The following is a 285,362-nucleotide window of genomic DNA, read 5'->3' as shown; positions in this document are numbered from 1 at the left end:
AAACATACAAGGATGCAGATGCCATACACACAAATATGTATGTGTATGTCATACTCATATACAATTTTAAATACATATATATGTTCTATGGATATGTAAGTATTTCTCTATTTTCACAGAAATGTCACTCTAAATCAGTACCTAGGGAGGGTCATCATTTTCTTAATCCACAAATCAAGACACAGTATGAGTGGATGCACCCTAGTTTAATAAGTCCTCTATTATTGAGGATGTTTTCGTTTCCTTTGTCATTGTTGTTGTTGTTTTGTTTTGAGACAGAATTTCACTCTTTTGAGTCAAGTGGTGTGATCTCAGCTCACTGTAGCCTCCTGAGTAGCTGGGATTATAGGTGCCCACCACCACGCCCAGTTAATTTTTGTATTTTTAGTAGAGACAGGGTTTTACCATGTTGGCCAGGCTGGTCTTAGCTCCTGACCACAGGTGATCCATCCACCTCAGCCTCCCAGAATGCTGAGATTACAGGCATGAGCCACCACGCTTGGCTGCTTTCACCATTTCAGACTGAGCTTGGAGAAGAACCTGAGGAAAAACATGACTTTAAAATTTTGATGAATGGAGAAATCTCTTTCCATTCACCTTCCTTTCCTCTATTTCATTCTTATTTTAAAATATACAAACAAAGATATGGATACATCGTTATTAAATAAACATCTGTGTGATACCTATCCTGGTGAAGAAATAGAGCACTATCACCACCGAGAAGTCCTCTGTATGCCCCTAACTGATCCTAAAGTCTTCCTTCCCCTTATTGGTAAGAGATATAACAGATATCCACATTACCTGTGGATATCTGCCATCCTCTCCTTGGTTCTCTTTATACTTTTATTATGTATTTTATGTCTTTTTTTTTTTTTGGAGATGGAGCCTCGCTTTGTCACCCAGGCTGGAGTGTAGTGGCATGATCTTGACTCACTGCAACCTCCACCTCCCAGATTCAAGCGATTCTCATGCCTCAACCTCCCAAGTAGCTGGGATTACAGGCATGGGCCATGTGCCACGATGCCTGGATAATTTTTGTATTTGTAGTAGAGATGGGGTTTTGCATGTTGGTCAGGCTGGTTTAGAACTCCTGACCTCAGTGCCTGGCCTTATTATGCATTTTTTATATGCCTAAAGTAAAGTCTGATTTTGCCTGGTTTTTCTCTTACATAATTGGAGTAAAAGTCTGTATCCTGGTGCATCTGGCCCCTTTTACTCAATATTAAGTATTTAAGATTCACACTTAGCATTGTTTCTGCATTCTATTAAAACAGTACACCAGCCAGGCATATGGCTCATGCCTATAATCCCAGAACTTTGGGAGGCCGAGACAGGCAGATCACTTGAGGTCAGGAGTTCCAGACCACCCTAGCCATCATGGTGAAACTCCATCTCTACTAAAACTACAAAAATTAGGCCATGTGGTGGCTAATGACTGTAATCTCAGCACTTTGGGAGGCCAAGGCAGGTGGATCACAAGGTCAGGAGATGGAGGTAATCCTGGCGAACACGGTGAAACCACATCTCTACTAAAAATACCAAAAATTAGCCAGGCGTGGTGGCACATGCCTGTAGTCTCAGCTACTCAGGAGGCTGAGGCTGGAGAATCACTTGAATCTGGGATGCAGAGGTTGCAGTGAGCCGAGTTTACACCACTGCACTCCAGCCTGGGTGACAGAACAAGACTCTGTTAAAAAAAAAAGATTATCCAGGTGTGGTGCTGTGCGCCTGTAATCCCAGTTATTTGAGAGGCTAAGGCAGGAGAATCAGTTGAACCTGGGAGGTGGTGGAGGTTGCAGTGAGCCAAGATGGCACCCTGTACTCCAACCTGGGCAATAGAGTGACAGTCTCAAAAAAAAAAAAAATACCCAGGCGCAGTGCCTGCCACCTGTAATCCCAGCACTTTGGGAGTCTGAGATAGGTGGATCACCTCAGGACAGGAGTTTGAGATCGACCTTACCAACAAGATGAAACCCCATCTCTAGTAAAAATATAAAAATTTACCAGGAGTGGCTGCATGCACCTGTAATCCCAGCTACTGGGGAGGCTGAGACAGGAGAATTGCTTGAACCTGGGAGGCAGAGGTTGCAGTGAGCCGAGATCGCACCACTGCACTCCAACCTGGGCGACTAAGTAAGACTCTGTCTCAAAAAATATATACAAATTTGTATTTGTATACATAAAATAAATATAAAAAAAAAATAAAAATACAGTACACCAGTGTGTATCCCTTCATTGTTGGTGGACATGTGGGTTGTGTTCATTTTTGTCAGTTACAAATGATGTTGTTGTGAACATGTTTGTATTTCTATTTGGTTACCATTAGTGAGTATTTATGTACAGTATAAAGCAAGAGGTGAAACCATAGGTTACAGGGTAAACATATCTTCAGTTTTACTATGTATTATTGGTTTCATCCCAATGTTAACACACCAACGGACAGTCTTACAATGTCTGATAATTCCCAAATCTTTGCATTCTTCTTGACATTTAATTTTGTCAAAATTTTAATTTGAGTCTTTTGGTGGGTATGTGGCAATGATTGTGATATTAATTTACTTGGCCTTTTCTTCTCTGTAACAGGCCCTGTCAAGATACATGTGTGGTGTGGCAGGGGTAGGAGCCCCTAGAGGTAGCATGGGCTCTGGAATCCTTAATCATCCTATGTGAAAAAGTTGGTGGGGCTGTGATTTTTTTTTTTTTTCGAGACAGAGTTTCGCTCTTGTTGCCCAGGCTGGAGTGCAATGGCACTATCTCAGCTCACTGCAACCTCTGCCTCCCAAGTTCAAGTGATTCTCCTGCCTCAGCCTCCCAAGTAGCTGGGATTAGAAGCATGTGCCACCACACCCAGCTAATTTTTTGTATTTAGTAGAGATGGGGTTTCACCATGTTTGTCAGGCTGGTCTTGAACTCCTGACCTCAGGTGATCCACCCACCTCAGCCTTCTAAAGTGCTGGGATTACAGGCATTCATCACTGTACCCTAATATTTCCTGTGTGCAATGGTGTAGCCAGGGTACAAAGCCAGTTCTTAATGATTCTCTCATCCAAATATTATATCTTCTCGATTCCCCTTGAGATATGCTCATTCCTCCATACAATTAAACAATCTCAATTACTCTTGAAGGAGCATAAAATCCTCCCTGTCTAATCATGGGTCCTTCCAAATTATTTGTTGGCTTGTGTTTAAAATATAAAAAACAGAATGTAGATTTTGTTTTCTTCTTTCTGCTTAACCTGAACAAAATGTCATAGATACCTCTTAGCCTGTTGCTAAACCAAGAAGAGTCACTTGAATAATGAACAAGAGTGGAGGGAAACCACATGGATAATTTACCATTACACTATCATCACATACATGGAACGCATCAATGAAGCTTATGAAAAAATTGAGTCATTTGTGGAAAACTGTAAAGAGAATATAGGAGATGTCTCAAGTGAAGAGAAAAAAGCTGCAGAAAATAATTACAAAAAAAAGAGTGTTAAGATGTAAATACAAATTCAGAGATTCAGGAGCATGAAGGGCTAAGTTAAGGGAAAAAATAGTTATCAATATTTTCTTATTCATTATGGAGAGCAGGATGAATTCTTAAAAGGTCAAATAATTGTGAGTCTGATATATCTGATGATAATTTGTATTTTGTATTTCTAATGTTGTAAATGGTTATTAATTCACAGTCATTATTCCTATTTCCTTTAGACTAGTGACTATGGGTTTGATTGACAAAAACCCATTGGGTTAGTATCGTTATCTGTGTGTGTTCATCATGCTATGTGTTAAAATAAGTCCATCAATTTTTGTCTTGTGTTTGCTTTCATTTCATTTTAGTTTAGTTTCTTTGGACAGGGTCTCACTCTGTCACCCAGGCTGGAAGTGCGGTGGCATGATCAAAGCTCACTGCAGCCTGTATATCTCCAGGCTCAGGTGATCCTCCTACCTCAGCCTCCCAAGTAGCAGGGACTACAGGCATAAGCCACCACACTTGACTAATTTTTGTATTTTTTGTAGAGATGGGGTTTTGATATGTTGCTCATGCTGGTCTCAAACCCTTGGACTCAAGTGATCCCCAGCCTGTTTTTATTTTATTAATTGGCTGATTCATTCAGACACATAATTATCAAGTCAAATCTCACTCTTTCCTTAGCATTTCCCCTCAGTTTAGCTGAGAAAATCTATTCCTATTTTAAAACATATAGGATTATTCGAGTGTGGTGGCACATGCCTGTAATCCCAGGTACTCAGGAGGCTGAGGCAGGAGTATCACTTGAACCCGGGAGTGATATAGTGATTATATATAGTGTATAACTATATAGTGATTATAGTTTATAATTTTAACTATATCATGTCTCCTGCCTCATAAGTACCACTGGACAAGGTCCCTTTTATGTACTCAGCTTCTGTCAGAGATAAGTGTATTTTGAAGTGGAGAACAAAGATAAGTGCAAAATTGGCATGGGGAACTAAGGTAATTATGAAAGTTCCAGATACAAAGAGAGAGGGCTCAATATGCCAGCCGTTCTCTACCAATCCATCCTAGCATTCTTCTTTTAGGATTGCCTAAATAATGCAGGAGATGGGTGCAAGACACACAAGTGTTCCAGAAACATGTAAACAAGGTACAGAGAAGAGGATAAGATAAAATAAGATGAGATAAGAATATTAGGAATGTCTTGTTCAGAAGACTGCCTACAGAGGCAAAAGGGACAGTTTCATTTTGCTGAGGGAAACAGGGTGGTAAGAACCCTCCTGGGGAAGACCCCCGCTTACCCAGATACAGAAAGAAGGTGTAAAATATCGTAATGGGAGAGCATCAGGCTGAGATAGCTCCCATGGCCTGGGTTTCTACATAGACAAAATGAAACAAGCTTAGCCCATCAACAAGTGGCCCACTGAGTATTAGCTGTGTAATGAGAGACCTACCATCAGGATAGTTCAAATAATGCAACTGCCCAAATTTTTGCCAATCAAATAATTTCTCTACTCTACTTCTATATTCACTCTATAAAAGCCTTCCTTACAAACACTTCCAGTAGATCCTCCAACCACTTTCAGTTTGGTGCTGCCTGATCCATGAATCTCTGTTTGCTCAAATAAACTCTTTAAAATTTTATAGGCTTAAGTTTATCTATTTTTTTTCTCATTTTTAAAAATTGAGATGGAATCTTCCTATGTTGTCCAGGCTGGTCTTAAACTCCTGATCTCAAGGGATACTTCTGCCTCAGCCTCCTGAGTAGCTGGAATTATAGATGTGTGCCTCCACACCCACCTTACATTTATCTTTAAACAAGGGTTTGACCCCTTTCTGAAATATATTTCTGTGAAGACCTGTACCCTCAGTGACATGGCAGGCTCATTTTAGACCATGGAGCACTTTTGTCTCTGGACCACAATTTGCCCTTTGTGACCTGCTCTACTAAGAAATTCAAGTGTAATTCAAGTTAGTTTACCCTCTGCTGATCAGGGGAGATTGCTCTGGGTGCAAATTCAAGACAGGCACTCACATCTTCATTGGTACCCAAAATCTCAGCATCACACAATACACCCATGTAATAAACCTGCACAGATTCCCTCTGGAATCTAAAATGAAAGTGGAAATTCATTAAAATTTTAATTTCACCTTATTACAAAACAAAGATAAATTTACTTCTTTCCAATTTTGATATATATATAATACTGACGTACACTCTGTATTCTATGATGAATTATACTGATTGAATTTCACATTTTAAACTAACACTGAATTACTTTGAAAAACTCTATTGGGTCATAATGTATTATGTTTTTAATATATTTTAATACAATTTGCAAAAATTCTGTTTTAAAATTACATCTATGTTCCATAAATAAATAAATATGTAAAAAATAATAAATGTATTATTCAAGTGAAGATTATAGCAATATTTTTGAATATCTACTTAACCTCAACTAGTTTTAATTCAGAAGTAGCAACTCCATAGAAATTCAACTTATTACTACCTTATTACTCATACTTGTCTCCTTGAAGAAGGCTTCATTGCTATCATCCAGTTTAGACTGGGATGCCATAAATCTCTAGACTGAGTAGTATAATATTCACTGTTCAAATAAAGTCAAATTATTATTATAATGTTATGACACCTCCAAATACAAAAAGCAAGCCCATGGATGTCAGGTTAAGGTATAGAGACAAGTATTCCTACTTACTATCTTTTAGGGCAGACATATCCCAGCCAAGCTGATTGCAAAATGAAATGGACACCATATGGTGGAAGGGGACTTGGGACTCACACAGATTGGATTTTCATTCCAGCACTTACATAAACAAGCTGCATGACTCTGGGTAGATTGCATATTCTCTCAGAGTTTTAATTTCCTCATTTGTGCAATGGCAGTTAATGCCTATGGGCTATGGCTGATGTGGGGATAAAAGAACCAACATGGATGCATGAGCAGGGCCTGGTCCATAGAGCAACTGGCATCAACACATGGAAGACCCTTTCCCATCTTGTCTTTGCGTGCCCTACAAAATCCAGAATATGTGGGTATAAAAAGTACCCTTAAAAGAGACAGAATTGGAAATTCTTGCAAAAAGAGATTGGAAAGGTGTCACATCTTGTGGCATGAGGAGTTGTGGGCATACACTTGAACTTTGTGCTGTAAGGTATCCACAGAACTTCAGTAGCCTCAGAGAACAGTTTAGATGTCATTTTATTCATCTACCATAGAACTTCCTCTTCTTTTTTTTATTATTATTATACTTTCAGTTTTAGGGTACATGTGCACAATGTGCAGGTTAGTTACATATGTATACATGTGCCATGCTGGTGTGCTGCACCCATTAACTTGGCATTTAGCATTAGGTATATATCCTAACGCTATCCCTCCCCCCTCCCCCCACCCCACAACAGTCCCCAGAGTGTGATGTTTCCCTTTCTGTGTCCATGTGTTCTCATTGTTCAATTCCCATCTATGAGTGAGAACATGCGCTGTTTGGTTTTTTGTCCTTGTGATAGTTTACTGAGAATGATGATTGCCAATTCCACCCATGTCCCTACAAAGGACATGAACTCATCAATTTTTATGGCTGCATAGTATTCCATGGTGTATATGTTCCACATTTTCTTAATCCAGTCTATCATTGTTGGACATTTGGGTTTGTTCCAAGTCTTTGCTCTTGTGAATAGTGTCACAATAAACATGCGTGTGCATGTGTCTTTATAGCAGCATGATTTATAGTCCTTTGGGTATATACCGAGTAATGGGATGGCTGGGTCAAATGGTATTTCGAGTTCTAGATCTCTGAGGAATCGCCATACTGACTTCCACAATGGTTGAACTAGTTTAGAGTCCCACCAACAGTGTAAAAGTGTTCCTATTTCTCCACATCCTCTCCAGCACCTGTTGTTTCCTGACTTTTTAATGATCGCCATTCTAACTGGTGTGAGATGGTATCTCATTGTGGTTTTGATTTGCATTTCTCTGATGGCCAGTGATGATGAGCATTTTTTCATGTGTCTTTTGGCAGCATAAATGTCTTCTTTTGAGAAGTGTCTCTTCATATCCTTTGCCCACATTTTGATGGGGTTGTTTTCTTCTTGTAAATTTGTTTGAGTTCATTGTAGATTCTGGATATTAGCCCTTTGTCGGATGAGTAGGTTGAGAAAATTTTCTCCCAATTTGTGTTTAATTAGATCTCATTTGTCAATTTTGGCTTTTCTTGCCATTGCTTTTGGTGTTTTAGACATGAAGTCCTTGCCCATGCCTATGTCCTGAATGGTAATGCCTAGGTTTTCTTCTAGGGTTTTTATGGTTTTAGGTCTAACATTTAAGTCTTTATTCCATCCTGAATTAATTTTTGTATAAGGTGTAAGGAAGGGATCCAGTTTCAGCTTTCTGCATCTGGCTAGCCAGTTTTGCCAGCACCATTTATTAAATAGGGATTCCTTTCCCTATTGCTTGTTTTTCTCAGGTTTGTCAAATATCAGATAGTTGTAGATATGTGGCATTATTTCTGAGGGCTCTGTTCTGTTCCATTGATCTATATCTCTGTTTTGGTACCAGTACCATACTGTTTTGGTTACTGTAGCCTTGTAGTATAGTTTGAAGTCAGGTAGTGTGATGCCTCCAGCTTTGTTCTTTTGGCTTAGGATTGACTTGGTGATGCAGGCTGTTTTTTGGTTCCATATGAACTTTAAGGTAGTTTTTTTCCAATTCTGTGAAGAAAGTCATTGGTAGCTTGATGGGGATGGCATTGAATCTATAAATTACCTTGGGCAGTATGGCCATTTTCACGATATTGATTCTTCCTACCCATGAGCATGGTATGTTCCTCCATTTGTTTGTATCCTCTTTTATTTCATTGAGCAGTGGTTTGTAGTTCTCCTTGAAGAGGTCCTCCACGTCCCTTGTAAGTTGTATTCCTAGGTATTTTATTCTCTTTGAAGCAATTGTGAATAGGAGTTCACTCATGATTTGGCTCTCTCTTTGTCTGTTATTGGTGTATAAGAATGCTTGTGATTTTTGTACATTGATTTTGTATCCTGAGACTTTGCTGAAGTTGCTTATCAGCTGAAGGAGATTTTGGGCTCAGACAATGGGGTTTTCTAGATATACAATCATGTCATCCGCAAACAGGGACAATTTGACTCCCTGTTTTTCTAATTGAATACCCTTTATTTAGACTCCCACACAATAATAATGAGAGATTTTAACACCCCACTGTCAACATTAGGCAGATCAACGAGACAGAAAGTTAACAAGGATACTCAGGAATGGAACTCAGCTCTGCACCAAGCGGACCTAATAGACATCTACAGAACTCTCCACCCCAAATCAACAGAATATATATTTTTTCAGCACCACACCACACCTATTCCAAAATTGACCACATAGTTGGAAGTAAAGCTCTCCTCAGCAAATGTAAAAGAACAGAAATTATAACAAACTGTCTCTCAGACCACAGTGCAATCAAACTAGAACTCTGGATTAAGAAACTCACTCAAAACCACTCAACTACATGGAAACTGAACAACCTGCTCCTGAATGACTACTGGGTACATAATGAAATGAAGGCAGAAATAAAGATGTTCTTTGAAACCAATGAGAACAAAGACACAATGTACCAGAATCTCTGGGACACATTCAAAGCAGTGTGTAGAGAGAAATTTATATCACTAAATGCCCACAAGAGAAAGCAGGAAAGATCCAAAATTGACACCCTAACATCACAATTAAAAGAACTAGAAAAGCAAGAGCAAACACATTCAAAAGCTAGCAGAAGGCAAGAAATAACTAAAATCAGAGCAGAACTGAAGTAAAGAGAGACACAAAAAACCCTTCAAATAATTAATCCAGGAGCTGGTTTTTTGAAAGGATCAACAAAATTGATAGACCGCTAGCAAGACTAATAAAAAAAGAAGAATCAAATAGATGCAATAAAAAATGATAAAGGGGATATCACCACTGATCCCACAGATATACAAACTACCATCAGAGAATATTACAAACACCTCTATGCAAATAAACTAGAAAATCTAGAGGAAATGGATAAATTCCTGGACACATACACTCTCCCAAGACTAAACCAGAAAGAAGTTGAATCTCTGAATAGACCAATAACAGGATCTGAAATTGAGGCAATATTCAATAGCTTACCAACCAAAAAGAGTCCAGGACCAGATGGATTCACAGCCGAATTCTACCAGAGGTACAAGGAGGAACTGCTACCATTCCTTCTGAAACTATTCCAATCAATAGAAAAAGAGGGAATCCTCCCTAACTCATTTTATGAGGCCAGCATCATCCTGATACCAAAGCCGGGCAGAGATACAACCAAAAAAGAGAATTTTAGACCAATATCCTTGATGAACATTGATGCAAAAATCCTCAATAAAATACTGGCAAACCGAATCCAGCAGCACATCAAAAAGCTTATCCACCATGATCAAGTGGGCTTCATCCCTGGGATGCAAGGCTGGTTCAATATATGCAAATCAATAAATGTAATCCAGCATATAAAGAGAACCAAAGACAAAAACCACATGATTATCTCAATAGATGCAGAAAAGGCCTTTGACAAAATTCAACAACCCTTCACCAAAGACAAAAACCACATGATTATCTCAATAGATGCAGAAAAGGCCTTTGACAAAATTCAACAACCCTTCATGCTAAAAACTCTCAATAAATTAGGTACTGATGGGACGTATCTCAAAATAATAAGAGCTATCTATGAGAAACCTGCAGCCAATATCATACTGAATGGGCAAAAACTGGAAGCCTTCCCTTTGAAAACTGGCACAAGACAGGGATGCCCTCTCTCACCACTCCTATTCAACATAGTGTTGGAAGTTCTGGCCAGGGCAATTAGGCAGGAGAAGGAAATAAATAACCTCCTCTTCTTTTCTGAGATTTCCAGACAGTAACTTTTACAGCTCTAATAATGCAGTTCTTTCCCAATTGTTTGGACTATTCTAGTAGATACAAAGCAGTATTTCACCAGCAGATGCTACTGCAGTTCATATGATGATTTCAAACTGAGAATCCCTTTAAAGTTATGCAATACATTTTTTGGAAATAGAGTGAAAGTAGTTTAAGTTTAAAATCCTATAAAATAGATTTACAGTAAATAATTACTTGTTGCAATATCTATCATACTATCTTATATTCACACATGTATTGGTGTCCTAATACATATGTATGAGAGTGAAAGTTACCTGAGGTCAGAGACTGTGCCATATGTTCCCTGCACCACTGGTGCCTACCTCAGCACATGATATACAGTAGATGCTCAAAAAATACTTTCACTTAAAAAACGCACTAAGAATAAATCTTATTAGACATCGAAATATGTATGAGTACAATCTGGGGACATAGTCAGAAGCTCAAAATTCAATCTTATTTATTTTTTATTTGGAGACAGAGTCTCACTCTGTCGCCCAGGCTGGAGTTCAGTGGCATGATCTCAGCTTACTGCAACCTTCCTCTCCCAGGTTCAAGTGATTCTCCTGCCTCAGCCTCCAGAGTAGCTGGGATTACAGGTGCACACCAACAGCCCAGCTAATTTTTTTGGATTTTTAGTAGACACAGGGTTTCACCATGTTGGCCAGGCTGGTCTCAAACTCCTGAGCTCAGGCAATCTGCCCACCTTGGTCTCCCAAAATGCTGGAATTACAGGTGTCAGCCACCACGCACAGCCACAAAATGTTTTAAAGTAGCTTCAGAACCCATTTGCAAATAGGTGTATTCATAACAAGATGAAAATAAGAAAACATTGAGCTTCATATAATAGAAGGGTTCTGCCTGGATTTGCATGTGGCCCCATCATTTGCTGTTGGGCCGTGGTCAGGTTACTTAGCTGCTCTCTGCCTCCACACAGGATTTATGCCTGTGCATCCCTCATCTATAAAATGGGAATAATAAGAATATCTGACAATTAGAAGTGGAGAAAATATATGTAAAGGCCTTTGAAAAGGGCTTGTCAAAGCTCAATAATTCTCCTCAATAATTGCTCTCAATAAATGTCAGCTATTATTCAATAATAATCATAATCATAAAAATGTATGACTCAAAGAAAGATTCCTACCTCATATCCAGCTTCCCAAAAGAATATCAGACATTGGACCTGTGAAAGGAATGACACTGAGATGTATTTTCACATTGCTAAGTTGGTTTTTTCTCTTTGCCTTTCAATTTCTGCAGTCCCTACTCTAAGCCCATGGTCCACCTTTTTATTTTTCCTCCTAAAATGTCTTCCCTTCTTGTAAGATTTACTTTTCCTTAAAAAGGACCCTTTTCATCTACCCACTCTTTTGCCCTTCCCAGAAGTTGGTTAATGGGCACAAAAATACAGTTAGATGGAAGGAACAGAAGAATTTCTAGTGTTCAATAGCACAGTAGGGTGATGATCATTAACAATAACTTATATATTTCAAAATGACTAGAGGAAAGATGGGGGATGTTCTCAACACAAATAAATGATAAATGTTTGAGGTGATGGATATGCAAATTATCCTGATTTGATCACTACACATTGTATGCATGTATCAAAATATCACATGTACCCTAGAAATATGTATAATTGTCATGTATCAATAAAAATAAAAAGGCCTATTTCTCTTTCCTTCCTCCCCACATTCCCTCCTGTCCCAGATATGTGTTGTTCCTGGTGCTCTCCTGCCCCATATTCAGCCAGCACTGAGCCAGCAGGAAGGATCTCACAGGTCATATCCTGAGATCAACCCTCCACTCCTTCAAGTAACAATCCTCCTGCTTTTAGTCATTTATATCCTTTGGTTCATAGATATTTTGAGTCAAGTGCCTTCTAACTACTGACCTACATAACATCCCTTGGTTTTTAAAGATAATACAAACGGGATTTTAGTAACAATATTGAGTCATCACAGAAGCTAATGAAGATGACAATGAAGTTTACGCATTGACTGACTCTTCTTTTCACAAAAGATTCCACTGTAGCATGCTATGCAGTTTGGTAGCACTTTACCCACAGTAGAATTTGTATCAAAATTGGAATCAAGCCTCTCAAACCCTGCCACTCCTCTATCAACTAAGTTTATGGAATATTCTAAGTCCTTTGTTGCTTTTTCCACAATGCTCACAACATTTTCACCAGTAGTAGATTCCATCCCAAGAAACTACTTTCTTTCCTCATTCATAATAAGCAACAATAATATATTATTTTATATGTATTATATATGTATTATTATATAATATAAATTCTATTATACATTAATTATATTAAATTATATATTGTAATCTATATTATATTATTATATATTATAATATATTATATTACATTATTATCTATTATAATATATTATATTACATTATAATATATTATAATAGTCTATATTATAATATAATATATAATGATGGTCTATATTATAATATAATATATAAGATTCTATATTATAATAAAATATGTAATAATATTCTATATTAAAATATAATATAGAATAATATTCGATATTATAATATAACATAGAATAATATTATAATATCGAATAATATTCTATATTATATTATAATATCGAATAATATTCTATATTATATTATAATATCGAATAATATTCTATATTATAACATAATATATATTATAAGAGTCTATATTATAATATTCTATATTATTTTATAATATTCTATATAATATTCTATATTATAATATAATGTATAATAATATTCCATATTATATTACAACATTCTATATCATAATAGAATATACATTACAATATTCTGTATCATAATAGAATATACATTACAATATTCTGTATCATAATAGAATATATATTACAATATTCTGTATCATAATAGAATATATATTACAACATTCTGTATCATAATAGAATATATATTACAACATTCTGTATCATAATAGAATATATATTACAACATTCTTTATCATAATAGAATATATATTACAACATTCTGTATCATAATAGAATATATATTACAATATTCTGTATCATAATAGAATATATATTACAATATTCTGTATCATAATAGAATATATGTTACAATATTCTGTATCATAATAGAATATATATTCTATATCATAATATAATAGATATTACAATATTCTATATCATAATATAATAGATATTATAATATTCTATATCATAAGATAATAAGTATTATAATATTCTATATTATAATATAATATGTATTTTAATAGTTTATATCATAATATAATATGTATTATAATATTCTATATCACAATATAATATGTATTATAATATTCTATATCACAATATAATATGTATTATAATATTCTATATCATAATATAATATGTATTATAACATTCTGTATCATAATATAATATGTATTATAACATTCTGTATCATAATATAATATGTATTATAACATTCCGTATCATAATATAATATGTATTATAACATTCCGTATCATAATATAATATGTATTATAATATTCCGTATCATAATATAATATGTATTATAATATTCTGTATCATAATATATGTATTATAATATTCTGTATCATAATATAATATGTATTATAATATTCTGTATCATAATATAATATGTATTATAATATTCTATATTATATAAGCAAAAATGATATCTCTTGGTTTTTAAAGATAATACAAAGTGGATTTTAGTAACAATCTTGAGTTGTCACAGAAGCTAAAGAAGTTGCAGATTCCATGAAGCCATCCAAGCATATAAAGCCCATTTCCCTGAGTCCCTTTTCCTTAGCTCAAGGCCACAAAAAATCAGAACATGAATTCCAGACCTCATTTGCAGTATGTCTAAATAATTATGAGTTACAAATAAAGCTAACAAATAGTTAAATATGTTCCATTCTCCTACTTTGATAAATATACTGCCATAATAACCCACAAGGTCAAAGTCGAGTGTAGAAATCTCTGATTCCTTGGTGCCCTGCAAGCTAATGTGGTAGTAAAGGGAGAGCTGATCCTGAGCCCCAGGCTAAACTTTTTTCCATCTAATTCCATTTATTTCCATTAAGATTGCAGCAATTTGGCCGGGTGCGGTGGGTCATGTCTGTAATCCCAGCACTTTGGGAGGCTGAGTCAGACGGATCATCTGCGGTTGGGAGTTCGAGACCATCCTAACCAACATGGTGAAACACCGTGTCTACTAAAGACACAAAATTAGCTGAATGAGGTGGCATATGCCTATAATGCCAGCTACTCAGGAGGCTGAGGCAGGAGAATCACTTGAACCCAGGAGGCGGAGGTTGTGGTGAGCCGAGATCGTGCCATTGCACTCCAGCCTGGGCAACAAAGAAAAACTCCATCTCCAAAAAACAAACAAACAAAAAGATTGCAGCAATTCACTCACATCTTCGGGCTCCACTTATAATTCTAGTTCTCTTGCTATCTTCACCACAACTGTGGTTCCTTCCTCTGCTAAGGTCTTGAACCCCTCAATGTCATTTATGAGGGTCGGAATCAACTTCTTCCAAACTCCTATTAATGCTGCTATTTTTACCTCCTCTGGTGAATCATGAATGTTCTTAGTGGCATCTATCATAGTGAATCCTTTCCAGAAGGTTTCCAATTGACTTTGCCCAGATCCATCAAAGGAATCATGACCTATGGCAGTAACAGCCTTATAAAATACATTTCTCAAATAATAAGACTTGAAAGTCAAAATGATGCCTCAATCCATGGACGACAGAATAGATGGTGTGTTGGCAGGCATGAAACCAGCATGCGTTTCCCTGTACATCTCCATTAGAGCTCTTTAGTCACCAGGCACATTGTCAAAGAGCTGAAGTATTTGAAATGAATCTTTTTTTCTGAGCTGTAGGTCTCAACAGTGGGGTTAAAATACTCAGTAACCCATGCACTAAGCAGCTCTGATATCATCCAAGTGTTGTTGTTAAATTTTTAGAGTACGGGTAGAGTAGATTAAGCATAGTTCTTAAGAGGTGCCCTAGGATTTATGGAATAGCAAATGAGCATTGGCTTGTAACAAGAAAGTCAGCTTGTCCTTTAAATCTTTTTTTTTCTTGATATAAGGTCTCACTCCATTACCCAGGCTGGATTGCAGTGGCATGATCTTGGCCCACTCCATACTTGACCTCCTTGGCCCCACAATCCTCCCACCTCAGCCTCCTGAGTAGCTGGCACTAGTAGCATGCACCACCATACATGGCGTATTTTTATTTATTTATTTATTTATTTTTTGTTAGAGACAGGGTTTCACCATATTGCCCAGGCTGGTCTCAAGCTCCTAAGCGCAAGCCGTTCTCCCACTTCAGCCTCACAGAGTGCTGAGATTACAGGCGTGATCCACCCAGTCTGTCCTCTAAATTCGTGTTATGGAGACTCATTTTCATGGTTAAAATGTCCTGAATTGACTGTGGCCTGTTGAGAGGTGGGATGGAGGAAACTACTTATGGAAAATGAAGAAGAAAGGGAAGCACACCAGAAGCAAGAAAGTGTCATCAATTTTTACATCAAGGACTCCATGATAAAGAGAAAGTACAGGTGGCCTGTTATCATGGGTGACCATTGGACTGTGGACTGCAACTGCATCTACCAGGTTCTTCTGGATAGTCCCAGTTTTAAATTTTTGACCTGATATTCATGAACACAGTGCTACTGGTCAGACCTTTGTCCAGGTTTAAGCTTCAGAACATAATGTCTTCATGCAGTGGGAAGCCCGGTTATGGTTATGATTCTGCCCTAGGGCGTCTGCCCCTTCTGACCTGGAGGTAAACTTGGCATCTACCACTTACCTCCACACTTGAACAGGCAAGGATGGGCTGAGCACAGAGGCTCACATCTGTAACTCCAGCACTTTGGGGGGCCAAGGCAGGAGGATCACTTATGGCCAGGAGTTCAAGACCAGCCTGGGCACTATAGTGAGACCTCATCTCTGTAAAAACAAACAAACAAAACTGAGGATGGGTGGGTGACAGGGAACAGTTCAACATGGGAAACCATTAATCTGAGAGCTGGAAGGACCCTTAGACCAGCCCCCCCATTAACAGAGGAGACTCTGCCCTGAGATTATAGCCTAAGGTAATGCATTGAGCTTTTCTAGAGATTTGAAAATAATCAATCCTAAAACCCCCAAGCATACTGCTACTGTTTGCTATTGAATAATGTTTTCTAGTCTGGGTGTGGTGGCTCCTGCCTGTAATCCCAACACTTTAGAAGGTTGAGGCAAGTGGATCACCTGAGGTCAGGAGTTCGAGACCAGCCTGGCCAACATGGTGAATCCCCGTCTCTACAAAAATACAAAAAATTAGCAGGCCAACCTGTTGCGCGCCGGTAATCCAAGCTGCTTGGGAGGGTGACACAGGAGAATCCTTTGATCCTGGGAGGCAGAGGTTACGGTGAGCCGAGATCACACCATCACACTCCAGCCTGGGCTGCAAGAGTCAAATTTCATCTCAAAAATAATGATAATAATAATGTTTTCTACAAGCAAGGAGTTACTTTGTACTGTGAACTAGTGTGAAATGATCCGCCATGTGTAAGCTTTTGGATTGATGACAGTTATTTCTAGATCACAGAGGTGGGAATGCTTGTTGATCATCTTCTATGTTGTTTGTTATATTGATTGATTTTTTAAAATTAGCATTTTTATAACAATAAGGTCATAAAAATAAGTAATTAAAATAAAGTAAAGTAACCTAAAAAGGTCAAGCGTGGTGGCTCACACCTGTAATCCCAGCACTTTGGCAGGCCGAGGTGGGTGGATCCCTTGAGGTCAGGAGTTCAGGACCAGCCTGGCCAACGTGGTGAAACCCCATCTCTACTGAAAATACAAAAATTAGTCGGGTGTGGTGGCAGGCACCTGTAATCCCAGCTACTCGGGAGGTTGAGGCAGGAGAATCACTTGAACCCAGGAGAAGGTGCTTGCAGTGAGCTGAGATTGTGCCATTGCACTCCAGCCTGGGTGACAAGAGCTAAACTCTGTCTCAAAACAAAACAAAATGAAAATCTAAATGTAATTGAGTTGAATATTTAAACTTTTAATCGACATTTCAAATTAGATTCTAATTCCATTTAAAAAAGCATGTCATAGAAGCAAATGTACTCAATTATATTAACTCTGTGGTTTCATTTAAGCAGTTTGTTTTATGAAGGGACACAAATCCAACCAGATTTTAACAGTGTATAAATATGTGTTTATTAATTTAATTACAATGACAATACTCTCAACTCCCCATTTGAATAAAGGAGAGCATCTGATCTGTGTTCTGGGACAGTGTGCACTATAGGTGTGTGGAAATACCGATGCCCTCAGCTGTGTGGCAGGCTCAGGGGGACCTGGAGTGCAGGAGCCCCTGGGCCATTCACCTCTGGCCACAAAAGTCATTGTTCATTTACCCCCAGCTGCTATAGAAATACTATTTTCAGTGGTTGTTATGATGCAAAAGAAAAGAAGCAGGGAGATTTATTAAACGTTTACATAAAAGATATGTTGGTAAATAAAGTCTACTTTCTCCTGGCTTGACTAAAAATCTATACTAGTATTTATGCCTTTTGGAAATTAGAGATGGCAATTTAAATATTATGAAGCAAAGCAACTGAGTATTAGGTAAGACAGCCAAGTACAACTGCAGAATTGTAGAGGTTATGGGTTACATGTATAAGAATATTTCATAGCAATAATCTTTTAGAACTCTGTGAAGACACTCCACAGTGAAGCAGAAATTAGAACAGAATTAATAATACTGTGTATGCTCTCAGTTCACCAATTTATCAAAAGTAGCTTCACGATTCAGGAGGGTGTCTGCTCTTTTGCAATTGGAAGAAAAGAAAGAATATTTTATATTTTGACTCTTTAGATTTTCTTCACTAACGCTATTTCCAAGGCTAAGTAAGTGGGTTGCAAGTAACACCAAGAGAAAAAAGCAGTCTTGAGCAGCTTTTTAAAAATGGTCTTTAAATATGGAAAATGAAGCCAGGTGTGGTGGCTCACTCTTGTGATCCCAGCACTTTGGGAGCCTGAGGTGGGAGGATTCCTTGAGGCCAAATGTTTGAGACCAGCCTGGGCAGCATAGCAAGATCCCCACCATTGCAAAAAATAATAATTTTTTAGAAAATTAGCTGGATGTGGTGGTGCATGCCTTAGAGTCCCAGTTACTTGGGAGGCTGAGGTAGGAGGAGCTCTTGATCCCAGGAGTTCAAGTCTGAAGTAAGCTATGATTGCACCACTGTCCTCAAGCCTGGGCAACAAAGTGAGACCTCTCTCTTTCTCTCTCTCTCTCTCTCTCTCTCTAAATATACATACATATATATATATATATATATATATATATATATATATATAAACACACATATGGAAAAGGGAAGGGCCAAGAATATCAAAGACATTGAAGAAGAGGAAAGATTTGTCCTGCCAAATATCAGAACTTTTATAAAGCTACAGCAATTAAGACAGGGTGGTCCTCACTGATAAACTGACTAATGAAACAGAATAGAGAGCTCCCAGGCAAATCTACACAAATTTAATCTTCGATATGTGATGTAGGTGACATGGCAGATCAGCAAGGAAAGAAAGGACTTTTCAATAAATAGAATAGAAAAATAATGGTTATTGATATAAGAAACAAAGTGAAATTATATTCCTACTTCACTCTATATACAAACATTAAATTTCAAGTGGACAAAGACTTACATGTCAGAAACAAAACTTTAAAACTTTTAGTAGAAAATGTAAGTGAATGAGACACAAAAAGCCCCTTAACCATTAAAAAAGATTAGACATTTTGACTATCACAAAATTAAGAATTTTTTACATCAAAAAGTGGAAAGATAGGCTGGGCACCATGTCTCAAGCCTGTAATCCCAACAGTACATCACCTGAGGTCAGGAGTTTGAGACCAGGCTGGCCAACATGGTGAAACCCCATCTCTACTAAAAATACAAGAAATTAGACGGGCATTAGTGGCAGACACCTGTAATCCCAGCTACTTGGGAAGCTGAGGCACGAGAATGGTCTGAAACCGGGAGATGGAGGTTGCAGTGAGCCACTGCTCTCCAGCCTGAATGACAGAGTGAGACTCTGTCTCAAAAACAAAAAATAGAAATTAAAAAATAAAAGTAAAAAAGTCAAAAGATAAACTATAAATTATAGAAGATATTTGCAGTACCTATAAGCTACAAAAATTAATATCATATCAACTAAGTATAAGGAGCTCCTGTGAATTAATTTTAAAAATAGTAACCCAACACAAAATTGGGAAAAGACATTAATACGGATTTCACGAAAGAGAAAGCCTGCAAAACATAAAAATTTTCTCAACCTCATTAGTAATCAGGGAAATGCACAAGATACTACCATCTATTCTCTCCAAAAATATTAAAAAGATTGACAATACCAAATGTATTAGTCCACATTCACACTGCTGATAAAGACATACCCGAGACAGGGAAGAAAAAGAGGCTTAATTGGATTAAGGGATCCACATGGCTGAGGAGGCCTCAGAGTTATGGCGGTGGATGAACAGCAATTCTTACATGGCAGTGGCAAGAGAATATGAGAAGGAGGAAAAAGAAGCAAAAGACAAAGCCACTAACCCATCAGATCTTGTGAGATTTATTCACTATCACAAGAATAGCATGGGGAAGACCAGCCCCAAAGATTCAACTACCTCTCCTGGTTCCCTCCCTGAACATATGGGAATCCTGATCAATACAACTCAAGTTGAGATGTGGGTAGGGGCATAGACAAACCATATTATTCTGCTCCTGGCCCCTCCAAATCTGATGTCCTCACATTTCAAAACCAATCATGCCTTCCCAACAGTCCCCCAAAGTCTTAACTCATTTCAGCATTAACCCAAATGCCCGCTGTCCAAAGTCTCATCTGAGACAAGGCAAGTCTCTTCTGCCTATGACCCTGTAAAATCCAAATCAAGCTAGTTACTTCCTAGATACAATGGGGGTACAGGTAATTGAGTAAATACAGCTGTTCCAAATGGGAGTAATTGGCCAAAACAAAGGGGTTACAGGCCCCATGCAAGTCCAAAATCCAGCAAGGTAGTCCAATTTTAAAGCTCCAAAATGATCTCCTTTGACTCCATGTTTCACATCAAGGTCATGCTGATGCAAGACGTCAGCTCCCACAGCCTTGGGTAGTTCTGCCCCTGTGGTTTTAGAGGGTATAGCCCACCTCGTGGCTGTTTACATGGGCTGATGTTGAGTGTCCACAGCTTTTCCAGGCTCATGGTGCAAGCTGTAAGTCAATCTACCATTCTGGGGTCTGGAGGAGAGTGGCCCTCTCCTCACAGCTCCACTAGGAAGTGCCCCAGTAGGGACTCTGTGTAGGGGCTCTGACCCCACATTTCCCTTCTGCACAGCACTAGCAGAGGTTCTCCATCAGAGCACCACCCCTGCAGCAAACTTCTGCTTGGATATCCAGGTGTTTTCAAACATCCTCTGAAATCTAGGTGGAGGTTTCCAAACCTCAATTCTTGACTTCTATGCATGTGCAGGCTGAACACAACTTGGAAGCTGCCAAGGCTTGGTGCTTGCAATCTCAAGGTCATGGCCTGAGTTCTATGTTTTCCCCTTTCAGCCATGGCTGGAGGGGCTGAAATGCAGAGAAACCAGGCCCTAGGCTACACACAGCACAGTGAACCTGGCCCAGCCCAGAAATCCATTTTGTCCTCCTAGGGCCCGGGCTTCTGATGGGAGGGGCTGCTGTGATGACCTATGACATGTCCTGTAGACATTTTCCCCATTGTTTTTGGGATTCACATTCAGCTTCTTGTTACTTATGCAAATTTCTGCAGACAGCTTGGATTTATCCTCAGAAAATGGGATTTTCTTATCTACCACATTGTCAGGATGCAAATTTTCCAAAACTGTATGCTCTGCTTCCTTTATAAAACCAAAGACCTTTAACATCACCCAAGTGACCTCTTGAATGCTTTACTGCTTAGAAATTTCTTCCAGCAGATACACTAAATTATCACTCTCAAGTTCAAAGTTCCACAAATCTCTAGGACAGGGGCAAAATGCTGCCATTCTCTTTGCTAAAACAACGAGAGTTACATTTGCTCCAGTTCACTACAAGTTCCTCATCTCCATCTGAGACCACCTCAGCCTGGACCTTATTGTTCAAAACACTATCAGCATTTTTGTCAAAGTCATTCAGCAAGTCTCTAGGAGGTTCCAAATTTTCCCACCTTTTCCAGTGTCCTTCTGAGCCCTCCAAACTATTCCAACCTCTGCATGTTGCCAAGTTTCAAAGTCGCTTGCACATTTTTGGGTATCTTTTCAGGAGCACCCCACACCACTGGCATCAATTTATTGTGTTAGTCTGTTTTCACACTGCTGATAAAGACACTCAATTCTGAGAAGAAAAAGAGGTGTAAAGAGAAAGAACTGTAATCGGATTTACAGTCCCACATGGTGGGGGAGGCCTCTGAGTCATGGCAGGAGGTAAAAGGGACTTCTTACATGGCAGCAGCAAGAGAAAATGAGGAGGAAGCCAAAGCAGAATCCCCTGATAAACCCATCAGATCTCATAAGGCTTATTCACTATCATGAGAATAGCACAGGAAAGACTGGCCTCTGTGATTCAGTTACCTCACCCTGGGTCCCTCCCATAACATGTGGGAATCCTGGGAGATAGAATTCAAGCTGAGATTTGGGTGTGGACACAGCCAGACCATATCACCAAATATGAAGAGACTGAATCAACAAGATCATCTCAAACTAATACAGGAGGTGAGAGTTTAAATTAGAACAACCACTTTGGAAAGCAATTTGGATTATCTTATAAATTTGAGCATTCTCATATGTTATGACAAAGTAATTCCTCTACCATAGGCCATGGAGAAACTCTTGACAATATGTACCAGAAGTAGTTAAAAAAAAATGCTCATGTAATGCCATTCATAACAGCAAATATCTGCAAATAAGCCAAATGTTCATTAATAGGAGAATGGGTAAATAAATTATACCCTTAAAAACTAAATAATATGTCATTTAGGGTAATCATATGTATGCAATAAAACAATGTTTTCTTTAAAGGAAGAGAATCCTAAACATAAATTCAGGGTAGTAGTTACCCTCGGGCTGAAGGGTGAAAATCAGGAAAAAGGACAGAGGAGGAGCAGATGTTAGGGTCAGAACCCTAGTTCTTTGGTTGTGTTGTGGGTTCACAAATGATTACCGTATTGTTCAAATACATTTACACAGAGGCCCAGGCACAGACAAGGATGAAATAGGAGCCAAGGTGTGCTATGAGCCAAGGATTATGATTAATCCAATTTTGTGCACTTTAAGCCATTTGAAAAACAGAAAAGCAAAACAACAAAATAATTTTTAAGAAATTGAATATAGGGTGCTATGCTCTGAATGTGTCCCCCTAAAATTAATCACCAATGTCATAGGATTGGGAAGTAGGGCTTTTAGGTAGTGATTCAGTCATGAAGGGAGAGTCTTCATGAATGAGTTTAGGATCCTTACACAAGGACTGGAGGGAGTGGGCTTCCCCTGTTTTGCCCTTCCGCCTTCTGCCATGTGAGGACACAGTGCACCTCCTCCTGAAGACACAGTGCACAAGATACCATCTTGGATGCAGAGACCAGGCCCTCACCAGACACCAGTCCTGCTGGCACCTTGATCTTGGACTTCTAGCCTAAGGAACTGTGAGAAATACATTTCTGTTCTTCAGAAATTACCCAGCCTAGTGTATTTTCTTATATAGTAGCACAAACTCATGAAGGCATAATGCCTCTTATCATTTTCTTCTACAATTTTCTTTGTTGCCTCTTTAGCACTGGGTCATTTTATATTTGATCCTTCATAATATCTCTTACTTTTGGTTTTTCACATTTCTGTTCCAAGTGTATTCTTGGATATATATTTTCCACGATTAGTATCCAGGTCAGAAAGTCCAGAATACGTTCTTTTAAGTGTTCCATTTCTGCAACAATAAAGTATTAATGCCTCCTGTAAACTAGGTATTTCCTTTCCAATTGTAACTGCCATCTGGAAGCAAAGTAGAATTACAGTCCATGAGTGTGGAGGTGATTTTTCAAGTATCTAGAGTATGGTTAAATGCTGGTTTTTAATCACACAGATACATTGATTGCTTGGCACACTAGGGTATCAGTTGCTAGTTATCTCTGTATTTATCCATACTGTTACAGAGGGAAAGTACAGACTGTGAAGCTGGACCAGCTGTCATACCCACAACATTTGGGGAGCTTTGGTTTCTTTTTAACCTTTAGCTGCTTAACTGTAACACGTAGCAGCTCAGGTGAAAAGCATCTTTATTGTGGGGACTTTCCCTTAGTGCTCTGTGGCACAAAAGTGCAGACCTATGTAGAAGAATTTAAGTATTTTGTGCATCAACAGGACAATTAAAGGAACAAATTCTTATTGTATCCTTTAGTCCCTGAAGACAAAACCACAGTGACAGTAACTAGGTCATGGCATTGTATTCAGAGAGGGTCAGCCTTGGTCTTTGAGAGAGAAACCCCTTTACCCCACCATCAAGACTCACTGAGCAGATGGGAAAGTTCAGGTGGAACATGCAGTGAATAGCAAACATGGTGACAGGCGCTCACTGTCATGCACTGCCATGCCTGCCATGGTCAGCAGACCTGTCTTCTACTTGACAACAGGCAAGTGAGAAACATTTTCTTGGAGATTTTCTTGATTCTTCCCAGTTGTGGCAGGATGGACTGACTTAGAGGAGCTCAGGAAGGTTGTTAAACAACACAGAAACACAAGATGAATTGTACTCCTCAGCAGGCCTGTGTTAAAGCAGCAGGTCCTTGAAGCCTCAGCCACTCCTGGACACAGCATAATGCCCCTAATGATTTGAAATTTGGCTGCTAATCCCTGTATCCAGGGACAAAAAGAGACATAAACAACAAAAAGTTATAAAATAAGTGTGCCTAACATCTGCTTATTGTGGGAGGTAGGGATTTAAGATATAAGAATTTAGCTGCATGTGGAAGCTCACACCTGTAATCTCAGCACTTTGGGAGGCCAACGCAGGAGGACGGCTTGAGCCTAGGTGTTTGACATGAGCCAGGCAACACAGTAAGTCCCCATTCGTACAAAAATATTTTTGAAGAAAAGTAGTTGAGTGTGCGGGCACATACCTGTAGTCCCAGGTACGTGGGACGCTGAGGCAAGAAAATTGCTTAAGCCTGGGAGATTGAGGCTGTAGTGAGCTATGATCACAACAATGCACGCCAGCCTGTGAGTCCGGAGACCCGAAACGGCACCCTCAAGCAGGGTCCACCTCCACCAGTAGAAATCGGCTCAAGGAGGTCCTGAGGACAGGACTCCCGGGGTCTTGCCCTGGGGGGCCGGAAGCCCCCACTCCCACAATGCCCCCTACTACATCCCCGCTCCAGCCATCACCGCGACTGCCACAGAAACCCCCGTCCACGCATCACAGAACCTGTTTAAAAGGGCAGCAGCTGGACCTTGAAGAGCAAACCAGGCGTTGCCCTGGGAAATGCGCATGCGCGAGGCGCGAGCCCATTATCCTGTCACAGTTACTCCAACGGTTGGCTGAGGACGACTCCCTGAACCTTATCAAAGCAGGAGCCCTTCGTGGCAGTGCGTTGGTGTTGAGGCTCCAGCCTGACCAATCCTGTGGGTCGACAAAACAGTTTCGGGACACCACAATACACGGAGGGCCGACCACGATGCAGAAAGAGCAGAGGGAGTCCAGGGAAAACAGCGCAGCCTCACAGCCTCAGGCCTGCACGGACAGGGTTCAGGTGAGTGCCCCCAAAACACGTGCCCCCCGTGATGTCGAGGACAGGTCAGCCTGTGTGCCCATGGGCTGCACTCCACCGTAGGGTCGTACTCCTGAAGAGCAGAACCCCGCAGCCTCAGGGATTGCCTTGGGGTGTGCGTTTCTCGGCCACTGCTCTATGTCTGTGGACCTGTGTCTCCCATTCTCTCTTCTATGTCTCTCACTCTCTGTCTGTGTCTCTTGCTTTCTTTGTCTCTGTGTGTGTGCCCGTGTGTGTGTGTGTGTGTGTGTGTGTGTGTGTGTGTGTGTTGGGAACAATGTGCCCAGTGAGTTACGAAGAGGTTTCTTGCATGTCAGCGTGTCTTTATGCAGCCTCTTTCTGCATTTCTGCTTGGCTCATGTTGCCAGTTGTCCATCGTTTCCGGGGCGGTTCCACATTGGTTTCTGAAGGCCTCGACGATGTGAGGAGATGCGTCTTCCACAAAGACATTGAAATTTCATACCGATCCTGAGCTACCTCTTTTCTACGATCAACATGACCACACTATAGGAAAACAATAACAACAACAAAAGCCTCACTGGAGCTACTTGTCTTGCAGGAGGGGAGCAGACCGACTTGAAAGGAGACGGTGCTATCTCCTTGTGGCTCTTTTCTGAGAAAAGAAGCCCCACACCGAAATCTTACATAAGTTGAGAACGGGACATGGCAGGATTCCGGTCAACGGAATCATGGCCTCTAACGACGAGTAACCGCTTTGGCACTCCTCCCCTTATGCGCGTGGCGGTGGTTTCCAGGTGTTCTTTGACTTTCCCGGGCATTGATGGAAAGGTCACTTTTACCCCCCTTCCAAGGGTCACATGCGTGGACACCATTGTTGGTTTCGTCATTGCACCATATGCCCCCGGTGACACACATTCACACCATCTGCTCTGGGATACACTAGTGCCACGCGTGATCGCATTGTCTCCACCTCGGATTCGCCCCGTCCCTGTTTGCACCTGTCCTGGAAGCGGTGTCGGCTTGCCGGAGCACCAGGGCTTTTAGAAGTGGGGCACGCCACTGCTCTTTCAAAGGAGGAGGGAGGCAGAGGGATCACGGATCAGTGAATTTTCAGCTGACGCCGTGCCTTGAGGGCCATGGGATCATTCTGTGATGCAGGGAGGCCCTGTCTGCCTCACCAGATATGCTGAGCCCATCCTTTCTCACCCGGAGGGGTCCAAACTCGGATCTGAAGAGGAGTTCCCAGAACCCAGCAGCCGCCCTGAAGCTCCCCCTCCATCGGAGGAAGTCGGCTCAAGGAGGACCTGAAGACGGGACTCCTTGGGGCTTGGCCCTGGGACATCCGCGGCCCCCTATCCCACGCCGCCCCAAACTGGACCCCGGATCCAGCCCCAGCCACAGCTGCAGCAGCATCCCACCTGCCGCCGCGCAGCCGCCATTATTTAAAGGGGACGCAGCCTGACTGCCAGGAGCGGAGCGCGAGTCGGCCCAGCCAGTGCGCATGCGCGAGGCGCGAGCGGCTTCTCCCGTCACAGTGCTTCCCACGGTTGTCTTAGAAACCAGTCCCTGAGGCTTGGCAAAGCAGGAGCCCTCCGTGACAGTGCTTGGGTGTCGGGGCTCTGAGGCTCCGGCCTGACCTCTCCACGGGGTCGACGGGAACGTCTCCGGATGGCAGGAGTCGCAAAGGGCCGACCAGGATGAGGAAACCCCGGGCGGAGTCCGCGGGAAGCAGCACAGCATCCCAGCCTCAGGCCTGCCCTGACGGTGTTGGGGTGAGTCTCCCCAAAAGTCCTGCTGCCGTGATCTCGAGGACAGGTCGGCCTGCGTGCCCCTGGCTGCTCTCTCACCCGAGGGTCGTTCTGGTCGAGAACAGAACCCCGCAGCCTCAGGGTTTGCCTGCGGGTGTGTGTTTCAATGGCTCTGCTCTATGACTCTGTGTGAGTGTCTGTGTGTGTGTGTGTCTCCCATTCTCTCTCTTCTCTGTGTCTCTCAGTCTCTGTGTGTTTCTTTCCCTCTCTCTGTCGGTTTGTGTGTGTGTGCGCCCGTGTGCGTGTGTGTCTTTGGCCGAAAGTACCCTGTGCGCCACAAACCGATTTCCACCATGTCGGCCTGTCTTTGGTGAGCCTCTTTGTGCGTCTCTGCCTGGGTCATGGAGCCGGTTGTCAATCGTCTTCGCCGCCGCGGATCCGCTTTGGGTGTGTGAAGACCTGGTCCACGTGAGGAGATACGTCTGTCGCGGAGCAATGGAAATCTCATCCCCGTCCTGAGCGGCCTCTTTTCTGGGATCAAGATGAACACACTGCAGCCAAGGACAAGATCCCCACAGGAGCTCTGAGAAATGAAGCCACACCACCATACAGTCTGGAAGAGGAAGCCGGGAATGGGAGATGGCAACTATCCCTGTCACTGAAACGCTGGCTTCTCTGGACAAGCCACCCTTTTGGGACCCCTCCCCTTATGCCCGTGGCGGTGGCACGGTTCTGTATCCTGCCTGGGCTCTGGGCTCTGGCCTCTGCTCTGTCCTCCCTCTTGCTCTGCCTCCCCTGTTTCTCAGGGGCCCGGATGCCTCTCGCTCTGGCCACATGTCTTCAACAAAGATGACTTCCCCGTCCTTCAGGGAGACACTTCCTGGGGATCCGTGTCATGATTCTTTCTCTCTCCAAACGTGTTTCTGCTTCATTGGTCAGGTCTCATGACCCTGAAGCTCTTGGCTTCCATACGTGTCTCAGACAGGGAAGCTTCCTTCTTCTCCACGTTTCCCCTCATGGGTGGGTGGATTGCCTAGAATGACCGCTAGGTGACCGTGACTGGCCTTGTCTTCTAGGACAGGTGGTGTCGCGTTTCCTCTGCACTTCCTGTCTCATTCTGGAGGGACATCCTCTCCTCTGCTCCTGGGTGGACTGACTTCCTTGATGTTCGGGCGGAAACGAATGTCAGGGAACCAAAGGGACTGGGCTGGGGCTGGGGCTGGGGCTGGGGCTGGGGCTGGGGCTGGGGCTGGGGCTGGGTGCAGCGGAGGTTTCGTCGGGGCTACCAGGGCGGTGGAGGGTTGGGGGTGGGGCGAATTTTGCAGAAACCTCTTTGCTCCTCTGGTAGGCATTTGAAAACGTGGCTTGGGTCAGGCACAGGCCCCCCCACCCCCGCGGTTCCCAGGCGTTCTTTGATTTTCCTCGGCATTGATGGAAAGTCCCTTGTTCTCCCCTACCACCGGACCATGCCTGGAAACCACCGTTTCTTTCGCCGTCGGCCCGCCCCATATGCCTCCGGTGACACATGTTCACACCGTCTGCTGTGGGATCCGCCAGTGCCACGCGTGGTCACATGGTCTCCACCTCGGATTCGCCCCTGTTCCTGTTTGCACGTGTCCCGTAAGGCGCGGTCGGCTCTCCGGAGCCCCAGGGCTTTTAGAAGCGGGGCAGGCCACTGCTCTTTCAGAGGAGGAGGGAGGCAGAGGGCTGATGGATCAGTGAATTTTCAGCTGACACTACGCCTTGAGACCTATGGGATCATTCTGTGCTGCGGCGAGGCCCTGCCTGCCTCACCAGGTGTGGTGAGCCCATCCTATTTCACTCGGAGGGGGCCAAAATCGGATCTGAAGGGGAGTCCCGAGGACACAGCAGGCGTCTTCAAGCTCCCCCTCCCTCGGTGGAAGTCGGCTCAAGGAGGTCCTGAGGACAGGACTCCTGGGGGTTTGGCCCTGGGACAGGACAACCGCGGCCCCCTCTCCCACGCCGCCCCAAACTGGACCCCGGATCCAGCCGCCGCCGCGGCTGCAGCAGGAGCCTCGCTGCTGCCGCCGCCGCACAGCGGTGGCCTAATTTAAAGGGGACGCAGCCTGCCTGCCGGGAGCAGAGCGCGAGTCGGCCCAGCCAGTGCGCATGCGCGAGGCGCGAGCGGCTTCTCCAGTCACTGCTTCCCACGGTTGTCTTAGAAACCAGTCCCTGAGGATTGGCAAAGCAGGAGCCCTCCGTGGCAGTGCTTGGGTGTCGGGGCTCTGAGGCTCCGGCCTGACCTCTCCACGGGGTCGACAGGAACGTCTCCACATGCCAGGAGTCGCAAAGCGCCGACCAGGATGAGGAAACCCCGGGCGGAGTCCGCGGGAAGCAGCACGGCATCCCAGCCTCAGGCCTGCCCAGACGCTGTTGGGGTGAGTCTCCCCAAAAGTCCTGCTGCCGTGATCTCGAGGACAGGTCGGCCTGCGTGCCCCTGGGCTGCTCTCTCACCCGAGGGTCGTTCTGGTCGAGAGCAGAAACCCGCAGCCTCAGGGGTTGCCCTGGGGTGGTGTGTTTCAATGCCTCTGCTGTATGACTATGTGTGTGTGTGTGTGTCTGTGTGTGTGTTTGTGTGTCTCCCATTCTCTCTTCTCTCTCTTTCTCTCAGTCTGTGTGTCTTTCCTTCCCTCTCTCTGTCGGTTAGTGTGTGTGTGCCCTTGTGCGTGTGTGTCTTTGGCCGAATATGCCCTGTGCACCACAAAGCGATTTCTGGCATGTCGGCCTGTCTTTGCTGAGCCTCTTTCTGTGTCTCTGCCTGGGTCATGAGGCCAGTTGTCAATCGTTTTCACCGCCGCGGATCCGCTTTGGGTGTGTGAAGGCGTGGCCCACGTGAAGAGATGCATCGGCCCCGGAGCATTTGAAATCTCATCCCCATCATGAGCTACCTCTTTTCTAAGATCAAGATGACCACACAGCCACCAAGGAAAAGAGCCCCAAAGGAGATCTTTGTCCTGCAGTAGGGGAGCAGAAGCACATCAGAGAAGATGGTTGTATCTTTTCACGGCTCTTCTCTGAGAAATGAAGCCACACCACGATACCGTGTAGAAGAAGAAGCCGGGAATGGGAGATGGCAACAATCCCTGTCACTGGAACGCTGGCCTCTCTGGACAAGCCACCATTTTGGAACCCCTCCCCTTATGCCCCTGGCGGTGGCACGGCGCTGTATCCTGCCGGGGCGCTGGCCTCTGCTCTATCCTCCCTCTTGCTCTGCCTCACCTGTTTCTCAGGGGCCTGGATGCCTCTCGCTCTGGCCAAATGTCTTCAACAAAGATGACTTCCCAGTGCGTGAGGGACACACTTCCTGCAGATCCGTGTCATGACTGTATCTCTCTCCAAACGTCTTTCTGCTTCATTGGGCAGGTCTCATGACCCTGGATTTCTTGGCTTCCATACGTGTCTCAGACAGGGAAGCTTCCTTTTTCTCCATGTTTCCCCTCATGGGTGGGTGGATTGCCTAGAATGAGCGCTAGGCGACCGTGACTGGCCTTGTCTTCTAGGACAGGTGGTGTCGCATTTCCTCTGCACTTCCTGTCTCATTCTTGAGGGACATCCTCTCCTCTGCTCCTGGGTGCACTGACTCCCTTGATCTTGTGGCCGAAACGAATGTCAGGGAACCAGAGGGACTGGGCTGGGGCTGCCACAAACCTTCAGTTTGTTAAAAAATGTCTCAGTATCTGCAAAGTTCAATAAAGCAAAGCACAGTAAAACAAGGTATGTCTGCCTGTTTGTGTCTTGTTGATTTCTGCAACGGAGGCAGAGAGTGATTTTTTGTTGTTATTTTTCTTCTTCTTTCTCCAGGCAAATTGTTTCTCGCCTTCACTCATGTGCGAAGCTCTAAACGGCTTCCTGGCTTGGCAAGATTACTTTTAACGCATCTCTAAGCATCCTTTTTATTTGTCAAATCCCTGTTATTCTCTTAGAATCTATCTTGCTGCCAAAATAGCCTCAGGAGAAAAGTAATGAAAAAAAGAAATGAATTAGGTGTGCCAGAAGAATGTGATGGTCGTGGGGAGGTTTATGCAGATAAATATGGTGGGTAAGAATGTCGCTCCTTTTCAATGTCTGTTTAAATGTTTCCATTTTCCTTGTAAAAGCACTCTAACAGAAAAAGTGCATTTGCAGAGAGGCCAAGGATCGGTCCCCGTGGACACATGATTTTGTAGCCTCCTTCCCCACCCCACCCCTGCCCCGCTCCAGTTGTCATTCCCTGTTATTTCAGTCTCTGCAAGTGCAAGAATTTAGGGTGATAACAACCATACTTCCATTCCACGAATTTGCACACTTCTTACTCTCCACTCATCTAACACACATGTGCACAGTGTGAACCTTGGTCTGTTGACTTAACTTTGCCTGTGTGGGATGTTGTTTCTCTCCTGTCTGTGGACACTTATCGAGTTTAGATTCACAGGTGTGGAAAGAGTGAGGTCTGCAGTTCAAATGTTTTCGTAGTTCTCATTGTAGACTGTCCAATGACTTTTCAAAGTGCTCCTCAAGGCATGAATTATTCCACTGGGGGTCTCCTTGCCTGTAGTTTTGAACCCTGGCCTAGCCAAAGGCTTGCCTGCTCTTGGTGGCTATGCTGGAACTCTAGTTCCTTCCCTTTGGCCTGAGGTGGCCACACCCAGGGCTCCAGCCACATGACGTTTTGTGCCCTCACCCACCTCCTCCATGGTCTCCCCATTTGCTTAAGGAAACACCTGGATCGAGACAGAACCATCCATTCCATGGCTTGGCCCCACTGGGCCTCCACCTTCAGGACGTGCCCAGGGTCTAGCCACCTGCTCGTGCTCTGTTCCCGAGTCCAGCGGCAGGAAGTGGACACCAGGCCAGCCTTCTGCCCGGGAGCTCAGGTGCTAAAGCTTGTCTGCCCTCTGTGTGGCAGTGAGCCCAGCTTGCCCATTTGAGAAAGAAGCAGGGGCACTCCGAGGAAACGCTTCCTGAAGGAACCGGGTGTTTTAGGAAGATCTTCCTGGTGCTTCCCGCAGGTCTGGTGAATGGTATTCACCCAGGCTCCCAAGAGGCTGAGCCCCTCCTCACCTCTTTTCTGAGTGAACTCATCTTCCTTAGCTGGGTGCAGACTTGGGAGATGTGCTCAGTCACTCCACAGCAAAATTCTGTCTCTTTGGGGTGGCGTGAATCCTCAGGAGTGGGATAAGACTGTTTAGGAATGACCAAAACTTAGGTTTGTTTTGTTTTGTAACTTTCTTAATATCCCATGGGTGTTTTCCGTATAAGTGAATATGGATGTGATTATTATTTTTAGTGACTTCATAGTATTTGAATCCCATTCTATGTTAGTACCATAAAATGACCAGAGCCCAGTTGCTGGTTATTAAAACTGCTTCCAGCTTTTTTTGTTGTGCATAATTCTGTAGCCTGCCCTTCCACGTAGATCTTTCCAGGCATGGTCATTGCCTTAGAACACATTCCTTGAAGGAGAATTGACCATTGTGATAAGTGTTTTAAATGAGATCATAGAGATTTTGTTTGCATGTGCCTTGCCCATTGAGACCCTGCTGCAAATGTGTCTTTGTGCTTCTGTCTCCTGGTCCTAGCTGTCTTGCTGTGGGACAACTAGGGACAGCATAGTTGGGAAGGTGAAGGTCAGAGGGGCAGCAAGTCAAGGTTACTGCCTTCCAGGACAGATCCTATGGTCTGGTTGCTCACCCATTTGTTCTACAAGTTTATCTTTTGCAAAGGGCTGTGCAGTTCACCAAGCCCTCTCCATACATCCAGGCTTACTGTGGACATTGCGGGCCATGGAACCATGGGGCTGTGTTTCTATTCCTATTTCCCTTCTTCCTTCCTTTATTAATTCAGCAAACAGGCATGGGCCCCTTCTCATGTCCGGGCCTTGGATAGATGAAGGGCAGGGTGAGGGTGCAGGGTTTCTCTGTGATGTAAGAACTTTTGTGGGGCCCTGAGGCCTGGGGCCAGAAGACCTTGCTTGATCCACCCTGAGAAGGCCTTGCAAGGGAGACCTCAGTGTTGCATTTGGGGACCAATGCTCAGCTGAGTGGGGATGGGTGGGAGGGATGGAAGAGGGGAAAGGAGACCAAGGCATGGGTCTGGCACCCCTGTCAAGAGCCAGACAAAGTAACGAGGTTGTGGGGATGGGGGTGGGAGGGCAGGGACTTGGGTAGAGTTGATACGGCAGTGTTCTGGTCAGAGCATGAAAAACCTGGAATGGTCCAGTAGGTGGTCTGTGTGCCAGGGACCATCAGGAGTATCACTCATTCATTCAGCAAATCCTTAGCTGTGTTCTAGGCAGGGGGATCTCTGTGAACTGGGTGGACAGATGGACTAGAGTTTATGCCCTCTTAGAGGTGAGTTTTTCATACCCGATGACTATAAGACCAAGGTGGATGGACTTTTCCCTAGGGCCTAATGCAGGAGTGGCATAAACTGAGCAGGGATCTGGGGGAAGTGAGTCCCATGTGCAAGGAACAGCAAGTGCTAATGTCCTGAGGCAGCAACTGTCTGAGGAAGTTGGAGAGCAGGCCAGAGATTGGCAGGGGCTAGATCGCGTTGGTCTGTGGGCTCATGAAAAGAACTTTTTTTTTTGAGACGGAGTTTCCCTCTGTCGCCAGGCTGGAGTGCAATGGCGTGATCTCAGCTCACTGCAACCTCCGCCTCCTGGGTTTGAGTGATTTTCCTGCCTCAGCCTCCTGAGTAGCTGGGATTACAGGCACCCACCACCACACCTGGCTAAGTTTTTTTGGTATTTTTAGTAGAGACGGGGTTTCACTATGTTGGCCAGGATGGTCTCAATCTCCTGACCTCGTGACCTGCTCACCTTGGCCTCCCAAAGTGCTGGGATTACAGGTGTGAACCACCGCGCCTGGCCAAAAGAACTTTTATTTATTTATTTTTTAAGGGTATAGATTCTAAAAGCTGGGAGAGGGTTTTGTGCTACGTTGTCATGTCCTGATTCTTGTCTTAAGAAGCTCCATTTGGTTGGCCTGTGGAAGCAGACAGATGGTCAGTTCAGTGGTGGATGGACCAGGATGGTGAGAGTGGAGACCGGGGAACTGGGCCTTTTCGGGGCTTGCTGACAGATTGGCTGTGTGCTGTAAGAGAAAGAGAAGGAGCCCGAAGGTTGAGACTTGACTGTGTGGGGAAGTGGGTGCTATTTGTGCAGACAGAGCAGCAGGGAGGACATGTTGGGGAGAAAACTGGGAGTTCTTATTTGGAGGGTTGAAGTGAGCAGTGCTTCAGGGATGGCCCAGTGAAGGTGGGAGCAGGTGGTGCTCAGGACTCAGCAGGTCAGGGGAGAAGAAGCTTGGAGCGGTCAGGACCGTCAGCCGGCAGACAGGTGGTGGGAAGGGTGACAGCCGGCCTAGGGGTGCATGCACACAGAGGACCTTCAGGTCAGAGCCCAGGCACCCTGAAACTTAGAAGTACCCAAGGGGATAAGACCCTCCAAAGGAGACAAAGGCAGGACCAGTGAGGTAGGGCATGGGGTCACAGCAACCAGGGAAGAAAATGCGTCAGGAGATGGTGTGTTCAAATGCGGCTGGGATTGGAATAAAGTGAGGGACAAGTGTCCCTTACTGGGTCTGACAGGCTATGGCTAGGTGGTGACTTATGGAAAGTTGCAGTGAGATGGGTTGAACATGGATTCTGGAGCCCATGAGCCTTTGGGTAAGGGGCAGTGACTATAGTCAGCCTTTGAGGAAGGCTTCCTGTAAGGGGAACAGCAGAGAAACAGGCCAGGTATTGGAAGGCTGGGTGGGCATCCAAGGAGGGTTGTGTTTTCAAAGATGGGATGTGTTACAGCAGGCTGTATGCCACTGGGAAAGTTGGCACAGGCAAGAAAACGTGAAGGTTAGGAGCTGGGGGGGCGGGGTGGGTGGTGACTCACCCCTATAATCCCAGCACTTTGGGAGGCCAAGGCGGGTGGATCACCTTAGGTCAGGAGTTCGAGGCCAGCCTGACCAACATGATGAAACCTCAACTCTACTAAAAATACAAAATTAGCTGGGTGTGGTGGTGCATGCCAGTAGTCCCAGCTACTTGGGAGACTGACACAGGAGAAACGCCTGAACCTGGGAGGCAGAGGTTGCAGTGAACTGAGATCACGCCACTGCACTCCAGCTAGGGCGACAGAGTGAGACTCCATCAGGAGTTGGAGAATGAGAGCCAGGGTGGCTGGGGACAATGCTGGAGCCCACTGTGCATGTGCATCTGGGTTTGGCACCGGCAGCGATGCACATGAGCTGGTGAACTGCAGTGGTCTCCACTTTCTTCTGGGCTGAAGTTTGTTGGGAGGCTTTAGCTTGCGTGTCTTGCTGCACAGAGCAGCTATGCACTGATGAGGAAGGACTGTGGAGGGGTGGATGGCGGTGTAGACTCAGGGCCATGCTGAGGGCTCCTGGAATACGGTGACCTTGGCTTGCTGTCCCTCTGACCTTCATCTTCCCGACCTCATGCAGGGAAGATGCACAATGTGGACCTGGCCAGCTGATGGAACTGTAGGATTGTCCCCAGTACCTTGTACTGGTGACTAACAGTGGACAACTAGAGGGCTGGGAGGAGCAGCTCCCGGAACCCCATTGATACAAGTGTCTTCGTGTCCAGTGTGTGCTGCTGTCCCCTGCAATTTCAGCAATTTCAGCAGAAGCATGCGTGCAAACCTAATGTCCCCAGGGCTCCACTGAGTGCTGGTTACTCCTTCAGGTCCCACCCACGCTTGCCCTCCACTCCCCGACACAGGCCCCTTATCTCTCTTAAATTCTTAGTCCAGTTGAAGTCAACACAATTCTTCGCTTTGCCCTCCGCCCCACTCCACCCTTTGCTCCTGAGCCTCTGCTTACCTGTTTTGGGCAAGGCCCAGTCTACACTGGAGCCTGACATACACTGCCTCCCTCCCTCCTCACCCTGGATGGTCCACCGCCTCCTTGGCTTTATCTTCTCTCTGCTCCTTTCTAGGCTAGAAACTCAGGAATGAATGAATGGACAGATGAACCCTGCCAGTATAATTGTAAACCATCTAATCAGAAACTCAAAGGGCAGCAGATAGGAGGCCACAGCTCAGGGTGTTCCAAAGGCCCAGCCCAGGGCATGACTGAGGGGTGTGGTAGTCAAGTGGGTGACCTTAAAACGTGGCGTCTGACTTTGTTGGTTTAGCCATTCCATCCGCAGCGCCTTTTGAGTACAGCCGTGTCTTACCAGGCGGGTGCTGAGCGCACACACTGAGAGACCATGGTCTTGGCACACGCGTAGTTTATAGTATGAGTGGGGTATGCCGCAAGGCCATGTCTGTTCCCTGCTAGCCTGGGTGGACAGTGATGGCTGTCACTGCAGACACAGGATGAGAAGCTTCAGTGGTGAGGTGGGACTTGAACTGCCTTTTTCTTTGCTTGAATAACATTTAAAAACATTTTTTTTTTTAACAAGGAGGATAAGAGGATTGTGAGTACTATGCTGTAAGTATACTTTAGTGATATTTAAAAAAAATTATGAGAGCAATACATCGAACCTTTTAGGAAGCTGAAAACAGATGTGTAGAAATTGCCACAGGCTCCCAGCCTCAACACCTCATTGTCCTGGGCCACCTGGCGGTGGGGGAGGGGGTTTCCTCAGGCTCTTATGCAGTAGATGTGCACAGGGCTGGGACGCAGGAAGACTGTAAGGAAGGAGCTCTCCTGCAGTGATGGCAGGTCCTGGGAGCTCAGTCCAGCTCCAGAACAGCAGTGCTGCTGTGCGGTGACTGTATGCGAGGCCAGGGGGTGCCCAACGTGGACGCCATGTGAGACAAGTGGCTCAGGTAAGATGCTTAAGGTCTGAGCCTCAGCCACTCATTAGAAGCTTTTGAGGTCGGTTGCAATTTGATCATCCGCTTTAGCAGATGAAGAAACTGTGGCCCATAATAATTAATAATAAACCCGCAGGCAGTGAGTAGAGGAGTGGGGTCAGGGTCCGCCGCAGCTCTTGGCCCACCTCGGTCCAGGCCTCCTGGGGGAGGCTCCAGGCTACAGGAGAGCAGGGAACTGCCTCTATCCCCAAATCTCATGGCTCTGTGCTTCTTAACTCAACTACAAATCAGAGCCCCTGGGAAGACTGTGAAGAAATATCACTGCCTAGGGTTCCCCCAAGTCTGTGGTGTCCCCTCACAGTGGTGTAAGTGGTAGGGGTGGAGTTTGTGTGATGTTGGTATGTTTTTAACCAGCTCCTGCAGGGGATTTGAGGAGCAGTGTTGGCTGAGAACTGCTCAGGCTGCCCCCAGGTGGGATCCCCTAGGGCTTCATTACCCACAGTTCCAGATGTGGTCCAGTGGTCATTTTCTGATCTAAGTCAGGGAATGTTGGGGCATTTTCAGTCAGGAAGAAACCGGGGAGGTGTGAAAGGATGGGGGTCGATTAGAGAGGTTTCTGAAAGGACACTGGTAACTGAGATGGCTATCTGTGGGTGACCCGCCTCCCACTGCCCCAGCCTCCCCATGGGAGCCCCCCAAGGGAGGGGAGACCAGGCTGGGTCCTCTTGCCACCAGCACCCTTTTTAAGGATCTGGCACAGGTTTTGAAGCTGAGCAGGTTGTTAAACTTGCTAGAGCCTTGGGCACCTTGTCCACATCAAACGGAGTAACAGAGATTTCTATGGGAGGGGAGTGTAGAAAGCCCTCCCCTTTTGTGACCAGTGGCATGCACTACCATCTAGCTCTTCCTCAGTGTTCTAGAAGAGACCAGTCTGGCCAATATGGTGAAACCCTGTCTCTACTAAAAATACAAAAATTAGCTGGGCATGGTGGTACATGCCTGTAGTCCCAGCTACTTGGGAGGCTGAGGCAGGAGAATCGCTTGAACCTGGGAGGTGGAGGTTGCAGTGAGCCGAGATTGCGCCACACTGCACTCCAGGCGACAGAGCGAGACTCCATCTCAAAAAAAAAAAAAAAGAAAAGAAAATGCCCTCTTACACATCTCAATGTATTATCACGGAAGAGTTTAAAAGGCCAGGCACAACACCAACAACTGCGTCCTTTTTCTCCACCCCCCTGGAGGAAGTGAACATACCTCTGTCTGATTTTAGTGTTCGAGGTGCTCAAAGTGGCAGAGTAAGTCCTAACACCGTGGATCTGGTCCAGGCTTTTCGTACAAACTAACTCAGCAGGGTTCTTCTGCTTGGAGTCAACTTGATGGTGAAGAAATGCTTGGCAAGGAGTGGAAAAGTAAAAAGTAAATCATGATGTCCTCAGCACAGGGCACCTCTTAACTAGACAGTTTCCTGTGTTCTCATTTTCGGTTAGAATAGGTGAGGCAGCTCATTTGACAGGAGGAAACTGGCCTGTCGGAAGTGCGGGGATGCTCTACTGATCCGTGCCTGGGTCCTGGGACACCCATTGGTAGCAGTAGGTCTGTAAGCTGGACCTGGGGACTTGGGCTTGTGGTTATTTAGCTCTGCGACCTCAGGCAGTTCTGGAAGCTATCACAGTTGGAGGCTGGAAGTCCAAGATCAAGGCTCTGGCAGATTGTCTGGTGAGGGCTGGCTCCTGGTTCATCCAAGGCACCTTCTGTCTGTGTCCTCCCATGGCAGAATGGGTGAAGGGTCTTGTGGGGTCCCTTTTTTAAAGGCATTAACCCCATTCATGCAGAGTCTCCCCTCATGACCTAAGCACCTCCCAAAGGCCTTACCTCCTAATATCATCACCTCGTGGGTGAAGATTTCAGTATATGGATTTTGGAGGCACACAGACAGCCCATTAGCTATGGGGGTCCGTTTTACCATGAGAAAGGTGTGCTCTGTGCTAGTGAGGGGTGGAGACAGATGGGCCCTTGTTTATCTCTCTGGCCGGGCACCCCCACCCCCGACCCATGGGTAGGTGAAGGAAGGAAGATGCTCCTCTTGGCACCAGCCCCTGACTCTTCCTGCTCCTCTGAAGGGAGGGAAGGGGGCAAGATCCTACCAGGGACTTAGCTGGAGGGGGCTGGGGAGCCACTTTAATTTAACACTTTTTTTTGCTCTCTTCTGCACAGTCTGTAATGAAACAGCTCTGTTTTGAGCAGAGAAGAGGGAAGAAGCACTCACTGGAGGTGAATTTTGTAAGGAAAGCATTTTTTATTTACTTCTCAAAGTCGGGGGAAGGAACTCTGTGATGAGTCAGAGCAGAGGGAAACGGAGAACAAATGCTAGTTTCCCCAGGGCAGGCAAAAACACCATGCAAAGGATGTCAGAAGTCACCATCTGTTTGTCAGAAGAAGCCCCGAAGTGTGGCAGTCGCAGAATGACATTTCATTGACAGCCAGAGCCTGCACACCCCAGGGGACTCCCATGGGTGGGGACAGGCTGCGTGCCCGGGAACTTTGTAGCCAATGGAGATGTTTTGGTTAAACTGGTGGAATACATACACTCTCCTCTGTGGCCAGTGGACTCTCATTCATCACATATCTACTGAGTGTCTGTGTGATTTTCATGAGAAACAGTGTTGTGTAAAGGACAAAGCAGTACTGCTTTCAAGTGCTGCTTCCACCCGAGTGGATAACTCTGGCTTTGGACCATCTTGAGGGTCAGGCACTTCACAAATGGCATCTTTGATCATTAATACCACTCTGGGAGTTGGACTCCTCATCCCCTAGGATGTTGCTGGGTCAGTAAGAGCCTGGGTGAAAGCCCCCTCACCGCAGGGACTGGAAGCCAGCTCCCCAGCTCTCCAGTCTTTCAGGTGCCCCATGCACATATCCTGAGCCCCTGGGACCTCATGTACCCGAAAGTCCTCTGCTGGTCTTCCCCCTCCAGCATGGTCCTGGGGAACAGGTGGGAAGATGTTTGCTGGATAGGTGAGATGCAAGTGTGCCTGAACACTTCCTGAATGTCCCAGAGGGTGAGTGCCCTGGGAGGCACACTGTTACACTGTCCCTTCTGGATTTCGGATGGAGCACAAGCTGGCTGCACAAGGAAAGAGACAAGAGGGAGGATTTTCCCAAAGTCTGTGTTTGGACAGGGCCCAGGTACAAGACCTGCCCCTAGAGACAGTGTCTGGGACTCCTGCTGCCCAGGGACCAGTGTTCCCGCCTTTGGACAAGGAGAGAGGGCCAGGCTCAATTTCTGCAGAGGAGAGCTGGCAACAACTTGCTGATGTCAGAAATTCCTTAAACTGAAGACAGGCTTTTTCAGTATCAGAGGCAAAGTGCTTTTTTTTTTTTTTTTTTTTTTTTTTTTTTTGACAGTCTTACACTGTTCCCTGTGATTGGAGTGCAATGGCGTGATCTCGGCTCACTGCAATCTCTGCCTCCTGGGTTCACGTGATTCTCCTGCCTCAGCCTCCCAAGTAGCTGGGATTACAGATGCCCACCACCACACCTGGCTAATTTTTTGTATCTTTAGTAAAGACGTGATTTCACTATGTTGACCACACTCGTCTGGAACTCCTGACCTCATGATCTGCCCTCCTCAGCCTCCCAAAGTGTTGGGATTACAGGTGTGAGCCACCGTGCTCGGCCGTAAAGTGCTTTTAAATGTGCTTTAGGTGGCACATAGGAACTCCCTCACACTCGAACACCTTCAAGCCATGGAGCAGAGGGACTGGCCGTGTTAGATTTCGTGTCGACGCGCATGTAGTGGGTAGAGGAGAGCTGGGAGTCATCTGCCCAGAGTATCTGGTGGCCCCAACTGCAGAGCACTGAGGCTAGGAATCAGGAATCAGGGCTGGATCCTGCCAGGGCAGTGGCTCTGTGAGCACACATCAGAGGGACTAAGGATTTGGACTCTCCACCCCTCACTTGGGTTGTCTGGCCAAGGTGTGGTGAGGATTTGGTTTAGATGATGCCTCTCTGCAGAAACACCCAGTGGTAATGCATGTTCTCCTCTCTGAATCACAGGTGGTGCCAACCATGACTTGTCCCATCCAAGGTCATGGTCACCTTGACCCCTTGATTAGGTGGAGACTGAAGGCTTCTCTGTTGTTGACTTACTCTTTTCCCTTTAATAGTAAATAAAGGAAAATATTTAGAGACTATGTATTCTCTCTAAAGATCAACCAGTGACAGCCCATTAGATTCTGTCTCTCCACTGCACATAACTCCCGAGTCTCCCATCCCACGACGCATGGAAGCTGAGACCTTTACTCTTCCTAATAACCTGCTCTCAGGCCTCCCATTGCCTCTCGGAGACTGTCTCTGTGGTCATTTGCTTTTTTTTTTTGAGATGTAGTCTCGCTCTGTCACCCAGACTGGAGTGCAGTGGCGCAATTTCGGCTCACTGCAAGCTCCGCCTCCTGGGTTCACGCCATTCTCCTGCCTCACCCTCCCGAGTAGCTGGAACTACAGGCGCCCGCCACCACGCCCAGCTAATTTTTTTTTTCTATTTTTAGTAGAGACGGGGTTTCACCCTGTTAGCCAGGATGGTCTCCATCTTCTGACCTCGTGATCCACCGCCTCGGCCTCACAAAGTGCTGGGATTAGAGGCGTGAGTCACTGCACCCGGCCTTGGTCATTTGCTTCTATCAGTAGGGACTCAAAGAGTCTTGGATTCATATTGTATTCAATGGGTCGTAATCCAATATTATCACTATTTTGACGTCCAAGTCGTTTACAGTTTGCCTGGTGGGAGCCTCTTCAGGCTGGCCCCTGTGTCTTTTTGTTAAAAAACCCATTGCTCTGTGAGCGCTGTCTTACTTTCTGGCCAAAAAGAAGAGATTTCAGGCTCACTGGGGGTGACTGTTGCTATTGGAGCCTCCCCACCCTCCAAGGACAGATCTGGGAGTATCTCTGTGTGTATGTGCATGTGCACTGGTGCGTATACACACATTCACATCTACTTTGATTTCTAGATGTATCTACGTCTCTAGATTGGAAACTCTGAGTCACACCAATACCTGATTCCTGTCTCCCAACACAGGGCTTAGTATAATGTTCCCCTTTCTAGACTAGCAAGCTCCTCCCCAATGGAAAGGAAGGTGGCTCCCATTTTTGTTCTCACAGATCCTTATGCTCAATCTTCCTGTGCATGACCAATCTCCCGTCACCTCTCCACTGCTATGGCCGTCCTCTCCCCTGTACATTTATCTGTGTTTCTAGGGCTGTTGCCCAAGGCTGAGGTTCTCTTACCTAGAGTTTCCATGTCCACTCCTGCTTTCTCCTGAGTGTCCTCCCAGGACTGCCAGGGGTCCTCCAGGATGAACATACACCTGTGATGCTTTTTCCTTTTTTCCAGTTATAGCTCCCTGTGACGTTGGAGTCCAGCCCAGCTCGGTACTGGGGCCTCCTTCCTTGTCACTGCTTTGTGCAATCCTGCTCACCACCCTGTCCTTGCTTCTTGAGCCTTGTCTACCCTCAGTGTCCCAACACAGCTGTGCATTAGCCACCCAGCCTTTGGCCAGTTCACCAAAAATATGGCGCTTTACCACCCTTGCCTCTCTTCACCTCTTTTCCTGTCTGGAAAGTGTCTGCTTCTGCTTCAAGTCACAGCCCATTCATGGAGTTCTTCCCATGATCTGTGGACTCCGTGCCCCCTCCTAATGCTGTGTGTAGATCGTCCCTCTGGAAGGGGCGGAGTGAGCCAGCCGCTGTATTTCCTCTGACATCGAGCACACACGTTGTTCACATATCTGTGGTTGAATACATGATCGTGTGAGGGAATGGACACATAGAAGCAGCCTCCAGTTTCCAGTGACAAAACAAGGGCATGAGTGGCCCCTCAGCTCTCCCCCAGGGAACCTTGTACTTGGTGTTAAAGTCTGACTCATGGAGGGGCTCATGTCCCTAGTTCCAGCGGGGTTTCCAACCCAGGTTGAGATGTAGCCTCTCTTCCTGATGGCTGGTTTGCTGATGTCTGCTTTAGCCGTCTGGAATTCATCCTCCCTGGGAAGAACCTCATTTTGTTCCTGGGAAGAACCTTGTTTTGTTCCTGGGAACCAAGTGCAGTCAGAAGCTAGGGGGAGACAACCCGGCGAGTATAAAGCACAAAGGATTGTGGCAAAGCACGAAGAAAATTGGAAGCTGGGCAGCAGCACAGAGCTCACTGTGGCCTTAAGATGGAGTGAGGCCAGTCTGCCACCCAAGTTTTGAGGTGAGGGTCTGTGCCTGGAGGAGTCTGTGCCCTGGCTTCTGAGTCTCTTCGCATCCCCAGACCCTCAGCTACAGCTTACTTCTGGGAGGACTCAGAAGGGTGTGGTCTGAGACAGGCAGTGAACACCAGTGTTGATGTGGTGGAAATACAGCAAAGCAGAATGTTTTCATTCCTGCACCAGTGTTTATTGCTCCTGCTTGGTGCTGTGTGTAGAAAATCCCAGACAAGGTTAGGACTTCCTATTGGAGGCACAAGACTTATGACCACACTAGAGTGTCAGGGCCCCAACCATCCTTGGGTGGCTCAGCCATGGAGGATGATAAACCAGTCTGGGAGGTCCGATGGGAGGCAGATCTTCAACTGAGCCTAGGACAGCGGTTTTCAGCCAGAAAGGAGAATGGGAAACTGCCTTGGGAGAAACCCCAAGTGAGCCCAAGGGCGCAGAGCAGAAAGACCCTGGAGTGTAAGAGCCTAGATTGCAAGCCTGGCAGGAGGCGGTCAGAGTGGGGGGGCAGGGAGAGGGGCTGGAGAGGCGGCCTGCTGATGAACGCAGATTCGCCTTAGGATTGAGCACTGTTTCTTGCCAGTGAAAAATCAGTTTGTTGTCCTCACCGGGGAGGTTTATCACATGCATGTTATTTGTTACTAGTAATGAAGTGTGGGAGTTTTCTGAATGGCTACTCTTTTAAATAAGTAAGAGCAGATTCAGGGTATCCCTGTAATAAAAAGCCACCTTCAACCATTTGCCTTCCACTCTGGCTTGCATAGGCAGTGGGCTGGCCTGTGCTCCTGGCCATTGTTCCTGGGTGGACCCCAGAGAGTGTGAATCCTGGTACTCAGGTTGGAGGATTTTTATCCTGCTGGGGGCTATCTGTTCATTGCTGAATTCAGATTTCTTTGGCCGGTTCCTGTGGGCACCGTGGTAAGGGCGGTGGTAGATCCAGCTGACCTCTGGGCGTGTTTGCCCTGGGTAAACCATGACAGCAGCACATCTTGTTCTTAGCTGTTTGTAGGCACTGCTATGTACCTCGTATTGTGTCAGATGTGAAGGAATCTGGAATGAATACGATACAGATGTGTTCTCAGGGAAGGATGTTTGAAAAGACTAGAGTTTGGATATGCTATAGGAAAACAATGATGAACGAATACAGAAAAATAAATGAAGGAATGAATATAGAAAAAGGTGAATAATAGTGTCATTTGAAGGACAGGGGGAAATAAGAATGCCTGCTTGTCTGCCAGGTGATGATTTAGTGAGGAATTGGAACCCAGAATGGTGTGTTCTAGGAGGAGGTTTTTTGCTTTGTAGTTGAAAGTTGAAGAGCAGCTTTACTCTTCTACTGCAGAAGCAGAAAGATGGATATTTAGTGCCGGAACTTGAGAGGTTAACGTCGGCCAGTTGAATTGATGGCTGGAATTTGCACATATGTCAGCCATAAAGGCCACGACTTAGCCCACCCAGACTGCTCCCCACATCCAAGGCATGTGGAGTTGCAAGTGGAGCTGTAGATCTGAAGTTAGGGTGTTGGAGCCACAAAGGCTGAGCTCTGGGACACTTCCCCTAGGCTGGGCCTGGAGTGAAGGCCAGTGGTAGGAGTACAGGGTTAGCTGGCCTGAGACTAGAAGGCCCCCTATCCTGCTCTGAGGCAGGGGTCTCTTCCGCTGCCCCCCGTAGACCACAGGTAGTGGCTTCATCTTAAACATGTTCTTTTAGTTTTAGACTTGCCACAAAGCTTCTTGTAGACAGCCAAGATCCACTGCCCCGGGAAGGCTGGTGAAGTCCGACAGGCATTGAAAGGCGGGATCTGCCTGTGGATCTTGCCCGCCTCTCCTCCTGGCGTTTCTAAGTGACCCTTCCTTCAGGATCCTGGCTTGTCCATCTTCTGCCATCACCCTGTCATCTTCACCTCCTGAACTTCGGGTTTCTAATTTCCTTCTAAAATCGCAGACCCATAAAGGAAGAAGGCACTTCAGATGTGTTGTGAATTGTCCTGATTTGCCAGGAGCAGGATGGCGGGGGGTGGGGGTCGGGGGGGGTGAGGGAGGGATAGGCTGGGAGATAGGGAGGGGGGCAGGGAGGTGCAGCCCAGCCCCCAGGTGTGCAAGGCCCCGGGCGGTCCTGTGCTTTGACCTTTGCTTGAAATCCTCACCTGGTTAGGCGTGTCCCTCTCTGCAAGGCCAGGCTCCTAGTTTTTCTTAGTTGAAGAGGCAAATTAGAAAAAAAGCCTTTCTGCCTCGGTGTTTCCCTGCTTTCCACTCCAAATGCCCTGTTGGCTAGTTAGATTATCAGGGTAGTGTAGATTACTGTTCATTACAGATGCAGAGTTGACTGGATAATAATCAAGATTTAGAAATTCCGAAAGCCAAAGAGCTTGCTCGGTTTTGATTCTTTTAAGCACCTAGCCAGCGTTCTCAGAGCGGTTTGAAATCCTAGTAAAGCTGAACCCTGCGCCAAGCGCGGCGCGTCGGTAATTCCAGTCAGATGGCGGCTGCAAGACCCCGCTCCCCCCGCCTGGAAGGCGTTTCTTCACCCACTTTCCCAGTGTTTGGCGGCTCAGCCTGTGCCTCCGCGCTTGTTCAGAGCTGCGGTTGGGGCGGGCGGGGGAGGGAGGGCTAATTCGTGTCAGATGGAGGGACGCCATGCGGGACCGTGCGCTCGCGCCTGGCTTTTGTTCCCGGCGTCTGACTTCTGACGGGCAGGAGTGGCTGCGGAGGCGGCGGCGCGCGGCTGGGACCTGGGCCGGCGGCCACGGAGAGCTCTTGGCCCCTCCCGTGTTGGCCATTTCCTGGGACTTGTGTCCGCAGGGGACTCGGGAGGCATCCTCCCCCCACCGATAGCCGCTGGGGAGGGGTCAGCGGCCGTCCTCGCCTGGCCGGACCCGGCTCCCCGCGGGCGGCAGGGGCGGCCATGCGGCTGCGCGCCCTGACCCCCAGACCACCGGGAGGGTTCGCGCGCGGAACCCGGTCGCGCCAGCGCCGGCGCCAGGTGAGTGCAGCCCGGAGCTGGTGTGCAGGGCCAGGGGCGCGAGGCACGGGCGCCTTCAGGGCTGCATGCACGTGGGCTGCGCCGGGTGTGCACTGGTGCCCGTGGACGCTGTGCCGGTGTGTACCCGCTTGTGTTCATGTGTATGCGTGTGCCCTTGTCAGTGCGCGTATGTCGGTGTGTGTTTGTGCACCCCGTCTGCACGTCCACGCGTGTGTGCTTGTGAGCGCGCGTCTGTGTGTGCAGGCATGTGTGCGCTGGTCCGTGCCTGAGTCCTGGTGGGTGCGTGTGTACCCTTATGTGTGCGCGCGCAGGACAAGGAGCGAGAGGGCCAGTGGAGCTTTGCCTAATGGGGGAGTCTTCTGGTAAGCGTGGAAGAGGGTTGGGGCTTAGCTCTTTCTAACCCAACTGCCTCTTGAAAAGGCTTCTTGGGTTCCTTTCCCTGCAATGGAATTGGGATACTGGCCATTGCGCAGACCTGCTATCCCTCGCGTGTTTCTTGCAAAGGTAAAGGGCATTTGAGCTCTGCAATGACGTGGGGGATGCGCTGGGATGTAGAAATCCTTACAGGTTCCCTGGGGACCGCATGGGTTCCAGCGGTGCTCTGTGGTCCACAAGACGGCCCTTCACGGTGTTTGAATTAAACAGAGCAGTGCTAGTTGGCTCCCCGCTAGGTTCAGCCTCCCTTTCCCCAAGTCATTGCATTTGTTTTTCTGAAACTTTTATAAGGTTCTGTGGAGTGAAAAACTGTCAAAATTTCAGCTGGTTACTTGAGGTGTACTGCGTTCCCTTTTAAAGTGTAGTGGTCAAACGCTGCTGCCTGGAAGTGTGGGAACAATATGTGCTGGATGTGGAGGGTGTCCCTCTTGCCCCAGATACCGCCCCCCTGTGGGCTGGGAAATATCCCCGAGGCCTGGAAGTGTTCCTGGCTGTTTAACATCAGAGTGAAGTTGGGCTGGGAATGTGTTTTTGATCAGTGTCTGCCTCTCCAGAATGCCTCTGAAGGTTTCCCAGGTGCCTGAATGCCCACCTAAATCCTCTTACTATGGTGGAGCTGAATATTTCCTGAAAGGAAAACGTAGCTGGGATTGTGCTGATGCAGCTTTGCACTTTTGCGTGTGTAACCATTTTGCCAGGGCGACCTTTAGCCGGGAGAACCTATCCGAGAGGTCCCTGCGGTTTTGCATTTCGGCAGAGTGGAGCATTCATGTGGAGCACCTCCCTGTTCAATTTTGCAGAGATTTTTCTTTCTCAAAAGAGACCTCACAATCAAGACCAGCACTAATTACTGTGTCCCCCTCAGGGAGTCCTTGTGGAACCAGCAGCCTGCTCTCTACCCTTCCAACATTTTGTTCCTAACAATTAAGTGCAATTTAGATTCCTGAACTGAGCCTGCTAAATGCTTCAGCATTGCTGCCTCCTCTCCCCCTTTGGGAGAAATGAAAGCACAGTATCAGGTGAAAACAAGGGCAGTCTAATCCCGTCTGGTCTCATTTCACAATAGAGATGTTATGTACAGATGAAGCGTGAGCAGATGTTATTACACTATCTTAAATGAACTCCTCAGGGATCCAGCAATTCAAATGGCTGAGCCCTCGCAACAGTGCTTATGCTGTTTCCCTCTTTAAGTTTTCTAGCTGTGGACCACTGGGCAAGAAAGCTGCAGGAAAACAGTGCCTCTTTCTCCCTGGTTGGAATAAAGGTATTTGTAAGGAATAAAAGGTCACAGTATCTTTCCTTGGCCCACAGACTGTGGCTAATTCATTTGGTCAACAGGTATTAATTGAGGGTCCATGGTCCACTGTCTGCCAGGCGCTGGGCAGGGCCCTAAGAGGACAAAGGGGAAAGAGCCTGGTGTCCTGCATCTAGGAAACTGCAATCTAGCACAGGAGAGAAGGCATATAAACAAATAACTGCAATACGAGTGAAAAGTAAGTACCAGCTGCTGCATTGCAATAGAGAGATGTGTTTGTTAGGTGTTTGAATGCTACTCTTGTCTGAGCGTGAGACTGGGGCTTGAGGCATATGGGGCCTGAGTCCCATATGCCTCATCCATTGGCTGTGTGGTGCTGCATCTCGGTTTTGCATCTCACCATCACGGTTTGTAGACTAGTGGTGATTACAGTAATGACCCAGAAGCACTTGGCTAGTGTTACCAACTGCATAATTAGCAGCATCATTATCCTTCTTTTGCAGAGCATTGAACACACAATCTCTGTTATCAGAAAGGATGCAATCTCTTTGAAAAAACCAGATACCGACATAGGAACAACTACATAATAACAGTGCCTTAAATGTATATAGATACTTATAATATAGTCTGTTATATACAGTGGTGATTCTGTCTTGGCCGCAAATTGGAATCACGGGATGGAGTTGGGGTGGGGGGTTTGACAACAGTCCAGTGTTCTGATTCAGCCTCCAGGTAATCTGATTTAATTGGTCTGGGGTGGAGCCTGGGTCAGCTGTTTTAAAAGCTGCCCCAGTGATTCTTATGAACTGATAGATGGTATAGCGTTTGGTCATTTACAATAGCTGTTAAGAGACAAGAGGGGGAGGATATCTTTTCTATTTAAGAGAGGTTGTGACTTGTCCTGGGCCACAGAGCTTGTAGTGTAGGTATCAGAACTTACATGAAGGCTTCTGCTTGGTTCAGGACCCTTTCCCTTAGTTTATTTATTTTTTCTTTTTTTTTTGAGATGGAGTCTCACTCTGTCAACTCAGGCTGGAGTGCAGTGCCATGATCTCAGCCTACTGCAGCCTCCGACTCCTGGGTTCAAGCGATTCTCCTGCCTCAGCCTCCCGAGTAGCTAGGATTACAGGTGCCCACCACCACACCCAGCTAATTTTTGTATTTTTAGTACAGGCGGGGTTTCACCATGTTGGCCAGGCTGGTCTTGAACTCCTGAGCTCAAGTGATCCACCCGCCTTGGCCTCCTAAAGTGCTGGGATTACAGGCATGAGCCACTGTGCCTGGCCATGAAGTTTTTTATTAGGTGATTGTATTAGTATATTTTCATGCTGCTGATGAAGACATCCCCAAAACTGGGCAATTTATACAGGAAAAAGGGCTTAATGGACTCACAGTTGCAAGTGCTGGGGAGGCCTCACAATCATTTTGGAAGGTGAAAGGCACATTTCACATGGCAGCAGGCAAAGAGAGAGAGCTTGTGCAGAGGAACTCCCTCTTATAAAACCATCAGATCTCATGATAATTATTCATTATCACGAGAACAGCACAGGAAAGACCTGCCCCCATGATTCGGTTACCTCCCACTGGATCCCTCTCACAACAGGTGGGAATTCAAGATGAGATTTGGATGGGGACACAGTCAAACCATATCAGTGATTAAATGTTTAGGATTGTTTTGTGTTCTTGATGAATCAGTCCTTTTATTGTTATGAGAGGACTTTCTATATCCTTGTTAATGTTCTTTGATCTGTAGCCTACTTTGTCTGATATAGCCACTCCAACTTCCCTTTGATTAACATCAGCAAGGTACTTCTTTTTTTTAGCCTTTGTCTTAAAAAAAAAAAAAAAAGACCAGGTGTAGTGGCTCACACCTGTAATCCCAGCACTTTGGGAGGCCAAAGCGGATGGATCATGAGGTCAGGAGTTTGAGACCAGCCTGACCAATATGGTGAAACCCTGTCTCTACTAAAAATACAAAAATTAGCGAGGTGTGGTGGCGGTTGCCTGTAATCCCAGCTACTTGGGAGGCTGAGGCAGAGAATTGCTCGAACTCGGGAGGCAGAGGTTGCAGTGAGCCAAGATTGCGCCACTGCACTCCAGTGTGGGTGACAGGGTGAGACTCCATCTCAAAAGAAAATATACTTATATAATCTGATGACTTTTGTTGCCTTATAATTGAGATATTTAGACTATTTACATAAATATGATTATTAATATGGCAAGGTTTGACTCTGTCATCCTGCTACTTGTTTTCTATTTCTCCTACCCATTATTTGTTCTGCTTTTCTTTTATTTCCTTTTGCCATTTAGATTAATTGAATAATTTTTATTTCATTTTATCTCTCTTGTTTGTTTATTACCTACAATTCATGATTTTAGTGGTTGCTCTAGGGTTTATACTATACCTCTGTAACATCACAGGCTACCTTCAAGTGATATTATATCCACTTCATGAATACTATGAGAGCCTTATAATAGTCTTATGGAATCTTTGGGATGTCCAATTTCTGACTGGAAACCTCTGTGGCCAGTGGCACCTTTGCCTGAGTTCTTGTCCTGTGTCCAGGAAGAATGAGATACGCAGACAGGGGAAGGGTGAAGAAGATGAAGATAAGCTTTATTAAGTGTTAAACAGCTCAGAGGAGACCCACAGTGTCCTCTCTGTAGGCAGGTCATCCCGAACTCTGCTGCTCTCAGCAGAGAGGAGGCCCTGGAGAGGGTGGTTCCGCTCTGCAGCTGGAAGTCCCAACATCTCTGCAGGTCTCTGAAGCTCTCGGCAGAGAGGGTAGGTCCTCTGTGCAGCTGGTCTCTTGTGGGCTCTCCATTCTCTCTGTCCTCTCTCTTGCTCTGGCTGAACATGGAAAAGCCCTTGGAGGGGAGGAAGTGCCTGCTGATTGGTCCATGGGCGGCCATGGGTGGGCTGGAAGAGGCACCATGAGTCCCCACTCCAGTCTGTGGGACTGGCAGCCCGTCCCCAGCCTACAGGCCCTCCCTTGCCTGAAGGTGGGGCCTTACTGAGGACCCACCCCGTTCTGTCCAGGACTTTGCCTACTGCTGCCATTCAAGGCCCTGGAACTTGTCCCCAATCCCGCTCTGAGATCAGAGGTGGGGGGCCGGGAGAGGAGACAGGCCAGGCAGCCAGAACAGACACTCCTGAGCCAGCAGGGATGGTGGGGTGGGGGGGGCTTCCATGCCCCCGAGGGTGCAGGCCGCAGAGATGCCTGGGTCCTGTGCCTGGGAGGGTGGCTGCAGCTGCCTGCACTCAGGGAGCTCCTGCTTTTCCCCAGCTCCCGCCTGCTTGGAGTAGGAGGCCCAGGTCTGCAGCCGTGGATGGTGGCTGCAGCTGCACCCCGGGGGACAGATCCTGCCTGCTCCTGGCCCCACTCAAGAACACAGGGAGGATTGGATCTACAGCTGCAGTTTGGGCAGCTGCAGTGGCACCCAGGGAGTTCCCACCCCAACTCAGAAGAGGCGGAGCTCCCACCGGCTCCATGGAGAGTGCAGCCCCAGCCGCACCTCCCTGCTGCAGCCAGTGTGATGTAGCAACCACTGTCATCAATAGTATATTTCCTTTTCTTCTTTCCTGAACTTTGTGCTATTTTATCAGAAAATTTACTTTTAGATATGTCATATGACACATTACACTATTGTTTAAACAGTTAATTATCTTTTGGTGAGCTTTAAATAATAAGAAAAACTCGTAAATTTACCTGTGTAATTAGCATTTCTGGTGCTCTTCATTTGTTGGTGTAAAGCCGTAATTCCATCTGCCATGTCCTTTTTGCCCAAGCACTGTCTTTAATGTGTCATATGTGTCAGCTGGTGATGATTTTTTTTGGGCTTTAATTGTATATCTTTTTTTACATATTTTAAGAAGTTTTTGGTTCACTTTTATTTTTAAGAGCTATTTTTATTGGGTACAGGATTCTAGATTGACACATTTTCTTTCAGTTTTTTGTTTTATTTTATTTTGTTTATTTTTTTAACTTTTAGGTTCAGGGTACATGTGCGGGTTTATTATATAGGTAAATTTTGTGTCATGGGGGTTTGGTGTACAGATTATTTCCTCCCCCAGGTAATAAGCATAGTACTCGATAGGTAGTTTTTCAATTTTCACCCTCCTTCCACCCTCCACCCTCAAGTAGGCCCTGGTGTCTGTTCCCTTCTTTGTGTCCATCTTTCAGTATTTTCTATTATACTGCTGTCTTCTCACTTATATTTTTTAAAACAATGAGAAACCTGTTATCCTAATGGTTGGTTCCCTGCATGTAATGTGTCTTTTGGCCCTGTGGTTGTTTTTAAGGTCTTTCTCTTTGTTACTGGGTTTAAGCAATTTGATTATTGTATGCCTTGGGGGTAGTTCCTGTCACATTTCTTGTGCTAGAAATACACACACACACATATATATATATATATATATATATAGATGGAGTTTCACTCTTGTTGCCCAGGCTGGAGTGCAATGGCACGATCTCGGCTCACTGCAACCTCCACCTCCTGGGTTCAAGCGATTTCCTGCCTTAGCCTCCCAAGTAGCTGGGATTACAGGCACCACCGCCATGCCCAGCTAATTTTTTGTATTTTTAGTTGACACGGGGTTTCACCGTGTTGTCCAGGCTGGTCTGGAACTCCTGACCTCAGGTGATCCACCCGCCTCTGCCTCCCAAAGTGCTCGGATTACAGGTTTGAGCCACCGTGCCTGGCCAAGAAATTTCTTGAGTTTCTTGGATCTGTGGGTTTATAGTTTTCCTCCTGGTTTGAAAAAGTTTCAGCCATTATTTTTTCAAATATCCCCCCTTCCCTGCCCTTCTCCGTCAGTCTCCATTACACATATGTTATGTTGTTTAAAGTTCTCCCGCAGCTTACTGATGCTTGTTTATTTATTTATTTAGGTTGTCTCATCTCTGTGTGCTTTGTGTTGGGAGGTTTGTACTGTGATGTCTTCAAGTTCATTCACCTGTGCTTCTGGCAGGCTCTAACCTGCCCGTAATCTCATCCAGTGTATCTTGCATCTCATATTCTTACATTTTCCTCAATGAATGTTTGATTTGGATCTTTTTATGTTTTTCAGGTCTCTACTTAACCTTCCAGCATATAGAATAGTTATTATGATGGACATTTGGGTTATATAAAGTTGTTATGACCATTCTTTCTCTTGTGGACATAGGTTTTTATTTCTCTTTAGTGTAAATAAGAATGGAATTGCTGAGTCATAGGACAGGTGTGTTTAAGTTTATAAGAAATTGTCAAACCATTTTCTAAAGAAGTTGTACCATTTATTCCACATTCTAAATACCATTTCATCTTTTCAAATAAATTTAATTATTCCAGTGGGTGAGTAATGGCCTCAATGAATCCATATAGATATTAAGTACTGATGGAATACACGGTCACATATCAGCAAATAGATATGATTAGTGCTTGACTCTAAAAGCAAATTGAATTCTTACAAGGTTATCATATAGCTGGGAGCCTTGGCTCTACAAACATGAATAGGTAGCCGAGTGGTTAGTTTTTCCAAGTGCTAATGCTTGTAATTGTGTTTGAAGAAGAACCACATGTGTGTCACAGGCTGGACTGTCTCTTCTTCTGCAGGAGAGCTCAGAGAGGCTCAAGAGCTTAGTGGTGATTCTGGAAAACCTTTGAACCAGGAAAGCCAGTTGACTTCCTCATAACATAATTGTGCTGTTTAGCTAATTACTTTTTCCAGAAGAAAAAGGGTTGAGAGTCTAGAAGTGTATGTGGATTACTTTGTCACAGAAGTAGGTGGCTCTACGGCTCAAGTCTGGAAGGGAGTGCATTTTCACATAATGATGTTGGTTGATGTAATGTTTCTAGGCACCCCATGTGGTGATTGATGAGTTGGGTGAAAGTGAACGTCCGTCTAGGACTCTGGAATTGGGAATGCTAACAGGGTATCCGTGGGTCGTCTTGGGAATTTTAGCATCACCAAGATGGTTTCTTGTTCTGTGTTTGCTTGGTAATATTCCTGTTTTTGCTCTTTACAAATTCCACTAGATTTATTATCTCCCGAAAAGGAAAAAGAAACAAACTATGAGATGAAACGTTGACAATTTCTTCCTTTACTTTTTCAGCCAGAAGAATTAACCTCGAGTCTGCACACTTTTAAGAACAAGGCCTTTAAAAAATCCAAAGTGTGTGGAGTTTGCAAACAAATTATTGACGGTCAAGGTATTTTATGCCAAGGTAATTCTGTGTTTATGATTCTCTTCGCCGATTAATCCAAGGCAAAACAAACAAAAAACAAAACGAAAACTTTTTTTCGGGAGTTTCCGAAAGTTAAATCATGGAATTCCCCTTCTTAGTTTATATGTCCCCCAACCCCCCACCCCCTTACTTAGCAGGGGCCAACCGTATTTACACAGATAAGTGCTCTTGAGGACATTTTTACAGACAGAGCAGAGTTCCCCGATGGGAGAGGAGGCAGCAATTTGTAAATTAATCATTTATTCTCGGGTCTGCTCTGAAGTGTCAGTAACTCAGGTAATTTAGTTTGACTTTCAGATCTCTTACTCAAGTTTGCGAATGAAATGTTTCTATCTTTAGAATTCAGGTTCATTTTGGTATGGCCCCTTTCAGATCCTGTCACTAAACTAAGCCACCAGCTTGGGTACTAGATATTTAGACGTCAAGTAATGAATGGAACTTGCCAATTCTTTTGTGACTGCACATTAATAAATCTAGTAAGAGATGTGTGACTGTAACGAATGTGGGAATGGTCGAGGGGCAGGGACTGCTGGGCGGACCAGTGGGGTAACCACACAGAGGGAGTCACTAGGAGGACCAGGCCCTTGGAGAGTGCGGGGGCTGCTCTTTGGCATCATTTCATCTGCGGGGTTGGGGATTTCCTCTAGAAAATGTGCAGAGTCTCAGCCTGTGGGCTTCTGTGGTGTTAGGACCTCCCCCTCAGTGCCTCCTTCCCTGCAGACCCCCAGCAGGTGGTCCCTGATAGCCACTTTAGACTAGGGTGCCTATGATGGAAAGATGCATGCAGTCAAACCTTAATGGGTTGAGGATGTGACCAGGGGCCTCTAAGGGGCTCTTGGGATTCTTTTACAGTTCAAAGGCCTGAGTGTGGGTGAGAAGACTGGGGTGCCCCTCCTCTGATTCGGCCCCTTGGAGAAGTCAGTGCTAAAGAATGTGTTGGATGAGTGGTGGGTACCGGCCACCCTGGTCGCTAAGTAGAAGCCAGAGACCAGGGAGCCATTTGTGTAATTCATCTAGATCTGCATCCAAGGCAGAGAACATGGGCTATAGTGTACTCTGAGCCAACTGATAGGACATCCTGTGATTCAAAACTTTTTTTTTTTTTTGAGACAGGATGTCGCCCTGTCATCCAGGTAGGAGTGCGGTGGGATGATCAGGGCTCACTGCAGCCTTGATCTCCTGGGCCCAAGCCATCCTCCCACCTCAGCCTCTCCAGTAGCTGGACTATAGGCATGGGCCACAGGCCCAGCTAATTTTCTTACTTTTTTGGAGACAAAGTCTCATTCTGTTGTCCAGGCTGGTCTGGAACTCTTGGCCCCAAGTGATTTTCCTGCCTTAGCCTCCCAAAGTGCTGGGATTACAGGTGCGAGCCATTGTTATAAGCCCATATTTGCAAATGGCACTGCACTGGGTGATGTCTTGGTCATCTGTGAATGCTGTGGCCTGTCACTGGCCATTCCCCTGCATAGCTTGTCCAGTTCAGGAGGGCCATGTCAGCCAAATGTGGTGGCCCTTTGTGTTTGGGGCCTGCAGGTGTAAAGTGATGAGAAATTGCACTGATGCTCTTGGACAGGCGTCCTCCATCAAGCTTGCTCTAAAATGTCTGTGGGCAAACATAGCAGCCCCTCTGTGTCCCACATACCCTACAGGGTCCAGTAGGGGCTTTGTGCCTTTCCAGGAACATGGCAAAAATAGAAGCCCAAGGAGTCTCCCCATCTTTGAATGTCATTCTCATAGAAATGCTCATATTTTATTTATTTATTTATTTTTGAGATGGAATCTTGCTCTGTCACCCAGGCTGCAGTGCAGTGGCACGATCTCGGCTCACTGCAAGCTCTGCCTCCCAGGTTCACGCCATTCTCCTGCCTCAGCCTCCCCAGCAGCTGGGACTACAGGTGCCTGCCACCATGCCAGGCTAATTTTTTTTTTTTTTTGTATTTTTAGTAGAGATGGGGTTTCACCATGTTAACCAGGATGGTCTCCATCTCCTGAACTTGTGATCCGCCCGCCTCGGCTTCCCAAAGTGCTGGGATTACAGGCGTGAGCCACGGCGCCCGGCCAGAAATGCTCATATTTTAAAATTTTGGTCTCTAACTTTGACTCTCAAGTGTGAAAAGAAGGAAAAGGAAAGTCGTGGTTGAATTGGAACCATGAAACCAGCAGCCCAGAGAGCCTGGGAATCAGAGCTATAAGGGCCTGGTGTTGATCCTAGAGCCCTGGTCCTGTGCCAGCGGAGCCACTGGGCGATACTGGGAGAGCTGTCATGAGCAGCATGGCACCAGCAGGGACACCCTGGGCTTGTTCTCGGCTTCCTCATCCTGTGATGACATCTCAGGCAAAGCTGCAAACCAAAGGTTCCCCATGAACTGACTTCTGCCTGTCAGGTGCTATGTGGGGACAGGTCTGATTTGGGAGCAAAGGCGGAGGTCAGACAGAGCTGGGTCCTGGCCCTGCCCCTGACATGGGCAAAGTCTCCTCACTCTGGGTCTAGGACTTAGGGCTGTTCCAAGGGCAGAAGTCAGGCTTAAAGTGCACAGCCAGCGTTGTGGCACTTAGTTTTGTTATTGGTGTTAGGATTGCTCTGAAGGGAACCCACTGTGGGGAGCTCCATATGGCTGATGCCGCATGTGTGTTTGGTTAGCCTCTGCACCACACATCCTTGAGCTGTAATCCAGTGGGGGAGCTGCTTAGACACAGAGGCCTTTTGCACAACTTACCACAGTGGCTTGGGCTGCACTAGGTTGGTTATACTGCTTGAGGAGTAATTTTTCCTTCTTTGTATAAATGAAAACTGAGTTTACTGAAGAGTTATCTCAGACATCCTTTTTAGTACTTCAGTATTCTGTTCCTGCCATTCAAGTAGCATTGACTATTTTCAAAGTAAATGTAACCAATGAAAGAGAAGAGCTTGAAGAAAGCACGGCCTCCAGCTGTGAAACACGCAAGCGCGTCTTGGACGGTGGGGAGCTGTCTTCTTTCTTTATCTGGAGGATCATCGTCTTAGTGCCTTCCCTGGGTTGGGACTTGTGTCTCTTCCTCTGTCCTGCAGTTGCACACACTCAAAAGGGCCAGGGAAGGACCCCAGATTGATCATCTGGTTCCAAATGAACTCTGTTTTGTGGCATTTTAAATATGTGGTGTGTGAAATATTAGGGAGGGGTGAGGAGGCCTGCCAGAGTGGTGTGTATGTGCCTGAGTGTGTGGGTGCACATATGCATGGCTATGTGTGCGGTGCATGCATGCATGATTGAGTTCATGCATATGAGGACAAGCAGTGCACACACCTGTGATTGCATGTGTGTGCATGCGTGCATGCGTCTGAGTGAATGCATTTGCTTGAGCACACAGATATTCCACATTGTGAGGGAACATGTGAGAGCATCCCTTCTGTTCAGACCACTTTGTAGAGTTCAGCTGCTCTACGACGTCCATTATCTTATCTTGAGGGAGATAGAAACAGAAAATGTGCATGCGCACAGGAGCAGCTTTTGTTCTTGAAAGAGAAGAGAGGGAATAAATAGTGCCCTATCTGGACAAGATGTTCAACAGGCTTATCTTGCTGTGTGTCATCTGGTTGTTAAGGAAGATGAAGTAAGGCATGCTATCTCCAGATAATGGTTTAAATTTCACATGCTTCTGGCAACATCCAGGCACTCATGAGAACAAGGCCCAGTGTGGTGGCCCCACAGCCCGTCTACTGGTTTCTGTTGGTATTGATGCTTTCCCACCTCCTCTTGGAACTCTCTGGAGTTCTGCTTCAGTGTGAGGCAGCGAGACACCTAGAGCATCACCTCTGAGGATTCAAGGCCCACTTTGGCCTGGAGGACCCCACACGTACCCAACATGGACAAGCAATGGGGCTGCCAGCTCTGTCCTAGTGCAGCATTATCTTCTGTCCTGTTTGGCTAATGCTCCTCTACTCCAGGGAACCCAGTATAGCACTGGTTTTTCTCACTGGTGAAATAGATTCTTGGTCAGTGGAGGTAACAAGGGGAAAAAAAGCCATATACATTTTTTTATCCCTTGAAGAAAATCACTCATGGACAGGTATGATGTTAGGTGACTTCACCCCTCTTCTCATGCCTGGTTTATCCCTTTCTTCTTTACCTCCTCCTCCCCCACAGCTTACTTTCCACCGCAGAGACACATTGCTGCTCCCATTGCCTTTTTAGGCTGGTTCCCTTCCAGGGGCAGCCAGGATGCAGGTATTATGGGCACACAGGCACCTGCTCCCGCTGTGTCCCTGTCTGTGGCTCTGGGCCCCTCAGCTAGGATAGGATATCTTGTCTAGAGGCAGTAGAAAGAGATCAGGATGTGGGGTCAAGTTCTGGCTGTGCCACTCTCACTCTGGGCAGTTTTAGACAGTAGGCTTTTATGAAGCCCATTTTCTCAACCCTAAAATGGGCATGAAAATGCAGATCCAGTGGTGCAGAGCTGGGACTCAGGGAGGGGTGTACGTGAAAGGGCCTGGTCTGCCAGGCCAGTGAGGTGCAGGGCAGGACCACCGCCTTCCCAGGGGACGGCTGCTTCGTGCTGGCAGGCAGTGCTGCACTGCATCCTGGATGTGCTGCCTTTCAGAGGGCGCTGGTTCAGCCTCTCCCCAAAGAGTTGCCATGAGCTTGGTGGCTGTGAATCCTGGGGATGGTGTGTTGAGTTGTGCACACCTTTCCAGCCTGGGTGCCTGCAGTGCATGCATGTGTGTTCTTGTGTGTGTGTGTGTGTGTCTGAATTCCTCCCTCACTCCTTGCTCTCCTCTTAGCGGTCCCATATGGTGAAGCTCTTCTGCCTTGAGCCCTCTGGGCTGGTGGGCTTCAGTAGGGTCTGTCTCCATGGTCCCTGGGTCCTTTCTTTGTGGTGGGTGATGGCAAGCACACAGCTGCTTTTTGCAGAGAGAACTGGCAGAAGCTGAGGATGTGGTAGGCTCAGGAAGCTGCATGTCCTGTTGAGTTCATGGCAGGAGGCCCATTATCAGGAGAAGGAACCAGGAACTGGCCCAGATGAAGGAAAACCTTTGCCTTCTGGAGAAAGGAGGGTCACTGCCCTTCAGGGAGCACTTGCAGGCTCCATCCCCGAGGAGGGACCCCCACTCAAGGCGCTTGGTGGAGGCATTGGGAGGAAAGAGCAGCCATGGGCACCGTTGGAGGCAGAGGCATTCTGACTCAAGGGACGGGCCCACCTCTGGTTTCTGGTGCTGTTGACTTAAGCACGTGGTGAGTGTTGTGCCCTTGGGCATGTGTGCACTGAGATCTTGAGGACTTCCGTTAGAGAAGTGTCTGTCTTCTTTCTGTGGGATAGTTTTTTGGAACTGCCTCACGTGTGCCCTGTGTTACCGTCAGAACGTTTGTGTCTCCCCAAAATTCCTATGTTGACATTCTAACCCTCCATGGGATGGTGGCATTATGAGGTGGGGCCTTGGGGAGGTGATTACGTTTTGAGAGTGGAGCCTCACGGGTGGGATTAGGGCCCTTATGAAGGGGACCCTAGAAAGCTCTCTCACCCCTTTGGCTAGGTGAGGATGCAGTAAGGAGGCGCCATCTATGAACCAGGAAGTGGGTCCTCCCCAGACACCGCATCTGTGGTGCCTTGACCTTGGACTTGCAGCCTCCAGAGCTGTGAGAAATAAGCAACTGTTTATAAGCCACCTAGTTTAGGGTAATTTTTAAATAGCCCAAACTGGGGGAGACATTATGTTTTTGTGCACATAGCTCTAGGAATTATGTTAATAAACAATAGAAACTCTTTTTTTTTTTTTTTTTTTTTTTTTTTTTTTTTTTGAGATGGAGTCTCACTCTGTCACCCAGGCTGGAGTGCAGTGGTGGGATCTCAGCTCACTGCAAGCTCCACCTCCCGGGTTCATGCCATTCTCCTGCCTCAGCCTCCCGAGTAGCTGGGACTACAGGCTCCTGCCACCACACCCGGCTAATTTTTTTGTATTTTTAGTAGAGACGGGGTTTCACTGTGTTAGCCAGGGTGGTCTCAATCTCCTGACCTTGTGATCTACCCACTTCGGCCTCTCAAAGTGCTGGGATTACAGGCGTGAGCCACTGCGCCCGGCCTAGAAACTCTTTTTAAAAAACATACAGGATTCCATGTTTCAGAAGTCTTTTAGGCATGATTGTTTTCATTAGCTTTTTCAGTTATGTTAAGTTAATGTGTGTGCTAGAGACCAGGAGGTGTTCGGGGATGCTCCCAAGCCTGAGGTGACAGGGGTGCTCCCAAGCCTGAGGTGCCATGGTTTGTTGAGGCCAAGGCACCCTGTGGACAGGAGGTGTCATGGTGTAGGCTGAGGCGGCTGAGATAAGCCCCCATCATCAGAGCAGGAGTACTGGGGGATGGGAAGTTACGTGGAGGCCATGAGGCTGGCCTGGGGGTGTGGATGGGACTACCTTCCAGTGCAGAGGCTTGGGGCTTAGAGGTGGGCAGATCTGAAATGCCTTAGGGAGACACACCAGGGAATGTCACCCGTTGAGAGCCCTTGGCCTGCAAAAGCTGCTGCTGCACAGAGGCTTTAGTTTTCTAACTTAACGCAAGCAATAAATCTATGATCCTGCTTGCCTCTGAGGAGGCAGGGGGATATGGTGTACCCACTTTTGGGGGGCAGGCATCCCATCCCTGCTGATACCTGGGACCCAGATCCACTGAATGGGAGAGCCCCGGCCAGGCTCTGGCCCCCAGCCCTGCCTGCTGCTCCACCCTTGCTGGCCTTCTTCCTGGAGGCTGGGCCCCGGTCTCCATCACCCTGCAGACCTCCCATTCCTCCTTCCTAACCCAGCTTCCCTGGATCTGGCCCTTTGTCTGCCCAGGCTGGGATGCCCTTGAGATTCACTCTCCTGTTTGCCTCTCCGCTCCTCTCCTGTTTGTACTCAGAGAACGGCTCTGCGAAACTGTAAACCATCCAGCGGGAAGAACGTGTGCCTGCATCCTCATGGTGGCCCTTTGAGGCTGTGCCTGCCTTGTTTGGTCTCTCCTGAATCCCCCAGGTGCTTTGAGAGGCCGGCTGCACAGGGCTCATTTTTGACCTTTTGCTGGACTGTGCTGCTCTGCCTGCTGACCCTCATCCTTTAGGTTTCAGCTCAGCACCAGGTCCTCAGGAAGGTGCCTCCCTGCCCTGCCACTGTGTCCCCTAGCATCTGCCCTTTTCCCTCCAGAACTATCCATGGCCAGTGACTAGCCAGCCATCTGGATGTTCACTGGGGCAGTGATTCTCTGCCCTCAGCTGGAGCCCAGGAGGCATGAAGGGCTGGCTCTGTGTTGTTCACCAGGTGCCTGTGCACAGGGCAGACACCTCCGTCCCAAAGTGGAGTGCTGTCTTGTCTTGCAGGGTGAACCCTCACCAGCACACTTTTACTGAGCAGGTGCGGCGTCTGGTGCATTGCGATGCCCACGGTGACCAAGGCTTCGAAGGGCTCGGGGTCTAGTGGGCTGGAGCAGTGAGCACGAACAGGATCCCGTGTGAGGAGTGCTTTATCAGAGGTATTTGCAGCCGCCCTGGGAGCACAGAGGAGGGACAGGAAATTCTGGGGAGGTGGGTGGGCAGGGAGTGTGGGCATTGTCAGGACGATGGAGGAACTGCTGTATTCTGATCATTTGTTTATGAATGTATCTGCTCCCCTGGGCCGACTGCTCCCACTATGATGTGATGCACTGCTGTTACTTGGGTATCCTGAGTCTCAGCAAAGGGCCTAGAGCCCAGTAGGTGCACAGACAATGTAAGTTGCATGACAATCCAGATGAATTTGTGCAGATAAACACCTGGCTCATTGATCTGCTCTTGTCTGGCAAATCCATGTGAAATGGCTCCAGATGTTATTTCCAAAGTTCTTTCCAGAACAATTGGAGGTGGTGAGACTCCCACCCTGAGGCCAAGCCCAGCCCCACCGTGGGGTTGACTCCCACCGGGGAACTGAGCTCAGCCGTCCCATCAGACTTGCCCCATCCAGAGAAGTGGCAACACGACAGAATCTTCCAGAAGCTCCCAAAGGGGAAGGAGGCCCCCAGGTCAAATTTCATCTGAGTAATTTCTGGTCGGTGGTGGTTATCCGATGGGAAGCAGCACTTCCCTGCCTCTAAATTCTGCTCCTCTGTTGCAATACAAAGCCTTTCTCAGCCGCCTCCACACTGACTTTACTCTTGGATTTTGCCTGAAATCCTTCCTGTTTTCTAACTCTGTGGCTGGGAAGAAGGCCTGGACCCCTCCCAGATGTTTCTCAACGGTCTGGGTTGTCAGGATTTGGGGTTTCTGCATGCCAGGGACGTCTGGGATGTGTTAGTTGATTGTGCTGGTGGATTTTGATTCTTAATACTCACTGAGTAATGTAGCCAAGCATTTGTTTTGCAAATCCAAGTATTTGTTTTGCAGTAACTGGATTCCAGTAACTGGAATTTTATGTTAAGTTGTGGGGTTGTTTTCTGTCGGTTTATTCAGATGGATATAATGCTGCTCTCTGGGTGTGCAAGGTCTGCCTAGGTGTGGCAGGGGGACAAGGCCAAGTGGCAACTTCTGATTCCACATCCTCGAAGCCAGGGAAGAGGCAGTGCTGTGCTTCACGGAGCGCACGTGGGTATCGGCTACCCTGGGACACTAGCAGGCTTGAAGTGTTTAGAAATGTGAGGAGCGGCCGGGCGCGGTGGCTCACGCCTGTAATCCCAGCACTTTGGGAGGCTGAGGTGGGCGGATCACTAGGTCGAGAGATCGAGACCATCCTGGATAACATGGTGAAACCCCATCTCTACTAAAAAAAAATACAAAAAATTAGCGGACGTGGTGGCAGGCGCCTGTAGTCCCAGCTACTCGGGAGGCTGAGGCAGGAGAATGGCATGAACCCGGGAGGCAGAGCTTGCAGTGAGCCGAGATTGCGCCACTGCACTCCAGCCTGGGCAACAGAGTGAGACACTGTCTCAAAAAAAAAAAAAAAGAAATGTGAGGAGCTCTTTTCCAGAGGATGGGGTCAAAGCCTGGCCTCTGCATGAGTCAGCCAGATGGCCCCTAACTTATTTATATTCTTTCTTGTAGAGATGGGGGTCTTACTGTTGCCCAGGCTGTTTTCCAACTCACAACCTCAAATAAGCCTGCCAACTTCGCCTCCCAAAGTGCTGGGAATTCAGGCGTCGGCCGCTGTGCCTGGCCCCAATGATAATTTTTCGAGAAAAGAAAATCATTACATGGAAAGAATGAGAGAGAAAGAGTAAAACTGAATATCTGGGGATGAAAACTTCAAGAGATTTTAGGGGCTGTTGTCTTGAAGTGTGGTTCAGTGTTCTTGGGCAGATCTGGCGTGGGGAGGTGAGGATCTGTGAAGAGAGTGAGAACAGCAAATAGATAAGAGCATGGAGATGGCCGCCCTCTGACATCAGCGGAGGGACCATGCAGCGACATCGAATCCTACCTGTGCCACACGGGCACACAGAGACGGCTGCTCTGGCTCAAATGGGAGCATCTTGAGCCTTATCCCCATTCCTGAGTTCATGTTCAACAGAGGATGGTCTGGAGGGTTTAACTTCCCTTTTAGGAGGCACCTGGCTGAGGAAATGGTGCTGTGGGAGGCAGTCTGGGTGCAGCCAAGAGTCTTGGGGTCTCCGCAACCCCGGTCGACCTGCCACAAAGGCCTGTGCAAATACTGGAGTTTGTGAGAGTGACTATCTTGGTTGACTGATTCTTGATTGATTGATTATTGATTGTTGACTGATTCTTGATTGATTGATTATTGATTGGTTGATGCCCTCAACAATTAATTTTATAGTGCCTTTTGGGTGCTGGCCTCCCTGAGGCTGTTTGACCCAGCTCCCTGTCACCTTCTTACCCATTTGCTGCTATTTTTCTTCTTGTCCCTTCAGACTTTTCTTGACCCCTGATACAGAAATGAGTGTGGAACCCTCCCTCTGCCTTTAGGCTCCCTCTGCACCTTCCTGGAGTTACTTTCCTGTACCTCATGTCATCCTGATTGAATCTACGGTTCCTGTTGATTTTCCTTTCCTCTTGCACTGCAGTGTACATTCATGAATGTTTTCTGTGTTCCCAATTGTATCCAGGCCCAGATCAGTTTCTGCCCTGTTGTAGGTTTCCAGGACATATTTATAGGGTTACAAAATGTTTCAGCTCTGGGTATTAATGAATACCGGTGGAACTAATGAGGGAATAAAAGGCAGAAGTATTTAGTTTGGTGAGTATTAACTTGTGGTTAACTTTGCATCTTTACAAACATCTGGTTTGTTGGAGGTGGTGAAGATCCCTGCAGGTGAGCTCTTCCCCTTCCCTTTCCCGATGAGACTTATCTGAGGCTTGCCCTGTGGGTGGCTTTTTCGGGTAAAGATTGGTAATGACACCTTTCCTCTAGGTTTCTTTTGTCAAGCATGGGGCTGCAGGATGCTGTGGCTGGTAGCCCTGGTAAGATGAGTGTGATTTGAAACGGGGCTTGTGGAGACCATCCAGGAAAACAGCACAGCAGGGTTTCTATTGCAAGGTTGGACATTCTTGTCGTCAGTCAACATTGGCCAGGCTCCAGTAGGACCATAGAATTGGCACACCCCATGACACTGTGAAGGAAAAAGAGCCTGTGTAAGTACACCAGGCTGAACTGGGATACAATACATGAGCTAGATTTTTGTTTGTTTGTTTGTTTTTGAGATGGAGTTTTGCTCTTGTTGCCCAGGCTAGAGTGCAATGCTGTGGTCTCGGCTCACTGCAACCTCCGCCTCCCAGGTTCAAGTGATTCTCCTGCCTCAGCTTCCCAAGTAGCTGGGATTACAGGTGCCCACCACCACACCCGGCTAATTTTTGCAGTTTTAGTAGAGGTGGGGTCTCACCATGTTGGCCAGGCTGGTCTTGAACTCCTGACCTCAGATGATCCACCCACCTCGGCCTCCTAAAGTGCTGGGATTATAGCCTTGAGCCACTGCACCTGACCCACATGAGCTAGATTTTTATTTGTGTGTGTTTGTGTATCTTCACAGGAAATCATTTTAGCCATTGCTCTTGTCAGTGTAGTAGGAGGAGGATGGACCTGGCCCATCTCCTTAGGTGCTGCCGCATGTGTAGATGGGGCATTCGCAGGGTAGGGGATGCTGTTTACTGAGTTGGAGCCAGGAGCCGGGCACAGTCATTGTGGGTGTAGATGGGGTAGAGGCAGGATGTGGGGATGCTGCAGCTCACTGAGTTGAGATGGGGTCCTGATAGTCACTGCAGGTGTAGATAAGGCGGAGGCAGGATGGGAAGATGCTGCTCACTGAGTTGAGATGGGGTCCTGGCAGTCACTGCAAGTTTAGACGGGACAGAGGTAGGATGTGAGGACTCTGCTCACTGAGTTGAGATGGGGTCCTGGCAGTCACTGCAAGTGTAGATGGGAGCCTGGCAGAGTCAGGGATGGGCTGCTCCACAGGAAGCTGTGGCCCTGGACAGTTGCACCCTATTTCTGTTCCTCAGTGCCGTGATCTTTACAATTTGTACATTAGAGTAGTTAATCTCTAGGATTTTCTCTTTCTTAATAGACTATATAGAGACCACTCCACAAATAGACAATTTCATAGTGTTCTCTAGTAATAATTCACATATGTCATACACTTTTGCATTTTGATCCCTTTGTGTACATGCTACCTGGAGACAACAAGGTATTCCCTTTACATAGATTATGTAAGTAATCATGCATCACAGTGATGTGACGTTTTGGTAGAGGTGTTCTTTCTTTGGCTTATTTCTGGGGAAGCAGTAGAGCATGGTGGAGCTGAGGTGGATGGTGGAGACAGCCTGCCAGCATTCCTGCTCTGCCTCTTTCTGCTTAGAGTCATTGTGAGGAATAGCAGGGTAAATACACATGAAACACAAACACTGAGGAGCTCCAGAAAGTGTTCAATGGTGTCAGTAATGACGATGATGATGATGATGTTGTTAGTGATGGTGATGAGGGTGACAATGGTATGCCGATAATGATGTTGTAATTGATGGTGATGACGGTAACGATGATGGTGATGGTGGATGGTGGCGTAATTGATGATGATGGTATATTAGTGATGATGGTGTTGATGGGGATGGTGATGATGATGGTATGATGTTGGTGAAGATGGTGATGGTGAAGATGATCATGATGGTGATGGTGAGTGGTGATGGTGTAATTGATGGAGATGATGATGGTGATGGTGTGGTTGATGGTGACAGCGGCACTAGTGATTATGTAGACATGATGATGGTGATGGTGACGATGTTGATGAATGGTGACAATGATGGTGATGATGATGGTGATGACAGTAATGATAGTGCTGTGACTGGTGATGGTGATAGTGGTAGTGTAGTTGATGGTGATAGTAACAATGGCAATGGTAACGATTGTGATGATGATGCTGATCATAATGATACTGATGGTGATGATAGATGGAGAAGGGTTAGGGGCATATTCTGTGATGCAGGCCAGTATTTCTACCATTCCTTTTCTGGCTCATCCTTGGACTTTCAGGTCCCTGACTTTCACATTTTAACCTCCTATTTACATGCAAATTTCATGTGTGGTTAAGTTGAAAGAAAACATTTCATGTTTTAAAAACTGTTATGTTAACATGTAAGGGCCCTGTTATCTCTACTCTTGGAACTTTAAGTAAGGGAAAGAAAAGATAGAAATGACATTGAGCAATGGGGTTAAGTGTCCAGTTGTGGTTTTTCTTACACTGCTCAAAACCTTGCTGGTGTGCTCATACCATCAGTTAGGACTCTGAGGCAATCCGTTCTCACTACATGTCACTGAGTTCCCTTGGGTGGCCTAACATGGTCCAGTTGCCACTGATATCCCAAACTGGTTGTATTTCACAGAGGACAGAGGAAGGCTCTGTTATGGGTGAGTCTCGGCATTCTGGAGTTGAGTAGATTCGGCCCCAAAAGTTACAAGTTTTGTGGGACTTGGTCCCTGGAAGAAGGAAGATCCAGGGAGGATCCAGGGTCAGGCCACGCATAAATGCTCCCCATTTGAGAGATGGTTTTCTGGGATCTAATAGTGGAATCAGCGAGACTATCATGGAATTAGACAGGATGGCACAGAATAAAGAAGCGCTGCAACAAGAGAGACAGCTGTAGGGAAGGCCTAAAGGAGATGAGAGTTGAGAAAGGAAGCAAGGAGAAAGGAGAAAAGAAGCAAGGAGAAAGCTGAGAAAGGAGAAAAGAAGCAAGGAGAAAGCTGAGAAAGGAGACCAGAGGGAAAATGGGATGAAGGGAGTTTTGTAAGAAAGATTTGGTAATGGGTTATTCCACACGGTTAACCCAACATTATTAAGCACCTGCTAGGAGAGAAAGATGAGACTTTTGTGTCCTGTCTTTGAGTCTGACAGAGTCAGCAATACACTAAGTGATTACAGAAAAAAGTTTGGAGATAGATGGGCAGGTCGGTAGGTGTGTGTTTTTTGCTTTGGGCCAGATGCAGTATTAGGACTCCAGGAGAACATGGTAGTTATTTAAAACTAACAAGGCAACAATGGGATCATGGGGTCGAGCAGTGAATGTGACTGCCTTGTCTGGCGGTCCCCCGCTGTGGGTCAGTCACTCCCCTCCTGCCTTGTGGAGCCTGTTACTGGGACACAGAGAGGCTGGCAAACTTGACAATTGATGCTAGGAGAAGCAGAGGGTGACTCACAGGCTTGTTTATAACTTGGTCAATATGTGTCAAGTGTATAAAAGATTCTGACAACCCTGTAAGACAGTGGCCTGGATTCCCAAGGCTCGTGGAGACGTGAAGAATAGCAGTTCCAAGACAACATATAAAAATGTTGGGCGTTTGCAAGCCAGACAGCTCTGTGCTGTAACTGCTGTAGCGGGAGTCAGGATTCCTAAACATGAGTCTGGAAACCTCGTCTGACAAGGGAACTGATGTGTGGTTTGCAGACTGTCAGCTGTGGAGCTGAGTGTTCAGGCAAAGCCATGAGAAGGGGCCTGCCACACACCAGCTCAGATGCCGGAGGGTAAGCTGGGCTGGAGGAGGGACAGGCTCCTTACAGGAAAATGCTTTCGGTGGCGCCTACTTGCATGGAATGTCATTGACTCTCACTTGAGATATTTCAGCTTTTCAGTTTTGCAAGTTGATGGATGAAAAGTGATGTCTCCTTTTTATTATGTTTTTCATTCATCTGGTGATTACATGAGGTTGAACATCTAAAAAGATACAGAAAAGCTGCCTGCAGCATTTCTGTTTACTTAGCAAAGCAGCCTTTCAAATCCTTTGCTCATTGCTTATTTAATAATTAGATTATTTTAGGGCGTGGTGAGGTGGCTTATGCTTGTAATCCCAGCATTTTGGGACGCCGAGGCAGGAGAATCGATTGAAACCGGGAGTTCGAGACCAGCCTAGGCATCAAAACAAGACCCCATTTCTACAAAAAATTTAAAAATCGGCCTGCACAGTGGCACGCGCCAGTGGTCCCAGCTACTCTAGAGGCTGAGGCAGGAGGATTGCTTGCACCTGGAAATTTGAGGCTGCAGTGAGCTGTGATCATGCCACTGCACTCCAGCCTGGGTGACAGAGTGAGACCTCATCTCTAAAAAGAAAAAAAAAAATAAATAACATTTTGAAAATTAATAAATTTAAAAATCATTTTTTTAAATTTCTAAGACTTCACTATATTATGAATACTAAATCTTATCTGTGATATTAGGCAGAACTTTTGCCAATTTCTGATGACATTTGTCCTCAGAAAAGGTCAGTTTCTTATCTTTCCACTTTGTGCATTGCAAACATTCCAGTCAGTTGCTTGTCTAAGTTTGTTTGTGGCCTGTTTGTCACACAAAAGTTGTAATGTTTGGTTTGTTCACATCTACTCATCTTTTCATTTAGTTCATACTCTTGTTCCTTGTTTTAGAATGCCTGCCCTTCTCCAAGGTCACAAAGATATTCTCTGATATTTATTCTAATATTCATTTCAGCTTTTCCAATTCCGAATCAGTTCCATGATTGATGCATCTAAAATTCATGGTATTTCTGTTATTATTATGATGATGTTTTTCATGGAGTAACCAGTGTTCCCAGTTTTATTGTCTGGCTCCTCCTTTCTTTCTGAGTTGTGATGTGTCTCTCCAGTGTCATTTTCTCTCCTATGGATGAGGACACCGCATAAGTCCGTCTGTCACAAAGTTTATTTCATACAATACAGAGCGCTGTATATCTGTTAGTCTTGCCTTTTATAAGAACTCTCACATGTGAAATAGTTTAAGATCATAATTTTTCAATAGCTACCTAATATTTTGTTTGTATATATATGTTATTTTATCTTTTTATTGCTTAGGTAAACTTTTCTTTTCATGGCAGAGAGGAATCTTGGCTATCACCCTGTTCTACTCCTAATTACAGAAGGGGAAATGGGTGCCAGAGGGGACATGACTGGCATGGATCCTTGGAGAGGGGCTGGAGTGAGCATGTGAGTTCAGACTCCTGAGGTCCCTGGACACCTGCTCCTGGTCCTGGTGTGTAGCTCATGGTGGATGTTTGCTTTAGTGGGCTCATGCATGTGGAGCCCCAGTTTTTGCACCAGGCACAGAAGAGCCTTTGCACACCAGCTCACTGGCTGTTCCAGTCCAGCTCTGGGAGGTGGGCTCTGCCCACGTAGAGCTGGGCTGGCAGCTGGTGTCACTGCTTAACCTGCTCTGTCACCCAGGGCAGGCAGCTTCTGCTCTGTGCTGCAGTTTGCTATTCGTACAACGGAGTGAGAATGTGCCTTTCTCCCTGGTCCCCATGGGAACAGGTGGAACAAGGCGTCTAAAGTACATGGAGCTTCGTGGAAGGCACCGTAGCAGCCAATAACGGGGCTGCATGGGTGGAGCCTCTCCCAGCCAGCAGGGCATGTGTCTTCTGCAGGGGGAGGTGCGGCGGCCGGCGGGCTCCGGGCAGTGTGCCTGGGCCCCGGTTCTGCAGCCCGAGTTCTACAGGTTCTTCCTGTGGGTCCAGCTCCATGCTCAGAGGGGGAGGTTCCAGAGGCTGAGGCATTTTCCTTCTCTTGCTTCGTTCACAGGAGTGGGAAGGTCTGCGCCAGAAGCCCCTGGGAGAATTCACTTACCTTTCTGTTGGTCAAAATTGGGTCCTTACCCCATTCTGAGAGCCTCAGGCAAGGAGAATGAACAGGGTTGCCCTCGGGCTGCGGGTCTCGGGCACCCACTGCTAGGGTCCTAGAAGACCCTAAAGGGCTCCTGTCAGTGTGGTTTGTATTCATCACGATTTACCCTATTAGAAATGGGAAACTGATGAGTATTTAAAATATTTAAGCCAGTTAAAAACAATGGTAATGAACCAATTATATGTTAAAATGAACATATGCTTAATAAAAAATAACTGTATGTTTCAAAACAACAAAATGAGAGGAGGGGCATTTTTTTTTGTGATTCTGTTACGCAGCCTTAATCAAGAGGCTGGTTCCCCCTGCGTGCAGTCTTCTGCAATGTTTGGTTTGAAGCATTGAAAACAATCTAGCACCATAAACATATCTACTTGGAAAAGGAAGCATTTTAATAGGCTTTTCAGGCCATTGTAGATAATCCATTTTGATTCTACACCAGAACTCAAGTGACAGTTGCTTGAAGTTCAATTTCACTGTGGAATCTGAAATTGTATCAGTAGAGTTTTTCCTACTCTGTTTTATTAAAATCCACTGGCCTGTCTTGCACACCAAGTGTATCTTTTACCCGGTGTGGAACACCATGCACTGGACATTTGGAAATTATTGGTTCACTGACAATTTCGCAGAACTTCTAATTGTTGACATATTTGTTATACAATCTCAGGAAAATCCCCACATTTGTTAATATTATTGTTGATTTTAACAGAAATATCCTAGGAGTTGTTAGGCCCTGGTGACGGGTACAAGTCTTTTTTTTTTTTTTAAGACAGGGTCTTACTCTGTCACCCAGGGCATGATCTCGGCTCACTGCTACCTCTGCCTCCTGGGTTCAGGAGATTCATGTGCCTCAGCCTCCCAAGTAGCTGGGATTACAGACATGCATCATCATGCCCAGCTAATTTTTTGTATTTTTAGTAGAGATGGGGTTTGACTATGTTGGCCAGGCTAGTCTCAAACTCCTGACCTCAAGTGATCTGCCCACCTCAGCCTCCCAAAGTGTTGAGATTACACGCGTGAGCCACCACATCTGGCCTGGGTACTAGTCTTCTAAAATTCTAATTTTCACTTGAAATCTCAAATTTTGACATTGGTTTATGATGACAGACTCACTTCATTTTTGAGAAAATGACAAGCACTTGAGTCTGAATAACCACATTTTGTCTGCTAGGAGTTCTTTCAAATAAAAATGACATTCCCTGAGAAGGTGGCTGGTTTAGCTGCCAGCTCACACAAGTGCTATTCCAAAAAGGAGGCAGGTCTGCGTGGCTGAGGGTCAAAGTGACCTGTGGCCTCTTCTGGGCCTGTGTGCTTCAGAGATGGATTTTGGTGTGAAGTTCTTCTGCTGTTTTGGAGCCTCCCTTGTGGCCAGCACCTTCACAGCCCCAAATCCCTAAGTGGTGATCAGGTAATGAGGTCTCCACAGCGTGTGGGCCTGCTGGCTATGGGCTTCTGAAAGCAGACCTGGAACAGGTCAGGATTGGGACACAGTTGTCCAGCACATGAATCCTCAGTCTCATCCACAAACCCCAGTCTCACATTAGTAAAACAGGTGAAGATAGGTAGCTTCTTTCCAGGGTGTGGTGGAAATTTGGTAATACCCATGCAGTGCAAGCTTTTAGGTGCTGAGTGTATCAGCTGCCTGTCACTCCTGTTAGCGCTGCTATTGTGAGACCCTGGTCATGCACCACAGAGACGCTGTCGCTTGATGAGCTTGCAGCCCATCGGGAGAGATGGACACAGGGAGATCATCATGATGTGACAAGCCATGATGACCTGCCATGATGGGTCAGTGGCACAGAAGAGTGTGAATTCAGGAATGGAGGCAGCTGAGCTGGGCCCAGGAGGTGGGTGCAGGATGGCGTGAATGAGGAGCTGAGGTTGGTATGGGCAGGGTTAGGGCAGGCAGGGAGCTGTCTCCTGTGGGTGGCAGGATAGGAAGCTGGGCCTGGGCACTGTTAGATTCATATTTTGTAATATGTCAGAAAGGCAGAGAGAGTATGGGTGGATGAAAACAGTGAATTTGATGCGCAGACGGGCTGGAGTCCCACCTTCATGGACCACGGCTGCCCCCTTGGCTGAGTCACCCTTACAGTTTCTCCCTGAGAGGTGCTTATGAGGAGCAAGTGCAGTAACATACGGGAAAGTATCTCGTATACTGCCTGGTGCGGTGCTGACCAGAGCTGGGCCACAGATAGATTGACGGTGGACTTGCTACTCTGAGGATTACCCATGCTGCTGGCAATCGAATGTGAAGTCCTAGTCCAAACATATGTAAAACTTTGAGGGTCACTTTCTACATACCAGAAACAATGGCCCTGCCTCTCAGGATTGTAGTCTTGGCTCATGGGCAGTTTATATGATTTCACTATGATAATTGAATTTAATGATTTTGTCCTACAGTGCCGATGGCTGTCTGGTGGCCGAGTAGGCCACCCACCATGGATGTATCATACCAGTGCCACCCTTGCACTGACCAGGGCCATTTTTTTGTGTTGAGTTGGAATGTTGCATGACAAATGATTCCCAAAGTTAGTACCTTAGCATAACAGTAAGCATCTGTTATCTCCCACTGTGTCAATGATCAGAAATTTGGGACATAGGTGACTGAGCAGTTCTGGCTCAGGGTCTCTGGAGAGGCTGCACCATCTGAAGGCTTGGTTGGGGTTGGAGACCAGCTTCCGAGGTGGTGCACTTCTGTGGCTGGGAAGCTGGGGCCAGCTGTTGGTGGGAAGCCTCAGCTCCTCTCCATGGGGGCCTCTCCATAGGGCTGCTTGAGTGTCCTCACAACATGGCGTCTGGCTGTCCTCAGAATGAGTGATCCTGGAGACCAGGACAGAAGCCATGATGCCTTTTAGCCACAAAAGTCACACACCGTCCCCTCTGCCAGGTTGCACTGTCACACAGCCCAGCTGATTCACTGTGGGAGGGGGCTATACACCGACATGGGGGCCAAGAGATGAGGTCACCCAGGCCATCTGGAAGGCTAACCGCTGCATGATGTCGTGGTCTTGTGACATGCTGCTAAACGTGTGTGGGCAGAATTCTTTGCCTGACTCTCACTCAGCCAGAGGCCAGAGGCCTGCCCACTGCCCTTCTCCTTATCTCAGTCCTTTGTGCTGGCCTCTGCCAGGGACGGTTTCTGTCTGAACTTTTAATCTTGTGTGGAAGCCCCTTGTTTCCCAATGGCAAGTCTCTCTTGATTTGAAAATCACTGATCACCTTTGTGTGTTTTGCCCATTAGAAGGTGTAGGATAAATACATGACTTTGTGAATAATCTTACAAACCTCAAGGTATAGAACGACAATTCAGCAATTCAAAAACATAGATCATACAAAGATAACAACCTAGCTGTAACTACTGGAGTTCTAATAATTGCCATGCATGGGCAAGTGACCTTATCTGTTTCATCCTCATTCAACCCTACACAAACCTTTTTGACTTTGATACGTCATTGAAAACAGAGTGCAGGAGGGGGAGTCACAGGGTGTCGACACGCAGAGCTGGGATGTGGGGCCCCTCTCCCTGACTTCTGAGGCCTTGGTCTTCAGGTCCCACACACTTCTGCATGTGGACATTGCTTTCTAGTTTCAAAACAGGGTCCCTTGAAGGATTCCATTTGACCCATGATAGCTCCGTGGGAGGAAACAAAGACCCAGCTAGAGGGGCAGAGCCTGGATAGGAGGCTTTGGTCACTGTTCCCCAACCCAAGTCTCTTTCCTTTCTCCCACAGCTGTCCCTGTGAGCTGGCAAACTTGGGGGAAGGGAGGGCATGTACCCGACACTCCCTTGGAGCTGGCACAGGAGGCTGTGTTGGGATTATTAGGTGTTGCTGGTTCATTTCTCTTTCCCTGTCCTGCAAGGCCTGACTGCAGCATGCTCATGGTGCTCGTGGGGAGGTTTGTGCCTCATCATCACAGCTGCAGCCTCTGGGCAGAAGGGCCTGTGAAATCCACATTAGTTCCAGCTCCGCATTGCATTGTTAGGGCCTCCAAAGGGACACAGGACTCGAAGGGACACAGGACTCGAAGGGACACAGGACTTGCTCCGTTCTCACAGTGGCCCCTCTGGAAGGATTCTCCTATAGGAATTTAGACATGAATTTATTCTGACAGTCAGTTCTCAGGTTGGCAGGAAGTGGAAGCACTTCCGAAATCCAGATGCATGACTTTCTCACAAATTTAAAGGCTCCAATCCGGTCTTTCATGGACACTTTAAATTCTGATTCTTAAGGGGCATTTTCCGGTTTCTCTTCTTTTTTCAGGGATCAGTCATAATTTCTGGGCATACATGAATGCTTTCTGCTGCTGAAATTCACTATTCTTCTTTAGGGATCCAGTTTGGCTGGACGTACATACGCCTTGAAAAACCAATCTGCTCGTGACCCTGCTCCCAAGACATTCATACCTGAGCCACCTGAGCTGTTGCTAACAGACAACAGTTGTAACTCTGCTCTTGCACACCACGTCCTCACTGCCTTCTGTCCACACTGCCGTGTGTCATATGTAAAAATCTCCCTCGTGCCAGAGAGAGGCCACCTATGGGATCTTCAAGCCAGAGATTTTGAAGGATTGAGAGGGTTTGAAGATGTAAGAATTCTTGCTAGAGAGACTGCTCGACACACATTCTTTCTCTCTTTTTTTTTCCAGCCTGCAAGTATTCCTGCCACAAGAAATGTGAAGCCAAGGTAAGCATTCCATTGCTTTCCCGTGGGACTTTTTAAAGCTGACTTGGCCTTCACTGAATGATATGTGTGGAGGGGGCCTCTTTGGACTGCAGCCACGGAAAGAAAACTCTTTAGGAAAGCCAGGGCTGGGATACGGTGTATACCTTTCATCTCAAGGATAAACCAAAGAGCTTTGAAATCCACGATTTTAATTATGGAAAATAATTCTTAAGAATTTGATTTCAGATAAGAATTCAACAGTTGTCCCCTGGCCACATCAATGGCTCCTTCTCAGTGGCGCACGGTCCCTGGTTTCTCACTGCCTTGTCATACTGCCTCTCAGCGGAGAGAGGGCAGGAGCAGGGATATCCAGGGCATTCCCCTGGCCTGGGGACTTTTCTGCTTCATTTTGGAGATAGTTGTGCATAGATGGATTGGGGTTTTCAGCTGCCACGGAAACCTGGGAACCCTGGAGTAAGGTTTAGTGATGTTCACTGATGTTTGTGAGTCTCTGGAGAGGTTAAATTGCCCGAAGGCCCCTATGACCAAAGGAGGCCTGGCTATGTCCTGTTGGGCTTAGGGTTTTGGTGAGTGGGGAAGTGAGGTGGCCTGGAAGTGCCGTGTGGGAAGTGACAGACACCCCAAGGAAGAAGCACATGGTTTTCTACCTTGTCTTGGTGCTCACACCTTCAGATCTCCTGGGGATGGTGGCTGTACTTACAGAATCCCCAGGTATGATTTGGGTTTGCAGTCAGGGTGTCAGCAGTGTTTTGCCCTATCTACTGTTTGGCCCTGCCTATGGGGGCTCCGTAGGTGTCCTGACAGGTTGTCTCCATGGCTGTAGGTCCAGGGAAGAGGAGTTTTAGAGTCTTGGGATTTTGCTACTGTTACAGACCTCATGGGTCAGCTGTTTTGATCATTTCCAGCCCTGCCTTGGGCTCCGAGTGGAAGGCTGTGCTGGAAGCTGACTTCACGTTACCATGAACTCACTGCGTGTGGGTCTGCTTTCCATGTGAGGACTAGGGGGGTTGGTTTCCCCGACACTCCCGATCTCAGGCATACACAAACACACACATGCATAAATACGCACATGTGCGTGCACATAAATACACATGCACACAAACACATTTGTGCTCACATGCACACATGCATATGTGTGCACACAAATACACACACACACACAAAGTTGGAAGAACTAGACTAGTATAGCTCTATTTCTTTTCTCCCAAGAGACTTTTTAAGTTTTCATTATGGAGAATGCTGAGCACATGCAGGAGCAGAGAGGATGGCACAGGGCCTTGCTGCCCGCTTCCTGAACCCCAGACCAGCAGCCCCTGTGACCTGGCCACACCTCCTTGCTGGCTGTCTCCTCCAGATGTCACGTGGGGTGCACTTCTCAGGACTCCTGGGGGCTGTGTGGAGTGCTTCTCCTCTTGCTTTCCACCCTGCTCTGGAGAGGGCTTCCCCTTTTCCAGAGGAGTAGGCGTTTCTTGTTCACACACTCTTAGGTGTAGCTGATTTCTGACCATGGTTTATTTGAGGTTTTTTGTCCACAGATAGGCTCCTTTCCTGGGGTGCTGTGCACCTTCAGTGGTGTGGGAGCAGTGCTTCTGAATGCAGTGGTGAGTGGAAAGATTGTACCTTTGGGGGAGCATTTCAGACTTGGAGAGCTTCCCCCTCCTCTAGGAGGACTGGGATGTGTTGTCCCTTAACCCTGTTGTGTGGTGCCTTTGTCCTCATTGCTTGCATCTCGGGTCAGCTGCAGAGTAGGAGGAGGGGGTGGGCTGCTTTTCCTGACTCTGTTGTGGGCCCAGCCACCTCTGAGCTGCAGCCGCAGAGATGAGCCTGCTGTTGTTCCTTCCATTTCTTAAATGAAGCCTGTCGCCGGCTGCTTAAGGGATTGAATTCTTTGGTTCAAAGTGTATTCCAAAATCCTTAACTATCACTGAATATGGAATTTCTAACGGCAACCATTGGCAGTTTGCTGAGGGATGGATAAGCTTCTATTCCTATCAGATCACAGTGCGGGGAAATATATCCATGTTCATTTTTTTTTTATAATACAGCTTTGAACCGCAGGGGAGAAAGCCACTGGCAATAACAAAGCACCTTCTCATTCCAAAAATATAATGCCATCGTTGTTGGGGATATGAGGGCCATAAATCCCCAGCTGCTCCTGCAGGGTACTCGGCTAAGGGAGCGGCTCGGTCTTCCAGGAACTGAATATGGCTGTGGCTTCTCCCACATTATTGCACTCGGCTTTTGAGTCCTTGATTACTGTGTTTACATATATCGCCCAGTGGGCTCCTTAGATGCTGCACTCAGATTGCTCAGGCAAGTATGAAGCCTTGGTTCAGCTAATAGGCTTTGTCTGGCATCAGACCCGAGACTGGGTGGTAGTGTGTGCTGTGTTAAACCCCCTCGATGGTGTTCCCCTCTGTGTGGGAGCACTTGCGCCTGTGTCTACAGGCTCCGCACATGCCCTGGAGCATGTGGCTGGTGTGTGGTGGTGCTAAAGGCCACAGCTGTTGATCTGCTGCTGTCAGTGACATTGTCACAGGCTCCTCCTGTCCAGGCCCTCAGAGCCCCTTCTGTGGCACTGACGATGTGGAGGAACCATCCTGCAGAAATGGGGACCGAGACAGCAGCTGGGGGATCAGGCAGGGAGGCAGAGCCATTGTTGCGACATTTTGAGAAGCCCCAAAAGACTGCTGTCACTCTCTTCTTGAGCCATTGGACAGTATGTCCTCTCAGGCCAGGCCATGCAGCTCAGTGGGTAGATGGAGGCAGAGACCTGGACTTGGATCCCAGTGGGGCTTTTTGTCTCCCAAAGCCTTTCTAGTTCCCCTTGCTATGGTCTTGATGTTTGTGTTTCCCCCAGATTCCTGTGTTGAAACCTGATCCCCAAGGTGATGGTAGCTGGAAATGGAGGCCTTTGGGGAGATGATTAGGTCGTGAGGGTGGAGTGTCTATGAATGGGATTAGTGCCTTTATAAAAGGTACCCCAGAGAGATCCCTTACCTCTTCTGCTATGTGCATACATGGCAAGAAGGCATCCTCTATGAACCCTGAAAAGGGCCCACATCAGACACTGAATCTGCTGGTGCCTTGATCTTGTACTTCCCAACCCTAGAACCTTGGGAAGTATATTTCTGTTGTTTATAAGCCTTCCAATATTTTGTTTTAGCAGCCCACGTGGACTTAGATAGGCCCTGAGCCTCACTTTCTTCTTGCATAAAAAAAGTGAATAATAGTTTTCTATAATAAACAGAAAAATAACTTTCTCCTAGCTGTTGGTTATGATAATACTTACTTAAGTTTCAGGGAAGTCAAATAATGTATGTACAATCACTTGAAAGTTTGGGATTTCAACTATTTTGCTTCCTGGAATGCAGTGCTTATTCATGTGAGCCACATGAGCTGTGTGGGCATCATGACTTGCTTTTTTCCTGGCTGTCACTTGACTTACCAGCAAGAGTGAAAAAAGAAGTACGAGAAATGAAGCAGTTGTAGGAAAGCAGATGTTGGGGAGGGGAGAAGAGGGAGGAAAGGGTGGCAGGTGGTGCCCCACTAAAGGAAATGAAAGGGAGGTTCTGTGGAGCTTAGGCAAGCAGATGGAGGCACGGGAATCCTATCCTTGAAACCTGCAGCCTGGCATCATGGTGAGATGCCTCTTCCGCCTCTGCCCACTTGCAGACACATTTGCTCCTTAGAGTTGCACTTTGTGTAGGGTATTGAGTATCATCTTGAATCATCAGAGGAGAATGTGTAGGGTATTGAGTATCATCTTGAATCATCAGAGGAGAAATAGACCAGCAGGTAATTTTTTTGTAAACTTAAGACCCCATGTAGGGACCACATGCAGGAGTTAGTGAGGGGAACATGTGCAGGAGTAATGTTGGGGAGACGCCCTGCAGAGGGTCCCGATGCACAGCTCCCCCTTTAATCCAGGAAAAACACAGAACCTCCTGCCCCCTGGGCTCCAATGCTCTCAGACCCCCTGGCTCATCCTCAGCCTTTGCAGCCTGGCTGTGAAGGTCCAGCTTGCTGTTTCTCTCTCTGCACGTGCCTCGGTTTGCACCCTTCTTGGATATAAAATACAGGAGTGCTGGTGTTGCCTCCTTGCTGAGTCTGCAGAAGGAGAATGCAGCAAGAGGAGAGAGGTCCCAGGCTCTGTCCAGCCTCTTGGCTCCTGCAGGTGGCCTCAGCGTCTTCTTCCACTGTCCCGGTGCTCCATCTGGGCAGTTGCCAAGCCAGGAGCCTTTCCCCTCTCTCCAGCTGGCTGCTTGAGGGAGAGAACTTTGTGATAGGCTTGCTGCTCTTTTTAAGCTGAGGCTACAGGAGGTCCTGGGGAAGTCAGCGGAACCTCCTGCTGCCCTCATTGCCTGCTGCCCTGGGGGCCTTTGCTGGGCTCTCCTATCAGGGATCCCCATGTCCTGGCTGCGGCTGATGCAGGAGCTTTGTCACTTCCACCAGACAGGCCCAGGGCAAAGACTTGGTCCTCTGCCATGGAAAACACGGGACCTAGAGTTTATGGCTTCTTCAGAAACTGTCCCTAGACATTCATCCTGGGCGTCAACAGACGCTCAGTGGCCTAACTGATAAGTTTCAACCACTAACTTCTGTCTGGCAGTTAACTTTCATCTTCAGATCACTCCTTTTCTCTGCATGCTAAGAGCCGCAGCTGCCGTGCAGTAGGATACGGGCCTGCTGGGTCCCAGGGATTGACCTGTCCAGCCCCCTCTGAAAAACCTCAAGACCCCAGGGAGGTGAAACAACTTACCTATTGTCACCTAGCTTCTGAGGCCCAGAATTCATGGGTGTTGCATTTCAAAGCTCTGATTTTTGCTGTTCCATGTGTTCTTTTTGGTGCTTTGCCATCTTCATGTATCAGAAATGGAGCTGAGGTTTGTGTGGGTGACTTTAGCCCACCTTGCTCGTATGCCTACAAAACCTACTATGCCTCTTGTGAACTCCAGCTCCAGGGCCAACTTCTCTAAAACACAAGATGAGCGTCTCTCCCGCTTGGCTTGGGGCTCACTCCTCCTGGGCTGCATTTCTATTTCTCTTTCATGAAATGATGCCTGAGAATTCTCTGACTCCCGCATGGCTCAGGGCTCTTCTTCCCCGTGAAGGCTCTGCTCATACATCCGTGGCATCTTGTCCGAGACTCCCAGTCCTCCCACGAGACAGTGAGCAGGGGCAGTATCTCTCCCCAATTCCCATAGCTCTTTGCAACCCTGCAGGGGCCTCAGCTGTCGCAGCTGTGTGTTTCTGTTTTGGACCTTCTCACCCGTGCACAAGGAGGGAGGCTGTGGGAGCTGCTGTTTTGCTGACCCTGAGCTCTCGGTTACTGCATTCTCTGAGCCTGTCTCATCTTCCATGTCCAGACCTTACCCTGTCTATGGCCCCAGAGCCTCCACTCTCCAGCATCCCACCAGCCAGCTCTGCTCTGCTTAGGGCAGGGGCCTGTCTTTCCTGCCAGGACACAGGGCACGGAGGCTGCAGACTCTCGTCCCCACCTTCAGCAGGGTTGGTGCTCCCTGGGCTCTTGGTGGAGGACGGAATCTGGTTGAAGCTCATTGCCACAGCTTTTAAGGTTGGGGTGTCAGCTTTAACCTCCCCAAAAGGTTTAAGTAGTGGCCTTTTTTCATATGGTCTTCACTAGGAACGAATGATCTGAATTTGTTAGTAACAAGGCCTAATAAATTCTTTCTTTCTCTCTTTCTCTCTTCCTTTCTCCTTTCCTTCCTTCCTTCCTTCCTTCCTTTCCTCTCTTCCTCCCTTTCTTTCCTTCCTCCCTTTCTCCCTTCCTCTCTTCCTCCCTTTCTCCTCTTCTTTCTTCCTCCCTTTCTTTCCTTCCTCCCTTCCTCCCTTCCTCTCTTCCTCCCTTTCTCCTCTTCTTTCTTTCTCCCTTTCTCTCTTTCTCTCTTTCTGTCTTTGTTTCTTCCCTCCATCACCCGGGCTGAAATGCAGTGGTGCGATTTTTCACAGCAACGTCCACCTCTTGGATTCAAGGGATTCTTCTGCCTCAGCCTCCCAAGTAGCTGGGGTTATAGGCGTGTGCCACCACGCCTGGCTATTTTTTTTAGATTTTATTTTTAGTAGAGACGAGGTTTCACCATATTGGCCAGGCTGGTCTCAAACTCCTAACCTCAAGTGATCCACCCACCTTGGCCTCCCAGAGTGCTGGGATTCTAGTGTGAGCCATTGAGCCCAGCCAGGACCAATACGTTTTTCATAACCAAAAGGAAAATCCCTGGTCCTGCGTGTAAAAGCTCTTTTGTTGTTTGTGAGTTCATCTCTTTCCTGCCCCTATTTGTACCCTTTACAATAGCTTCAGGAAGATGGTTACTCCCTCTGAACTCAGCTTCTTCATTTGAGCATAGGATTTTTAGGGATGTCATGAGATACATCTCTCCACGTCCAGCCTGTGCAGAAGGAATGCCATTCAGTCAGCGTTGTTGAGGGATCTGCAGGACCCTGCTGAGCGCTTTAGATATGCTCTGTCATTTACGCCTCACACTTCTCTCTGAGGAGGCTTGTTCTGCTCCCTCTTACAGGTGACAGGGCTGGGACCGAGCAGTTGCACCTCTTGCTAAAGCCTGCAATGGTCCTGCCCCAACTCACGCGGCCAGCACGGGCTCTTCCTCTCTCTGCCGTCTCAGTAAATGTTTACACGGGCGTCCCTTCTCCTCCCTCCCCACTTCTTGCTCTAAGGGTGGAGGCAGTTAATTTTTAAGCCAGCCAGCTCAGCAGACATTTCCTGAGTGTAGCTCTTGGCTGTGCACAGAGCTGGACCCAGATGCAGCATGCTGTCCACAGGGAGCTTCTGTCTGCAGCCCCACAGGGTGAAGTGAGAGTCCGATTCTGCCAGATGATTGCAGGTCTCCACCTATGTTTGCCAAGTGTGTGTGTGTGTGTGTGTGTGTGTGTGTGTTTTAATGTTTGACAGCTTTTAAAATGGTTTTTAAAATTAGAAGATGTTATTTTTAGAGCAGTTTCAGATTTGCCGCAAAATTGAGGGGAAAGAACCAAGGGCTCACACACACGTGCTTACATGTTCACACGCATGCATATTCACGCACAGAGACACACTCTCCTGCCGTCAGCATCGCCGCACCAGAACAGCACGTTTGTTAGAATTGATGAACCAGTATTGATGAGTCCACAGTCTACGTTAGGGCTCACTCTGGGTGTTGTACATTCCATGGGTTTGGACAGGTGCATCATAAGTCACATCCACCATGACAGTACCGTATGGAGTAGTTTTGCTGCCCTAGAAATCCTCTGTGCTGCGCTTCTCTCTCCTGCACCCTGGCAGCCGCTGACCTTTTCACTGTCTTCATAGTGTTGCCTTTTCCAGAATGCCATAGGGTTGGAATCATACATGTGTAGCCTTTTCAGATGGGCTTCCTTCACTTGATAATATGCATTTAAATTTCTTCCCTGTCATTTCTTGGCTTGATAGCTCATTTCTTTTCAGCTGAATAACACTGTGTCGTCTGGATGTGCCACAGTTTACCCTCTATTCACCTACTGAAGGTGGGTACTGATCGGTGGCTTCCATATCTTTCTTTTTTGCTAGTTGTCACTACTGTCAGAAGAACCATGAAGCATCCTTAAATTCTGTTCTTTTTGAGGACACTTTTATTCCTTTTCCTGTAAGATCCCTTTTCTGGTAGGCTGTCCTCACCAATCTTTTTTGACTCATTTTAATTAGAAAGTCACTTTACACATTAACACCTTACTAGAGGCATGTTTATACCTGTGTCTCTTTTTCTACTGGGAACTATTATTCCTGACTCCCAGAGTCTGAGGAGTGGCCCCACTGTGTGAATCCCACCAGCCAAAGCCACAGTGTGGGCTCTAGGCTCACTCTCAAAGTCAGCAAGCCATGTTTGGCTTTTCATGTCAGCACGGTTATACTTTGTACAAAAGAATTAAGGTTTCTAAATCCCTAATAATCTAAGCCTCAATCAGAGGCATTGATTGTGGACTTCTAGGCCTTTCTTGGACTCGAAGGTGGCCAGCAGGACCAAGCCACTGTCAACTAAGGAAGTGCGTCAGCCGGGCGACACCAGCTGCCAGCAGCTCGGGGCCTTGCCCTGTGGGGTTCTGCTCCTTGCACCGTCTCGGCATCTGTGGGGCTTTATGGTGACCCTGCTGGCATCCACAGGCTGGGAAGTCACTGGGTTCACCATTTTACACCAGAGGAAGCAGGTCTTTGAAACTGGTGGTGACCTTTGGCCGGGCTGACGGGACCATGTTGACTGTCTGGTTATGAGTGTAGTTCTCACCCTGTGATGGCAGGTTTGTTTTTTAGTGTGGCATAAGTGTAAGCTATATTTGTGTAGGAAGTCCTAGCCCTGCCCCAAAAAGAGGCCAAAAGAGAATTATAATCTTTTGAAACAAGATATTTGTTTTAAATAAATAATATAATTTTAAAATGTATCCTGTGTTTTCTCTGAATCATCAGTTTTCATTCCATATTGTGTTGTAACAGATGAAACCACACATATCTGGAATGAATCTGCACCTATTTGCCACATCATTTTAACTACACGGCCAGTAACCTAATTAGCAGCCCTGCAGCCAGCATCTGTATCTGTCTCCTGGGCAGGAGGCTAGAAGGTGCAGCCGGAGGGAGAATGTGGGTCCCTGCGTCCTGCACGTGGCTCAGGCCAGGCCTGTCTGTCTTGACTCTCGGCATCTGTGAAATGAGGGTAACTTTCCATGGCACTGTGGTTACATGAGAGCGTAAGAGGCTGTTGGCAAGGGCACCCCATGGCTGCGAGTGTGTTTTATTGATTAAACTAGGGCTTTCGAGGTGCCCTGGAAATCTTCTTCTGAACCCCACCTCTGTGTCTTTTGACCAGTTCTAACCTGAGAAAGAAGCACTCCCTGCAGACCCTCCATTACTTGAGAAATAATTTGGGCAAGTGTGCTGTTGGTTAAGGTTCACTCCCCACCTCCACCCTGCGGGATGTTGTTGGGTGTCTGTTTACCAGGGGTGTCATGGAGGAGAGAAGGGCCAGCTGACCTCATGCAGCCAGGCTCTGATGACAGAGTGGGACGCCCAGAGAAGATGAGGCCCCTGAATTCAAAACAGATGCCACTTTCATGGTGACAATAATGAATGTTTGAGTGACTGCCCTGACTGGGTCAGACAGACCATGGTGGGGAACCCGGTCCTGGAGGGAGCCCCATATAGCTCGAGGGGCAGGGGACAGAGCAGCAAGGCCAGGCATCCATGGGCACACGTCGCTCCAATGTAAACAAAAACAAAAGAAAAGAGCACGCAGTGAACATTTCCTGCTCCGTGTGTGTGTGTGTGCGCTCTATACGTGAAACTCTGTACTAGGTGATCACTTATTTTCTCTCGCCTGGCCTCTTTGGGAGAGCAGAAGAACGAAATGGAAATTTGCATGTGTAGCTCTCAGAAGCAGCTTCTGAAACTGTGAGGACTCATAAAAGAGAAGAATGAATAACAGACCTGGGTCTGGATCCTGACTCTGCTTTGTCTTACCCATGTGACCTTGGGCTTCAGTTTCTTCCTCTATAAAACAGGAATTAACCCCTACTAAGAGGACTGCTGAGAATTGAATTCAACAGCTCCCCAAGCACAGGGCCTGGTGGCTTCTGCAGGAGTGCTCTTTTCCCTTTTTAATACCTTAATCTGCATCATTGTATTAGGAATCACTGTAGATGTCTACAGTGTCAGTTGCTGGAAACTACTCTGTCTGCGGTTGTGGTACTGGCACTAGTAGATTTATTTCATGAAATGTTGCCTACCGCTAGCATAAATCACTATGCATTTTATTTATTAACTGTTAAACGACAAGAAAGTATATATATTTCCTAAATTTTCTTCTGAGAATGGGATCTGCTCTTTTAAGCAAACAAATTCCATTTAGTAGGCTTAATTAGTGCCTCAGACTTAGCCTGGGCCCACCTGAAAGTGGTTCCATATGGCTAATGGCAGAGCCGTGGGCTTAATATTTTCTGACACTGGAATCCAAGTGCCTCTTGCTCAATGCTGCCTTGGTTCTGGCCAGCTCTGTGACCTTTCCCCTAACTGGCTGCCCTTCTTTCTACTCCCCCCAGCCTCCTGCATTTGCACAGGCTCACCCTGCCTTGGCTCACCCCATGGAGGACTTCTGTAGTCCTGGCCCAGATCGCTGCAGCCACGGTGTCTGGGCCTAGGGCAGAGCTGGGTGCTGCAGGTGTCCCTGCCTGCTTGGTCTTGGGCTTCTGATGTGATTTCCCACAAGCCCCTGATGAGCAGGTACAGATGCAACCCCAGCCCTCCGCCTCTCTCACCTGTGTCTGGCGTTCTGTACTGCGTGTGCGTGGACTCTCCCACTCAGCCTCTGTTTGCGTTGGCCACCATCGCTTTTACTCTCGCTTCTCTTGAAACAGGTTCTGGCCAGTGGTGTGCAGATGAGGGTTTATACCCTGCTGGGGGTGCAGCGGGCTGATTGGCAGCCTCTGCTGATTCCTCTGGTGGAAATACACCCCCTCCCCCGGCCTGCTTCCAAGCTACCAGCCTGACATTAATCAGCTTGAAACACTCCTGCAAATGCCCTGTTCGGCTCCAGCACCTCCTGCCCATCAGCTCTGGTCACAGGCGAAACGTCCCTCCTTCCACACGTGTGGCCCCAGGCGCTCTTTCTGCTGACTCTGGCTGCCACCTGCAGGAGCCCTTGGCCCCTTTCTAGAAGACCCCAAACTCTGTATTCCCCTGTGTGAGCTCACATCCTGTTCAGTGATGTCCTTTTTCTGACGTGCTTTTCTTACTACCCCTTTTTTCAGACCACCATTCAGTTTGTGAACTGCTCAGAGTCTATAATGTATGCTTCCTCCCATTATCCTGTCACTCCGCCTCCAGGCTCACTGGGGTCCTCTGCGCTCCTCAATCCAGGGCCTCTTCACCTCTGGGCTTCTGGGCTGGGCGGCATCGGGGCCTCTCCCCAGCCCTGTGGCACCGTGTGCTCCTTTTGAATCACAGCTCTTCTTCTCTGACCCTGACTCTGGCTCTGTCCAGGTTAGAAATCCACTTGTCATAATGTGTGTGGTTTGGTCCACTGCTCTCCTGAGTGGTCTGTCCTTACCCTTCCCTCTGCTGAGATGGAGGAGGAAGGTGTGCTGCAGTTGGGGAGCTGCAGAACAGCCTGTTCTCTTTTAATGTTTAGACACCATATGCAGTGCATCTTTTTAAAATTTCTACTACGGTCATTATTCCACATGGATGCCACCCACCCTGGCATCTAGCAATGTCATCTCTGCAGAAGCTTATCTCCGGGACTTTCTGGCAGTCCTGGGCCCTGGCTCTGGCTGGGAGACTGCATTCTGGCTCTGAGTGTAGGTTCTGGCTCTGAGTGTAGGTTCCCAGTGGGATCTTGTTCCTGAGGCCTCTCTATGGCCCGTTCAGACTCAGGTCTTCCAGAGCCTGAGTTCAGGCTGGGAGAGGTGCTGGAAGCCCGCCCCTGTTGGGACATAACCATCCCTGTCAGGCAAGGGGAGACCTCTGCAGGCCTCGTCCTCAGGGTGGGGGCTGTGGCCCTGTGCGCACCATACTTCCAGACACCCCACTCTGTCTTGTGCAGCCCCTGCCCCAGACACTGCCCTCTCATGTTGTCAGCATGTGTGTCCGTGAGTCTCAGCCTCCTAGACCACAGGACAGGCACTTAGTTGATGTGCGGGACTGAAGCCTGTGCTCTCTGGCGACCGCACCAGTGTTGCTGTGCATGTGCCTTCACGCCTCTCGTTGAGACATGGCTTCATGTTCCATGGGGAGGAGAACGTTTCTCATCAAACCTCTGGCTTTATTTTTGTGGGGCTACTTCTGAAGGATAGGTTTCCTAGTAAAGCCCCCATTTCTTCTCTTTTTCAGCCACATTTTTATCAGCGGGGCCAAAACCCATAATGAAGTATTCAAATCCCCACCTCCAGATTTTGAATTGTAAAATAAAACTTGTTTCACCATGGGTTTCCCCTTCCCCCCTTTTGTAAAGCAGTTAATTTTAGGCAGGGATTCAGGAAGTGCCTGCTCCCATTTTCTGCCAGGCACAGAAATAGCTCGCGGGGCGCCCTCTCTCCGCCTCCCGGGAGCAGCTGGCGGAGTTCAGTTTTGTGTGTTTCTAGGCATTTCAACTCCTGCCTTTCTGCGCACTGTGTGTGTGTCCGTGCACCCTCAACTCCAAATTACCCTGGAACTTTCCGAAGCCCGCAGGCTTCCCTTCTGTTCTTAATAAAGCGGTGTGCAAGGATCTAGCTGTTAACCCTCCTTTATCACTGGAAACCGCCCCCTGTTCAGAAGGTCTTTAGAATAATAAACTCACAACTGCGTCTTTCAGGGGAGGTGGAGTGGATAGAATGGCTGAATGGTTGCAATACTGTGATGCGAGAAATTCTGCTTTCAGAATCTTTATCTAAAACCTTTTGATTTTTCAGAGGTTTCTTTACTTCTAAAAAGCATTTGGAGGGGAGTTGATTGAACCTTGGGAGGTTGGTTAGAAAGCTTAGCGCTGCCCAGCAAGAGCTGGGGTGGCCCAACCTTGAACAATAGGTGGGGTCAGTAGGAAGTAGACTTGTGGGCATTTTAAAGGTAGACCTGTTAGGATTGGCGTACCCACCCGGTGGGTCAGAGGCACGGCTCGTGAGTAATCCTTAGGTTTTGAATTTGAGACACCGGGCAGAGAGGAATGCCATTGGCAGGATTTTGTTAACATGGGTGGAAGTTTAGCTTTAGACCTGCAGGAACCAGTTTAGTTTTCATGGAATATGTTTATGTGGACATTAGAGTTAAATGGAATGCCATTATCAAGATTTTGTGAACAGGGGTGGCAGTTTAGCTTCAGACCAGCAGGAACTAATTTGGGTTTCATGGAATATGTTTATGTGGACATTAGAGTTGGCCAGTTGGCCATTTGCAGCCCAGTGCTTAATTTTAAAAGATTCGATAAGTTGTGAACTCTTAGGGTTTCTCACGTTTTCTTTTCTTGTCAGCTTTCTTTTTTTTTTTGTTTTGAGATGGAGTCTCCCTCTGCTGCCCAGGCTGGAGTGCAGTGGCTCGATCTCGGCCCACTGCAAGCTCTGCCTCCTGAGTTCACGCCATTCTCCTGCCTCAGCCTCCCAATTAGCTGGGACTACAGGCGCCCACCACCACGCCCGGCTATTTTTTTTTTTTTTTTTTTTTTTTTGTATTTTTAGTAGAGACAGGGTTTCAGCGTGTTAGCCAGGATGGTCTCAATCTCCTGACCTCGTGATCCACACGCCTTGGCCTCCCAAAGTGCTGGGATTACAGGTGTGAGCCACCGCGCCCGGCCTCTTGTCAGCCTTCTTTAGATCAAAGGACAGTTGGTTAAACCCAAACTGTTCATCATGTGATTCTTAAACACTCTTGCCAAAATGTATTTCAGGGAAAATTTCTCTGGTGCCTACCTTTGTGGAATTTACCATTTTCTTCCCTGAATAACTGTTGTATGTTTGTACCTTTTCTTTCATTTTAAACTGAATTTCAAAGACAACTACTAATTCTTTCTCATCTCTGAGTGCCCTGAAGTGTGATATTTGATATGCCATTCTGCAATGAATGAATGAATAAGAGGTTGAGACAACTGACCCAAAGTTTGGAGAAGTGACCAGCTCATTTATTTGTGCTATTCCTTTTCTTTACGGATGACCACTGAACATTGACTGTCAGAGCTCTGCGCTTCACTCTGGAGGGTGGTTTTATTCGAGATCCTGCGATCCCCTCCCTAGGGGTGACCACTTCCTCTGCCTTGTCATTAGCAACAGGTCAGTGGAAGCCAGGGCTTGATGTGAAGAGCCTGCTATTGATTTCATATGGAAACCTCAGATGCTACAGACCCCCAAGAAGTAGGAGCTGGGGGTGGCATTAGCTGATGTCATCGCCCGAGGCTCTGCTCCCTGTGAGCTCAGTGCCGTTCTGATGAACGGGCCTCGGCTCTCAGGGGCAGTGGGAGCTCCTCCTGCTCCAGAGCTCCGTGACCGGAACCCCGCCTTTCTCAGCATGAGGCTGGTGTGGTTGAAAATACAAACACCTGCTTGCCTGCTCCCTGGTGGATGTGGGGCCCACCCCTCATTTTAAAAGCCTCTGAAAACTGTGCTTTGTTTTAGTGTTACTGCCTCCTTGGACCTTTTCCTTTGAAATAAGAAGAGGGTATTACAAAATCACAGGAGGGAGGGTCATAACATTTCTGTGCTCGTCTCTTGAAGCAGAAATAAAAGCACATCTTACTTGTGTGTCTCCTGAAGAAGGGGCCTTGCCACTGGGCCTTGAAGCACAGGCACCTGCCCAGTAGGAGGTGGGCAGGTGGTTTTCCAGGCAGAGGGAGCAGCCTGGGCTGAGGCTCACAGGTGGGAGGTGGGGTTAGGCAAGGGAGTTGAGCCTGGTCTATGTTGTCTGCAGGTGAGGACAGAGGAGAAGAAGAGATCAGGTGTGGGGAGCTGACAGTGCCAGGCCCTGGAATCTACCATGCGGCAAGCGGGGCGGCCTGCCGACATGCGGCTGTGTCCTCCATGAAGGCCTGCGCACCAGGCACATGGGCCCCAAACCCAGCCTTCCTGCTGCTGGCCAAACAGAGAGCTGTGGTGAGGGGCTGCCCCCACTATGGGGTGGCCAGAGCCACGACAGAAAGCCAGCATAGGGTGGACATGAGATGATGACTCCCTGTCATTCGTGAGTGGGATTAGGAGTCACTGGCACACAGTTGGAAAGGGAGCCAGTTCTGGTGCCAATAATTAAGGTCCCCATTCAGTAGGCTCATACAGCTTCTTCAGAGTCAGGTATTTTAACTTGTATGTTAAACATGAATAAATCAAAGCAAAATCAAAAAGCGTTCCTTCATTTGCTTAGACTACCAGTTGAGTGTTTTAGAATGTTCATGGTGTCAGGCATGGCATCCGGACCCGTCCTTCCAGGAGCCTGTAGGATCGCTCTCAGAACTGGCTGTGATTGATGGGGCCATGCACACATCAACATGAACCCGGGGCCATCTCTGTAGGACATGACTCTCGGGTTTCACCGTCCCAGTCAGGCCTATGGTCTTGGGCACTGGTTCCTTCCTGCCTTCCTTCAGGTGAACAGGGTGGGGCGAGGGACATGTCTGTTTTGCCCCTGGTTAAGTATTATCATGAATCAGTATCATTGCTGCAGCTTCATCATCAGAAAACTGTCCAGGAAATGCCTAGTCTGAACAATATGGAGTTTGTGTGTCAGGAGAGAGGCAAAGTCTGTATGGCCGAGATGGCCTTCGGTCACTATGTGTGGTCTGAGATGGCCTTCAGTCACTATGCTGCTGTCTTTGAAAGGCCGTGGGGTCCCTTTCACCCTCACTCCAATCTGACAGTGTATATTTGATATAGTCCCACTGTCAAGACTTTGCTATGAGCTTGAGGTTCACATCCACCCCACGACGTCGTATTATCCCTATTTCACAGATGAGGAGGAAAATTGAGTTCACAGAGGACAGTCTCCGTAAATTCATCAGAGCCAGCTGGGAGAAGCGGAGGTCGTGCCCTAATTTCAGTCTCTGGATGCAAAGACAGAGCTTTTTCAGCTCTGTCCAGTCACTCTGGGGCTTGAAACAGTATATATATGGTTTAAAATACATGTTTGTTTAAACCCGAAGCTTACATTCAAGAACACCACATACCGTGCATGTTCAGCGTGATGCGTTTTTTGGTGAATCACAGTGTCGATGGACGAGAAGCTGCCCCTCTGCCTCTCCGCCCACTGGCTGGTGTCCTGGGTCATGTCTGCCCGCCTCGTGCTGAAGCCACAGCCGCGCTCTGTCAGCCTCTTGCTCCCACCATCGGTGGCTGAAATCTCCCCATCTGTGACAGCTCATGGCCTCATTGCTGCTGTTGGCTTTTTCAAGTGCTGATTTTGAGCCCCTTTCCTCCACTTCCTGACACACAGCACTGAAGGATGGCATTCTGGTGCCCAACACACTCATCTGGGCATGCTGGGGATGTGCGCATTGCTGGGCACACTATTTCTGTTCCCTGTTGTTGCCTAAGAAATCCCCTGTACACTCAGTGGCTGAAACCAACAAGCTGTGATGGATTTGTGAGCTGGCTGGACAGTGCTTGCTTCATGTGGTGCTGACAGGGGGACAGGGGTGGCCAGAAGGTCACAAATGCCCTCATGCCCATTTCCAACGATTGGCACTGGACACCTCGGTGCCCCCTTGTAGGTGTCTCCGTGCGGCTCTTCAGGCTTCCCTTCATTATGGGGGCTGGGCCCAAGAATGGGATGCTCCGGGCGAAGGCGGCAACTGCAGCTGTCTAAGGCCAGGCTTCAGAGTTCTACCATATTCCACCACTCACAGCAGGCCACAGGGCAAACCCAGGACGAGCCCAGACTCAAGAGGAACAGGGACAGACTCTACCTCTTGATGGGGGAATGGCAGAGTTCCTTTACAGAAGACCCTGTGTGATGCCACCATCTTTGAAAACACAACCTACTAAACTTACTCAGGCAATAGCATGCAGGGATGTTATTGTAGAGGTAATCATCAATCTCTTCTGATGAATTAAAATGTAAATTACTCACAAATGTCAGTGTCAGTACTTTATTACTTTATTATTAATTATAGGTGGCCAGTGAGAATTATAGGCTGATCAGATGTAGCTAGTGAGGAGTACATGAGTTGGGACCTGGATTTTCCTTGTGGAAGTGGATCCAGTAATGTTGATGCAGTTAAATCTTGGTCCTTGGCATTATAATGCTCTAATAAAAAGACCATTCAACAACTCAATACTGCCTTTTAATCTTTCTGCAATTAGGTTGGATTTATGATTTATGATTTTTCTTCTTGTTTTTTTTGCAAGCCATTAGCATGTTATCAATCACCAGATGTCCTCTTTCTCTTTTTAAAAAGTTAAGGCGTAGGACTGTGGTAAGTGTTGGCCTTCAGGGGTCTGTGGACCCCGATTCTGCTTCTGCAGACCTCAGCTGCACCATGAGACGCTTGGCCTCCCTGCTCAGCCCTGGTCTTGTAAGACAGACTCACTGCAGGCAGGTGTTTGGGCCCTTGAGCGATCCTGTCCTGTGCCCTTTGCTGGGACTCGTGTATACAGCACGCAAGGGATCCTGAAAGTGCTTTTCAGCCACTTCGAGAATCCTCTGGACATTGTTCCAACAAGAGGTTCACATTTGATTTCTGATCTGAGACAAATAATGGTGACATAATGGATACAGGATACTATGCTTTTGCTTTAAATCTATTATATTCCCTACCAGTGGTAACTTGTTTGCCTGAGGCCAGGGAAGGCCTGGCCCTGCGTTGTGGGCCATAGGCCTCAACTGGGTAAAGGTAGCCAATGTCAAACAGCTACACAGCCTAAGTAAAGAATGAAAAAGAAGGTTCCAATAGGTTCAGCTAAGCCCATCTGGGATAGGGGCACAACTCTTTTGTCTAAAAATTATTAGATTCCATAGAGTTGGATTGAAAGGGGAAACTGAGGCCCCCAGAGGTGAGGAGAGCCGAGACCAAGCCAAGATCAAGGACTGGGAAAGCCTGAGCCTTTCTTTTTTTGTTTTACTATGCCACAGACATGATCTTCACTAGCTGCTTGTTAACTGTAAGGAAAAATATAATGACCTGATTCTGGGAATTTTCCTTCTCTTTCTCTTCCGCTCCTGTCCCGTTCTCAGCCCACAGGCTGAGAAGGTTTAATTGCGTCTGCCGGGCGGGTGTTTTCTCATGGGGATTAGAGCAGACTAAATTGGGCTTTTACGCTTAGTGGGATAACAGAGCTTCCTGAGGAATGTGAACCTAATTAGGGATTCCAGGGTCAAGCCTGACAAAGGAGACACAGAAGCAAAGTTAGGGCGAGCTCTTGAAGGCAGCAAAGAAAGTTAATAAAGTCTCAAATGTCCTCATTTTGTACTGCCATTCTTTGTATAGATCTGCTGTTGTTTGCAGGCTTGTGTTGAAAGTCTGACCCTGGGCCTCTCTTCAACCCTCTACGTAGCCCCCTGTCCCCAGGCACCATTGGAAGAGCAGGCTTGAATGATGAGTAAGGCCACCTTTGGCATGTCAGGAGCCCCCGGCCTCACCTGGGGGACCCAGCTCCTATCGGTGTGCCCAGAACGTTCTGTGTCGACCTGACGTCTCCACCCGTCCTATCAGACCTTTGTTAGTGCTGGGGGGTTGCATTTTGTTCCCGCAAATTCAAATGTTGAAGTCCAAATCCCCAGGACCCCAGAATGTGGCAGGATTTGGAGATAAGGTCTTTAAAGAGGTAATTAGGTTAAAATAGGGTCATTAGGGTGGGCCTAATCCAGTATGACTGGTGTCCTTAGAAAGACTGGGACACAGACACACACAAGGAATGGCCACGTGAGGACACTGGGAGAAGGTGGCCATCTGCAGGCCCGGGAGAGAGGCCTCAGGAGGAACCACCCTGCCCACATCTTCATCTCAGCCTCCTAGCCTCCAGGACTATGGGAGGATAAACGGCTGTGGTGTCAGCTGCCCATTCTGTGGTATGTTGTTACGGCAGCCGCCCCTCACTCAAGCTAAGACTGTTGGTTATTTAAGCAGATAAATACTTTGGTCAGTGTCAGCACTGGGAATGAGGGGACTTTCCTTCTGTGATTATTCTCCTTACCTTGCCCTTATAATAAATGATAATAATGGTAATACAAACACATGAACAGTGTATCCTTTTTCAATCTTAACTAATGGGTGAATTATAGATCTTGCTATTTTATCGATCAGTAACATACAATGTAAGAAGTCAAAGCTGTGGTATAATAGAAGTGGTCCTTCGTAAAAGCTCCACCCTCCTTGCAACCAGGCTGCTACTCCGTGTAGAGATTAGAGAAGAGTCCCAACCCCCAATTGTATCGTAAGGTCCTGGTGGTCAGCAAATATTTGGCGTCCGTATCTGTTTTTCCCTGGCTAGTTCAGGGCCTCAGAGGTAGGTTACCTCTGACTGTTTTCATGACTTAGGAAAGAAAGTACTGCCATCTTGGCGTCATCACGAAGTTTCTTTAAAAAGAATTGTTTTTGTAAAGATAAAATAAAAGTAAACTTCATTTCTGAGTCTTTGCAACTTATCTTAGCGTTAAAACTATTATGATTAAAGTAATTTTATGTATGATAGAACTTGTGCATAAGGTGATGTCTCTGTACTTGGCTTAACTCAGTGAATTGCTTTCTCCCTTGTCTGCAAGGTTTGGCAAGGTCAGTGGCTGGCCCGTTTGTCTCTACTCAGTTTCCACTTGTTTTGCACCTGAATGCTGGCCCAAGGATTGGCATTCGGTGGTGTGTGGTGTGTGTGCATTTGTGGAACGCATTTCATTGCTGTGAGTTGGTAGTGTTGGGCTGATTCTCCCCTCCAGAATCCTGACATCAACAAGGTTTGTCCAGGCCTGCTTGTTACCAGAGTAGAGTAGAGACTTCACATGTGGGCAGAATGATCTGGAGAACTAGCAGGAAGAAACGGTTAGAGAAGCCAAGCATCCGGGCTTTCCCTGTAGCTGCCGGATGTGTAAAAGCATGCTTGATACTTGAGGGTGCTCGCTTCGGTTCTTTTTTTTTTTTTTTCTTTTGAGACAGAATCTTGCTCTGTTGCCCAGGCTGGTGTGCAGTGGCACGATCCCAGCTCACTGCAACCTCCCAGGTTCAAGTAATTCTCCTGCCTCAGCCTCCCGAGTAGCTGGGATTACAGGCACGCGCCACCATGCCCTGCTAAGTTTTGTATTTTTAGTAGAGACGGGGTTTTGCCTTTTTGACTAGGCTGGTCTCGAGCTCCTGACCTCAGGTGATCTGCCCATCTGGGCTTCCCAAAGTGCTGGGATTACAGGCTTGAGCCACTGTGCCCGGCCTCTCTTCAGTCCTTACTTCATGTTTCTGTGAGGTTCTAGGAAGCTGATTCACGTGACCCACCATGACTGGAATTTTTGATGATTTGGAAAAGATAGAATTGAAATTTACGTTTATTCTCTTTATACAGAATATGCATGTTTATAGAATATGTAGTGCATCAGTTATACCCACAGGATTTTAGAGAAACTGATGGAAAAATGTCACTTTCCATATGGCTGTTTACAAAGCGAAATTTAATAAGAAACAATAATAAAAGCTGAGTTTGGAGTTTTATTGTGTTCATCAAAAGGAAAGCAATGTCTGTCAAGCACGAGGAGAACTGAGTTGTCCTTTATTTCTCCCAGGACTTGGATCTCCCAGAAGTAAGCAGAGAGGGATTGGTTCAGGTTTGAAGAGTTGATCTCAATCCTTACTGAGGAAGATCTGCACCCAAGCCCTGTGTCTGTCAGCACTGGGGGTAATGGTGGCCGGGCCGGTACACCTTGGGTGAAAGCACTTTCTAAGGCAGAATGTGCTTGTTAGCTGAAGTGCTTTCATTCACCTTGGGGGATGGAACTGCAGGGCTAAGCTTTGTTGTGTGTGCACACACACAAACACACAGGGACACATACAGGTATATACACTCACACACGGAGACACACACAGACACGCTCTCACATCGATACACTCACATGAGGCAGGGTATACATAGAAACACACGCAGACACACTTAACAAAACTCAGTTTCAAACATGCACATTCATACATTCTCACAAGCACACACACTCACACTCCCCCTTTTCTCACAAGCACACACGCTCACACCCCCACTTTTACACTCCCATGCACATAACCACTGACTCACCCACTCATATGCAAACTCACAACATTCTCAAACTTAAACACATTCACACAAAAGAATACATTTGCAGATATCCACAGCAAAATATACCTAGTCAAACACAGACACCACCACATATAGTCACTCTCACACACACAGTCACCCACACTCACCAACACACCCACACTCACACACCCACACTCACACACCCACACTCACCCACACTCACACACCCACACTCACACTCACCCACATTCACACATATGCTCACTCACACACTCACATTCCCAAGGACACAGTCATGACTTGGTGGCAAGCCCTTGTCCCTCTGCCCCTCTCTCCTGTGGACCTGCTGGCTTGGAGACAAGGTTATTGATGCCAGCGTACCCAGGCACCCACGTAGCCAGGTGTGGGGCAGGCACAGCAGTGTGTGTTTGTGGTTTCCTTAGGAACAGTAGATTAGGATCCCAGGATAGCTGAAAGAAGGCAATAAAGAGGCTCCCAAACAGGCTTCTCAGAGGGGCCCTCGCCTCCACCAGGGGAGGGACGGATCCCGGGGATGCCACAGCCCATGGCTTTTGGCCCACAGCCCATGACCCACTGCCTTCTCTCCAGCCTTCAGTAGCTGCTAACGGGAGCTGCTCTGCCCCCTTCCTTGTCTCACTGTTGTCACCTCTTGTCACCCTAACCCCTGAGGGAGCTGCTCATTATGAGAGAGGGTGCAGCTCCTATCAGGAGAGGAGCCTGGAGCTGGGGCACCAGTTGGCGTCGTCTCTGTGAGAGTTCCCATGGCTGGCCTGGCCCTCTCTGAGATGCAGCTTCACATACACAGAGTGGGGGCTTGCTGGCCTTATTGTGAGGGCTACAGAGAAGGACCTGCAGACAGGGCACTGTTCCGTTTTTATCCAGCTGATTCGAGTCCACACATTGGATGAGCCGTGGGCCTCCCCAGGAGTGTGCCTTGATACAGGGAACGCTGCCTGGTTTTTGTCTCATCCTCTCACACCCCTGCAGCTCACTTAGCATCATGTTACAGAGCAGGCAAAGCGCAAGGCCAGTGGGTGCCCATCTAGACTCCTGGCCATGCCACCGCACACATCCCAGCCATGCTGGCTGTGCACTGATGGGGCCAGGCGCAGCTCAGAGGCTTCTGGTTGGTGTCTGCAGGACAGTCTCAGGGGATGCAGTGCACCGGGACCCTCCCAGCCCTGCAGCGTTGGGTGGCTGCTCTCTCTGTAAGTCAGACTGGCATGTGAAGAACATAAGTGTTAAAGAAGTGTCAGCTTCTTCGTGCCGAGGAAGGCCAAGCCCACCTGGAGTTGGCCCCAACCCACAGTGCTTCCCTCTGTCCAGTGAAAACAGTGAAAGAACCCCACAGTGCCGGGGAATATGTGATCAGAGCTGGAGTTTGAGGTGAGGAGAGCAAGCAGGTGTGCCTCACTCCCTTACCTGGCTCCATCCACAGGAGATACCCTCCTGATGCATGGGAGGCAGAGCAGCCTGTAGATCAGTGGAGAGCTGTGTGCGCTCTGGCAGGGATGCAGCTCTGTGCACGGAAGCACTGTGCTTCTGCTTCTGCTAAGGCCGAAGAACTGCAAGTGACACCTGACTGTCCAGCAAATGCAGCTGATCGCACCGTCGCACAGTCCCCATAGGTTCCTTGGTGCTGAGCAGGCCGGTGTGAGCATCCCTAGCCTGGCCGCCTCATCCTGTGGTTCTGTCTGTGGTCAGCTTACCTGCCTTAGTATAAGGGAGGAAAAGTGTGACAGAAATACAGTCTCTTTTCAGGGACTTCCTGTCCTGGAATCTGGTTTTAGCCACGTTGAAGGAACAAGTGCCCTCTGTGTTCACTTGGTCATGGTTTTTACTAAATAAGATGTTTGTACTTATATAAATGATGAGTTTTCTCTTTATCAACAAGTGACTCTTTGCCTCTAGAATGTCCCTTTTTCTCTGGTTGGTGCTCCATGTGCATTTTTATTTGCAAATCCACTCCCACAAAAGGTCTTTCCTGAGACATTTTTGTCTGCATTTTCAGACAGTAGGGCCTGTGACCGATTCTCTTGGAAGAGAGAAGCAAGTTCAGTAGGATGTGAATGTGGAGGCTCAGGGCCAGGCTGCCTGCCATTTGCTCTGCAGAACCTGGGAGCTGCTCACTCCCCACTGTTCCCCAGCTCGCTTTCTTAAAAATGATTCATTTTATGCAGTTTCTATTACGTGAGCCATAAGCTCTGTGGGGTTGGGGACCAGTCTGCTTCATTTCCAAGTGAAGTCCTGGCAGGAGAAGGCTGTCAGTGAAAATGTGCGGGACAAGTGATGGATGGAGTTCGACAAGATTGGGCGTGCCAACTTATCGGGCGAGCCCGTTAGCCATATAAGCCGTGGATGGTCTGGGGCGAGATGGGATTCGGGCAGTCACGGCTTACAGAGCTCACCTCTCCTTTTCTGTAGGACACCCTGGGGCCAAGCCAGGTGGTGGGCAGTTATTGCACCCCATCTGGCCACAGAGGGATGTGGGAACACACAGACCTGGCTTCTGGACCAAATCCTTAAGTGGCTGCCATCTTTAAAACTCAGGTTTCTGACATTGCACAGGGCTTTTCTTTTCATTGTCTCAACAAATGTGTGCTTCCAGACAGTGAATTTAAAAAACGTATTATAGACTCCATTTTTAAGACAGTTTTAGATTTATACAAAAATTGGACACACTCAGGCCCGGCGTGGTGGCTCACACCTGTAATCCTAGTACTTTGGGAGGCCGAGGCGGGTGGATCATGAGGTCAGGAGATCGAGACCATCCTGGCTCACACAGTGAAACCCCATCTCTACTAAAAATACAAAAAATTAGCCAGGCGTGGTGGCGGGCGCCTGTAGTCCCAGCTACTCGAGAGGCTGAGGCGGGAGAATGGCATGAACCCGGGAGGCGGAGCTTGCAGTGAGCCAAGACGGCGCGACTATACTCTAGCCTGGGTGACAGAGTGAGACTTCGTCTCAAAAAAAAAAAAAAAAAAAAAAAATTGGACACACTCTTCTTCCTCTTCATATATAAACATTTTCCATTCCTGCGGTACATTTGTTGCACTTGATTAGCCAATATTGATACAGTCTTAGTAACCAGAGCCCTTGGTTTACATTAGGATTCTCTCCTGGTGTTGTACATTCTGTGGGTTTAGACAAATGCAGAATGACATGCGTCCATCCTTATAGTATCAAGCAGAATAGCTTCATGACCCTAAAGAGTCTCTGTGCTCTGCCTGTTCCTCTCTCCCTCCTAATCCCTGGCTTTCACTGACCTTTTCACTGTCCCATAGTTTTGCCTTTTCCAGAATGTCACAGAGTTGAAATCATACAGTATGTGACCTTTTCAGAGTGGCTTCTTTCACTTAGTAATATGCATTTAAGTTTCCTCTTTTTGTTTTCCTGCCTTCATAGCTCATTTTTTTTTCGTCATGCTTGACATGCCATTGCAGGAATGCTGGTAGTGAGTTTGAAAGGCAGGGGCCCTGATTCTTCGCACATTTCTTGCCTGCATGTCACATGTGGAGTGAGGCAACAAGATGCATGTGTGCATTGAGTAGATACCGTGCTCGGGCGGAGATAAGTCACACCGCTCTGTTAACCATGGGGTCTCCTTGTCCGGCTGTTTCCACCATCCTGTAAGGTTTTGTCTGTGACTCCTTCTGTTTCCAAAGCCGTTTTTGTTTTGTTTTGCTTTACATTTATTTGTTTACTTATTCTCTCATCCATTCATCAAACTTTAAAGGGGCCCTGAGAGAGGATCCCTGCCCCAGACATCCGTCTGAGTCAGAGCCATGGTGGAGTAATGATGTGTCCCAGACACAGGAACGGCCATGTGTCACATACTCCCTGAGGACTGGACTGCGTAAGATAAGCAAGAGGCTATAAATAGTTGTCCTGGTAAGGGCCAAGGTAACGCCGCCGCCCACCCCAAACCACAAGTACAATTAGTCAGATCTCTGAGATTCTCTACGATTCTCCTTCCTTTGCACATTTTCAGACAACTCTATGAGAAGGCAGGTGCCAGGGATCTGGAGGGGGTAGTGCCAGAAGAAAGCTAAGGAGTGAGGTCACTCACCAGGAACTGAATCCTGTTTGCTGGCGCCTGGCTCCTGAGCGGCCCCCCAGAGCAGCGCAATGCCTGTCTGGCTCCCTTAGCCCTTGACCTGTGCCACTCTTCTGAGCTCCTCACGTGCCATCTCTTAATTCTCACCGTGACCCTGCCTGGAAGGCACTGTTGTTACCTGCAGTTTTCAGATGTGGAAACTGAGGCACAGAGAGATTAAAGGCCAAGGTCTTGTGGCTAGTAAGTGGTGGAGATCCTGCCCAAGGTGAGGTCTTTGCCCTGCAGGACTGGTGGCTCCCTGTGCCTGTTACTAACTGCCTCTCCTGACTGTGTTTGAACCGCCTCGCCTTCGTTACTTTCTTTGTCTTTCCCAGGGAGCTCTCGGTCTTCAGAGACTATGGTGGAGTCAAAGTCTCCTCTCCCCGTCTCTTGTGCGGAATGGAATAACCACGTTGACATTGCCACATTCAGACTCTTCAGTTCTACTTGTAGAAATAGTTCTAGAAAAGGTGGCCCCTTGTGTAGAGAATGCATGCCCCTGGGTGAGGATGGGAGGAGTGGGGGCTTGAAGACCACCAGGCAGAGCCTTCCACCTCCTTCCCTGGGCCCTGCTCCCAAGCTCCCCAAGCACAGACCGACTCAGAGGTTTCCATCCTTGAGGTCTACCAGTTCTTTGTGAAAGTGGGGGCTAAATTTTGTATCTATGCGTGATTTGCATTTTTCTGGAAGGGGAGGCCCCATGGTTTCCATGACATTAGCAAAAAGGACAGGGACTTTCCAAAAGTGAACAAAACTCTGGACTCTCTTAACCCTAAATCTTGTCAGTCTTGATCTGCTACAGCTTTGTGGCCAGAGTGAGGTTAGAGACAGTTTCATGCCTTTGGGAGCCTGGCTTGATTATTATGCTAATTTTTTCCTGGAGAATCCATTTGCTTATCTGTTTCTTCTCTCTTTGAAAGGTGGTGATTCCCTGCGGTGTGCAAGTCCAACTGGAACAGGTAAGCCCTTTGCATTTCTTTGGCTCCATTGTTCCATCCTGTGGGACTAAGTCCTTTCTTGAAGCTGCGCCCTCTTTGGGGATCTTTTAGCTTCCTCTAAGATCCATGCCCTCCCTTTGACCCGTAGCTTTCATTCACAAGGCTCTCTCTGAGGACCTTTGACCATGCTGCACTGGCCATTTGCATGGTTTTTTAGAGAAGAGGATCCGCTGCGCCTTTGCGGGAGCTGCCTTTCTATCAGTAATAGTTACCTTCGGGGCGAATCTCCCTGAGCCGACTTTCCTTGGCTATAAAGTGAAGACAGCACAAGTCTGTTGTCTTAGTGATAAAAACCTGGACAGTGAGGGTGCCTGGGTCGTCAGGTGGCTGTGGACAATGTAGTGCAGTGGTTTGTAGACTGACATCCAGCTCTGACAAATACTGGGGGTGTGTGTGTGTTCAAATCAGATTGAAGGTAAACACAATAGCACTTTCTCTTTGGCTTGTGATTAGGCAAATTTAAATTGCTGTCTGCTTTTCAAATGCAGCTCCTCGGAAGGTCGTGGTACCTCCTGGTGTTTTCTTTGCTTCCACCCTTTGGAGCTGAGTGGGTGAAGCTTTGTTTCTGAGGGCTTATTAGCAGCTTGCAGGATAACTGAAAGGCTCACTGTGCCTAGACAGCAGGACACAGGACCCTCTTCTCTCACTGCAAGTCAGAAGCGACTCCCTGGGAGGCAAATGGGAAGCTGCCTCTTGCTGCTGGGGAAGTGTGTGCAGGTCTGGGCCTCCCCGGTGGGGTAAGGAAACAGGTGCACCCTGTGGTTCCTCCTGGGCATCTGTCAGGTGTGTTGTTCCCTGTACTTCTCAAGTAGGGCAGGGCTTTCTGCCCTTGACTCCCCCTAGCTTCACCATACACAGAATCTGGGGTGTTCTGCCGGAGATTTGGCAGTCTTTCTGGGTTGTGAGCCTGGTGGCCTCCAGACATGGAACTGGCTAACTGGCTCTATCTTGTGGTGCAGTAGGACATCCTTCCCTAGGCTCGGCCAGCGGCGCCCGTGTGGCAGCTTCCCTGCTTTGATGAAGTCAAGATCAGATCCTGGCTCCAGTGGCTGGGCCTTGCCCTTGCCCCCTGCCCACCTGAGCCTTGGTTTCCTCCTTTACCCAGTGGGTGTGGGGGTGGCTCTCTAACCTCATCACTTGAGTGGCCGGGCCATGCCCTCGCCCCTGCCCAGCTGAGCCTCGGTTTTCTCCTTTATGCGATGGCCATAGAGGTGCTCTCTAACCTAGCTGCAGATGAGAGAAGAGGGACTACGGGGTCAGGCCTGTCACAGAAGCCTGGCCACAGGTGGGGTGCCCTTATTATGCTCCTTTTAATGCTGTCGTGTGGTGTGGTCTCTTTGCTTATGGAAGAGCAAAGTATGCATTTGAGGTCATAGGAACTTTAAAAAAAAATCTCACCCAGAAACCTAAAATATTGACAAACTGTGAGAAACATGTTGCAGCATCAAGAGCTGAGGCCACCCGGGGTGGGCGCCTGCCCGGCCGTCCTTGCTGGCCTCAGCCGTGTCCCCAGGCCTGTGGTCCACTCTCACTCCATTCCTTCTGTGGCACTCACCACCGACAAGGGGGTGGAGGAGTAGGGGGCATGGGGGAACTTGGGGGCATGTGTTTGTAGTTGGTTTTGACAGGCTGCGGTTTGTGACTGATTTCCTCAGGCTTGTCATAGGCCCCAGGAGCCAGGGGCTGAGTAACTGGGATTATATGCATGTGCCACCACGCCTGGATGATTTTTGTATTTTTAGTAGAGACAGGGTTTCATCATGTTGGCCAGGCTGGTCTCAAACTCCTGACCTCAGGTAATTCTGCCTGCCTCCTAAAGTGCTGGGATTACAAGTGTGAGCCACCATGCCCGGCCTAATTTTTGTATTTTTAGTAAAGATGGGGTTTCACTGTGTTAGCCAGGCTGGTCTTGAACTCCTGATCTCAAGTGATCTGCCTGCCTCAGCCTCTCAAAGTGCTGATTTTTTTTTTTTTAAATGTCTGCAGTTGGAGAGAAGTTGGCATGTGACAAGGAGGCGTTACAGATTCCAGGTCAGAGGAGGCATTTGATTGGTGCATTATTTATATTACCTGAGTGTATTTTACCTGCAAAAGGGATACTCATGTAGAAAACCACACACAACAACATCTCCAACCTACATCCACTTGCGGGACAGCCAGCGTGCTGTGGGAGGGAGCTGACTTGGTCCAGGAGCCAAGGTCTAGGCTCAGGCCCCTCCCGTTATATATGGCCTTGTTTTCTAACCTGTTTTCTTATCTTCAAATATGGGGGTTGCTTGGCTATGAATCTGTGGTCTCCTGTGGCTCAATTGTCCTGTTTTAGAGAAGCAGGTGCCATGGCGGTTTCCTCAGGTCACTGAAGGCATCTTGAGCTTTTTGGGCAGAAACTTGACTCATACTGTGTGTTGCTGGGGACTCAAGTCTGGGTGTCAGTCTGCCAGCATCAGGGCAACTGTTGGCTTCAAAATCTGAAACTTCATGGGCTCCTGGTCCTCATAGCTGCTGTGATAATTGTCTCATTCTCATAACAAGAAACTCATAACAAGTTTCTTTTGTGCACTTTCCCGAGAGTATCAGGAAACAATTTTTGTTAAAAAATTAAAAAAAAGTCCTCCTGGAAACCTTGTCATATTTGGAGGCTCAATTGTAAAGAAAGAATAAGGAGAAACATGTTTAATTGGATGAGTATTTTCTGCTTTAGTGGGAAGTTTTTCTCTATTTAACTAACACTTCGTTTCCCAGCATGATGACCACTAGCACTCCCCATCCCGTCCTCTCTGGCCCTCTGGCCCTCAGGCCCCAGGGTAGCCCCATGGCCTGTCTTTCCAGAAATTATAGAATTTGAAGAGAACCTGGGGTCATGGAAGATGAGGGACTTCACAGGGGCAGGCTGTGCTTGCATCCAGGTTGTAATAGCTGTTAGCTTTGTACTTTGGACACATATGTAATTTTCTAACGTATGCAACAGACTTTCAAAAGTACTACTTACACCATCACCACCACCATCATCACCACCATTACCACCGTCATCACCACAGCACTCACTAGTTAGTTACCTTTGGGGGATGCTAGGGAACCAACTCATTCTGATTTGGTAAATAAAGAGAAGCAATAGAGCATTTAACCTTTGGGAACTGTTCTTTGGAGTTTCCAAATAAAGGAAGAGGGAAAGTTGTATTGAAAGAGGAATTCCAGCTAATAAACCTTGAAAATGTGATAGGGTTAACATAGTGCCCTTTCCAAACTCCTAATAAATGACTGTCTGGCTCTAGGCTCTGGTCCTCTGTAACCTGCACTATCACAAAAGGGGAGTTAGACCACGGGTCATAGGGTTGTAAGCCTCCTTGCAGGAAGTACACAGCTGAGTCCTCACCCTAGCCAAGTCCTCACCAGAATCAAACCAGAATCAGACCCAGCCTCAGATCTATCTGCAACTGACAGGAAGTCCAGGGGCCAGGACATCTGTGAAGCCGTACTGCAGGGCTCAGCGAAATCCAGGGCAGAGGGAATTCTACTGTGTAGAAACAACCCCAGTCTTTTTCAAATACATTGCAAAAAGAGGAGAAAGAAAAAGGAACTGGGTCGGGTGCTGTGGCTCACGCCTGTAATCCCAGCACTTTGGGAGGCCGAGGCAGGCGGATCATTTGAGGTCAGGAGACCAGCCTGGCCAACATGGTGAAACCCCGTCTCTACTAAAAATACAAAAATTAGCTGGTCTTGGTGGTGCGCGTCTGTGATCCCAGCTACTTGGGAGACTGAGGCAGGAGAATGGCTTGAACCCAGGAGGCAGAGATTGCAGTGAGCTGAGATTGTACCACTGCACTCCAGCCTGGGCGACAGAGACTCCGTATCAAAAAAAAAAAGAAAGGAACTGAAGTGACATATTAAATAAACATCATAAGACTTTATTCAGACTATAACTTAGACTATAAAAATAAATCCAGACAACCCCAAAACACTTATGGCAGAGAAATTTGAACATGAATTAGATATTTTAAGGAATTATTCTTCACAATTCTGGCAGTTTGTTCTACATTTTAAAATGTTCTTGACTTTCATTTTTTTAAAATTATTATTTATTTATTTATTTATTTTTAGGTGGAGTTTCGCTCTTGTTGCCCAGGCTGGAGGGCAATGGTGTGATCTCGGCTCACAGCAACCTCCGCCTCTTGGGTTCAAGCGATTCTCCTGCCTCAGCCTCCTGAGTAGCTGGGATTACAGGCATGCACCACCACACCCAGCTAATTTTGTATTTTTAGTAGAGATGGGGTTTCTCCATGTTGGCCAGGCTTGTCTCAAACTCCTGACCTCAGGTGATCCTCCCACCTCAGCCTCCCAAAGTGCTGGGATTACAGACGTGAGCCATTGTGCCCGGCTTGACTTTTAAAGATATGTACTGAGATATTTATGGATGAAGTGATGTGATATCTAGGGTTAGCTTTAAGTGGCACAGTTGGGTGGGGGGTGTTGGTGTATGGATGCAGTTCATCTGGGGACAAGTTGGTGACTGGAAACAAAGTGGTGGGACCTGGGGCTCCTGATCCATATGTCTCTACTTCACAGGAGCATTGTGCAGGGCGCAGATGATGTGTTCAGGCACAGAGCTCAGGCTGGCTGGTCACTGTTTTTATCACATGACACACCAATGTTTTCCAAGCCAGCGTCCTTTCCCCATCTTGCAGTTAACTTCCATGACCTAATGGCTTATGACTTTCCCACAAGTCTCGTGTGTGGCATTGAGCCGTTGACATGTGGGTGATATCCCCTCAGCAGTGCTACAATGTGTCTTATTTGATGAAATGTTTCACTGAAAACCCACTGGGTTTGTCGACACATGGCGCAGAGTTCACAGGCTGCTTTGTAAAATAGTAACACTTGCTTTGTAAAGCCTCTAAAGAAATCATTCTGAATAAAGGGTTGTTTCACACTAGCCAGGTACACTTTTACTTTTTTTCCCCTGGGAAAATCGTACAACTCACTCACCGGGGAGATCAGCCTTGATAGGTTTTGTGCATGGAAGGAAATAGGGCCAAGGCGCAGGCATCCAGTGAGCACAGATTGTGATTCAAGAGAGCGAAGCACTTTGGAAAATTAGGGGAGTTAAACATGGACTTGGACTTGTATGAGGTCCTGAGCTCCCCATCATTGGTGCCATTTAAGAAGTGGCTGGAAGTTATGTTGCCGTATTCCTTCTTAGGGTGATTGGGAGACTGAGTGCGAATGATGGCAGAGGATGCAGTAATGTAGCCCGCATTGTACGTGGTGACAAGGTCGTTAGTATAAACCACACTGATGTACAAATATTTTAGGTCAGTGGATCACAGAGTGTCATCTAAGACCAGCAGCATCAACATAAACCTGGGAATTTAGAAATACAAACTCTTTGTGCCCACTCAGACCTGTTGAATCAGAAATTCTGGGATACGATCCCTAAATCTCTCTCCTAATGTGCCCTCCTGCTGGTTCTGATGCAAGCTGAAGTTTGTTCAGCCTGTTCTAGGAGATGACTTGCTGGGGTGGGGCTGCCACCCGGGACCACCTTGAGCAATCCTGGAGGTGTTGAGGGTGCTCGGGGCATAGGGTTACTGAGAACTCGGAAGCCTCTGGGGTTTGGGTGACCTGACGTTTATGATTTCCTTCCATCTGGGAAACTTGCATTCTCTGATGCCTTTCTCCTTTCCATCCCGGGCAGATGACTATTGGCTTCTGTCATACGTGCTCCAGAAAATATTCTGATGCCAGATTCCTCAATGTGTTTGCCTAGAAAATACTTTAAGCTTCTCAAGGCAAGGCATTGCCAAATCAATAGAGGTCCTCAGGTAGGGAACATAAATCTGGAAGAGAAATGCACGTCTTTAGAAGGCATCCGCAGCATGAACTTGCCACCCTGGAGCTTCCTTGTCAGGAGGAAGGATTCCTCGAAGGCTTTGCTTTCTGTAGCAGCATGAGGCATCCTAAGAATAAAGAAGTAGAGTCAGGTAGATAAAAATTATGGGTGGACTAGGCTGTGATTATGGCCCTTTTAATAATGTTAGAGTAACAGTGTATTAAGTAGGGGCATTAGAATTAGAAACTGGCAAGTTTCTAGCAATTTTAAATCTACAAATTTAAAGATTAAATTATAGTTGATTTTCATTGCTTGTGGATTCCATATTTGCAAATTAGCCTCCTGGATACAATTTATTTGTAACCTCAAAATCAATACCAAGGACAATTTTGTGATCATTTGAAGACATGAGCAAAAAGACTCAAAATTCGGGTTGTCCACCTGCATGTTCCCGTCTGACACTGAAAAAGCAAAACTCTTCCTTGTTTGAACTCGTACTGCAGACAGGCATCCTTTCCACAGTCTATTTAGTGCCACATTTCCCCCTTTTTTGTGCTTCTGTTGTTGATTATGCTGTTTAAAATGCAAGTGCATTGCTGATGTGATGTCCATTGTCCCTAAGCACAAGAGGACTGTCCTGTGCCTGCTGGAGAAAGCACATGTGTTAGACAGTCCTTCCTTCAGGTGTGAGTTACAGCACCAATGGCTGAGAGTTTCATGTTAATGAATCCACAGTATTTATTAAATTAGGGTCTCTCTTTGTCACTCAGGCCAGAGTGCTGTGGCATGATCTCTGTTCACTGCAACCTCTGCCTCCCAGGTTCAAGCAATTCTCATGCCCCAGCTTCCCGAGTAACTGGGATTACAGGCATGCACGACCACTCCCGACAATTTTTCCATTTTTAGTAGAGACGAGGTTTCACCACATTGGCCAGGCTGGTCTGGAACTCCTGACCTCAGGTGATCCACCCGCCTAGGCCTCTCAAAGTGCTGAGATTACAGGTGTGAGCCACTGCACCCGGCCAAGGTTATGCGTTGAATCGGTTGGTGAAAATGCTGTGACTAGAGCTCGAAGGACCCTAACCCTGTATTTCTCCTAGAGACAGAAGCTCAGTGTTGGTCAAATCAGTGTTTGCAACGACTTTATAGAACACGACTACCTGCAATAACGAAAATCAACTGTAATTGATTAGGGTCCATAGTAGGACAGCCCCACTGTCAGGTTTTCACTTAATGGTTCTTTCCCTGAGCTTACTATCTGAGAGAACAGATCCAAGCCCACTTTCTGGCCGCCTTCTGTGAACCTATGATAGGCAATTTGCTTACAAACTGGAGAGGCAGGGAGAAGAGAGGCACAGTGGGGAGGAATCAGGGCAGAGGGCTAACTATTCTTGGCTGTGGAGTTCTAGGGAGGTAGGAAGGTCGGTGGTCTCTCGTGGTGGAGTGAAAGCTAAGACAGACCTGGCCTGTGTCCTAGCACTCCCCTCGCTGCAAATGGCCTCAGGTGGCCAAGCCTGGTCCTGGGTTTGAACTAGATGAAGTGACAACCTGACAATGGGGCTGTCTTACTATGGACCCCTAGTCAATACCTAATCAATTACAGTAGATTCTCATTATTGGTGGTAGTCGTGTTCGATAAAGTTGCTGCAAACACTGATTTAGCCAACACTGAGCTTCTGTCTCCAGGAGAAATAAAGGGTAGGGTCCTGCGAGCTCTAGTCACAGTGTTTTCACCAACTGATCAACACATAACCTCGGCCAGGTGCAGTGGCTTATGCCTGTTTGAAAGTGGGGATGATAAGGGTTCCTTGCTCAGCAGGCTGCTACAAGGATGGAGAGAGAATACAAGCAAATCATGTTGCATTATGTCAGGAATAGAGTGGATGTGGAATAACTTGCTGTGACAATGATCGTTACTGGTATTAATACAGGGGCAAAGAGGAGGGTAATTGCTGCTTGCATGTCACTTACTATGCATTTGGCTTCACATCCAGGCAGAACCTCTCATTTAAAGGGATCAGAATTTATAAGTGATTATTGAACTGAAATATCAGTTAACTTGCAGAATCCTGAACTTTTCACTTTAGCATTCCATTGTGTCTGAAAACTGGTAAAAGTAGCCACCTGTCTTTGACGTACCATCCCACCCTGTCTTTGAGTTCTCTCCAGGGTCTGGGGTTCCCTGTCCTGTTTTTACATAGTGTACATCTACAATGAGCCATTGAAATTTCCCATTTGGGGTTCCTCAGAGTGTAAGAAAGCTTAAAGATACTTAGGAATAATCGGAGCATAGAAATCCTCTGGACTCTGCCCCAGCTGCCTTACAGAAACTTGATGAGTTTTACTGACTGCCTCACGCCAGGCTCTCAAAAACCTCAGTGTTTGCAGCAGTAACAAATCCTTTTTTGCTCACATTTCATTGATTTCTGCAGTATTTTATTAAACTCTGCAATTACAATAACTGGTACAACCGGCATTTGTAGGGTTGGGAGCAGACGCAGTGGTCATTTGGTCAGCTTTTGAGTTGACAGAAGAAACACAGTGCGGGACTGCAGAGCCCAGCCTGCTGGCTCCAGGCATGCAGTGGGCATGCAGTGCCCGGCTCCTCAGTAGTAATAATGATGTTCCTGGACAGGGGTGATGAGGAAGGCCCTGGGCCCCTTCGGTCTTCATCTAGTTCCTACTTCTGCACTGCTAGAGTCTTGGCTGACTGAGCCCCTCAGTGGGAGTGGGGACAGCCAATTCTCTAGTGCTCCATTGTGGAGCCCAGCCAGCTGGCTCAGGCCATGCATTCCATATTGTCTCACAGAACGAACAGGGAGACAGCAGATCCATGGTTGGTGGGAAGCCTGTAGAGGTGGTTTTGGAGTGACCTCATTTATGTGGTTCTTGGAGGGCAACATGCAGTTTCATTCTAAGCAGTAAGCAGAAAAGACTCACACGTGAATGTGGCTTTGCTCAGCCTGGTTCAGCTTCCAATGTACTTATTTCTCGACATACAGCACTTAATGCAGGGCTCACTGTCTTATGTTTACACCTGCCTGTGTCCCCTCATCTCACCGTAAGATTCCCAAAGGCGGGAATATTCTCTTTCCCGTTTTTTTTCAACTCCAGCATTTTCAGTGAGGCTGGACACATTCTAACAGCTGGAAAATAAATTTTGAAGTTAATTGCTCAATAAACTTATTTTCTCATGGCGGGATCTATAGATCTGTAATATTAAGTTATGTGATGCACATAAAACCTCTCTGGTTTAGAGCACATCCTCCTTCAGCTTTATTGGAAGTTACTAGGTAGAGGAAGCGCCGAAAGTAGTTGGATATCTTGTGTCTTGATGCTCCTGCTGTTCCTCCTCCTTCAATATTTTGGCACGTCCATCAAATTGTCCAATCTTCCTAGTTACGTTAACCAGTTTAACTTACTGGATTGTTTTCCCCACTGCCTCTCCCTTTTATTTAACACATTCAGAAGGAGGAGGCAATGTTTCCACGTGTGGCTAGGGGCCATTCCGGCCCCACACCTTACGCCACTCCTTGCTTTATTGCTGCTGTTCACAGTCAGCCTGGCTTCCTGCCGAGAGAGCGTGAAGTGAGGGGAGCGCAGGGTGGCAGGTGAGCATCTCCAGGCCACCTGCCCATCCTGGGAGCTGAAGGTTGCTCCTGGCAGCAGCATTTCCCAAACACCCACCAGACATCTCAGAGCTTTCAGATGGCGTCTTAGTCAGCTTAGGCTGCCAAGACAAAGCACCACCGTGTGGGGTGGCTGCAGCAATGGGCGGTTATCACCCTCAGTCCTGGAGGCTGGAAGGCTGAAATGAGGGTGTCTGCAGGGTTGGATTCTCCTGAGAGCTTTCTCATTGGCTTGTAGGTGGCTATTTTCTCCCTGTGCCCTCACATGGCTGCCCCTCTATGTGTGTCTGTGTCCTAATCTCCTCTTCTTTTTTTTTTTTTTTTGAGACGGACTCTCGTTCTGTCACCCGGGCTGGAGTGCAGTGGTGCGATCTTGGCTCACTGCAAGCTCCGCCTCCCAGGTTCACACCATTCTCCTGCCTCAGCCTCCCGAGTAGCTGGGACTACAGGCGCCCACCACCATGCACGGCTAATTTTTTGTATTTTTAGTAGAGACGGGGTTTCACCGCGTTAGCCAGGATAATCTCTTCTTTTTATAAAGACACCACTCATACTGGATTAGGGCCACCCTAATGGTGTCATTTTAACTTAATCGTTTCTTTAAAGATCCTGTTTCCAAACTGTCACCCTCTGAGGTCCTGGGCGCTAGGACTTCAACATATGGATGTTTGTGGGAATGCATTTCATTCATTAACAGATGACACCAGGCATTTTGTCAGTCTCCAATGGGGAGGAGGACGGTGCTACCTTTGCCAGATATGGTGGGTAATAAATCATAAACTTGAAGTTATGGTCTTGATTATGGAACAGATGAGTCCTCTCTTCCACTGCCCCTCCTTCATTAATCAATCAGTTTATAAATATTTATGTCCTGGGGAACCTCTGATGCACCAGGCACTGGGCCCTGTGTGGGGATGTGGAGGCCTGCCGTGGTTCTCTTGTGGGGGAATTTACATTCTAGGACACTCCAGTGGCATAGTCCACTTGGGGCCTGAGACTGACCTGGGAGGGGATGAAGGTGCTTGCAGAGAGGGTTGGAGGTGCCGTTTTCTGCTCTGCTCTGTTCTGTGGGACACTGGTTTCATAACTATCCAGACACTTCAAGTCCCTTTACCTTTGACAAGATAGTTTCTTTTTTGGAAAGGGGATAAAATATGCTTAAATAGAAAAAGATGGAATGGGTTTCATGTTTTGTATGTTTCCTCTTCTCTAGGATGATGCATGTGGTCCTGGAAGTCACAGCACTTTCTAGAGGAAGTCCTAGTGATGTGGACCCCAAGGCACATGGCATCTCTGGGTGTTTATCCCGAGGCAGCCACTAAGGATGTTAACATTTTAAACTATAGAATGTTTCTCATAGCCTCATTCATAAGAGTGGGAAATTGGAGACCAAAAAACATGCTGTTAAAGGGGGATTCGGTTCCATCTGGACAATTGAGTACTATGCCGCTGTTAAAAATTGCAGTGCAGAAGAAAATATAGTGATATGGACATAAAGCACCATTTGGCTTTTAAATAAGTATGGGCGGAAGAAAGTCGCCCATACTTATTTAGGGGTCCATCCTATTTGGCTAAAGTTGGTTATCTTGGGGTATGGGAGGGAGGGAGAGGCTGATTCTGTCTGCTTCTTTTTGTATATGTCTACTTTCTGAATTTTCTGTAACAAAGTAACTTTTATCATAAGAATGAAAGCAGGTGGTACTTGTTATTTAAAAAGCTGGTTCTCAGAGCTAGCCTCTCAAGGGCAGTGAGGCCCTGCTCTTCAGCCACAGGGGTCTACACAGGCTCCTCAGATGGCCTGGGGCCTGCATGCCTGGGGTCTGACTCCCAAGCTGCAAGCTTGAATCTGCGGGAAGGGACTGCTTGTTCCTCACGCAGAAGGCTTCGTCTGCGGTTGGCTTCTGCTCACAGGAGGCGGCTGGAGCCCCCATTTTTCACAGCTCATCCCAGCGCAGCCTGATTTTATTTCATCTTGTTTTATATTACATTTTATTATATTATCATTTTCAGATCCAATTTGTACAGGACATCTAATCTCTCTGAGATAGAAATGAGGGGGAAAAAAGCCTGGGGCATCCAGGAGGCACAGCCGTTCTAAACGTGAGCCACTGACTCATGAGGCACTTCCAGATGAAAGCCTCAGAGGTTAGAGGACACATCTGTCCCCGTCTTTAAAAGGGAAATGGATGCCCTGTGCTCAGCTAGTGAAGCTGCCCTTTGGCAGAGCCCCAGGTGACTGTCCCATGGCCTGTGTGTGGGAGTTGGGAGGAGCCGTGGGCCTTGGCCTAGAACACTGATCCTGGGCAGATGTGGCCTTAGCTGACTAACCAGATGACCTTGGACGGGCCAGTTAGATACCAAGGACATTATTTCCTCACCTGTAAGAAATTGAGTAAGATGACCCATGTTTCTGTGTAGTGTAAACTTCATGTATGTGGCATATTGACATTATTTTGGCATGAGACATATTGTCTCAATAGATTTTAGAATTGACCTGAGCAGATATACTTCCTTTTTGGTGCCTCAGACTATGTCCTCTTCCCAGAGTCTCCTGATAGACTCAAGCTTCTGCTTGTGAGCTGCTAGGAACAAGTGCAGGGTGCACCTCAGGATAGTGCTGGGTCCCTGTCATTGTCCCCCTTTTTACAGATGAGGACACTGAGGCGACAGGGCTCACTGACTATCCGGAGTACCCTGTCTGTAGGGCAGAGCTAGGATTTGAGTCGGGCTCCCTGCCTCCAAGTCCTTTCCCATGGTCCTTCAACTGTAATACGCTCTGCGGATGGCGGAGGATGGATGGAGGGCACCATAGTGTGTAGTGGTTGGAGGGGACTGATTTGGAGCTCTATAGAAATAGGCAGCATTCTAGGTGCTTGAGTGGCAGGAAACCATGGTCGTGATGGGTTTTTGATAGCTTGGGTTTCAGAAGTGGTAACGAAGTTAATTTAGTGGAGAAAGTGGGAAGATGAAAGGGAGAGTGATTAGGAGGAGTGGCCTCTTGGAGGCTGTTGAAGCTATTCGGAGTGAGAAGGGCCTGTCTCTGAGATGGGTTGCCTATCCATGACATGTGTGTGGAAGTGGGGAGGAGCTGTAGGCCCTGGCCTAGAGCACTGATCCTGGCCATATGTGGCTTCTGCTGACTAACCAGATGACCTTGGACAGGTCAATTAGATATCAAGGACATCATTTCCACACCTGTAAAAAGAGAACATTTTAGTGAGGAATTGAGTAAGATCACTCACACATCCCCACTCCGTCTTCAGGGGAATTACCCAGCTAGCTTAGAATGAATCACGGCGGGAGTGTTTATACCACAGGAATGGACAGAGGATACATCGAGGTGGTTGCCTCTCCCCTCCCCTCCCCTCCCCTCCCCTCCCTTCCCCTCCCCTTTACCAGCACACCTCCAGGGAGAATGATATGGGAAGAATTGAGCCCACATTGAATATTTTAAAAGACATTTATAAAGAGAGGTTATCATTTTCTTAAAAGAAAGGGGTAAGGTAGGGAGGAAGTTACTATGATACTGAATTGTCCTACACAATGAGAGTCCTTGGAAGACAGTCTTGTTAATGTCATTCACTAATACTCATAACCTTCAAAAGGGCTGAGAAACACTCGAGGAAGAAGAGCTGAAAGCATCCTTAAGGAATGGGGACCTGTTGTTGCCCAGTTGGTTCTCACTCTTGGAGCTCCAGATGTGGAGGGAGTTGGCTGAGGTGAGCAGCAGATGTGGGGCAGTGAATGTCTCATGGGCTGTGTTTTGTGTGTGCTTGCCGGGCCTGCACCTGTACGTGCTGGTCCTTGCACGTTCCCTGTTGCTGTCTCAGCATCATTTACCTCCTCAGCTTCAGGGGACCTGGTTCTGTTGGCCTTGTCTTCCTTCTCCTCACATCCTGAATGGATGCCCTCCTGGCCTCCATTGACTGCCCCAATAGTAATGATGTAACATAGTAGTAAAAGCTGGCACGTGTCGAGCATGTGTGGTGTTCCAGGCACAGTATTAAGCACTTTGCATGCTCACCTTGCTTGATCTTCCTAGAACTCTGCATTATGTGCCATTTCCACCCCCATTCCCCAGGTAGGGAATCTGAGGCTTCTAGAGGACGAATATCAGGGGGTTGCTGGTGAATGTTTAATAGAGGCTTTCCAGGTAAAAGCTCGGTCGGCAGTGTTTGCTGATTTCTTTGGTATAAATACTCCCCCCATTGCTGATTTCAACCTCCAACCTGATGTCTGGGAAGTGCACCCTGGGCTCCTGGAGCCTGCTGGAGCCACTCCTGATGCCACTAACAGATGAGGTCCAGGTCAGCAGCTGTCTGCTCTTGGGCCTGACATTTCCACCTATCTCGTCACTGCCCAGTGTTCCCCTTATATTAATCTTGCTGCTGCTACCACTAAACCTTGTTAAAAACATTGGGATTGTGTCACTCCCCTATGCAGAAACTTCTGACACCTTTCATCGTCATGGATTTATCACCTGGCATTTGGGCTCCTTGAGCCCGGACTTAAGCCTCTTTCTCATGCATCCTGTGAGCATGGTGTGTGTCACTCCTGGCTGCCCCCACCCACTACATGCAGTGTGTCTCCATTTCTCTGCCCAGACTCTGTCCTCTGAAGGAATTTGCTCCTCCTGCCCCGCCTCTGCCACAGGCGCTCACTTTGTATCAGTTGCTTTCTAGCCATCCTGGCCTATCCCAAGAGCTGCCCTGATGGATCTGCAAAGTGGCCATGGTTTGTAGAGCTGGAGACGAGCTCTTCCTCTCCCAGGTGCCCATCACCGCCACCTCTGGCACTGCCTTCTCTCTCCTTTATGGGGTCTTAAATGTGTACTTATCCAGCACCTCCAGGACAGGATTCTCATCCATTCAGTTTTCAGTCCATCCTGGTCTTTCCCTTCTGTCACACCTGCATTCTCCCTGCAGTGCCTGAAATGGGCTGGCCCTCCTGCAAATACGTGTTTGCATTCGTGGATATGAAAGGGAAGCAGGGCTGCTCAGAGCCCTCTCTGCTTGTTCTTTCCCGGGTTATCCATGTGAATCTGATTATTGCAGGATAAACTCCAGATTAAGGCTGCTCTGTCAGTGTCAGTGCAATTCGTTAGCTCTTCATTCTAAAGCAAAAGCCCTACTGTGCCCTTCTGGGTGTGGAGGCAGGTATGGTCCTGGCCTGAGTTGGGGTGATCCTCTCAGCATTCTCTGGGCAGCCCCTTTGCCCATCAGAGTTTGCCAGGCTGGGGTGGGTGAATTAGGCCCTTCCCTCAGCCTTGCAAACATTGAGCTATTGTATAGAACCAGCTGGCTGCAGGGCCAGGGACCTATCTCTGTGGCCCATGGTGGCCAGCATCTGTGGGTCTTGCCCCCCTCAGCACCGCCGACGTCCCATGTGGACAGGACCAGGTGTCTGTATGCTGGGGGTTTGGTGGGGCTGTCCATGGGATGCCTGTGCTGTGCCCTGAGGGGCTGGTTTCCAGGCTCTCTGCAGGGGGATCTGTGTGAGTTTGGGTGGGACATCTAACAGGACAGAACACAGCTCTGCAGGGCACTCTCCAGAGTGGACTCAGCATACATAACCCCTCCCACCTGCTGCAGGGCACTTTCAGACTCCCGAGATGACTGACATTAACACGGGCTCATTAACAATGTTGTCACCTTCTAGAGAAGGCACTTCCCTCCCAGGCCGCCCTTGCTGACTTTCTCGCCTATGGATGGGAGCCCCTTGCCTGGCTCTGCCTGGCTGGCCGCTGCCTGCGGTTGAGGACACTCCCATTGGGGGTACTTTGGGAGAGCTGGCTCTCTAGGGCTCTGCCTGTTTTCTGTCACCATGAAGTAAGGAATAAACTGGCCTGTCCTCAGGGTGCCACACCCTGCCCAGCTGTTGCCCCCCAGAGCAGCCCCTCTCCATGACCTTTCCTCCATTGTAAAATGCGGGAGTGGGACTGGAAACAACACATGCAACCCTCCTCTCTCCCCCAGGGCTGATGATGAGTGCTGCTGGCTTGGGCTTGGTGCCTTGAGGCATCTTCTTAGTCCCCACAGAGATCCTGGGAGGCTGGTGGTGTTGTCAACTCGTTTGCTCGGAGGAGTTAAAGTCCTGTTTAGTGTCTCCAGGTCTGAGGACTGTGGCCAGTAAAGGGACAGGTGGTCCTATTTTGACCCCCTGCTGTCACTGCTCTGTCTGCCCCTGCCAAATGGTGGGCAGGTGGCAGGAAGCACAGGCTGCCCTGTGGAGCTGAGCCTGGTCTGAGCAGTGCACCCCTGGCTAGTTATAAACTGGGGCCCCCCATTTGTGTTCAGCCTGGAAGGAGACACCACGTGGTTTCCAGTGGAACGGGCGCCCCCAGAACACCCTGCCCACTGATAGGGTTATGCTGGGGGCCCAATGAGGCCCTCCCCACCTCCCCTCCCTTGGTCCACTTTTCTATGTGAAGAAATGTTTTCGTTATGAAATAACTGATAAAAATAAAAGAAAGTAAGTGCATGTAAGATGTTACAAAAAAGCACACACAAATCTCCCTCAGTTAAAGGGACGTGACTGACCATGTAGTCATGAGATCAGTGAGATCAGTTTAAACAGCTGCCTGGGTGAGTCTAACAGCTGAGGACACGATGTGGCCTGGGCTGGCCACCCTTCCTCTTAGCTCTGAGTGCTAAGTGAGGTAATAAGCCCTCCTCAGGCAGGTCTGGGACTCTATGTCACCAAGATCTGCCGTGTATCCAGCCTCCATCTCCCGTTTTGTAACTCAGAACCTGTCTGGTGCCTCATTCCCATAATTGAGGTTTCGCTGCATACCTTTCCTTCTCTCTGGCCCGGCCACTCTGTCTTTAACCCTGTTTTTGTGCTTGTTTATTGGTTTGGTTTTTATTTTAAAAACTATTTAATTATGTTCAATTCATTCGATGAGTCATCTCAAATTCTATTTGGAATGAAGTGGAGCAAAAACAAACTAAGGAAGGAAGTGGTAAAGGAGAGAATGGGGTTGGGGGAGAGGAAGGAAAGAGGGAGGGAGGAAGGCCAGTGGGCATCAGGCATCTGTTACCTGGGATACAGAGGTGAGTAACCTGCCCTCTCAGCAACTCGAAGTAGGTTTTGTTTTTCCTGGGGGAACTTTTGAGAGGCGGTTCTCCCTAGTGGCTAGTCCCCAGGAAGGCACAGCCACTCAGCTTCCTGGTCAGAGGGTTCTCCCGGAGAGTGCTGTTCTTGTTCCTGTCCCTCAGGCCCTTGGCAGGCTGGCCCTCAGCCCCGGGCGGACATTGTCCTGTGAGCTCCGTGCCTGCATGCTCACCGTGGGGCCGGGCACACCTGCCAGCTGCTCCTGGCTGTGGTCCTGGGGATTCCCACACTCACCAGGCTCTCCCACCTGGTGGGCTATTCCAGCTGCCTCCTTTATGCCCAGAGCTGCCGAGACATTAACATGAAGAGGGGTGTGCTTGACTAAAGCAGGGGAAGGAGCGAAACGTAGGAGGAGCTGTTTCTGGAAGGGAAAAGCAGCCCTGGCCGGTGGTCCCTGCCCAGGCCCAGCACGGTAAGTTCCCAACTCCCCAGGTGCCGCCTCTTGGCTGGGCTGGCACTGGGCACTTTGTCTGTCCCTGGCCACCCTCCTCTGTGGCCTCCGGTACTGGCTGCTTTGCAGTGAAGGGGCATTTCCAAGTCATTTTTCCCCTTTCACTTCAATGCTGCAGATGTTTGGTGGGATCTTGTGTCCTAAGAACCGTCCGCCCCATCTGCCCCTTCTTGGGAAACTTATCTGTGAGAAGAGCAAAGGGGAGCTTCCGACTTCTTTGGAAATGCTGACATCTCTGTGTCCTCCCCGAGCGTTGCTTACCTCTCCCTGCTGCCAGTCTTCCTGAGATGCCTCTTTCCATATGGTTCCAAACCAGCCTGAGCTCCTGGCCAGGGAGGCAGGATCCTGTGACTATTTGGTTACAAATAAATAGAGATACAATCTTAGTCTGTTGTTTCTCATAGTTGAATGTGAAGGTAAAATGACAAGATTACTTTATTTTAGTTTCCCACCCTCCATGGGGTGTACTTTCTCTGGCAGTTCTTAATGATTGCTGCTTATGTTTAAAAGCATTAAGCAGAAAATCAAGTTGGGCAATCCTGATAATTAATTGGTTCCTGGTATTCTTGTTCTGGAAGGGAAAAAATGTCTTATTAACCCTGTGGCTTTGGGAAAATCACTTACCCTCTCTGAGCGTTGTTTCTCCTACTGTTAAATGGGCATTGTGGTCACAGTTAGTTTTGTGATCTAAGGGGGATCCCACAATGCACTTGTGGATAAAGTGCATTTCCAGGGCCTCACACAGGCCAGACACAGAAATAAGATAATGGAATAAGTAGCTAATATTTCTTTGGCACTTATTACTGGCCAGGCACTGTTCTAAGCCCTATGTTTATGTTTCCTTATTTAATCCTTCCAAGAATGCTGTTTCTGTCTCCCTTTTCCAGATGAGGAAACTGAGTCACACAGAGGGCAAGTAAATTCCCAAGATCAGATGGCTTACTCGAGCAGTAGAGCTGGCTGCCTACCCAGGCATTAGTATTCCAAAGAGTGTGCGCTAAACCCCCAAATCGTATGTGCTGGATGGTGGAGGAATCAATGAAGGATGAACAAATAAATGCCTTGAAATTTGCCAACTGAATGTTGTTCAGGTTGTTGCCTTTGAAAAAGATTTTACATGTATTTATTCTCCATTTGCTTGGTGAAACAAAAACAGAATGTGCAGAGGTGTCTCAGCCCAACCTGTTTAATTGTCCCCACCTCACACATAGCCCGGCAGCTATGATCTGTGTCTCTCGTCACCATGCCCTTCATAGTCCTGCTTCCTTGCGGATTTGTCCGTTGCTTTTGTTTCTTTTGATTTATTTATTTGTTGGAGATGGAGTCTCGCTCTGTTGCCCAAGCTGGAGTTCAGTGGCACCATCTCGGCTCACTGCAATCTCCACCTCCTGGGTTTGAGCGATTTTCCTGCCTTAGCCTCCGGAGTAACTGGGACTACAGCCACATACCACCACGCCTGGCTAATTTTTTGTATTTTTAGTAGAGACAGGATTTCGCCATGTTGGCCAGGTTGGTCTTGAACTCCTGGCCTCAAGTGATCCACTTGCCTCCACCTCCCAAAGTGCTGGGATTACAGACGTGAGCCACTGTGCCTGGCCTTTTGTTTCTTTTTACAGAGCTGTTTACATTGCTAGTTTTCAGGGCGGGTGAGGCTGCTAGGAGCAGCGCACAGGCCCTGGGGACAACCAGGGGAGCTGATATTCTCACTGCAGGCTTAGGCCTTGCTGGGATTCCTAACATGACGTCCATAAAAGGGCTTCTTTTTCTTTTTTTTCAGACAGCGTCTCAGGCTGGAGTGCAATGGCACGATCTCAGCTCATTGCAACCTCCTCCTCCCGGGTTCAAACAATCCTCCTGCCTCAGTCTCCCAAGTAGCTGGGTTTACAGGCACCTACCACCACACCTGGCTAATTTTTGTATTTTTAGTAGAGACTGGGTTTCACCACGTTGGCCAGGCTGGTCTTGAACTCCTGACCTTGTGATCCCCTGCCTTGGCCTCTCAAAGTGCTGGGATTACAGGTGTGAGCCACCATGCCCTGCCAAGGGCTTCTTTTCTTTCCTCTTCACCAAAAGCCAGTGAGGACAAGGAGAGGCAGGGAACGGGGTGCCATGTTTAACCGACCCTGGCTCAAGGATCCTGGCACTGCCCTGCACCCATATTGGCCCGTGGGTAAGCAGGAGCGAGGGCCAGTGCTAGTCACTGCTTCTTTGGCCAGCCTGGGCTGTAGCTAGAGGCCTGGCAGATAGTGGAGACCTGCTTTCTGCCAGTGGTCAGAGCCCCCCTGGGAAGAGGGATGGTCACCTCCACTCCAGAGTCTTGGGTCTTAGGGAGGCAGAGATGCTAAGGGGACTGCTTCTTAAAAGGTAGTCTTGGGGAATTACATGAGAAAGCACTTAAAAAATATGTATTACCGTTTTCAGTACTTGAGTAGGCACAGGATACTGAGTTCAGCTCAGTGGGTGAGAAAAATCCGTAGTTTATAGTCATGTGTATCCAAGTCACAATATTAGCTTTTACCCAGCTGTCAAGCTGATACTTAACCACATTGCTATTCTGTGGGCACTGTCTTCCTAAATAGGCCCCAGTTATTCCATGTTATAACCTTGGGAAGGAGCAGATGTCACTGCTTTTCATCCTACTCTTCTTTTAGATAAGCCTGTTAAAGTCAGTGGGTACATTTATTTTTGTTAACCCAAAACTAAAGCTAACTAGCTGTCTGTTATTGAAATCTAACAACAGCATCCTCATGCCTCTTCAGATGGCCAGATGACTCCACAGCCACTTTGGGATTAGTGGTTCATTTCTTCCTTTCTTCATTCTACAGACTGCTGTGCTGGGTGGCTATTGCGTGCAGAGTGCCACCCGAGTGGCTAGAGATACCTCTGGGAGCTAGACTGCCAGTGCCTCTGCTGGATCTGCATGGGAGGGGGCTGTAGAGCTCAGACGACAATTCACAGTTAGTTGTTTTCTTGTAGTTGTGGTCGACACAATAAAGTAGACCAGGGCTGGACGTGGTGGCTCACGCCTGTAATCCCAACACTTTGGGAGGCCGAGGAGGGCAGATCACCTGAGGTCAGGAGTTCAAGACCAGCCTGGCCAACATGGTGAAACCCCATCTCTACTAAAAATACAAAAATTAGCCAGGTGTGGTGGCAGGCACCTGTAATCCCAACTACTGGAGGCTGAGGCAGGAGAATCACTTGAACCCGGCAGATGGAGGTTGCAGTGAGCCAAGATCACCCCACTGCACTCCAGCCTGGGCAACAGAGTGAGACCCTGTCTCAAACAAACAAACAAAAAAACAAACAAAAAAAAAACAAAACAAAAAGGAGACCAAAGTAGAAAGAATATATTAATGGCATCCCGACTCAGGTCGGGTAGGGAGATCAGATTATGCTTTGCTGGAAGTTGCCATCTGAGCCAAGTGCTTTGAGAAATCACAGGAGTTAACCAGGTAAAACTGGGATACATGATGAGGAGCATTCTAAACTGTGTGTGGTATGTGCAAAGAACCTGGGGCAGGAGGAAGCAGAGCGGGTAAGGTAGGGACAGGGAGTGAGGGAGGCACACGAGGAGGCAGGGGCTGGCTCACCCAGGGCTCTGAGGATCAGGCTGAGCACCTGCCTTTCACCCCATGGCAATGGGACGTCAGTGAAGGATACTCCATTTGAAATGCCGCACTAGCATTAATTGCATGACATAGGCTTGGTTTGCTGCAGCTGAGCTCTACTCTTCGGACTGCCTTCCACCTGCAGGATACGCACCCATGCCAGGTGCACAGTGCTGAACGTCGAGCAGTGACTTCCCTGGGCAATGGAGATTCTGTACAGTTTAACTGGATGCATCGGCAACATACAGTGCAAGGCTCAGGGACAATCTGCAGTGAGCAAGGCTAGCTTGTTAGTCTCAGGCAGGCATTGGACTTTTTTGTCTTTATTCTATGAACAGCCTGACAAGGCAGACATCATTATCCCGCTCCACAGATGGGGTCACTGAGGCTCATGAGTGCCCTGGCCCAAGATTCTGTAGCTGGCAGGTGGTGTGGGACTCACACCCAGGTCTGTCTGATGCCAGATTTCATTACTATACTGTGAGGTTTTGGAAACTTTTGATTTGTTCAAACAAGCAGTCGAAGGACATAGGTTAAAAAAGAACCAAATTCTGGCTGGGTACGGTGGCTCACGCCTGTAATCCCAGCATTGGAAGCCGAGGTGGGTGGATTGCCTGAGGTCAGGACTTCGAGAGCAGCCTGGCCAACATGGTGAAACCCTGTCTCTACTAAAAATACAAAATTTATCCAGGTGTGATGGTGGGTGCTTATAATCCTAGCTACTAGGGAGGCTGAAGCAGGACAATCGCTTGAACCCAGGAGGTGGAGGTTGCAGTGAGCCGAGATTGTGCCACTCCATTCCAGCCTGGGTGGCAGAGTGAGACTCTGTCTCAAAAAAAAAAAAAAAAAAAAATCAAATCCCCACCAGAGTTGGGCTCTCATTGATTACAAGCTTGTCTCGAAATTAACCTTCCTGTCAGGTGGGGGCTCCCAGATCCTCACCTGTGGAGACAAACATCAAACCAACTGGAATCCCATCCCGCCTGGGGAGGATCCCATGTCTCCCTGGGACGTCGTGGACTTCAAGGAAGCTTTGTTGCAGAGGGAATGGGGCCTGTGTCTTTCACTCTTCCCTCCTCCCTGTGCTCCCCCTCTGCATGCCCCACATGGGTGAGTGCAGAGGAGGCTGCTGGCTTTCTGGTGAGTGTGCTTACTCCTGCCCGGGTGGTGGCCATGGTGTTGATGTGACAGCCAAGGGAGCAGCTCCAGGGTTGGCTGCTCTGGAAATGTGCTTTGGCAGTGGCCTTGGGGAATCTCCAGTGGCCTTTTCAGTCCCAGCAGTCCACGGCCTCGCCTCCTTCCGCCAGGGCCCCCGGCCTCCTGCTGTCTTCTCTGCCTTCGTTAGGTGGATTTGCTTGGCTCTTCCCTCGGTCTGCTCCCAGATGTGCAGAAAGACTCTTTGAAGCTCATGTCTTCCTTCTGATCAGGCCTGTCCTCCTGAGCAAGAAGCCACAGTTCACAGTGGAAAGCATGGTTCTCATAGAGATACTAGAGCGAGCATCACCACATGTTCTAGAGTTGTCCGCTGGTCTTGGCAAATGGCACGTGGTGGGGTGGGGCGCTGTGGGATGAGATGAGGCTTTAGGGTAGGGTCTTTAGGGTGAAGCCTAGGGTGTGCTAGGATAGCGCACTGCAGGATGGCGCCCTGCAGGAGGGCACATTGGGACTGAGAACTGTAGGGTCACTGCAGGACCATGTGCCATAGGGCCACTGTGAAAAGCAGGTTTGCCCTAGAGTGCCATGCGTGGATTGCTAACTCCAAGGTGAGATCGGGACATGAGCACACAGTCCTGGCAAGAGGAGGGAGATGAGGCTGAGGCGAGTGGAGGACCTTTCCTAAGGCTGCAGGTGCCAAGCGGTGGACCCTTAACTTGGACCCAGACTGCCTGATGTGGAGCCTGTGTGCTTTGCCATGAGGCTAGGCTGCTTTCTCCCAAAAGAGGTGTTTTTGCCTTCCTGCCGCTTAGTCTGCTCTCACCCACTGCGTGTGACACACTAGGAAGTGCTCTGTCCTGGGCAACAGAGCGAGACTCCATCTCAAAACAAACAAACAAACATATGTGGAACCAGAATGACCCTCCAGGCAGTGCATCTAATTCTTTATCTGAGGAATGCCTCTCCTCCCTTTTCACTCACTGACTCAGGGAGTCCAGGGCTGGGATGACCTCCAAGTGTTTGATCCACAGCTGTCATTTTACCAGAAGAGAAAGGGAGTTTAGTGACCTCATTGAGTCCATGGGGCCAGTTTGTCACATGGCCAGGATGAGCTCCAGGACCTGTAGAAGGAAAATGCTTCTAAAGAGCAGTCTGGCCGGGCACGGAAGCTCACGCCTGTGATCCCAGCACTCTGGGAGACTGAGGCCAGTGGATTGCTTGAGCGTCAGAGCAGCCTGGACAACATGGCGAGACCCCCATCTCTACAAAAAAAATACAAAAATTAGCCGTATTTGGTGATACATGCATGTAGTTCCAGCTTCTTGGGAGGATGAGGTGGGATGATCACTTGAGCCCAAGAAGTCACTGAGAGGCTGCAGTCAGCCGTGATCACGCCACTGCACTCCAGCCTGGGCGACAGTGAGAGCTTGACTCAAAAAAAAAAGAAAAAAAAAAAAAAGCAGCCTGGAACAGGGCGGTCTTTGCAGGCTTACCTTCTGCAGGTTTAACCTTAACCACAGATTCTACCTGGGCCCCCCTTTTCCCTTTCTCTTATTTGGGTGTTGAAGGCTGTGGTAAGAGCATGCCAACAGGGACACAGGTGAGGGAGGCATGGGCTGGGCAGAGGCTGGGTGGGAGGCTTTGCTGTCTGGGTTTTTTCACCCTGGAAAACAAGAGAAAAAAAGAAGCAACTTGTGTTTCTATCTCATGGGAACTCTAATCACGAAGGGCTTGGATTTGATCGCCATCGGTGCTAGGGTCCAGAAGGAAACCACAGCTTGGGAAGGCTTCTGAGGACGTGAGCGGGCAGCTCTCTTTTCAAAACACCTAGAGAGTGGAACCCCGTCTCTACTAAAAATACAAAAAAATTAGCTGGGCGTGGTAGCAGGCACCTGTAGTCCCAGCTACTTGGGAGGCTGAGGCAGGAGAATGGCAGGAACCTGGGAGGTGGAGCTTGCAGTGAGCTGAGATCATGCCGCTGCACTCCAGCCTGGGCGACAGTAAGACTCTGTCTCAAAACAAACAAACAAACAAACAAACAAACAAACAAACAAAACACCTAGAGATAGTGAGTTTGCAACACAGATTTGCAGGACTGGTGCCTACAAGTAGAGAGAGTTTTTTAAACCTTGTATGAGGTTAGGATTTCGGGTTTCTCAGGAGCCAGGTTTAATAAACCTATAGCAAGTTAGTTTCTCAGTCATCCTACAGTCATGAAATGCATTATTGTGCACACACAGGGTTTAGATTTGTGCAACCCAAGTGTAGGTATATTGTTTACTTTCAAATAAAGACTCAAAGGGACATCATATCCCTGAGTCTCCTCTTGACAAGCACAGTATTTTGGAAACTCTTGGCAGTAGTTCCAGTTCAGTATGGGGCTTGGTTCTCATTTTAGTCCAAGTCAAAGCAGCTGAGGGGGTTCTACCCCAGTGTGTCAGGGGGACCTGTCATAGGCATGTCCTCTACTTGATTCCAGATTTAACCGCTGAATGATTCAGGGGGATTTTAGTGCACATCAGATCTCAGATGCTGACTTGGAAGTGACGGAAGGGCCATAGTTTCTCTCCCCTTTTTGGCACAGGGCTAGAACAGCTCCCCCAAGCAAGAGTCTTTTATCCTCACTGATGTTCATGTGATTCAGGGGCAGCCTGTGCAGGAGAGGGTGTGGACCACCCAAAAGCCAGGAGATGGAAGGAGAACAGAGTTTCGGCATCAGAAGGTGCTACTGCAGCTTAACTGTGGGATTCCAACACGCCCGCCCACCAAATCCTCGTTTCCTCATCACCATCCGTATGTTACCATCCTGTAACATGTAACATAGGGATGGTGATGTCTGCTTACTGGGGTTTCTGCTGGGCTCCGTGCAATGCTCTTCAGGGTTGTGCTATGGAAGCTGCTGAGCACCACATGCCTTGGAGGTGGCCAGGCCTGGGTTTGCACATCTGGAGGCATGAGGTGGACAGATGCGGGTCTGGGGCTGGGGATTCGAGTGGGTGTTGAACTCTCTGTGTTCTTGGAGGGTGGCCCTGAGATGTGCTGGGTCTCGCCTCGATTTTAAGTGGATGTAGACTTACATAGAAAATTGGGCATGTTGGGGGACGGGCTGAGTTCCTCCTTCCTACCCCTCTTCCCAATACAGAGGTTAAGGAAGGAGTGTCTCTGGGCAATGCTGGGACACTTCACAGGAACCCTGCATTTCTGAACACTTCATGGAAGCAACTTTGTGCAATTCAACACTTTTTCTGACTTTTCACCAGCTCAGGTGCTGGGGCCTCCCTGTGGTGATAGCACAGATTACAGTTTCCTCCATTGGCCTTGACCTTAGAAATTATGTAACTATTGATTTAAAAGGTTTTTTTTGTTTCTTTTTTTGGCAGTGGTTGCAATTTGTATGGTTTCCGGGTTTGAACATTGGAGTTACTGTATCAAGGCGTATAATGCTGAATTGGATTCAGAGATTATTGGATTGAGAAGATCCCGTGGGTCTGTCTGACCTGCCCTTCTCACTCTGCAGCTGAGGAAATGGGCCCTGGGTCCCGTCAGGGACAGCAGAGTCCTCATGCCTTCTGGGACCCTTCCCTCCTTCCCTCCTGCCGTCAGGGCCCTGCCTGAGGGACAGTGACACTCCTACCCCATCACGTTGGTGCCGGCAGTGAGCAGTCACGTATTTGTGTGGTTGTCATCTTGGAATGATGTGCCATGTGAAAGTTAAATAGCTTTGCCCAGTGAGTTATATAATGCTGTTTGTATGTTAAGTTGCATGCCAGGCTTTCACGGTCAAATGATAAGCGTGACATAGGGTCTGAAGCGACAGCCCACTTGTAGGAACTGGGCCAGTGTACTCCAGCATGGCATTGCAATGGGAGTCACTGTATTTTGGATGTGTGGTCTGGTCAAGATGTGGGACACATATAGTCAGATCCCGGTGGGTTCATATAAGACCCAGGACCATGGTCGGTCAAACTCCTTGCTGTTCTCCCCTGAGATGTTGGCTTATTGAACACTTTTTTGAAGTAAATGGGACCCTGGTTAAGCTGAATTTCCCTTTGATGGGATTGGTTCTATTAGGATTGCATCTGAGCTGCTTGAATTTGAGTCTTACATGTACAGGTTGTATGAATTAACCTAAACGGGTTTTTGATGTATCATTTCCTTACTTTTCGGAGACTTCATTTTAGTGCATTCAGTTTGCTTCTGGGATTGCATTCTAAATACTTTTTTTTTTTGTTTATTTGTTTGGGACAGAGCCTTGCTCTGTTGCCCAGGCTAGAGTGCGGTGGCACGATCTCGGCTCACTGCAACCTCCTCCTCCCAGGTTCAAGTGATTCTTGTGCCTCAGCCTCCTGAGTAGCTGGGATTACAGGTGTGCGCCACCACACAGGCTAATTTTTGTATTTTTAGTAGAGACGTCGTTTCACCATGTTGGCCAGGGTGGTCTTGAACTCCTGGCTTCAAGTGATCTGCCCACCTCGGCCTCTGAAAGTGCTGGGATTACAGGTGTGAGCCACTGTGCCCGGCCGTATTCTAAATACTTTTTATACACACTGACAAGTTGTCCTCTGAAATCTTGCATCTGTTTATATTTCACCAAAACTTTAAAAAATGTTTTCAAGATTTTTATTTTTGCTGCTCTACTAGGCAAAAGAGTAGTCTCCTGTTTTGTAGCTGTCTAGTCTGAGCTGTGAAAGGCTTTGGGTTAGGGCTTTGAGAAGATCAGAGGAACATGTTTAGAGCCTCCTGCAGCTTTGTGGGCACAGGGGATGAGCAGGGGGTGCACCTCAGAAGTCGGGGTGGGCGGGGTCTGGAGACCACGGGACTTCACTTGACCAGGTCTGCCCAGCACGGGCAGTGGCCATGCGGTGCCAGGCTGGGTTCCAAGCCATTGACAGAATTACCTCAGTGAATCCCTGGACAGCTCCATGAGACTGGCCCTGTCTGTTACTATTCTCACTTCAAAAGGCAGGAGACAAAGAAGTGGAGTGACCAAGGGGCTTGCCCAGGGAAAGCAATGAGGAGGTGGACCCAGGGCTGAGCTCACCAGCACCTTGGTGTAGAACTCAAGAGCACACCCCTAGATCCTGCCCCTGTCTTGGGAGGCTGAGACGATGATCTCTGCTGTTTTGGAATTGGTACTAGGCTTTGCATTGCTATGATTTCAGGAAAACATCTGTATTGTTGGTCTCTGAAATATACATAGAATTTGTTTTCTGTTCATTTCTTGCCAAAGGAGTCCAGGTGAGCTGCACCTGCCTGAGTGGGATCCCAGGTGTGATCGGGGGTGTTGATACCTCTGATGGTGGTGTCTGTGGGCCTGCTTTGATCGGGGAGCAGGAGGAGTGCTGGAGGCTCTGTGTCCCCCCAACTCGGGGGTCTCTGGGCTCATGTGTGCAGCATTACCTGGCTTGGGCCAGAAAGAGACTTCGAGGGAGCCCTGTAGGGGGTGTCTGGGTTTCCCCATTCACCTCTGCCATCTGACAAGATCGCTTCCCTCTTTGAGCCCCAATTTCCTCACTTCTGAAATATTGGAGAGCCTTCTTACTCATACAGTTGCTGGGCATTTTTCCTGAAATAGTAGATCTCTGTCACCATAGTATATAACAACCCTTATGCACAAGGAAGGGTTATATAACTGTAAAGTAATTATAACCCGAGTCTTTTCTCTCTGTTGAATAGGCTCTTTAAAAAAGAGTAGATATGATTGACAATTCCTGAAAGTCACTCATTAATTGGTTCTTTCAAGTAAATAATAGCAGCCATGATAGTCATAGTGCTGGTGTCATCTGGCACCTCCCGTGTTGGATGGCAGGGCACTGTTTGCACGCCAAGTGATGCCTACCTTGCCCTGACTGGAGGGTGGCCTCACTGGCTCCTGTGGAAGCCCGTCCTGATGCTGGTTAGTGGCATTGCGTCCTCTGGTGAGCTGAAGCACACAACATGGTGTAGACCCTTCTGAGGTGATAAGGTGAGCTAGCAGTTATGATTGACTTGCAGTTTATAATTAAACTATGGGACAGCTGTCATTGTTCCCTCTCAGTGGTGTCTGTGTCATGTAGACTGGCAGGAAAGGAAACTTCAAAATGACCCTTGTTTTGTTATTTGCAGGCTCCAGGGAGTTCCACACTGTCCAGTTCGCTCTGCCATGATAAACCTCTGTGGTGAGTGTCTGTGTGGGTCATGCATTCCTGTGTCTCTGGCTGTAGGTCAGCTCTCCACAGAGGAAACTTGGGCATGGCATCATTTTATTCTGTAGAAATCATAATTTCTGTTTTGGTTGTAAACATTGCCAATCAAAGGTGATACAGGCCACGTTTTCTATCCGTTTCTAAATGCTGTGTCAGGGTCAGAAGCCCAGCTGGTAGAAACACCTGTGATTGTCTTTGAATAAATAATTGCACTGCTGAGGCCTGATTGTGCAAGTGTCACTTTTGGGGGAGACTCCAGGGTGTGCTGGCAAGAGCCCCTTTAGAGCAGATGATGGGGGCCCTGAGCCAGCATTTTCTGGAGAGGCACTCACTGTGGATCCTCATGACCGTAGGAAGCGCTTCATTTCTGTTCTAACAGTGTTCAATTTGACTTGGAATTAAATCCATGTCTGATAAATAAGGTAGAGAAAACAAAATCCTTGGGAATTGTTTGGATGCTGATTTGAACAAATCAACCTTAAAAAATAAATGTATGGGCCGGGCGCAGTAGCTCACGCTTGTAATCCCAGCACTTTGGGAGGCTGAGGTGAGGAGACCATAAGGTCAAGAGATCGAGACCATCCTGGCCAACATAGTGAAAACCCATCTCTACTAAAAATACGAAATTAGCCGGGTGTGGTAGTGCATGCCTGTAATCCCAGCTATTCGGGAGGCTGAGGCAGGAGAATCCCTTTAACCCGGGAGGCAGAGATTGCAGCAAGCCGAGATTGTGCCACTGCATTCCAGCCTGGCGACAGAGTGAGACTCTGTCTCGAAAAAGTAAAAATAAATAAAAATAAAAATAAATGTATGGTATTGGATGTTTGATGTTATTATTTCCTTTCAAGGTGTGATAATGGCATTGTAGACATTTTAATCAAAAAGTGCCCTTATCTTTTAGAAATCAATACTGCAAGATTTATAAATGAAATTACATAGTATCTGGGATTGCTTTAAAGCAATCAAAGTGGTGGAGGAGATTGCTGGGGGTATTGATGGACAAAGGTTAGCTGTGTGTTGGTAATTTTGAAGTTAGGTGATGTGGGTACATGGAGGTTTGTAAAACCATTTTATATGGTTTTGAATTTTTCTAAAATTAAAAGAAAGAGAGGAACACATAGGAGTAGTAAAAATGAAAACTCCAAAGCTGGTGGCAGCACTTTGGAGGGACTTAAGGACACGTCCTGTGGACCCATGCCTCTGGCTTTACCTCATGGGGGCACCGATTGGGTTTGACCTCATCCCCTCTCCCTGGAACCTTTTCCACCTCCTCCTGGATACCACCCTCAGCCCTAATGTTAGGAGCCCTCCTGGGAGGGGCTCAGGCCTCCCTGGGAACCACAGGGCTGGTGGAGAATCTGTGGTCTGTGGGAGGCCCTTGTCTCCAGTCACATTGGGTGCCTGGCTCCCACACTGCCAGTCCTGCCCACGTCCTCAGGCTGCTGGCCATGACATGACCATTTCTACCCTCTTCCCTCTTCCCTCCTCCACAGTCTTCATCTCACACTTGGGGACCTGCCCTGGCCACCTGGGCCCCTGGCTGGGTGGCCAGCCCCACATTCTACTCTGCATCCACCTGGCCTGTGGTTAGCTGGGTGGCGTCCCAGCGGGGCCCCATGGAGCTCTTAGCCTTCTGATAGGAGTCTGCTGAGTTGCTGCTCAGTAGATGAAAGGCCGCTTTGATTATGCCCCAGCTGGTCCCCTCTCCACGTGAGGTCCTGCCTCCTTCTTGGGCCTGCAGGGTCCTCCACGACCATAGCTGGCCACCTCACCAGCCTCATCCTTGGCCGCACCTGCCCCAGGATGCCACATACGGACACGAGGAGCTGCTTGCTGATGTTTGGCTTCTGCTCACACCATCTCCTCTTCCTCCCGGCCCCCTCCCGGTGTCCCCTCGTGCCGACCTTGATACCTCGGAGCAGGGTTGAGGCTCCCTCTCCAGGAGTCCCACCTGGAACCCTGTTCCTGCTCCCAGTGAAACCACAAAAAGTCCTTCCCGCCTTCGTGCTTTTGCATCTGAGCCCATGTGTCACTGCTCTGGGTTGCTTTCTCTTTGTGCGTTCCCTGGCTGCAGCTTGCGGTACCCTGTCATGCCCTGCTAGGAAAATTCAATCTTGTGCCCCTCCCCACACTGCCCACCGTTATGGGAACACAGCGCAGAGGCTGTGCACACTGTAAATTCCCGTAGCTGGCCGCCCAGGTGCTGGTGTGAACACCCAGGGGATGAGTGTCCGTCGTCTTCACCTTTTTCCTAGGGGATGTCTGTTGTCTCCTTACCCTGCTTCTGATCTGCCCACTGCTCTCTCGCAGGCTCGTCATCCTGAGTCCCACCATGGAGGAGGGCCATGGGCTGGACCTCACTTACATCACGGAGCGCATCATCGCCGTGTCCTTCCCCGCCGGCTGCTCCGAGGAATCCTACCTGCACAACCTGCAGGAGGTCACGCGCATGCTCAAGTCCAAGCATGGGGACAACTACCTGGTGAGAGGTGGGCAGCTCCGGGAGCCTTTGGGCAGGCTCTGCAACAGGCACTGTGTAGGGATGGGCACTCACAGAACACTGGTTTACACATGAGGGAGAAGCTCAAGGGCCTGGGCTCACACAGCTGTCCATGTCGCCCTCGTCCTGTGTCTCTCTGCTGCCACGCCTGGGGAGGAGCCTTATGTGTCTCTGTAGGTAGCTTTCAGGGACACACGACTGCTGACCACAGGGATGGCTGTTGCCTCGTCCTGCACTCATCAGTGAGGCTGGCTCCCCAGTGCCTTGGGACATGTCCCCGGCCAGCCACCCCTGCACTCCCATGCTGCATCCCTGGTATCAAAAGACAAACTTGTGACTCTCCTCCTGAGCCAGAAATTAGGAAGACAAATTAGGTGGGCACCCAAGAAACCAGGGGCTGCCCTGGAGACAAGGAGACAGCTTGATTTTCAAAACACACGTGTCGAGTTGATGGTGGAGCCACATCTGAGGAATAAATAATACAGAACAGCTTCTCACCATCTCTCACCCTCTGATTGGCCCCTTGTTTTCTGTTCCCATGGTTGATAGCCCAGGTGGAGGCTGACTTCCTTCTGCTGTCAACAGTCACTAATGGGATTGAATGACAGCTCCCTGGCACCCTCTCTCTACCTGCCTTCTTATCTCTAGTAAGGAGGCCTCCTTATCTGTGGTAAAGCTAATCTGCCCCGCAAGCCTACAAGGTGGTCATTGTCTTCCTTGTTGGTCTGCTCCAATGACTGGGGCACCAGTGGCTGGGAGAGGTGGACCCAAGTGGCAGAGTAGGATGTGGCCTCCGTCTGATGCCAGAGCAGCCCTGGCCCGGGTGCTTCCTGTGTCCTGACCCCTCCCCAATCCTTGATTCACTCAGGCTCCTGCCTCTTTCTCGTCTTGAAGCCCATCTTGTCTGTGACCTGGCAGTGGACAGGAAGTGGTGGCCAAGCCCCATCTGATGGTGGTGCCTCTCACCAGGGGCCCTCTCCTCCCCAGGGCTTCCTCCTTCATCACTGAGGCAGTGTGCTCTGCAGGACCATGGCTCCTTCCTTTGGAAGCCACTCCCAGGCTGGTCAGCACATCCCGAGTCTCCTCTCTGGCCATCCTTCCCCTCTTCCCCAGTCCACCTTCCCCAAAGAGACCATGCAGAGGGCCTGGAGCCCTGGCCAGCACCTGTCTGTGGGGCCTTGTCAGGGCCAGAGCTCTCCCTGCAAAATGGCTATGGCAGGGATCTTTTTCTTGTGCAGGGTTAAGAAATGAACTGTGGGTCTCAAAGCAGCGCCCCCCTTGTCATAAACAGGGCTTGCTGGGTGACCAGGACAAGCCCCCACCCTTCACTTTCCTCACATCTCTGACTCTGAAGTGAGAAGGACGTTTAGTTAATTTTTAAGGCTCCTTGTTGCTGGAACATTATTGTTATTATTTTTTTCATTTTGAACTACTGGAGTATTTAGCAAGGTTCCACAAATGGCTGTGATTTTTTCAGTGAACTTAGGCCGTGGCTCTTGGCTGGGCATGAACTCAGCCCTTTCCAGGCCTGGGGCCACCAGGCCATAGAGGAGGGACTGCCTTCCCCACCATGTGCCACCTCTCTATTGGGTCAGTTTGTGTTGTCAGGAGCAAGACCATGGAATTTATTTTATATATATATGTATATATATTTTATATTATATATTTTTTATGTGTGTGTGTGTGTATATATATGTGTACATATATATATCCTGTATGTTGGGATATTTTGTAGCCATGAGAATTAAAAAAAAAATAGTAACACGGTAAATTGCCTGGTTTAATACTAGCTAACGAAGTAGAATATAGACTTTATGTGTAAGGGTTCTGCATGCCATCCTTATCTTATTTATTTTATTTGTTTTGTATTCTGTGACCACACACGTCTATATTTTTCAATCTTTTCTGATCCTCAGTACCTGGAAGGGAAACATCATGTAAAAATGCAGTGTGTTTTCTCCTTTCATCTCTGATGTCAAGGATTTGTCTAAAAGCTTTTTATCCCCCAATTTGTGAGTGTGAAGATTTTAGATATTTTTTTAAAAAATTAGTATTAATTAAAATTAAATAAAAATTAAAGTATTAATTTTTTAAAATATTAAAATCTATTTTACGCAAGGCATTTTTTCTCTCTTTTATAGGTATTGAATCTTTCAGAAAAGAGATATGACCTTACAAAGCTTAACCCAAAGGTATGGAGTTCATCCCTTTATATTCTGCATTTTTGAAAAATGTAAACAATGCTTATTTTGTGCAAAAATAATTTGCTACTAGTCTTTGTGGAATGTGACTTGATAAGGAGTATTAGGAATTGTTCATATCAATTGTTTTAATTACTTTTTTTTTCAGTTTGAAATAGTTAGAGATTCATAGGAAGTTGTGAAAATAATACAGAGATCTCCTGTACTTCTCACCCAGTCTTTCCAGTGGGAGACTCTTACAACACTAATAGTAAAATATCTAGGTCAGGAAGTTGGCATTGGTATAGTCCACGGACCTCACTCACATTTCCCTGGTTTTGCGTACATGTGTGTTTCTCGGCATCGTGTGTATAGATGATAAATACTACATATATATGTATAGAACAAATCTATACACGTGATGCTTCCTCCTCCCGCCTCCTGGGATCTTTCATATATACTGCATATATATATGCATGGAACAAATCTATAACAAATATATGTATAGAACAAATCTAAACTGCATCATGTGTATAGATTTGTTAAGCCACCACAAACAAGAGACAAAACATTTCCATCAGCATGGGGCTCTCTTCTCCTAGTATCTCTTTATGGTCATAGTAATCCACTCCTTTCATGATAATTTTCATTTTTTAAAAAATTGTTAAAATTTTTTCAAATTTTACTTTAAGTTCTGGGACACAGGTGCAGAACGTGCAGGTTTGTTATATAGATATACATGTGTCATGGTGATTTGCTGCACCTATCAACCTGTCATCTAGGTTTTAAGCTCCTCACGCATTAGGTATTTGTCCTAATGCTCTCATTCCCCTTGCCCCTCACCCTTCATGATCATTTTCAATAGCAAAGCTTGGGATAATTTTAAGACTCAGTCAACATAAGTTGTGGTAATATATGTATGTATATTCTATATGTTGAAATATTTTGCAGCCATTAGAGTAACAGAGCGGAAACATGATAAGTTGCCTATTTTAATACTAGTTATCAATAGTAGAGTATAGAATTTATGTATAATGGTATCTCAATTATGCTAAATGTATATGGAAAAGAGACTAAGGGATTCATGAAAACATTGCAGTGGTTATCTTTGAGTGGTGGCAGCGGTAGTGACTTTTCCTACTTCCTGGCAGTTTTCTGAAATTTCCAACAATCTTACACTATTTCTACGACTTTCATCGTAAGATAGAGCCCCTTGTCCTCACCCTACTGACAAAAGGAAATCAAAGGAAAAGCAACACCCCCATGTGGCCACAGGCCACTGTGGACTTCTGTGTGCCTCAGGATGCTCAGAGCTGCAGTTCTGTACCGAGTCACTGTGTCTTTAGCACATGGTGGTGATTTTCTTTGTCCAAGCACCAAACTTAATCAGGGTTTTGAAGGTGCTTCCTCCTTAAGTCCTGCCTTTCCAGGAGATTGTCTCTGAGGTGTTGTCTGCACAGTGTGGGAGATGGCTGGCTGCACTCTCCAAACTGGGATTTTAACCCGAGTGGGGAGATTTTGGCAGCAGCTTGGGCCTAGGACTGCTGTTTGAGATCTCACTGGACTGCAGCCCTCTTCACACAACCTGCACCATCGGCAACTCAAAGACCTTTCTAGAATTGTCACCCCAGCTGCAGAAGAGCAGATGAGCCCCTAGAGGAAGAGGCATCACGTGGGCAGTATAATGCTTTATTTTTTCTTCCCAGTGAAGGAAGTTGGTCCTCGTGCTCACTGAGTTTTAGGAAAGGGCCACCCAGCATGTTCTTTACTCCCAAATGAAATGTATCGATGATGAAAGAAGTCATTGTGAGATGGCCTCAGAAGGTTTCAGGAAATGGAAACTGAGGGAGCTCCCCTCTCTTGTTGCACATCATGGAAGTGGGCTGGCCGGAGCTCCACGCACTGCCCCTGGATAAGATGTGTACCATATGCAAGGCACAGGAGTCCTGGCTGAACAGCAACCCCCAGCATGTGGTCGTCATTCACTGCAGGGTGAGCGCACCCCCTCTCACATTTGGGGGTCTGGCTAGGCTTTAGCCTTTGGAGTTGAGATGGAGACAACTGCTGCATATGAGCACATTTCCGCTTTGAGCTGGTGTGATGCGCTCCTTATGGGTTTGTCTTTAGGTTTTCCTACTTGCTCTTAAAGAAGGAAACAAAGAGTTATCACACCTCCCCAAGTTTGGCCTTAGAATTTATAGGATTGTGGTCCCTGAATGTGTAGCTGGACATTTGAAACTATTGACCCCAAATTGACCACAGTTATGAGAGCAAATCGTTTCGTTTTTATTAAATTTTATTTTTCATGGAAAGCCCTCCTTTTCAAAACAGCTATGCCCTTTTCAGATGGACTGTGTCAGACTTTCCATGCCGTCTTGAGTTATGGTAATCAGTTGATAGACTAGATGATGGCATGATGCCATTGCAGTAAACATGTCGTCCTTTCCACGTGGAGCCATTGCAGTGCAGATGTGGCCTGTGCATCTTCACAGAGTGGCTGGGACTGTCTGTGTGTCAGCCCCAGCAGGCTTGGTGGATGCCGGCAGCCCAGGTGCATAGCTGGTGGGCACTCCTCCTCCTGGCTGCATCGGGTTCCTTCCATGCTTCCTCCTCCTACCTCCTGGGATCTTTCCTCTTAATTCCCAGTTTTCTCAGCTGCTTTGCACTGCTCCTCAAATGTGATTGGTGTTGAAAGGGGTTGGACTGAAAGCAAACTCACTGAGGGGTAAGCGTGTGAAGCTTAACCCTCCTGCCAGAAACTTACTATTAGAGAAAAGCTCTTATCCCAGTCACACCTTGAGTCAGGGAGGAATCCTTTGGGAAAGGATGTAGCCAGGGGGCTGGGGTCGCTGTTCGTTAATGGGCAGCTCCCTGTTTTGTGTGTTTGACAAAGCATTCTTAGGACCATCAAAGTATCTAGGAAGTGTTGACGGTTCAAGATAGAAGTGTTTTTTTTTTCTTCCGGACTCTTTCACACTAAAAAACTGCACAGAAATCCATTGTATTATGGAATTTAGTTTGAAAGAAGCTTCCATTTGAGTTATGTTAGACTCTCAGTATATCTTTCCCGCAAAGGCACTAGGTAGGCCGGCCTGTGGATGCTGTTTACAGCTGTAAGGCATTTGATGACCATTCGATGTGCAGAAAACTTCCATCAGGGACACACAGATGTTATTTGCTTCTCTCTGGTATTGTCTCTTTCCTCACATCTAACTTGATCATATTTTCCCCCCAAATGGACAGGCACACCCATTAGGACCACCAAATTGTCTATGATGACCTGATCTTTTCAAGTATTATGTTAAATTATGGATCCTCCACCCAAATTGTGTTTTGGTGCAAACTAAGAGAGAGAAAAAGAGAGAGAGAGAGAGAGAGAGTCAGACAGACTTTTAAATCAATGTAATTCTTGTTAATTAAAACAACCTATGCTTTTCAGGCTTGGTGTGGTGATCTTGACACAGTGAGCCTGATATTGATGGATCATCATTGCCCAGGATCACGTAGCAAGCTGTTCTAAGCAGCATTCCTGAGCTGTGAGCCTGGGCCCAGCAGCAGCACCTGTGGAAAGTGCAGGTTCTAGGGCGCACCCAGACCTGCTGCCAGCTGCATTGTCAGAAGACTCTTGGAGTTGCTGGACTTGAAAAGTGCCATCCTTGGCCATTTATTCCATTTTAGTTGTTGTTCACTTCAATTTTTTAGATGAAATTGAAAGAAATGATGAGATTATTTAAAACATATGGGTCCTAGTGGGGACCACCTAGAGCTTTCTAAAATTCATCATTTTGCTAAGCAACTTTAGGCTTTCTGGACAGCTCTTGTTAGTGGAATTCATGGGAACATGTTGAAACTTCTCAGAAGTGATTTGCTAATCGCTTGCCCTCTTCTGGTGCCATGTAAATCATTTTTGAAAAGCTTAGAAATTGTGCCCTGAGAGATAAGCCCTCTTTTAATTTGAAATTGCTGATGTCGATGTTAACAGAAGTTCATCATCATCACTGCAGGGGTGAAATCGCTGACATTTGGCGAAATCCGCCTGCTTTGCAGAATGCGCGTATCCTTCCACACATGCCAGGAATTTCTAGCATAGCTGGGCGTGTCTCAGCCTGGGCGGGAACAGAGTGAGGGTCAGTCCTGCTATGCTTCCCATTCTGCTGTGTGATGCAGAGGCTTGTGTTTGTGTGGGTGTGTGCAGTCTCCTCCTCACCCCTCCACATCCTGGTTATTGACTGACCAGAAATGGCCTGCAGTTCTTTTGGGAGATTTCATCCACACCATGCCTTTTGTTTCTGAGTCCATGGTGAAGAATACCCATGGAAAATTGTGCAATTAGTGATTCTGTGATTTTTGTTAAGAACAGTTCCAAGTCCAAAAGAATGCAGCTTGCACTAAAACGTAACAGTCCATGAGCCTATCGTGCCCTCTTGTGTTTTCTACATCCTGTGAGCTAAGAGCTTTATTTACATGAACATTACATGAAGATGTCCTACTTCAGTTCCATACGTAGTTTGAGTGGAACATGGCCACCTCCATCTGTTCACGTACATCCATGGCTGCTTCCACCCACAATGCAGGGGTAGGTTTGAATGGTTGAAACAAGACTTTGCAGCCTGCAAAACCTTAAATACTTACTATTGCATTAAGAAAGACCTCATATCAGGGTACTGCTGGCCTTGTAAAATGAGTTTGAAAGTGTTTGCATTTCTTCAGCTTTCTGGCAGAGTTTGCAGTAGTCTGTTTTCTGTTACTTATAACAGAATATGTGAAACTGGGTAATTTGTAAAGAAAAGGAATTTATTTCTTATATTAAAATTTATAGGAGCTGAGATGTCCAAGCTCAAGGGGCTGCGTCTGGTGAGCGCCTTCTTGCTCTTGGGGACTCTGCAGAGGTCCTGAGGCTGCACGGGGCATCACATGGCGAGGGGGCTGAGGGTGCTAGCTCAGGTCTCTCTTCCTCTTCTTAGAAAGCCACCAGTTCCGCTCCTGTGATAACTCGTTAACCCATTAGTTAATTAATCCGCAGATGTATTAACCCATTCATGAAGGCAAGGTTCCCCATGACCCAGTCATCTCTTAAAGGCCTCACCACTCAATACTGCCACATTGGAGATTAAATTTCAACATGAGTTTTGGAAGGGGCTAATATTTAAACCATAGCAAAGTTTTCTCTTTTTTTCGATGATGGAATTCATCAGTTAAGTGATCAGGTCCTGGGCTTTTCTTTGTCGGAGAGTTTATATTACTGATTCAATCTCCTTACTTGTTATTGTTTTGTTCAGATTCTCTGTTTCTTCATGATTCAGTCTTAGTAGGTGGTATGTGTCTAGGAATTTATGAGTTTGTTCCAGGTTATCCAATTTATTGCTATGTAATTGTTTGTAGTTTTTTGTGTTTCTTTGTGTCTAAATGGCATCAGTTATGATGACTGCTCTTTCATTTCTGATTTTGAGTTTTCTCTTTTTATGTTAGTCTAGGTAAAGATTTGTCAATTTTGTTAGTCTTCAGGAAACCCAACCCTTAGTTTTGTTGATCTTTTCTATTGTTTTTCTAGTCTCTCCTTTATTTGTTTCTGCTCCAACCTTTGTTTTTTCCTTCCTTTGCTAATTTGGGGTTTAGTTTGTTCTTTGTTCCTTCAGGTGCAACATTAGGTTTTTTGTTTTGTTTTGTTTTTTGAGACAGAGTCTCACTCTGTCACCAGGCTGGAGTGCAGTGGCGTGATCTCGGCTCACTGCAACCTCCAACTCCCTGGTTCAAGTGATTCTCCTACCTCAGCCTCCCTAGTAGCTGGGATTACAGGCACGTGCCACCACAATGAGCTAATTTTTGTATTTTTAATAGAGACGGGGTTTCACCATGTTGGCCAGGATGATCTTGATCTCCTGACCTCGTGATCCACCCACCTCGGCCTCCCAAAGTGCTGGGATTACAGGCGTGAGCCACCGCTCCCGGCCTAACATTAGGTTTTTTTATTTGAGAGTTTTTTCTTTTAACATAGGCATTTATTGCCATAAACTTTCCTCTTACAACTGCTTTTGCTGCATCCCATAAGTTTTTGGTGTGTTGTGTTTCAATTTTTGTTTCTCCCAAGATATTTCTAAACCTCTCTTCTGACTTTTTTCTTTGACCCAGTAGTTATTTAGGAGTATGTTGTTTAATTTCCATAAACTTGTGAATTTTCCAAGATTCCTCCTGTTATTGATTTCTGGTTTCATACCACTGTGGTCAGAAATGATACTTGAGGCCAGGCGCGGTGGCTCATGCCTGTAATCCCAGCACTTTGGGAGGCCAAGGCGGGCAGATCACCTGAGGTCAGGAGTTCGAGACCAGCCTGGCCAACATGGTAAAACCCCGTCTCTACTAAAAATGCAAAAAAATTAGCTGGGCATGGTGGCATGCACCTGTATTCCCAGCTACTCAGGAGGCTGAGGCACGAGAATCGCTTGAACCCAGGCAGTGGAGGTTGTAGTGAGCTGAGATCTTGCCACTGCACTCTAGCCTGGACGACAGAGGGAGACTCCATTAAAAAAAAAAAAAGAAAAAAAGAAAAGATACTGGATATGATTTCAGTCTCCTTAAATTCGTTAAGGTTTGTTTTGTGGCCTAACGTGCCATCTATCCTGGAGAACCTTCTGTGTGCACTTCAGAAGAATGCATATTCTGATGCAGTGTTCTGTATATGTCTGTAAGGTCTGTTTGGTCTAAAGTGCAGGTTGAGTACCCTGTTTTCTTATTGGTTTAGGTGATCTGTCCATTGTTGAAAATGCGGTACTGAAGTCCCCTACGGTTGTGGCATTTCTATCTGTCCCTTCAGATCTTTTAATATTTGCTTTATAGGCCGGGCGCAGTGGCTCATGCCTGTAATCCCAGCACTTTGGGAGGCCAAGGTGGGGGGATCATCTGACATCGGGAGTTCGAGATCAGCCTGATCAACATGGAACAACCCTGTCTCTATTAAAAATACAAAAAATTAGCCGGGCATGGTGATGCATGCCTGTAATTCCAGCTACTTGGGAGGCTGAGGCAGGATAATCACTTGAACTTGGGAGGCGGAGGTTGCCGTGAGTCGAGATCGTTCCATTGCACTCCAGCCTGGGCAACAAAAGCGAAACTCTGTCTCAAAAAAAAAAAAAAAAAGAAAAAAAATACTTGCTTTATATATCCATAAATAGTGCCACAAAAGCGATTGGTAATGGGGTAAATGTTACCGCCATGTGTGCCTGTTTTGGCTGAAGTGTTGTTTCTTTGTAGGTGAATTGCTGTCAAATACAGTTTTATGCAAGAGGCATACTAGTAGCCATACTGTTAATAATTTGCACGTGCCAGGATTCAGCTGCAAAGAGTGTATCAAGTGCCCGCATTGAGTACCTATAAGGCATGCTTTTGACTTTCACTGACAGAGAGGATGCTCCTGGGTGACATTCATGTGTGACTGGGCTTATCAGAATTGTGACTTGAATTTGATCAGTAGTTTCTTCTCAAGAAGTTAGGGAGCTACATATTAGAGGCCCTGCCTTTTTGGCTTTATATGATTCCAGATAAGGGGTTGGCAAATATTTTTAAAAACAGCCAGATTAGGCCGGGCGCGGTGGCTCACGCCTGTAATCCCAGCACTTTGGGAGGCTGAGGCGGGTGGATCACGAGGTCAGGAGATCGAGACCATCCTGGCTAACATGGTGAAACCCCGTCTCTACTAAAAACACAAAAAATTAGCCAGGCGTGGTGGCGGGCGCCTGTAGTCTCAGCTACCTGGGAAGCTGAGGCAGGAGAATGGCGTGAACCTGGGAGGCGGAGCTTACAGTGAGCCGAGATTGTGCCACTGCACTCCAGCCTGGGCGACAAAGCGTGAGACTCCGTCTCCAAAAAAAAAAAGAAAAAGAGCCAGATTGTATTTTACGCTTTTCAGTCCCCGTGGTCTTGCTGCAAATACTCAAACCTACCCCTGCAGAGAGAGTGAAAGCAGCCCTGGATGTAGGTGAACAGATGGGAATGGCCATGTTCTAGTCAAACTTTGTATATGGACAACTGAAATCTGAACTTCAACACATTTTCACATGGCGTGGAATCTTCTCTTTTCAAAATTTTTTCTTAATAGTTAGAAAATGTAAAACTACTCTTAGCTCACAAGTTGTGGGAAAGTAGGTAATGGGCAGAAGTAGCTCCTGGGCTGTGGTTTGCAATCTGCTGTTGTAGGTTGTAAGAGTATGTTCTAGAAGGTGGCACTCTATGGCCCTGGGTGAGGGTGGCCTGTCCAATACTTTCTGCTTCTCCTGCTGGTGTTGCTGGTCTGTGGGCTGGGTTGTTGGTGTCTGTGGTTATGGTTTGAGTGGGTCCTTTTCCAGAACTTCTGCCTGGGACAATGGTTCCTCTATGTGTAGTGAGGGCGGGCTACGGGGGTGTACGTGGAGCTCAGGTGCTGGCAGTGCTGCCAGTGAGCTGGAATCTGTGTCCCATCATGCTGAGCTGTGTTTGCAGCCCTGATCGTTGTCAGCCCGTTAGCAGGCAGGCGTTCACTTCTGTCTGACCTGGATAATTAAGTCATGCTAATTGCTGCAGCTCCTGGCACAGTTTCTTCCAGCCTAATTGGGTAAAATGACAGGCAGCTGCTGTGTTGGTCTGCCCTCCTGGGCTTCTACGGCTGCTCCAGTTAGCACCCGCTCTTACTGTTTGCACCCAGCATGCAGGTTCGGTTCCCTGTTGCAGAGACTCCAGTTGCACTGGGTACTGACTTTCCCAGACAGGAAGGCTGTGGGTAATGCTGGCCTTACCTCCAAGGCAGGCTCTCTATTATTTTGTCCACTAGTGAGTCTTTTCCTGTTCTAATTACATCTCTGCTGTGGGATTTCAGAGAAAATCAGCTGATCTTTTGTCTCCTGCAGGGCGGGAAAGGATGCATAGGAGTGGTCATATCATCCTACATGCATTTCACCAACATCTCAGCCAGGTAGGATGATGTCAGCTCGCTGTCTTCAGGTGCTAAAAGCTGAGCCTGCATGGGGCTGAAGGCTGTCTGCGCAGGAGCTGTTCTGGATACCAAGGGCTTGGCTGACCTGTGTTTCCCATCCCCCAGTGCTGGGGTGGTCAGTGCCTGGAAACCCAGTTTCCAGTTAAGCGTTTACACTTGTGAAAGTGGCATTTTCCAGGTTGGGTGACTGTGTATGATTGATTCTAAGTACTTCCATGGAGGCATTAAAAAAATAAGTGGCCCCACTGTCCCTTGTTCTTTAATAGAGAATTCTCTAATAAAAAATAACAGAGATAAAAGTCACGATTATGAAAAGAACAGAGTGGTCTCACTAAATCAGCTCATACCTTGTATATAATGATGGTGACAGCCACCTCTTTTGCAGGCACTGGGCCTCTGGGAAGTATACTGAATATTTTCCTTTTCTCCCTGAATTCTCCTAACTAACCCATGAGGCAGTTAGTATCATTCCCATTGCATGGATGAGGGAGGTGAGGCTCAGAGGAGCCAGGCAGCTTGCTCATGATCCCACAGCCTAGGAGTGGAGAGCCAGGTCTGGGCTGGTTTCCATAAGATGGAACTGTAATCATGGAGACTTTGGAGGTGCCACTTGGGTCCCCTTAGCCAGACATGACACAAACACGGCAGGGCCACAAGGACCTCAGCCCTATGCCCATCCTCCTGGCCTTGGGCAGCTGTGGTGTACACCTGAACCCTTCCCAGAGTGCAGATCTTCACTCTCGCTGAAATGCAATGCAGAAAATATCATTATTTATGGGGTCTGCATTTGCATCTGCCCTGTCTTCTCAATGGCCTCTTTGTAAAGCCTGAGCTTTCCATTCTGAGGAAATAGAAGCCTATTCATATCAGCCGATAAACCTTTTCCTTTCTAGCACCAAGGAGTGAAATTTGACTTTCTGAATGTTTTCTCTGGAAACCAACTGGGGAGTTGGTGTCTGCCAGGGAGGAAACCAACCCCCAAGTGAAAATCAGATACCCTCTTGGTGAGAATAATCATCGGTGTGTGTGTGTGCCAGGAAAATCGAGATTCCTGGGCACATCCATCCCTCAATGATGCCAAAGACATTTGGTTGGTAACTAAACATAGCCTGGCTGGTTCTGGACAGAGACCACCTGAGCCTGAGCACTTCTGTTTTTTTTTTTTTTTTTTTTTTGACAGACTCTTGCTCCGTTGCCCAGGTTGGAGTGCAGTGGTGCAATCTTGGCTCACTGCAACCTCTGCTTCCCGGGTTCAAGTGATTCTCCTGCCTCAGCCTCCTGAGTAGCTGGGATTATAGGTGTGTGCCACCATGCCCAGCTAATTTTTTGTATTTTTAGTAGAGACAGGGTTTCACCATGTTGGCCAGGCTGGTCTTGAACTCCTGACCTCAGGTGATTATTCGCCTCGGCCTGCCAAAGTGCTGGGATTACAGGTGTGAGCCATCACGCCCAGCTGCAACTGAGCATTTCTATCCCCAGCAAAGTAGTACTGCCTGAACCGAAGTTCCATGCACTGTGGGTAGTCCTGGATTTTTTGGGAAGGGTAGATGTCTTAGGGCTAAAAACACACCTTTGACCTCTTGCTACAAATTCTGTTTTCTCTCAGTAGTCAATATGTATTTCATCTGCATGTGTCAGGCAATTTACATGAATCTCTCTAAGCCTCAGCATCCTTACCTGGAAAATGATGGTAGTCCTACTTCCCGGAATGTTGTGACAGTTCAACATATGTTACACAAAAAGCACTTAGAACAGCATCAGTACTCAGGTATTGGCTACCATTAACGCTGTTGTGATTAGTAGGAGTAATAGTATTAAGTGCCTTTCAATTAAATGGGCTGATACCACATGCTCTTTGTGACTTGCTTTTCTACATTAATATCATTTTATACGCATCGTTTCCCGACATCATTTCAGTGGCAGCATAGCACTTTATTCAACGGATATGTTATGTATTTAAGCATTTGTTGATTTTGCCTATCCAAGTTGCTTCCAGTTTTGTCAGTTTTGTGTGTGTGTGTGTGTGTGTGTGTGTGTGTTTAAGACGAAGTCTCACTCTGTCACCGGGGCTGGAGTGCAATGGCGTGATCTTGGCTCGCTGTAACCTCCACCTCCCAGGTTCAAGTGATTCTCCTGCCTCAGCCTCTCAAGTAGCTGGGATTACTGGCACCCGCCACTATGCCCAGCTAATTTTTTGTATTTTTAGTAGAGACGTAGTTTCACCATGTTGGCCAGGCTGGTCTTGAACTCCTGACCTTGCGATTTGCCCACCTTGGCCTCTCAAGTGTTTTTTTTTTTTTTTTTTTTTTTTTTTGGTAATTAAGGTTGCTTCCAGTTGTTTTCTACTGCAAAGCTTGCCATGATGAACACATTCTTATACATACATCTTTGATCATTTCTACAATGTTCCCTCTTAGATTATATTTCAGAAGTAGAGTAATCCCAGATAGCACAAGCACATGTTTGAGATCTTTATCACAAACTGCAAACAGAAGAAAACAGAAACTTCAAGTCACCAGAGAAGAAGAACATTCTTGTATCAACACCATAAAAATAAGAGTTATAAAGACAAAACCAGTACTAATATTATTACTACTACTAATATTACTATGGAAAATAAACATTGGTCAAAATGTATTCTCAGCATTTAATAAAACAAGTAAATTTCAGAAAAAGGAATGCTTAAAAGTCACTGGGAGGCTATGGAGCTGCATTCTCCTGCTCAGTATGTGATGGACTCGGTGCTAAAGTGGGCCCTTCTGTTTGTAACTGCGCCACCAGCACAGCCCCTTGCCTAGTAAATGCACGTAGCAAGTTGTCCATTTTATAGCATTCTGTGAAAGTCAAATCACACTCAACTTACTTTTGAGTATGTTTCTTTCTCCTCCTGCCTGTCTCTCTACCGGTATTTTTATGAAGTCCACAGTGCTTATGTACATCATTTTTCTAGAGGGGCACAGACACGTTTTTCTAAGTAAGGGGCCCACTTTATCAGGTGTTGTTGTTGTTGTTGTTGTTGTTTTGAGATGGAATCTCACTCTGTCACCCAGGCTGGAGTGCAATGGTGTGATCTCTGCTCACTACAACCTCCGCCTCCCGGGTTCAAGTGATTCTCCCACCTCAGCCTCCCAAGTAGCTGGGATTATAGGCACCCACCATCATGCCCCGGTAATTTTTATTTTCGGTAGAGCCAGGATTTCACCCTGTTGACCAGGCTGGTCTTGAACTCCTGACCTCAGGTGATCCGCCTGCCTTGGCCTCCCAAAGTGCTGGGATTACAGGTGTGAGCCACCACACCCGGCCTATCAGGGTTTTAAGGAAGCATTTGGCCCAAATGAGTTGGAATTGTTAAGACACTGCACTCATATTCCAGGATTTGTGCTGAAGTCATATCAAGAAATCCCACGAATGCCCTGCTGTGAGATTTCTGGAAGTTTCTGTCAGACACTAACTGTGAGCACTGTGGACCTGGCATTGAAGGTCAACTATATTGTTGAAAAGCAGGGTTACTTTCAATCACTTCAAAAACAATGCTGCAGCCCCGAGGCCTCAGATACATTTCCAACCCCGGTGCCCTGCAGTGTTCTCAAGCCCAGTCCTGGGAGTGACATACTGGTGGGGCACAGGCTGGCCCACTTGTGTCTTGAGGGTGCCTCTTGGGACTTCATGGGGGGGTCCGTTGACTCTCCTGCCCTGGGTTGCTCCCTGCATCCTTGTGGTCCTGAGACTTGAGTCTGCCTGCTTGTCTTGCACAGAACCCACTTAAAATGGTCTTTATTTAGGACGTAGGGTGGCCAAGGGACAGTTTTGGACACCAGCCCTACCACTTGCCTGCTGAGATGCCTCAGTTGGTTCTTCTGCAAGCTGGGTATTCAGCACTCTTAAGAATCATATCTTTAGATAAGGAGCTGTTATTTCAGATGAGAATTCTGACCCTGCACTATGGCTCCCACTTTAAGCACAGTATATTCCTGCAGGGGAAATGAAGTCTAACAGGAGACAGGTGGATTGGGTGTGCACAGGTGCAGCAAAGGGTGAAGCCCCCTGTGGGAGCTGGTCACTTTCAACAGCCATGAGACACATCCCCCATCACGCACCCACGTGGTGTGAGCTCCATTGAGTTATCTCTCTCTCTCTCTCTTTCCCCTCCAGCGCCGACCAGGCCCTTGACAGGATTGCAATGAAGAAGTTTTATGATGACAAAGTTTCAGCTTTAATGCAGCCTTCCCAAAAACGGTATGTATACATCCCCAAAGCCAGAGTGAAGAGGTGAATGAAATTTTACATATAAAAATGTGAAAACAGAAGAGGCATCTCTTCTGTCCCAATACCTAAATGGTATTCTTGGGTCATGCCAAAGACTGTGAAGGTGGTGGGGAGGCTTGTCCCTCCCGGAGGTTAAGGACCTAGCCATCCTGTGTGTCTGTGGTGAGAGAGAGCCCCCTATGCTGCTGGCTTGCACTGACAGGTAGAGGGAGGACTTGCTCCAGTTGGCATTTTCCTCTCTTGCAGTGAGTGTGTTTTGATTTCCATTATTATGTTGGAACTTGGTTCTATTGGCTAGACCAGGGGTCAGTGAACTCTCTCTGCAACAGACTAGAGAGTGGATATTTTAGGCTTTGCAGGCTGCAGGATCTTTATCGCAACTGTTCTAACATGAAAGCAGCCCTGGGCAATATGGAAATCAGGAAATGTGGCTATATTCCAATAAAACTTTACTTACACAAACACATTAGCAGTTGCACTTGGCCAATTCTTGTAGCTCATCAGTTCCCTGAGGCCACGGAGTATTTTTCTGTCATGCTGCCCATCTCTCCCTTCTCTACTTCTGGGCATGGCCCCTGGAATGTGCTCAGTAAGTGGTGGGGAATAGCCATGGTGGGGTGCAGAACTTTCTCCTTTTGCTACCAGCCCCAGCAGGCTGAGGTCAAGAACCTGAGCAGGGCTGGCTGAGAGGCAGTGAGAAGGACCCACAGCTGGCTCCCCATCCAGGTGCACTTCCTCCACAGACGGTGACACCTAGAGCCAACCAGGTAGCTCCATGGCATATTTCAAAGCCCACAGCAGGGAATTTGTAGGAGAATTGCCAAGGTGATTGCCAAATGGTGTTCTGTTTTGGAGACAGGTAGTTGCACACCCGACCTTGTGTATGCAAGTTTTGATGCCTTGTATGTTTTCTCCAGTGCAACTGAGGGCTATGTCAGCAGACACGGGGGTAGACGGGCAGAAAGGGATTTCAAGCATCACCAGAGGCACCTTTTCCTTTTGTCTTGCTATTTCCAATGGCATGGCTCTGTTTCTCTTGAAACCGGGTGTGTTGGAGGAACATGGGCTAGGGTGTGGGACCGTGGTCAGCAACAGGGCCCACATGCAATGCAAGTTGCGTGCAGAAAACCTAGCATATTTTTTTTCAGAAAACCTAGCATTTTATAAAATATTTTAGTTAAACAGTCACTTCTGGTTTTTTTTTGGAACCATTAAATGTTATTTCTTTGTTGAACAGTTTCCAAAATCGTGACATTCATATGACCTCCTGCATGGAAAATGAGGTGTAAATAGGGAGTAACTCATGCAGAATGCTTGGCACACAGGAAGTCCAGCTGTCGTCTTTCCTTTTTTTTTGTTCTTATTTCTTACGGCACCAGCAGCTTGTTTATAACATTAAAAGAATATGGGTAAAGGGAGAAAATATCTCCTCATTTTCTTTTTTTTCTTTTTTTGAAACAGAGCCTTGCTCTGTCACCCAGGCTGTAGTGCAGTGGTGCAATCTTGGCTCACAGCAGCCTCAACCTCCTGGGCTCAAGCAATCCTCCCACCTCAGCCTCTTGAGTAGCTGAGACTATAGGCACACATCACCATGCTCAGCTAATTTAAAAATTTTTGTGGAGACAGTGTCTCACTGTGTTGCCCAGGCTGGTCTTGAACCCCTGACCTTGAATACTCCTTCTGCTGTGGCTTCCCAAAATGCTGGGATTGCAGGTGTGAGCCACCGTGCCCTGCTCTTCTCACGTTCCCATGCCCAGGGATTTCATGCATCCTTCCCGTCATTACACATTTGAAGCCAGAACATTTGCATTGTTTAATGTTTGCTGGATTCAATTTTACATACCATGGTTAATCCCTCTGCTCCTGAGATTAGGGAATTGCCCCTTATTCCTTGCTCTTTTCTTTTTATCTTGACCAGAGCCTGCATGAAAAGATGCTCACCAAATGGTAATCGAGCATGTAAACGAATGAATGCATAAGATAGATCTGGAGGAAAGTTTGAGACCAGAAGAACGTGTGAGGACAGCTTGTATGGGAATAGGCTCTGTGATGGGAGGTTTCTCTGTTGTCCTGAATGGCCTGGGAAGTGGGATGGGTGCGCTGCAGGCTGTTTTAGGACTGAGCTCAAGAAATCATTTTAAAGTCAAACTCGTAATAATCACTCTTGAGAATAATTAATTAGCAAGGAATTTGTGACTGGGAAGCTCAGAAGTCTCAACAGCAACTCTGATGGGAGGTCAATCTTTGTTACCTTGTTTGTTACACTAAAACACCATGGAGCAGTTGGCCCATGGAGCTGACCCATAAAACTTACACGTGCCCATGTAAGTTTTCTGTTTTTATACCTTCCTTGTCTTCAGCAAATCATGAGAAGCAGCTTGTTGACACCCCGGTGTGGCCTCCTGTTGGTGCTCATGACCACCATTGTGTTACTGAGGCACCCCTGAACTTCCTTCCCTAAACTTGGAAGCCTTCCTCTTTGAGAAGTAGTTAAAAAGAAATACTGGGTGTGGCACAGTGACTCTAGCCTGTAATCCCGATTCTTTGGGAGGCTGAGACAGGACAATCCCTTGAGTCTAGGAGTTTGAGACCTGCCTTAGCAACACAGGAAGACCCCATCTCTATCAGAAAAAAAAAAAAAAAAATTAGCTGGATGTGATGGCACACACCTGTAGTCCCAGCTACTCTGGAAGCTGAGGTGGGAGGATCCCTTGAGCCCAGGAGTTGGAGGTTACAGTGAGCTGTAATTGCCCCACTGCATGCCAGCCTGGATGACAGAGCTAGACCCTGTCTCCTCCTACCCCCCAAAAATCCGGGTATAGTTTTGGTTTATTATCAGCATCATGGAAAAATATTAAAATTATTAACGTTTCTGACATCTCTTTTCTTTACCGCCTTTCCTTTCTTTCTGAGAGAGTTGAGACAGCAGCACACGTTTCTTGGCCCCATCACTGAGTTAATGGGGAAAATCACAGGTAGCCAGTTGTTTCTTTGGGGAGCTGATCTCTCCTGCGTGTTGCCTACCAAGGTGACCCTGGGAGGCCCCACATGGGAGTCAGACCTAAGGCCATCAGTCATGTTGTCTATGCACATTTGGGTGTCCCTTTGAGGTAAAGGGAAGACAGACCAAACAAATGTCTTGGCATGCAGAAATCAGGATGTCCTAGAAATTATCCTATATAGTGTTACTGGTGGAAGGTATCTGAGTTACCAGCAGTGAATCCATAATTGAGGTCTGCAGCAACCTCAATTCTTGCCTGCTCAGAAGAAAGAATTTGACTGAGGGGCATAAGGCAGAAAAAGGGACAGAGACAAGTTTCAGAGCTGGAGTGGAAGTTTATTTTAAAAGGCTTTAGAACAAGAAAGAAAGGAAAGTACGCTTAGAAGAGACCCAAGTGGGCACATGAAGGTCAAGTGTGGTGTTTACCCTTGGTCTAGACTTCATAGGCTGGCCCACTTCCCATGTCTTGTGCCCCTTTCCCATGATTCTTCCCTTAGAGGGGGCTGCCCGCATGCATAGTGCCCTCCTTTTGCTTGGGAAGTGAGCACATGCAGTATGTTTAGGAAGTTGTATGCATGCCTATCTGAGGGTTTCTTCCCTTTTCTGGTGGTGTACCCTGAGAAGGTCATACTCTGCCATTTCTTTCTGTTAATGCACGTGCCTGAGAAGTTGTGTCTCCCTGGGGCCTGCATTCAATTAACAGTGCAATAGGTGTGGACCATCAGGAAATGGCCTCCTCCTGGCACCGGCTGCCAGTGTATCACTTTCAGAGAGGCAATGTGATAATTGCCGAACCATTACCCGACATTCTCCTAGTGGGTGCGGAAAGAGCCCACTGCTGCCCTGCTCATGCCTGTCTAACTACATGTAAAAATGGCATTATTTGATTTTTGATATTTCTGTCATTTTTGACACAGTACCTCAGGTGCCTGAAAGAATACTTTAAAGATACAAAGGGAGTAGTTTTCCACATTCTCTAAAGGATGAGGCTCCTCAGGTAGTCTCTGTAACCGACAAATGGGTTCGTTATTCAGTGCCCAGATAGAACCGATTTACCAAGACGGGAATTGCAGTAGAGAAAGAGTTTAATTCATGCAGAGCTGGCTGAACAGGAGACCAGAGTTTTATTACTACCCAAATCAGCCCCCTGGAAAATTTGGAGGCTAGGGTTTTTCAAAGGTATTTTGGGGAGAAGGGGGTGGCTAGGGAATGGGTGCTGCTAAGTGGTTGGGGGTGCAATCATAGGGGAAAATGGCCCTCTTGCCTCTGAGTCCGCTTCTGGGTGGGTTGCCAGAGAACAGTTGGCAGGTCAGGTAGAGCTGTCAGTTGTCAGAAATGCAAAAGCCTGAACAGACATCTCAAAAGGCCAATCTTAGGTTCTACAATGGTGATGTTCTCTCTAGCAGTAATTGAGGAAGCTGCAAATCTTGTGATCCCCAGAGTAATCTTTTAAGTCTATACCTGGGCAGAATTCAAGCTGCGTTCATCCTCCCAATGTGGTAGTCTTGCATTAGTTTTACAAAGGTGGTTTAGTTCTGGGCTATTATCACTTAAACTATAAACTTCACTTTATCCTGAAGTTAGTTTGGTCCAAGCCCAGGAATAGCCAAGGGCAGCTAGGAGGTTAAAGGCAAAATGGGGGTTGGTTACATTAGATCTCTTTCACTGTCATATTCTCTCACTGTTAAAATTTTTGCAAAGGCTATTTTACTTCATGCCCCTGTGGCCCTTCCCTGCACATCCTCCTTGCTGCCCACAGCCTGCGGAAAAAGGGTGACCATTCCTCAGGGAGCCACACACTTTGCCTGGGCCCAGACATCCTCTCTGAGTCACCAACTCTGTGGGCCAAGCCACCTACACTCTGGCAGCATACCTCAGGAGAGCAGAGGCTGTGGCAGATGTGTTGTGGTCTACTCTGACCCTTATGTCCATGCAACTGACTCATCTTTGCAGCAATTCCAATGTGTAGGTCTCATTATTCTCCCCATTATATGAGAGGGAAGGGAATGCTCAGCAGAATGTTAAGAAACAGCCCAGTCTTGGCTGACACCAACAGGTGGCCCAGCTCACCTTTCCTGGCCGGTTGGTGCTGCCCCTGCAGCCATGGCTGACTCTGTGAGTGCTAGGAATGTAGAATGAGTAAGCTGTTGGGAAAGATGTCCTGTGATGATGGTTCCTGTTGCTTGGAAAAGTAACATTTGAATGCTGATTTTTATGCACCCACTTTTCAGACAGATTTAAGCTTACGTCTACTGCAACTCAAATGTTTAGGGAGATTTATGGAGATTCCAAATGGAAGTTTTTGCTGTTAGAAGTGACTGTGAATAATGCAAGGGACAACTGAAAATTTCAAGCTGCTTTTATGTTCGTTTGCTTACAAGTTAAAAACAATCCTTTAGTTTTTAAAATGTGCTCACTGGTTTGAGAAGAAGCATGGAAAACATCATCTCCAGGGAGTTATTGCCTAAAAAGAAAGAAAAGATAGCAATGGGAAAATAATGGAGCTGTTTTTATAAAGTAACTGGTTTCTACTCTTTCCAGCTCTGAAAACTGTGTTGACTAAGTAGGAACATTTTATTTTGGATAAGGCTGTTGGGATGGTCTTCAGAGAGCATCTGATACCCTAAATTGATTCATTTATATCTACCTTTAATGCCACAGATAAATACCATGTATACGAAGTTAAAGTTGATCCTTTCCATAGTCAGCGGGATGAACTAATTGTGCAATTCTGTCCTGTCATGTTCGTTTCCCCTTCTTTTCTTTTTTACTTTGAGACAGGGTCTTGCTCTGTCACTCAGGCTGGAGTGCAGTGGTGCACTCTAGGCTCACTGCAACCTCTACCTCCTGGATTCAAGCGATTCTCATGCCTCAGCTTCCTGTGTAGCTGGGATTACAGGCGCATGCCACCATGCCCAGCTAATTTTTAAAATTAATTAATTAATTAATTAATTAATTTTTTTGGTAGAGACAGGATTTCAGCACGTTGGCTAGGCTGGTCTCAAACTCCTGACCTCAGGTGATCCGCCCACCTCAGCCTCCCAGAGTGCTGGGATTATAGGCGTGAGCCACCGTGCCTGGCCTCCCTTATTTTCATCCATACCTGAATGTTCTTTTCTTTGATACTGATGGTGGTTCTCTAGGAAGTCACTCACAAACTCGGTGCTATCACCTATGCTTGGCTATCTTTCTGCAATCTCATAGCATTCACTACAGCTTATATTTGCAGTGAACTTCGTTGTTTTTATAAGGCATTGCTATTTTTTAAATGTTTTTTAAAGGCATGCTTTTATTTGGGATTTTGAACAATATGTTGGGTTTTTTTGTTGTTGTTGTTGTTAATCTTATCTTATTAAGAAAGCATGTGAAGGAAGAAAAAAAATTACATTTACCTTAGCATTTTATGTCTTTAATTTACCTGAAAATATGATGCATAAAAAGTTGTTTTCTATAAAGGACAGATGAGAATTATATTCCAAGGGGTTACTTTTTGATTGGTTAAGCTATCACCTGAGCAGCCCTTTGTAGACTGACCTGGGAGGTGATGACTGTTGAGAACTGGTTTTGGGGAAAGGACTCTGGAGTCCTGGGTCCCAGGCAGTGACAGCCTCCTTCCCTTCCCCTCTGACCACCACTGGGCTTGTGGCCCTGGACTTTGGCCTTCTATGGGAGCCCGTGGCAAAACAAAGTTCTTCTGCTGTCAGCTTGGCCCTCCTCATCTGAAGGAAATACTTCTTGTGCTTTGTCTGGTGTCAGGGGCAACAATTCCGGCGAGGCCACATCAGCAGAAATGAAGCTCTGTGACCACAGTATGGTACAAGACCTGGGTCAGGGAGAGGCTGTGGTTTCCCGGAGGATGGCTGTTTGCCCCTCATAGGACCTTGGCGCTAACTCTGGGCTTAGCTACTTGGACCCCTTATGCAGCCATGAACAGGAGCCCCTCAGGCCCAGCGCTCCAGAGCCTTCCATGTTTGCATGAAGTCATAAAACAAACATCGACTTCATCTAGATGCCTGGTCCAGGTGCACATGGGGCACTGAGAACACCCCCAGGGAACAGGGCCATCTCAGCCACATGGTCACTACAGAACCGCCCAAGCACATGGCCAGACGGTGTAGGACTCAGTGTGCCACTGACAAACCGGACAAGCTGAGCTGATTTCCCAGTGACCAGAGCTGCCCCGTGCTGGAGGAAGGGCGGAACTGCCCCAGAGGAGGTGACTCAGGCCTCTCAATCCGGGCATTTGTGGTTCCTCACTTTTACTCAAAACCAGGGAGCCAAAGGACCCATGAAATCCACAATGCATAAAATTTGCATGGTTAAAATTACACAATTCATGCATTCCTCTGCGTACATACAACGGAGGGTGAGAAGTCTTGTTGCCAGGGTAGAAAGTACCCTGCAGGGGAGGCGTGTGGGAGCTGCCTGGAGGTCCACTGAAGTCTGATCATTGGCCTCACAGGGTCCCCATGACTCCAGGCTGAGCGTCTCTGTCCTCTGAGACTCTTGTGAGGTTTTGCCCTGTTCTGAGAGAGCAGAAGAGAAGTTTGCTGCCAGGAAGATGAAAATACTGACATGCCCTGTTTCTCACTATGAATTGTAACTGAACTAAAAGCAAACTCGCTTTTCAAACATTTTCCTAGTGGGTGGACTATAAGTAGGGTTTTCCTTTTTTTGATAATGTTTAACAGAAATCTCTTGTTTAGTTTGTTTGTATACAAATTTAACTGCTTGAATAAGGGACTGGGTGTGAATTGCCAGTGTAAGTGAGAGATTTTTTTTCTTAACACAAGGTCCGTGATGGCCGTTTCTGGCTTGGGGTAGTATGGTTGTAGGTGCTGGCAACACAGTCACCTGCCACTTCCTGCCTCAGTCTGCTGTGGCAATAGAGAGATGCACAGATTGTTAAATATTGCGGGGTTTTTGATTGTTTGGGTTTTTCTTGCAAAGAGTACAGTACTTTGGTGGAGACAGATATGGAAACACAGATTCCATGAGAGGTGTTGAGGCTACAGTGGAGGTTGTGTGGGTGCAGTGGCCACGGTGAGGGACCTCAGGGCAGGAGCCACGCCAGGCAGGGCACCAACAGGCAGGACAGGCCAGGGAAGCATCAGAGAGCTTGGCAAGCCTCCGGCTTGTCTTGTGGTCACTGCTGCCATGTCATGCCTCATGAGGACCTCAGCAGTCAGATGCTCCTAGTGTAGGAGCTTCCCTCTTGACCACCAAATGCTCATGGAAGTTGTGTGTGGTCGGTGTTGGAAGCATGAGGCTGATGCCTAGAATTCAGAAAGGCTGACGGCCCACATGGCCTTCACCTTTCGAGCTGGGCCCTGAAGAGAGAGGGACAGCAGGAAGGAGAGCCTCTTATCAGATGTGGTGTGGCAGGCTGCGAGATACGAGGGGAGTATGGACTCCAGCCTTTTCTTAGGGCTCTCGAGTATGAGCAGAAAGCAGCAGGTGCAGTGAGTGGTTCTGGGCCTGGGTCACGTGACCCTGCCCTAGGTACAATGCTAGTGACAGAGCACACACCCACCGGTGTGCCAGGCCTCTGCTTCCTGCTGCTCACCAATGGGGATTGTGATGGCTTGTGGCCTGTGGCCTGGCTTTGCCTGGCGATAGGTTCAGTGGACAGGCACAGAGGCCTTTCAGGTGTGGGATGCTCAAGCCGAGAGGCCGGTTATGCCTTGGTGTCTCTGGTGCCTGGTGCCTGGTGCCTGGTGCGCTGGTGGGAAGCCCTCAGACCTGTGAGCGCAGCACCATGCTGAGAACAAACCCCAGGCTGTGAGCAGTGGACCGGTTCTCTCCCAGAGCCCCAGACCTAGCCAGGATGTTTCTCCTTGAGTTCCCTTCTCAGCAGGGGCTGAAGATACTTCTGGGAAGTCTAACCCAGCTGTCCGTTTTGCAGGTACGTTCAGTTCCTCAGTGGGCTCCCGTCCGGATCGGTGAAAATGAATGCCTCTCCCCTGTTCCTGCATTTTGTCATCCTCCACGGCACCCCCAACTTCGACACAGGTGGAGGTGAGTGTCCTTCATGATATGGCACCTGCGATTGGCTGGCCCAGACTTGGAGCTGGTCCTGGGCCCCTCAGTTTAGATAAGCCTCTGCTTTCCTTCCGAGAGGGCCCAGGGTCTGCTCCTCTGCCTCCCTGGCAATTGACTGTGTCCCCCTTCAGTGGTCAGAGCCCCATGTTTATGTGGTTGGGCCAAGTTATTTAATCAGGGGAGGGACTGGCAGCCAGCAAGGGGGATCAGAAATACCCCTGTGTATATGCACAGTGACTCGGGCAGACAAGCATTTCCTGGGCTGCAGCCCTGGTGGGTCAGCTGTGCAGTTGGCCTTGAGGTCACAAGCTATGGAAGAAGCCCAGTAAGAGAGGCATGAATGTGACCCAGTCTCCCCTGATGCATCTCACAAGCCCGTCTCCTCCTTCTCCTTTAAAATGACCCCATAGGAAAGCACACAGCATGTAGCTGAGGGTGAGGGCCCTGAGCCCTCCTCCCTGTCCCACTTAGATGAGCACAGCACGTGACTGGGGATCAGGGCCCTGTCCCCACATCCCCAGTTCCCCAACGGTGCACAGAGCATATGGCCGAGGGTCAGCAGGGCTCTATCCCTCCTCCCTTGTCCCATGCAGGAGCACATGGCACATGGCTGAGGGTCAGGGCCCTGTCCTCTCCTTCCCAATCCCGTGCAGGCACACACAGCACATGGCTGGGATTCAGGACCCTTGCCCCTCCTCGCCAGTCCCATGCAGGTACTTGCTCAGAGGTTTCTATTGTCTCTGAAGTACATCTGTGCCTTCAGGTCCCCCGGGTCATCATGGCCAGAGTGACCTTGCCAAGCTGCTAGTTGGTTTTGAAGCAGCCTGGCTTCAATTCAGGAGCCTTTGGCACCCTTTGGATAAAGGTCAAACTGTGTTGCTCTGCAGGCTTCTAGGACCGGGTCCGGCCTTTTCCTGCAGCAACCCTGTGGCTCCATGCACTGCCTTCCCAAACCTCAAAGGCCGCAGGTGCAGTCTTCTGGTCTCCTCGTCCCTTTCTGTCTTTCTGATTGCCAAATTCCTGTTCGTTCTGTACCGGTCATGCCTCTACAGACAGTTGTGCCTTTCTTTCAGTGTGCCGGCCCTTTCTGAAGCTCTACCAAGCCATGCAGCCTGTGTACACCTCCGGGATCTAGTGAGTGCTGCTGCTGCTGCTGCTGCTGCTGCTGTGGGATCTGGATGGCTCAGGGAATTGCAGCTGAGCCTCAGGTGCCTGTCTAGTAGGAAGAGGGTGGGAGGGTTCAGGTCAAAGAATGCCAAGAAGCCAAAGAAGGGTCCAGTGGGGAAAACCCTCTTATGGCATGTGCTCCAGCATCACGCCTCGGCCCTCCCTCCTGCCCTGCACAAGTGTCTTTGGGCTGTCATACCAGTTGGATCCATTAAAGGACACAGGGGCTGGAATTTTGAGGGGAGAGAGGGCCATTTGCTTTTTGGAGTATGGTGGCACCTCGGTTTTCAAGGGGGATTGATTCCAGGAACCCCTTTGATTACCCAAATCCGAGGATGTTCAAGTGTGTTTTATAAAACAGCATTGTCTTGAACTCCTGACCTCAAGTGATCCACCCGTCTTGGCCTCCCAAAGTGCCAGGATTACAGGTGTGAGCCACCGAACCCCTGGCCATCATGGTGAAACCCCGTCTCTACTAAAAATACAGAAATTAGCCAGTTGTGGGGTTGTGCACCTGTAAACCCAGCTACTCGAGGTGGAGGCAGGAGAATCACTTGTACCTGGGAGGCAGAGGTTGCAGTGAGCCGAGATCGCACCATTGCACTCCAGGCTAGGGGACAGAGCAAGAATTAAAAAAAAAAAAAAAAAAAGGCCAGGCTTGGTGGCTCACGCCTATAATCCCAGCACTTTGGGAGGCCGAGGTGGGTGGATCACGAGGTCAAGAGATTGAGACCATCCTGGCCAACATGGTGAAATCCCATCTCTACTAAAAATACAAAAATTAGCTGGGCATGGTGGCATGTGCCTGTAGTCCCAGCTACTTGGGAGGCTGAGACAGGAGAATTGCTTGAACCTGAGACACAGAGGTTGCAGTGAGCTGAGATCGTGCCACGGCACTCTAGCCTGGCGACAGAGCGAGATTTTGTCTCAAAAAAAATAAAACAACAACAACAAAAAACTGGCATTGTATTTACATATATAACCCATGAGCATTCTCCTGTATACTTTAAATCATCTCTAGATTACATAACAATACCTAATTCAATGTAAAGGCTGTGAAAATGGTTGTTACAATGTATTGTTTTTTAACTTCTATTATTTTTTATGGTTGCATTTTTGTTTTTTATTTATTTTCCACAATATTTTCTATCCCCAGTCAGTTGAGTCCGTGAATGTGGAACCCAAGAATAGGGAAGGTTAACTGTGAGCATATTGGAGAGAGTCCTACGATAGGCTCTCACTACTGTGGTTTTTCTTTCTCGCTCCTTTCCATTTTGTTTTTTATTTTTATTTATTTATTTTTTTTGAGACAGCATCTCGCTCTGGCACGATCTCTGCTCACTGCAACCTCCACTTCCCAGATTCAAGCGATTCTCCTGCCTCAGCCTCCTGAGTAGCTGGGATTACAGGCAGCTGCCATCATGCCCAGCTAAATTTTGTATTTTTGTAGAGATGGGGTTTCACTGTGTTAGCCAGGCTGGTCTCAAATTCCTGACCTCAAGTGATCCGCCTGCCTTGGCTTCCCAAAGTGCTGGGATTACAGGCGTGAGCCATGTCCGGCCTCCTTTGCATTTTAAACAAAAGGTAGCCACACATCCCCCAAATTTGTATATATTTCTGAGCTTTCTTTGTCTTTTTGGATGTGGACAGACATTTTATGAAAAGTCAGTAAAGGTAACAAATCTCACTACTCACAAAGAGCTGTTGTCACATTTCTGGGTTTGCTGTGGGCCCTGTGTGCACTGATGTCACTCTGGAATTGCACCCGCAGTTTGTAACTGAAACTGTGGCTGTGCCCACCCTGGGCCCCTTCGTCTAAGGCTGTATGGTCGTCTCCAAGCTTGGGCCTCTGGAGTTGGACCTTAGTCACTTCAAGTCAGTCACTGACCGTGATGATGCTATGAGGACCCTCCATGGCCTGGGAGCTTTCTTTACCTTTTTAGATTCATTTAGATTCTCAGGAATTAGATTCTGGGCTGATTGGGCATTCTGTGTAATTTCTGAGTTTTTGGTTGTAGGGTTGCTTTTCTCTACATGTATTCTTCCCACGAAATTATGAAGTTGCATAATGATCTGCCTTCTTCTTCATCCCAAAGCAACGTTGGCCCAGAAAACCCCAGCAGGATCTGCATCATCATCGAGCCGGCCCAGCTTCTGAAGGGAGATGTCATGGTGAGTGCCCGCCGTGGCCGCAGATGTGTCTGTGTCCCCACTCTCCCAGTGGTGATGACTTGAAATCATGATTCTGTGTTAAAAAAGTAACCCCCACCCCCAAAAAAAAGTACCCTGTAGGAAGAATGAAAAGTAGCTTTTATCTTAACACTGGGGTCCCCCACCCCCGGGCCGTGGACCTTATCGGTCCGTGGCCTGTTAGGAACTGGGCCTAGTGAGCGAGCAGGACCACCTGAGCCTCCCGTCAGATCAGCGGTGCCATGAGATTCTCATAGGAGTGCGAACCCTATTGTGAACTGTGTGTGCGAGCGATCTAGGTTGCACACTCCTTAGGAGAATGATGATCTGAGGTGGGTAAAAATATTGAGGCGCCGTTAGCATGGAGATGCGGATAATTCAGCCATAGTTTACATCTCAAGTGATGTGGGCGATTGATGAGAAGGCGGTTGAAGCGTCTGGTGAGTAGTGCATGGTTAGGAATAGCCCTGTAATAATTTGAGCAGGCGCCAAGAAGTGAGCGGAACAGTTTGATCCTGAAACCATCCTCCACCAGTCCATGGAAAAATTGTCTTCTGTGAAACCAGTCCCTGGTGCCAAAAAGATTGGTGACCACTGCCTTAAGGCATTTAGTTAACTTTCTGAATAAAACTATTTTAATTAAAGGGACGGAACAAATCTTCATTCTTGATTCTCTTTCATTCTAGAGCCCCTTGAGATATATAACCTGGAAATTAATGTCCTAACTTGGCCACTCACTTCGGAGAACCCCTGTATTCTGACTATAATTTGCATTCTTCACATGATCACAGGCCTCCCAGAGTGTGGGTGCAGAAATAGAATATTTAAGTATCATTAATAGCCGAAGTGTGAAATACAGCTGGTGCAATTACAGCTTGATTAATGGTCAAAACAATGATTTCTCCAGATAATTTTGACTCTTGGGTGTGTTGGTTCTTGGAGGAGATTAGCCATTACATCATTACATTTTTGCCTTTTATCTTTCTTGAATACAGACAATTCATACATTTAAAATAATTTTACGAAAGTTTTTTATCTGAAATAAGGTAAGCTTTTAAGGCATATAATATGACTTTCAGCATGCATAGAATCATAGAATGTAAAGATTTCATGGCCTTGGAAGACCCACTTCTATAAGGCAGTAGGGTGAATTGAGAATTAGCTTTTCATTGTATTATAAATGCCCTGTACAATGTTTTTGAGGATATTCATTAATTTCCCCATAACCCCTAGATTTTAAAATCTTAGCTTAGTGGGTGGTGAACTCCCTACCTTGCTGGTCCTGAATTCTTACAAAAATCAAATCAGCGAGGATCGAAAGTGGAGAGGATTGAAGGTGGAGACCGTCTAAACCCATCCATGCCAGCGGGGTCCCTCTGGGGCCTCCAGTTCTGTCCTGTTTCACATGCTCACCACCTAATTGAGGGGTTCTTCAGGCCTGGAAGGCAGATCTGGAACAACAGCCGGGCCCAGCCCTTTTCAAGGCATTGAGTAAGCACTTTATAAACATCTTGCCTCCCATTTCATAGGCAAGAAAGCTGAGGTTTGGGGTGCGTCATACGTTTTTATAGACGCGTTTCCTTAGCTCTCTGTTCTACTGTCCTAAGGAGGAGGACCTGGGCTGGAAGTCTGTCCTCAGCGGTGCTGTGCTGCAGCGATGGTGCAGCATCCCTGTGGTTGGAAGTGAGAGGGAGGACCAGGAGGGGAGAGAGACATCCGCTCTGGTGTTCTCTCACATCCTGTGGTCCAGAAGGCAGCCCTGGGCTTGTTTCCTAGGAGACTTCACCCTGGAGGCTACTTCTCCCAGGACACTTCCTGGGATTGTTGGACAAAGGGCCTGAGTCTTTATTGAGCACCGGCTATGTTCAGCACTTTACTCCTCCACCCACTCTGGAACTGGGTCCAGTGTTCCAGCTTTAAAGAAGATGCCGGGCTGGGTGCAGTGGCTCATGCCTGTAATTCCAGCACTTTGGGAGGCTGAGGTGGGTGGATCACGAGGTCAGGAGATCGAGACCATCCTGGCTGACACGGTGAAACCCCATGTCTACTAAAAATACAAAAAATTAGCCGGGCATGGTGGCGCGCGCCTGTAGTCCCAGCTACTCAGGAGGCTGAGGCAGGAGAATGGCATGAACCCAGGAGGCAGAGCTTGCAGTGAGCCAAAATTGCGCCACTGCACTCCAGCCTGGGCGACAGAGTGAGACTCCGTCTCAGAAAAAAAAAAAAAAAAATAGTAGGCCAAGAGAGGCTGGGGGCGATGCTGGTAGGATTTGCACCCGCCCTCATCTTGTTTGCATAGTGTTCTACCTGCCCTGGGAGGCAGCATCTCAAGGGCGGGTGCTCCCCAAACCAGATCTTCAGTGATGAGTAGTTATGGCCCCATGACCCAGTCCCTTTAAGATGACTCATGGGAGGCAGCTGAACAACTCAGTCATGGAGGGTGACCCTGAGGCTAAGATGTGGCTTCCCCCCTACCCTCCACCAAGAGCATGGGACAACCCTCTCCCCTGGGCTGTTTATGGGCTGGTAACTGCAGGGTCTTCCTGAGACCAGGCGGGTGGGGCAGTCTCCTGGGAAGTGCCTGGCTCCTCTCCTCTCTTCCAGCTACCTCCTCCTCCACCTGCCTCCTCCTCCTCCTTTCTCCCCTTTCTTCTCTCCCACCCCACCTTTACAAATTTCTCCCTCCTCCTCTTGCCCTTCTTCCTTTTCCTCCTCCCTGCTCCCTCCCTCCTTCCTCCTCATTATTTTCTGTGGCCCCTTCTTCCTACTGTCATTCATCCAGTAGTCTTTTTTTTGAATGTTTTGTGCTTTTTGAGTCCCTGTGCTTGGCTCTAGGCCCATGAGTGAAGTTTTTGCCCTAGGGATCCTGTTGGGGACATGGGCTTTCTGGCAGGAGGGAACCTGCTGCTACTGTGTAGCCCACAGAGGCCTTGATGAGACGGGGTGGGAGAGGTCACAGGAGGACTCAGATGGAAGTGTCCTGTGAGTTGGCTCCAGGTTGGAAGGGGTGTTATTATACAAACAGAGATGCAGCATCCCAGTCTTGAGGCACCCACAGAGGCTGATGCTGTTGTTAGGATGTCTGTCTTGCAAGGAAAGTCGTTGTCTTGGAAGGTTGAAACGAGATTTTGTAGGGCTTACATATTTGCATATTTTGTTTTGGGAAATGTTAGACCTCTTCCCAGTGAAGACCATACTTAGGGTTTGTGAGGATTAAATGTACTCAGTCGCATAAGTCTCCCAGGACAGCACCTGGCGGAGGATGAAACGGCATCGATGTGACCCTGCGGCATCACCAGGTCACTTTCCTCTATCAGACCAGACTGTGGCTTAGTCTTTGGGGCAGCCACTGCCTCTTCCCTCTGGAAGAACCCCCAGCACCCCACCCACCCCACAGGCCCTCTCCCCACGGTGCTGCGTCCTATCCTGTCCCACCCTGTAGTGGGCACCGCAGTCCAAGCGTGTGGTCTGAGTAGACATTACATGCATCTCTGTTGTAGCAGTTGGAATGAGGCTTTGAGTGGGTGGCATGGGTGGCACTTGGAAGGTGTGTGGTGGAGGTGTGGGTTTGGCACTTGATAACTGAGGCAGGCCCAGGAACAGGGTGGGGCGGGGTGGAGAGGGGCCATGAGTGGGTGAAGGAGGCGGTGGCCTCCTTTCCTCAGCGTCCCACCTGCAGCCCTTGGGAGTCTTCCCACTGCCCTCCAGGCCACCGTGGGCTGGCATTCTCCAGCCTGACATCTCCTCCTGGTCCTCTACCTGTTGCTGGCTCTAACCTGCTTGGCATTCAGACTGTGTGTCCCTCAGGCCACTAGAACCCGCCAGCCGCCTCATGCTGCCCCAGCTGATCCCGCCATTCTGTCCCCAAGCCCTGCTGATCCAGCACTGTCCACCCACCCTGGCCCTGATCGCTCAACTCAGGCTTCACCGTTTGGTCTCAGCTTAAACAGCAGAGGTGATTCTCCCACAGTCCTGGAGGCTGGGAGCCTGAGATCCAGGTGTGGGCAGGGTGGTTTCTCCTGAGGCCTCTCTCCTTGACCTGGAGGTGGCTGTCTTCTCCCTGTGTCCTCACCTGGGCTTCCCTCTGTGTGTCTGTGTCCTCATCTCTTCTTCTTACAAGGACACCAGTTATCATTCATTCGGGCCCAGCCTAACGACCTCATTTTAATTTACCTTTGTGAAGACCCCATCTCCAAACACAGCCCTATGCTGAAGTGCTGAGACCTTCAACCTATGGATTTTAGAGGGACACCATTCAGCCTGTGACAACTCTCTTTATTAAATAAACCTCTCTTAGAAAGTTTAGTAAGATTACTAGTGCAGTCAGGTGCCATTGACAGCCCGGTCCATGTGGCTGTGGTTTGTCAACAGCCTTTATCCTGAGCACGTTCAGCGTGCGGCCTGCATGAGAGGATGTGGTGGACATGAGAGTGGGCAGTGCAGGGCTCCTGCTCCCGGGAGTCTGGGTCCTCCAGGGAGATGAGCATGCAGATAGCTAGGGCAGGTGGAACTGAGCATGGCAGAAGGTGTGCCGTGGCAAGAACTGAAGGTTAGGTGGGAGAGACGATTTCCAGCGTGTCAGAGAAGGCGTGGCTTCACAGCAGAGCTCACATCTGTGGTCGACCTGGAGAGTAGAAGCCCAGGGTGTCACTGCCAGTGCTCCCATCAGAGTCGGGAGTGCATCTTTTGCCAAAGCCCAGAAATCTCAGTGCTGTTGACTCCCTCTGAAAACGATCTAAGGGAACAACACAGGAAGAAAAAAATGTGGTTGCACGTTTCTCATTATTGGCAAAGCATCCCTAGAGAGGAGCGGGAGCCATCCCCTCCTCCTGTTCACGCTTCTTCTGGGTGTTCTGAGGGTGTGCAGTGCAGGAGTAGCACCGGATTCATCCTCTCCAGCCTCTTCCCACCTTCCAGTGACCCACTCTGCCATGCTCAGCACAGGATGCCCACGCCGCCTTCACTTTGCCCTTCATTCAGTTTTTCCCTGTGACTGCTTGACATGCCCTGCTGCAGGTTCACTGAGCACACCTTAAGTTGAGAAGGCTGCAGTGGGGGAAGAAGTTACAGGGCCTTTTCTGTGTAAAGTTCAGATACGCAGGTGGTTTTATTTCTTTTGGCAACAGTCATGGCTTGGAGAGGATCCTAAGGAGCAGAAAGCATGTGCATAGATTTATACCCTGAAGACTGCAGATGTCTTGGTGCTCTCAGTCTGGGTGTTTTCTGAGGCTGTCTGTGTACTTTTGAAGGCGGAAAGTGGCTTCCCAGGCGGGCTAGCCATCCTTCATTCTCCTCCTTCGAAAGGCCTCTTGTCCTCTTTGAGTTTTCCCCTCCGTGGTTCTGGTGTCTGCCTTGCCTGCGGGGACATCTGCCTGGCTTTCCTCATGAGGGCCTCTGCACTGGGACTTACTGGCAAAGATCACAGTCATCAAGTTCACAGAGAAGGAAGGGCCAGAGTCAAGTCTAACTGCAGAAAGTGACTTGGGAAAACAGAGCCCCACTTGCCACTCCCTGGACTCAGTTACTAGCAGGTGGAGCTGCTGCAGGCAACAGCAAAGCTGACCATGACTCGCCGTCTGCCTTCGCCTCGACACAGCCAGCCCATCCCTGCTCAGCCCCTCCCAGTTGCACACCTGACCCGTCCCATCTTTGCAACGTGCTTTTCGCCAAAAGTCAGATTCTTAAGCCTGCTCCTTTCAAAAGGGCAGAACCTCAAGAGGTTTAGTAAATATGGCATTGTCGGGCAGTGCCATGGAGAGGGCAGCCGAGGCCTTGTGTAACCCTGTTCAGGAATTCATGCGGGCCCATCAGGAGTCTGGCAGGGCTCCAGGGGCCTGATCCGGCTTGCTCCCTCCCTGATCTCGGCTCTCAGGTCCAGAGTTTGTAAACACATGCTTCATCTTGCTCCCCCTGCTTGGGCAAATCCACGGCCACTTGAATTTTGTGTTCATGGTTGCTGGCTCTAGAACCTTGCTCCGGTGACCCGACTTGTAAACAAAGGTGTTGCCTGCTCAAGAAGTTTTCACAAACAAACAGTGCTGTTGCTGGTTGTTTCTTACCAAGGGCACTTACATAAGGCCAGGGAAAATGAAAGTGTTCTCCTGAGACTCTGCCCCAGGAGAGGTTTCTACAGATCTCTGTTGGACACATCACAGCATTATTTTGTGATTGTCTTTTCCTCTCGCTTTTAGACTGGGCTGCGTCTTAATCCATGCTGTCGTCTCAGCATAGTGGACTTGGTTGTGTTTTCACTTGCAGCCAGTATTTACCCACCTTTCAATTGCTTTAGGTCATGAATTACAATATTGCGAACATCTGAAATCATTTTCGGCTCCAAGCGAAGAAATCATGGTTTAGTGTTGGCCCTGCCTGACTTAAGTCTTTGACCTATGGGGCTTAGCTATCTAACTTTCTACCCTCCAAATATGTGGCTGTAACTCATTCTCTGAGTTCACAGATTCCTTGAGGCCTACGTAGACAGTTGCCTGGGCCACCAGTGGAGCGTTGAGTGAGAACGCTACTCTTTTCTGTTAGGGATGCTTTGAGGGTTCTGCTCTTTTGCTTAGTAAATTTAGGGGAAGCAGATCTGAATAGGAGCTGCCCAGCAACGACTGGCATTGGGGGAGTATAGGAACCTGAGGGCTGACTTCTGAATTGGGGACTGGCATTCCTGGGGCTGATACCTTAAGCCTTGACCCTCTTGGTACAAGGTGCTTTTTCTCTTGTTGATGGAGAGTTTGAAATAAAAATACACTTATGTGGCCTAAAGTTAAGCAAGTCATCAGCGTCTTTAAACACTGGATTGATGGATAACTTCTTTGAGAATTCCACGTGTCTGCCTTCGACTTGGTGTACTCCAGGAGCAAATGAGGTCCAGGCAGGGCTCTGTTCCTGGTCACCAGCAACTTGTCCAGTCCAGTCAAGGGCACAGGCATATTTTTATTTTTATTTTTATTTTTTGAGACGGAGTCTCGCTCTGTCGCCCAGGCTGGAGTACAGTGGTGCAATCTTGGCTCACTGCAAGCTCCACCTCCCGGGTTCATGCCATTCTTCTGCCTCAGCCTCCCGAGTAGCTGGGACTACAGGCACCGGCCACCATGCCCGGCTAACTTTTTGTATTTTTTTAGTAAAGACGGGGTTTCACCATGTTAGCCAGGATGGTGTCGATCTCCTGACCTTGTGATCCACCCACCTCGGCCTCCCAAAGTGCTGGGATTACAGACGTGAGCCACCGCGCCCGGCCCGGCACAGGCATATTTTTACACCACTATTAGAAAATAAATTTTTGCGATGGTTTCTGAATTGCCTCATCAGACTAAAAGAAAGCAAGAGTGCTTACAGGCCTTCCCACTGAGATCATCATTCACCCTATATGTTTTTGAGTACCAAGTGCCCTCTCTCTAGAAGCTTATGCCCTTTAAATAATATATTCATATAAATATAGCATATCATTATTGGATTTATGAATTATATTAATATGTAGTGCTAATTTAATCTTTATAACAACATAGCCAGGTCAATATCATAATACTCATTTTGCAGTCAGAGAATTTAAAGTCTAAAGAGGCTACAACATTCTGAAGATCTGAGTGCTCCCAGTGATTTGTGATGTTGGCATCACACCCACGTACTTTTATGGTTGGCTCTATGATAGCATGGTGACAGGCCATGCGCAGCCTTCGTTGCAGTGCTTGCTATTTCTTATTTCGTTTTTCTATGCTACCAAATCGTGACTGCACATCTTTGAGTTGTTATTTTAAATGCAGATATTCTAAAATCTGAAGGCAAAGGATCAACATATTCTAGAAACACTCTGGGGAGACCCAGGTAAATAAAGTTAAAGCCGGAGGGATGAAGAGAAAATTATAGACTTGAATCACTCTAATCTTTACGAAATGTTTGCATTACTATTATATCTTAAAGGGAGGCATTTGGGGGCCCTCGTACCAAGTACCATGTTGATTGTTCTTTCTGTTAAGTATTACAAGCATAATTCTGAGCTCTTGCCATCGGTCCTAAAAAGATTTGTTGGTGTAGATAACGCATAATTATTGCACACTATGGAGGGCTCCTGGTTGGTGAGTGGATTTTGTCTCAAGATCTGACCTGCTGTGTTGATGGTGGTTGCTGGGAGCCCCGAGTTAGGGAAAATCCTGTGATTTTCCGTGTCTTTCAGAAGAAGCCGGAGTCAGTTCATGATTTGGTCAGGGGGACTGGAGGGGGTGGTGTTTACCTCCCTTAATCAAGAGGAAAGAGATTTAATATGAAACAGGGAGTGTGTATGATGAGGCCGTTAGGATCTCAAGCCAGCAAACAAAGTTAGCATTAAAATACACAGAGAAACCCCTGAAGGGAGGGCCACGTGATTTCAGGCAGCAGTTGTTCTCTGCCAGTGGGATAGACCGCTGTTTCTTTCACTGTGGAGCCTTAGGAGTATTTGAAAGCTTGTGCTGTGAAAAATAGGAATCTTACAGGAGAATCATATGGGGCCTGGAGAGGAACCTGTTTGGGACAGGCCGATTCCCATCTCCCGCCGCTCTGTACCTCCTGGGCACCATGGCCTGCCTTCTCCTCCCTTCTGGTATGTGGAGGGAGCTGGGATTGCTGCGGGAGGTGCAGTGTGTTTGTGTGTAGCTGCTATGAGGAGCAGTGGGGGGACCTGGGGGAGCATCCTGGATTCCTGAAGAGGGAGGGCAGGACCTGGCCTGGAAGGAGGCCCTGCGCTGGGCGGGGCGGTACTGACGGGAGGGGCACAGTGAGCTGCGGTTGGGGAGATTCCACTGTGCCCCTTATGCGGCCTGTACTGGAGCCCACAGCTCCCTCTGTTTTCACCCAGGACACTCCCTGCCTGCCAGGACCGAGCCCACAGCTGCCTCCTGAGGAATTTCCTGACTCCTGTGGGCAGATGTTGGTGCCCATGTCAGCACAGGCTGCGTGAGCTATCAGCTGACATCCTGTTGTTGTTTTTATTTTTTTAAATCTCTGGTTCCCTTAAATATTTATAAAATTTGAGAGCAAGACTGGCTTGAATTGGGGCCTCTCTTTTCCTTTTCCCTTCCCTAACCACTTTTCACTCCCCGTTTGCAAGGCACCAGTGGGAAGAAGGCAGACAGGGAGAGGTGGGTGCTATCATCCTTAGCAGTGGGGACGCATGTGTGGATTTACCCTTGGCCAGAAGGACCTCCCTCTGGGGATCTCTACAATATGCCCCAGGTTGAAGCATTTGAGGGGTGGTCAGTGTACTGAGTGTGGGGCATGCGGAGCTCAAAGGAGGGACCCAGATAGTCTCAGAACATCCTGGAAGGATCCCTGCAAGGGCAGCCTTTGATTGAGTCTTGCTGAGAAGTCAGACAGTCTCAGACAGAGGTGGTAGATTTGTGGCCAATGTGCCATTGGCTGTTGGAAAGCAAATTGAGGCAACATTTCTTCACAATGCCAGTTCTCTCTACTTGCAAACACCCTGGTTCCTGGGCCCCTGGAGGCCAGGCCTGAGTCTGAGCCCCATGTTTACGGCACCCCTGGCCAGCGCCAGGCCATACAAGGGAGACCCAGTCATGTTTGTCAACAGGGAACATCCTTCTACGGTCTTAATTATATTTTTTGGTTTGTTTACCCGTCCCTTTCCTTGTAGATAGCACAAGGGTAAACATCTTCTGGGTCTGCCTGGAGTCACAGCTCCCTGCCTCCTTGGCTGGGCTTCTGGGTCTTTTGTTCCTCTGGTGGACGTTCATCCGGTTAGGGAAGACAGAGCCCTCCCTGCCACGTTCTCCTGCGTGCTGGTCTGGATCATATCTGCTGCGGTGGCTTCTCATTTACTGTTGTGAGGCATGTGATATTTTAAAGCCATCTCTCTCCAAGAAAAGTCTCTTTTACGGGAACGTGGCTGTCTCTGCTAGTCACCACCCCTCAGCCTCGGGGTGGGGGAGGTGCCCGCCTGTGCACGGTTTGGTCTGAGAGCAGAATCTAGCCTGTCCAGGGCCTTCGACCTTCTGGGGATTTGGGAAAGTGCCACTACCTGGTGGTCCTGCCCCTGATCTCTGAGTGAGGGGTGTCCCTGTCCCTGCAGCTCTCCCAGCTGTGGCCTGAGAACCCTCCCAATGATGCCAGTGCTGCGCACGGTCACAAGAAGCAGGGGGGCCCCAGTTATAAAGGCAGGTCGGGACACTCAGGCGCCTGCTCTGCCCACCGTTCCCCACATGCCAGGCATCTGCAAGGAGGGGCTCTACCCTTTGGCTCATTGGCACAATCATTTAGGGTACTTGAGCTGCACCCTGGGGACCTCATGAACCCTAGCTTGAGTTCAAATCACATCAGGGTGATTCTGAACACTTGTCTCACACGACCCCTGACAGGACCTCTGGACAGTCAGGCATGGGAAGCTAAATGCCAACACCCTCTCTGTCTCCCTCTCTCCCTTCCTCCTTCTTTGTGTCTCTGTCTCTAAATTACAGCATGCACATAATCATTTAGGATAGTACACACAGTAATGACCAGCTGCTTCTTTTTGGAAAACAAAAAGCTTTAAGTTGCAACATGGAGCATTGAGATCAAAGAAAAGCTATCACAATCAGTTGTTAAAGTCTAGAAAAAAGAGACCATGGAATTCCATTTTTCAGATGTGTTCCAAAACAGGGCACATTCAGGTGGTCTGAAAGGGTTTAGGTGTGGCCTCTCTGAGGACTAGCGATAGTGGTGTTCAGAGCTGTGGTTCCACAGGAGCAGCACAGGGAACACATTGAAGCCTCCAGTGGAGCCCCGCACCCAGCAGCAGCAGTGTGGTGCCTCTGCCTGCACCCCAGCTGTCTGCAGGCGCCTGTCCCCCAGGGCTGAAGTTCCACTCCAAAGCGTGAACTCCCAGCCAGAGTCCAGAGGGGAGGCCCTGCTGTGCTGGCCTCCGCAGAGTGTGTTCCTTGCCGGGAGCATGTGTCCCCGCTGCAGCTGCTTTGTTTTGTTTTGTTTTGTCTCTCTAACCCAGGTGAAATGCTACCACAAGAAGTACCGCTCGGCCACCCGTGATGTCATTTTCCACCTGCAGTTTCACACTGGGGCTGTGCAGGGCTACGGGCTGGTGTTTGGGAAGGAGGATCTGGACAATGCCAGCAAAGGTGAGGCGCGGAGCTGGCAGCCCTGTGCTTGTGGGCAGCTGTGGTTGAATCTCCTTGGTTGATTCTTTCACTATCCTCTCTACCCTCTTTCCAAAATTCAGCCTACTGACAAAATTGTTCCCAAATCGGGAGAAAGTGATCATTGATCTTTGGGGGAAAAAAATTATGGATAACCAATGAAACTGCCTATACTTTCTGTATCATGGGGCGTCTTTATTGCAGATTTGCGAGTGGTGCTGCACTGGTTGGAATAAAGGACAAAGTCAGCCCATCCTTTTCCAGTTAATCATCTCCACAAATGTGTTAAAACACATTGTTTTCTTCAGATGACCGTTTTCCTGACTATGGGAAGGTTGAATTAGTCTTCTCTGCCACGCCTGAGAAGATTCAAAGTGGGTAGCTTGGTGGAATACGGGGAGGTCCTTGTTGACACTGGTGAAAGGTGCATGATGGCTACACTGGGGCTGTAGTACTAGTCTCCTGCCTTTGTGCATATTTGGAGATTTCTGTGATTAATTTTATTTAAATTCAGGATATTGGATAGTGGAACAAGAAGGCCCACTTGTGTCAGTAAGCCCCAGAAGTGGCGTGACTTGCTCACAGCCACTCAGCCAGGAGAGCCTTGGGCATGACTGGCCGTTCTTGTAGGAGTAAGGTGGTATTGCATTGTGGTTTTAATTTGCATTTCCCTGGTGGTTAGTGATGTTTAGCATTTTTTCGTGTGTTTTGTTGGTCATTTGTATATCTTTTGAAAAATGTCTGTTCATATCATTTGCCCACTTTTTGATGAGATTATTTATTTTTGTTGAGGATTTGTTCGAGTTCCTTGCAGATTTTGGATATTAGCTCTTTGTCAGATGCATAGTTTGCAAATATTCTCTCTCACTCCGTGGGTTCTGTTTACTCTGATGATTATTTCTTTTGTGGTACAGAAGATTTTTGGTTTAATTAGGTCCCATTTACTTATTTTTGTTCTGTTGCATTTGCTTTTGGGGTCTTAGTCATGGATTATTTGCCTAAGCAAATGCCCAGAAGAGTTTTTCCTAGGTTGTCTTCTAGACTTTTTATGGTTTCAGGTCTTAGATTTAAATCTTGGATCCATCTTGAGTTGATTTTTATAATATAAGGTGAGAAATGGGGATCCAGTCTTATTCTTCTACATGTGGCTAGCCAGTTTTCCCAGCACCGTTTGTTAAATAGGGTATTCTTTCCCCAGTTTATGTTTTTGTATGCTTTGTTGAAGATCAATCGGTTGTAGTCAGTTGTATTTCTGGATTCTCTATTCTGTTCCATTGATCTGTGTGTCTACTTTTATACCATGATGTTTTGGTAACTATAGCCTTTTAGTATAGTTTGAAATCCAATAATATGATGCCTCCAGATTTTTGTTTTGTTTTGTTTTTAGGATTGCTTTGGCCATTTGGGCCCCTTTTTGGTTCCATATGAATTTTAGGATTTTTTTTTTCTAGTTTTGTGAAAAGTGATGTTAGTATTTTGATAGGAATTGCATTGAATCTGTAGATTGCTTTGGACAGTATGGTCATTTTCAGTATATTGATCCTTCCAATCCATGAGCATGGGATGTGTTTCCACTTGTTTGTGCCATTTCTGATTTCTTTCAGCAGTGTTTTGTAGTTCTCCTTGTATGGATCTTTCACCTTTTGATTAAGTATATTTCTAGTTTTTTTTTTTTTTTTTTAGCTGTCTTAAATAGAATTGAGTTCTTAATTTGATTGTCAGTTTGGTCATCGTTGGTGTATAGCAGTGCTACCGATATGTGTACATTGATTTTGAAACCTGATACTTTACTGAATTCGTTTATCAAATCTAGAAGTCTTTTGGAGGAGTCTTTAGTGTTTTCTAGGTATATGATCATATCATTGGCAAATAGCAACAGTTTTAATTCCTCTTTTCCAATTTAGGTGCCCTTTATTTCTTTCTCTTAGCTGATTGCTCTGGCAGTACTATTCCAGTACTATGTTGAATAGAAGTGGTGAAAGTAGGCATCCTTGTCTTGTTCCACTTCTCAGGGGGAATGCTTTCCACCTTTCCCCATTCAGCATGACATTGGCTGTGGGTTTGTCATATATGGCTTTTATTATTTTGAGGTAAGTCCCTTCTCTGCCTAGTTTGTTGAGTGTTTTTATCATAAAGGGATGCTAGATTTTATCGAATGCCTTTTTCGCATCTACTGAAATGACATATGGTTTTTGTTTTTAATTCTGTTTGTATGGTGTATCACATTTATTGACTTCTATATGTTAAATCATCCCTGCTTTCCTGGGATGAAATCCACTTGATCATGGTGTATTATCTTTTTAATGTGCTGTTAGATTCAGTTAGCTAGTATTTTGTTGAAGATTTTTGCATCTATGTTCATCAGGGATATTTGTCTGTGATTTCTTTTTGTGTTTGTGTGTGTGTTTTATATTCTTTCCCAGTTTTGGTATCAGGCTGATACTGGCTTCATAGAATGAGTTAGTTAGGGACAATTCCTCTTTCTCAGTCTTTGGAATTGTTCAGTAGGGTTGGCACCAATTCTTCTTTGAATGGATGGTAGAATTCAGCTGTGAACCCATCTGGCCCTGGGCTCTTTTTTATTGGCATTAAAAAAAATTATTGATTCATTTTCACTGCTTGTTACTAGTCTGTTCAGGGTTTCCGTTTCTTCCTGATTTAATCGAGGAGGGTTGTCTGTGTCCAGGAATTGACCAATTTTCTCTCAGTTTTCTAGTTCATATACATAAAGGTGTTCATAGTAGTCTTGAATGATCTTTCGTGCTGGTTGTAATGTTTCAAGTTTCATTTCTAATTGAATTTATTTGAATCTTCTCTCTTCTTGGTTAATCTAGCTAATGGTCTATCAATTTTGTTTATCTTTTAAAAATACCAGCTTTTTGTTTCATTGATCTTTTGTATTTTGTTTGAATTTCATTTAGTTCTGCACTGATTTTTGTTTTTTATTTTCTTCTACTAGCTTTGTGTTTAGTTTATTCTTACTTCTCTAGTTCCTTGAGGTTTGACGTTAGGTTGTCAATATGTAATCTTTCAGACTTTTTGATGTAGGCATTTAGTGCTATAAACTTTTCTCTTAGCACTGGCTTTGCTGTATCCCAGAGGTTTTGATAACTTGTGTCACTATTATCATTCATTTCAAGGAATTTTTAAATTTCCATCATGATTTCTTCATTAAGTAACCAGCATTTTAAAAAGAGAATTAGAAGTATAGTAGGCTGCAAGTATTATGTGCAAAACAAATTTTTTCCCTAAAAAATATATTTCAAAAGAAACCAGTCCCTTTATCATCAAGGTGAATTGTCCAGATCCATCACCAAGATCCACATCCATGGGAGTTTTGTTTCCCTTTTTAATAGCTATGTAAATAATCATGCTTTTTCTATGTTCATTGTCATAGATTTAGGCAAAAACCTTTAAATACATGGCTTGTGTGTTAAAAATCCCCTTGGTGTTCCTAAAAAGACTTGAAGGGAGGAGTGTGGATCTGAGAGCCTGGAGCCTGGATTCAAATCTGTGGGCTCTGAGGCTCAGAGACAGCTTATCGGGCCTCTGTGTCCTCATCAGTGAGGTGGTCTGAAGACTCCTGTTTTGCAGAAGTGTCCAAGCCTGGGACACCGTGGATGAAAAATCAGTGCTTACTTATCCCTTTCCCCTCGTGGTTTTAACTATGGTTCTATCTGTGGAAAATCCTCCACAGTCTCTGATTAGTGTCGTGGCTCCTGGCAGGAGGGTGGAGGATGGAGTGGCTTCTCTCTCCTGCTCAAGTCAGGCTGCTCACCTGTCCTTATGGTGGAGTCCAGTGGATGGAGGTGATGGGTTTCACTGGGACTAATGTTGCTGCCTGTGCCCTGTGCAGGGTCCGAACACTTGTACAACGACCACAGTGTGATTGTGGACTACAACACAACAGACCCACTGATATGCTGGGACTCGTACGAGAACCTCAGTGCAGATGGAGAAGGTGCGTGTGGTCATCTTGTGTGCAGTTATGGAGGTTAAGGGTGCAGGGAAGACAGCCCACTCAAAGATCTGAAGTGTTTTGCAGTCTGCTAAGAAGAAAAAAATCCCTGTTTTCTCAGAGGTCCAGAATCACACCTTTGTGTGACACTGTTGTGAGTTTTGAGGGTCTTCATGAGAATAAGGCATGGTGAGTTTGGGTCAGGGCTTTTTGTGAAGCTGTAACGGGTGGATGAGCTGTCAGTGAAGTAATATCCAGGAGCTCCTTGGCCTGAACTTGTGTGTATGTATAATGCCAGGGACCATTGCCCCTTCTTCCCTCCCTTCCTCTTTGCTGTTGTACGGCCCCACATGCAACAGACATCTTGTTTTAATTTCTGTTTGCTTGTTAGTCTAGTGTTCCTGATTTATGGCTGTATCATTTAAATCTCTGCTTTCATTAAACCATCTCACCCAAACATGTCCTCTGTTCACCTGTGGAATACGCACATTGGGTCATAGCTAGGAGCGTGAAGGAGGAAAGGAAGGAAGGGGCAGCTGTGTGCTGGAATCTCCACAAGACACAACTGGAGGCTGATTTCAAAGGAGAGGAATTGAGGCTTTTCCTGGCGTGTCATGCTGATCTCTTGTCTTTTTCAACCACCGACTGAGAATCAGACTTGCTTTGGGAAAGAAATTAAAACACTTTTTGTCGGATTAGTTACATCCAGATGTAAAATAGCTAAAAGCAAGTGTTGTGGAAAGAACTGCAGTAACACCCCATCTTTGTGGCTCGCTGAGCTTCCCATGACTCCAGGAAGGTGGTGTCTGTGGTTAGTGAGAAAGGACACCAATTGTGTGTCCCAGGGCAGCACACGGCTCCTCTCTGTTGCCCTGGGGAAAACCTTGCTCCTTCATAGGCCTTCTGGGATGGAATTTCAACTCAAGGAATTGTTGCAACGCAAATACACCTGGACCAGAAGTGGAGACCCACAGACGGAATGCTGATGGTAAGGACATTAAAACACAGATGAAATCTGGGGATAGTGGGCAAGTTGTTGTGGATGGGGAGAGCCTTGCTCTGGCCTGTAAAGTAAACAGAGTATTCTTTGCTGGTGTGAATTATTCAGCACACCAGTCCTTCCAGATAACCAGCACGTTAAAAGAAATGTAGCTGAAAACTCTTAGAAAATGATACATTGTCTCTCAAAAGATCACAGTGCACACTGGAATCTTAAAGCTGTGAGAATAATTTCATAAGATTTGTCAAACAACAATTATCAAACTTTTTGATCACGGAGCTCTTTTTCCAGTAACGTCTGTTTGCGTCTGCATAGCTATACTCTGTCTATCACATGGTGATGTTTTCCACTGGAGGAGAGAAGGGTGAAGCAGTGGCTGGTGAAGTGTGTAAATAATCAGTGCAAGGCAAGATGGGGAAAGGGGCTAATTTGGAGAGCTGGATGGGAACTCTGAGGACAGCTGACTTAGCATCCTAAATTCCAGGCTGAGGCGAGTGGATTTTACCAGAGAGGTCCCTTGCTGCATGGGAGCCAGTGAGAAGCGCTCTGTCCTGAAGTGACGATTTGGTGGCTGTGCCGAGTCTCCTGGAGAACAGGGAAGCGAGTTGTGGAAAGGTCATTCTCGTGATGCTGGGAGGTTCCTTGCTTGCCAAGGGAGGGGTGAGCCTGGAGGGTTATTGACCATGAGGGAGGCAGGGGTTCTAAAACACAGGTGGGTGTTCTCTGTGCCAATGACATAAGAGGGGAGCAGTGAAGTCCAGAGGACAGTGTGGAGGAGCCCCAGCTCCTGTGAGGAGCATGCTGTGGAGGGCGGCTCTGTGCTTAGTCCCGCAGTGGGTGCCCCGCTGTTATCCCCAAGCTGGCTCCCAGCTGAGCCTGTGACCTGCCTGCGGGGCAGACTTTATCCTTCCCATGTCACAACCAGAGAACTGAAAGCTGGGCTCCTGCAGCACGTCACTCACAGGTGGTGAAGGACCTACGTTGATTTTATGTAGAAAACATATAGACAGAAAATCAGTTGAGTGTTCACCATCCTTTAGGGGTTACATGAAACTTTGCAGAGAACCCTCTGTGGAATTACGTGTGTGAGCGTGTGTGTATAGATCCATATGTTGTAGAGGACTTGCCGTTATCACTGGGTGAAATAGACAGAATTCAGTCTTAAAGACTCAGCCACCTCAGCGTCTCCTGAAGATGCAGAGGGAGATACTTCTTTACTTAGAGGCCCTCTCAGCCCATTCATGCTGCCTTAACAGATGACCATAACCTGGGTGTCTTAAACAACAAACGTGTATTTCTACTTTGAGAGGCTGGGAAGTCCAAGATCAGGCAGCCAGCCTGGCGGATTCTGGTGAGAGCTGTCATCTGGTTGCCAACTCCTGCCTTCTTGTGTCTCCACGTGGTGGTGAGGAGAGGAAGCTCCTTGGGGCCTCCTTTCTGAGGGCATCAATCCCACTTATAGGGGCTCCACCCTTATGCTCTGAGCACTGCCAAAGGTCCTGCCTCCTAATATCATCACACTGGGGATTAGGTTTTGATGTATGAATCTTAGGGGACACAGATATTCAGTCCACAGCAGATACTCAATGCGTGTTTCTTGAATGAATGATTAGAGAAGCAATTTGAACTTTAAATATCTAAGGCCCTGACATTACAAATCACAATTCTCATTGGTGTATTTTTCAGGCAGCATCTTCTGAGCCAGTGGTGTGAGCAGGTGGGAGACTGCTGTGGACTGTGTGGTTGGAGGTGGTGGAGCCATGCAGGTGATGGTCTGGGCATCCACTTGCGACTCTGTGTCACCAAGAGTTGGGTCTAGGGGTGAGTAGAGAAGGTCTAGCATTGCCATGCAAAGGATGGAGCCAGTCAGGAGTGGGTGCATAGGAGTTCTGGAAAGAAACTGAGAAGGACAGGGCAGAGTGGGAAGGACACCCTGGAGAGAGTGGTTCCCAGACAGGAGGGTGAGGAGTCGGATAGGGCGCCAAGGCAGCCAGGTACACTTTGCAGCCAGATTCACAGCTTTGTCATCACTGCTTCCAGGCTTCATAAAGCAGCAGAGACCCCCTTTATGGGCAGAGTCACGCCCAGACTCCTCAGGGATATAGTGGGTGAGAGTGCAGCCTCCTCCCAGCACCTGGTTCATCCCTTGCAGCCTTGATGATATCTGAAGCCCATGAGCACCCCCAGGGAGATGGAGGGACAGGGGAGGACTCAGAGCAAGCTCAGGACTGGTATCGGGATGCTTACCCAGAACCCACCACACGGAATCTGAGTCGTCTCCCAAAACTGGATCTCAGCAACCTTCCCTTGAACCACTGCCTGAGCATTCTTGAGAATTCCAGCTCCTGAGTTACAGACAAGCATGGAGCCTTTCCTCAAATCTGCATCCCCTCCTCCTGAATCCCCTCCATCCCTACGTGCTGTCTGGCGTGTCTGGGGTACCTGATTCAATGGAGTGAGTTTTATGCTTTTCTTTCTTTCTTTTACATACATTTAAGATTGTATCAATACTTTTTGAAAATGTAAATTATCAAAAAGAAGGAATAATTACCCCCATCTTACCATCTAGAGATGAAGCACTCGTCACTGGTGTATTTTCGGCATGATTTCTAAATATCATGTGATTTGTCATAATAGGATCAGCCTGTGCATTGTTTTATAGCCTGAATTTTTCACTTAACCCACCTCCTTGAGCACCTGTGCACATCTTTAAACTTTTCTTCCCATATCCTTCTCACTGAGCACACTGGATTCCCTTAGAGGGGCTTCCAAAGTGCGTTTGATCTTATTGCTGCACTCCTGCAGGGTTTCCAAGTTCTGCCTGGGAGACACGAGGCTGCCATCACCACCTCTGCCATCAAAGCTCTGCAGAATCCCCAGGCTTGGGTCCTTTTGAGAAGGTGTTCCCCAGAAAGAGTAGTCACTTGTGGATAGAAAACTCATCCTTGCTGAATTTCCCTCCTCTCTTCCACTCTGCAGCCCTCCTCAGCCCCTCTTTGTCGTGGAGGCCGGTATGCTGCATTGGTGAGCTGTTACTCCAGGCAGCCTTCGCTCTTGCTTGTGGTCAGCAGTGCCTGGCTCGGGTCCCTGGACTGGACACCGCCTGGCGGGTGAAAGGCGGAGTCCCAGCCGCGTTCCCACCAGGGCTTTAGTCTTCAGAGCTGTCCAATGCTTTGAGGAGTTAAGGAAGGTTTGGCAGCCTCTGAAACATTCTCTTTTAGCTGGGAAAATGATGTATTGTGGCACTCTCTTTTCCACCCCTGCCCCTGCCTTTTCTATCCCCACCCCTGCCTGGTTAAAAAACCCCAAAAATGTTGACTTAAGCCACATTTATCTCTAGCAGTGGTTGCCGTCCTGGAATGGAGCCCTCTGCAGCTGCCTTCAATCTGGGCCTGTGTTAGGGGAGTGCCTGCTTTGATGTGTGAGCGCAACATTCTGCTTCTATACTCAGAAAAGAGCCGGACTTGAATCCGTTCCAGTGTGGGCAAGTGAATACAAACGCCCCGTCTTCAGCACAGAGAGGAGCACATGGCCCTGGTCTCACCGTGGGTCTGTGGTCCTGGCAGGTGGTGGCTGCGGGGGACGGCAGTCATGTCAGTGTTCCCTGGGGTGGTTGCTGTCCCCAAGGAGAAGGAAGAATGTCTCGCGGCACACAGTGTGGCAGCCTGCCGGAAGCCTCACTATCGTATTTTAATCCTCGAGAGAGCTTGTGAGCCCATTTTAGAGATAATGAGAGCAGATCCAAAGAGAAATCAAAAGCTAGGCCAGGGACCCTGGTAGCCTTCTGGCGTTGTACACTGTCAGCGATGGCAGCTGTGACTCAGAATGTGTCTTGTGCTGGAGACCGTGCAGGACAGGGCTCATACCCTTGACTTTCCTCTTTGAGACTTTGAGACTCAGTGAGACTGGGCTGAGTCTCACTGGGTGCCCCACCTCCTTGTCACACAAGAGGGCTGTGGGTGGGGGGATTTCTTACCCTAGTAGGATGTACCAGCTTTTTCAGTATCAGACTTGCTGTGATGGTCTAAGGGAATGCCCACAGCAACATATGTGTCCCTGGATTTGTAATGTCACCACCAAGAACGCAGCGTGTAGACAGATCCCACTGCTCCCTCCTCTCCATGGCTGAGAGTGATGAAAGATGGCCTCACTTCCTTTTTCTCCCCACCATTGGGCCTCAGCCCCTCCAGACAGGATTCTCCCCACAGTACCCTTCAGGGAGGCTCTGCAAAGCGCTGGACCCCCATGTTGCTGAGCCCCATGGAGAACATCTCATTTTCCTCGCTGGACGTCTCTGGAGCATCCGTGTCAGTGGCCACACTCCCCATCGGGATGCTTTCTACTTGCTCTCATAAGCCACATTCTCTTTGACTTTCCCAGTCTGTAAAGTGGACTGTTGTAATTGGATGACTCTACAGATACCTCCCTCCAACTCTGAGATTTTTGTTATCACACACACCATTTGTCATATTCACACATCTCGTATTTTCTTGGGAATTGCCATGGCTCTGATGCTGGGGTGGGCGCAGGAAGAAACACAGCAGACCCTCTAATTGGGAAGACACAGATATACATCAGTTGTTGCCACAGGGTGCACCGTGTACCATAATTGGGGTATACCAGGAATTAGGAAAGAATTGAAGAGAAACAACCACTTTGCCTGTACAATCCAAGGAGATTCATGAAGAGGACGGCCCTTGCAGGTAGGGAATGCAGACAGGGTATGCCTAGCCCTGGGCATGGGGCATAGGTGAGCAGCACATATTCATGGGGTGGAAGTGTGTTCCGCCTGGCTGGTGTGTGCAGGAGGAAATAAGAGGTGCTGTGTGTGATGGATCGTGAGATCGGGGAACGTCAGCTTCCTTTCCTGAGCCTGGCTCCTTTGCCGGGTGACAGTGAGGATCCCAGGAGCCACATGACTGGAGGATACAGAAAGATAACAAAGGGGCTGGAGGACTCCCTGGGGGAGGCAGAGTCTGGAGAGGAAGGAGAGTAGAGAATGGGCTTCTGGACTCCCCAGCTAAGAACTGACGGAGGCCTGGACTTGGGTGTGGCTCTGGCGATGGAGAGTAGGGGCCTTTAGATATTTAGGAGGTAGATGAGTAAGACTCTATGACAGATTTAGAGGAAGGGTTGAGCAGCAGGGAAGCTTCAAGAATGGCTGAGGGTTGGAGATGAAGGCCTGCTCTGTCACTCTTGTCCTTGGTTTCTTGCCTTGACCTAGGACTTTTTGAGTGCAGCTCAAACTCTTACCAATCCAAGAGTGTGCAGGACGAGGGCCGTGGCATTGCCAGGTCTGGGCTCTGCCACTTTAAGTGGATACCTTGATGAACATTCCCAGAGTCCAGGCTTTGGGGCTCCCATGGGGCTGCTAAAGCAGGCAGACAGAGGAGATTCACATTTGTCTGCAGCCTTCGCAATAAGACACAGTCCTGAAGTGGCCATACCGTCTTCTCAGAATACTGTTCCGAGCTCCAGGAATGGGCTACGATGAGGACATGTTGGGTCAGGAAGCGCTGGCTGCAGTGTGCAGAGCTGGCCGGGAAGTGCCGGATCAAGCTGAGACCATTCAAGTGTTGCCACTTTGAAAATGGATTTGAAAACTTTCCTCCCCAGACGTTGTTGGGTTTTAAGATTTGGAAATTGAAGTAAACTTTGACAATTTTAGTGGAGGAGGGGGCCGATGGCACCTGACGGATCCTTCAGTCCTGGCTCTGCTCTTTGCTGAGTGCTTGGGTATACACAGTGCCTTGTGTCTGCAGCCTGGTCCTTGTTGGCAAGATGGGGTGCTGCCCCCCAGCATCCAGAGCTGCTCCAGGGCACTTTGCATGGTATTCAGCCACCCTGTGACATTTGACTCTGCACCAGGCAGAAGAATATTTCTTTGGGTCTTGCCCCCATACCAGGCTTTTCTAGGCATTGCTTGCTTGGATAGCTCTAGTGAAAAGCAGCTGTCATCAGGCAACTGAAGTTGTATGAGACAGAAACGGGCCAGATGGGCATGTAGTCCTGTTCTGAGCCTGAGATTTCCTCCCTCTGCATCTCTTGATTGTGAATTGAGGCTGCAAGCCTCCAACCCACAAACACCAAAGGACCCCCTTGCAGGCGTGATCGCAGACCAAACAGCAAATCTTCCTGAATGTCACCTGAGACAGTGGCCTGGGGGTGCCGGCTTCCTCCTGTCTCAAGTGTGAGAGGCCTACCCTCTGTTAAAACCAGGATCAAGTCGTGTGGGTGTTACTTTCAAAAAATTGATACACTCCATCAGAAGAGTGAGGGTGGCATTGGGGGCAGTCAAAAGAGTTGTTCGAGTCCCTGAGCTGCCATCTCATTAAGTGTTCTTACTTTTCGGATCTGACAGTAATCAGAGGAATTGGCTCAAGTTCTATGTTGTCCTGTACAAGTTTGCAGAAATCAGTCCACAAGAGTGGCCTTAATAGTTAAGTAGCATCACCCCCTGAGACAGTGAAAGAGGTGCTGAGAGTTGGCTGGATCCTGGGTCCTCAGGGGCCCCCCAACCCCCAGTCAGCAGACAAACCTTGGGCCTCCTCTGCTTCCTGGGAGGAAGGGTACCCTCGATATCCCACTGGATGGGGTGCCCTGTGCATGCAGACAGGGGTCTACAAGGTGGATGGCTTGTTTGTATTTCTGCAGTTACTGTGTCTTCTCCTTCTTCTTCTTCTCCTTCTTCTTCTCCTTCTCCTCCTCCTCCTCCTCCTTCTCCTCCTCCTTCTCCTCCTCCTTCTCCTTCTTTCTTTCTTCTTTCTTCTTTCCTCCTCCTCCTCTTCCTCCTCTTCTTCCTCTTCTTCCTCTGCTGCTGCTGCTGCTTCTGCTGCTGCTGCTTCTGCTGCTGCTGTTGCTGCTTCTGCTGCTGCTTCTGCTGCTGCTGCTTCTTCTGCTTCTTCTGCTTCTGCTTCTGCTTCTTCTTCTTCTTCTTCTTCTTCTCTTCTCCTCCCTCTCTCTCTCCCCTTCTTCTTCTTCTTTTTCTTTTTTTTCTTTGTTTGAGAGAGAATCTCACTCTGTCACCCATGCTGGAGTGCAGCGGCCCAATCTTGGCTCACTGCAACCTCCACCTCCTGGATTCAAGCAGTTGTCCCTGCCTCAGCCTCCCAAGTAGCTGGGACCACAGGTGCCTGCCACCATGCCCAGCTAATTTTTGTATTCTCAGTAGAGATGGGGTTTTCACTATGTTGGCCAGGCTAGTCTTGATCTCCTCACCTCAGGTGACCTGCCCACCTGGCCCTCCCAAAGTGCTGGGATTACAGGTGTGAGCTACCGCGCCTCACCTACTATGTCTTCTTAGAGTCCAGAGGAGCTGTGCTTCTTAATCTCTTTTCACTTTCCTCTGCTATTTGTGGTCAGTATCTCAATTGCTCTTTGGTGACCCTGCCCACTTAACCAACATGCATGCAATGATTCATGCCCCTGTCCTGCATTCCTTCCCCAAAGCTGCAGATCTTTGGACTCTAATTCCCACCTATGGGGACTACAACCTTGACTGTTCTTCTGTTGGTGGATTCCCTGAGACGTGAACCTGGAAGAGGGCTCCATCCCCACAGTCTTCCTGGGACCCTGAGCCACCAAACTTCCCACACCCAGCGTGAGCAGCAGTGTGTGTATGTGTTTGTGTGTGTGTGTGTAGACCCTGGTATAATGAGGATTTGGTCCTTATTCTTCTCACAAGGCCCTTGCTGCCACCCCTTTCCAAGTCACATCTCAGTCAAGCCCCTCTTCCCAGATGTGCTCTTCTGCCCATCTCCTGGTAGGAGTAGGGGGCCAGAATGGCACTCGATCAAACCTGCTGAGTTTCCATCTGTGTCTTCCTTGGGTAGAACCTTTCTCTCCATTGCCTGGAAGAGTCAGGGCTGCAACTTCCTTTTGCCTCTCTGTAAGAGCCTGCAATTGCACTTGTGCCAAGTCGGGGAAAGAGAGCACCTGCCGACTTTAAGTATTTGATAAACAGAACCAAAATGTGAGAGAGAACGAGGCTGGGACTGAAGAAAAGCAGAGTCTCTTCCTCACATGCACACGCTTCTGTGTGCCTGGCCCACAGGGTCATCCTCACCATCTTCCTCAGCCCTTGGCTGGAAGAGTAGAACTTGTGCGTGCTCTGGCTCTTCTCTTTCAGGCTTAAAGGAATGTCTGGGGAGGCCTTTTAGATTGTGCATGCAAGACTGTCTCATCTACTCCTTTCTTTGGAAAGTGCTGCAAGACGGAGCTGCCAGTGCTTCCTAGGGGAGGGAAAGGTTGCGGATGACTTAAGGGAAAAGGGAGGTGTTCATACAAAAGGGGCAGCTGGGACAATCTCTTTGACTTGGGTTTTTTGTCCTTGTGGGGCCAGGGACCCTTACATGGAGGTGCACCCTCACGGCCTGCATCTCTGACCCCATTCGGCCATCTGGGCTAGGAGACCACCATCCACATGCACGCTCCCTTTAAGGAAATGATTCTCCTGCCTTTTACGGTGATGTTCTTGGTGCTGGCATTGACCTTAGGAGTAACAATATTCTTGGGGTCAACAGCTTTCAAACTCTATGCCTGTGGCTCCAGGATTCCAAGTTGGTTATTAAGGAGCAGCCCCAGCCTCTCTCCATCCACTCCTGTCAGAACCCTCCGCAGCCCAAGCCCCACCTTGATCTTTTTCTGTTTTTATATTGGGTTTCTGCATAAAGATTTGTTTGAAGATCAAGTTCTGCTATTGAAAGTTGGGAACTCTGGCCTTGTACTGTTGATTCTGGGACTTTAGATAGTTAAAGTTGTGTTTAAATGTTGACAAACAAGCTACTTGATGTTAAACACGCATTCAGTTGCATGTAAATTGTCACTTAATCTCTCTGTAAGTCCAAGGACAGAGGGGATGCAGTTGTTGTATTCCATTACTATTATCTAAGATGCCATGGAGGGCAGGGCATGTGAGGTAGAAGGCATAGGTATCAGAGACTAGTGGGTGTGTTCCTTACTTAAATTTTTTAACATAGCACAGACTGCAGAGGATATTTTATGTAAAACATCCAGCTATTTCTTGAAAAACAGGGTTGACATAATGGCAGCTTGTGCTGTTATGTAAGAAAAGTGAGCTTTAATGGATCTTCAGACTTGCTCAGTTTATCTTGCTGATAGGAGCAATTCTGACCTACTTTGGGGACGAAAGCTGGTTTCCACAGCACTCCTTTCCCCCTGCAGACACTGTGCTGGGTGGGGACGCATGCCAGGCTGAGCAAAGCTGAGACTGCCTCAGCTTGTTGCCTCAGCACTGCCATATACCTAGAGCCTGGCTGTCTGTCGGGGAGACCTGGCATGGAGGTCCGTGGATCAGGGTAAGAGACAGGGTAACCACTTTGCTATGTGAGCCAGGAGTGTGATTAGAGCATGTCACAGAGAGGGAGCCAAGGTCAAGGCCTGTCAAGGGTGGACACCCAGTAACAGTTTCTCTGGCTGGAACTGGGAGCCCAGATTTAAATTCCTAGGGCCCGAGAGACTGACGCAAAGTGCAGGGAAAGCCATTGACCCCAGGAGCTGGGAAAACAGGTTTCTGTGGACAGGAGGAGGGCGTCCCCAGCAAATGTCCTGTGTGTGCTCTGCCTGCACCTACCTGTTGTGGATGTGGGGGGACCCCCTCCAGTTGATAGGGCCTAGGCAGAGAGTACAACTGTCCCCAGGAAGTTTTCTTCCACATAGCAAGAGCCAGAGATGTGTTTAGTGTTTCTTTATAAATGCATAGTGATGATTTCTTAACAAGGAAAATATACCCTTTGACATTATGTTCTTTCAGACTTCACCATGGAAAGTTGAATTAATTTACGATTCATGATGGTGACAGTCTATGGAAAATTATACTATGAAAATTCAATAGTATTTGTTTTTGTCAGTGTGAATGTGAGCTAATTTGTGACCTGGGATATATTCTCACTGAAATTAGGCCAAATGGTTAGAGCAATAGCAAGATTTGGTGTTGATTGATTGAGGGAATTCTGCCAAGATCTCAACAGCTGTCCTTTGGTGGCAGCAGTAGCCGTACATTGCCCCTGAACTCGTAGCAGTGAGTCTGGGATGCTGCTGGGCCCCTGACTAGGATGAGGCAGAAGGAAAAGCAGCGGGGGAGCCACTGAGTGATGGGCACTATCGGTGCTTTCCCAAGGGTGGGCAGAGGCTGCGAGGAAACCATCTTTCTCGTAGTATTGGGAGTTCATTCTTTATTCCTGTACACGTAAGATATTGCTCTCTCGTTAATCATAAGTCGGAGGATTCCAATAGGTCACCTGGGAAGTGAAGACAGAGTGTCACCTTCTGGGAAGCTCATGAAAGAAAACCAGAGGCCATGTGTGCTTGTCAGGCAGGCTCTGTAGGATCCAGGATGCAGTCTCCATCTCCTCCCTGCCTGTCTGAGCATCGGCAGTGCTGGATACTGCAGATACAGAGCTGAATTGGATGGCACAGCTCCGTGCAGAAGCCAGGACAGGGCTGGAATGGCTAATGGTTGTTGTTGTCAGAGCTCACCCTTGCTGAGTGCTGCTTACGAGCTGCACAACCTTCCGAGCATGCAGCTTGCATTAACATATCAAATCTTTACCACACTGAGGGGTCAGAGGGCTAGTTGGTGAAGCCAGGAGTGGGGGCTTGGTCGCCGGCTGTGAATCTCCTTCTGCTGATGTGCCGAGCTCATTTCAGTCAGGGACTGGATTGACAGAGGCAGGAGGCTGAGAGCACCATGAGTGTGTCCAAAGCAGGGTGCCTGGTGCAGGAGCCAGGATGCAGAGAAGGGTAGAGAGCAGACTGGGAATGAGTTCACTGGCTGTGGCGTCACTTGACCTGTGCAAGGCAGGCGAGGTTGTCTGCTGGGAATGGACAACAGTCTGGGGAGTGGAGGTGTTGAGAGCTGGGACAGCTGGGAGGAGCTTCCCCTGGCAACAGGTGATTGTTGGGTGAGCAGTGTGGTGTGCTCAGTGATGTGTGGACGCCACACTGGTATGGCCTCTGTGATTTCAGAGGCATGCACATCAGCAGGGGCATGGACATGGGCCACAGGTGAGGGAGACAGCAGGCCTTGTGGGTCTAGATGGGCTAGGAGAGGAAGCACCATGGATCTGTGTTGCCCTCGATGTCTTAAATTTGGTGCTGGAGTTAAACATACATTGGCTCTGACTCCACTGTGCTGAGGGAAGGGCTGGATACATGCAGAGAAGAGCAGGAGCCAGGGAGCTGTAGCAGCTGCTAGAGAAAGGAGAGGCCTGGCCACCACTCCTGAAGAGCTCAAGGCTTTCAAAGTTTGGTGGAAGTTGAGGGTATGTCATGAGAAATTCTAAAGTCAAACCAAAGAAAGTTATTTAAAGTCCAAAGAGTCAAGGCCAGGGCCCCAATAAAATGTTGATGGTTTCCCAGGAGAAGCCACAGAAATGCCTGTGATGAGAGTGTTTGAACCTGGACCAAGGGAGGCATGGACGTTTGGGGGATGGGCTGGGAAGTGAGGGGCAATGGCAGCCCACAGGGCTGGAGAACGCTGTAGCCAGGGGTACCAGTTTCCAGAGAGAAATGAGTTTTGGGTGAAAGTGTTCTGAAGTGGAGTGCAGGAGGCACAGGCTGCCCCTTCCCGGCCTCTGGGCACACAGCTGCCCCTCCAGAGATCCTCTGGGACAGGCCCGTCTGCCTAGGTGGGTGGGGAGGGGCCTGACATTGGAGCAGGGATCACACAGGCTCAGTGTGGTGGACAGGTAGGGATGTCAGCTCGGGAGGACGAGTCCTTGGAAAGAAAGTTGGGAGAGGAGCAAACGGTAGAGACAGTGAGGGGAGAATGGGTGGTCAAGGGCTGGAGGGACCTGCATTTGTTGAAAGTTGGTGGTGTCATGTTTTCAAATCAGAACTTTCTACCAGAAGCTATGTGAATTTAGATGTCACTTTCATGTGTCTCTCCTCATGAGGAGGAACTTCACGGGAGGCCCTGCGTGTCACTTTCTGACCTGCAGTCCAGGTAATGGCCTCCTCAGAAGCCACACCCTGATCTGTCTAGGTGGGCAGCTTTCTTTCAGCCTGGAACCCTGCACTAGAGGATGCAGTGTGTGATCACAGCATCGGTTTCATTCCAGTGACCAGCGCACAGAAGAGTGTCTTCTGTCTCCTTGAATGTTGTGTGCTCCAGGCTCTGTTGCAGAAATCCCCTGTCTACCTGGGGTCAGAGCCTGCCTCTGTCCCCAGATGCTTTGTATAAAACCTGAGTGCATGTGCGAGCCTCGGGCTGGTTGCCGTTGCTTTCTAAATATGCTCTTGTTACCATGTGGTTTCCAGCCTGAGAATGTTCTTACTTTTTATTTATTGAGATCAGATTCATAGCACATAAATTTACCATTCTAATCATTTTAAAGTATACAATGCATTGATTTTTAGTACGTTCACAAGGTTGTGGAACTGTCGCCATTATCTAATTCCGGAACATCTTCATCACCCCAAAAGAAGCCCGGTACTCATTAGCAGTCACTCCCAGTTCCTCCTTTCCTCAGCCCCTGGCAACCGCGAAGCTACTTTCCTTCTCTCTGTTTCCCATTCCAGACGTCTCACTCAATGGAGTCGTGCAATGAGTGGCCTTCTGTGATTCGCTTCTTTCACTCAGCCTGTGTTCCAGCTTCATCCTTGTTATGCTCCATCCTTTCATGGCTGTGGTGTGCCACTGTGTGGACACACCATGCTCTGCCTATTCATTTGTCAGCTGGTGTGCATTTGGGCTCTTAACACTTTTTGTCTAGTATGAATAACGCTGCCTGTGAACATTCTTGTCTGTGTTTTGGCTCTAGGATATTCTTATACCTCTAATCTTTCCCACTACTTTTTGAAATTTCCATGTGTTTTCTCATCCTTCTAATTGGTTTCCCATTCTGGAATTTTCTTCTGCCTTTAGGGAGTCCCAAATAGGAGTGGCACTAAACATACTGCCAACCTTCTGTCCCACTTGCTATTTTCAGAGATATTCGGGAAACTCAATAAGTCTTTTGTTCATTAGCTACACAGTGATCCCTTGAATGATAATCGAACTGTGCGAGTCCACTTATATGCAGATTTTTTTCAGCCAACACACAGATGGAAAATACGGCGTATTTAGGATGAGAATTCTGTGTATATGGAGAGCCTACTTTTCCTATACTCAGGTTCCTCGAGGTCGACTGCAGGATTATACTCACGGGGGGTGGTGGGGGACTGGGGGGTGCTGGTGTCTTGAAACCAATCCCCCGCATATACTAAGGGTTGACTGGCCAGCCTCCTGCACAAAATTACAACACTTCAGGGTGAAAAGGCTTGGGGCCTTTCAAAACACTCTGAGCCACAGAACTGCCTTCTGGCCAAACATCAGCAAAGCTTCAAAAGACCGGGTTGTTTCAAGAAAAGTTAATACTAACAGCCTGAACAGGCTCCATGTAATCAAGACCCATTAGCAGGGAATGTGTAGAAAATGAGAGCGTTCTGAGCCTGCCTGCTCAGTGGCCGCCAGCTACATAAACAAGATCTGAAGACCAGTGGGTGCCGGTTGCCATATATTCACAAAGGCTTATGGCAGCCTGTTTACAAAGCTGTCATCCACATGAAGAAAATTTGCCCTCAGCCACCGAAAAACAAAACAACAAAAACCCCAGCCCCACCCAAATCAAGCCCAACCCAGAACAACATGAAAGGAGACACTCCTTTTGAACATACAACTAATCCTGCCGCCTCTTTCCATTAGAAATGGATAAAGGTACCTTGGCCGTTGTTTTTCTTGCACAATTTTGCAATGCAATGGTGTGATTTTAAGATTTGTATCCTGTAGGAGGCTGGGACCCCCTAGCCATATCTAGACATACAGTTCGCTACAGTTTGGCAAGACCCCGGTGCTCAGGAGAGATTCGGACATACATTGCGTTGTATTCACTACTTCTAATCTCTTTTCTTTTGATGTGTATTCGTTAAAGCAAACTATTTTGTGATAAATTAGTCACTGCCTTTATTGCAGCGATCACGTCATTTGCAGAATGGTAACAATAATTTCTGTTCTCTTGATAGGAAGGTGGGTTAGCCAATACCCTTTAAAGAATACCAAATTTAATAGAACTTTTTGCACAATAAGTGCATTATGTCTCATCATAAAAGAGATTGTTTCTCCCAAGGGTGCGCTGAGTTTTACCTTAACCTCCTGTAAGCGACATATGCCAATGTGGCCATCTCAGGTGATTTAAAAGACTTGTTACCCTCTGCGTGCGCTTACAGCCCAGGTATGTCCTGTCTCCCCTGGATGGCTGATTGGTGATTTTTAAAAGGGTTTCCATTGTGCTCTGGGAACCTGAAGGCATCAGAATGGGCTTTTGCTTGTTTGCTGTGTCATATTCTGTTTATTTAAAGAGTAAAAGTGTGGTTGGTGTTGTGGCCCATGTTGAGCCAAAGCAAAGAGTAAGCCACTGGCTGAAGCCAACCTACACTGAATGTAAAGAGGCTGAGATGAAAAGGATCTGCTACACTGCACACAGAACGTGGAGGTCTGGGCTAACCCACAAAATATGCTGTGTGCAGTGAACATTCACGCTGTACTCTTAGCCACATCCCGCACAAAAGACAGAGAGACAGCTCCCGGGAGATGGAGCGTGTGTGGCAAAGATTTTCCACCTGGTTACCTTGAAGAAAGCAAAAGGAGGCTGAAACTGTGCTTTGTAAGCTGCGTGGGTTGGTGCTGGCTCCTGGACATCAGTGCAGAATGCTCAGGAGTGAACACAGACACCTGGTGAGGGACTCCCAGGAGGAGCTCCTTTCTCCACCTCCTCAGCCTCCGGAGTTCAAATTTCACTCAACCTGAGTGCACCAAACCCCACCCTCGTGTTTACATTGCCCTGGCCTTTTTGGTGGAATCAAAGTCCCTACATAGCCAAGGAGATCTTTTACCTTCTACGCTAGTGGGAGGCCAGGTGCCTGGGAGGGAGGTGGCATGCCCCCGCTCTCCCCTGGCATGCCACTGTCCTGCTGTGAAAGCCTGTGTCAAGGAAAACTGGGCACAGAGGTGCAGACTGAGAGAGCCGCTGGGCTGTTTTGAAGGAAGGTAAGCAGAGAGCTTTTGTGTGTGCTTGGGTGTGTGCGTGCGTATGTGTGCATGTGTCTGTGCCTGTGTGGTGAGTGTGTGTGTGCATGTGTGCATGTGTATGGCTTCTGTAATGCTACAAAAACCTGAAACTGAACTGTGTGCCTGCTGAGATTTACCAAATCGCCAAGATTTCCAGAAGGAAAGAGCTGGTGCTAGCCAGGAGGAGAGGGCGTAATGGAGTGGAATAATCAGCAGAACGGATGCTTTAACCTGGCAAGAAGGAATGTCACTCAGGATTTGTCCAGGAATGCCTTTATTGGTTTGCAAGCTGGAGGAGTCTTAACTTACCGACTTCTTTTTGGGGAAGAGTTCAGTGATGGTCTGACATGTTGTTAGCAAGCTCTCTGGCCGCCTCTGTGGCCAGCTGGCTTGGGTGGCATCAGATAAAATCAACAGGACCTCCTCTTTTCCTCTGGGCTTGGGCCCCCGTGTTTTCAGTTAGGAGTGCCCAAAAGGGAACTGAGCTGCCCAGTAACAGGCCTGAGATTGGCGACTGCTGAATGCTGAGCCTGCACCGGCGTGCTAGTGTGAGAGGTCTGCCCAGGGAGCCGCCCTGGCCTGCCCTGCTGTCAGTGTGGATGTGGGGGCACGTTGGAGGTGTCTGGGACACGCCTGCCACAGCCCCACTCAGAGCACAGCGCTCCTTTATCGCCACATTACAGAGCCTAACCCAGGAGACCACGGGAGTGCTTGGAATCTGGCCCAGCTCCTGAGTCGTGCCTGTTCTGCAGTGGGATGCCTTCCCTTCCCAGAGAGGAAGTTTGTGGCTAGGCAGGCGTTTCCAGATGCCAGGAGTTGCAAAGGGCCGACCAGGATGAGGAAACCCCAGGCGGAGTCCGGGGGAAGCAGCACGGCATCCGAGCCTCAGGGTTGCCCGGACGCTGTTGGGGTGAGTCTCCCCAAAGGTCGTGCCGCCGTCATCTCGAGGACAGGTCGGCCTGCGTGCCCCTGGGCTGTTCTCTCACCCGAGGGTCGTTCTCGTCGAGAGCAGAATCCCACAGCCTCAGGGTTTGCCTGGAGGGGTGTGATTCAATGCCTTTGCTGCATGACTCTATCTGTGTGTGTGTGTGTGTGTGTGAGTGTTTGTGTCTCCCATTCTCTGTTCTCTGTCTCTCTGTCTCTGTGTCTTTCTTTCCCTCTCTCTGTCGGTTAGTGTGCGTGTGCCCTTGTGCAAAGATGACTTCCCAGTGCGTCAGGGACACACTTCCTGCAGATCCGTGTCATGATTGTATCTCTCTCCAAGCGTCTTTCTGCTTCATTGGGCAGGTCTCATGACCCTGGATTTCTTGGCTTCCATACGTGTCTCAGACAGGGAAGCTTCCTTGTTCTCCAGGTTTCTCCTCATGGGTGGGTGGATTGCCTAGAATGAGCGCTAGGCGACCGTGACTGGCCTTGTCTTCTAGGATAGGTGGTGTCGCATTTCCTCTGCATTTCCTGTCTCATTCTTGAGGGACATCCTCTCCCCTGCTCCTGTGTGGACTGAGTCCCTTGATCTTGTGGCCGAAACGAATGTCAGGGAACCAGAGGGACTGGGCTGGGGCTGGGGCTGGGGCTGGGGCTGGGGCTGGGGCTGGGGCTGGGTGCAGGGGAAGTTGGGTCAGGGCTACCAGGGAGGAGGAGGGTTGCGGGTGGGGCGAATTCTGCAGAAACTTCTTTGCTCCTCTGATAGGCATTTGAAAACCTGGCTTGGGTCAGGCACAAGTCCCCCACCCACCGAATCACAGGTGTTCTTTGATTTCCCTTGGCTTTGACCGAAAGGTCACTTGTTCCCCCCTTCCACCGGCACATACCTGGACACCACCGTTTTTTTCGACGTCTCCTGATAAGCCCCCGGTGACACACATTCACACCATGTGCTGTGGGATACGCCAGTGCCACGCGTGGTCACATGGTCTCCAGCTCGGATTCGCCCCTGTACCTGCCCGCACGTGTCCTGTAAAGCGCGGTCAGCTTTCCGGGGCCCCAGGGCTTTCAGAAGCGGGGCAGGTCCCTGCTCTTTCGAAGGAGGAGGGAGGCAGAGGGCTGATGGATCAGTGAAGGTTCAGCTGACGCTGCGCCTTGAGACCTAGGGGATCATTCTGTGCTGCAGCGAGGCCCTGCCTGCCTCACCAGATGTGGTGAGCCCATCCTATCTCACTGGGAGGGGGGCAAAATCGGATCTGAACGGGAGTCCCCAGAACACAGCAGGCGTCCTAAAGCTCCCCTTCCCTCGGTGGAAGTCGGCTCAAGGAGATCCTGAGGGCGGGACTGCTTGGGGTTTGGCCCTGGGACAGGGAACCGGCGGCCCCCTCTCCCACGGCGTCCCAAGATGCACCCCGTATCCACACGCCGCCGCAGCTGCAGCTGGGGTCTCGCTGCAGCTGCGCAGAGGGGGCATTATTTAAAGGGGACGCAGCCTGACTGCCAGGAGCGGAGCGCGAGTCGGTCCAGCCAATGCGCATGCGCGAGGGGCGAGCGGCTTCTGCCATCACAGTGCTTCCCACGGTTGTCTTAGAAACCGGTCCCTGAGGCTCGGCAAAGCAGGAGCCCTCCGTGGCAGTGCTTGGGTGGCGGGGCTCTGAGGCTCCGGCCTGACATCTCTACGGGGTCGACGGGAACGTCTCCGGATGCCAGGAGTCGCAAAGGGCCGACCAGGATGAGGAAACCCCAGGCGGAGTCCGGGGGAAGCAGCACGGCATCCCAGCCTCAGGCCTGCCCAGACGCTGTTGGGGTGAGACTCCCCAAAAGTCGTGCCGCCGTCATCTCGAGGACAGGTCGGCCTGCGTGCCCCTGGGCTGCTCTCACCCGAGGGTCGTTCTCGTCGAGAGCAGAACCCCGCAGCCTCAGGGGTTGCCTGGAGGGGTGTGTTTCAATGCCTCTGCTGTATGACTCCGTGTGTGTGTGTGTGTGTGTGTGTGTGTGTGTGTGTGTGCAAAGATGATTTCCCAGTGCGTCAGGGACACACTTCCTGCAGATCCGCGTCATGATTGTATCTCTCTCCAAGCGTCTTTCTGCTTCATTGGGCAGGTCTCATGACCCTGAATTTCTTGGCTTCCATACGTATCTCAGACAGGGAAGCTTCCTTGTTCTCCAGGTTTCTCCTCATGGGTGGGTGGATTGCCTAGAATGAGCGCTAGGCGACCGTGACTGGCCTTGTCTTCTAGGATAGGTGGTGTCGCATTTCCTCTGCACTTCCTGTCTCATTCTTGAGGGACATCCTCTCCCCTGCTCCAGTGTGGACTGACTCCCTTGATCTTGTGGCCGAAACGAATGTCAGGGACCCAGAGGGACTGGGCTGGGGCTGGGGCTGGGGCTGGGGCTGGGGCTGGGGCTGGGGCTGCGGCTGGGGCTGGGTGCAGGGGAAGTTGCATCAGGGCTACCAGGGAGGAGGAGGGTTGCGGGTGGGGCGAATTCTGCAGAAACTTCTTTGCTCCTCTGATAGGCATTTGAAAACCTGGCTTGGGTCAGGCACAGGTCCCCCACCCACCGAATCCCAGGTGTTCTTTGATTTTCCTTGGCATGGACCGAAAGGTCACTGGTTCCCCCCTTCCACTGGCACATACCTGGACACCACCGTTTGTTTCGCCGTCTCCCGATATGCCCCCGGTGACACACATTCACACCATGTGCTGTGGGATACGCCAGTGCCACGCGTGGTCACATGGTCTCCACCTCGGATTCGCCCCTGTTCCTGTCCGCACGTGTCCTGTAAAGCGCGGTCGGCTTTCCGGGGCCCCAGGGCTTTTAGAAGCGGGGCAGGCCCCTGCTCTTTCGAAGGAGGAGGGAGGCAGAGGGCTGATGGATCAGTGAAGGTTCAGCTGACGCTGCGCCTTGCGACCTATGGGATCATTCTGTGCTGCAGCGAGGCCCTGCCTGCCTCACCAGATGTGGTGAGCCCATCCTATCTCACTGGGAGGGGGCCAAAATCGGATCTGAACGGGAGTCCCCAGAATACAGCAGGCGTGCTGCATCGAGGCCCTGCCTGCCTCACCAGATGTGGTGAGCCCATCCTATCTCACTGGGAGGGGGCCAAAATCGGATCTGAACGGGAGTCCCCAGAACACAGCAGGCGTCCTGAAGCTCCCCTTCCCTCGTTGGAAGACGGCTCAAGGAGATCCTGAGGGCGGGACTGCTGGAGGTTTGGCCCTGGGACACGGAACCGGCTGCCCCCTGTCCCACGGCGTCCCAAGCTGCACCCCGTATCCACACGCCCCTGAGGCTGCAGGGGGAGTCTCGCTGCAGCCGCGCAGAGGGGACATTATTTAAAGGGGACGCAGCCTGACTGCCAGGAGCGCAGCGCGAGTCGGTCCAGCCAATGCGCATGCGCGAGGGGCGAGCGGCTTCTGCCGTCACAGTGCTTCCCACGGTTGTCTTAGAAACCGGTCCCTGAGGCTCGGCAAAGCAGGAGCCCTCCGTGGCAGTGCTTGGGTGGCGGGGCCCTGAGGCTCCGGCCTGACATCTCTACGGGGTCGACGGGAACGTCTCCGGATGCCAGGAGTCGCAAAGGGCCGACCAGGATGAGGAAACCCCAGGCGGAGTCCGGGGGAAGCAGCACGGCATCCCAGCCTCAGGCCTGCCCAGACGCTGTTGGGGTGAGTCTCCCCAAAAGTCGTGCCGCCGTCATCTCGAGGACAGGTCGGCCTGTGTGCCCCTGGGCTGTTCTCTCACCCGAGGGTCGTTCTCGTCGAGAGCAGAACCCCGCAGCCTCAGGGGTTGCCTGGAGGGGTGTGTTTCAATGCCTCTGCTGTATGACTCCGTGTGTGTGTGTGTGTGTGTGTGTGTGCAAAGATGATTTCCCAGTGCGTCAGGGACACACTTCCTGCAGATCCGTGTCATGATTGTATCTCTCTCCAAGCGTCTTTCTGCTTCATTGGGCAGGTCTCATGACCCTGGATTTCTTGGCTTCCATACGTGTCTCAGACAGGGAAGCTTCCTTGTTCTCCAGGTTTCTCCTCATGGGTGGGTGGATTTCCTAGAATGAGCGCTAGGCGACTGTGACTGGCCTTGTCTTCTAGGATAGGTGGTGTCGCATTTCCTCTGCATTTCCTGTCTCATTCTTGAGGGACATCCTCTCCCCTGCTCCTGTGTGGACTGAGTCCCTTGATCTTGTGGCCGAAACGAATATCAGGGAACCAGAGGGACTGGGCTGGGGCTGGGGCTGGGGCTGGGGCTGGGGCTGGGGCTGGGGCTGGGGCTGGGTGCAGGGGAAGTTGGGTCAGGGCTACCAGGGAGGAGGAGGGTTGCGGGTGGGGCGAATTCTGCAGAAACTTCTTTGCTCCTCTGATAGGCATTTGAAAACCTGGCTTGGGTCAGGCACAAGTCCCCCACCCACCGAATCACAGGTGTTCTTTGATTTCCCTTGGCTTTGACCGAAAGGTCACTTGTTCCCCCCTTCCACCGGCACATACCTGGACACCACCGTTTGTTTCGCCGTCTCCCGATATGCCCCCGGTGACACACATTCACACCATGTGCTGTGGGATACGCCAGTGCCACGCGTGGTCACATGGTCTCCACCTCGGATTCGCCCCTGTTCCTGCCCGCACGTGTCCTGTAAAGCGCGGTCGGCTTTCCGGGGCCCCAGGGCTTTTAGAAGCGGGGCAGGCCCCTGCTCTTTCGAAGGAGGAGGGAGGCAGAGGGCTGATGGATCAGTGAAGGTTCAGCTGACGCTGCGCCTTGCGACCTATGGGATCATTCTGTGCTGCAGCGAGGCCCTGCCTGCCTCACCAGATGTGGTGAGCCCATCCTATCTCACTGGGAGGGGGCCAAAATCGGATCTGAACGGGAGTCCCCAGAATACAGCAGGCGTGCTGCATCGAGGCCCTGCCTGCCTCACCAGATGTGGTGAGCCCATCCTATCTCACTGGGAGGGGGCCAAAATCGGATCTGAACGGGAGTCCCCAGAACACAGCAGGCGTCCTGAAGCTCCCCTTCCCTCGTTGGAAGACGGCTCAAGGAGATCCTGAGGGCGGGACTGCTGGAGGTTTGGCCCTGGGACACGGAACCGGCTGCCCCCTGTCCCACGGCGTCCCAAGCTGCACCCCGTATCCACACGCCCCTGAGGCTGCAGGGGGAGTCTCGCTGCAGCCGCGCAGAGGGGGCATTATTTAAAGGGGACGCAGCCTGACTGCCAGGAGCGCAGCGCGAGTCGGTCCAGCCAATGCGCATGCGCGAGGGGCGAGCGGCTTCTGCCGTCACAGTGCTTCCCACGGTTGTCTTAGAAACCGGTCCCTGAGGCTCGACAAAGCAGGAGCCCTCCGTGGCAGTGCTTGGGTGGCGGGGCTCTGAGGCTCCGGCCTGACATCTCTACGGGGTCGACGGGAACGTCTCCGGATGCCAGGAGTCGCAAAGGGCCGACCAGGATGAGGAAACCCCAGGCGGAGTCCGGGGGAAGCAGCACGGCATCCCAGCCTCAGGCCTGCCCAGACGCTGTTGGGGTGAGTCTCCCCAAAAGTCGTGCCGCCGTCATCTCGAGGACAGGTCGGCCTGTGTGCCCCTGGGCTGTTCTCTCACCCGAGGGTCGTTCTCGTCGAGAGCAGAACCCCGCAGCCTCAGGGGTTGCCTGGAGGGGTGTGTTTCAATGCCTCTGCTGTATGACTCCGTGTGTGTGTGTGTGTGTGTGTGTGTGTGTGTGTGTGTGCAAAGATGATTTCCCAGTGCGTCAGGGACACACTTCCTGCAGATCCGCGTCATGATTGTATCTCTCTCCAAGCGTCTTTCTGCTTCATTGGGCAGGTCTCATGACCCTGAATTTCTTGGCTTCCATACGTATCTCAGACAGGGAAGCTTCCTTGTTCTCCAGGTTTCTCCTCATGGGTGGGTGGATTGCCTAGAATGAGCGCTAGGCGACCGTGACTGGCCTTGTCTTCTAGGATAGGTGGTGTCGCATTTCCTCTGCACTTCCTGTCTCATTCTTGAGGGACATCCTCTCCCCTGCTCCAGTGTGGACTGACTCCCTTGATCTTGTGGCCGAAACGAATGTCAGGGACCCAGAGGGACTGGGCTGGGGCTGGGGCTGGGGCTGGGGCTGGGGCTGGGGCTGGGGCTGCGGCTGGGGCTGGGTGCAGGGGAAGTTGCATCAGGGCTACCAGGGAGGAGGAGGGTTGCGGGTGGGGCGAATTCTGCAGAAACTTCTTTGCTCCTCTGATAGGCATTTGAAAACCTGGCTTGGGTCAGGCACAGGTCCCCCACCCACCGAATCCCAGGTGTTCTTTGATTTTCCTTGGCATGGACCGAAAGGTCACTTGTTCCCCCCTTCCACTGGCACATACCTGGACACCACCGTTTGTTTCGCCGTCTCCCGATATGCCCCCGGTGACACACATTCACACCATGTGCTGTGGGATACGCCAGTGCCACGCGTGGTCACATGGTCTCCACCTCGGATTCGCCCCTGTTCCTGTCCGCACGTGTCCTGTAAAGCGCGGTCGGCTTTCCGGGGCCCCAGGGCTTTTAGAAGCGGGGCAGGCCCCTGCTCTTTCGAAGGAGGAGGGAGGCAGAGGGCTGATGGATCAGTGAAGGTTCAGCTGACGCTGCGCCTTGCCACCTATGGGATCATTCTGTGCTGCAGCGAGGCCCTGCCTGCCTCACCAGATGTGGTGAGCCCATCCTATCTCACTGGGAGGGGGCCAAAATCGGATCTGAACGGGAGTCCCCAGAATACAGCAGGCGTGCTGCATCGAGGCCCTGCCTGCCTCACCAGATGTGGTGAGCCCATCCTATCTCACTGGGAGGGGGCCAAAATCGGATCTGAACGGGAGTCCCCAGAACACAGCAGGCGTCCTGAAGCTCCCCTTCCCTCGTTGGAAGACGGCTCAAGGAGATCCTGAGGGCGGGACTGCTGGAGGTTTGGCCCTGGGACACGGAACCGGCTGCCCCCTGTCCCACGGCGTCCCAAGCTGCACCCCGTATCCACACGCCCCTGAGGCTGCAGGGGGAGTCTCGCTGCAGCCGCGCAGAGGGGGCATTATTTAAAGGGGACGCAGCCTGACTGCCAGGAGCGCAGCGCGAGTCGGTCCAGCCAATGCGCATGCGCGAGGGGCGAGCGGCTTCTGCCGTCACAGTGCTACCCACGGTTGTCTTAGAAACCGGTCCCTGAGGCTCGGCAAAGCAGGAGCCCTCCGTGGCAGTGCTTGGGTGGCGGGGCCCTGAGGCTCCGGCCTGACATCTCTACGGGGTCGACGGGAACGTCTCCGGATGCCAGGAGTCGCAAAGGGCCGACCAGGATGAGGAAACCCCAGGCGGAGTCCGGGGGAAGCAGCACGGCATCCCAGCCTCAGGCCTGCCCAGACGCTGTTGGGGTGAGTCTCCCCAAAAGTCGTGCCGCCGTCATCTCGAGGACAGGTCGGCCTGTGTGCCCCTGGGCTGTTCTCTCACCCGAGGGTCGTTCTCGTCGAGAGCAGAACCCCGCAGCCTCAGGGGTTGCCTGGAGGGGTGTGTTTCAATGCCTCTGCTGTATGACTCCGTGTGTGTGTGTGTGTGTGTGTGTGTGCAAAGATGATTTCCCAGTGCGTCAGGGACACACTTCCTGCAGATCCGTGTCATGATTGTATCTCTCTCCAAGCGTCTTTCTGCTTCATTGGGCAGGTCTCATGACCCTGGATTTCTTGGCTTCCATACGTGTCTCAGACAGGGAAGCTTCCTTGTTCTCCAGGTTTCTCCTCATGGGTGGGTGGATTTCCTAGAATGAGCGCTAGGCGACTGTGACTGGCCTTGTCTTCTAGGATAGGTGGTGTCGCATTTCCTCTGCATTTCCTGTCTCATTCTTGAGGGACATCCTCTCCCCTGCTCCTGTGTGGACTGAGTCCCTTGATCTTGTGGCCGAAACGAATATCAGGGAACCAGAGGGACTGGGCTGGGGCTGGGGCTGGGGCTGGGGCTGGGGCTGGGGCTGGGGCTGGGGCTGGGTGCAGGGGAAGTTGGGTCAGGGCTACCAGGGAGGAGGAGGGTTGCGGGTGGGGCGAATTCTGCAGAAACTTCTTTGCTCCTCTGATAGGCATTTGAAAACCTGGCTTGGGTCAGGCACAAGTCCCCCACCCACCGAATCACAGGTGTTCTTTGATTTCCCTTGGCTTTGACCGAAAGGTCACTTGTTCCCCCCTTCCACCGGCACATACCTGGACACCACCGTTTGTTTCGCCGTCTCCCGATATGCCCCCGGTGACACACATTCACACCATGTGCTGTGGGATACGCCAGTGCCACGCGTGGTCACATGGTCTCCACCTCGGATTCGCCCCTGTTCCTGCCCGCACGTGTCCTGTAAAGCGCGGTCGGCTTTCCGGGGCCCCAGGGCTTTTAGAAGCGGGGCAGGCCCCTGCTCTTTCGAAGGAGGAGGGAGGCAGAGGGCTGATGGATCAGTGAAGGTTCAGCTGACGCTGCGCCTTGCGACCTATGGGATCATTCTGTGCTGCAGCGAGGCCCTGCCTGCCTCACCAGATGTGGTGAGCCCATCCTATCTCACTGGGAGGGGGCCAAAATCGGATCTGAACAGGAGTCCCCAGAATACAGCAGGCGTGCTGCATCGAGGCCCTGCCTGCCTCACCAGATGTGGTGAGCCCATCCTATCTCACTGGGAGGGGGCCAAAATCGGATCTGAACGGGAGTCCCCAGAACACAGCAGGCGTCCTGAAGCTCCCCTTCCCTCGTTGGAAGACGGCTCAAGGAGATCCTGAGGGCGGGACTGCTGGAGGTTTGGCCCTGGGACACGGAACCGGCTGCCCCCTGTCCCACGGCGTCCCAAGCTGCACCCCGTATCCACACGCCCCTGAGGCTGCAGGGGGAGTCTCGCTGCAGCCGCGCAGAGGGGGCATTATTTAAAGGGGACGCAGCCTGACTGCCAGGAGCGCAGCGCGAGTCGGTCCAGCCAATGCGCATGCGCGAGGGGCGAGCGGCTTCTGCCGTCACAGTGCTTCCCACGGTTGTCTTAGAAACCGGTCCCTGAGGCTCGACAAAGCAGGAGCCCTCCGTGGCAGTGCTTGGGTGGCGGGGCTCTGAGGCTCCGGCCTGACATCTCTACGGGGTCGACGGGAACGTCTCCGGATGCCAGGAGTCGCAAAGGGCCGACCAGGATGAGGAAACCCCAGGCGGAGTCCGGGGGAAGCAGCACGGCATCCCAGCCTCAGGCCTGCCCAGACGCTGTTGGGGTGAGTCTCCCCAAAAGTCGTGCCGCCGTCATCTCGAGGACAGGTCGGCCTGTGTGCCCCTGGGCTGTTCTCTCACCCGAGGGTCGTTCTCGTCGAGAGCAGAACCCCGCAGCCTCAGGGGTTGCCTGGAGGGGTGTGTTTCAATGCCTCTGCTGTATGACTCCGTGTGTGTGTGTGTGTGTGTGTGTGTGCAAAGATGATTTCCCAGTGCGTCAGGGACACACTTCCTGCAGATCCGTGTCATGATTGTATCTCTCTCCAAGCGTCTTTCTGCTTCATTGGGCAGGTCTCATGACCCTGGATTTCTTGGCTTCCATACGTGTCTCAGACAGGGAAGCTTCCTTGTTCTCCAGGTTTCTCCTCATGGGTGGGTGGATTTCCTAGAATGAGCGCTAGGCGACCGTGACTGGCCTTGTCTTCTAGGATAGGTGGTGTCGCATTTCCTCTGCATTTCCTGTCTCATTCTTGAGGGACATCCTCTCCCCTGCTCCTGTGTGGACTGAGTCCCTTGATCTTGTGGCCGAAACGAATGTCAGGGAACCAGAGGGACTGGGCTGGGGCTGGGGCTGGGGCTGGGGCTGGGGCTGGGGCTGGGGCTGGGTGCAGGGGAAGTTGGGTCAGGGCTACCAGGGAGGAGGAGGGTTGCGGGTGGGGCGAATTCTGCAGAAACTTCTTTGCTCCTCTGATAGGCATTTGAAAACCTGGCTTGGGTCAGGCACAAGTCCCCCACCCACCGAATCACAGGTGTTCTTTGATTTCCCTTGGCTTTGACCGAAAGGTCACTTGTTCCCCCCTTCCACCGGCACATACCTGGACACCACCGTTTTTTTCGCCGTCTCCCGATATGCCCCCGGTGACACACATTCACACCATGTGCTGTGGGATACGCCAGTGCCACGCGTGGTCACATGGTCTCCAGCTCGGATTCGCCCCTGTTCCTGCCCGCACGTGTCCTGTAAAGCGCGGTCGGCTTTCCGGGGCCCCAGGGCTTTTAGAAGCGGGGCAGGTCCCTGCTCTTTCGAAGGAGGAGGGAGGCAGAGGGCTGATGGATCAGTGAAGGTTCAGCTGACGCTGCGCCTTGAGACCTAGGGGATCATTCTGTGCTGCAGCGAGGCCCTGCCTGCCTCACCAGATGTGGTGAGCCCATCCTATCTCACTGGGAGGGGGCCAAAATCGGATCTGAACGGGAGTCCCCAGAACACAGCAGGCGTCCTAAAGCTCCCCTTCCCTCGGTGGAAGTCGGCTCAAGGAGATCCTGAGGGCGGGACTGCTGGGGGTTTGGCCCTGGGACAGGGAACCGGCGGCCCCCTCTCCCACGGCGTCCCAAGCTGCACCCCGTATCCACACGCCGCCGCGGCTGCAGCTGGGGCCTCGCTGCAGCCGCGCAGAGGGGGCATTATTTAAAGGGGACGCAGCCTGACTGCCAGGAGCGCAGCGCGAGTCGGTCCAGCCAATGCGCATGCGCGAGGGGCGAGCGGCTTCTGCCGTCACAGTGCTTCCCACGGTTGTCTTAGAAACCGGTCCCTGAGGCTCGGCAAAGCAGGAGCCCTCCGTGGCAGTGCTTGGGTGGCGGGGCTCTGAGGCTCCGGCCTGACATCTCTACGGGGTCGACGGGAACGTCTCCGGATGCCAGGAGTCGCAAAGGGCCGACCAGGATGAGGAAACCCCAGGCGGAGTCCGGGGGAAGCAGCACGTCATCCCAGCCTCAGGCCTGCCCAGACGCTGTTGGGGTGAGTCTCCCCAAAAGTCGTGCCGCCGTCATCTCGAGGACAGGTCGGCCTGCGTGCCCCTGGGCTGCTCTCACCCGAGGGTCGTTCTCGTCGAGAGCAGAACCCCGCAGCCTCAGGGGTTGCCTGGAGGGGTGTGTTTCAATGCCTCTGCTGTATGACTCCGTGTGTGTGTGTGTGTGTGTGTGCAAAGATGATTTCCCAGTGCGTCAGGGACACACTTCCTGCAGATCCGCGTCATGATTGTATCTCTCTCCAAGCGTCTTTCTGCTTCATTGGGCAGGTCTCATGACCCTGGATTTCTTGGCTTCCATACGTGTCTCAGACAGGGAAGCTTCCTTGTTCTCCAGGTTTCTCCTCATGGGTGGCTGGATTGCCTAGAATGAGCGCTAGGCGACCGTGACTGGCCTTGTCTTCTAGGATAGGTGGTGTCGCATTTCCTCTGCACTTCCTGTATCATTCTTGAGGGACATCCTCTCCCCTGATCCAGTGTGGACTGACTCCCTTGATCTTGTGGCCGAAACGAATGTCAGGGACCCAGAGGGACTGGGCTGGGGCTGGGGCTGGGGCTGGGGCTGGGGCTGGGGCTGGGGCTGCGGCTGGGGCTGGGTGCAGGGGAAGTTGCGTCAGGGCTACCAGGGAGGAGGAGGGTTGCGGGTGGGGCGAATTCTGCAGAAACTTCTTTGCTCCTCTGATAGGCATTTGAAAACCTGGCTTGGGTCAGGCACAGGTCCCCCACCCACCGAATCCCAGGTGTTCTTTGATTTTCCTTGGCATGGGCCGAAAGGTCACTTGTTCCCCCCTTCCACTGGCACATACCTGGACACCACCGTTTGTTTCGCCGTCTCCCGATATGCCCCCGGTGACACACATTCACACCATGTGCTGTGGGATACGCCAGTGCCACGCGTGGTCACATGGTCTCCAGCTCGGATTCGCCCCTGTTCCTGCCCGCACGTGTCCTGTAAAGCGCGGTCGGCTTTCCGGGGCCCCAGGGCTTTTAGAAGCGGGGCAGGCCCCTGCTCTTTCGAAGGAGGAGGGAGGCAGAGGGCTGATGGATCAGTGAAGGTTCAGCTGACGCTGCGCCTTGCGACCTATGGGATCATTCTGTGCTGCAGCGAGGCCCTGCCTGCCTCACCAGATGTGGTGAGCCCATCCTGTCTCACTGGGAGGGGGCCAAAATCGGATCTGAACGGGAGTCCCCAGAATACAGCAGGCGTGCTGCATCGAGGCCCTGCCTGCCTCACCAGATGTGGTGAGCCCATCCTATCTCACTGGGAGGGGGCCAAAATCGGATCTGAACGGGAGTCCCCAGAACACAGCAGGCGTCCTGAAGCTCCCCTTCCCTCGTTGGAAGACGGCTCAAGGAGATCCTGAGAGCGGGACTGCTGGAGGTTTGGCCCTGGGACACGGAACCGGCTGCCCCCTGTCCCACGGCGTCCCAAGCTGCACCCCGTATCCACACGCCGCTGAGGCTGCAGGGGGAGTCTCGCTGCAGCCGCGCAGAGGGGGCATTATTTAAAGGGGACGCAGCCTGACTGCCAGGAGCGGAGCGCGAGTCGGTCCGGCCAATGCGCATGCGCGAGGCGCGAGCGGCTTCTGCCGTCACAGTGCTTCCCACGGTTGTCTTAGAAACCGGTCCCTGAGGCTCGGCAAAGCAGGAGCCCTCCGTGGCAGTGCTTGGGTGGCGGGGCTCTGAGGCTCCGGCCTGACATCTCTACGGGGTCGACGGGAACGTCTCCGGATGCCAGGAGTCGCAAAGGGCCGACCAGGATGAGGAAACCCCAGGCGGAGTCCGGGGGAAGCAGCACGGCATCCCAGCCTCAGGCCTGCCCAGACGCTGTTGGGGTGAGTCTCCCCAAAAGTCGTGCCGCCGTCATCTCGAGGACAGGTCGGCCTGTGTGCCCCTGGGCTGTTCTCTCACCCGAGGGTCGTTCTCGTCGAGAGCAGAACCCCGCAGCCTCAGGGGTTGCCTGGAGGGGTGTGTTTCAATGCCTCTGCTGTATGACTCCGTGTGTGTGTGTGTGTGTGTGTGTGTGCAAAGATGATTTCCCAGTGCGTCAGGGACACACTTCCTGCAGATCAGTGTCATGATTGTATCTCTCTCCAAGCGTCTTTCTGCTTCATTGGGCAGGTCTCATGACCCTGGATTTCTTGGCTTCCATATGTGTCTCAGACAGGGAAGCTTCCTTGTTCTCCAGGTTTCTCCTCATGGGTGGGTGGATTTCCTAGAATGAGCGCTAGGCGACCGTGACTGGCCTTGTCTTCTAGGATAGGTGGTGTCGCATTTCCTCTGCATTTCCTGTCTCATTCTTGAGGGACATCCTCTCCCCTGCTCCTGTGTGGACTGAGTCCCTTGATCTTGTGGCCGAAACGAATGTCAGGGAACCAGAGGGACTGGGCTGGGGCTGGGGCTGGGGCTGGGGCTGGGGCTGGGGCTGGGGCTGGGTGCAGGGGAAGTTGGGTCAGGGCTACCAGGGAGGAGGAGGGTTGTGGGTGGGGCTAATTCTACAGAAACTTCTTTGCTCCTCTGATAGGCATTTGAAAACCTGGCTTGGGTCAGGCACAAGTCCCCCACCCACCGAATCACAGGTGTTCTTTGATTTCCCTTGGCTTTGACCGAAAGGTCACTTGTTCCCCCCTTCCACCGGCACATACCTGGACACCACCGTTTTTTTCGCCGTCTCCCGATATGCCCCCGGTGACACACATTCACACCATGTGCTGTGGGATACGCCAGTGCCACGCGTGGTCACATGGTCTCCAGCTCGGATTCGCCCCTGTTCCTGCCCGCACGTGTCCTGAAAAGCGCGGTCGGCTTTCCGGGGCCCCAGGGCTTTTAGAAGCGGGGCAGGTCCCTGCTCTTTCGAAGGAGGAGGGAGGCAGAGGGCTGATGGATCAGTGAAGGTTCAGCTGACGCTGCGCCTTGAGCCCTAGGGGATCATTCTGTGCTGCAGCGAGGCCCTGCCTGCCTCACCAGATGTGGTGAGCCCATCCTATCTCACTGGGAGGGGGCCAAAATCGGATCTGAACGGGAGTCCCCAGAACACAGCAGGCGTCCTAAAGCTCCCCTTCCCTCGGTGGAAGTCGGCTCAAGGAGATCCTGAGGGCGGGACTGCTGGGGGTTTGGCCCTGGGACAGGGAACCGGCGGCCCCCTCTCCCACGGCGTCCCAAGCTGCACCCCGTATCCACACGCCGCCGCGGCTGCAGCTGGGGCCTCGCTGCAGCCGCGCAGAAGGGGCATTATTTAAAGGGGACGCAGCCTGACTGCCAGGAGCGGAGCGCGAGTCGGTCCAGCCAATGCGCATGCGCGAGGGGCGAGCGGCTTCTGCCGTCACAGTGCTTCCCACGGTTGTCTTAGAAACCGGTCCCTGAGGCTCGGCAAAGCAGGAGCCCTCCGTGGCAGTGCTTGGGTGGCGGGGCTCTGAGGCTCCGGCCTGACATCTCTACGGGGTCGACGGGAACGTCTCCGGATGCCAGGAGTCGCAAAGGGCCGACCAGGATGAGGAAACCCCAGGCGGAGTCCGGGGGAAGCAGCACGGCATCCCAGCCTCAGGCCTGCCCAGACGCTGTTGGGGTGAGTCTCCCCAAAAGTCGTGCCGCCGTCATCTCGAGGACAGGTCGGCCTGCGTGCCCCTGGGCTGCTCTCACCCGAGGGTCGTTCTCGTCGAGAGCAGAACCCCGCAGCCTCAGGGGTTGCCTGGAGGGGTGTGTTTCAATGCCTCTGCTGTATGGCTCCGTGTGTGTGTGTGTGTGTGTGTGTGTGTGCAAAGATGATTTCCCAGTGCGTCAGGGACACACTTCCTGCAGATCCGCGTCATGATTGTATCTCTCTCCAAGCGTCTTTCTGCTTCATTGGGCAGGTCTCATGACCCTGGATTTCTTGGCTTCCATACGTGTCTCAGACAGGGAAGCTTCCTTGTTCTCCAGGTTTCTCCTCATGGGTGGCTGGATTGCCTAGAATGAGCGCTAGGCGACCGTGACTGGCCTTGTCTTCTAGGATAGGTGGTGTCGCATTTCCTCTGCACTTCCTGTCTCATTCTTGAGGGACATCCTCTCCCCTGCTCCAGTGTGGACTGACTCCCTTGATCTTGTGGCCGAAACGAATGTCAGGGACCCAGAGGGACTGGGCTGGGACTGGGGCTGGGGCTGGGGCTGGGGCTGGGGCTGGGGCTGCGGCTGGGGCTGGGTGCAGGGGAAGTTGCGTCAGGGCTACCAGGGAGGAGGAGGGTTGCGGGTGGGGCGAATTCTGCAGAAACTTCTTTGCTCCTCTGATAGGCATTTGAAAACCTGGCTTGGGTCAGGCACAGGTCCCCCACCCACCGAATCCCAGGTGTTCTTTGATTTTCCTTGGCATGGACCGAAAGGTCACTTGTTCCCCCCTTCCACTGGCACATACCTGGACACCACCGTTTGTTTCGCCGTCTCCCGATATGCCCCCGGTGACACACATTCACACCATGTGCTGTGGGATACGCCAGTGCCACGCGTGGTCACATGGTCTCCACCTCGGATTCGCCCCTGTTCTTGCCCGCACGTGTCCTGTAAAGCGCGGTCAGCTTTCCGGGGCCCCAGGGCTTTTAGAAGCGGGGCAGGCCCCTGCTCTTTCGAAGGAGGAGGGAGGCAGAGGGCTGATGGATCAGTGAAGGTTCAGCTGACGCTGCGCCTTGCGACCTATGGGATCATTCTGTGCTGCAGCGAGGCCCTGCCTGCCTCACCAGATGTGGTGAGCCCATCCTATCTCACTGGGAGGGGGCCAAAATCGGATCTGAACGGGAGTCCCCAGAACACAGCAGGCGTCCTGAAGCTCCCCTTCCCTCGTTGGAAGACGGCTCAAGGAGATCCTGAGGGCGGGACTGCTGGAGGTTTGGCCCTGGGACACGGAACCGGCTGCCCCCTGTCCCACGGCGTCCCAAGCTGCACCCCGTATCCACACGCCGCTGAGGCTGCAGGGGGAGTCTCGCTGCAGCCGCGCAGAGGGGGCATTATTTAAAGGGGACGCAGCCTGACTGCCAGGAGCGGAGCGCGAGTCGGTCCAGCCAATGCGCATGCGCGAGGGGCGAGCGGCTTCTGCCGTCACAGTGCTTCCCACGGTTGTCTTAGAAACCGGTCCCTGAGGCTCGGCAAAGCAGGAGCCCTCCGTGGCAGTGCTTGGGTGGCGGGGCTCTGAGGCTCCGGCCTGACATCTCTACGGGGTCGACGGGAACGTCTCCGGATGCCAGGAGTCGCAAAGGGCCGACCAGGATGAGGAAACCCCAGGCGGAGTCCGGGGGAAGCAGCACGGCATCCCAGCCTCAGGCCTGCCCAGACGCTGTTGGGGTGAGTCTCCCCAAAAGTCGTGCCGCCGTCATCTCGAGGACAGGTCGGCCTGCGTGCCCCTGGGCTGTTCTCTCACCCGAGGGTCGTTCTCGTCGAGAGCAGAACCCCGCAGCCTCAGGGGTTGCCTGGAGGGGTGTGTTTCAATGCCTCTGCTGTATGACTCCGTGTGTGTGTGTGTGTGTGTGTGTGTGTGTGCAAAGATGATTTCCCAGTGCGTCAGGGACACACTTCCTGCAGATCCGAGTCATGATTGTATCTCTCTCCAAGCGTCTTTCTGCTTCATTGGGCAGGTCTCATGACCCTGGATTTCTTGGCTTCCATACGTGTCTCAGACAGGGAAGCTTCCTTGTTCTCCAGGTTTCTCCTCATGGGTGGCTGGATTGCCTAGAATGAGCGCTAGGCGACCGTGACTGGCCTTGTCTTCTAGGATAGGTGGTGTCGCATTTCCTCTGCACTTCCTGTCTCATTCTTGAGGGACATCCTCTCCCCTGCTCCAGTGTGGACTGACTCCCTTGATCTTGTGGCCGAAACGAATATCAGGGACCCAGAGGGACTGGGCTGGGGCTGGGGCTGGGGCTGGGGCTGGGGCTGGGGCTGGGGCTGCGGCTGAGGCTGGGTGCAGGGGAAGTTGCGTCACGGCTACCAGGGAGGAGGAGGGTTGCGGGTGGGGCGAATTCTGCAGAAACTTCTTAGCTCCTCTGATAGGCATTTGAAAACCTGGCTTGGGTCAGGCACAAGTCCCCCACGCACCGAATCCCAGGTGTTCTTTGATTTTCCTTGGCATGGACCGAAAAGTCACTTGTTCCCCCCTTCCACTGGCACATACCTGGACACCACCGTTTGTTTCGCCGTCTCCCGATATGCCCCCGGTGACACACATTCACACCATGTGCTGTGGGATACGCCAGTGCCACGCGTGGTCACATGGTCTCCACCTCGGATTCGCCCCTGTTCCTGCCCGCACGTGTCCTGTAAAGCGCGGTCGGATTTCCGGGGCCCCAGGGCTTTTAGAAGCGGGGCAGGCCCCTGCTCTTTCGAAGGAGGAGGGAGGCAGAGGGCTGATGGATCAGTGAAGGTTCAGCTGACGCTGCGCCTTGCGACCTATGGGATCATTCTGTGCTGCAGCGAGGCCCTGCCTGCCTCACCAGATGTGGTGAGCCCATCCTATCTCACTGGGAGGGGGCCAAAATCGGATCTGAACGGGAGTCCCCAGAACACAGCAGGCGTCCTGAAGCTCCCCTTCCCTCGTTGGAAGACGGCTCAAGGAGATCCTGAGGGCGGGACTGCTGGAGGTTTGGCCCTGGGACACGGAACCGGCTGCCCCCTGTCCCACGGCGTCCCAAGCTGCACCCCGTATCCACACGCCGCTGAGGCTGTAGGGGGAGTCTCGCTGCAGCCGCGCAGAGGGGGCATTATTTAAAGGGGACGCAGCCTGACTGCCAGGAGCGGAGCGCGAGTCGGTCCGGCCAATGCGCATGCGCGAGGCGCGAGCGGCTTCTGCCATCACAGTGCTTCCCACGGTTGTCTTAGAAACCGGTCCCTGAGGCTCGGCAAAGCAGGAGCCCTCCGTGGCAGTGCTTGGGTGGCGGGGGTCTGAGGCTCCGGCCTGACATCTCTACGGGGTCGACGGGAACGTCTCCGGATGCCAGGAGTCGCAAAGGGCCGACCAGGATGAGGAAACCCCAGGCGGAGTCCGGGGGAAGCAGCACGGCATCCCAGCCTCAGGCCTGCCCAGACGCTGTTGGGGTGAGTCTCCCCAAAAGTCGTGCCGCCGTCATCTCGAGGACAGGTCGGCCTGTGTGCCCCTGGGCTGTTCTCTCACCCGAGGGTCGTTCTCGTCGAGAGCAGAACCCCGCAGCCTCAGGGGTTGCCTGGAGGGGTGTGTTTCAATGCCTCTGCTGTATGACTCCGTGTGTGTGTGTGTGTGTGTGTGTGCAAAGATGATTTCCCAGTGCGTAAGGGACACACTTCCTGCAGATCCGTGTCATGATTGTATCTCTCTCCAAGCGTCTTTCTGCTTCATTGGGCAGGTCTCATGACCCTGGATTTCTTGGCTTCCATACGTGTCTCAGACAGGGAAGCTTCCTTGTTCTCCAGGTTTCTCCTCATGGGTGGGTGGATTTCCTAGAATGAGCGCTAGGTGACCGTGACTGGCCTTGTCTTCTAGGATAGGTGGTGTCGCATTTCCTCTGCATTTCCTGTCTCATTCTTGAGGGACATCCTCTCCCCTGCTCCTGTGTGGACTGAGTCCCTTGATCTTGTGGCCGAAACGAATGTCAGGGAACCAGAGGGACTGGGCTGGGGCTGGGGCTGGGTGCAGGGGAAGTTGGGTCAGGGCTACCAGGGAGGAGGAGGGTTGCGGGTGGGGCGAATTCTGCAGAAACTTCTTTGCTCCTCTGATAGGCATTTGAAAACCTGGCTTGGGTCAGGCACAAGTCCCCCACCCACCGAATCACAGGTGTTCTTTGATTTCCCTTGGCTTTGACCGAAAGGTCACTTGTTCCCCCCTTCCACCGGCACATACCTGGACACCACCGTTTTTTTCGCCGTCTCCCGATATGCCCCCGGTGACACACATTCACACCATGTGCTGTGGGATACGCCAGTGCCACGCGTGGTCACATGGTCTCCAGCTCGGATTCGCCCCTGTTCCTGCCCGCACGTGTCCTGTAAAGCGCGGTCAGCTTTCCGGGGCCCCAGGGCTTTTAGAAGCGGGGCAGGCCCCTGCTCTTTCGAAGGAGGAGGGAGGCAGAGGGCTGATGGATCAGTGAAGGTTCAGCTGACGCTGCGCCTTGCGACCTATGGGATCATTCTGTGCTGCATCGAGGCCCTGCCTGCCTCACCAGATGTGGTGAGCCCATCCTATCTCACTGGGAGGGGGCCAAAATCGGATCTGAACGGGAGTCCCCAGAACACAGCAGGCGTCCTGAAGCTCCCCTTCCCTCGTTGGAAGACGGCTCAAGGAGATCCTGAGGGCGGGACTGCTGGAGGTTTGGCCCTGGGACACGGAACCGGCTGCCCCCTGTACCACTGCGTCCCAAGTTGCTCCCCGTATCCACACGCCGCTGAGGCTGTAGGGGGAGTCTCGCTGCAGCCGCGCAGAGGGGGCATTATTTAAAGGGGACGCAGCCTGACTGCCAGGAGCGGAGCGCGAGTCGGTCCGGCCAATGCGCATGCGCGAGGGGCGAGCGGCTTCTGCCGTCACAGTGCTTCCCACGGTTGTCTTAGAAACCGGTCCCTGAGGCTCGGCAAAGCAGGAGCCCTCCGTGGCAGTGCTTGGGTGGCGGGGGTCTGAGGCTCCGGCCTGACATCTCTACGAGGTCGACGGGAACGTCTCCGGATGCCAGGAGTCGCAAAGGGCCGACCAGGATGAGGAAACCCCAGGCGGAGTCCGGGGGAAGCAGCACGGCATCCCAGCCTCAGGCCTGCCCAGACGCTGTTGGGGTGAGTCTCCCCAAAAGTCGTGCCGCCGTCATCTCGAGGACAGGTCGGCCTGTGTGCCCCTGGGCTGTTCTCTCACCCGAGGGTCGTTCTCGTCGAGAGCAGAACCCCGCAGCCTCAGGGGTTGCCTGGAGGGGTGTGTTTCAATGCCTCTGCTGTATGACTCCGTGTGTGTGTGTGTGTGTGTGTGTGCAAAGATGATTTCCCAGTGCGTAAGGGACACACTTCCTGCAGATCCGTGTCATGATTGTATCTCTCTCCAAGCGTCTTTCTGCTTCATTGGGCAGGTCTCATGACCCTGGATTTCTTGGCTTCCATACGTGTCTCAGACAGGGAAGCTTCCTTGTTCTCCAGGTTTCTCCTCATGGGTGGGTGGATTTCCTAGAATGAGCGCTAGGTGACCGTGACTGGCCTTGTCTTCTAGGATAGGTGGTGTCGCATTTCCTCTGCATTTCCTGTCTCATTCTTGAGGGACATCCTCTCCCCTGCTCCTGTGTGGACTGAGTCCCTTGATCTTGTGGCCGAAACGAATGTCAGGGAACCAGAGGGACTGGGCTGGGGCTGGGGCTGGGTGCAGGGGAAGTTGGGTCAGGGCTACCAGGGAGGAGGAGGGTTGCGGGTGGGGCGAATTCTGCAGAAACTTCTTTGCTCCTCTGATAGGCATTTGAAAACCTGGCTTGGGTCAGGCACAAGTCCCCCACCCACCGAATCACAGGTGTTCTTTGATTTCCCTTGGCTTTGACCGAAAGGTCACTTGTTCCCCCCTTCCACCGGCACATACCTGGACACCACCGTTTTTTTCGCCGTCTCCCGATATGCCCCCGGTGACACACATTCGCACCATGTGCTGTGGGATACGCCAGTGCCACGCGTGGTCACATGGTCTCCAGCTCGGATTCGCCCCTGTTCCTGCCCGCACGTGTCCTGTAAAGCGCGGTCGGCTTTCCGGGGCCCCAGGGCTTTTAGAAGCGGGGCAGGTCCCTGCTCTTTCGAAGGAGGAGGGAGGCAGAGGGCTGATGGATCAGTGAAGGTTCAGCTGACGCTGCGCCTTGAGACCTAGGGGATCATTCTGTGCTGCAGCGAGGCCCTGCCTGCCTCACCAGATGTGGTGAGCCCATCCTATCTCACTGGGAGGGGGCCAAAATCGGATCTGAACGGGAGTCCCCAGAATACAGCAGGCGTGCTGCATCGAGGCCCTGCCTGCCTCACCAGATGTGGTGAGCCCATCCTATCTCACTGGGAGGGGGCCAAAATCGGATCTGAACGGGAGTCCCCAGAACACAGCAGGCGTCCTGAAGCTCCCCTTCCCTCGTTGGAAGACGGCTCAAGGAGATCCTGAGGGCGGGACTGCTGGAGGTTTGGCCCTGGGACACGGAACCGGCTGCCCCCGTCCCACGGCGTCCCAAGCTGCACCCCGTATCCACACGCCCCTGAGGCTGCAGGGGGAGTCTCGCTGCAGCCGCGCAGAGGGGGCATTATTTAAAGGGGACGCAGCCTGACTGCCAGGAGCGCAGCGCGAGTCGGTCCAGCCAATGCGCATGCGCGAGGGGCGAGCGGCTTCTGCCGTCACAGTGCTTCCCACGGTTGTCTTAGAAACCGGTCCCTGAGGCTCGGCAAAGCAGGAGCCCTCCGTGGCAGTGCTTGGGTGGCGGGGCTCTGAGGCTCCGGCCTGACATCTCTACGGGGTCGACGGGAACGTCTCCGGATGCCAGGAGTCGCAAAGGGCCGACCAGGATGAGGAAACCCCAGGCGGAGTCCGGGGGAAGCAGCACGGCATCCCAGCCTCAGGCCTGCCCAGACGCTGTTGGGGTGAGTCTCCCCAAAAGTCGTGCCGCCGTCATCTCGAGGACAGGTCGGCCTGTGTGCCCCTGGGCTGTTCTCTCACCCGAGGGTCGTTCTCGTCGAGAGCAGAACCCCGCAGCCTCAGGGGTTGCCTGGAGGGGTGTGTTTCAATGCCTCTGCTGTATGACCCCGTGTGTGTGTGTGTGTGTGTGTGTGCAAAGATGATTTCCCAGTGCGTCAGGGACACACTTCCTGCAGATCCGTGTCATGATTGTATCTCTCTCCAAGCGTCTTTCTGCTTCATTGGGCAGGTCTCATGACCCTGGATTTCTTGGCTTCCATACGTGTCTCAGACAGGGAAGCTTCCTTGTTCTCCAGGTTTCTCCTCATGGGTGGGTGGATTTCCTAGAATGAGCGCTAGGCGACCGTGACTGGCCTTGTCTTCTAGGATAGGTGGTGTCGCATTTCCTCTGCATTTCCTGTCTCATTCTTGAGGGACATCCTCTCCCCTGCTCCTGTGTGGACTGAGTCCCTTGATCTTGTGGCCGAAACGAATGTCAGGGAACCAGAGGGACTGGGCTGGGGCTGGGGCTGGGGCTGGGGCTGGGGCTGGGTGCAGGGGAAGTTGGGTCAGGGCTACCAGGGAGGAGGAGGGTTGCGGGTGGGGCGAATTCTGCAGAAACTTCTTTGCTCCTCTGATAGGCATTTGAAAACCTGGCTTGGGTCAGGCACAAGTCCCCCACCCACCGAATCACAGGTGTTCTTTGATTTCCCTTGGCTTTGACCGAAAGGTCACTTGTTCCCCCCTTCCACCGGCACATACCTGGACACCACCGTTTTTTTCGCCGTCTCCCGATATGCCCCCGGTGACACACATTCACACTATGTGCTGTGGGATACGCCAGTGCCACGCGTGGTCACATGGTCTCCAGCTCGGATTCGCCCCTGTTCCTGCCCGTACGTGTCCTGTAAAGCGCGGTCGGCTTTCCGGGCCCCAGGGCTTTTAGAAGCGGGGCAGGTCCCTGCTCTTTCGAAGGAGGAGGGAGGCAGAGGGCTGATGGATCAGTGAAGGTTCAGCTGACGCTGCGCCTTGAGACCTAGGGGATCATTCTGTGCTGCAGCGAGGCCCTGCCTGCCTCACCAGATGTGGTGAGCCCATCCTATCTCACTGGGAGGGGGCCAAAATCGGATCTGAACGGGAGTCCCCAGAACACAGCAGGCGTCCTAAAGCTCCCCTTCCCTCGGTGGAAGTCGGCTCAAGGAGATCCTGAGGGCGGGACTGCTGGGGGTTTGGCCCTGGGACAGGGAACCGGCGGCCCCCTCTCCCACGGCGTCCCAAGCTGCACCCCGTATCCACACGCCGCCGCGGCTGCAGCTGGGGCCTCGCTGCAGCCGCGCAGAGGGGGCATTATTTAAAGGGGACGCAGCCTGACTGCCAGGAGCGGAGCGCGAGTCGGTCCAGCCAATGCGCATGCGCGAGGGGCGAGCGGCTTCTGCCGTCACAGTGCTTCCCACGGTTGTCTTAGAAACCGGTCCCTGAGGCTCGGCAAAGCAGGAGCCCTCCGTGGCAGTGCTTGGGTGGCGGGGCTCTGAGGCTCCGGCCTGACATCTCTACGGGGTCGACGGGAACGTCTCCGGATGCCAGGAGTCGCAAAGGGCCGACCAGGATGAGGAAACCCCAGGCGGAGTCCGGGGGAAGCAGCACGTCATCCCAGCCTCAGGCCTGCCCAGACGCTGTTGGGGTGAGTCTCCCCAAAAGTCGTGCCGCCGTCATCTCGAGGACAGGTCGGCCTGCGTGCCCCTGGGCTGCTCTCACCCGAGGGTCGTTCTCGTCGAGAGCAGAACCCCGCAGCCTCAGGGGTTGCCTGGAGGGGTGTGTTTCAATGCCTCTGCTGTATGACTCCGTGTGTGTGTGTGTGTGTGTGTGCAAAGATGATTTCCCAGTGCGTCAGGGACACACTTCCTGCAGATCCGCGTCATGATTGTATCTCTCTCCAAGCGTCTTTCTGCTTCATTGGGCAGGTCTCATGACCCTGGATTTCTTGGCTTCCATACGTGTCTCAGACAGGGAAGCTTCCTTGTTCTCCAGGTTTCTCCTCATGGGTGGCTGGATTGCCTAGAATGAGCGCTAGGCGACCGTGACTGGCCTTGTCTTCTAGGATAGGTGGTGTCGCATTTCCTCTGCACTTCCTGTCTCATTCTTGAGGGACATCCTCTCCCCTGATCCAGTGTGGACTGACTCCCTTGATCTTGTGGCCGAAACGAATGTCAGGGACCCAGAGGGACTGGGCTGGGGCTGGGGCTGGGGCTGGGGCTGGGGCTGGGGCTGGGGCTGCGGCTGGGGCTGGGTGCAGGGGAAGTTGCGTCAGGGCTACCAGGGAGGAGGAGGGTTGCGGGTGGGGCGAATTCTGCAGAAACTTCTTTGCTCCTCTGATAGGCATTTGAAAACCTGGCTTGGGTCAGGCACAGGTCCCCCACCCACCGAATCCCAGGTGTTCTTTGATTTTCCTTGGCATGGGCCGAAAGGTCACTTGTTCCCCCCTTCCACTGGCACATACCTGGACACCACCGTTTGTTTCGCCGTCTCCCGATATGCCCCCGGTCACACCATGTGCTGTGGGATACGCCAGTGCCACGCGTGGTCACATGGTCTCCACCTCGGATTCGCCCCTGTTCCTGCCCGCACGTGTCCTGTAAAGCGCGGTCGGCTTTCCGGGGCCCCAGGGCTTTTAGAAGCGGGGCAGGCCCCTGCTCTTTCGAAGGAGGAGGGAGGCAGAGGGCTGATGGATCAGTGAAGGTTCAGCTGACGCTGCGCCTTGCGACCTATGGGATCATTCTGTGCTGCAGCGAGGCCCTGCCTGCCTCACCAGATGTGGTGAGCCCATCCTATCTCACTGGGAGGGGGCCAAAATCGGATCTGAACGGGAGTCCCCAGAATACAGCAGGCGTGCTGCATCGAGGCCCTGCCTGCCTCACCAGATGTGGTGAGCCCATCCTATCTCACTGGGAGGGGGCCAAAATCGGATCTGAACGGGAGTCCCCAGAACACAGCAGGCGTCCTGAAGCTCCCCTTCCCTCGTTGGAAGACGGCTCAAGGAGATCCTGAGGGCGGGACTGCTGGAGGTTTGGCCCTGGGACACGGAACCGGCTGCCCCCTGTCCCACGGCGTCCCAAGCTGCACCCCGTATCCACACGCCCCTGAGGCTGCAGGGGGAGTCTCGCTGCAGCCGCGCAGAGGGGGCATTATTTAAAGGGGACGCAGCCTGACTGCCAGGAGCGCAGCGCGAGTCGGTCCAGCCAATGCGCATGCGCGAGGGGCGAGCGGCTTCTGCCGTCACAGTGCTTCCCACGGTTGTCTTAGAAACCGGTCCCTGAGGCTCGACAAAGCAGGAGCCCTCCGTGGCAGTGCTTGGGTGGCGGGGCTCTGAGGCTCCGGCCTGACATCTCTACGGGGTCGACGGGAACGTCTCCGGATGCCAGGAGTCGCAAAGGGCCGACCAGGATGAGGAAACCCCAGGCGGAGTCCGGGGGAAGCAGCACGGCATCCCAGCCTCAGGCCTGCCCAGACGCTGTTGGGGTGAGTCTCCCCAAAAGTCGTGCCGCCGTCATCTCGAGGACAGGTCGGCCTGTGTGCCCCTGGGCTGTTCTCTCACCCGAGGGTCGTTCTCGTCGAGAGCAGAACCCCGCAGCCTCAGGGGTTGCCTGGAGGGGTGTGTTTCAATGCCTCTGCTGTATGACTCCGTGTGTGTGTGTGTGTGTGTGTGTGTGCAAAGATGATTTCCCAGTGCGTCAGGGACACACTTCCTGCAGATCCGTGTCATGATTGTATCTCTCTCCAAGCGTCTTTCTGCTTCATTGGGCAGGTCTCATGACCCTGGATTTCTTGGCTTCCATACGTGTCTCAGACAGGGAAGCTTCCTTGTTCTCCAGGTTTCTCCTCATGGGTGGGTGGATTTCCTAGAATGAGCGCTAGGCGACCGTGACTGGCCTTGTCTTCTAGGATAGGTGGTGTCGCATTTCCTCTGCATTTCCTGTCTCATTCTTGAGGGACATCCTCTCCCCTGCTCCTGTGTGGACTGAGTCCCTTGATCTTGTGGCCGAAACGAATGTCAGGGACCCAGAGGGACTGGGCTGGGGCTGGGGCTGGGGCTGGGGCTGGGGCTGGGGCTGGGGCTGGGTGCAGGGGAAGTTGGGTCAGGGCTACCAGGGAGGAGGAGGGTTGCGGGTGGGGCGAATTCTGCAGAAACTTCTTTGCTCCTCTGATAGGCATTTGAAAACCTGGCTTGGGTCAGGCACAAGTCCCCCACCCACCGAATCACAGGTGTTCTTTGATTTCCCTTGGCTTTGACCGAAAGGTCACTTGTTCCCCCCTTCCACCGGCACATACCTGGACACCACCGTTTTTTTCGCCGTCTCCCGATATGCCCCCGGTGACACACATTCACACCATGTGCTGTGGGATACGCCAGTGCCACGCGAGGTCACATGGTCTCCAGCTCGGATTCGCCCCTGTTCCTGCCCGCACGTGTCGTGTAAAGCGCGGTCGGCTTTCCGGGGCCCCAGGGCTTTTAGAAGCGGGGCAGGTCCCTGCTCTTTCGAAGGAGGAGGGAGGCAGAGGGCTGATGGATCAGTGAAGGTTCAGCTGACGCTGCGCCTTGAGACCTAGGGGATCATTCTGTGCTGCAGCGAGGCCCTGCCTGCCTCACCAGATGTGGTGAGCCCATCCTATCTCACTGGGAGGGGGCCAAAATCGGATCTGAACGGGAGTCCCCAGAACACAGCAGGCGTCCTAAAGCTCCCCTTCCCTCGGTGGAAGTCGGCTCAAGGAGATCCTGAGGGCGGGACTGCTGGGGGTTTGGCCCTGGGACAGGGAACCGGCGACCCCCTCTCCCACGGCGTCCCAAGCTGCACCCCGTATCCACACGCCGCCGCGGCTGCAGCTGGGGCCTCGCTGCAGCCGCGCAGAGGGGGCATTATTTAAAGGGGACGCAGCCTGACTGCCAGGAGCGGAGCGCGAGTCGGTCCAGCCAATGCGCATGCGCGAGGGGCGAGCGGCTTCTGCCGTCACAGTGCTTCCCACGGTTGTCTTAGAAACCGGTCCCTGAGGCTCGGCAAAGCAGGAGCCCTCCGTGGCAGTGCTTGGGTGGCGGGGCTCTGAGGCTCCGGCCTGACATCTCTACGGGGTCGACGGGAACGTCTCCGGATGCCAGGAGTCGCAAAGGGCCGACCAGGATGAGGAAACCCCAGGCGGAATCCGGGGGAAGCAGCACGTCATCCCAGCCTCAGGCCTGCCCAGACGCTGTTGGGGTGAGTCTCCCCAAAAGTCGTGCCGCCGTCATCTCGAGGACAGGTCGGCCTGCGTGCCCCTGGGCTGCTCTCACCCGAGGGTCGTTCTCGTCGAGAGCAGAACCCCGCAGCCTCAGGGGTTGCCTGGAGGGGTGTGTTTCAATGCCTCTGCTGTATGACTCCGTGTGTGTGTGTGTGTGTGTGTGCAAAGATGATTTCCCAGTGCGTCAGGGACACACTTCCTGCAGATCCGCGTCATGATTGTATCTCTCTCCAAGCGTCTTTCTGCTTCATTGGGCAGGTCTCATGACCCTGGATTTCTTGGCTTCCATACGTGTCTCAGACAGGGAAGCTTCCTTGTTCTCCAGGTTTCTCCTCATGGGTGGCTGGATTGCCTAGAATGAGCGCTAGGCGACCGTGACTGGCCTTGTCTTCTAGGATAGGTGGTGTCGCATTTCCTCTGCACTTCCTGTCTCATTCTTGAGGGACATCCTCTCCCCTGATCCAGTGTGGACTGACTCCCTTGATCTTGTGGCCGAAACGAATGTCAGGGACCCAGAGGGACTGGGCTGGGGCTGGGGCTGGGGCTGGGGCTGGGGCTGGGGCTGGGGCTGCGGCTGGGGCTGGGTGCAGGGGAAGTTGCGTCAGGGCTACCAGGGAGGAGGAGGGTTGCGGGTGGGGCGAATTCTGCAGAAACTTCTTTGCTCCTCTGATAGGCATTTGAAAACCTGGCTTGGGTCAGGCACAGGTCCCCCACCCACCGAATCCCAGGTGTTCTTTGATTTTCCTTGGCATGGGCCGAAAGGTCACTTGTTCCCCCCTTCCACTGGCACATACCTGGACACCACCGTTTGTTTCGCCGTCTCCCGATATGCCCCCGGTCACACCATGTGCTGTGGGATACGCCAGTGCCACGCGTGGTCACATGGTCTCCACCTCGGATTCGCCCCTGTTCCTGCCCGCACGTGTCCTGTAAAGCGCGGTCGGCTTTCCCGGGCCCCAGGGCTTTTAGAAGCGGGGCAGGCCCCTGCTCTTTCGAAGGAGGAGGGAGGCAGAGGGCTGATGGATCAGTGAAGGTTCAGCTGACGCTGCGCCTTGCGACCTATGGGATCATTCTGTGCTGCAGCGAGGCCCTGCCTGCCTCACCAGATGTGGTGAGCCCATCCTGTCTCACTGGGAGGGGGCCAAAATCGGATCTGAACGGGAGTCCCCAGAATACAGCAGGCGTGCTGCATCGAGGCCCTGCCTGCCTCACCAGATGTGGTGAGCCCATCCTATCTCACTGGGAGGGGGCCAAAATCGGATCTGAACGGGAGTCCCCAGAACACAGCAGGCGTCCTGAAGCTCCCCTTCCCTCGTTGGAAGACGGCTCAAGGAGATCCTGAGGGCGGGACTGCTGGAGGTTTGGCCCTGGGACACGGAACCGGCTGCCCCCTGTCCCACGGCGTCCCAAGCTGCACCCCGTATCCACACGCCGCTGAGGCTGCAGGGGGAGTCTCGCTGCAGCCGCGCAGAGGGGGCATTATTTAAAGGGGACGCAGCCTGACTGCCAGGAGCGGAGCGCGTGTCGGTCCAGCCAATGCGCATGCGCGAGGGGCGAGCGGCTTCTGCCGTCACAGTGCTTCCCACGGTTGTCTTAGAAACCGGTCCCTGAGGCTCGGCAAAGCAGGAGCCCTCCGTGGCAGTGCTTGGGTGGCGGGGCTCTGAGGCTCCGGCCTGACATCTCTACGGGGTCGACGGGAACGTCTCCGGATGCCAGGAGTCGCAAAGGGCCGACCAGGATGAGGAAACCCCAGGCGGAGTCCGGGGGAAGCAGCACGGCATCCCAGCCTCAGGCCTGCCCAGACGCTGTTGGGGTGAGTCTCCCCAAAAGTCGTGCCGCCGTCATCTCGAGGACACGTCGGCCTGCGTGCCCCTGGGCTGCTCTCACCCGAGGGTCGTTCTCGTCGAGAGCAGAACCCCGCAGCCTCAGGGGTTGCCTGGAGGGGTGTGTTTCAATGCCTCTGCTGTATGACTCCGTGTGTGTGTGTGAGTGTGTGTGTGTGCAAAGATGATATCCCAGTGCGTCAGGGACACACTTCCTGCAGATCCGCGTCATGATTGTATCTCTCTCCAAGCGTCTTTCTGCTTCATTGGGCAGGTCTCATGACCCTGAATTTCTTGGCTTCCGTACGTATCTCAGACAGGGAAGCTTCCTTGTTCTCCAGGTTTCTCCTCATGGGTGGGTGGATTGCCTAGAATGAGCGCTAGGCGACCGTGACTGGCCTTGTCTTCTAGGATAGGTGGTGTCGCATTTCCTCTGCACTTCCTGTCTCATTCTTGAGGGACATCCTCTCCCCTGCTCCTGTGTGGACTGAGTCCCTTGATCTTGTGGCCGAAACGAATGTCAGGGACCCAGAGGGACTGGGCTGGGGCTGGGGCTGGGGCTGGCGCTGGGGCTGGGGCTGGGGCTGCGGCTGGGGCTGGGTGCAGGGGAAGTTGCGTCAGGGCTACCAGGGAGGAGGAGGGTTGCGGGTGGGGCGAATTCTGCAGAAACTTCTTTGCTCCTCTGATAGGCATTTGAAAACCTTGCTTGGGTCAGGCACAGGTCCCCCACCCACCGAATCCCAGGTGTTCTTTGATTTTCCTTGGCATGGACCGAAATGTCACTTGTTCCCCCCTTCCACTGGCACATACCTGGACACCACCGTTTGTTTCGCCGTCTCCCGATATGCCCCCGGTCACACCATGTGCTGTGGGATACGCCAGTGCCACGCGTGGTCACATGGTCTCCACCTCGGATTCGCCCCTGTTCCTGCCCGCACGTGTCCTGTAAAGCGCGGTCGGCTTTCCGGGGCCCCAGGGCTTTTAGAAGCGGGGCAGGCCCCTGCTCTTTCGAAGGAGGAGGGAGGCAGAGGGCTGATGGATCAGTGAAGGTTCAGCTGACGCTGCGCCTTGCGACCTATGGGATCATTCTGTGCTGCAGCGAGGCCCTGCCTGCCTCACCAGATGTGGTGAGCCCATCCTATCTCACTGGGAGGGGGCCAAAATCGGATCTGAACGGGAGTCCCCAGAATACAGCAGGCGTGCTGCATCGAGGCCCTGCCTGCCTCACCAGATGTGGTGAGCCCATCCTATCTCACTGGGAGGGGGCCAAAATCGGATCTGAACGGGAGTCCCCAGAACACAGCAGGCGTCCTGAAGCTCCCCTTCCCTCGTTGGAAGACGGCTCAAGGAGATCCTGAGGGCGGGACTGCTGGAGGTTTGGCCCTGGGACACGGAACCGGCTGCCCCCTGTCCCACGGCGTCCCAAGCTGCACCCCGTATCCACACGCCCCTGAGGCTGCAGGGGGAGTCTCGCTGCAGCCGCGCAGAGGGGGCATTATTTAAAGGGGACGCAGCCTGACTGCCAGGAGCGCAGCGCGAGTCGGTCCAGCCAATGCGCATGCGCGAGGGGCGAGCGGCTTCTGCCGTCACAGTGCTTCCCACGGTTGTCTTAGAAACCGGTCCCTGAGGCTCGGCAAAGCAGGAGCCCTCCGTGGCAGTGCTTGGGTGGCGGGGCTCTGAGGCTCCGGCCTGACATCTCTACGGGGTCGACGGGAACGTCTCCGGATGCCAGGAGTCGCAAAGGGCCGACCAGGATGAGGAAACCCCAGGCGGAGTCCGGGGGAAGCAGCACGGCATCCCAGCCTCAGGCCTGCCCAGACGCTGTTGGGGTGAGTCTCCCCAAAAGTCGTGCCGCCGTCATCTCGAGGACAGGTCGGCCTGTGTGCCCCTGGGCTGTTCTCTCACCCGAGGGTCGTTCTCGTCGAGAGCAGAACCCCGCAGCCTCAGGGGTTGCCTGGAGGGGTGTGTTTCAATGCCTCTGCTGTATGACTCCGTGTGTGTGTGTGTGTGTGTGTGTGCAAAGATGATTTCCCAGTGCGTCAGGGACACACTTCCTGCAGATCCGTGTCATGATTGTATCTCTCTCCAAGCGTCTTTCTGCTTCATTGGGCAGGTCTCATGACCCTGGATTTCTTGGCTTCCATACGTGTCTCAGACAGGGAAGCTTCCTTGTTCTCCAGGTTTCTCCTCATGGGTGGGTGGATTTCCTAGAATGAGCGCTAGGCGACCGTGACTGGCCTTGTCTTCTAGGATAGGTGGTGTCGCATTTCCTCTGCATTTCCTGTCTCATTCTTGAGGGACATCCTCTCCCCTGCTCCTGTGTGGACTGAGTCCCTTGATCTTGTGGCCGAAACGAATGTTAGGGAACCAGAGGGACTGGGCTGGGGCTGGGGCTGGGGCTGGGGCTGGGGCTGGGGCTGGGGCTGGGTGCAGGGGAAGTTGGGTCAGGGCTACCAGGGAGGAGGAGGGTTGCGGGTGGGGCGAATTCTGCAGAAACTTCTTTGCTCCTCTGATAGGCATTTGAAAACCTGGCTTGGGTCAGGCACAAGTCCCCCACCCACCGAATCCCAGGTGTTCTTTGATTTCCCTTGGCTTTGACCGAAAGGTCACTTGTTCCCCCCTTCCACCCGCACATACCTGGACACCACCGTTTTTTTCGCCGTCTCCCGATAAGCCCCCGGTGACACACATTCACACCATCTGCTGTGGGATACGCCAGTGCCACGCGTGGTCACATGGTCTCCAGCTCGGATTCGCCCCTGTTCCTGCCCGCACGTGTCCTGTAAAGCGCGGTCAGCTTTCCGGGGCCCCAGGGCTTTCAGAAGCGGGGCAGGTCCCTGCTCTTTCGAAGGAGCTGGGAGGCAGAGGGCTGATGGATCAGTGAAGGTTCAGCTGACGCTGCGCCTTGAGACCTAGGGGATCATTCTGTGCTGCAGCGAGGCCCTGCCTGCCTCACCAGATGTGGTGAGCCCATCCTATCTCACTGGGAGGGGGCCAAAATCGGATCTGAACGGGAGTCCCCAGAACGCAGCAGGCGTCCTAAAGCTCCCCTTCCCTCGGTGGAAGTCGGCTCAAGGAGATCCTGAGGGCGGGACTGCTTGGGGTTTGGCCCTGGGACAGGGAACCGGCGGCCCCCTCTCCCACGGCGTCCCAAGCTGCACCCCGTATCCACACGCCGCCGCGGCTGTAGCTGGGGCCTCGCTGCAGCCGCGCAGAGGGGGCATTATTTAAAGGGGACGCAGCCTGACTGCCAGGATCGGAGCGCGAGTCGGTCCAGCCAATGCGCATGCGCGAGGGGCGAGCGGCTTCTGCCGTCACAGTGCTTCCCACGGTTGTCTTAGAAACCGGTCCCTGAGGCTCGGCAAAGCAGGAGCCCTCCGTGGCAGTGCTTGGGTGGCGGGGCTCTGAGGCTCCGGCCTGACATCTCTACGGGGTCGACGGGAACGTCTCCGGATGCCAGGAGTCGCAAAGGGCCGACCAGGATGAGGAAACCTCAGGCGGAGTCCGGGGGAAGCCGCACGGCATCCCAGCCTCAGGCCTGCCCAGACGCTGTTGGGGTGAGTCTCCCCAAAAGTCGTGCCGCCGTCATCTCGAGGAAAGGTCGGCCTGCGTGCCCCTGGGCTGTTCTCTCACCCGAGGGTCGTTCTCGTCGAGAGCAGAACCCCGCAGCCTCAGGGGTCGCCTGGAGGGGTGTGTTTCAATGCCTCTGCTGTATGACTCCGTGTGTGTGTGTGTGTGTGTGTGTGTGTGCAAAGATGATTTCCCAGTGCGTCAGGGACACACTTCCTGCAGATCCGAGTCATGATTGTATCTCTCTCCAAGCGTCTTTCTGCTTCATTGGGCAGGTCTCATGACCCTGGATTTCTTGGCTTCCATACGTGTCTCAGACAGGGAAGCTTCCTTGTTCTCCAGGTTTCTCCTCATGGGTGGGTGGATTGCCTAGAATGAGCGCTAGGCGACCGTGACTGGCCTTGTCTTCTAGGATAGGTGGTGTCGCATTTCCTCTGCACTTCCTGTCTCATTCTTGAGGGACATCCTCTCCCCTGCTCCTGTGTGGACTGAGTCCCTTGATCTTGTGGCCGAAACGAATGTCAGGGAACCAGAGGGACTGGGCTGGGGCTGGGGCTGGGTGCAGGGGAAGTTGGGTCAGGGCTACCAGGGAGGAGGAGGGTTGCGGGTGGGGCGAATTCTGCAGAAACTTCTTTGCTCCTCTGATAGGCATTTGAAAACCTGGCTTGGGTCAGGCACAAGTCCCCCACCCACCGAATCACAGGTGTTCTTTGATTTCCCTTGGCTTTGACCGAAAGGTCACTTGTTCCCCCCTTCCACCGGCACATACCTGGACACCACCGTTTTTTTCGCCGTCTCCCGATATGCCCCCGGTGACACACATTCACACCATGTGCTGTGGGATACGCCAGTGCCACGCGTGGTCACATGGTCTCCAGCTCGGATTCGCCCCTGTTCCTGCCCGCACGTGTCCTGTAAAGCGCGGTCAGCTTTCCGGGGCCCCAGGGCTGTCAGAAGCGGGGCAGGCCCCTGCTCTTTCGAAGGAGGAGGGAGGCAGAGGGCTGATGGATCAGTGAAGGTTCAGCTGACGCTGCGCCTTGCGACCTATGGGATCATTCTGTGCTGCATCGAGGCCCTGCCTGCCTCACCAGATGTGGTGAGCCCATCCTATCTCACTGGGAGGGGGCCAAAATCGGATCTGAACGGGAGTCCCCAGAACACAGCAGGCGTCCTGAAGCTCCCCTTCCCTCGTTGGAAGACGGCTCAAGGAGATCCTGAGGGCGGGACTGCTGGAGGTTTGGCCCTGGGACACGGAACCGGCTGCCCCCTGTACCACGGCGTCCCAAGTTGCTCCCCGTATCCACACGCCGCTGAGGCTGTAGGGGGAGTCTCGCTGCAGCCGCGCAGAGGGGGCATTATTTAAAGGGGACGCAGCCTGACTGCCAGGAGCGGAGCGCGAGTCGGTCCGGCCAATGCGCATGCGCGAGGCGCGAGCGGCTTCTGCCGTCACAGTGCTTCCCACGGTTGTCTTAGAAACCGGTCCCTGAGGCTCGGCAAAGCAGGAGCCCTCCGTGGCAGTGCTTGGGTGGCGGGGCTCTGAGGCTCCGGCCTGACATCTCTACGGGGTCGACGGGAACGTCTCCGGATGCCAGGAGTCGCAAAGGGCCGACCAGGATGAGGAAACCCCAGGCGGAGTCCGGGGGAAGCAGCACGGCATCCCAGCCTCAGGCCTGCCCAGACGCTGTTGGGGTGAGTCTCCCCAAAAGTCGTGCCGCCGTCATCTCGAGGACAGGTCGGCCTGTGTGCCCCTGGGCTGTTCTCTCACCCGAGGGTCGTTCTCGTCGAGAGCAGAACCCCGCAGCCTCAGGGGTTGCCTGGAGGGGTGTGTTTCAATGCCTCTGCTGTATGACTCCGTGTGTGTGTGTGTGTGTGTGTGTGCAAAGATGATTTCCCAGTGCGTAAGGGACACACTTCCTGCAGATCCGTGTCATGATTGTATCTCTCTCCAAGCGTCTTTCTGCTTCATTGGGCAGGTCTCATGACCCTGGATTTCTTGGCTTCCATACGTGTCTCAGACAGGGAAGCTTCCTTGTTCTCCAGGTTTCTCCTCATGGGTGGGTGGATTTCCTAGAATGAGCGCTAGGTGACCGTGACTGGCCTTGTCTTCTAGGATAGGTGGTGTCGCATTTCCTCTGCATTTCCTGTCTCATTCTTGAGGGACATCCTCTCCCCTGCTCCTGTGTGGACTGAGTCCCTTGATCTTGTGGCCGAAACGAATGTCAGGGAACCAGAGGGACTGGGCTGGGGCTGGGGCTGGGTGCAGGGGAAGTTGGGTCAGGGCTACCAGGGAGGAGGAGGGTTGCGGGTGGGGCGAATTCTGCAGAAACTTCTTTGCTCCTCTGATAGGCATTTGAAAACCTGGCTTGGGTCAGGCACAAGTCCCCCACCCACCGAATCACAGGTGTTCTTTGATTTCCCTTGGCTTTGACCGAAAGGTCACTTGTTCCCCCCTTCCACCGGCACATACCTGGACACCACCGTTTTTTTCGCCGTCTCCCGATATGCCCCCGGTGACACACATTCACACCATGTGCTGTGGGATACGCCAGTGCCACGCGTGGTCACATGGTCTCCAGCTCGGATTCGCCCCTGTTCCTGCCCGCACGTGTCCTGTAAAGCGCGGTCAGCTTTCCGGGGCCCCAGGGCTGTCAGAAGCGGGGCAGGTCCCTGCTCTTTCGAAGGAGGAGGGAGGCAGAGGGCTGATGGATCAGTGAAGGTTCAGCTGACGCTGCGCCTTGAGACCTAGGGGATCATTCTGTGCTGCAGCGAGGCCCTGCCTGCCTCACCAGATGTGGTGAGCCCATCCTATCTCACTGGGAGGGGGCCAAAATCGGATCTGAACGGGAGTCCCCAGAACACAGCAGGCGTCCTAAAGCTCCCCTTCCCTCGGTGGAAGTCGGCTCAAGGAGATCCTGAGGGCGGGACTGCTTGGGGTTTGGCCCTGGGACAGGGAACCGGCGGCCCCCTCTCCCACGGCGTCCCAAGCTGCTCCCCGTATCCACACGCCGCCGCTGCTGCAGCTGGGGCCTCGCTGCAGCCGCGCAGAGGGGGCATTATTTAAAGGGGACGCAGCCTGACTGCCAGGATCGGAGCGCGAGTCGGTCCAGCCAATGCACATGCGCGAGGGGCGAGCGGCTTCTGCCGTCACAGTGCTTCCCACGGTTGTCTTAGAAAACGGTCCCTGAGGCTCGGCAAAGCAGGAGCCCTCCGTGGCAGTGCTTGGGTGGCGGGGGTCTGAGGCTCCGGCCTGACATCTCTACGGGGTCGACGGGAACGTCTCCGGATGCCAGGAGTCGCAAAGGGCCGACCAGGATGAGGAAACCCCAGGCGGAGTCCGGGGGAAGCAGCACGGCATCCCAGCCTCAGGCCTGCCCAGACGCTGTTGGGGTGAGTCTCCCCAAATGTCGTGCCGCCGTCATCTCGAGGACAGGTCGGCCTGCGTGCCCCTGGGCTGTTCTCTCACCCGAGGGTCGTTCTCGTCGAGAGCAGAACCCCGCAGCCTCAGGGGTTGCCTGGAGGGGTGTGTTTCAATGCCTCTGCTGTATGACTCCGTGTGTGTGTGTGTGTGTGTGTGTGTGCAAAGGTGATTTCCCAGTGCGTCAGGGACACACTTCCTGCAGATCCGCGTCATGATTGTATCTCTCTCCAAGCGTCTTTCTGCTTCATTGGGCAGGTCTCATGACCCTGGATTTCTTGGCTTCCATACGTGTCTCAGACAGGGAAGCTTCCTTGTTCTCCAGGTTTCTCCTCATGGGTGGCTGGATTGCCTAGAATGAGCGCTAGGCGACCGTGACTGGCCTTGTCTTCTAGGATAGGTGGTGTCGCATTTCCTCTGCACTTCCTGTCTCATTCTTGAGGGACATCCTCTCCCCTGCTCCAGTGTGGACTGACTCCCTTGATCTTGTGGCCGAAACGAATGTCAGGGACCCAGAGGGACTGGGCTGGGGCTGGGGCTGGGGCTGGGGCTGGGGCTGGGGCTGGGGCTGCGGCTGGGGCTGGGTGCAGGGGAAGTTGCGTCAGGGCTACCAGGGAGGAGGAGGGTTGCGGGTGGGGCGAATTCTGCAGAAACTTCTTTGCTCCTCTGATAGGCATTTGAAAACCTGGCTTGGGTCAGGCACAGGTCCCCCACCCACCGAATCCCAGGTGTTCTTTGATTTTCCTTGGCATGGGCCGAAAGGTCACTTGTTCCCCCCTTCCACTGGCACATACCTGGACACCACCGTTTGTTTCGCCGTCTCCCGATATGCCCCCGGTCACACCATGTGCTGTGGGATACGCCAGTGCCACGCGTGGTCACATGGTCTCCAGCTCGGATTCGCCCCTGTTCCTGCCCGCACGTGTCCTGTAAAGCGCGGTCGGCTTTCCGGGGCCCCAGGGCTTTTAGAAGCGGGGCAGGCCCCTGCTCTTTCGAAGGAGGAGGGAGGCAGAGGGCTGATGGATCAGTGAAGGTTCAGCTGACGCTGCGCCTTGCGACCTATGGGATCATTCTGTGCTGCAGCGAGGCCCTGCCTGCCTCACCAGATGTGGTGAGCCCATCCTATCTCACTGGGAGGGGGCCAAAATCGGATCTGAACGGGAGTCCCCAGAATACAGCAGGCGTGCTGCATCGAGGCCCTGCCTGCCTCACGAGATGTGGTGAGCCCATCCTATCTCACTGGGAGGGGGCCAAAATCGGATCTGAACGGGAGTCCCCAGAACACAGCAGGCGTCCTGAAGCTCCCCTTCCCTCGTTGGAAGACGGCTCAAGGAGATCCTGAGGGCGGGACTGCTGGAGGTTTGGCCCTGGGACACGGAACCGGCTGCCCCCTGTCCCACGGCGTCCCAAGCTGCACCCCGTATCCACACGCCCCTGAGGCTGCAGGGGGAGTCTCGCTGCAGCCGCGCAGAGGGGGCATTATTTAAAGGGGACGCAGCCTGACTGCCAGGAGCGCAGCGCGAGTCGGTCCAGCCAATGCGCATGCGCGAGGGGCGAGCGGCTTCTGCCGTCACAGTGCTTCCCACGGTTGTCTTAGAAACCGGTCCCTGAGGCTCGGCAAAGCAGGAGCCCTCCGTGGCAGTGCTTGGGTGGCGGGGCTCTGAGGCTCCGGCCTGACATCTCTACGGGGTCGACGGGAACGTCTCCGGATGCCAGGAGTCGCAAAGGGCCGACCAGGATGAGGAAACCCCAGGCGGAGTCCGGGGGAAGCAGCACGGCATCCCAGCCTCAGGCCTGCCCAGACGCTGTTGGGGTGAGTCTCCCCAAAAGTCGTGCCGCCGTCATCTCGAGGACAGGTCGGCCTGTGTGTCCCTGGGCTGTTCTCTCACCCGAGGGTCGTTCTCGTCGAGAGCAGAACCCCGCAGCCTCAGGGGTTGCCTGGAGGGGTGTGTTTCAATGCCTCTGCTGTATGACTCCGTGTGTGTGTGTGTGTGTGTGTGTGCAAAGATGATTTCCCAGTGCGTCAGGGACACACTTCCTGCAGATCCGTGTCATGATTGTATCTCTCTCCAAGCGTCTTTCTGCTTCATTGGGCAGGTCTCATGACCCTGGATTTCTTGGCTTCCATACGTGTCTCAGACAGGGAAGCTTCCTTGTTCTCCAGGTTTCTCCTCATGGGTGGGTGGATTTCCTAGAATGAGCGCTAGGCGACCGTGACTGGCCTTGTCTTCTAGGATAGGTGGTGTCGCATTTCCTCTGCATTTCCTGTCTCATTCTTGAGGGACATCCTCTCCCCTGCTCCTGTGTGGACTGAGTCCCTTGATCTTGTGGCCGAAACGAATGTCAGGGAACCAGAGGGACTGGGCTGGGGCTGGGGCTGGGGCTGGGGCTGGGGCTGGGGCTGGGGCTGGGTGCAGGGGAAGTTGGGTCAGGGCTACCAGGGAGGAGGAGGGTTGCGGGTGGGGCGAATTCTGCAGAAACTTCTTTGCTCCTCTGATAGGCATTTGAAAACCTGGCTTGGGTCAGGCACAAGTCCCCCACCCACCGAATCACAGGTGTTCTTTGATTTCCCTTGGCTTTGACCGAAAGGTCACTTGTTCCCCCCTTCCACCGGCACATACCTGGACACCACCGTTTTTTTCGCCGTCTCCCGATATGCCCCCGGTGACACACATTCACACCATGTGCTGTGGGATACGCCAGTGCCACGCGTGGTCACATGGTCTCCAGCTCGGATTCGCCCCTGTTCCTGCCCGCACGTGTCCTGTAAAGCGCGGTCGGCTTTCCGGGGCCCCAGGGCTTTTAGAAGCGGGGCAGGTCCCTGCTCTTTCGAAGGAGGAGGGAGGCAGAGGGCTGATGGATCAGTGAAGGTTCAGCTGACGCTGCGCCTTGAGACCTAGGGGATCATTCTGTGCTGCAGCGAGGCCCTGCCTGCCTCACCAGATGTGGTGAGCCCATCCTATCCCACTGGGAGGGGGCCAAAATCGGATCTGAACGGGAGTCCCCAGAACACAGCAGGCGTCCTAAAGCTCCCCTTCCCTCGGTGGAAGTCGGCTCAAGGAGATCCTGAGGGCGGGACTGCTGGGGGTTTGGCCCTGGGACAGGGAACCGGAGGCCCCCTCTCCCACGGCGTCCCAAGCTGCACCCCGTATCCACACGCCGCCGCGGCTGCAGCTGGGGCCTCGCTGCAGCCGCGCAGAGGGGGCATTATTTAAAGGGGACGCAGCCTGACTGCCACAGGAGCGGAGCGCGAGTCGGTCCAGCCAATGCGCATGCGCGAGGGGCGAGCGGCTTCTGCCGTCACAGTGCTTCCCACGGTTGTCTTAGAAACCGGTCCCTGAGGCTCGGCAAAGCAGGAGCCCTCCGTGGCAGTGCTTGGGTGGCGGGGCTCTGAGGCTCCGGCCTGACATCTCTACGGGGTCGACGGGAACGTCTCCGGATGCCAGGAGTCGCAAAGGGCCGACCAGGATGAGGAAACCCCAGGCGGAGTCCGGGGGAAGCAGCACGGCATCCCAGCCTCAGGCCTTCCCAGACGCTGTTGGGGTGAGTCTCCCCAAAAGTCGTGCCGCCGTCATCTCGAGGACAGGTCGGCCTGCGTGCCCCTGGGCTGCTCTCACCCGAGGGTCGTTCTCGTCGAGAGCAGAACCCCGCAGCCTCAGGGGTTGCCTGGAGGGGTGTGTTTCAATGCCTCTGCTGTATGACTCCGTGTGTGTGTGTGTGTGTGTGTGTGTGCAAAGATGATTTCCCAGTGCGTCAGGGACACACTTCCTGCAGATCCGAGTCATGATTGTATCTCTCTCCAAGCGTCTTTCTGCTTCATTGGGCAGGTCTCATGACCCTGGATTTCTTGGCTTCCATACGTGTCTCAGACAGGGAAGCTTCCTTGTTCTCCAGGTTTCTCCTCATGGGTGGGTGGATTGCCTAGAATGAGCGCTAGGCGACCGTGACTGGCCTTGTCTTCTAGGATAGGTGGTGTCGCATTTCCTCTGCATTTCCTGTCTCATTCTTGAGGGACATCCTCTCCCCTGCTCCAGTGTGGACTGACTCCCTTGATCTTGTGGCCGAAACGAATATCAGGGACCCAGAGGGACTGGGCTGGGGCTGGGGCTGGGGCTGGGGCTGGGGCTGGGGCTGGGGCTGCGGCTGAGGCTGGGTGCAGGGGAAGTTGCGTCAGGGCTACCAGGGAGGAGGAGGGTTGCGGGTGGGGCGAATTCTGCAGAAACTTCTTTGCTCCTCTGATAGGCATTTGAAAACCTGGCTTGGGTCAGGCACAAGTCCCCCACGCACCGAATCACAGGTGTTCTTTGATTTTCCTTGGCATGGACCGAAAAGTCACTTGTTCCCCCCTTCCACTGGCACATACCTGGACACCACCGTTTGTTTCGCCGTCTCCCGATATGCCCCCGGTGACACACATTCACACCATGTGCTGTGGGATACGCCAGTGCCACGCGTGGTCACATGGTCTCCACCTCGGATTCGCCCCTGTTCCTGCCCGCACGTGTCCTGTAAAGCGCGGTCGGCTTTCCGGGGCCCCAGGGCTTTTAGAAGCGGGGCAGGCCCCTGCTCTTTCGAAGGAGGAGGGAGGCAGAGGGCTGATGGATCAGTGAAGGTTCAGCTGACGCTGCGCCTTGCGACCTATGGGATCATTCTGTGCTGCATCGAGGCCCTGCCTGCCTCACCAGATGTGGTGAGCCCATCCTATCTCACTGGGAGGGGGCCAAAATCGGATCTGAACGGGAGTCCCCAGAACACAGCAGGCGTCCTTAAGCTCCCCTTCCCTCGTTGGAAGACGGCTCAAGGAGATCCTGAGGGCGGGACTGCTGGAGGTTTGGCCCTGGGACACGGAACCGGCTGCCCCCTGTCCCACGGCGTCCCAAGCTGCACCCCGTATCCACACGCCGCTGAGGCTGTAGGGGGAGTCTCGCTGCAGCCGCGCAGAGGGGGCATTATTTAAAGGGGACGCAGCCTGACTGCCAGGAGCGGAGCGCGAGTCGGTCCGGCCAATGCGCATGCGCGAGGCGCGAGCGGCTTCTGCCGTCACAGTGCTTCCCACGGTTGTCTTAGAAACCGGTCCCTGAGGCTCGGCAAAGCAGGAGCCCTCCGTGGCAGTGCTTGGGTGGCGGGGGTCTGAGGCTCCGGCCTGACATCTCTACGGGGTCGACGGGAACGTCTCCGGATGCCAGGAGTCGCAAAGGGCCGACCAGGATGAGGAAACCCCAGGCGGAGTCCGGGGGAAGCAGCACGGCATCCCAGCCTCAGGCCTGCCCAGACGCTGTTGGGGTGAGTCTCCCCAAAAGTCGTGCCGCCGTCATCTCGAGGACAGGTCGGCCTGTGTGCCCCTGGGCTGTTCTCTCACCCGAGGGTCGTTCTCGTCGAGAGCAGAACCCCGCAGCCTCAGGGGTTGCCTGGAGGGGTGTGTTTCAATGCCTCTGCTGTATGACTCCGTGTGTGTGTGTGTGTGTGTGTGTGCAAAGATGATTTCCCAGTGCGTAAGGGACACACTTCCTGCAGATCCGTGTCATGATTGTATCTCTCTCCAAGCGTCTTTCTGCTTCATTGGGCAGGTCTCATGACCCTGGATTTCTTGGCTTCCATACGTGTCTCAGACAGGGAAGCTTCCTTGTTCTCCAGGTTTCTCCTCATGGGTGGGTGGATTTCCTAGAATGAGCGCTAGGTGACCGTGACTGGCCTTGTCTTCTAGGATAGGTGGTGTCGCATTTCCTCTGCATTTCCTGTCTCATTCTTGAGGGACATCCTCTCCCCTGCTCCTGTGTGGACTGAGTCCCTTGATCTTGTGGCCGAAACGAATGTCAGGGAACCAGAGGGACTGGGCTGGGGCTGGGGCTGGGTGCAGGGGAAGTTGGGTCAGGGCTACCAGGGAGGAGGAGGGTTGCGGGTTGGGCGAATTCTGCAGAAACTTCTTTGCTCCTCTGATAGGCATTTGAAAACCTGGCTTGGGTCAGGCACAAGTCCCCCACCCACCGAATCACAGGTGTTCTTTGATTTCCCTTGGCTTTGACCGAAAGGTCACTTGTTCCCCCCTTCCACCGGCACATACCTGGACACCACCGTTTTTTTCGCCGTCTCCCGATATGCCCCCGGTGACACACATTCACACCATGTGCTGTGGGATACGCCAGTGCCACGCGTGGTCACATGGTCTCCAGCTCGGATTCGCCCCTGTTCCTGCCCGCACGTGTCCTGTAAAGCGCGGTCAGCTTTCCGGGGCCCCAGGGCTTTTAGAAGCGGGGCAGGCCCCTGCTCTTTCGAAGGAGGAGGGAGGCAGAGGGCTGATGGATCAGTGAAGGTTCAGCTGACGCTGCGCCTTGCGACCTATGGGATCATTCTGTGCTGCATCGAGGCCCTGCCTGCCTCACCAGATGTGGTGAGCCCATCCTATCTCACTGGGAGGGGGCCAAAATCGGATCTGAACGGGAGTCCCCAGAACACAGCAGGCGTCCTAAAGCTCCCCTTCCCTCGGTGGAAGTCGGCTCAAGGAGATCCTGAGGGCGGGACTGCTTGGGGTTTGGCCCTGGGACAGGGAACCGGCGGCCCCCTCTCCCACGGCGTCCCAAGCTGCTCCCCGTATCCACACGCCGCCGCTGCTGCAGCTGGGGCCTCGCTGCAGCCGCGCAGAGGGGGCATTATTTAAAGGGGACGCAGCCTGACTGCCAGGATCGGAGCGCGAGTCGGTCCAGCCAATGCACATGCGCGAGGGGCGAGCGGCTTCTGCCGTCACAGTGCTTCCCACGGTTGTCTTAGAAAACGGTCCCTGAGGCTCGGCAAAGCAGGAGCCCTCCGTGGCAGTGCTTGGGTGGCGGGGGTCTGAGGCTCCGGCCTGACATCTCTACGGGGTCGACGGGAACGTCTCCGGATGCCAGGAGTCGCAAAGGGCCGACCAGGATGAGGAAACCCCAGGCGGAGTCCGGGGGAAGCAGCACGGCATCCCAGCCTCAGGCCTGCCCAGACGCTGTTGGGGTGAGTCTCCCCAAATGTCGTGCCGCCGTCATCTCGAGGACAGGTCGGCCTGCGTGCCCCTGGGCTGTTCTCTCACCCGAGGGTCGTTCTCGTCGAGAGCAGAACCCCGCAGCCTCAGGGGTTGCCTGGAGGGGTGTGTTTCAATGCCTCTGCTGTATGACTCCGTGTGTGTGTGTGTGTGTGTGTGTGTGTGCAAAGGTGATTTCCCAGTGCGTCAGGGACACACTTCCTGCAGATCCGTGTCATGATTGTATCTCTCTCCAAGCGTCTTTCTGCTTCATTGGGCAGGTCTCATGACCCTGGATTTCTTGGCTTCCATACGTATCTCAGACAGGGAAGCTTCCTTGTTCTCCAGGTTTCTCCTCATGGGTGGGTGGATTGCCTAGAATGAGCGCTAGGCGACCGTGACTGGCCTTGTCTTCTAGGATAGGTGGTGTCGCATTTCCTCTGCACTTCCTGTCTCATTCTTGAGGGACATCCTCTCCCCTGCTCCAGTGTGGACTGACTCCCTTGATCTTGTGGCCGAAACGAATATCAGGGACCCAGAGGGACTGGGCTGGGGCTGGGGCTGGGGCTGGGTGCAGGGGAAGTTGGGTCAGGGCTACCAGGGAGGAGGAGGGTTGCGGGTGGGGCGAATTCTGCAGAAACTTCTTTGCTCCTCTGATAGGCATTTGAAAACCTGGCTTGGGTCAGGCACAAGTCCCCCACCCACCGAATCACAGGTGTTCTTTGATTTCCCTTGGCTTTGACCGAAAGGTCACTTGTTCCCCCCTTCCACCGGCACATACCTGGACACCACCGTTTTTTTCGCCGTCTCCCGATATGTCCCCGGTGACACACATTCGCACCATGTGCTGTGGGATACGCCAGTGCCACGCGTGGTCACATGGTCTCCAGCTCGGATTCGCCCCTGTTCCTGCCCGCACGTGTCCTGTAAAGCGCGGTCGGCTTTCCGGGGCCCCAGGGCTTTTAGAAGCGGGGCAGGTCCCTGCTCTTTCGAAGGAGGAGGGAGGCAGAGGGCTGATGGATCAGTGAAGGTTCAGCTGACGCTGCGCCTTGAGACCTAGGGGATCATTCTGTGCTGCAGCGAGGCCCTGCCTGCCTCACCAGATGTGGTGAGCCCATCCTATCTCACTGGGAGGGGGCCAAAATCGGATCTGAACGGGAGTCCCCAGAACACAGCAGGCGTCCTAAAGCTCCCCTTCCCTCGGTGGAAGTCGGCTCAAGGAGATCCTGAGGGCGGGACTGCTGGGGGTTTGGCCCTGGGACAGGGAACTGGCGGCCCCCTCTCCCACGGCGTCCCAAGCTGCACCCCGTATCCACACGCCGCCGCGGCTGCAGCTGGGGCCTCGCTGCAGCCGCGCAGAGGGGGCATTATTTAAAGGGGACGCAGCCTGACTGCCACAGGAGCGGAGCGCGAGTCGGTCCAGCCAATGCGCATGCGCGAGGGGCGAGCGGCTTCTGCCATCACAGTGCTTCCCACGGTTGTCTTAGAAACCGGTCCCTGAGGCTCGGCAAAGCAGGAGCCCTCCGTGGCAGTGCTTGGGTGGCGGGGCTCTGAGGCTCCGGCCTGACATCTCTACGGGGTCGACGGGAACGTCTCCGGATGCCAGGAGTCGCAAAGGGCCGACCAGGATGAGGAAACCCCAGGCGGAGTCCGGGGGAAGCAGCACGGCATCCCAGCCTCAGGCCTGCCCAGACGCTGTTGGGGTGAGTCTCCCCAAAAGTCGTGCCGCCGTCATCTCGAGGACAGGTCGGCCTGCGTGCCCCTGGGCTGCTCTCACCCGAGGGTCGTTCTCGTCGAGAGCAGAACCCCGCAGCCTCAGGGGTTGCCTGGAGGGGTGTGTTTCAATGCCTCTGCTGTATGACTCCGTGTGTGTGTGTGTGTGTGTGTGTGTGTGCAAAGATGATTTCCCAGTGCGTCAGGGACACACTTCCTGCAGATCCGCGTCATGATTGTATCTCTCTCCAACCGTCTTTCTGCTTCATTGGGCAGGTCTCATGACCCTGAATTTCTTGGCTTCCATACGTATCTCAGACAGGGAAGCTTCCTTGTTCTCCAGGTTTCTCCTCATGGGTGGGTGGATTGCCTAGAATGAGCGCTAGGCGACCGTGACTGGCCTTGTCTTCTAGGATAGGTGGTGTCGCATTTCCTCTGCACTTCCTGTCTCATTCTTGAGGGACATCCTCTCCCCTGCTCCAGTGTGGACTGACTCCCTTGATCTTGTGGCCGAAACGAATGTCCGGGACCCAGAGGGACTGGGCTGGGGCTGGGGCTGGGGCTGGGGCTGGGGCTGGGGCTGGGGCTGCGGCTGGGGCTGGGTGCAGGGGAAGTTGCGTCAGGGCTACCAGGGAGGAGGAGGGTTGCGGGTGGGGCGAATTCTGCAGAAACTTCTTTGCTCCTCTGATAGGCATTTGAAAACCTGGCTTGGGTCAGGCACAGGTCCCCCACCCACCGAATCCCAGGTGTTCTTTGATTTTCCTTGGCATGGACCGAAAGGTCACTTGTTCCCCCCTTCCACTGGCACATACCTGGACACCACCGTTTGTTTCGCCGTCTCCCGATATGCCCCCGGTGACACACATTCACACCATGTGCTGTGGGATACGCCAGTGCCACGCGTGGTCACATGGTCTCCACCTCGGATTCGCCCCTGTTCCTGCCCGCACGTGTCCTGTAAAGCGCGGTCGGCTTTCCGGGGCCCCAGGGCTTTTAGAAGCGGGGCAGGCCCCTGCTCTTTCGAAGGAGGAGGGAGGCAGAGGGCTGATGGATCAGTGAAGGTTCAGCTGACGCTGCGCCTTGCGACCTATGGGATCATTCTGTGCTGCAGCGAGGCCCTGCCTGCCTCACCAGATGTGGTGAGCCCATCCTATCTCACTGGGAGGGGGCCAAAATCGGATCTGAACGGGAGTCCCCAGAATACAGCAGGCGTGCTGCATCGAGGCCCTGCCTGCCTCACCAGATGTGGTGAGCCCATCCTATCTCACTGGGAGGGGGCCAAAATCGGATCTGAACGGGAGTCCCCAGAACACAGCAGGCGTCCTGAAGCTCCCCTTCCCTCGTTGGAAGACGGCTCAAGGAGATCCTGAGGGCGGGACTGCTGGAGGTTCGGCCCTGGGACACGGAACCGGCTGCCCCCTGTCCCACGGCGTCCCAAGCTGCACCCCGTATCCACACGCCCCTGAGGCTGCAGGGGGAGTCTCGCTGCAGCCGCGCAGAGGGGGCATTATTTAAAGGGGACGCAGCCTGACTGCCAGGAGCGCAGCGCGAGTCGGTCCAGCCAATGCGCATGCGCGAGGGGCGAGCGGCTTCTGCCGTCACAGTGCTTCCCACGGTTGTCTTAGAAACCGGTCCCTGAGGCTCGGCAAAGCAGGAGCCCTCCGTGGCAGTGCTTGGGTGGCGGGGCTCTGAGGCTCCGGCCTGACATCTCTACGGGGTCGACGGGAACGTCTCCGGATGCCAGGAGTCGCAAAGGGCCGACCAGGATGAGGAAACCCCAGGCGGAGTCCGGGGGAAGCAGCACGGCATCCCAGCCTCAGGCCTGCCCAGACGCTGTTGGGGTGAGTCTCCCCAAAAGTCGTGCCGCCGTCATCGCGAGGACAGGTCGGCCTGTGTGCCCCTGGGCTGTTCTCTCACCCGAGGGTCGTTCTCGTCGAGAGCAGAACCCCGCAGCCTCAGGGGTTGCCTGGAGGGGTGTGTTTCAATGCCTCTGCTGTATGACTCCGTGTGTGTGTGTGTGTGTGTGTGTGTGCAAAGATGATTTCCCAGTGCGTCAGGGACACACTTCCTGCAGATCCGTGTCATGATTGTATCTCTCTCCAAGCGTCTTTCTGCTTCATTGGGCAGGTCTCATGACCCTGGATTTCTTGGCTTCCATACGTGTCTCAGACAGGGAAGCTTCCTTGTTCTCCAGGTTTCTCCTCATGGGTGGGTGGATTTCCTAGAATGAGCGCTAGGCGACCGTGACTGGCCTTGTCTTCTAGGATAGGTGGTGTCGCATTTCCTCTGCATTTCCTGTCTCATTCTTGAGGGACATCCTCTCCCCTGCTCCTGTGTGGACTGAGTCCCTTGATCTTGTGGCCGAAACGAATGTCAGGGAACCAGAGGGACTGGGCTGGGGCTGGGGCTGGGGCTGGGGCTGGGGCTGGGGCTGGGGCTGGGTGCAGGGGAAGTTGGGTCAGGGCTACCAGGGAGGAGGAGGGTTGCGGGTGGTGCGAATTCTGCAGAAACTTCTTTGCTCCTGTGATAGGCATTTGAAAACCTGGCTTGGGTCAGGCACAAGTCCCCCACCCACCGAATCACAGGTGTTCTTTGATTTCCCTTGGCTTTGACCGAAAGGTCACTTGTTCCCCCCTTCCACCGGCACATACCTGGACACCACCGTTTTTTTCGCCGTCTCCCGATATGCCCCCGGTGACACACATTCACACCATGTGCTGTGGGATACACCAGTGCCACGCGTGGTCACATGGTCTCCAGCTCGGATTCGCCCCTGTTCCTGCCCGCACGTGTCCTGTAAAGCGCGGTCGGCTTTCCGGGGCCCCAGGGCTTTTAGAAGCGGGGCAGGTCCCTGCTCTTTCGAAGGAGGAGGGAGGCAGAGGGCTGATGGATCAGTGAAGGTTCAGCTGACGCTGCGCCTTGAGACCTAGGGGATCATTCTGTGCTGCAGCGAGGCCCTGCCTGCCTCACCAGATGTGGTGAGCCCATCCTATCTCACTGGGAGGGGGCCAAAATCGGATCTGAACGGGAGTCCCCAGAACACAGCAGGCGTCCTAAAGCTCCCCTTCCCTCGGTGGAAGTCGGCTCAAGGAGATCCTGAGGGCGGGACTGCTGGGGGTTTGGCCCTGGGACAGGGAACCGGCGGCCCCCTCTCCCACGGCGTCCCAAGCTGCACCCCGTATCCACACGCCGCCGCGGCTGCAGCTGGGGCCTCGCTGCAGCCGCGCAGAGGGGGCATTATTTAAAGGGGACGCAGCCTGACTGCCAGGAGCGGAGCGCGAGTCGGTCCAGCCAATGCGCATGCGCGAGGGGCGAGCGGCTTCTGCCGTCACAGTGCTTCCCACGGTTGTCTTAGAAACCGGTCCCTGAGGCTCGGCAAAGCAGGAGCCCTCCGTGGCAGTGCTTGGGTGGCGGGGCTCTGAGGCTCCGGCCTGACATCTCTACGGGGTCGACGGGAACGTCTCCGGATGCCAGGAGTCGCAAAGGGCCGACCAGGATGAGGAAACCCCAGGCGGAGTCCGGGGGAAGCAGCACGTCATCCCAGCCTCAGGCCTGCCCAGACGCTGTTGGGGTGAGTCTCCCCAAAAGTCGTGCCGCCGTCATCTCGAGGACAGGTCGGCCTGCGTGCCCCTGGGCTGCTCTCACCCGAGGGTCGTTCTCGTCGAGAGCAGAACCCCGCAGCCTCAGGGGTTGCCTGGAGGGGTGTGTTTCAATGCCTCTGCTGTATGACTCCGTGTGTGTGTGTGTGTGTGTGTGTGTGCAAAGATGATTTCCCAGTGCGTCAGGGACACACTTCCTGCAGATCCGCGTCATGATTGTATCTCTCTCCAAGCGTCTTTCTGCTTCATTGGGCAGGTCTCATGACCCTGGATTTCTTGGCTTCCATACGTGTCTCAGACAGGGAAGCTTCCTTGTTCTCCAGGTTTCTCCTCATGGGTGGCTGGATTGCCTAGAATGAGCGCTAGGCGACCGTGACTGGCCTTGTCTTCTAGGATAGGTGGTGTCGCATTTCCTCTGCACTTCCTGTCTCATTCTTGAGGGACATCCTCTCCCCTGCTCCAGTGTGGACTGACTCCCTTGATCTTGTGGCCGAAACGAATGTCAGGGACCCAGAGGGACTGGGCTGGGGCTGGGGCTGGGGCTGGGGCTGGGGCTGGGGCTGGGGCTGCGGCTGGGGCTGGGTGCAGGGGAAGTTGCGTCAGGGCTACCAGGGAGGAGGAGGGTTGCGGGTGGGGCGAATTCTGCAGAAACTTCTTTGCTCCTCTGATAGGCATTTGAAAACCTGGCTTGGGTCAGGCACAGGTCCCCCACCCACCGAATCCCAGGTGTTCTTTGATTTTCCTTGGCATGGGCCGAAAGGTCACTTGTTCCCCCCTTCCACTGGCACATACCTGGACACCACCGTTTGTTTCGCCGTCTCCCGATATGCCCCCGGTCACACCATGTGCTGTGGGATACGCCAGTGCCACGCGTGGTCACATGGTCTCCACCTCGGATTCGCCCCTGTTCCTGCCCGCACGTGTCCTGTAAAGCGCGGTCGGCTTTCCGGGGCCCCAGGGCTTTTAGAAGCGGGGCAGGCCCCTGCTCTTTCGAAGGAGGAGGGAGGCAGAGGGCTGATGGATCAGTGAAGGTTCAGCTGACGCTGCGCCTTGCGACCTATGGGATCATTCTGTGCTGCAGCGAGGCCCTGCCTGCCTCACCAGATGTGGTGAGCCCATCCTATCTCACTGGGAGGGGGCCAAAATCGGATCTGAACGGGAGTCCCCAGAATACAGCAGGCGTGCTGCATCGAGGCCCTGCCTGCCTCACGAGATGTGGTGAGCCCATCCTATCTCACTGGGAGGGGGCCAAAATCGGATCTGAACGGGAGTCCCCAGAACACAGCAGGCGTCCTGAAGCTCCCCTTCCCTCGTTGGAAGACGGCTCAAGGAGATCCTGAGGGCGGGACTGCTGGAGGTTTGGCCCTGGGACACGGAACCGGCTGCCCCCTGTCCCACGGCGTCCCAAGCTGCACCCCGTATCCACACGCCCCTGAGGCTGCAGGGGGAGTCTCGCTGCAGCCGCGCAGAGGGGGCATTATTTAAAGGGGACGCAGCCTGACTGCCAGGAGCGCAGCACGAGTCGGTCCAGCCAATGCGCATGCGCGAGGGGCGAGCGGCTTCTGCCGTCACAGTGCTTCCCACGGTTGTCTTAGAAACCGGTCCCTGAGGCTCGGCAAAGCAGGAGCCCTCCGTGGCAGTGCTTGGGTGGCGGGGCTCTGAGGCTCCGGCCTGACATCTCTACGGGGTCGACGGGAACGTCTCCGGATGCCAGGAGTCGCAAAGGGCCGACCAGGATGAGGAAACCCCAGGCGGAGTCCGGGGGAAGCAGCACGGCATCCCAGCCTCAGGCCTGCCCAGACGCTGTTGGGGTGAGTCTCCCCAAAAGTCGTGCCGCCGTCATCTCGAGGAAAGGTCGGCCTGTGTGTCCCTGGGCTGTTCTCTCACCCGAGGGTCGTTCTCGTCGAGAGCAGAACCCCGCAGCCTCAGGGGTTGCCTGGAGGGGTGTGTTTCAATGCCTCTGCTGTATGACTCCGTGTGTGTGTGTCTGTGTGTGTGTGCAAAGATGATTTCCCAGTGCGTCAGGGACACACTTCCTGCAGATCCGTGTCATGATTGTATCTCTCTCCAAGCGTCTTTCTGCTTCATTGGGCAGGTCTCATGACCCTGGATTTCTTGGCTTCCATACGTGTCTCAGACAGGGAAGCTTCCTTGTTCTCCAGGTTTCTCCTCATGGGTGGGTGGATTTCCTAGAATGAGCGCTAGGCGACCGTGACTGGCCTTGTCTTCTAGGATAGGTGGTGTCGCATTTCCTCTGCATTTCCTGTCTCATTCTTGAGGGACATCCTCTCCCCTGCTCCTGTGTGGACTGAGTCCCTTGATCTTGTGGCCGAAACGAATGTCAGGGAACCAGAGGGACTGGGCTGGGGCTGGGGCTGGGGCTGGGGCTGGGGCTGGGGCTGGGGCTGGGTGCAGGGGAAGTTGGGTCAGGGCTACCAGGGAGGAGGAGGGTTGCGGGTGGTGCGAATTCTGCAGAAACTTCTTTGCTCCTCTGATAGGCATTTGAAAACCTGGCTTGGGTCAGGCACAAGTCCCCCACCCACCGAATCACAGGTGTTCTTTGATTTCCCTTGGCTTTGACCGAAAGGTCACTTGTTCCCCCCTTCCACCCGCACATACCTGGACACCACCGTTTTTTTCGCCGTCTCCCGATAAGCCCCCGGTGACACACATTCACACCATCTGCTGTGGGATACGCCAGTGCCACGCGTGGTCACATGGTCTCCAGCTCGGATTCGCCCCTGTTCCTGCCCGCACGTGTCCTGTAAAGCGCGGTCAGCTTTCCGGGGCCCCAGGGCTTTCAGAAGCGGGGCAGGTCCCTGCTCTTTCGAAGGAGCTGGGAGGCAGAGGGCTGATGGATCAGTGAAGGTTCAGCTGACGCTGCGCCTTGAGACCTAGGGGATCATTCTGTGCTGCAGCGAGGCCCTGCCTGCCTCACCAGATGTGGTGAGCCCATCCTATCTCACTGGGAGGGGGCCAAAATCGGATCTGAACGGGAGTCCCCAGAACACAGCAGGCGTCCTAAAGCTCCCCTTCCCTCGGTGGAAGTCGGCTCAAGGAGATCCTGAGGGCGGGACTGCTTGGGGTTTGGCCCTGGGACAGGGAACCGGCGGCCCCCTCTCCCACGGCGTCCCAAGCTGCACCCCGTATCCACACGCCGCCGCGGCTGTAGCTGGGGCCTCGCTGCAGCCGCGCAGAGGGGGCATTATTTAAAGGGGACGCAGCCTGACTGCCAGGAGCGGAGCGCGAGTCGGTCCAGCCAATGCGCATGCGCGAGGGGCGAGCGGCTTCTGCCGTCACAGTGCTTCCCACGGTTGTCTTAGAAACCGGTCCCTGAGGCTCGGCAAAGCAGGAGCCCTCCGTGGCAGTGCTTGGGTGGCGGGGGTCTGAGGCTCCGGCCTGACATCTCTACGGGGTCGACGGGAACGTCTCCGGATGCCAGGAGTCGCAAAGGGCCGACCAGGATGAGGAAACCCCAGGCGGAGTCCGGGGGAAGCAGCACGGCATCCCAGCCTCAGGCCTGCCCAGACGCTGTTGGGGTGAGTCTCCCCAAAAGTCGTGCCGCCGTCATCTCGAGGAAAGGTCGGCCTGCGTGCCCCTGGGCTGTTCTCTCACCCGAGGGTCGTTCTCGTCGAGAGCAGAACCCCGCAGCCTCAGGGGTTGCCTGGAGGGGTGTGTTTCAATGCCTCTGCTGTATGACTCCGTGTGTGTGTGTGTGTGTGTGTGTGTGCAAAGATGATTTCCCAGTGCGTCAGGGACACACTTCCTGCAGATCCGAGTCATGATTGTATCTCTCTCCAAGCGTCTTTCTGCTTCATTGGGCAGGTCTCATGACCCTGGATTTCTTGGCTTCCATACGTGTCTCAGACAGGGAAGCTTCCTTGTTCTCCAGGTTTCTCCTCATGGGTGGGTGGATTGCCTAGAATGAGCGCTAGGCGACCGTGACTGGCCTTGTCTTCTAGGATAGGTGGTGTCGCATTTCCTCTGCACTTCCTGTCTCATTCTTGAGGGACATCCTCTCCCCTGCTCCAGTGTGGACTGACTCCCTTGATCTTGTGGCCGAAACGAATATCAGGGACCCAGAGGGACTGGGCTGGGGCTGGGGCTGGGGCTGGGGCTGGGGCTAGGGCTGGGGCTGCGGCTGAGGCTGGGTGCAGGGGAAGTTGCGTCAGGGCTACCAGGGAGGAGGAGGGTTGCGGGTGGGGCGAATTCTGCAGAAACTTCTTTGCTCCTCTGATAGGCATTTGAAAACCTGGCTTGGGTCAGGCACAAGTCCCCCACGCACCGAATCCCAGGTGTTCTTTGATTTTCCTTGGCATGGACCGAAAAGTCACTTGTTCCCCCCTTCCACTGGCACATACCTGGACACCACCGTTTGTTTCGCCGTCTCCCGATATGCCCCCGGTGACACACATTCACACCATGTGCTGTGGGATACGCCAGTGCCACGCGTGGTCACATGGTCTCCACCTCGGATTCGCCCCTGTTCCTGCCCGCACGTGTCCTGTAAAGCGCGGTCGGATTTCCGGGGCCCCAGGGCTTTTAGAAGCGGGGCAGGCCCCTGCTCTTTCGAAGGAGGAGGGAGGCAGAGGGCTGATGGATCAGTGAAGGTTCAGCTGACGCTGCGCCTTGCGACCTATGGGATCATTCTGTGCTGCATCGAGGCCCTGCCTGCCTCACCAGATGTGGTGAGCCCATCCTATCTCACTGGGAGGGGGCCAAAATCGGATCTGAACGGGAGTCCCCAGAACACAGCAGGCGTCCTGAAGCTCCCCTTCCCTCGTTGGAAGACGGCTCAAGGAGATCCTGAGGGCGGGACTGCTGGAGGTTTGGCCCTGGGACACGGAACCGGCTGCCCCCTGTCCCACGGCGTCCCAAGCTGCACCCCGTATCCACACGCCGCTGAGGCTGTAGGGGGAGTCTCGCTGCAGCCGCGCAGAGGGGGCATTATTTAAAGGGGACGCAGCCTGACTGCCAGGAGCGGAGCGCGAGTCGGTCCGGCCAATGCGCATGCGCGAGGCGCGAGCGGCTTCTGCCGTCACAGTGCTTCCCACGGTTGTCTTAGAAACCGGTCCCTGAGGCTCGGCAAAGCAGGAGCCCTCCGTGGCAGTGCTTGGGTGGCGGGGCTCTGAGGCTCCGGCCTGACATCTCTACGGGGTCGACGGGAACGTCTCCGGATGCCAGGAGTCGCAAAGGGCCGACCAGGATGAGGAAACCCCAGGCGGAGTCCGGGGGAAGCAGCACGGCATCCCAGCCTCAGGCCTGCCCAGACGCTGTTGGGGTGAGTCTCCCCAAAAGTCGTGCCGCCGTCATCTCGAGGACAGGTCGGCCTGTGTGCCCCTGGGCTGTTCTCTCACCCGAGGGTCGTTCTCGTCGAGAGCAGAACCCCGCAGCCTCAGGGGTTGCCTGGAGGGGTGTGTTTCAATGCCTCTGCTGTATGACTCCGTGTGTGTGTGTGTGTGTGTGTGCAAAGATGATTTCCCAGTGCGTAAGGGACACACTTCCTGCAGATCCGTGTCATGATTGTATCTCTCTCCAAGCGTCTTTCTGCTTCATTGGGCAGGTCTCATGACCCTGGATTTCTTGGCTTCCATACGTGTCTCAGACAGGGAAGCTTCCTTGTTCTCCAGGTTTCTCCTCATGGGTGGGTGGATTTCCTAGAATGAGCGCTAGGTGACCGTGACTGGCCTTGTCTTCTAGGATAGGTGGTGTCGCATTTCCTCTGCATTTCCTGTCTCATTCTTGAGGGACATCCTCTCCCCTGCTCCTGTGTGGACTGAGTCCCTTGATCTTGTGGCCGAAACGAATGTCAGGGAACCAGAGGGACTGGGCTGGGGCTGGGGCTGGGTGCAGGGGAAGTTGGGTCAGGGCTACCAGGGAGGAGGAGGGTTGCGGGTGGGGCGAATTCTGCAGAAACTTCTTTGCTCCTCTGATAGGCATTTGAAAACCTGGCTTGGGTCAGGCACAAGTCCCCCACCCACCGAATCACAGGTGTTCTTTGATTTCCCTTGGCTTTGACCGAAAGGTCACTTGTTCCCCCCTTCCACCGGCACATACCTGGACACCACCGTTTTTTTCGCCGTCTCCCGATATGCCCCCGGTGACACACATTCACACCATGTGCTGTGGGATACGCCAGTGCCACGCGTGGTCACATGGTCTCCAGCTCGGATTCGCCCCTGTTCCTGCCCGCACGTGTCCTGTAAAGCGCGGTCAGCTTTCCGGGGCCCCAGGGCTTTTAGAAGCGGGGCAGGCCCCTGCTCTTTCGAAGGAGGAGGGAGGCAGAGGGCTGATGGATCAGTGAAGGTTCAGCTGACGCTGCGCCTTGCGACCTATGGGATCATTCTGTGCTGCATCGAGGCCCTGCCTGCCTCACCAGATGTGGTGAGCCCATCCTATCTCACTGGGAGGGGGCCAAAATCGGATCTGAACGGGAGTCCCCAGAATACAGCAGGCGTGCTGCATCGAGGCCCTGCCTGCCTCACCAGATGTGGTGAGCCCATCCTATCTCACTGGGAGGGGGCCAAACTCGGATCTGAACGGGAGTCCCCAGAACACAGCAGGCGTCCTGAAGCTCCCCTTCCCTCGTTGGAAGACGGCTCAAGGAGATCCTGAGGGCGGGACTGCTGGAGGTTTGGCCCTGGGACACGGAACCGGCTGCCCCCTGTCCCACGGCGTCCCAAGCTGCACCCCGTATCCACACGCCGCTGAGGCTGCAGGGGGAGTCTCGCTGCAGCCGCGCAGAGGGGGCATTATTTAAAGGGGACGCAGCCTGACTGCCAGGAGCGGAGCGCGTGTCGGTCCGGCCAATGCGCATGCGCGAGGCGCGAGCGGCTTCTGCCGTCACAGTGCTTCCCACGGTTGTCTTAGAAACCGGTCCCTGAGGCTCGGCAAAGCAGGAGCCCTCCGTGGCAGTGCTTGGGTGGCGGGGCTCTGAGGCTCCGGCCTGACATCTCTACGGGGTCGACGGGAACGTCTCCGGATGCCAGGAGTCGCAAAGGGCCGACCAGGATGAGGAAACCCCAGGCGGAGTCCGGGGGAAGCAGCACGGCATCCCAGCCTCAGGCCTGCCCAGACGCTGTTGGGGTGAGTCTCCCCAAAAGTCGTGCCGCCGTCATCTCGAGGACAGGTCGGCCTGTGTGCCCCTGGGCTGTTCTCTCACCCGAGGGTCGTTCTCGTCGAGAGCAGAACCCCGCAGCCTCAGGGGTTGCCTGGAGGGGTGTGTTTCAATGCCTCTGCTGTATGACTCCGTGTGTGTGTGTGTGTGTGTGTGCAAAGATGATTTCCCAGTGCGTAAGGGACACACTTCCTGCAGATCCGTGTCATGATTGTATCTCTCTCCAAGCGTCTTTCTGCTTCATTGGGCAGGTCTCATGACCCTGGATTTCTTGGCTTCCATACGTGTCTCAGACAGGGAAGCTTCCTTGTTCTCCAGGTTTCTCCTCATGGGTGGGTGGATTTCCTAGAATGAGCGCTAGGTGACCGTGACTGGCCTTGTCTTCTAGGATAGGTGGTGTCGCATTTCCTCTGCATTTCCTGTCTCATTCTTGAGGGACATCCTCTCCCCTGCTCCTGTGTGGACTGAGTCCCTTGATCTTGTGGCCGAAACGAATGTCAGGGAACCAGAGGGACTGGGCTGGGGCTGGGGCTGGGTGCAGGGGAAGTTGGGTCAGGGCTACCAGGGAGGAGGAGGGTTGCGGGTGGGGCGAATTCTGCAGAAACTTCTTTGCTCCTCTGATAGGCATTTGAAAACCTGGCTTGGGTCAGGCACAAGTCCCCCACCCACCGAATCACAGGTGTTCTTTGATTTCCCTTGGCTTTGACCGAAAGGTCACTTGTTCCCCCCTTCCACCGGCACATACCTGGACACCACCGTTTTTTTCGCCGTCTCCCGATATGCCCCCGGTGACACACATTCACACCATGTGCTGTGGGATACGCCAGTGCCACGCGTGGTCACATGGTCTCCAGCTCGGATTCGCCCCTGTTCCTGCCCGCACGTGTCCTGTAAAGCGCGGTCAGCTTTCCGGGGCCCCAGGGCTTTTAGAAGCGGGGCAGGCCCCTGCTCTTTCGAAGGAGGAGGGAGGCAGAGGGCTGATGGATCAGTGAAGGTTCAGCTGACGCTGCGCCTTGCGACCTATGGGATCATTCTGTGCTGCATCGAGGCCCTGCCTGCCTCACCAGATGTGGTGAGCCCATCCTATCTCACTGGGAGGGGGCCAAAATCGGATCTGAACGGGAGTCCCCAGAATACAGCAGGCGTGCTGCATCGAGGCCCTGCCTGCCTCACCAGATGTGGTGAGCCCATCCTATCTCACTGGGAGGGGGCCAAACTCGGATCTGAACGGGAGTCCCCAGAACACAGCAGGCGTCCTGAAGCTCCCCTTCCCTCGTTGGAAGACGGCTCAAGGAGATCCTGAGGGCGGGACTGCTGGAGGTTTGGCCCTGGGACACGGAACCGGCTGCCCCCTGTCCCACGGCGTCCCAAGCTGCACCCCGTATCCACACGCCGCTGAGGCTGCAGGGGGAGTCTCGCTGCAGCCGCGCAGAGGGGGCATTATTTAAAGGGGACGCAGCCTGACTGCCAGGAGCGGAGCGCGTGTCGGTCCGGCCAATGCGCATGCGCGAGGCGCGAGGGGCTTCTGCCGTCACAGTGCTTCCCACGGTTGTCTTAGAAACCGGTCCCTGAGGCTCGGCAAAGCAGGAGCCCTCCGTGGCAGTGCTTGGGTGGCGGGGCTCTGAGGCTCCGGCCTCACATCTCTACGGGGTCGACGGTAACGTCTCCGGATGCCAGGAGTCGCAAAGGGCCGACCAGGATGAGGAAACCCCAGGCGGAGTCCGGGGGAAGCAGCACGGCATCCCAGCCTCAGGCCTGCCCAGACGCTGTTGGGGTGAGTCTCCCCAAAAGTCGTGCCGCCGTCATCTCGAGGACAGGTCGGCCTGTGTGCCCCTGGGCTGTTCTCTCACCCGAGGGTCGTTCTCGTCGAGAGCAGAACCCCGCAGCCTCAGGGGTTGCCTGGAGGGGTGTGTTTCAATGCCTCTGCTGTGTGACTCCGTGTGTTTGTGTGTGTGTGTGTGTGTGTGCAAAGATGATTTCCCAGTGCGTCAGGGACACACTTCCTGCAGATCCGTGTCATGATTGTATCTCTCTCCAAGCGTCTTTCTGCTTCATTGGGCAGGTCTCATGACCCTGGATTTCTTGGCTTCCGTACGTGTCTCAGACAGGGAAGCTTCCTTGTTCTCCAGGTTTCTCCTCATGGGTGGGTGGATTGCCTAGAATGAGCGCTAGGCGACCGTGACTGGCCTTGTCTTCTAGGATAGGTGGTGTCGCATTTCCTCTGCATTTCCTGTCTCATTCTTGAGGGACATCCTCTCCCCTGCTCCTGTGTGGACTGAGTCCCTTGATCTTGTGGCCGAAACGAATGTCAGGGAACCAGAGGGACTGGGCTGGGGCTGGGGCTGGGGCTGGGTGCAGGGGAAGTTGGGTCAGGGCTACCAGGGAGGAGGAGGGTTGCGGGTGGGGCGAATTCTGCAGAAACTTCTTTGCTCCTCTGATAGGCATTTGAAAACCTGGCTTGGGTCAGGCACAAGTCCCCCACCCACCGAATCACAGGTGTTCTTTGATTTCCCTTGGCTTTGACCGAAAGGTCACTTGTTCCCCCCTTCCACCGGCACATACCTGGACACCACCGTTTTTTTCGCCGTCTCCCGATAAGCCCCCGGTGACACACATTCACACCATGTGCTGTGGGATACGCCAGTGCCACGCGTGGTCACATGGTCTCCAGCTCGGATTCGCCCCTGTTCCTGCCCGCACGTGTCCTGTAAAGCGCGGTCAGCTTTCTGGGGCCCCAGGGCTTTCAGAAGCGGGGCAGGTCCCTGCTCTTTCGAAGGAGGAGGGAGGCAGAGGGCTGATGGATCAGTGAAGGTTCAGCTGACGCTGCGCCTTGAGACCTAGGGGATCATTCTGTGCTGCAGCGAGGCCCTGCCTGCCTCACCAGATGTGGTGAGCCCATCCTATCTCACTGGGAGGGGGCCAAAATCGGATCTGAACGGGAGTCCCCAGAACACAGCAGGCGTCCTAAAGCTCCCCTTCCCTCGGTGGAAGTCGGCTCAAGGAGATCCTGAGGGCGGGACTGCTTGGGGTTTGGCCCTGGGACAGGGAACCGGCGGCCCCCTCTCCCACGGCGTCCCAAGCTGCACCCCGTATCCACACGCCGCCGCGGCTGCAGCTGGGGCCTCGCTGCAGCCGCGCAGAGGGTGCATTATTTAAAGGGGACGCAGCCTGACTGCCAGGAGCGGAGCGCGAGTCGGTCCAGCCAATGCGCATGCGCGAGGGGCGAGCGGCTTCTGCCGTCACAGTGCTTCCCACGGTTGTCTTAGAAACCGGTCCCTGAGGCTCGGCAAAGCAGGAGCCCTCCGTGGCAGTGCTTGGGTGGCGGGGGTCTGAGGCTCCGGCCTGACATCTCTACGGGGTCGACGGGAACGTCTCCGGATGCCAGGAGTCGCAAAGGGCCGACCAGGATGAGGAAACCCCAGGCGGAGTCCGGGGGAAGCAGCACGGCATCCCAGCCTCAGGCCTGCCCAGACGCTGTTGGGGTGAGTCTCCCCAAAAGTCGTGCCGCCGTCATCTCGAGGACAGGTCGGCCTGCGTGCCCCTGGGCTGTTCTCTCACCCGAGGGTCGTTCTCGTCGAGAGCAGAACCCCGCAGCCTCAGCGGTTGCCTGGAGGGGTGTGTTTCAATGCCTCTGCTGTATGACTCCGTGTGTGTGTGTGTGTGTGTGTGTGTGCAAAGATGATTTCCCAGTGCGTCAGGGACACACTTCCTGCAGATCCGCGTCATGATTGTATCTCTCTCCAAGCGTCTTTCTGCTTCATTGGGCAGGTCTCATGACCCTGCATTTCTTGGCTTCCATACGTGTCTCAGACAGGGAAGCTTCCTTGTTCTCCAGGTTTCTCCTCATGGGTGGCTGGATTGCCTAGAATGAGCGCTAGGCGACAGTGACTGTCCTTGTCTTCTAGGATAGGTGGTGTCGCATTTCCTCTGCACTTCCTGTCTCATTCTTGAGGGACATCCTCTCCCCTGCTACAGTGTGGACTGACTCCCTTGATCTTGTGGCCGAAACGAATGTCAGGGACCCAGAGGGACTGGGCTGGGGCTGGGGCTGGGGCTGGGGCTGGGGCTGGGGCTGGGGCTGCGGCTGGGGCTGGGTGCAGGGGAAGTTGCGTCAGGGCTACCAGGGAGGAGGAGGGTTGCGGGTGGGGCGAATTCTGCAGAAACTTCTTTGCTCCTCTGATAGGCATTTGAAAACCAGGCTTGGGTCAGGCACAGGTCCCCCACCCACCGAATCCCAGGTGTTCTTTGATTTTCCTTGGCATGGACCGAAAGGTCACTTGTTCCCCCCTTCCACTGGCACATACCTGGACACCACCGTTTGTTTCGCCGTCTCCCGATATGCCCCCGGTGACACACATTCACACCATGTGCTGTGGGATACGCCAGTGCCACGCGTGGTCACATGGTCTCCACCTCGGATTCGCCCCTGTTCCTGCCCGCACGTGTCCTGTAAAGCGCGGTCGGCTTTCCGGGGCCCCAGGGCTTTTAGAAGCGGGGCAGGCCCCTGCTCTTTCGAAGGAGGAGGGAGGCAGAGGGCTGATGGATAAGTGAAGGTTCAGCTGACGCTGCGCCTTGCGACCTAGGGGATCATTCTGTGCTGCAGCGAGGCCCTGCCTGCCTCACCAGATGTGGTGAGCCCATCCTATCTCACTGGGAGGGGGCCAAAATCGGATCTGAACGGGAGTCCCCAGAACACAGCAGGCGTCCTGAAGCTCCCCTTCCCTCGTTGGAAGACGGCTCAAGGAGATCCTGAGGGCGGGACTGCTGGAGGTTTGGCCCTGGGACACGGAACCGGCTGCCCCCTGTCCCACGGCGTCCCAAGCTGCACCCCGTATCCACACGCCGCTGAGGCTGCAGGGGGAGTCTCGCTGCAGCCGCGCAGAGGGGGCATTATTTAAAGGGGACGCAGCCTGACTGCCAGGAGCGGAGCGCGAGTCGGTCCGGCCAATGCGCATGCGCGAGGCGCGAGCGGCTTCTGCCGTCACAGTGCTTCCCACGGTTGTCTTAGAAACCGGTCCCTGAGGCTCGGCAAAGCAGGAGCCCTCCGTGGCAGTGCTTGGGTGGCGGGGCTCTGAGGCTCCGGCCTGACATCTCTACGGGGTCGACGGGAACGTCTCCGGATGCCAGGAGTCGCAAAGGGCCGACCAGGATGAGGAAACCCCAGGCGGAGTCCGGGGGAAGCAGCACGGCATCCCAGCCTCAGGCCTGCCCAGACGCTGTTGGGGTGAGTCTCCCCAAAAGTCGTGCCGCCGTCATCTCGAGGACAGGTCGGCCTGTGTGCCCCTGGGCTGTTCTCTCACCCGAGGGTCGTTCTCGTCGAGAGCAGAACCCCGCAGCCTCAGGGGTTGCCTGGAGGGGTGTGTTTCAATGCCTCTGCTGTATGACTCCGTGTGTGTGTGTGTGTGTGTGTGCGCAAAGATGATTTCCCAGTGCGTCAGGGACACACTTCCTGCAGATCCGTGTCATGATTGTATCTCTCTCCAAGCGTCTTTCTGCTTCATTGGGCAGGTCTCATGACCCTGGATTTCTTGGCTTCCATACGTGTCTCAGACAGGGAAGCTTCCTTGTTCTCCAGGTTTCTCCTCATGGGTGGGTGGATTGCCTAGAATGAGCGCTAGGCGACCGTGACTGGCCTTGTCTTCTAGGATAGGTGGTGTCGCATTTCCTCTGCACTTCCTGTCTCATTCTTGAGGGACATCCTCCCCCCTGCTCCTGTGTGGACTGAGTCCCTTGATCTTGTGGCCGAAACGAATGTCAGGGAACCAGAGGGACTGGGCTGGGGCTGGGGCTGGGGCTGGGGCTGGGGCTGGGGCTGGGGCTGGGTGCAGGGGAAGTTGGTTCAGGGCTACCAGGGAGGAGGAGCGTTGCGGGTGGGGCGAATTCTGCAGAAACTTCTTTGCTCCTCTGATAGGCATTTGAAAATCTGGCTTGGGTCAGGCACAAGTCCCCCACCCACCGAATCACAGGTGTTCTTTGATTTCCCTTGGCTTTGACCGAAAGGTCACTTGTTCCCCCCTTCCACCGGCACATACCTGCACACCACCGTTTTTTTCGCCGTCTCCCGATAAGCCCCCGGTGACACACATTCACACCATGTGCTGTGGGATACGCCAGTGCCACGCGTGGTCACATGGTCTCCAGCTCGGATTCGCCCCTGTTCCTGCCCGCACGTGTCCTGTAAAGCGCGGTCAGCTTCCCGGGGCCCCAGGGCTTTCAGAAGCGGGGCAGGTCCCTGCTCTTTCGAAGGAGGAGGGAGGCAGAGGGCTGATGGATCAGTGAAGGTTCAGCTGACGCTGCGCCTTGAGACCTAGGGGATCATTCTGTGCTGCAGCGAGGCCCTGCCTGCCTCACCAGATGTGGTGAGCCCATCCTATCTCACCGGGAGGGGGCCAAAATCGGATCTGAACGGGAGTCCCCAGAACACAGCAGGCGTCCTAAAGCTCCGCTTCCCTCGGTGGAAGTCGGCTCAAGGAGATCCTGAGGGCGGGACTGCTTGGGGTTTGGCCCTGGGACAGGGAACCGGCGGCCCCCTCTCCCACGGCGTTCCAAGCTGCACCCCGTATCCACACGCCGCCGCGGCTGCAGCTGGGGCCTCGCTGCAGCCGCGCAGAGGGGGCATTATTTAAAGGGGACGCAGCCTGACTGCCAGGAGCGGAGCGCGAGTCGGTCCAGCCAATGCGCATGCGCGAGGGGCGAGCGGCTTCTGCCGTCACAGTGCTTCCCACGGTTGTCTTAGAAACCGGTCCCTGAGGCTCGGCAAAGCAGGAGCCCTCCGTGGCAGTGCTTGGGTGGCGGGGGTCTGAGGCTCCGGCCTGACATCTCTACGGGGTCGACTGGAACGTCTCCGGATGCCAGGAGTCGCAAAGGGCCGACCAGGATGAGGAAACCCCAGGCGGAGTCCGGGGGAAGCAGCACGGCATCCCAGCCTCAGGCCTGCCCAAACGCTGTTGGGGTGAGTCTCCCCAAAAGTCGTGCCGCCGTCATCTCGAGGACAGGTCGGCCTGCGTGCCCCTGGGCTGTTCTCTCACCCGAGGGTCGTTCTCGTCGAGAGCAGAACCCCGCAGCCTCAGGGGTTGCCTGGAGGGGTGTGTTTCAATGCCTCTGCTGTATGACTCCGTGTGTGTGTGTGTGTGTGTGTGTGTGCAAAGATGATTTCCCAGTGCGTCAGGGACACACTTCCTGCAGATCCGTGTCATGATTGTATCTCTCTCCAAGCGTCTTTCTTCTTCATTGGGCAGGTCTCATGACCCTGGATTTCTTGGCTTCCATACGTGTCTCAGACAGGGAAGCTTCCTTGTTCTCCAGGTTTCTCCTCATGGGTGGGTGGATTGCCTAGAATGAGAGCTAGGCGACCGTGACTGGCCTTGTCTTCTAGGATAGGTGGTGTCGCATTTCCTCTGCATTTCCTGTCTCATTCTTGAGGGACATCCTCTCCCCTGCTCCTGTGTGGACTGAGTCCCTTGATCTTGTGGCCGAAACGAATGTCAGGGACCCAGAGGGACTGGGCTGGGGCTGGGACTGGGGCTGGGGCTGGGGCTGGGGCTGGGGCTGGGTGCAGGGGAAGTTGCGTCAGGGCTACCAGGGAGGAGGAGGGTTGCGGGTGGGGCGAATTCTGCAGAAACTTCTTTGCTCTTCTGATAGGCATTTGAAAAGCTGTCTTGGGTCAAGCACAGGTCCCCCACCCACCGAATCACAGGTGTTCTTTGATTTTCCTTGGCATTGACAGAAAGGTCACTTGTTCCCCCCTTCCACTGGCACATACCTGGACACCACCGTTTGTTTCGCCGTCTCCCGATATGCCCCCGGTGACACACATTCACACCATGTGCTGTGGGATACGCCAGTGCCACGCGTGGTCACATGGTCTCCACCTCGGATTCGCCCCTGTTCCTGCCCGCACGTGTCCTGTAAAGCGCGGTCGGCTTTCCGGGGCCCCAGGGCTTTTAGAAGCGGGGCAGGCCCCTGCTCTTTCGAAGGAGGAGGGAGGCAGAGGGCTGACGGATCAGTGAAGGTTCAGCTGACGCTGCGCCTTGCGACCTATGGGATCATTCTGTGCTGCAGCGAGGCCCTGCCTGCCTCACCAGATGTGGTAAGCCCATCCTATCTCACTGGGAGGGGGCCAAAATCGGATCTGAACGGGAGTCCCCAGAATACAGCAGGCGTGCTGCATCGAGGCCCTGCCTGCCTCACCAGATGTGGTGAGCCCATCCTATCTCACTGGGAGGGGGCCAAAATCGGATCTGAACGGGAGTCCCCAGAACACAGCAGGCGTCCTGAAGCTCCCCTTCCCTCGTTGGAAGACGGCTCAAGGAGATCCTGAGGGCGGGACTGCTGGAGGTTTGGCCCTGGGACACGGAACCGGCTGCCCCCTGTCCCACGGCGTCCCAAGCTGCACCCCGTATCCACACGCCGCTGAGGCTGCAGGGGGAGTCTCGCTGCAGCCGCACAGAGGGGGCATTATTTAAAGGGGACGCAGCCTGACTGCCAGGAGCAGAGCGCGAGTCGGTCCGGCCAATGCGCATGCGCGAGGCGCGAGCGGCTTCTGCCGTCACAGTGCTTCCCACGGTTGTCTTAGAAACCGGTCCCTGAGGCTCGGCAAAGCAGGAGCCCTCCGTGGCAGTGCTTGGGTGGCGGGGCTCTGAGGCTCCGGCCTGACATCTCTACGGGGTCGACGGGAACGTTTCCGGATGCCAGGAGTCGCAAAGGGCCGACCAGGATGAGGAAACCCCAGGCGGAACCGGGGGAAGCAGCACGGCATCCCAGCCTCAGGCCTGCCCAGACGCTGTTGGGGTGAGTCTCCCCAAAAGTCGTGCCGTCGTCATCTCGAGGACAGGTCGGCCTGTGTGCCCCTGGGCTGTTCTCTCACCCGAGGGTCGTTCTCGTCGAGAGCAGAACCCCGCAGCCTCAGGGGTTGCCTGGAGGGGTGTGTTTCAATGCCTCTGCTGTATGACTCCGTGTGTGTGTGTGTGTGTGTGTGTGCAAAGATGATTTCCCAGTGCGTCAGGGACACACTTCCTGCAGATCCGTGTCATGATTGTATCTCTCTCCAAGCGTCTTTCTGCTTCATTGGGCAGGTCTCATGACCCTGGATTTCTTGGCTTCCATACGTGTCTCAGACAGGGAAGCTTCCTTGTTCTCCAGGTTTCTCCTCATGGGTGGGTGGATTGCGTAGAATGAGCGCTAGGCGACCGTGACTGGCCTTGTCTTCTAGGATAGGTGGTGTCGCATTTCCTCTGCATTTCCTGTCTCATTCTTGAGGGACATCCTCTCCCCTGCTCCTGTGTGGACTGAGTCCCTTGATCTTGTGGCCGAAACGAATGTCAGGGAACCAGAGGGACTGGGCTGGGGCTGGGGCTGGGGCTGGGTGCAGGGGAAGTTGGGTCAGGGCTACCAGGGAGGAGGAGGGTTGCGGGTGGGGCGAATTCTGCAGAAACTTCTTTGCTCCTCTGATAGGCATTTGAAAACCTGGCTTGGGTCAGGCACAGGTCCCCCACCCACCGAATCCCACGTGTTCTTTGATTTCCCTTGGCATTGACAGAAAGGTCACTTGTTCCCGCCTTCCACTGGCACATACTTGGACACCACCGTTTGTTTCGCCGTCTCCCGATATGCCCCCGGTGACACACATTCACACCATGTGCTGTGGGATACGCCAGTGCCACGCGTGGTCACATGGTCTCCACCTCGGTTTCGCCCCTGTTCCTGCCCGCACGTGTTCTGTAAGGGGCGGTGGGCTTTCCGGAGCCCCAGGGCTTTTAGAAGCGGGGCAGGCCCCTGCTCTTTCGAAGGAGGAGGGAGGCAGAGGGCTGATGGATCAGTGAAGGTTCAACTGACGCTGCGCCTTGAGACCTATGGGATCATTCTGTGCTGCATCGAGGCCCTGCCTGCCTCACCAGATGTGGTGAGCCCATCCTATCTCACTGGGAGGGGGCCAAAATCGGATCTGAACGGGAGTCCCCAGAACACAGCAGGCGTCCTGAAGCTCCCCTTCCCTCGGTGGAAGTCGGCTCAAGGAGATCCTGAGGGCGGGACTGCTGGGTGTTTGGCCCTGGGACAGGGAACCGGCAGCCCCCTCTCCCAAGGCGTCCCAAGCTGGACCCCGTATCCACACGCCATCGCGGCTGCAGCGGGGGCATTATTTAAAGGGGACGCAGCCTCACTGCCAGGAGCAGAGCCCGAGTCGGTCCAGCCAATGCGCATGCTCGAGGCGCTAGGAGCTTCTTCCATCACAGTGCTTCCCACCGTTTTCTTAGAAACCGGTCCCTGAGGCTCGGCAAAGCAGGAGCCCTCCGTGGCAGTGCTTGGGTGGCGGGGCTCTGAGGCTCCGGGCTGACATCTCTACGTGGTCGACGGGAACGTCTCCGGATGCCAGCAGTCGCAAAGGGTCCACCAGGATAAGGAAACCCCAGGCGGAGTCCGGGGGAAGCAGCACGGCATCCCAGCCTCAGGCCTGCCCGGTCGCTGTTTGGGTGAGTCTCCCCAAAAGTCGTGCCGCCGTCATCTCGAGGACAGGTCGGCCTGCATGCCCCTGGGCTGTTCTCTCACCCGAGGGTCGTTCTCGTCGAGAGCAGAACCCCGCAGCCTCAGAGGTTGCCTGGAGGTGTGTGTTTCAATACCTCTGCTGTATGACTCTGTGTGTGTGTGTGTGTGTGTGTGTGTGTGTGTGTGTGTGTCTCCCATTCTCTCTTCTCTCTCTGTCTCTCAGTCTCTGTGTCTTTCTTTCCCTCTCTCTGTCGGTTAGTGTGTGTGTGCCCTTGTGCGTGTGTGTCTTTGGACGAATGTGCCCTGTGCACCACAAAGCGATTTCTGGCATGTCGGCCTGTCTTTGCTGAGCCTCTTTCTGCGTCTCTGCCTGGGTCATGAGGCCGGTTGTCAATCGTTTTCGCCGCCGCGGATCCACTTTGGGTTTGTGAAGGCCTGGCCCACGTGAGGAGATGTATCGGTCACGGAGCAATTGAAATCTCATCCCCATCATGAGCTGCCTCTTTTCTAAGATCAAGATGACCACAGAGCAACCAAGGAAAAGAGCCCCACCGGAGCTCTTTGTCCTGCAGTAGCGGAGCAGAACCACATCAGAGAAGATGGCTGTATCTTTTCACGGTTCTTCTCTGAGGAATGAAGCCACACCACGATACCGTGTAGAAGAAGAAGCCGGGAATGGGAGATGGCAACAATCCCTGTCCCTGGAATGCTGGCCTCTCTGGACAAGCCACCCTTTTGGAACCCCTCCACTTATGCCCCTGGCGGTGGCACGGCGCTGTATCCTGCCGGGGCTCTGGCCTCTGCTCTATCCTTCCTCTTGCTCTGCCTCACGTGTTTCTCAGGGGCCTGGATGCCTCTCGCTCTGGCCAAATGTCTTCAACAAAGATGACTTCCCACTGCGTCAGGGACACACTTCCTGCAGATCCGTGTCATGATTGTATCTCTCTCCAAATGTCTTTCTGCTTCATTGGGCAGGTCTCATGACCCTGGATTTCTTGGCTTCCATACGTGTCTCAGACAGGGAAGCTTCCTTGTTCTCCAGGTTTCTCTTCATGGGTGGGTGGATTGCCTAGAATGAGCGCTAGGCGAGCGTGACTGGCCTTGTCTTCTAGGACAGGTGGTGTCGCCTTTCCTCTGCACTTCCTGTCTCATTCTTGAGGGACCTCCTGTCCTCTGCTCCTGGGTGGACTGATTCCCTTGATCTTGTGGCCGAAATGAATGTCAGGGAACCAGAGGGACTGGGCTGGGGCTGGGGCTGGGGCTGGGGCTGGGGCTGGGGCTGGGTGCAGGGGAAGTTGCGTCAGGGCTACCAGGGAGGAGGAGGGTTGGGTGTGGGGCGAATTCTGCAGAAACTTCTTTGCTCCTCTGATAGGCATTTGAAAACCTGGCTTGGGTCAGGCACAGGCCCTCCACCCACCGAATCCCAGGTGTTCTTTGATTTCCCTTGGCATTGACCGAAGAGTCACTTGTTCCCGCCTTCCACCGGCCCATACCTGGACACCACCGTTTGTTTCGCCGTCTCCCAATATGCCTCCGGGGACACACATTCACACCATCTGCTGTTGGATACGCCAGTGCCACGCGTGGTCACATGGTCTCCACCTCGGCTTCGCCCCTGTTCCTGCCTGCACGTGTCCTGTAAAGCGCGGTCGGCTTTCGGGAGCCCCAGGGCTTTTAGAAGCGGGGCAGGCCCCTGCTCTTTCGAAGGAGGAGCGAGGCCGAGGGCTGATGGATCAGTGAAGGTTCAGCTGACGCTGCGCCTTGAGACCTATGGGATCATTCTGTGCTGCAGCGAGGCCCTGCCTGCCTCACCAGATGTGGTGAGCCCATCCTATCTCACTGGGAGGGGGCCAAAATCGGATCTGAACGGGAGTCCCCAGAATACAGCAAGCGTGCTGCATCGAGGCCCTGCCTGCCTCACCAGATGTGGTGAGCCCATCCTATCTCACTGGGAGGGGGCCAAAATCGGATCTGAACGGGAGTCCCCAGAACACAGCACGCGTCTTCAAGCTCCCCTTCCCTCGGTGGAAGTCGGCTCAAGGGGATCCTGAGGGCGGACTGCTGGGAGTTTGGCCCTGGGACAGTGAACTGGCGGCCCCCTCTCCCACGGCGTCCCAAGCTGGACCCCGTATCCACACGCCGCCACGGCTGCAGAGAGAGCCTCGCTGCAGCCGCGCAGAGGGGGCATTATTTAAAAGGGACGCACCCTGTCTGCCAGGAGCGGAGCGCGAGTGGGTCCAGCCACTGCGCATGCGCGAGGCGCGAGCGGCTTCTGCCCTCACAGTGTTTCCCACGGTTGTCTTAGAAACCGGTCCCTGAGGCTCGGCAAAGCAGGAGCCCTCCGCTGCAGTGCTTGGGTGGCGGGGCTCTGAGGCTCCGGCCTGACATCTCTACGGGGTCGACGGGAACGTCTCCGGATGCCAGGAGTCGCAAAGGGCCGACCAGGATGAGGAAACCCCAGGCGGAGTCCGGGGGAAGCAGCACGGCATCCCAGCCTCAGGCCTGCCCAGACGCTGTTGGGGTGAGTCTCCCCAAAAGTCGTGCCGCCGTCATCTCGAGGACAGGTCGGCCTGCGTGCCCCTGGGCTGTTCTCTCACCCGAGGGTCGTTCTCGTCGAGAGCATAACACCGCAGCCTCAGGGGTTGCCTGGAGGGGTGTGTTTCAATGCCTCTGCTGTATGACTCCGTGTGTGTGTGTGTGTGTGTGTGTGCGCAAAGATGATTTCCCAGTGCGTCAGGGACACACTTCCTGCAGATCCGTGTCATGATTGTATCTCTCTCCAAACGTCTTTCTCCTTCATTGGGCAGGTCTCATGACCCTGGATTTCTTGGCTTCCATACGTGTCTCAGACAGAGAAGCTTCCTTGTTCTCCAGGTTTCTCCTCATGGGTGGGTGGATTGCCTAGAATGAGCGCTAGGCGAGCGTGACTGGCCTTGTCTTCTAGGACAGGTGGTGTCGCATTTCCCCTGCACTTCCTGTCTCATTCTTGAGGGACCTCCTGTCCTCTGCTCCTGGGTGTACTGACTCCCTTGATCTTGTGGCCGAAACGAATGTCAGGGAACCAGAGGGACTGGGCTGGGGCTGGTGCTGGGGCTGGGGCTGGGGCCTGGGCTGGGGCTGCGGCTGGGTGCAGGGGAAGTTGCGTCAGGGCTACCAGGGAGGAGGAGGGTTGGGTGTGGGGCGAATTCTGCAGAAACTTCTTTGCTCCTCTGATAGGCATTTGAAAACATCGCTTGGGTCAGGCACAGGCCCCCCACCCACCGAATCCCAGGTGTTCTTTGATTTTCCTTGGCATTGACCGAAGGGTCACTTGTTCCCGCCTTCCACTGGCCCATACCAGGACACCACCGTTTGTTTCGCGGTCTCCCGATATGCCTCCGGTGACACACATTCACACCATGTGCTGTGGGATACGCCAGTGCCACGCGTGGTCTCATGGTCTCCACCTCGGATTCGCCCCTGTTCCTGCCCGCACGTGTCCTGTAAAGCGCGGTCGGCTTTCCGGAGCCCCAGGGCTTTTAGAAGCGGGGCAGGCCCCTGCTCTTTCGAAGGAGGAGGGAGGCAGAGGGCTGATGGATCAGTGAAGGTTCAGCTGACGCTTCGCCTTGAGACTTATGGGACCATTCTGTGCTGCAGCGAGGCCCTGCCTGCCTCACCAGATGTGGTGAGCCCATCCTATCTCACTGGGAGGGGGCCAAAATCGGATCTGAACGGGAGTCCCCAGAACACAGCACGCGTCCTGAAGCTCCCCTTCCCTCGGTGGAAGTCGGCTCAAGGGGATCCTGAGGGCGGACTGCTGGGGGTTTGGCCCTGGGACAGTGAACCGGCGGCCCCCTCTCCCACGGCGTCCCAAGCTGGACCCCGTATCCACACGCCGCCGCGGCTGCAGCGGGAGCCTCGCTGCAGCCGCGCAGAGGGGGCATTATTTAAAGGGGACGCAGCCTGACTGCCAGGAGCGGAGCGCGAGTCGGTCCAGCCAATGCGCATGCGCGAGGCGCGAGCGGCTTCTGCCATCACAGTGCTTCCCACGGTTGTCTTAGAAACCGGTCGCTGAGGCTCGGCAAAGCAGGAGCCCTCCGCGGCAGTGCTTGGGTGGCGGGGCTCTGAGGGTCCGGCCTGACATCTCTCCGGGGTCGACGGGAACGTCTCCGGTTGGCAGGATTCGCAAAGTGCCGACCAGGATGAGCAAACCCCAAGCGGCGTCCGGGGGAAGCAGCACGGCATTCCAGCCTGAGGCCTGCCCCGACGCTGTTGGGGTAAGTCTCCCCAAAAGTCGTGCCGCCGTCATCTCGAGGACAGGTCGGCCTGCGTGCCCCTGGACTGTTCTCTCACCCGAGGGTCGTTCTCATCGACAGCAGAACCCCGCCGCCTCAGAGGTTGCCTGGAGGGGTGTGTTTCAATGCCTCTGCAGTATGACTCTGCGTGTGTGTGTGTGTGTGTGTGTGTGTGTGTGTGTGTGTGTGTGTGTGTGAGTGTCTCCCATTCTCTCTTCTCTCTCTGTCTCTCAGTCTCTGTGTCTTTCTTTCCCTCTCTCTGTCGGTTAGTGTGTGTGTGTGCCCTTGTGCGTGTGTGTCTTTGGCCGAATGTGCCCTGTGCACCACAAAGCGATTTCTGGCATATCGGCCTGTCTTTGCTGAGCCTCTTTCTGCGTCTCTGCCTGGGTCATGAGGCCGGTTGTTAATCGTTTTCTCCACCGTCGATCTGCTTTGTGTGTGTGAAGGCCTGACCCACGTGAGGAGATGCATCCGGTCCCGGAGCAATTGAAATCTCATCCCCAACATGGGTTGCCTCTTTTCTAAATTCAAGATGACCACACAGCAACCAAGGAAAAGAGCCCCACAGGAGCTCTTTGTCCTGCAGTAGGGGAGCAGACCCACATCAGAGAAGATGGTTGTATCTTTTCACGGCTCTTCTCTGAGAAATGAAACCAAACCACGATACCTTGTAGAAGAAGCAGCCGGGAATGGGAGATGGCAACTTTCCCTGTCACTGGAACGCTGGCGTCTCTGGACAAGCCAACCTTCTAGAACCCCTCCCCTTATGCCCGCGGATGTTGCATGGTGCTGTATCCTGCCTCGGCTCTGGCCTCTGCTCTGTCCTCCCTCTTGCTCTGTCTTCCCTCTGCTCTTTCCTTCCTCTTGCTCCTTCTTAGCTGTCCTCCCTCTTGCTCTGCCTCCCCTGGCCTAGATGCCTATCTCTCTTGCCTAATGTGTTCCCTGTCTGTCAGGGACTTCCCAGTCCTTGACTTCCCAGTCTGTCAGGGAGACACTTCCTGAAGATCCCTGTCATGATTGTTTCTCTCTCCAAACCTGTTTCTGCTTGATTAGGCAGGTCTGATGACCGTAGAACTCTTCGCTTCCATAAATTTATCAGGCAGGAAAGCTTGCTTGTTTCCATGTTTCCCCTCATGGGTTGGTGGAATGCCTAGAATGAGCGCCAGGCGACCGTGAATGGCCTTGTCTTCTTGCACGGATCGTGTCGCATTTCCTCTGTACTTCCTGTCTCATTCTTGAGGGACATCCTCTCCTCTACTCCTGTGTGGACTGGCTCCCTAGATCTTTTGGCTGTACCGAATGTCAGGGAACCAAAGGGACTTGGCTGGGTCTGGGTCTGGGTCTGGGTCTGGGGCTGGGGCTGGGTCTGGGGCTGGTGCTGGAGCTTGGTGCAGGGGACGTTTTGTGAGGGCTACCTGGGTGATGGAGCTTTGGCGGTGCGGTGAGTTTTGCAGAAACCTGTTTGCTCCTCTGGCATTAATTTCAAAATGTGGCTCCAGTCAGTCACAGGCCCCCTCCTCGTTCCCGGGTATTCTTCAATTTTCCATTGCTGTGATGGAAATGTCACTTTTTACCCCCTTCCACTGGGCACATATCTAGACACCACGGTTTGGTTTGGTGTTGCCCCACATTCCTCTGGTTACACACATTCATGCCATCTGCTGTGGGATGGGCCAGTGCCACGCGTCATCGCATGGTCTCCACCTGGGATTTGTCCCTTTTCCTGTTTGCACGTGTCCTGTAAATTTCTGTCGACTTCCGGAGCCCCAGGGCTTTTAGAAGCCGGGCAGGCCAGTGCTCTTTCAAAGGAGGAGGGAGGCAGAGAGCTGTTGGATCATTGAATTTTGAGGTGACGACACGCCTTGAGACCCATGGGATCATTCTATGCTGCAACGAGGCCCTGCCTGCCTCACCAGATGTGGTGAGCCCATCCTATCTCACTCGGAGGGGGCCAAAATCGGATCTGAAGGGGAGTTCCGAGAACCCAGCAGGCGTCCTGAAGCTCCCCCTCCCTCGGTGGAAGTCGACTTAAGAAGGTCCGGAGGACAGGACTCCTGGCGGTTTGGCCCTGGGACAGGACACCCGCGGCACCCTCTCCCAGGCTGCCCCAAACTGGACCCCGGATCCAGTCGCTGCGGAGGCTTCAACAGGAGCCCCTCTGCTACCGCGAAGTTGCCATTGTTTAAAGGAGCAGCAGCCTGACTTCCAACACCAGAGCTTTAGTCGGCCCAGCCAATGTGCCTCAGCAAGGCTGTAGCTGACTGTCTCTTCACAGTAATTTCCACTGTTGTCTTAATATCAAGTCCCTGAATTTTAGCATAGCAGGAGTTCTCCATGGCTGTGCTTCGGTGAAGGGGCTTCGTGCCTCCGGCCTGTCTTGCAGGAGTTTTAATACCCTTCCCATTCTGCGCTGGCTCCTTGCTAGGACCAAGATGACGGCATCCCCGCCAAGGACAAAGGCCTCACAGGTGCTCATTGTCCACCCGCAGGAGTGTGCCCACAGACCTTCAAGAAGACGGTTCTCACTCCTCTCGCCCTTTGCCCTCATTGAGAAATCTACCCAAAGCTATACACTGGGATGGAGAAGGAAGATGGCAACAAGATGGGGCAAGCATGTCTGTCACTCAAACACTGGCCTTCCTCGCCAAGTCACCCATTTGGCACTTTTTCCTGGATGCTAGTGATAGTGGCATTGTGTTGTGACATTGGCTCTGCTCTGTCCTCCTTCTTGCTCTGTCTGCCCAGTTCCTGTGAAGCCTAGAGGCTTCTTATTCTGGCTCCATGTCTTCAACAAAGAACACTTCCCAGTCCATTAGGGAGAAATTTCGTTGGGGTCCCTTTTATGATTGCTTCCTTCTTCAAACCGATTTCTGGATGATAGGGTGTGATGATCCTGGAGTTCTGGGCTTCCGTACCTGTCTTGGACAGGGAAGCTCCCTTGGTCTGCATGTCCCAAGTAATTGCTTCATGGTAAGTCCAGGAAGAGCGGGAAGCAACCCCACCATGGCTGACCTTTGCCTTCAAGGAAAGTTAGTGTTACATCCCACTTGCCCTTCCTCTCTCATTCCTGAGGGCCATCCGGTTCCTCTGCTCCTGGGGAAAGTGCCTTCAGGCACCGAATCTTTTGGCTGCCATGGATGTCAAGGAGCCAAAGGGACTGGGTTTTGCTGGGTGCAGGGGAGGTGGCGTCAGGGGTACCTACCGGTGGCAGGATGTCGGTGTGGTGTAGTTTGTCGAAACCTCTTGGCCCCTCTGGCAGTCATTCCTGAATGTGGCTTGGACTCAGGCACAGGCCCTGTCTCACAGCTTTTCTGGTGTGCTTGGCTTTTCCTTGGCTTTGTGTGGGAGGTCCCAGTGACCCACCTGCGCACACCTGGACATCACTATCCATCTCAGCGTCGCCCCATACGGCAAACAAAGACACACACTGACTCCATCTGTTCTTGGGGAACATTAGTGCCACGTGTTGTCACATTAGCTCCATCTTGGACTCGCTTCTGTCTGTCCTTGCACATGCCGCGGAAAGCGGTGTCGGGATGCCAGAGTCCCGGACCTTGGAGATGAAGTCAGGCCACTGCTCCACCTAGGAAGGAGGGAGGCAGTGGGCTCATAGGTCAGTGCATTTTCAGCTGACAGTACGCCTTGCAGCCCTTAGGATCTTTCTGTGCCGCAGCGAGACCCTTCCCGCCTCACTGCATTGTAACCCCATTCCTGATCACCCCGTGCGATCCATAGTCAGATCTGAAGAGGAGTCCAGAGAGCCCAGCCGCACCCTGAAACTCCTCCTCCACAGGGAACCGAAGAAGAAGACCGATCAAGAAGTTCCTGATGACAGGACCTCTATGGGTCCAACCCTTGGGTCTCCCGCAGGACCCTCTCGTAGTCCTCTTCCCACCCGCGGCCTCGGACTGCGCTGCCGCCGCCACCGCTGCCCCGGTCCCCTCAGCCGCGCGTCGCCGCCATTTTTTAAAGGATCAGCAGCCTGACTCTCCGGAGCAAGCGGAGATTCGGCCTCGCCAGTACGCAAACGCGAGGTCTGAGCCTCCGCTTTGGTCGTAGTGATTGCCACCTTTGCCCGGGGATGGGTCCCTGAGACTTTGCGAAGTAGGAGCTCCAGTGTGATAGTGCGTCAGAGTCGGGTCTGAGAGCAGTCCTGGCCAGGGCATTAACAGGATGGTCTCCGGAGCCTGGGATTCTCGGAGGGTCGACCATCAGGAAAAAACCTCAGAAGGAAGAAACCTCAGGCGGATCGCCAGTGCGGCAGCGCGAGATCCCAGCCTCAGGCCTGGATTCGGGGAGGGTCGACGAGACCCCTCTCCCAAACTTCACTTCACCCACCGCCGCCCCAGTCCCCGCAGCCGCCGCTCCGGGATCATTTTTCTTTTCTTTCTTTTTTTTTTTTTTATAGTCGGAGTCTCACTCTGTCACTCAGTCGAGTGCAGTGGCGGGATCTCAGCTGACTGCAAACTCTGCCGCCCAGATTCAAGTGATTCTCTTGCCTCCACCTCCCGAGTACCTAGGACTAGAGGGATTAGTCAGAGTCGGGGCTAAGACCAGTCCTGGCCAGGGCATCAACAGGATGGTCTCTGGAGGCCGGGATTCACGGAGGGTCGTCCAGGAGGAAGAAACTGCGGGCGGAGGGCCGGGGAAGCAGCGCGGGATCCCAGCCTCAGGCCTGCACGGACGGTGTGCCAGTGAGTCTCTTCAAAAAAGGAGAGGTTTGCTTATGTGTCCGTGGGCTGCTCTCTCACCAGTGGGTTGTAGTCGTGGAGAGCAGAACCCAGAAAATTCAGGGGCTGCCTGGAGGTAGGTGTTACCGTGCCACTGCTGTATGTCTTTGTGCGTTTGTGTGTGTGCGTATGTATCTCTCTTGTTTCTCTCTCTCCCCTTTCTCACTCATTTGCTCTGTGTCCGTCTGTGTGTGCGTGTGTGTGTGTGTGTTGGGACACATGTCCCCTGTGCGCCAGAGGTCGGTATCTTCTACGTCCGCCTTTCTTGTGGTCAGCCTCTCCTCGCCTCTCTGCCTGGCTTGTGTGGCCGGTTGTTAGTCATTTTTCAGGTGGCTCCAGTTTAGGTTTGTGAAGGTCCAGATGAAGTGGGGAGCTGCATCTCTCTAGTAAGAATTTAAATCACCTCCCCACCCTGAGAGGCCTCTTTTCTAGGATTAAGGCCTCCACCCCACAGTCAAGGATAAAAGCCTCACCGGAGAGGTCATTGTCTACCCGCAGGAGCAGTGCGGAGCGACCTGAAAGAAGATGGTTCTCGTTCGTCTCTCTCTTTCATTTTCTTGAGAAATCTAGCCACAGGGTAACACAGGTTTTGAGAGGATGGGAACGGGACGTGGCAAGGATCTGTGAGTGTGCAGGCTGTGTTTCACATATCATTAAACATAGTCTAGTGAGGGTTCTGCAGATAGCTGGCGTTTAAGTTTGTTTTATTGAATCAAGGAAAAGAAAAAATGCTGAGAAAAAAATGACACATCTTGCCTGCCAACCCATCTGACTGTTACAAATTTAATAGAAATTTTAATTTATCTTCAATTGTAAAGGTCCTTGGCAGTGATACCTAATTTCCTAAGATAGCCTTGCTTTATATTGTATGATTAAGATGTCATGCATATCAGAGTATCTGGAAATTCTTCCCAACGTCCTTGACATGGGTGATTAATCACATTCCCAAAATAACATACCAAAATGAATAACAAAATCTTTTTAAGTTGTGGTTGCTTCATGCACAAAACATTTCATGTGTGTCTGGCACTCATCCGGGCACAGATTTCATCTTAACCTAAGTATTGAAATGCTTGTGCCGTTTGATTAATTTTTCTATGTAAATACTTTGATAATAAGCTACATTGAGGCTGGGTGCAGTGGCTCACACCTCTAATCCCAGTTCTTTGGGAGGCTGAGGCCAGCGGATCACAAAATCAGGAGATCAAGACCATCCTGGCCAACACGGTGAAACGCTGTCTCTTCAAATATACAAAGAATTAGCCAGGTGAGGCCAGGCTCTGGCTTATGCCTGTAATTCCACACTTTGGGAGGCTGAGGAGGGTGGATCACCTAAGTTCAGGAGTTCGAGACCAGTCTGCCCAACATGGCAAAACCCTGTTTCTAATAAAAATACAAAAAATTAGCCGGGTGTGGTGGCAGGTGCCTGTAATCCCAGCTACTCGGGAGGCTGAGGCAGAAGAATCCCTTGAACCCAGGAGGCGGAGGTTGCGTTGAGCTGAGATCATGCCATTGCACCATGGGTCCTCGGTGACAAGAGTGAAACTCTGTCAAAAAAAAAAAAAAAAACCTGATCTATACTAAAAACACAAAAATTAGACCCTGAAGGTCACGTCCAAATGAGAAAGACATTGTTTGGCTCAAGACATTGTTAGTCTGCACTAAGGAATAGTGCAGACTGGACAAGTGAGGTGACTGACACCTGTAACCCCAGCACTTTGGGAGGCCGAAGCTGGTGGATTACCTGAGGTTAGGAGTTGGAGACCAGCCTGACCAACATCGTGAAACTCCATCTCTACTAAAAAAAAGTTCATGAAAATTAGCCGGCTATGGTTGTTCATGCCTGTAAATCCCAGCTACTTAGGAGGCTGAGGCAGGAGACTCGCTTGAACCCGGGTGGCAGAGGTTGTGGTGAATGGAGATCACACCACTGCACTCCAGCCTGGCAACAAGAGTGAAACTCTGTCTCAAAAAACAGAATAGTGCAGAGTAAGAGCAGATTTATGTATGTATGTATGTATGTATGTATGTATGTATGTATGTATGTATGTATTTTCAGAGTAGCAGGGAATCTGGAATTTTGGATGAAATGTCTGTTTCCAGAAGCTGAAAATGCTCTCAAATGGAAAATTCAGGCTAGCCTCTATCAAGCTTCTCCTTGTTCTATGTGTGAATAGCATGGGACAGAGGGAACAGCTTGAGCCAAGGCAGGATGGTGGGATGGGACAGATGGCCAGGGCTGCTGCACTGGGGGCCGTAGTGGAGAATTTGGCTGGAAATGCAGGTAGGACCAGACCATGAAGAGTCTCAAACACAGACCTGAGGACTCTGACCTTTATCCTGGGGGTGGCAGGAAACCATGTTATGTGAAGGAACAAGGCTGTTTCTCCCTCAGCACTAGTGCAAAGAAAGGCCAGGGAGGCCCTCAGTGGAAACTTGCTGCTGGATTTGTTGATGTGCCTTTTCTCCTGCCTGCAGTAGGGTCAGAATGGCCTGGGGTACTGCACACTTCCTGCCAGGAATAGAAGGCCCCACAGCTATAGCACCCCTCTTCCCTTTAGTTCTTTGGAAGGATGAGCAAACTATTCAGCCTCTCTGAGCCTCAGTTTTCTCATCCATAAAATGAAGACAGTACACCAACCTCGCAGGTCACAAGGATGTTATGAAATTTGGTGAGCACAGCATAGCGGGTGTATTTTTGGGTCCTATTATTACATGTGAACCAAGTTGCCTTGTAGAAAAGGCACAGGCTCAGAGGACTTGTGTTTCAATCCCACTATGCCCCTGTAATGCCCACCTCTCAGGGATGATGGAAAGATTAAATTCACGGAGATGATGCTTGTGCAGCATCTGATACCCAGCAGATGCCTAAGAACCTAACCTACCACCCTCCTGAGCAAGCACAAGCAGTCCTGCTCCTCCTGCAAGCAGTGGAGATGCTGCCAACAACTCACCTTATAACACTGCTCCTCCTCCCTCTCTGCAGGGGGCATTTTGTAGGCCTCAGTCGCTGGGCTTGCTGTCCTCTCACCTGCCACTCAGCGCGGGGCTCAGGGCATGCATTCTTCACCTTTGCAAGAAGCTTCTCTATGCATCCCTGTCCCCAGGCTTGCTGAGTGCATTCACCTATTGTCTTATTTATAATCAGGACAGACTTGCTCCCCACTGTGTAGATGAGGAAATGGAGACCTAGAAAGGGAAGGAAAGACCAACACTCTGAGCACCTGCAATATGCCTGAGGCAATGTACCCATTAGCTCTGCTTCACAGCAGCCCAAGAGGGAGGTATTATTCTTCCCCTGTGTAAATGTGGGTGTTGAGGCTCAGAGAAGGGCAGTGACTTGTCCAAGGTCACATAGCAAGCAAGCGTCCGTGGCTGAGGGCAAACCCAGGTCTTTCTGACTTCAGAGTGTGGGATTTAGAACAAATATTTGCAACGTGAGGTTGACAGATCCATCCCCTACTGCTGTTCCAAGGACCAGATGGGGTCATAAGTGTGTGAGTACCTGACATGGTGCCCAAGGACTGGGAGTAGAAGCAGAATCCCATCCACCTCCACCTAATCATACAGAGAAGAGAGACAGGAGCCCAGGGAGGGCAGTGCTGTGCCCAAGCTGTCAGCAAGCAGTAGGCAGAGCCCAGGCCCCTGCTTTCCCGTGGCCACCCCTTCCCAGTTCAGGGCAAGGCCACCTCTCCAGGGCCTTTCCTTCCCCTAGAGAGGAAACTCCCCAAGTTCCTCTGAGCAGACAGGAGAGCGAATGAGAGCAGAAAATTCCACTTCGGCACACACACCTGGAGCCTGAGGCTGAAAGCTGGAATCCCAGACTTTGACACTCAAGAAGGCACCTCCACACTCTTTCAGCACCTCCACCTGGGACCTTCATGAGAACCTTGCTTCCCTCCCAGGGGAGAGGGGGTGACCCAGAGACACTGGGGCCCTTAGAAGGGACTATGAGTTGGCAGTGACTGCAACAGCATGGTGGGATTGTGGGAGGTGTAGGAAGCAGGGGAAGCAGATCACAGCACTCAGGATGGCCAGAGCTGAAGGCATCAGAGTCCTCTGCCCTTGCTCTGCAAAAAAAAAAAAAAACCCACAGCATATTCCCCTCCCACTCCACACCACCCATGGTCAGCAGTCGGCCCCAGAGGAGGAGCAGCGAGGCCTCAGGAGGACGGCAACCACTGCTGGCAAGGCGTTGGTGTTCTCCTGTTGAACTGCACAGGTTGTCAGCATCAGACAAGGTCGCTCTGTGACCATGATGGGTCAAGACAAAGCAGCTATCATGGCTCAGCTCATGCAAAACATGGACAAAAGTGACCTCACACCCCCTCTCCTGTGGCTATGTCATGACCACTACCTCCTTGTCAATTGCAGGGTTAGCTTTGGTTTTGTCTTCCTTTCTTCTAGGTAAGATTGGGGAAGATGCCAGGTGATAGAATCCACCCTGCCTCTGACAGCATCCAATCTGGAGCAAAGGCTTCTTTCAACCCTCCCGCAAGCTTCCAATACAAGCCCAAATTCTGGAACAAGTCTTTTCCAAAACCTCCTTCAGAGAAGCTCCCTGGCTCCAGGCAGTGCTTGCTCCCCTGCCTGCAGCAGGAAGCCCAGCTTGCGAACTGCAAGTGTGCTCCAGGTGGTCCCTGGATGCAGGGTATTGACAGATGGATCCCATCGATACGCCTACTGCATAACCATGTAAGCACATCATCCCCCACTTGCACATGAGGAAACGGAGTTCCGCAGGGTGGAGAAGGGAAGACATAATTTGTCCTTCAAATGCGATACCGGTGAGATGTGAGACGCAGCATCCCTCATAACTAAGCGAGGCAGTGGGCACACCAGGACCCTCCCAGGCAGATCGGGTGTGTGGTCGCCCGCATTGCATAGCATGGGCGGGAGTGGGGGAGACCACAAATGTGTCTCGCCACCTCTCCACTTGCCTGACCTCCCTGCAGACCCCCAGGACAGGGTTAGCATCTGCTTACTGGCAGGCCTGGCCACCAGAGGTCTTTGCTCTTTTCTAAGTTCCTTGTGGTTGTGGTTCACAGGATGGGGGCTGCTCCTGAGATTCAACACCACACAGGCACTGCACAGAACTGTGCCATGGTGGTGGGCACTCGCTTTCCAGATAGGGCCCATGTTGCCAGCAGGCATGATGCCTCATTTACCCTACCCTGAGTGCAATAGGTCGTTTTATAGAAAAAAACTTGGGCCAGTCGTGGTGGTTCACACCTGTAATCCCAGCACTTTAGGAGGCCAAGGCGGTCAGATCACAAAGCCAGGAGCTCAAGACCAGCCTTGCTAATATAGTGAAACATTGTCTCTATGAAAAATACAAAAAATAGACAGATGTGGTGGTGGGTGCCTGTAGTCCCAGCTACTCAGGAGGCTGCTGCAGGAGAATCCCTTGAACCCAGGAGGCGGAGGTTGCGGTGAGCCAAGATCATGCCACTGCACTCCAGCCTAGGCAACAGAGCAAGACTCCATCTCAAAAAAAAAAAAAAAAGAAAGAAAGAAAAGTAAAGGAAAAATATTTGTAGATGAATGAAGGTGACTCCTTTGAATATTGGAAATGATTTTATTTTAGCCATTGGTCTGGCAGTCATTCTGATGGGGTGACATGTGTCCCTGCCTTAGTCAGCAGAGCACAGGAGTGTGCTACACCTCCCCTCATCTGAAGATTCAGCCCGTGAGCAGGAACGCCTGTCTTTGTGTCATACCAACAGAGAGGATGTGTCTGGTTTCACCATTCACTGCAGAGGCAGAAATTACCCAGAAAGAAGAGATAGTCTGTTCCCGGGAGTGTGTCCTTTTGACTCAGCATGGGGGTCATCTCCCTTCCTTGGCCAGGTCCCCCAACCTGAACACAGAGGCAGAGAACATGTGAAGGGCTCACATTCGCAGGTGGTCCAGGGTACAAGCACTGAGCCTGTGGTCCTGGTCACTGCCCTTTTCTCCACAGCATGGCTGCCACCATCCTGGGCTGGGGCACAGAGGGGCTTTGCAGAGATCAGCATAACAAAAGCATCAGTGAGATGCTGCAATAGCAAACCGTGATACCTTCGTGGGCTGCCAAGGCAGCCTAAGCTATTTGCTGCTGAACTCAGTGTCCCCAGACAGCTGTGTGGCTGTCACTGCCTCTGGTATGTCCATTTTACTTCTCTCCTTCTGCCTGAGCTTCTGCTCTGAACTCTGTCTCTAACTTACAAGAAATCAAGCTCACTGGATTCTGAGCTCTTCAGGGTCAAGGACTGTGTCAGTAGTAAATGTCTCTTTCTAGAGATCACAGCTTAGTATCCGGCACAGAGCAGATACTCAGCCAATGCCAAATGATTCATTTGCCAGAAAGCTGAATTTCATCCATAATCCTAGTCAATGCAAATACATTCTGCCGGTGGGGTGTGTTTGTCCTCTGAAGGCGTTTTCCCAGGCTTTGTAAATACATACAGGCCATTTAGAAATTTGAATGTCAAAGAATAAAGGAGCTTAGAAAGTAAACATTGGAGAAGTGTGGGAGGGTGGTATTATTTGCAAGACATTATTTGGTCCTTGTGAGTTCTATACATCCTCGATGAGCACCGATTCTGGGCCAGGCCAGACACCCAGCTGGACCCAGGAGATACTGAGGTGAGTAAAGCCAAAATGCCTCCCTTCAGCAAGAGGCAGGCAGTCACACCAAAGTGATAAAGGCACAAAACCAAGAGGCAGCAGAGGAGCAAGGACTACCTTGTTCCTGGACTCTGTGACCTCAGGGAGAGCTTTGAAAGGAGGACATCTGTGCAGGTCTTGGAAGGATGAACACAAATTTGCCGAGCAGGAAAGGGAGCCAAGGAAATCCCAATGGAGAACAGCTTGGGTGAGAGTGTGAGCCACGGGATTGAGGGGCACAGGCATGGAACTGGAGGAGCCGAAAGAATGAGGGAGGTCAGCAGAGGTCAGTCACAGAAGGGTTTGAATCCTGGTGAGGGAGCAGTGGGTGCTGCAGGAGGGACATGGGCCTGGAGGAGATTCAGTTAGCTCTGAGTGAAGATGGAGCACACCATCCACTAGGGAACCACAAGACACAACAGAAATAAGAACCCTGAGAAGCCTGCACAAAGGATGAGAGGCCCAGGGGTGGCACCAAGAAGGTCCCTGTCTGAGGCCAGCTTTGAACGGAGACAGAAAAGGTTCTTGAGGGCCTCAGCTGCTGCAAACCTCCTCAACAAATCATATTTTACCTTCAAATATTTGCTAAAGAATACTAACTATTGGAAGAGCAATGGTCCATTGATAATAATTATTCCCTCACTGTACATTTTTTACAATTCTCAAAATGCTGTCGGTCCAGTGTCTCATTGGAACCCCCATATAATCCCATTTTACAAATAGGGAAACGAGGCCCTGTGATGTCACACCGAGGTTTGCAGCAGTTCCAGGATAGAAAATAGGGAGCACTTTCATCTCAGCAATGGGTATAAGTCTCAAAGTTCCTTTTCTGGGAGGGGGGTCCTTGAGGCCATCCAGCAGCCCATAGTCCAAGTCTTCTTCTTCCTCCTTGGGCTTCTCCACACCTGTGTTCAAAGCCTCCTTCTCCTCCTTTGTTCTCAGGTACCACTACCAGTTGTTGGGCAGGGTGACCTCCTGCTGCTGCCCATCCTAGGGTGCATCCTCCAACATGGGTGCATTGTGGTTCAGCCAGCACCTACACCACCTGAAGCCCAGGGCTCCTGTGGTGGGCCTGAGGTTCCTCCCTATCAAATGGAGATGTGCTGGGGTTGCTGCCTTTGCTGAAGCCCATGTCCAGGTCATCTTCGGGGTGGCCCAGGGTACAGGGCTCTGGGGACAGGCCAGAGGGCTGCAGGGGAAAAAACCAAGAGGATGAGGGGATCTCTGAGTTAGACCGCCTGGATTTGCATGCCAGAGACTAGCTGCAAGGCCTGGGGAAGACTGGTTCACCTCTCTGGGCATCAGTTTCCTCCCATGTAAAGTGGGAGGTATAACAGATTCACTCCTACAGTTGTCTCTGAGCTTTACAGCAGGTAATGTGTGCAAAGTACTTCGCACAATGCCTGGCACATGGTAGGTGAGAATAAACAGGGTTACTATGATATCATCATCTGAGCTAGGTCACTCATGCACTTCTCCAATGCTTCAGGGTTCCCCTCCATCCCTCAGAGGGTAGCAGCAAGTGAAAGGGCTGCCCCTGGCCTTGAGGAGTTCACATCTTCTCATTTCCCAGGGGTCTCTGTCCTGTGACCACACATGCCTGGCATGCAGCAGGCGCCTCATCCACATCTGGTGAAAGAGTGGAAAGCAGGTCATTATCATGTATTGTTTGTCACAGAATCTGCAGTAGGTGACAGAGAAGTGAGTGACTGTAATTGTGCCCACCAGTTCCTGTCCCTGAATTTTCAGGGATCAAGAGGCCTTAGCAAGTCTAGTACCAGGGAGTGGGCACTGTGTGGTGGGGCAGGAGGCAGGTCCTGAGAAAGGCAGTGGGGTGAGGAGAGGAACTCTGCCTTTGAGGTCTGGGAGATCCTCCACCCGAACCTCACCAAAGGCCCCGGGCAGGTCATCCCTCCTCCCAGAATCTCTCTATGCTGTTCTGTATAATGGGGCTAGCATGGAAGAGATACTTGCACAACCATGTTCAGAGCAGCATCATCCACAATAACCAAAAGGTGGAAGCAACCCAAGTGTCCATGGATGGATGGACGGATCAACAAAATGCTGTCTATGCATACAGTGGAATAGTGTTCAGCCTTGAAAAGGAAGGAGATTCTGATGCCTGCTGCATCAAGAATGAACCTTGAGGACATTAGGCTGAGCAAAATAAGCCAGACCAAAAAGACAAATGCTGTATTATTCCACTTTTCCAAGGCACCTAGAGTAGTCAAATCCATAGAGACAGACAGGAAAATGGTGGCTACCAGGTCCTGGGGAGGGTGGTGATTGGGGAGTTGTTTTTAAATGAGTTACAGAATTGTAGTTTTACAAGATGAAAAGCATTCTGGAAATTGGTTGCACAACATTGTGAATGTATTTAGTGCCACTGAAATGTAAACTTAAACATAGTTAGACAGTAAATTTTAGTTTATTTTACCACAATTTTTATAATGGGGTAGTTGTGCCTGTCTTCTTGTGTTGCTGTAGGATTTCATGAGATAACATATAAGGAACCACCCAGCATGTTGCCTGGCACATAGTAACTGCTCAATAAATCACAACTGGATGCTATTGAAGATAAAGTTACCTGACTTCTCTGAGGCTTGCTCTCTTCAGCTGAAACTTCTCCCAAAATATATTAGATGAGACCCTACTGTATTATACTGGGTTCATAAATACCACTCCCCCATTTCCCTTCCCACAGAGTGCAGTGAATAGAAGACACTTCTCTGCACCCCAAAAGCTCCATGCTGATTGCGAGAAGGAAATGCTGGATGGAGGGGTTCCTGGAACTACTGTGAGGGGTGAGCTTTCCCCAGATGTCTAGAAATGAGGCAGAGGCCTGACATCTTCCACCCCCACTAAGATTGCCTTGCAGTTCCCAGCTGGCTCTATACTTCCTAGAAACTGCCACTTTTCTGCCTCCATTACCTCATAGCCCAGTCAGCACCATTATCATCATCACCATGATCGCCATCACCATCCTTACAATCACCAACACTATCATCATCACCATCACCATTCTTACCCTCACCATTCTCACCATCATCAACACCAGCATCTTCACCATAACTATCACTATCATTATCACCACCTTCACCATCACCATCCTCACCATAATAATTATTGTCACCCTCCCCATCCTCATAATCATCATCATTATTAACATTACCATCACTATCATCGTCACTATCACCATTCTCACCATCATCATCCTCATCATCATCACCATTATCCTCACCATAACTATCGCTGTTATCATCACCACCTTCGCCATCACCATCCTTATCATCACCATCACAATCACCACCATCACCATTCTCACCATCACCATGTTCACCTTTACCATTCTCACCATCATCATCACCTTCATCATCCTCAACATAACTATCACTTCATTATCACCACCTCCACCTTCACCATCACCATCTTCACTGTCATCATCACCACCATCACAATGATCCTTGCTACATGGAACCATGCATTCTGGGTAGGAGGGCTCTTGGGTCAGGGCATCTAACACATCTTGTAGGATAGAAACCCAGCCCCCAGCCCCTCAGGGTCTCACAGTTGGTGAAGTAACTGATTCTTGTGAGGTCATGTTCCTCTGGGTGATGTGGGATGTCACAAGACCAATAAATATGGGCTGAAGCCCACATCACTTCTTTTTTTGTAAAATAAGCTACATCATCAGTAGTAATTGTATGATAGCAGAGAATAAGAACTCAGCAAATGTAAATAATTTGATGCTATGAGAAGCATATGAAGCGGAGTTCATATTCCGGTATGCATCTATTCCAGTGACGGCAATCCTTTACCACTTCCATGAAGGAGAGGAGAAAATATTATTACAACATTACCAGAAATCTGTCTGGTCTAGGCAAGGCAGTTCCTCTTTCCAGGGTCTCAGCATTGCTCATTGTCGGCAGTCAGGGCACTCATCTGGGCAGTAGGCAGCACTGCTGCAGGGAAGTTCATGTTATTGGAAACATGTAGCATCTTCTCCTGCTACCATTGCCACATTGTCCACGAACTCACTGGGCAAACGATGAGGAATCTGGGAAAAGTTCTCCTAACCAGAACATAATCATCCATATCAGGATATCAGCATCCACCCAACACTACTGTCCAATCACCAGATGCTATAATCTCATCCAAATTTTCTCAGTTGTGCCCTAAATACATTTTTTTTTAACTTTGTAATCCAGGATCCAATCCAGGATTTCCCATTGCATTAATTGTCATGTCTCTTAAGCTCCTTCAAACAGTTCCTCTGTTTTGCCCTATTTTTCATAACCTTAAGAGTTTTAAAGAGCATAAGCATTTATGAAGGATGTGCTCACCTTTTTCCATCTGATGTGTTTCCACATCCGGACTTAGGTCATGTATCTTTCACAAGAAAACCACAGAAATACTGCTGTGGTCTTCCTAGGACATCACAGCAGGAGGCACATGATCAAGTTTGTGCCAGATTTCTCCACCACAAAGTCATCATTCTTCCAATTGTAATTGAGAAGTATTTCATATGAAGATGTTAATTACACATACACATGAATGTATATTTATATGTAAAATATATACAAAATATTATTTCAATGTCTAACCAATATAAAAGTTATTAATTAGATATGTTTAATTTTATTTCCTACTAAGTTTTCAAAATCTGGTGTGTGTTTTACCCTGACAGCACATCTCAGACCAGCCTTGCCACATTTCAAGTGCTCAATATTCACATGGCTGTGGCTACCATATTTGTCAGGGCAGCACTAAAGCACTAAAGAACTTCTGCCTTGGAGAAGTTCTAAGCTTTCAAAATGTTTGGCAAATATATTTTATAAAATTCTTCAGAATCCATAAATAGGCAATTACACATTCAGTAAGCCATAGAATCCAACATGACATTAAAAATGAATCCCTTGACAAAAAAGAAGTTAGGCAAAATTTTCTTCAGACCCAATGGACAAATCAATTATGATTACCTAACATGCCCATTATTATTTATTAACATCCTTCATTAATATCCCCAAACCCCATCAACAGGTAAATGAATAAACGCATTCAGGCGTATCTGAACAATGTCCCAATTCCTTACCATTCTTACTTCTTTTGCAAGCAGAAAAGACTCAGTAATAGCAAAGACTATTCAGATAGTTTGTTCTTAAGCCAGTAGTTGTAATTTCCTGGAGGTCTATGTGATATCAATTATGTACTTCAATACCTCTCACAAGTACTTTTCCTGTTTGGCCATTTTCTGCAGTATATCCATGCTCCCATTTTCTCTATTCTTTTATTTCTATCCTAGACTTTTCTTTCATTCTATAATTCTTTATCCTAAAAATATTAATTTAAGGATAACATCACAAAATAGTGTATTTCTTCAGATGATACTTCAAATTGATACTTAATATACAGAAATGACTATCATGGACATAACCCACAACATGTGAAATGTATGGCTCATTCTACTGACATGATAAAGGAAAGTTAATGACAACTGAATTTCTAGTCATTTTCCACCCAACGAGTTGCTTATAAAATGGCAAGGAATTGTAGGTATGTACAGAGTGGCTATTTTTTGGTGGGGTGTTCAGCAACTCTCCTCTTGAGAGCCCCCCTTTTCTTTGAGGACCATTTCAATGAGCACCAACTGGGCCTGACCCAACCTACCAGCCCCAGTCCTAGAGGTGATCATGATGCCCAGCTCTGGCAAAAGACTCTACCCTTGGATCGTAGCAACAGTTTCAGTACTTTTTTTTTTTTGGAATCATCAGGAAGGACTCTTGCTTTTTGTACCACTGTGGTCTGTGAGGACAAAGTAAAGTGGGTTATTTGTCGTACTATCTCTTGCTACAGAGAGAGAAGAGAGTCATCTTCAGAAGGAAAAAATGAGGCTAAAACAAAAGGAAAAGTGTCAAGAGAAAGAAGGAGAACATTTCTTGACGATTTTATATAAGCCCCTGGGTCCAGCTATGCATGACAGTGACTTGGGATAAAGCTCTGTCACTTATAGGACCATTGACTTAAATATAAAATAAAGTATTAAAAGCTATGAATTTTTAGATGAAAATACAGAAAAAAAATCTTTGTAATATTCAATTAATCAAAAATGTCTTAGATGAAGCCCCAAAAACCAAATGCACAAGAACAATTAATAAATTGGACCCCATCAATATTAAAAGCATCTGCTATTTGAAAGATAGTGTTATGAAAACAAAAAAGAAATCTCAAGGGGAAAATACTGGCAAGTCTCATATCTAATAAGGGATTTGAATCCAGAGTATATAAAGAAATTATTAAAATTTAATAATGAGAAAATAAGCAAAGAAAAAAACAAAAAGGGAAGAAGCAAAAAAAAAAATGTGAACATACATTTACCAAATATATACAGATGGCATGTAAGTACATAAAGAGATACTACATATTATTAGGCATTATGGAACCACAATAAAATACTGTTGTACACACATGAAAATGTCTAAAATTTTAAAAGAAGACCCATACAAAGTGTTGGCAAGAGTGTGGAATTCTTACATACTGCTGATAAAAATATAAAATGGTACAACCATTTTGGCAAACATTTTGACGGTCTATTAAATCTAAACCTAAACCTATTAGCTATTACACTCCTAATATTTACTCAAAGTTATAAGAACTTATGTACATGAATGTTCATTGCAAATGTACTTGTGTAAGTCCCAAACTGGAAGCAATGCAAAAACCCATCAACAGGCAAATGGATATATAAGTTGTGACCGATCTACACAATAGAATACTACTCAGTAATAAAATTAATGACCTATTGTTGCCTACAATATTGCTGAATCTCAAAATAATTATGTTGTGTGAAAGATGCCAGACCCCTCCAAAAAAGGGTCCATACTACACTTCGTTTATATAAATGTCTAGACAAGGCAAACTCTTTTATAGTGAGAGATTGGTGATTGTCAGGGAGAGTGGTAAGGTAGGAAGATACAGAAAGTTTGGGATTATAAAAGGACAAGGGGAAACTTTTATGAGTGCTGGATATGTTCATTATTTTTATTTTGGTGATGGATTTGCAAGTACATATAAAAAATAACACGCAATGGAAGTAGAAACAGTATTTTTGTTTCTTACTTAAAAAAGCACAATTTACTTACTAATGGGATGTGTGTGCCTGTTGGGCACACAGCACAACTATTCAAATCTTAAAATCGGACTGGATCTCAACCACTGGACCTTATTCCTATTCCACACTGACTTTAGCACAATACTTCCTTTCATCGCGGTAGTTAACAACACCCACCTTAAAGGTAAAGAAATGCACTTCTAACTACTTTTGAACTATGAACTGCCTCAGGCTAGTAGTTCTTAAGGTCTCCAGCAAATGTTGCTTTGTTTCCCTCAAAAATATACAGCCTGGGAAACATGGCAAAAGACCGTCTCTACTAAAATTATAAAACTTAGCCAGGCATGGTGGTGCTTGCCTGTTGTCCCAGCTACTCAGGGAGGCAGAGGCTGCAGTGAGCCTAGACCTCACCACTCCACTCCAGCCTGAGGGACAGAGTGAGACCCCCATCTCAAACACACACACACACATACACATACTCACACGCTATCCGCTGGTGCCCCTGTCAGTTAAACACAGCATCTTAGAGCACCTTAGCACACAGTGTGAAAGCCGTGGTCCTAAACACTTCAATTAAAAGTGAAACATCTCTGGCTGGATTTTTAGAATATTCACTTTTTAGTGTTTTATATTATATTTAATTTTTATGTTTTAATTAATTTATCTGAATACAAGAATCCAGACATTTGGAAATAAAACAATGGAAAACATGCCTGCAAACACTAATCAGCACAAAGCTCACGTTGCTATGTTATTATTGACAGTTTAGACTTAAGCCAAGAAATATTGCTAAGATAAAAAAGATTTTACGATGTCAGTCACCAGAAAAGTATGCCAATTTTAAATATGTCTAAATATAAAATATCCCTTCAAATTATTTACTACAGAAACTGATATAACTAAAAGAAACATGGACTAATCTACAATATAGATTTTAACATACCTTTCAATTACCGATGGAACCAACAGAAAAAAATCCATAAGAGAAAGGGAGATTTGATGAACGCAATGAACAAACTTGACATAAACTGACATATACAGAACGCGACACTCAACGACTACTGGATACACATCCTTTTCCAGTGCACGTATCATATTTACCAACATCGATTATATGTTGGAATTTAAAGGGACTCATCAGTCATGGGATTTTGCCTAAACTTGTCTGGCCTTCAACAGGGTTCAAATACAGTTGAATTCTTATTTCATCTAAAGAGTCCTATCCTTTTTTTTGGAAATTTTACCGCAACAATCTAAGTTTGCATAACAACTGAACCCAGCCCTTGGAACTTGAAGTTTATCCTAGCCAAAGGCAGATTAAACCGTCTAAGTAATAATGTCCTTCAAATTGTTGCCCCTGCTCCAGTAACGGAGTATAGCTCCAAGAAGCTAACAGACTGTTTGTCCTTCATAGTATACATTCTATGTTACATCAAAACATGGTATAAAGCCTTGAAATCAGCAGCAGAGAGAAAATGAGATCAACAACCATCTTGCTGTGACCTCACTACTTCGTAATTACGCTTTTAGCTGACTCCTTTACTTGATTCCTAACTGCTTATTTCTGGCAGGGTAGCACTAATCCCTGACCAAGCTGACCTTTTAAGAAGTGAGCATAATGAAAAGGCTCTACCACCAATGATCAGTTTAACAAGCTGCAACACTGGTCAATGGCTGCAACTCTAGTCACTGGCTGCAACTCTAGTCACTGGCTGCAACTCATATTGTGGGTTTTAAGAGCTCAGAATTAACATGGAAATACTATTGACTCCAAAAGAAACCCAGAAATCTCTGGGAATCCAGCAAAGATAGAAAGGGTCCTCTCAATAGTCACCACTCACACTTTGCTTTGTTTTGGTAACTATTTTATTACATACGGAGAATATCAAAAAAGTATGCCTTTTCCTCATTGTTAATGCTAACCCTAAAATGGTAAGGCTCTTGCAAGTTGAAACCCCCAGGCTCTCACTGGCCCTTCAACAGAAGGCAGTGAAGTCATCTGCAAGAGTGATCACCCAAAAGCTTCCAGGCTGGACAAGTTGGGACTCAGTTCTTTCAGTTCCCAAATTCACAGTTCTCTTGGGATATGGTTATTTATGGAGCTCCTGAAGATGAGAAATTCCACCCAGAAAATTCTGTTTATAAAAATTACTCACATCTAATTATCTCAGGAGACATTAACACAGTAATGTTGAAAATTTTCCATTAATTGTTAATCCATGGAGAAAAACTGGACAATTATTTTTTAAAATATGGAAAGCTTCATATAATACAAATTATACTACCACATGTGATTCAACTTCTATTCATTAATGCCAGAGAAGTTAATAATTACGAATTGCCAGTGGTTAAAAAAAATAAATCATTCATCATTGGAGAAGTGCAGAAGCTTTAAAAGAGATAAGAATTAGTTTTTGGCTTTGGGGCGTTTTACGCTTTCCAAAAGGTTTTGCTCTTTTTTTGCTCATGGCTTTTTCTCTCTCTCTCTCTCTTTCTGATTTCAGTTTCTTTTGATTTCTCCTGCTTAGAAATGGTGAGAGAACTTTGGATGCGGAACGTGGAGGAGGAGGAACACGAAGTGGGGATCTGCACTTGGGGTGGTCAACACTGCGGATGCCCAGCAAAGGCACAGCCTGGTCCACCTCCCGGAGGGGTCTCTGCGCCCCAGTCGGCATCGCAGCTGATGGTGAAACTTTTGTTGTGGCAGAAGAGTGTCCACAAACTTCGGAAGGTATCCGCTGCATCCTCCATGGCCGTGTATGCCTGCCGAGGGCGATCTTCTCAGGGAGCGGAAAGTCGCGTTCGTGGGCCAGGGCTGGCTGGCTGGAGCCACTTGGGCGGCGCAGCCCTGGCGGAGGTTCAGGCGGCCCCGGTGTCGCAAGCGGCTGTGAGTGATGCCTCCTTGGGGCCGGAGGGGTCCCAGGAAGGCTGCAGACCAGGGCTGACCAGCGGGCAGCATGGTGGCCGCGATGGAAGGTGACGGAGTTCGCAGCGCCAGGGGGCCCAGCAGACCCAGAGCCCGGGCATCCCGCATCGCCAGCAGCACCGCGGGGAGGCCTGGCGCTGGTGACGCGGCGGCCACTGCACGAGGCCCACGACCCAGTCCCAGAGGCCAGCCCATCATCAGCTAACATCAGGAACCCCGGGCCAGCTGAGGCCCGGGCCCCAGGGGCAAGACAAAGGGCAGAGGCTCCGCAGGCGGGGCCGAGAGCCGGCAGCGCAGGCCTGGCTCCACCGCCGCGGAGCTCGCAGGGCGCAGCAGGCACCCAGCAGCGACCAGGGATTCCAGAGGAGGCTGTGCACCCCCGCAAAGCCTCCTGCCCGGCGTCCAGCCTCTCCGCGGGGACTCCACGTGCACCCCCTCCTCATTGTCCTTGTCTAGGGCCGAGGCAAAGTCCTCGCTCCCATGGCGTGACTCCGGGGGCCCAGGAGCCTAGGCTGAGCAGGTGGAGTAGGGTGAGCACCGCCAAGAACCCAACGAGAGTGGCGCCCCAGGGCGGCACAGGAGGCCGCATTTAACCTGTCAATCATCTCAAAGATTTTATGACATCTTCTTTTTTTGACGTCTTATAATATCTATAACGTTTATTATATTTTGTGATATAATTATTAACACCACTTCATTGTGATTATTATGATTATTTTTATACCAACACATCTTCAATTATTAATATTCCCAGTTGCTAAAGAAAAATGAAAACGACTAGTTTTGAAAGCCTTACTTCTGCCAATGGAAGCACATTCCAGCATGTCGCCAACGCAATTCACTTTCCACCACTTTCACAAGAAACGTTACTGCACAATTATACTATCCTACCCTTATATACTTTGTGTGTGTGTGTACTTGTATGTATGTACATAATATATGTTATATATACATATATAAAGTATGCCAGAGATGAACAAGTATTAGAAAATTAAATGCACCCAGGTCATGTCAGTGCTATGTATAATGTGGTGTACTAAGTATAGATGTTCAACAGTGTGGAATCTAGGCTGGAACAAGACTTCTAGTCTTAAGCAATTCTTTCTAGGTTCAGTCTCTGGAAATAATGCTCTGTATCAAATGTGCGAGAAAATTAATGGGTTTTAAAGACTATTCTATGTCAACTATAACATTTCATTTGGGGATTTCTGTCCCTTATAATATCTACCTCATTTTGGATGGATTCCTTGAGGCCTGGTTTATTTTTCTTTTCCTTTCTACACATCGCTGCTTAGAGTGATGAATGGAGTTGTATTTTGAATAAAATAGCTAAGCATCCTTTTGTGAGCAAGGAGCATGATGGTACTTAGACCTACCATTTCTTGTTACGGTGGTTATGGTTACGGTGGGGCTGGTGTGTTTACCTGGAGCCTGAATGTCCACTGGGACATGATACCCACTGGGATTTTTTTGTGTCAACCTGGTCTCTGATGTCCACCTGGGGATTGGGAATCCACCTAAGGCCTGACGTTTACCTGGAGCCAGATGTGCACCTGAGGCCTGATGTCTATCTGTGTCCTTATGTTCACCTGGGGACTGATGCACACCTGAAGCATAGGTTTTCACCTGGGGCCTGATACCCACCTGTAGTGTGGGTGTCAACCTTGGGGCTGATGTTCAGCTGGCGTCCACTGTCGACCTGGGGCCTGGTGTACACATGGGGCCTGGGCATCCACCTGAGACTTGATGTTTAATATGGCCTAGAGTTCTTTTGGGGCCTGTTGTACCCTGGAGCCTCGGCGTAAACCTGGAGTCTGGTGTCCCAGCTGGACACCTGGGTCCCAGGTGATCTTCAGGCCCTAGGTGAAAACTCCAGGCTCTAAGTGGACAACCAGGCCCCAGGCTGATGTTTACTGGGGCCAGATGTCTACCAGGCCCCAGGTGAAAACTCCAGGCTCCAAGTGGACAACATGACCCCAGGTTCCAGGTAGACACTGGAATCCAAATCAACACCAGGCCCCAGATGGACACCCAGGCCTGTGGTGGACATCAGACTCCAGAAGGTCATCTGGCTCGAGGTGGATATCAAGCCCCAGGTGGATACCTAGTCCCCAGGTGGATATCAGGCCCCACTTTGACACCAGTCCCTGGGTAGATACCTAGGCCTCAGGTGGATATCCAGTCTCTAGCTAAGCATCAGGCTCCAGGTGGACCCAGGCCCTAGCTGACTGGGGACTAGTGTTCATATGGGCCACGTGTCCATCTGGGCCCTAGGTGTCAACTTGTAGCCTGATGTCAACCTGGGAGCTGGTGTTCACCAGAGGACTAAAGTCCTCCTGGTGCCTGATGTCCAACTTGGGACTCTGTGTCCACCTGGAGACTGATATCCACTTGGGACCAGATGTCCAACTGGAGCAAGATGTCCACCTGTAGTCTAGAACTTCACCTAAGGCCTGATGTTCCCCAGGGCCTACAGAGCCTGTGTATCTACCTAGGGACTTGTGTCCAGGTGGGGCCCAAGTTCCATATGGGGTCTGGAATTAACCTGGGACCTGATGTCCACCTGAGGCCTGGGTGTTCTTCTGGAGACTGATATCTATCTGGGTCCTGGGTGTCCTCCTGTGGTCTGATGTCCACTTGTAGGCTGGTGTCCACCTGGGGCCTGGGTGTCCACCTAGGAACCTGATGTATACCTGAAGTCCAGTATCTACCTGGGTACTGATGTCTACCAGGAAAGTGATATAAACCTGGGGCCTGATAGCCACCTGGGCCCTGAGTGTCCACATATGTTCTGATTTCCTACGGCCTGAGTGTAGGGTCTGAGTGCCACCTGGGTCCTGATGTTCACCAGGAACCTAGGTACTCACTTGGGGCTTGATGTTCACCTGGGGCCGAATGTCCATGTGAGACCTGGTATTCACCTAGAGCCTGGGCATCCACCTGCGGCCTGATGTTCAGTTGGCGACTAGGAATTCCACTAAGGCTGGATGTCCACTAGGGGCATAGGGAACCACTTGTGGCCTAGTGTTCCCCTGAAGCCTAGGTGTCAACCCAGGGCATAATGTCTTCTTTCGGCCTGCTGTCCACCTGCAGACTGGTGTCTGCATAGGGCCTGGTATCCATCTGGGGTCTGGTGTCTGCATGGGGCCTGGTGTCCACCTGAAGATTGAGTACAGACCTCAGACCTGATGTATGCCTGGGGCCTATTTATCCACCTGGGGACTAGCATTCATCTGGGGCCTCATGTCCACTTAAGCCCTGGGTGTCAACCTGGTGCCTAATGGCCACCAGGGATCTGTGTACTCACTTGGGGCCTGGTGCTCCCATAGGGCCTAGGTATACACCTGGGGAATGATGTGCAGGTGGAGGTGGATGTCTTCCTGGGTGC

At 50.9% G+C, this 285,362-nt stretch overlaps 2 protein-coding genes across 4 annotated transcripts; both read left to right on the top strand.

Annotated features, from left to right (window-relative positions):
* The first annotated feature begins 45,820 nt into the window (after positions 1-45,820).
* Positions 45,821-272,056, top strand: LOC129016816 (tensin-3-like). 2 transcript variants are annotated; one of them, XM_063656412.1, is made up of 18 exons: positions 45,821-45,942; positions 53,728-53,839; positions 74,582-74,619; positions 100,333-100,371; positions 128,302-128,354; positions 130,692-130,863; positions 133,023-133,073; positions 134,931-135,053; positions 141,938-142,002; positions 146,176-146,259; positions 155,196-155,308; positions 156,406-156,466; positions 158,596-158,671; positions 169,665-169,794; positions 170,121-170,186; positions 173,669-173,773; positions 174,669-174,758; positions 269,700-269,856. In XM_063656412.1, exons 1-18 carry the CDS (start codon positions 45,865-45,867, stop codon positions 269,723-269,725), a joined length of 1,482 nt encoding a protein of 493 aa, XP_063512482.1. In that variant the 5' UTR covers positions 45,821-45,864; the 3' UTR covers positions 269,726-269,856. The 2 variants fall into 2 exon arrangements, with proteins under 2 accessions (XP_063512482.1, XP_063512481.1); XM_063656411.1 differs by lacking the exons at positions 134,931-135,053; positions 169,665-169,794; positions 170,121-170,186; positions 173,669-173,773; positions 174,669-174,758 and having other exon boundaries at positions 269,700-272,056.
* Positions 272,057-272,882: 826 nt separating this feature from the next.
* Positions 272,883-283,312, top strand: LOC134738731 (protein FAM182B-like). 2 transcript variants are annotated; one of them, XM_063656414.1, is made up of 3 exons: positions 272,883-273,078; positions 274,645-274,744; positions 281,577-283,312. In XM_063656414.1, exons 1-3 carry the CDS (start codon positions 272,950-272,952, stop codon positions 282,026-282,028), a joined length of 681 nt encoding a protein of 226 aa, XP_063512484.1. In that variant the 5' UTR covers positions 272,883-272,949; the 3' UTR covers positions 282,029-283,312. The 2 variants fall into 2 exon arrangements, with proteins under 2 accessions (XP_063512484.1, XP_063512483.1); XM_063656413.1 differs by having other exon boundaries at positions 281,553-283,312.
* The last annotated feature ends 2,050 nt before the right edge of the window (positions 283,313-285,362 follow it).

This window comes from Pongo pygmaeus, chromosome 19 (assembly GCF_028885625.2).
Source record: "Pongo pygmaeus isolate AG05252 chromosome 19, NHGRI_mPonPyg2-v2.0_pri, whole genome shotgun sequence".
NCBI lineage: Eukaryota > Metazoa > Chordata > Mammalia > Primates > Hominidae > Pongo > Pongo pygmaeus.
This window is presented reverse-complemented; position numbering and strand designations above follow the sequence as displayed.

Coding starts and splice junctions, on each gene's coding strand:
- LOC129016816 (XM_063656412.1), top strand. CDS start 45,865: ATGCGGCTGCGCGCCCTGACCCCCAGACCACCGGGAGGGTTCGCGCGC. Junction 45,943..53,727: donor CGCGCCAGCGCCGGCGCCAG/GTGAGTGCAGCC, acceptor TTACTTTTTCAG/CCAGAAGAATTAACCTCGAG. Junction 169,795..170,120: donor TCTGGACAATGCCAGCAAAG/GTGAGGCGCGGA, acceptor TGTTTTCTTCAG/ATGACCGTTTTCCTGACTAT.
- LOC134738731 (XM_063656413.1), top strand. CDS start 272,950: ATGGGTGCATTGTGGTTCAGCCAGCACCTACACCACCTGAAGCCCAGG. Junction 273,079..274,644: donor TTGCTGAAGCCCATGTCCAG/GTCATCTTCGGG, acceptor CCCTTCCCACAG/AGTGCAGTGAATAGAAGACA. Junction 274,745..281,552: donor TCCTGGAACTACTGTGAGGG/GTGAGCTTTCCC, acceptor TTCTGATTTCAG/TTTCTTTTGATTTCTCCTGC.